Source organism: Ambystoma mexicanum, chromosome 8 (assembly GCF_040938575.1).
Source record: "Ambystoma mexicanum isolate Mex_15411 chromosome 8, UKY_AmexF1_1, whole genome shotgun sequence".
NCBI lineage: Eukaryota > Metazoa > Chordata > Amphibia > Caudata > Ambystomatidae > Ambystoma > Ambystoma mexicanum.
This window is the reverse complement of record NC_090929.1, coordinates 1,677,089,502-1,677,377,859: the sequence shown is the minus strand read 5'-3', so window position 1 is coordinate 1,677,377,859 and position 288,358 is coordinate 1,677,089,502.

Here is a 288,358-nt window from a genome sequence, read left to right as displayed (position 1 = left end):
AGGTGTATCCATCATATGCCTATTGCCATTATATGGCAGGTGAAACCATGAATGCCTGTGTACATCTGTCATATGCCTATTGCCATTATATGGCAGGTGAAGCCTGAATGCCTGTGTACATCCATCATATGCCTATTGCCATTATATGGCAGGTGAAGCCTGAATGCCCAGGTGCATCCATCATATGTCTATTGCCATTATATGGCAGGTGAAGCCTGAATGCCTGTGTACCTCCATCATATGCCTATTGCCATTATATGGCAGGTGAAGCCTGAATGCCCAGGTGCATCCATCATATGCCTATTGCCATTATATGGCAGGTGAAGCCTGAATGCCCAGGTGGGTCCATCTTATGCCTATTGCAATTATATGGCAGGTGAAACCTGAATCCCCACCTGTATCCATCATATGTCTATTGCCATTATATGGCAGGTGAATCCTGGATGCCCGTGTGCATCCATCATATGCCTATTGCCATTATATGGCAGGTGAAGCCTGAATGCCCAGGTGCGTCCATCTTATGCCTATTGCAATTATATGGCAGGTGAAACCTGAATCCCAACCTGTATCCATCATATGCCTATTGCCATTATATGGCAGGTGAAACCATGAATGCCTGTGTACATCTGTCATATGCCTATTGCCATTATATGGCAGGTGAAACCATGAATGCCTGTGTACGTCTGTCATATGCCTATTGCCATTATATGGCAGGTGAAGCCTGAATGCCCATGTTCATCCATCATATGCCTATTGCCATTATATGGCAGGTGAAACTATGAATGCCTGTGTAAATCTGTCATATGCCTATTGCCATTATATGGCAGGTGAAGCCTGAATGCCTGTGTACATCTGTCATATGCCTAGTGCCATTATATGGCAGGTGAAGCCTAAATACCCATTTTCATCTATCATATGCCTATTGCCATTATATGGCAGGTGAAACCATGAATGCCTGTGTACATCTGTCATATGCCTATTGCCATTATATGGCAGGTGAAACCATGAATGCCTGTGTACATCTGTCATATGGCTATTGCCATTATATGGCAGGTGAAGCCTGAATGCCCAGGTGTATCCATCATATGCCTATTGCCATTATATGGCAGGTGAAGCCTGAATGCCCAGGTGGGTCCATCCTATGCCTATTGCAATTATATGGCAGGTGAAACCTGAATCCCCACCTGTATCCATCATATGTCTATTGCTATTATATGGCAGGTGAATCCTGGATGCCCGTGTGCATCCATCATATGCCTATTGCCATTATATGGCAGGTGAAGCCTGAATGCCCAGGTGCGTACATCTTATGCCTATTGCAATTATATGGCAGGTGAAACCTGAATCCCCACCTGTATCCATCATATGCCCATTGCCATTATATGGCAGGTGAAACCTGAATCCCCACCTGTATCCATCATATGCCTTTTGCCATTATATGGCAGGTGAAACCATGAATGCCTGTGTACATCTGTCATATGCCTATTGCCATTATATGGCAGGTGAAACCATGAATGCCTGTGTACGTCTGTCATATGCCTATTGCCATTATATGGCAGGTGAAGCCTGAATGCCTGTGTACATCTGTCATATGCCTAGTGCCATTATATGGCAGGTGAAGCCTAAATACCCATGTTCATCCATCATATGCCTATTGCCATTATATGGCAGGTGAAACCATGAATGCCCGTGTACATCTGTCATATGCCTATTGCCATTATATGGCAGGTGAAACCATGAATGCCTGTGTACATCTGTCATATGGCTATTGCCATTATATGGCAGGTGAAGCCTGAATGCCCATGTTCATCCATCATATGCCTATTGCCATTATATGGCAGGTGAAACCATGAATGACTGTGTACATCTGTCATATGCCTATTGACATTATATGGCAGGTGAAACAATGATTGCCTGTGTACGTCTGTCATATGCCTATTGCCATTATATGGCAGGTGAAGCCTGAATGCCCATGTGCATCTATCATATGCCTAGTGCCATTATATGGCTGGTGAAGCCTGAATGCCTGTGTACATCCATCATATGTCTATTGCCATTATATGGCAGGTGAATCCTGGATGCCCGTGTGCATCCATCACATGCCTATTGCCATTATATGGCAGGTGAAGCCTGAATGCCCAGGTGCGTCCATCTTATGCCTATTGCAATTATATGGCAGGGGAAGCCTGAATGCCTGTGTACATCTGTCATATGCCTATTGCCATTATATGGCAGGTGAAGCCTGAATGCCTGTGTACATCCATCATATTCCTATTGCCATTATATGGCAGGTGAAGCCTGAATGACCAGGTGCATCCATCATATGTCTATTGCCATTATATGGCAGGTGAAGCCTGAATACCCATGTTCATCCATCATATGCCTATTGCCATTATATGGCAGGCGATGCCATTCATGCCCAGGTGTATCCATCATATGCCTATTGCCATTATATGGCAGGTGAAACCATGAATGCCTGTGTACATCTGTCATATGCCTATTGCCATTATATGGCAGGTGAAGCCTAAATGCCTGTGTACATCCATCATATGCCCATTGCCATTATATGGCAGGTGAAGCCTGAATGCCCAGGTGCATCCATCATATGTCTATTGCCATTATATGGCAGGTGAAGCCTGAATACCCATGTTCATCCATCATATGCCTATTGCCATTATATGGCAGGCAATGCCATTCATGCCCAGGTGTATCCATCATATGCCTATTGCCATTATATGGCAGGTGAAACCATGAATGCCTGTGTACATCTGTCATATGCCTATTGCCATTATATGGCAGGTGAAGCCTGAATGCCTGTGTACATCCATCATATGCCTATTGCCATTATATGGCAGGTGAAGCCTGAATGCCCAGGTGCATCCATCATATGTCTATTGCCATTATATGGCAGGTGAAGCCTGAATGCCTGTGTACATCCATCATATGCCTATTGCCATTATATGGCAGGTGAAGCCTGAATGCCCAGGTGCATCCATCATATGCCTATTGCCATTATATGGCAGGTGAAGCCTGAATGCCCAGGTGGGTCCATCTTATGCCTATTGCAATTATATGGCAGGTGAAACCTGAATCCCCACCTGTATCCATCATATGTCTATTGCCATTATATGGCAGGTGAATCCTGGATGCCCGTGTGCATCCATCATATGCCTATTGCCATTATATGGCAGGTGAAGCCTGAATGCCCAGGTGCGTCCATCTTATGCCTATTGCAATTATATGGCAGGTGAAACCTGAATCCCCACCTGTATCCATCATATGCCCATTGCCATTATATGGCAGGTGAAACCTGAATCCCAACCTGTATCCATCATATGCCTATTGCCATTATATGGCAGGTGAAACCATGAATGCCTGTGTACATCTGTCATATGCCTATTGCCATTATATGGCAGGTGAAACCATGAATGCCTGTGTACGTCTGTCATATGCCTATTGCCATTATATGGCAGGTGAAGCCTGAATGCCCATGTTCATCCATCATATGCCTATTGCCATTATATGGCAGGTGAAACAATGAATGCCTGTGTAAATCTGTCATATGCCTATTGCCATTATATGGCAGGTGAAGTCTGAATGCCTGTGTACATCTGTCATATGCCTAGTGCCATTATATGGCAGGTGAAGCCTAAATACCCATTTTCATCTATCATATGCCTATTGCCATTATATGGCAGGTGAAACCATGAATGCCTGTGTACATCTGTCATATGCCTATTGCCATTATATGGCAGGTGAAACCATGAATGCCTGTGTACATCTGTCATATGGCTATTGCCATTATATGGCAGGTGAAGCCTGAATGCCCAGGTGTATCCATCATATGCCTATTGCCATTATATGGCAGGTGAAGCCTGAATGCCCAGGTGGGTCCACCTTATGCCTATTGCAATTATATGGCAGGTGAAACCTGAATCCCCACCTGTATCCATCATATGTCTATTGCTATTATATGGCAGGTGAATCCTGGATGCCCGTGTGCATCCATCATATGCCTATTGCCATTATATGGCAGGTGAAGCCTGTATGCCCAGGTGCGTTCATCTTATGCCTATTGCAATTATATGGCAGGTGAAACCTGAATCCCCACCTGTATCCATCATATGCCCATTGCCATTATATGGCAGGTGAAACCTGAATCCCCACCTGTATCCATCATATGCCTATTGCCATTATATGGCAGGTGAAACCATGAATGCCTGTGTACATCTGTCATATGCCTATTGCCATTATATGGCAGGTGAAACCATGAATGCCTGTGTACGTCTGTCATATGCCTATTGCCATTATATGGCAGGTGAAGCCTGAATGCCTGTGTACATCTGTCATATGCCTAGTGCCATTATATGGCAGGTGAAGCCTAAATACCCATGTTCATCCATCATATGCCTATTGCCATTATATGGCAGGTGAAACCATGAATGCCTGTGTACATCTGTCATATGCCTATTGCCATTATATGGCAGGTGAAACCATGAATGCCTGTGTACATCTGTCATATGGCTATTGCCATTATATGGCAGGTGAAGCCTGAATGCCCATGTTCATCCATCATATGCCTATTGCCATTATATGGCAGGTGAAACCATGAATGACTGAGTACATCTGTCATATGCCTATTGACATTATATGGCAGGTGAAACAATGATTGCCTGTGTACATCCATCATATTCCTATTGCCATTATATGGCAGGTGAAGCCTGAATGACCAGGTGCATCCATCATATGTCTATTGCCATTATATGGCAGGTGAAGCCTGAATACCCATGTTCATCCATCATATGCCTATTGCCATTATATGGCAGGCGATGCCATTCATGCCCAGGTGTATCCATCATATGCCTATTGCCATTATATGGCAGGTGAAACCATGAATGCCTGTGTACATCTGTCATATGCCTATTGCCATTATATGGCAGGTGAAGCCTGAATGCCTGTGTACATCCATCATATGCCCATTGCCATTATATGGCAGGTGAAGCCTGAATGCCCAGGTGCATCCATCATATGTCTATTGCCATTATATGGCAGGTGAAGCCTGAATACCCATGTTCATCCATCATATGCCTATTGCCATTATATGGCAGGCGATGCCATTCATTCCCAGGTGTATCCATCATATGCCTATTGCCATTATATGGCAGGTGAAACCATGAATGCCTGTGTACATCTGTCATATGCCTATTGCCATTATAGGGCAGGTGAAGCCTGAATGCCTGTGTACATCCATCATATGCCTATTGCCATTATATGGCAGGTGAAGCCTGAATGCCCAGGTGCATCCATCATATGTCTATTGCCATTATATGGCAGGTGAAGCCTGAATGCCTGTGTACATCCATCATATGCCTATTGCCATTATATGGCAGGTGAAGCCTGAATGCCCAGGTGCATCCATCATATGCCTATTGCCATTATATGGCAGGTGAAGCCTGAATGCCCAGGTGGGTCCATCTTATGCCTATTGCAATTATATGGCAGGTGAAAACTGAATCCCCACCTGTATCCATCATATGTCTATTGCCATTATATGACAGGTGAATCCTGGATGCCCGTGTGCATCCATCACATGCCTATTGCCATTATATGGCAGGTGAAGCCTGAATGCCCAGGTGCGTCCATCTTATGCCTATTGCAATTATATGGCAGGTGAAACCTGAATCCCCACCTGTATCCATCATATGCCCATTGCCATTATATGGCAGGTAAAACCTGAATCCCAACCTGTATCCATCATATGCCTATTGCCATTATATGGCAGGTGAAACCATGAATGCCTGTGTACATCTGTCATATGCCTATTGCCATTATATGGCAGGTGAAACCATGAATGCCTGTGTACGTCTGTCATATGCCTATTGCCATTATATGGCAGGTGAAGCCTGAATGCCCATGTTCATCCATCATATGCCTATTGCCATTATATGGCAGGTGAAACAATGCATGCCTGTGTACATCTGTCATATGCCTATTGCCATTATATGGCAGGTGAAGCATGCATGCCCATGTTCATCCATCATATGCCTATTGCCATTATATGGCAGGTGAAGCCTGAATGCCTGTGTACATCTGTCATATGCCTAGTGCCATTATATGGCAGGTGAAGCCTAAATACCCATTTTCATCCATCATATGCCTATTGCCATTATATGGCAGGTGAAACCATGAATGCCTGTGTATATCTGTCATATGCCTATTGCCATTATATGGGAGGTGAAACCATGAATGCCTGTGTACATCTGTCATATGGCTATTGCCATTATATGGCAGGTGAAGCCTGAATGCCCATGTTCATCCAGCATATGCCTATTCCCATTATATGGCAGGTGAAACTATGAATGCCTGTGTACATCTGCATATGCCTATTGCCATTATATGGCAGGTGAAGCCTGAATGCCCATGTTCATCCATCATATGCCTAGTGCCATTATATGGCAGGTGAAGCCTGAATGCCCAGGTGCATCCATCATATGTCTATTGCCATTATATGGCAGGTGAAGCCTGAATGCCTGTGTACATCCATCATATGCCTATTGCCATTATATGGCAGGTGAAGCCTGAATGCCCAGGTGCATCCATCATATGCCTATTGCCATTATATGGCAGGTGAAGCCTGAATGCCCAGGTGGGTCCATCTTATGCCTATTGCAATTATATGGCAGGTGAAACCTGAATCCCCACCTGTATCCATCATATGTCTATTGCCATTATATGACAGGTGAATCCTGGATGCCCGTGTGCATCCATCACATGCCTATTGCCATTATATGGCAGGTGAAGCCTGAATGCCCAGGTGCGTCCATCTTATGCCTATTGCAATTATATGGCAGGTGAAACCTGAATCCCCACCTGTATCCATCATATGCCCATTGCCATTATATGGCAGGTAAAACCTGAATCCCAACCTGTATCCATCATATGCCTATTGCCATTATATGGCAGGTGAAACCATGAATGCCTGTGTACATCTGTCATATGCCTATTGCCATTATATGGCAGGTGAAACCATGAAGGCCTGTGTACGTCTGTCATATGCCTATTGCCATTATATGGCAGGTGAAGCCTGAATGCCCATGTTCATCCATCATATGCCTATTGCCATTATATGGCAGGTGAAACCATGAATGCCTGTGTACATCTGTCATATGTCTATTGCCATTATATGGCAGGTGAAGCCTGAATGCCCGTGTTCATCCATCATATGCCTATTGCCATTATATGGCAGGTGAAGCCTCAATGCCTGTGTACATCTGTCATTTGCCTATTGCCATTATATGGCAGGTGAAGCCTGAATGCCCACGTGCATCCATCATATGCCTTTTACCATTATATAGCAGGTGAAGCCTGAATGCCCATGTTCAGCCATCATATGCCTATTGCCATTATATGGCAGGTGAAACCATGAATGCATGTGTACTCTGTCATATGCCTATTGCCATTATATGGCATTTGAAGCCTGGATGCCCGTGTGCATCCATCATATGCCTATTGCCATTATATGGCAGGTGAAGCCTGAATGCCCATGTGCATCTATCATATGCCTATTGCCATTATATGGCAGGTGAAACCATGAATGCCTGTGTACATCCGTCATATGTATATTGCCATTATATAGCAGGTTAAGCCTGAATGCCCAGGTGCATCCATCATATGCCTATTGTCATAATATGGCAGGTGAAACCATGAATGCCTGTGTACATCTGTCATATGCCTATTGCCATTATATGGCAGGTGAAACCATGAATGCCTGTGTACGTCTGTCATATGCCTATTGCCATTATATGGCAGGTGAAACCATGAATGCCTGTGTACGTCTCTCATATGCCTATTGCCATTATATGGCAGGTGAAGCCTGAATGCCCGTGTTCATCCATCATATGCCTATTGCCATTATATGGCAGGTGAAACCATGAATGCCTGTGTACATCTGTCATGTGCCTATTGCCATTATATGGCAGGTGAAACCATGAATGCCTGTGTACGTCTGTCATATGCCTATTGCCATTATATAGCAGGTGAAACCATGAATTCCTGTGTACTCTGTCATATGCCTATTGCCATTATATGGCAGGTAAAGCCTGGATGCCGTGTGCATCCATCATATGCCTATTGCCATTATATGGCAGGTGAAGCTTGAATGCCCAGGTGTATCCATCATATGGCTATTTTCATTATATGGCAGGTGAAACCATGAATCCCTGTGTACGTCTGTCATATGCCTTTTGCCATTATATGGCAGGTGAAGCCTGAATGCCCATGTCCATCCATCATATGCCTATTGCCATTATATGGCAGGTGAAGCTTGAATGCCCACGTGCATTTATCATATGCCTTTTACCATTATATGGCAGGTGAAGCCTGAATGCCCATGTTCAGCCATCATATGCCTATTGCTATTATATGGCAGGTGAAACCATGAATGCCTGTGTACTCTGTCATATGCCTATTGCCATTATATGGCAGGTGAAACCATGAATGCCTGTGTACTCTGTCATATGCCTATTGCCATTATATGGCAGGTGAAACCATGAATGCCTGTGTACGTCTGTCATATGCCTATTGCCATTATATGGCAGGTGAAACCATGAATGCCTGTGTACGTCTGTCATATGCCTATTGCCATTATATGGCAGGTGAAACCATGAATGCCTGTGTACGTCTGTCATATGCCTATTGCCATTATATGGCTAGTGAAGCCTGAATGCCCATGTTCATCCATCATATGCCTATTGCCATTATATGGCAGGTGAAGCCTGAATGCCCAGGTGCATCCATCATATGCCTATTGCCATTACATGGCAGGTGAAGCTTGAATGCCCACGTGCATTTATCATATGCCTTTTACCATTATATGGCAGGTGAAGCCTGAATGCCCATGTTCAGCCATCATATGCCTATTACTATTATATGGCAGGTGAAACCATGAATGCCTGTGTACTCTGTCATATGCCTATTGCCATTATATGGCAGGTGAAACCATGAATGCCTGTGTACGTCTGTCATATGCCTATTGCCATATGGCAGGTGAAACCATGAATGCCTGTGTACGTCTGTCATATGCCTATTGCCATTATATGGCAGGTGAAACCATGAATGCCTGTGTACGTCTGTCATATGCCTATTGCCATTATATGGCTAGTGAAGCCTGAATGCCCATGTTCATCCATCATATGCCTATTGCCATTATATGGCAGGTGAAGCCTGGATGCCCACGTGCATCCATCATATGACTATTGCCATTATATGGCTGGTGAAGCCTGAATGCCCATGTTCATCCATCATATGCCTATTGTCATTATATGGCAGGTGAAACCATGAATGCCTGTGTACATCTGTCATATGCCTATTGCCATTATATGGCAGGTGAAGCCTGAATGCCCATGTTCATCCATCATATGCCTATTGCCATTATATGGCAGGTGAAGCCTGGATGCCCACGTGCATCCATCATATGCCTATTGCCATTATATGGCAGGTGAAGCCTGAATGCCCAGGTGCGTCCATTTGATGCCTATTGCAATTATATGGCAGGTGAAACCTGAATCCCCACCTGTATCCATCATATGCCTATTGCCATTATATGGCAGGTGAAACCATGAATGCCTGTGTACGTCTGTCATATGCCTATTGCCATTATATGGCAGGTGAAGCCTGAATGCCCAGGTGAGTCCATCTTATGTCTATTGCAATTATATGGCAGGGGAAGCCTGAATGCCTGTGTACATCTGTCATATGCCTATTGCCATTATATGGCAGGTGAAGCCTGAATGCCTGTGTACATCCATCATATGCCTATTGCCATTATATGGCAGGTGAAGCCTGAATGCCCAGGTGCATCCATCATATGTCTATTGCCATTATATGGCAGGTGAAGCCTGAATACCCATGTTCATCCATCATATGCCTATTGCCATTATATGGCAGGTGATGCCATTCATGCCCAGGTGTATCCATCATATGCCTATTTCCATTATATGGCAGGTGAAACCATGAATGCCTGTGTACATCTGTCATATGCCTATTGCCATTATATGGCAGGTGAAACCATGAATGCCTGTGTACTCTGTCATATGACTATTGCCATTATATGGCAGGTGAAACCATGAATGCCTGTGTACGTCTGTCATATGCCTATTGCCATTATATGGCAGGTGAAACCATGAATGCCTGTGTACGTCTGTCATATGCCTATTGCCATTATATGGCAGGTGAAACCATGAATGCCTGTGTACGTCTGTCATATGCCTATTGCCATTATATGGCTAGTGAAGCCTGAATGCCATGTTCATCCATCATATGCCTATTGCCATTATATGGCAGGTGAAGCCTGGACGCCCACGTGCATCCATCATATGCCTATTGCCATTATATGGCTGGTGAAGCCTGAATGCCCATGTTCATCCATCATATGCCTATTTTCATTATATGGCAGGTGAAACCATGAATGCCTGTGTACATCTGTCATATGCCTATTGCCATTATATGGCAGGTGAAGCCTGAATGCCCATGTTCATCCATCATATGCCTATTGCCATTATATGGCAGGTGAAGCCTGGATGCCCACGTGCATCCATCATATGCCTATTGCCATTATATGGCAGGTGAAGCCTGAATGCCCAGGTGCGTCCATTTTATGCCTATTGCCATTATATGGCAGGTGAAACCATGAATGCCTGTGTACGTCTGTCATATGCCTATTGCCATTATATGGCAGGTGAAGCCTGAATGCCCAGGTGAGTCCATCTTATGTCTATTGCAATTATATGGCAGGGGAAGCCTGAATGCCTGTGTACATCTGTCATATGCCTATTGCCATTATATGGCAGGTGAAGCCTGAATGCCTGTGTACATCCATCATATGCCTATTGCCATTATATGGCAGGTGAAGCCTGAATGCCCAGGTGCATCCATCATATGTCTATTGCCATTATATGGCAGGTGAAGCCTGAATACCCATGTTCATCCATCATATGCCTATTGCCATTATATGGCAGGTGATGCCACTCATGCCCAGGTGTATCCATCATATGCCTATTTCCATTATATGGCAGGTGAAACCATGAATGCCTGTGTACATCTGTCATATGCCTATTGCCATTATATGGCAGGTGAAGCCTGAATGCCTGTGTACATCCATCATATGCCTATTGCCATTATATGGCAGGTGAAGCCTGAATGCCCAGGTGCATCCATCATATGTCTATTGCCATTATATGGTAGGTGAAGCCTGAATACCCATGTTCATCCATCATATGTCTATTGCCATTATATGGCAGGCGATGCATTCATGCCCAGGTGTATCCATCATATGCCTATTGACATTAATGGCAGGTGAAACCATGAATGCCTGTGTACATCTGTCATATGCCTATTGCCATTATATGGCAGGTGAAGCCTGAATGCCTGTGTACATCCATCATATGCCTATTGCCATTATATGGCAGGTGAAGCCTGAATGCCCAGGTGCATCCATCATATGTCTATTGCCATTATATGGCAGGTGAAGCCTGAATGTCTGTGTACATCCATCATATGCCTATTACCATTATATGGCAGGTGAAGCCTGAATGCCCAGGTGCATCCATCATATGCCTATTGCCATTATATGGCAGGTGAAGCCTGAATGCCCAGGTGCGTCCATCTTATGCCTATTGCAATTATATGGCAGGTGAAACCTGAATCCCCACCTGTATCCATCATATGTCTATTGCCATTATATGGCAGGTGAATCCTGGATGCCCGTGTGCATCCATCATATGCCTATTGCTATTATATGGCAGGTGAAGCCTGAATGCCCAGGTGCGTCCATCGTATGCCTATTGCAATTATATGGCAGGTGAAACCTGAATCCCCACCTGTATCCATCATATGCCCATTGCCATTATATGGCAGGTGAAACCTGAATCCCCACCTGTATCCATCATATGCCTATTGCCATTATATGGAAGGTGAAACCATGAATGCCTGTGTACATCTGTCATATGCCTATTGCCATTATATGGCAGGTGAAACCATGAACACCTGTGTACGTCTGTCATATGCCTATTGCCATTATATGGCAGGTGAAGCCTGAATGCCCATGTTCATCCATCATATGCCTATTGCCATTATATGGCAGGTGAAACCATGAATGCCTGTGTACATCTGTCATATGCCTATTGCCATTATATGGCAGGTGAAGCCTGAATGCCCGTGTTCATCCATCATATGCCTATTGCCATTATATGGCAGGTGAAGCCTGAATGCCTGTGTACATCTGTCATATGCCTAGTGCCATTATATGGCAGGTGAAGCCTAAATACCCATGTTCATCCATCATATGCCTATTGCCATTATATGGCAGGTGAAACCATGAATGCCTGTGTACATCTGTCATATGCCTATTGCCATTATATGGCAGGTGAAACCATGAATGCCTGTGTACATCTGTCATATGGCTATTGCCATTGTATGGCAGGTGAAGCCTGAATGCCCATGTTCATCCATCATATGCCTATTGCCATTATATGGCAGGTGAAACCATGAATGCCTGTGTACATCTGTCATATGCCTATTGCCATTATATGGCAGGTGAAACCATGAATGCCTGTGTACATCTGTCATATGCCTTTTGCCATTATATGGCAGGTGAAGCCTGAATGCCCATGTTCATCCATCATATGCCTAGTGCCATTATATGGCAGGTGAAGCCTAAAAACCCATGTTCATCCATCAAATGCCTATTGCCATTATATGGCACGTGAAACCATGAATGCCTGTGTACATCTGTCATATGCCTATTGCCATTATATGGCAGTTGGAACCATGAATGCCTGTGTACATCTGTCATATGCCTATTGCCATTATATGGCAGGTGAAACCATGAATGCCTGTGTACGTCTGTCATATGCCTATTGCCATTATATGGCAGGTGAAACCATGAATGCCTGTGTACGTCTCTCATATGCCTATTGCCATTATATGGCAGGTGAAGCCTGAATGCCCGTGTTCATCCATCATATGCCTATTGCCATTATATGGCAGGTGAAACCATGAATGCCTGTGTACATCTGTCATATGCCTATTGCCATTATATGGCAGGTGAAACCATGAATGCCTGTGTACGTCTGTCATATGCCTATTGCCATTATATAGAAGTTGAAACCATGAATGCCTGTGTACTCTGTCATATGCCTATTGCCATTATATGGCAGGTAAAGCCTGGATGCCCGTGTGCATCCATCATATGCCTATTGCCATTATATGGCAGGTGAAGCTTGAATGCCCACGTGTATCCATCATATGCCTATTTTCATTATATGGCAGGTGAAACCATGAATCCCTGTGTACGTCTGTCATATGCCTTTTGCCATTATATGGCAGGTGAAGCCTGAATGCCCAGGTGCGTCCATCTTATGCCTATTGCAATTATATGGCAGGTGAAACCTGAATCCCCACCTGTATCCATCATATGCCCATTGCCATTATATGGCAGGTAAAACCTGAATCCCAACCTGTATCCATCATATGCCTATTGCCATTATATGGCAGGTGAAACCATGAATGCCTGTGTACATCTGTCATATGCCTATTGCCATTATATGGCAGGTGAAACCATGAATGCCTGTGTACGTCTGTCATATGCCTATTGCCATTATATGGCAGGTGAAGCCTGAATGCCCATGTTCATCCATCATATGCCTATTGCCATTATATGGCAGGTGAAACAATGCATGCCTGTGTACATCTGTCATATGCCTATTGCCATTATATGGCAGGTGAAGCATGCATGCCCGTGTTCATCCATCATATGCCTATTGCCATTATATGGCAGGTGAAGCCTGAATGCCTGTGTACATCTGTCATATGCCTAGTGCCATTATATGGCAGGTGAAGCCTAAATACCCATTTTCATCCATCATATGCCTATTGCCATTATATGGCAGGTGAAACCATGAATGCCTGTGTATATCTGTCATATGCCTATTGCCATTATATGGGAGGTGAAACCATGAATGCCTGTGTACATCTGTCATATGGCTATTGCCATTATATGGCAGGTGAAGCCTGAATGCCCATGTTCATCCAGCATATGCCTATTCCCATTATATGGCAGGTGAAACTATGAATGCTTGTGTACATCTGCATATGCCTATTGCCATTATATGGCAGGTGAAGCCTGAATGCCCATGTTCATCCATCATATGCCTAGTGCCATTATATGGCAGGTGAAGCCTAAATACCCATGTTCATCCATCATATGCCTATTGCCATTATATGGCAGGTGAAACCATGAATGCCTGTGTACATCTGTCATATGCCTATTGCCATTATATGGCAGGTGAAACCATGAATGCCTGTGTACATCTGTCATATGCCTATTGCCATTATATGGCAGGTGAAGCCTGAATGCCCATGTTCATCCATCATATGCCTATTGCCATTATATGGCTGGTGAAGCCTGAATGCCTGTGTACATCCATCATATGCCTATTGCCATTATATGGCAGGTGAAACCATGATTGCCTGTGTACGTCTGTCATATGCCTATTGCCATTATATGGCAGGTGAATCCTGAATGCCCATGTGCATCCATCATATGCCTAGTGCCATTATATGGCTGGTGAAGCCTGAATGCCTGTGTACATTCATCATATGCCTATTGCCATTATATGGCAGGTGAAACCATGATTGCCTGTGTACGTCTGTCATATGCCTATTGCCATTATATGGCAGGTGAAGCCTGAATGCCCATGTGCATCTATCATATGCCTATTGCCATTACATGGCAGGTGAAGCCTGAATGCCCACGTACGTCCATCATATGCCTATTGCCATTATATGGCAGGTGAAGCCTGGATGCCCGTGTGCATCCATCATTTGCCTATTGCCATTACATGGCAGGTGAAGCCTGAATGCCCATGTTCATCCATCATATGCCTATTGCCATTATATGGCAGGTGAAACCATGATTGCCTGTGTACGTCTGTCATATGCCTATTGCCATTATATGGCAGGTGAAGCCTGGATGCCCGTGTGCATCCATCATATGCCTATTGCCATTACATGGCAGGTGAAGCCTGAATGCCTGTGTACATCCATCATATGCCTATTGCCATTATATGGCAGGTGAAACCATGATTGCCTGTGTACGTCTGTCATTTGCCTATTGCCATTACATGGCAGGTGAATCTTGAATGCCCACATGTATTTATCATATGCCTTTTACCATTATATGGCAGGTGAAGCCTGAATGCCCATGTTCAGCCATCATATGCCTATTGCCATTATATGGCAGGTGAAACCATGAATGCCTGTGTACTCTGTCATATGCCTATTGCCATTATATGGCACGTGAAGCCTGAATGCCTGTGTACATCCATCATATGCCTATTGCCAGTATATGGCAGGTGAAGCCTGAATGCCCACGTGCATCCATCATATGCCTATTGCCATTATATGGCAGGTGAAGCCTGAATGCCTGTGTACATCTGTCATATGCCTATTGCCATTATATGGCAGGTGAAACCATGAAGGCCTGTGTACGTCTGTCATATGCCTATTGCCATTATATGGCAGGTGAAGCCTGAATGCCCATGTTCATCCATCATATGCCTATTGCCATTATATGGCAGGTGAAACCATGAATGCCTGTGTACATCTGTCATATGTCTATTGCCATTATATGGCAGGTGAAGCCTGAATGCCCGTGTTCATCCATCATATGCCTATTGCCATTATATGGCAGGTGAAGCCTCAATGCCTGTGTACATCTGTCATTTGCCTATTGCCATTATATGGCAGGTGAAGCCTGAATGCCCACGTGCATCCATCATATGCCTTTTACCATTATATAGCAGGTGAAGCCTGAATGCCCATGTTCAGCCATCATATGCCTATTGCCATTATATGGCAGGTGAAACCATGAATGCCTGTGTACTCTGTCATATGCCTATTGCCATTATATGGCATTTGAAGCCTGGATGCCCGTGTGCATCCATCATATGCCTATTGCCATTATATGGCAGGTGAAGCCTGAATGCCCATGTGCATCTATCATATGCCTATTGCCATTATATGGCAGGTGAAACCATGAATGCCTGTGTACATCCGTCATATGTATATTGCCATTATATGGCAGGTTAAGCCTGAATGCCCAGGTGCATCCATCATATGCCTATTGTCATAATATGGCAGGTGAAACCATGAATGCCTGTGTACATCTGTCATATGCCTATAGCCATTATATGGCAGGTGAAACCATGAATGCCTGTGTACGTCTGTCATATGCCTATTGCCATTATATGGCAGGTGAAACCATGAATGCCTGTGTACGTCTCTCATATGCCTATTGCCATTATATGGCAGGTGAAGCCTGAATGCCCGTGTTCATCCATCATATGCCTATTGCCATTATATGGCAGGTGAAACCATGAATGCCTGTGTACATCTGTCATATGCCTATTGCCATTATATGGCAGGTGAAACCATGAATGCCTGTGTACGTCTGTCATATGCCTATTGCCATTATATAGCAGGTGAAACCATGAATGCCTGTGTACTCTGTCATATGCCTATTGCCATTATATGGCAGGTAAAGCCTGGATGCCGTGTGCATCCATCATATGCCTATTGCCATTATATGGCAGGTGAAGCTTGAATGCCCAGGTGTATCCATCATATGGCTATTTTCATTATATGGCAGGTGAAACCATGAATCCCTGTGTACGTCTGTCATATGCCTTTTGCCATTATATGGCAGGTGAAGCCTGAATGCCCATGTCCATCCATCATATGCCTATTGCCATTATATGGCAGGTGAAGCTTGAATGCCCACGTGCATTTATCATATGCCTTTTACCATTATATGGCAGGTGAAGCCTGAATGCCCATGTTCAGCCAGCATATGCCTATTGCTATTATATGGCAGGTGAAACCATGAATGCCTGTGTACTCTGTCATATGCCTATTGCCATTATATGGCAGGTGAAAACATGAATGCCTGTGTACTCTGTCATATGCCTATTGCCATTATATGGCAGGTGAAACCATGAATGCCTGTGTACGTCTGTCATATGCCTATTGCCATTATATGGCAGGTGAAACCATGAATGCCTGTGTACGTCTGTCATATGCCTATTGCCATTATATGGCAGGTGAAACCATGAATGCCTGTGTACGTCTGTCATATGCCTATTGCCATTATATGGCTAGTGAAGCCTGAATGCCCATGTTCATCCATCATATGCCTATTGCCATTATATGGCAGGTGAAGCCTGAATGCCCAGGTGCATCCATCATATGCCTATTGCCATTACATGGCAGGTGAAGCTTGAATGCCCACGTGCATTTATCATATGCCTTTTACCATTATATGGCAGGTGAAGCCTGAATGCCCATGTTCAGCCATCATATGCCTATTGCTATTATATGGCAGGTGAAACCATGAATGCCTGTGTACTCTGTCATATGCCTATTGCCATTATATGGCAGGTGAAACCATGAATGCCTGTGTACGTCTGTCATATGCCTATTGCCATTATATGGCAGGTGAAACCATGAATGCCTGTGTACGTCTGTCATATGCCTATTGCCATTATATGGCAGGTGAAACCATGAATGCCTGTGTACGTCTGTCATATGCCTATTGCCATTATATGGCTAGTGAAGCCTGAATGCCCATGTTCATCCATCATATGCCTATTGCCATTATATGGCAGGTGAAGCCTGGATGCCCACGTGCATCCATCATATGCCTATTGCCATTATATGGCTGGTGAAGCCTGAATGCCCATGTTCATCCATCATATGCCTATTGTCATTATATGGCAGGTGAAACCATGAATGCCTGTGTACATCTGTCATATGCCTATTGCCATTATATGGCAGGTGAAGCCTGAATGCCCATGTTCATCCATCATATGCCTATTGCCATTATATGGCAGGTGAAGCCTGGATGCCCACGTGCATCCATCATATGCCTATTGCCATTATATGGCAGGTGAAGCCTGAATGCCCAGGTGCGTCCATTTGATGCCTATTGCAATTATATGGCAGGTGAAACCTGAATCCCCACCTGTATCCATCATATGCCTATTGCCATTATATGGCAGGTGAAACCATGAATGCCTGTGTACGTCTGTCATATGCCTATTGCCATTATATGGCAGGTGAAGCCTGAATGCCCAGGTGAGTCCATCTTATGTCTATTGCAATTATATGGCAGGGGAAGCCTGAATGCCTGTGTACATCTGTCATATGCCTATTGCCATTATATGGCAGGTGAAGCCTGAATGCCTGTGTACATCCAGCATATGCCTATTGCCATTATATGGCAGGTGAAGCCTGAATGCCCAGGTGCATCCATCATATGTCTATTGCCATTATATGGCAGGTGAAGCCTGAATACCCATGTTCATCCATCATATGCCTATTGCCATTATATGGCAGGTGATGCCATTCATGCCCAGGTGTATCCATCATATGCCTATTTCCATTATATGGCAGGTGAAACCATGAATGCCTGTGTACATCTGTCATATGCCTATTGCCATTATATGGCAGGTGAAACCATGAATGCCTGTGTACTCTGTCATATGCCTATTGCCATTATATGGCAGGTGAAACCATGAATGCCTGTGTACGTCTGTCATATGCCTATTGCCATTATATGGCAGGTGAAACCATGAATGCCTGTGTACGTCTGTCATATGCCTATTGCCATTATATGGCAGGTGAAACCATGAATGCCTGTGTACGTCTGTCATATGCCTATTGCCATTATATGGCTAGTGAAGCCTGAATGCCCATGTTCATCCATCATATGCCTATTGCCATTATATGGCAGGTGAAGCCTGGATGCCCACGTGCATCCATCATATGCCTATTGCCATTATATGGCTGGTGAAGCCTGAATGCCCATGTTCATCCATCATATGCCTATTGTCATTATATGGCAGGTGAAACCATGAATGCCTGTGTACATCTGTCATATGCCTATTGCCATTATATGGCAGGTGAAGCCTGAATGCCCATGTTCATCCATCATATGCCTATTGCCATTATATGGCAGGTGAAGCCTGGATGCCCACGTGCATCCATCATATGCCTATTGCCATTATATGGCAGGTGAAGCCTGAATGCCCAGGTGCGTCCATTTTATGCCTATTGCCATTATATGGCAGGTGAAACCATGAATGCCTGTGTACGTCTGTCATATGCCTATTGCCATTATATGGCAGGTGAAGCCTGAATGCCCAGGTGAGTCCATCTTATGTCTATTGCAATTATATGGCAGGGGAAGCCTGAATGCCTGTGTACATCTGTCATATGCCTATTGCCATTATATGGCAGGTGAAGCCTGAATGCCTGTGTACATCCATCATATGCCTATTGCCATTATATGGCAGGTGAAGCCTGAATGCCCAGGTGCATCCATCATATGTCTATTGCCATTATATGGCAGGTGAAGCCTGAATACCCATGTTCATCCATCATATGCCTATTGCCATTATATGGCAGGTGATGCCATTCATGCCCAGGTGTATCCATCATATGCCTATTTCCATTATATGGCAGGTGAAACCATGAATGCCTGTGTACATCTGTCATATGCCTATTGCCATTATATGGCAGGTGAAGCCTGAATGCCTGTGTACATCCATCATATGCCTATTGCCATTATATGGCAGGTGAAGCCTGAATGCCCAGGTGCATCCATCATATGTCTATTGCCATTATATGGTAGGTGAAGCCTGAATACCCATGTTCATCCATCATATGTCTATTGCCATTATATGGCAGGCGATGCATTCATGCCCAGGTGTATCCATCATATGCCTATTGACATTATATGGCAGGTGAAACCATGAATGCCTGTGTACATCTGTCATATGCCTATTGCCATTATATGGCAGGTGAAGCCTGAATGCCTGTGTACATCCATCATATGCCTATTGCCATTATATGGCAGGTGAAGCCTGAATGCCCAGGTGCATCCATCATATGTCTATTGCCATTATATGGCAGGTGAAGCCTGAATGTCTGTGTACATCCATCATATGCCTATTACCATTATATGGCAGGTGAAGCCTGAATGCCCAGGTGCATCCATCATATGCCTATTGCCATTATATGGCAGGTGAAGCCTGAATGCCCAGGTGCGTCCATCTTATGCCTATTGCAATTATATGGCAGGTGAAACCTGAATCCCCACCTGTATCCATCATATGTCTATTGCCATTATATGGCAGGTGAATCCTGGATGCCCGTGTGCATCCATCATATGCCTATTGCTATTATATGGCAGGTGAAGCCTGAATGCCCAGGTGCGTCCATCGTATGCCTATTGCAATTATATGGCAGGTGAAACCTGAATCCCCACCTGTATCCATCATATGCCCATTGCCATTATATGGCAGGTGAAACCTGAATCCCCACCTGTATCCATCATATGCCTATTGCCATTATATGGAAGGTGAAACCATGAATGCCTGTGTACATCTGTCATATGCCTATTGCCATTATATGGCAGGTGAAACCATGAACACCTGTGTACGTCTGTCATATGCCTATTGCCATTATATGGCAGGTGAAGCCTGAATGCCCATGTTCATCCATCATATGCCTATTGCCATTATATGGCAGGTGAAACCATGAATGCCTGTGTACATCTGTCATATGCCTATTGCCATTATATGGCAGGTGAAGCCTGAATGCCCGTGTTCATCCATCATATGCCTATTGCCATTATATGGCAGGTGAAGCCTGAATGCCTGTGTACATCTGTCATATGCCTACTGCCATTATATGGCAGGTGAAGCCTAAATACCCATGTTCATCCATCATATGCCTATTGCCATTATATGGCAGGTGAAACCATGAATGCCTGTGTACATCTGTCATATGCCTATTGCCATTATATGGCAGGTGAAACCATGAATGCCTGTCTACATCTGTCATATGGCTATTGCCATTGTATGGCAGGTGAAGCCTGAATGCCCATGTTCATCCATCATATGCCTATTGCCATTATATGGCAGGTGAAACCATGAATGCCTGTGTACATCTGTCATATGCCTATTGCCATTATATGGCAGGTGAAACCATGAATGCCTGTGTACATCTGTCATATGCCTTTTGCCATTATATGGCAGGTGAAGCCTGAATGCCCATGTTCATCCATCATATGCCTAGTGCCATTATATGGCAGGTGAAGCCTAAAAACCCATGTTCATCCATCAAATGCCTATTGCCATTATATGGCACGTGAAACCATGAATGCCTGTGTACATCTGTCATATGCCTATTGCCATTATATGGCAGTTGAAACCATGAATGCCTGTGTACATCTGTCATATGCCTATTGCCATTATATGGCAGGTGAAACCATGAATGCCTGTGTACGTCTGTCATATGCCTATTGCCATTATATGGCAGGTGAAACCATGAATGCCTGTGTACGTCTCTCATATGCCTATTGCCATTATATGGCAGGTGAAGCCTGAATGCCCGTGTTCATCCATCATATGCCTATTGCCATTATATGGCAGGTGAAACCATGAATGCCTGTGTACATCTGTCATATGCCTATTGCCATTATATGGCAGGTGAAACCATGAATGCCTGTGTACGTCTGTCATATGCCTATTGCCATTATATAGAAGTTGAAACCATGAATGCCTGTGTACTCTGTCATATGCCTATTGCCATTATATGGCAGGTAAAGCCTGGATGCCCGTGTGCATCCATCATATGCCTATTGCCATTATATGGCAGGTGAAGCTTGAATGCCCACGTGTATCCATCATATGCCTATTTTCATTATATGGCAGGTGAAACCATGAATCCCTGTGTACGTCTGTCATATGCCTTTTGCCATTATATGGCAGGTGAAGCCTGAATGCCCATGTCCATCCATCATATGCCTATTGCCATTATATGGCAGGTGAAGCCTTAATGCCCAGGTGCGTCCATTATATGCCTATTGCCATTATATGGCAGGTGAAGCCTGAATGCCCAGGTGCGTCCATCAGATGCCCATTGCCATTATATGGCAGGTGAAGCCTGGATGCCCGTGTGCATCCATCATATGCCTATTGCCATTACATGGCAGGTGAAGCTTGAATGCCCACGTGCATTTATCATATGCCTTTTACCATTATATGGCAGGTGAAGCCTGAATGCCTGTGTACTCTGTCATATGCCTATTGCCATTATATGGCAGGTGAAACCATGAATGCCTGTGTACGTCTGTCATATGCCTATTGCCATTATATGGCAGGTGAAACCATGAATGCCTGTGTACGTCTGTCATATGCCTATTGCCATTATATGGCAGGTGAAACCATGAATGCCTGTGTACGTCTGTCATATGCCTATTGCCATTATATGGATAGTGAAGCCTGAATGCCCATGTTCATCCATCATATGCCTATTGCCATTATATGGCAGGTGAAGCCTGGATGTCCACGTGCATCCATCATATGCCTATTGCCATTATATGGCTGGTGAAGCCTGAATGCCCATGTTCATCCATCATATGCCTATTGTCATTATATGGCAGGTGAAACCATGAATGCCTGTGTACATCTGTCATATGCCTATTGCCATTATATGGCAGGTGAAGCCTGAATGCCCATGTTCATCCATCATATGCCTATTGCCATTATATGGCAGGTGAAGCCTGGATGCCCACGTGCATCTATCATATGCCTATTGCCATTATATGGCAGGTGAAGCCTGAATGCCCAGGTGTGTCCATTTTATGCCTATTGCAATTATATGGCAGGTGAAACCTGAATCCCCACCTGTATCCATCATATGCCTATTGCCATTATATGGCAGGTGAAACCATGAATGCCTGTGTACGTCTGTCATATGCCTATTGCCATTATATGGCAGGTGAAGCCTGAATGCCCAGGTGAGTCCATCTTATGTTTATTGCAATTATATGGCAGGGGAAGCCTGAATGCCTGTGTACATCTGTCATATGCCTATTGCCATTATATGGCAGGTGAAGCCTGAATGCCTGTGTACATCCATCATATGCCTATTGCCATTATATGGCAGGTGAAGCCTGAATGCCCAGGTGCATCCATCATATGTCTATTGCCATTATATGGCAGGTGAAGCCTGAATACCCATGTTCATCCATCATATGCCTATTGCCATTATATGGCAGGTGATGCCATTCATGCCCAGGTGTATCCATCATATGCCTATTTCCATTATATGGCAGGTGAAACCATGAATGCCTGTGTACATCTGTCATATGCCTATTGCCATTATATGGCAGGTGAAGCCTGAATGCCTGTGTACATCCATCATATGCCTATTGCCATTATATGGCAGGTGAAGCCTGAATGCCCAGGTGCATCCATCATATGTCTATTGCCATTATATGGTAGGTGAAGCCTGAATACCCATGTTCATCCATCATATGTCTATTGCCATTATATGGCAGGCGATGCCATTCATGCCCAGGTGTATCCATCATATGCCTATTGACATTATATGGCAGGTGAAACCATGAATGCCTGTGTACATCTGTCATATGCCTATTGCCATTATATGGCAGGTGAAGCCTGAATGCCTGTGTACATCCATCATATGCCTATTGCCATTATATGGCAGGTGAAGCCTGAATGCCCAGGTGCATCCATCATATGTCTATTGCCATTATATGGCAGGTGAAGCCTGAATGTCTGTGTACATCCATCATATGCCTATTGCCATTATATGGCAGGTGAAGCCTGAATGCCCAGGTGCATCCATCATATGCCTATTGCCATTATATGGCAGGTGAAGCCTGAATGCCCAGGTGCGTCCATCTTATGCCTATTGCAATTATATGGCAGGTGAAACCTGAATCCCCACCTGTATCCATCATATGTCTATTGCCATTTTATGGCAGGTGAATCCTGGATGCCCGTGTGCATCCATCATATGCCTATTGCTATTATATGGCAGGTGAAGCCTGAATGCCCAGGTGCGTCCATCGTATGCCTATTGCAATTATATGGCAGGTGAAACCTGAATCCCCACCTGTATCCATCATATGCCCATTGCCATTATATGGCAGGTGAAACCTGAATCCCCACCTGTATCCATCATATGCCTATTGCCATTATATGGAAGGTGAAACCATGAATGCCTGTGTACATCTGTCATATGCCTATTGCCATTATATGGCAGGTGAAACCATGAACACCTGTGTACGTCTGTCATATGCCTATTGCCATTATATGGCAGGTGAAGCCTGAATGCCCATGTTCATCCATCATATGCCTATTGCCATTATATGGCAGGTGAAACCATGAATGCCTGTGTACATCTGTCATATGCCTATTGCCATTATATGGCAGGTGAAGCCTGAATGCCCGTGTTCATCCATCATATGCCTATTGCCATTATATGGCAGGTGAAGCCTGAATGCCTGTGTACATCTGTCATATGCCTAGTGCCATTATATGGCAGGTGAAGCCTAAATACCCATGTTCATCCATCATATGCCTATTGCCATTATATGGCAGGTGAAACCATGAATGCCTGTGTACATCTGTCATATGCCTATTGCCATTATATGGCAGGTGAAACCATGAATGCCTGTGTACATCTGTCATATGGCTATTGCCATTGTATGGCAGGTGAAGCCTGAATGCCCGTGTTCATCCATCATATGCCTATTGCCATTATATGGCAGGTGAAACCATGAATGCCTGGGTACATCTGTCATATGCCTATTGCCATTATATGGCAGGTGAAACCATGAATGCCTGTGTACATCTGTCATATGCCTATTGCCATTATATAGCAGGTGAAACCATGAATGCCTGTGTACGTCTGTGATATGCCTATTGCCATTATATGGCAGGTGAAGCCTGAATGCCCATGTTCATCCATCATATGACTATTGCCATTATATGGCAGGTGAAACCATGAATGCCTGTGTACATCTGTCATATGCCTATTGCCATTATATGGCAGGTGAAGCCTGAATGCCCAGGTGCATCCATCATATGCCTATTGCCATTATATGGCAGGTGAAGCCTGAATGCCTGTGTACATCCATCATATGCCTATTGCCATTATTGGCAGGTGAAGCCTGAATGCCCAGGTGCATCCATCATATGCCTATTGCCATTATATGGCAGGTGAAGCCTGAATGCCCATGTGCATCTATCATATGCCTATTGCCATTATATGGCAGGTGAAGCCTGAATGCCCACGTACGTCCATCATATGCCTATTGCCATTATATGGCGGGGAAGCCTGAATGCCCTAGTGTATCCATCATATGCCTATTGCCATTATATGGCAGGTGAAGCCTTAATGCCCAGGTGGTCCATCATATGCCTATTGCCATTACATGGCAGGTGAAGCCTGAATGCCCACGTACGTCCATCATATGCCTATTGCCATTATATGGCAGGTGAAGCCTGAATGCCTGTGTACGTCTGTCATATGCCTATTGCCATTATATGGCAGGTGAAGCCTGAATGCCCATGTGCATCTATCATATGCCTATTGCCATTATATGGCAGGTGAAGCCTGAATGCCCACGTATGTCCATCATATGCCTATTGCCATTATATGGCAGGTGAAGTCTGAATGCCCAGGTGCGTCCATCATATGCCTATTGCCATTATATGGCAGGTGAAGCCTGAATGCCTGTGTACATCCATCATATGCCCATTGCCATTATATGACAGGTGAAACCATGATTGCCTGTGTACGTCTGTCATATGCCTATTGCCATTATATGGCAGGGGAAGCCTGAATGCCCATGTGCATCTATCATATGCCTATTGCCATTATATGGCAGGTGAAGCCTGAATGCCCACGTACGTCCATCATATGCCTATTGCCATTATATGGCAGGTGAAGTCTGAATGCCCAGGTGCATCCATGATATGCCTATTGCCATTATATGGCAGGTGAAGCCTGAATGCCCACGTGCGTCCATCATATGCCTATTGCCATTATATGGCAGGTGAAGCCTGGATGCCCGTGTGCATCCATCATATGCCTATTGCCATTACATGTCAGGTGAATCTTGAATGCCCACGTGTATTTATCATATGCCTTTTGCCATTATATGGCAGGTGAAGCCTGAATGCCCATGTTGAGCCAACATATGCCTATTGCCATTATATGGCAGGTGAAACCATGAATGCCTGTGTACTCTGTCATATGCCTATTGCCATTATATGGCAGGTGAAGCCTGAATGCCTGTGTACATCCATCATATGCCTATTGCCAGTATATGGCAGGTGAAGCCTGAATGCCTGTGTACATCTGTCATATGCCTATTGCCATTATATGGCAGGTGAAACAATGAATGCCTGTGTACGTCTGTCATATGCCTATTGCCATTATATGCAGGTGAAGCCTGAATGCCCATGTTCATCCATCATATGCCTATTGCCATTATATGGCAGGTGAAACCATGAATGCCTGTGTACATCTGTCATATGCCTATTGCCATTATATGGCAGGTGAAGCCTGAATGCCCGTGTTCATCCATCATATGCCTATTGCCATTATATGGCAGGTGAAACCATGAATGCCTGTGTACATCTGCCATTTGCCTATTGCCATTATACGGCAGGTGAAGCCTGAATGCCCACGTGCATCCATCATATGCCTTTTACCATTATATTGCAGGTGAAGCCTGAATGCCCATGTTCAGCCATCATATGCCTATTGCCATTATATGGCAGGTGAAACCATGAATGCCTGTGTACTCTGTCATATGCCTATTGCCATTATATGGCAGGTGAATCTTGAATGCCCACGTGTATTTATCATATGCCTTTTGCCATTATATGGCAGGTGAAGCCTAAATGCCCATGTTCAGCCATCATATGCCTATTGCCATTATATGGCAGGTGAAACCATGAATGCCTGTGTACTCTGTCATATGCCTATTGCCATTATATGGCAGGTGAAGCCTGAATGCCTGTGTACATCCATCATATGCCTATTGCCAGTATATGGCAGGTGAAGCCTGAATGCCTGTGTACATCTGTCATATGCCTATTGCCATTATATGGCAGGTGAAACCATGAATGCCTGTGTACGTCTGTCATATGCCTATTGCCATTATATGGCAGGTGAAGCCTGAATGCCCATGTTCATCCATCATATGCCTATTGCCATTATATGGCAGGTGAAGCCTGAATGCCCGTGTTCATCCATCATATGCCTATTGCCATTATATGGCAGGTGAAGCCTGAATGCCTGTGTACATCTGTCATATGCCTATTGCCATTATATGGCAGGTGAAACCATGAATGCCTGTGTACATCTGTCATTTGCCTTTTGCCATTATACGGCAGGTGAAGCCTGAATGCCCACGTGCATCCATCATATGCCTTTTACCATTATATAGCAGGTGAAGCCTGAATGCCCATGTTCGGCCATCATATGCCTATTGCCATTATATGGCAGGTGAAACCATGAATGCCTGTGTACTCTGTCATATGCCTATTCCCATTATATGGCAGGTGAAGCCTGGATGCCCGTGTGCATCCATCATATGCATATTGCCATTATATGGCAGGTGAAACCATGAATGCCTGTGTACATCTGTCATATGCCTATTGCCATTATGTGGCAGGAGAAGCCTGAATGCCCATGTTCATCCATCATATGCCTATTGCCATTATATGGCAGGTGAAACCATGAATGCCTGTGTACATCCGTCATATGTATATTGCCATTATATGGCAGGTGAAGCCTGAATGCCCAGGTGCATCCATCATATGCCTATTGTCATTATATGGCAGGTGAAACCATGAATGCCTGTGTACATCTGTCATATGCCTATTGCCATTATATGGCAGGTGAAACCATGAATGCCTGTGTACGTCTGTCATATGCCTATTGCCATTATATGGCAGGTGAAACCATGAATGCCTGTGTACGTCTGTCATATGCCTATTGCCATTATATGGCAGGTGAAGCCTGAATGCCCGTGTTCATCCATCATATGCCTATTGCCATTATATGGCAGGTGAAACCATGAATGCCTGTGTACATCTGTCATATGCCTATTGCCATTATATGGCAGGTGAAACCACGAATGCCTGTGTACGTCTGTCATATGCCTATTGCCATTATATAGCAGGTGAAACCATGAATGCCTGTGTACGTCTGTGATATGCCTATTGCCATTATATGGCAGGTGAAGCCTGAATGCCTGTGTTCATCCATCATATGCCTATTGCCATTATATGGCAGGTGAAGCCTGAATGCCTGTGTACATCTGTCATATGCCTATTGCCATTATATGGCAGGTGAAGCCTGAATGCCCATGTTCATCCATCATATGCCTATTGCCATTATATGGCAGGTGAAGCCTGAATGCCCGTGTTCATCCATCATATGCCTATTGCCATTATATGGCAGGTGAAGCCTGAATGCCTGTGTACATCTGTCATATGCCTATTGCCATTATATGGCAGGTGAAACCATGAATGCCTGTGTACATCTGTCATTTGCCTTTTGCCATTATACGGCAGGTGAAGCCTGAATGCCCACGTGCATCCATCATATGTCTTTTACCATTATATAGCAGGTGAAGCCTGAATGCCCATGTTCGGCCATCATATGCCTATTGCCATTATATGGCAGGTGAAACCATGAATGCCTGTGTACTCTGTCATATGCCTATTGCCATTATATGGCAGGTGAAGCCTGGATGCCCGTGTGCATTCATCATATGCCTATTGCCATTATATGGCAGGTGAAGCCTGAATGCCCATGTGCATCTATCATATGCCTATTGCCATTATATGGCAGGTGAAACCATGAATGCCTGTGTACATCTGTCATATGCCTATTGCCATTATATGGCAGGAGAAGCCTGAATGCCCATGTTCATCCATCATATGCCTATTGCCATTATATGGCAGGTGAAACCATGAATGCCTGTGTACATCCGTCATATGTATATTGCCATTATATGGCAGGTAAAGCCTGAATGCCCAGGTGCATCCATCATATGCCTATTGTCATTATATGGCAGGTGAAACCATGAATGCCTGTGTACATCTGTCATATGCCTATTGCCATTATATGGCAGGTGAAACCATGAATGCCTGTGTACGTCTGTCATATGCCTATTGCCATTATATGGCAGGTGAAACCATGAATGCCTGTGTACGTCTGTCATATGCCTATTGCCATTATATGGCAGGTGAAGCCTGAATGCCCGTGTTCATCCATCATATGCCTATTGCCATTATATGGCAGGTGAAACCATGAATGCCTGTGTACATCTGTCATATGCCTATTGCCATTATATGGCAGGTGAAACCATGAATGCCTGTGTACGTCTGTCATATGCCTATTGCCATTATATAGCAGGTGAAACCATGAATGCCTGTGTACGTCTGTGATATGCCTATTGCCATTATATGGCAGGTGAAGCCTGAATGCCTGTGTTCATCCATCATATGCCTATTGCCATTATATGGCAGGTGAAGCCTGAATACCCATGTTCATCCATCATATGACTATTGCCATTATATGGCAGGTGAAACCATGAATGCCTGTGTACATCTGTCATATGCCTATTGCCATTATATGGCAGGTGAAGCCTGAATGCCCAGGTGCATCCATCATATGCCTATTGCCATTATATGGCAGGTGAAGCCTGAATGCCTGTGTACATCCATCATATGCCTATTGCCATTATATGGCAGGTGAAGCCTGAATGCCCAGGTGCATCCATCATATGCCTATTGCCATTATATGGCAGGTGAAGCCTGAATGCCCATGTGCATCTATCATATGCCTATTGCCATTATATGGCAGGTGAAGCCTGAATGCCCACGTACGTCCATCATATGCCTATTGCCATTATATGGCGGGGAAGCCTGAATGCCCTAGTGTATCCATCATATGCCTATTGCCATTATATGGCAGGTGAAGCCTTAATGCCCAGGTGGTCCATCATATGCCTATTGCCATTACATGGCAGGTGAAGCCTGAATGCCCACGTACGTCCATCATATGCCTATTGCCATTATATGGCAGGTGAAACCATGAATGCCTGTGTACATCCTTCATATGTATATTGCCATTATATGGCAGGTTAAGCCTGAATGCCCAGGTGCATCCATCATATGCCTATTGTCATAATATGGCAGGTGAAACCATGAATGCCTGTGTACATCTGTCATATGCCTATTGCCATTATATGGCAGTTGAAGCCTGGATGCCCGTGTGCATCCATCATATGCCTATTGCCATTATATGGCAGGTGAAGCCTGAATGCCCATGTGCATCTATCATATGCCTATTGCCATTATATGGCAGGTGAAACCATGAATGCCTGTGTACATCCGTCATATGTATATTGCCATTATATGGCAGGTTAAGCCTGAATGCCCAGGTGCATCCATCATATGCCTATTGTCATAATATGGCAGGTGAAACCATGAATGCCTGTGTACATCTGTCATATGCCTATTGCCATTATATGGCAGTTGAAACCATGAATGCCTGTGTACGTCTGTCATATGCCTATTGCCATTATATGGCAGGTGAAACCATGAATGCCTGTGTACGTCTCTCATATGCCTATTGCCATTATATGGCAGGTGAAGCCTGAATGCCCGTGTTCATCCATCATATGCCTATTGCCATTATATGGCAGGTGAAACCATGAATGCCTGTGTACATCTGTCATATGCCTATTGCCATTATATGGCAGGTGAAACCATGAATGCCTGTGTACGTCTGTCATATGCCTATTGCCATTATATAGCAGGTGAAACCATGAATGCCTGTGTACTCTGTCATATGCCTATTGCCATTATATGGCAGGTAAAGCCTGGATGCCGTGTGCATCCATCATATGCCTATTGCCATTATATGGCAGGTGAAGCTTGAATGCCCAGGTGTATCCATCATATGGCTATTTTCATTATATGGCAGGTGAAACCATGAATCCCTGTGTACGTCTGTCATATGCCTTTTGCCATTATATGGCAGGTGAAGCCTGAATGCCCATGTCCATCCATCATATGCCTATTGCCATTATATGGCAGGTGAAGCTTGAATGCCCACGTGCATTTATCATATGCCTTTTACCATTATATGGCAGGTGAAGCCTGAATGCCCATGTTCAGCCATCATATGCCTATTGCTATTATATGGCAGGTGAAACCATGAATGCCTGTGTACTCTGTCATATGCCTATTGCCATTATATGGCAGGTGAAACCATGAATGCCTGTGTACGTCTGTCATATGCCTATTGCCATTATATGGCAGGTGAAACCATGAATGCCTGTGTACGTCTGTCATATGCCTATTGCCATTATATGGCAGGTGAAACCATGAATGCCTGTGTACGTCTGTGATATGCCTATTGCCATTATATGGCTAGTGAAGCCTGAATGCCCATGTTCATCCATCATATGCCTATTGCCATTATATGGCAGGTGAAGTCTGGATGCCCACCTGCATCCATCATATGCCTATTGCCATTATATGGCTGGTGAAGCCTGAATGCCCATGTTCATCCATCATATGCCTATTGTCATTATATGGCAGGTGAAACCATGAATGCCTGTGTACATCTGTCATATGCCTATTGCCATTATATGGCAGGTGAAGCCTGAATGCCCATGTTCATCCATCATATGCCTATTGCCATTATATGGCAGGTGAAGCCTGGATGCCCACGTGCATCCATCATATGCCTATTGCCATTATATGGCAGGTGAAGCCTGAATGCCCAGGTGCGTCCATTTTATGCCTATTGCAATTATATGGCAGGTGAAACCTGAATCCCCACCTGTATCCATCATATGCCTATTGCCATTATATGGCAGGTGAAACCATGAATGCCTGTGTACGTCTGTCATATGCCTATTGCCATTATATGGCAGGTGAAGCCTGAATGCCCAGGTGAGTCCATCTTATGTCTATTGCAATTATATGGCAGGGGAAGCCTGAATGCCTGTGTACATCTGTCATATGCCTATTGCCATTATATGGCAGGTGAAGCCTGAATGCCTGTGTACATCCATCATATGCCTATTGCCATTATATGGCAGGTGAAGCCTGAATGCCCAGGTGCATCCATCATATGTCTATTGCCATTATATGGCAGGTGAAGCCTGAATACCCATGTTCATCCATCATATGCCTATTGCCATTATATGGCAGGTGATGCCATTCATGCCCAGGTGTATCCATCATATGCCTATTTCCATTATATGGCAGGTGAAACCATGAATGCCTGTGTACATCTGTCATATGCCTATTGCCATTATATGGCAGGTGAAACCATGAATGCCTGTGTACTCTGTCATATGCCTATTGCCATTATATGGCAGGTGAAACCATGAATGCCTGTGTACGTCTGTCATATGCCTATTGCCATTATATGGCAGGTGAAACCATGAATGCCTGTGTACGTCTGTCATATGCCTATTGCCATTACATGGCAGGTGAAACCATGAATGCCTGTGTACGTCTGTCATATGCCTATTGCCATTATATGGCTAGTGAAGCCTGAATGCCCATGTTCATCCATCATATGCCTATTGCCATTATATGGCAGGTGAAGCCTGGATGCCCACGTGCATCCATCATATGCCTATTGCCATTATATGGCTGGTGAAGCCTGAATGCCCATGTTCATCCATCATATGCCTATTGTCATTATATGGCAGGTGAAACCATGAATGCCTGTGTACATCTGTCATGTGCCTATTGCCATTATATGGCAGGTGAAGCCTGAATGCCCATGTTCATCCATCATATGCCTATTGCCATTATATGGCAGGTGAAGCCTGGATGCCCATGTGCATCCATCATATGCCGATTGCCATTATATGGCAGGTGAAGCCTGAATGCCCAGGTGCGTCCATTTTATGCCTATTGCCATTATATGGCAGGTGAAACCATGAATGCCTGTGTACGTCTGTCATATGCCTATTGCCATTATATGGCAGGTGAAGCCTGAATGCCCAGGTGAGTCCATCTTATGTCTATTGCAATTATATGGCAGGGGAAGCCTGAATGCCTGTGTACATCTGTCATATGCCTATTGCCATTATATGGCAGGTGAAGCCTGAATGCCTGTGTACATCCATCATATGCCTATTGCCATTATATGGCAGGTGAAGCCTGAATGCCCAGGTGCATCCATCATATGTCTATTGCCATTATATGGCAGGTGAAGCCTGAATACCCATGTTCATCCATCATATGCCTATTGCCATTATATGGCAGGTGATGCCATTCATGCCCAGGTGTATCCATCATATGCCTATTTCCATTATATGGCAGGTGAAACCATGAATGCCTGTGTACATCTGTCATATGCCTATTGCCATTATATGGCAGGTGAAGCCTGAATGCCTGTGTACATCCATCATATGCCTATTGCCATTATATGGCAGGTGAAGCCTGAATGCCCAGGTGCATCCATCATATGTCTATTGCCATTATATGGCAGGTGAAGCCTGAATGTCTGTGTACATCCATCATATGCCTATTACCATTATATGGCAGGTGAAGCCTGAATGCCCAGGTGCATCCATCATATGCCTATTGCCATTATATGGCAGGTGAAGCCTGAATGCCCAGGTGCGTCCATCTTATGCCTATTGCAATTATATGGCAGGTGAAACCTGAATCCCCACCTGTATCCATCATATGTCTATTGCCATTATATGGCAGGTGAATCCTGGATGCCCGTGTGCATCCATCATATGCCTATTGCTATTATATGGCAGGTGAAGCCTGAATGCCCAGGTGCGTCCATCGTATGCCTATTGCAATTATATGGCAGGTGAAACCTGAATCCCCACCTGTATCCATCATATGCCCATTGCCATTATATGGCAGGTGAAACCTGAATCCCCACTTGTATCCATCATATGCCTATTGCCATTATATGGAAGGTGAAACCATGAATGCCTGTGTACATCTGTCATATGCCTATTGCCATTATATGGCAGGTGAAACCATGAACACCTGTGTACGTCTGTCATATGCCTATTGCCATTATATGGCAGGTGAAGCCTGAATGCCCATGTTCATCCATCATATGCCTATTGCCATTATATGGCAGGTGAAACCATGAATGCCTGTGTACATCTGTCATATGCCTATTGCCATTATATGGCAGGTGAAGCCTGAATGCCCGTGTTCATCCATCATATGCCTATTGCCATTATATGGCAGGTGAAGCCTGAATGCCTGTGTACATCTGTCATATGCCTAGTGCCATTATATGGCAGGTGAAGCCTAAATACCCATGTTCATCCATCATTTGCCTATTGCCATTATATGGCAGGTGAAACCATGAATGCCTGTGTACATCTGTCATATGCCTATTGCCATTATATGGCAGGTGAAACCATGAATTCCTGTGTACATCTGTCATATGGCTATTGCCATTGTATGGCAGGTGAAGCCTGAATGCCCATGTTCATCCATCATATGCCTATTGCCATTATGTGGCAGGTGAAACCATGAATGCCTGTGTACATCTGTCATATGCCTATTGCCATTATATGGCAGGTGAAACCATGAATGCCTGTGTACATCTGTCATATGCCTTTTGCCATTATATGGCAGGTGAAGCCTGAATGCCCATGTTCATCCATCATATGCCTAGTGCCATTATATGGCAGGTGAAGCCTAAAACCCATGTTCATCCATCAAATGCCTATTGCCATTATATGGCACGTGAAACCATGAATGCCTGTGTACATCTGTCATATGCCTATTGCCATTATATGGCAGTTGAAACCATGAATGCCTGTGTACATCTGTCATATGCCTATTGCCATTATATGGCAGGTGAAACCATGAATGCCTGTGTACGTCTGTCATATGCCTATTGCCATTATATGGCAGGTGAAACCATGAATGCCTGTGTACGTCTCTCATATGCCTATTGCCATTATATGGCAGGTGAAGCCTGAATGCCCGTGTTCATCCATCATATGCCTATTGCCATTATATGGCAGGTGAAACAATGAATGCCTGTGTACATCTGTCATATGCCTATTGCCATTATATGGCAGGTGAAACCATGAATGCCTGTGTACGTCTATCATATGCCTATTGCCATTATATAGAAGTTGAAACCATGAATGCCTGTGTACTCTGTCATATGCCTATTGCCATTATATGGCAGGTAAAGCCTGGATGCCCGTGTGCATCCATCATATGCCTATTGCCATTATATGGCAGGTGAAGCTTGAATGCCCACGTGTATCCATCATATGCCTATTTTCATTATATGGCAGGTGAAACCATGAATCCCTGTGTACGTCTGTCATATGCCTTTTGCCATTATATGGCAGGTGAAGCCTGAATGCCCATGTCCATCCATCATATGCCTATTGCCATTATATGGCAGGTGAAGCCTTAATGCCCAGGTGCGTCCATTATATGCCTATTGCCATTATATGGCAGGTGAAGCCTGAATGCCCAGGTGCGTCCATCAGATGCCCATTGCCATTATATGGCAGGTGAAGCCTGGATGCCCGTGTGCATCCATCATATGCCTATTGCCATTACATGGCAGGTGAAGCTTGAATGCCCACGTGCATTTATCATATGCCTTTTACCATTATATGGCAGGTGAAGCCTGAATGCCCATGTTCAGCCATCATATGCCTATTGCCATTATATGGCAGGTGAAACCATGAATGCCTGTGTACTCTGTCATATGCCTATTGCCATTATATGGCAGGTGAAACCATGAATGCCTGTGTACGTCTGTCATATGCCTATTGCCATTATATGGCAGGTGAAACCATGAATGCCTGTACGTCTGTCATATGCCTATTGCCATTATATGGCAGGTGAAACCATGAATGCCTGTGTACGTCTGTCATATGCCTATTGCCATTATATGGCTAGTGAAGCCTGAATGCCCATGTTCATCCATCATATGCCTATTGCCATTATATGGCAGGTGAAGCCTGGATGCCCACGTGCATCCATCATATGCCTATTGCCATTATATGGCTGGTGAAGCCTGAATGCCCATGTTCATCCATCATATGCCTATTGTCATTATATGGCAGGTGAAACCATGAATGCCTGTGTACATCTGTCATATGCCTATTGCCATTATATGGCAGGTGAAGCCTGAATGCCCATGTTCATCCATCATATGCCTATTGCCATTATATGGCAGGTGAAGCCTGGATGCCCACGTGCATCCATCATATGCCTATTGCCATTATATGGCAGGTGAAGCCTGAATGCCCAGGTGCGTCCATTTTATGCCTATTGCAATTATATGGCAGGTGAAACCTGAATCCCCACCTGTATCCATCATATGCCTATTGCCATTATATGGCAGGTGAAACCATGAATGCCTGTGTACGTCTGTCATATGCCTATTGCCATTATATGGCAGGTGAAGCCTGAATGCCCAGGTGAGTCCATCTTATGTTTATTGCAATTATATGGCAGGGGAAGCCTGAATGCCTGTGTACATCTGTCATATGCCTATTGCCATTATATGGCAGGTGGAGCCTGAATGCCTGTGTACATCCATCATATGCCTATTGCCATTATATGGCAGGTGAAGCCTGAATGCCCAGGTGCATCCATCATATGTCTATTGCCATTATATGGCAGGTGAAGCCTGAATACCCATGTTCATCCATCATATGCCTATTGCCATTATATGGCAGGTGATGCCATTCATGCCCAGGTGTATCCATCATATGCCTATTTCCATTATATGGCAGGTGAAACCATGAATGCCTGTGTACATCTGTCATATGCCTATTGCCATTATATGGCAGGTGAAGCCTGAATGCCTGTGTAAATCCATCATATGCCTATTGCCATTATATGGCAGGTGAAGCCTGAATGCCCAGGTGCATCTATCATATGTCTATTGCCATTATATGGTAGGTGAAGCCTGAATACCCATGTTCATCCATCATATGTCTATTGCCATTATATGGCAGGCGATGCCATTCATGCCCAGGTGCATCCATCATATGTCTATTGCCATTATATGGCAGGTGAAGCCTGAATGTCTGTGTACATCCATCATATGCCTATTGCCATTATATGGCAGGTGAAGCCTGAATGCCCGTGTGCATCCATCATATGCCTATTGCTATTATATGGCAGGTGAAGCCTGAATGCCCAGGTGCGTCCATCGTATGCCTATTGCAATTATATGGCGGGTGAAACCTGAATCCCCACCTGTATCCATCATATGCCCATTGCCATTATATGGCAGGTGAAACCTGAATCCCCACCTGTATCCATCATATGCCTATTGCCATTATATGGAAGGTGAAACCATGAATGCCTGTGTACATCTGTCATATGCCTATTGCCATTATATGGCAGGTGAAACCATGAACACCTGTGTACGTCTGTCATATGCCTATTGCCATTATATGGCAGGTGAAGCCTGAATGCCCATGTTCATCCATCATATGCCTATTGCCATTATATGGCAGGTGAAACCATGAATGCCTGTGTACATCTGTCATATGCCTATTGCCATTATATGGCAGGTGAAGCCTGAATGCCCGTGTTTATCCATCATATGCCTATTGCCATTATATGGCAGGTGAAGCCTGAATGCCTGTGTACATCTGTCATATGCCTAGTGCCATTATATGGCAGGTGAAGCCTAAATACCCATGTTCATCCATCATATGCCTATTGCCATTATATGGCAGGTGAAACCATGAATGCCTGTGTACATCTGTCATATGCCTATTGCCATTATATGGCAGGTGAAACCATGAATGCCTGTGTACATCTGTCATATGGCTATTGCCATTGTATGGCAGGTGAAGCCTGAATGCCCGTGTTCATCCATCATATGCCTATTGCCATTATATGGCAGGTGAAACCATGAATGCCTGTGTACATCTGTCATATGCCTATTGCCATTATATGGCAGGTGAAACCATGAATGCCTGTGTACATCTGTCATATGCCTATTGCCATTATATAGCAGGTGAAACCATGAATGCCTGTGTACGTCTGTGATATGCCTATTGCCATTATATGGCAGGTGATGCCTGAATGCCTGTGTTCATCCATCATATGCCTATTGCCATTATATGGCTGGTGAAGCCTGAATACCCATGTTCATCCATCATATGACTATTGCCATTATATGGCAGGTGAAACCATGAATGCCTGTGTACATCTGTCATATGCCTATTGCCATTATATGGCAGGTGAAGCCTGAATGCCCAGGTGCATCCATCATATGCCTATTGCCATTATATGGCAGGTGAAGCCTGAATGCCTGTGTACATCCATCATATGCCTATTGCCATTATTGGCAGGTGAAGCCTGAATGCCCAGGTGCATCCATCATATGCCTATTGCCATTATATGGCAGGTGAAGCCTGAATGCCCATGTGCATCTATCATATGCCTATTGCCATTATATGGCAGGTGAAGCCTGAATGCCCACGTACGTCCATCATATGCCTATTGCCATTATATGGCGGGGAAGCCTGAATGCCCTAGTGTATCCATCATATGCCTATTGCCATTATATGGCAGGTGAAGCCTTAATGCCCAGGTGGTCCATCATATGCCTATTGCCATTACATGGCAGGTGAAGCCTGAATGCCCACGTACGTCCATCATATGCCTATTGCCATTATATGGCAGGTGAAGCCTGAATGCCTGTGTACGTCTGTCATATGCCTATTGCCATTATATGGCAGGTGAAGCCTGAATGCCCATGTGCATCTATCATATGCCTATTGCCATTATATGGCAGGTGAAGCCTGAATGCCCACGTACGTCCATCATATGCCTATTGCCATTATATGGCAGGTGAAGTCTGAATGCCCAGGTGCGTCCATCATATGCCTATTGCCATTATATGGCAGGTGAAGCCTGAATGCCTGTGTACATCCATCATATGCCCATTGCCATTATATGACAGGTGAAACCATGATTGCCTGTGTACGTCTGTCATATGCCTATTGCCATTATATGGCAGGTGAAGCCTGAATGCCCATGTGCATCTATCATATGCCTATTGCCATTATATGGCAGGTGAAGCCTGAATGCCCACGTACGTCCATCATATGCCTATTGCCATTATATGGCAGGTGAAGTCTGAATGCCCAGGTGCATCCATCATATGCCTATTGCCATTATATGGCAGGTGAAGCCTGAATGCCCACGTGCGTCCATCATATGCCTATTGCCATTATATGGCAGGTGAAGCCTGGATGCCCGTGTGCATCCATCATATGCCTATTGCCATTACATGGCAGGTGAATCTTGAATGCCCACGTGTATTTATCATATGCCTTTTGCCATTATATGGCAGGTGAAGCCTGAATGCCCATGTTGAGCCAACATATGCCTATTGCCATTATATGGCAGGTGAAACCATGAATGCCTGTGTACTCTGTCATATGCCTATTGCCATTATATGGCAGGTGAAGCCTGAATGCCTGTGTACATCCATCATATGCCTATTGCCAGTATATGGCAGGTGAAGCCTGAATGCCTGTGTACATCTGCCATTTGCCTATTGCCATTATACGGCAGGTGAAGCCTGAATGCCCACGTGCATCCATCATATGCCTATTGCCATTATATGGCAGGTGAAACAATGAATGCCTGTGTACGTCTGTCATATGCCTATTGCCATTATATGGCAGGTGAAGCCTGAATGCCCATGTTCATCCATCATATGCCTATTGCCATTATATGGCAGGTGAAACCATGAATGCCTGTGTACATCTGTCATATGCCTATTGCCATTATATGGCAGGTGAAGCCTGAATGCCCGTGTTCATCCATCATATGCCTATTGCCATTATATGGCAGGTGAAGCCTGAATGCCTGTGTACATCTGTCATATGCCTATTGCCATTATATGGCAGGTGAAACCATGAATGCCTGTGTACATCTGCCATTTGCCTATTGCCATTATACGGCAGGTGAAGCCTGAATGCCCACGTGCATCCATCATATGCCTTTTACCATTATATTGCAGGTGAAGCCTGAATGCCCATGTTCAGCCATCATATGCCTATTGCCATTATATGGCAGGTGAAACCATGAATGCCTGTGTACTCTGTCATATGCCTATTGCCATTATATGGCAGGTGAATCTTGAATGCCCACGTGTATTTATCATATGCCTTTTGCCATTATATGGCAGGTGAAGCCTGAATGCCCATGTTCAGCCATCATATGCCTATTGCCATTATATGGCAGGTGAAACCATGAATGCCTGTGTACTCTGTCATATGCCTATTGCCATTATATGGCAGGTGAAGCCTGAATGCCTGTGTACATCCATCATATGCCTATTGCCAGTATATGGCAGGTGAAGCCTGAATGCCTGTGTACATCTGTCATATGCCTATTGCCATTATATGGCAGGTGAAACCATGAATGCCTGTGTACGTCTGTCATATGCCTATTGCCATTATATGGCAGGTGAAGCCTGAATGCCCATGTTCATCCATCATATGCCTATTGCCATTATATGGCAGGTGAAGCCTGAATGCCCGTGTTCATCCATCATATGCCTATTGCCATTATATGGCAGGTGAAGCCTGAATGCCTGTGTACATCTGTCATATGCCTATTGCCATTATATGGCAGGTGAAACCATGAATGCCTGTGTACATCTGTCATTTGCCTTTTGCCATTATACGGCAGGTGAAGCCTGAATGCCCACGTGCATCCATCATATGCCTTTTACCATTATATAGCAGGTGAAGCCTGAATGCCCATGTTCGGCCATCATATGCCTATTGCCATTATATGGCAGGTGAAACCATGAATGCCTGTGTACTCTGTCATATGCCTATTCCCATTATATGGCAGGTGAAGCCTGGATGCCCGTGTGCATCCATCATATGCATATTGCCATTATATGGCAGGTGAAGCCTGAATGCCCATGTGCATCTATCATATGCCTATTGCCATTATATGGCAGGTGAAACCATGAATGCCTGTGTACATCTGTCATATGCCTATTGCCATTATGTGGCAGGAGAAGCCTGAATGCCCATGTTCATCCATCATATGCCTATTGCCATTATATGGCAGGTGAAACCATGAATGCCTGTGTACATCCGTCATATGTATATTGCCATTATATGGCAGGTGAAGCCTGAATGCCCAGGTGCATCCATCATATGCCTATTGTCATTATATGGCAGGTGAAACCATGAATGCCTGTGTACATCTGTCATATGCCTATTGCCATTATATGGCAGGTGAAACCATGAATGCCTGTGTACGTCTGTCATATGCCTATTGCCATTATATGGCAGGGGAAACCATGAATGCCTGTGTACGTCTGTCATATGCCTATTGCCATTATATGGCAGGTGAAGCCTGAATGCCCGTGTTCATCCATCATATGCCTATTGCCATTATATGGCAGGTGAAACCATGAATGCCTGTGTACATCTGTCATATGCCTATTGCCATTATATGGCAGGTGAAACCATGAATGCCTGTGTACGTCTGTCATATGCCTATTGCCATTATATAGCAGGTGAAACCATGAATGCCTGTGTACGTCTGTGATATGCCTATTGCCATTATATGGCAGGTGAAGCCTGAATGCCTGTGTTCATCCATCATATGCCTATTGCCATTATATGGCAGGTGAAGCCTGAATGCCTGTGTACATCTGTCATATGCCTATTGCCATTATATGGCAGGTGAAGCCTGAATGCCCATGTTCATCCATCATATGCCTATTGCCATTATATGGCAGGTGAAGCCTGAATGCCCGTGTTCATCCATCATATGCCTATTGCCATTATATGGCAGGTGAAGCCTGAATGCCTGTGTACATCTGTCATATGCCTATTGCCATTATATGGCAGGTGAAACCATGAATGCCTGTGTACATCTGTCATTTGCCTTTTGCCATTATACGGCAGGTGAAGCCTGAATGCCCACGTGCATCCATCATATGTCTTTTACCATTATATAGCAGGTGAAGCCTGAATGCCCATGTTCGGCCATCATATGCCTATTGCCATTATATGGCAGGTGAAACCATGAATGCCTGTGTACTCTGTCATATGCCTATTGCCATTATATAGCAGGTGAAGCCTGGATGCCCGTGTGCATCCATCATATGCCTATTGCCATTATATGGCAGGTGAAGCCTGAATGCCCATGTGCATCTATCATATGCCTATTGCCATTATATGGCAGGTGAAACCATGAATGCCTGTGTACATCTGTCATATGCCTATTGCCATTATATGGCAGGAGAAGCCTGAATGCCCATGTTCATCCATCATATGCCTATTGCCATTATATGGCAGGTGAAACCATGAATGCCTGTGTACATCCGTCATATGTATATTGCCATTATATGGCAGGTGAAGCCTGAATGCCCAGGTGCATCCATCATATGCCTATTGTCATTATATGGCAGGTGAAACCATGAATGCCTGTGTACATCTGTCATATGCCTATTGCCATTATATGGCAGGTGAAACCATGAATGCCTGTGTACGTCTGTCATATGCCTATTGCCATTATATGGCAGGTGAAACCATGAATGCCTGTGTACGTCTGTCATATGCCTATTGCCATTATATGGCAGGTGAAGCCTGAATGCCCGTGTTCATCCATCATATGCCTATTGCCATTATATGGCAGGTGAAACCATGAATGCCTGTGTACATCTGTCATATGCCTATTGCCATTATATGGCAGGTGAAACCATGAATGCCTGTGTACGTCTGTCATATGCCTATTGCCATTATATAGCAGGTGAAACCATGAATGCCTGTGTACGTCTGTGATATGCCTATTGCCATTATATGGCAGGTGAAGCCTGAATGCCTGTGTTCATCCATCATATGCCTATTGCCAATATATGGCAGGTGAAGCCTGAATACCCATGTTCATCCATCATATGACTATTGCCATTATATGGCAGGTGAAACCATGAATGCCTGTGTACATCTGTCATATGCCTATTGCCATTATATGGCAGGTGAAGCCTGAATGCCCAGGTGCATCCATCATATGCCTATTGCCATTATATGGCAGGTGAAGCCTGAATGCCTGTGTACATCCATCATATGCCTATTGCCATTATATGGCAGGTGAAGCCTGAATGCCCAGGTGCATCCATCATATGCCTATTGCCATTATATGGCAGGTGAAGCCTGAATGCCCATGTGCATCTATCATATGCCTATTGCCATTATATGGCAGGTGAAGCCTGAATGCCCACGTACGTCCATCATATGCCTATTGCCATTATATGGCGGGGAAGCCTGAATGCCCTAGTGTATCCATCATATGCCTATTGCCATTATATGGCAGGTGAAGCCTTAATGCCCAGGTGGTCCATCATATGCCTATTGCCATTACATGGCAGGTGAAGCCTGAATGCCCACGTACGTCCATCATATGCCTATTGCCATTATATGGCAGGTGAAGCCTGAATGCCTGTGTACGTCTGTCATATGCCTATTGCCATTATATGGCAGGTGAAGCCTGAATGCCCATGTGCATCTATCATATGCCTATTGCCATTATATGGCAGGTGAAGCCTGAATGCCCACGTACGTCCATCATATGCCTATTGCCATTATATGGCCGGTGAAGTCTGAATGCCTGTGTACATCCATCATATGCCTATTGCCATTATATGGCAGGTGAAGCCTGAATGCCCAGGTGCATCCATCATATGCCTATTGCCATTATATGGCAGGTGAAGCCTGAATGCCCAGGTGCGTCCATCTTATGCCTATTGCAATTATATGGCAGGTGAAACCTGAATCCCCACCTGTATCCATCATATGTCTATTGCCATTATATGGCAGGTGAATCCTGGATGCCCGTGTGCATCCATCATATGCCTATTGCCATTATATGGCAGGTGAAGCCTGAATGCCCAGGTGCGTCCATCTTATGCCTATTGCAATTATATGGCAGGTGAAACCTGAATCCCCACCTGTATGCATCATATGCCTATTGCCATTATATAGCAGGTGAAACCTGAATCCCCACCTGTATCTATCATATGCCTATTGCCATTATATGGCAGGTGAAACCTGAATCCCCACCTGTATCTATCATATGCCTATTGCCATTATATGGCAGGTGAAGCCTGAATGCCCATGTTCATCCATCATATGCCTATTGCCATTATATGGCAGGTGAAACCATGAATGCCTGTGTACATCTGTCATATGCCTATTGCCATTATATGGCAGGTGAAACCATGAATGCCCATGTGCATCCATCATATGCCTATTGCCATTATATGGCAGGTGAAACCTGAATCCCCACCTGATTCCATCATATGCCTATTGCCATTATATGGCAGGTGAAACCATGAATGCCTGTGTACATCTGTCATATGACTAATGCCATTATATGGCAGGTGAAGCCTGAATGCCCATGTGCATCCATCATATGCCTATTGCCATTATATGGCAGGTGAAACCTGAATCCCCACCTGTATCCATCATATGCCTATTGCCATTATATGGCAGGTGAAACCATGAATGCCTGTGTACATCTGTCATATGCCTATTGCCATTGTATGGCAGGTGAAACCATGAATGCCTGTGTACGTCTGTCATATGCCTATTGCCATTATATGGCAGGTGAAGCCTGAATGCCCATGTTCATCCATCATATGCCTATTGCCATTATATGGCAGGTGAAACCATGAATGCCTGTGTACATCTGTCATATGCCTATTGCCATTATATGGCAGGTGAAGCCTGAATGCCTGTGTTCATCCATCATATGCCTATTGCCATTATATGGCAGGTGAAGCCTGAATGCCTGTGTACATCTGTCATATGCCTAGTGCCATTATATGGCAGGTGAAGCCTAAATACCCATGTTCATCCATCATATGCCTATTGCCATTATATGGAAGGTGAAACCATGAATGCCTGTGTACATCTGTCATATGCCTATTGCCATTATATGGCAGGTGAAACCATGAATGCCTGTGTACATCTGTCATATGGCTATTGCCATTATATGGCAGGTGAAGCCTGAATGCCCATGTTCATCCATCATATGCCTATTGCCATTATATGGCAGGTCAAACCATGAATGCCTGTGTACATCTGTCATATGCCTATTGCCATTATATGGCAGTTGAAACCATGAATGCCTGTGTACATCTGTCATATGCCTATTGCTATTATATGGCAGGTGAAGCCTGAATGCCCATGTTCATCCATCATATGCCTAGTGCCATTATATGGCAGGTGAAGCCTAAATACCCATGTTCATCCATCATATGCCTATTGCCATTATATGGCAGGTGAAACCATGAATGCCTGTGTACATCTGTCATATGCCTATTGCCATTATATGGCAGGTGAAACCATGAATGCCTCTGTACATCTGTCATATGCCTATTGCCATTATATGGCAGGTGAAGCCTGAATGCCCATGTTCATCCATCATATGCCTATTGCCATTATATGGCAGGTGAAGCCTGAATGCCTGTTTACATCCATCATATGCCTATTGCCATTATATGGCAGGTGAAGCCTGAATGCCTGTGTACATCCATCATATGCCTATTGCCATTATATGGCAGGTGAAGCCTGAATGCCCATGTTCATCCATCATATGCCTTTTGCCATTATATGGCAGGTGAAGCCTGAATGCCTGTGTACATCCATCATATGCCTATTGCCATTATATGGCAGGTGAAGCTTGAATGCCCACGTGTATCCATCATATGCCTATTTTCATTATATGGCCGGTGAAACCATGATTGCCTGTGTACGTCTGTCATATGCCTATTGCCATTATATGGCAGGTGAACCCTGAATGCCCATGTGCATCCATCATATGCCTATTGCCATTATATGGCAGGTGAAGTCTGAATGCCCAGGTGCGTCCATCATATGCATATTGCCATTATATGGCAGGTGAAGTCTGAATGCCCAGGTGCGTCCATCATATGCCTATGGCCATTATATGGCAGGTGAAGCCTAAATACCCATGTTCATCCATCAAATGCCTATTGCCATTATATGGCAGGTGAAACCATGAATGCCTGTGTACATCTGTCATATGCCTATTGCCATTATATGGCAGGTGAAACCATGAATGCCTGTGTACATCTGTCATATGCCTATTGCCATTATATGGCAGGTGAAGCCTGATTGCCCATGTTCATCCATCATATGCCTATTGCCATTATATGGCTGGTGAAGCCTGAATGCCTGTGTACATCCATAATATGCCTATTGCCATTATATGGCAGGTGAAACCATGATTGCCTGTGTACGTCTGTCATATGCCTATTGCCATTATATGGCAGGTGAAGCCTGAATGCCCATGTGCATTCATCATATGCTTAGTGCCATTATATGGCAGGTGAAGCCTAAATACCCATGTTCATCCATCTTATGCCTATTGCCATTATATGGCAGGTGAAACCATGAATGCCTCTATACATCTGTCATATGCCTATTGCCATTATATGGCAGGTGAAACCATGAATGCCTGTGTACATCTGTCATATGCCTATTGCCATTATATGGCAGGTGAAGCCTGAATGCCCATGTTCATCCATCATATCCCTATTGCCATTATATGGCTGGTGAAGCCTGAATGCCTGTGTACATCCATCATATGCCTATTGCCATTATATGGCAGGTGAAACCATGATTGCCTGTGTACGTCTGTCATATGCCTATTGCCATTATATGGCTGGTGAAGCCTGAATAGCTGTGTACATCCATCATATGCCTATTGCCATTATATGGCAGGTGAAACCATGATTGCCTGTGTACGTCTGTCATATGCCTATTGCCATTATATGGCAGGTGAAGTCTGAATGCCCAGGTGCGTCCATCATATGCCTATTGCCATTATATGGCAGGTGAAGCCTGGATGCCCGTGTGCATCCATCATATGCCTATTGCCATTACATGGCAGGTGAAGCCTGAATGCCCACGTACGTTCATCATATCCCTATTGCCATTATATGGCAGGTGAAGCCTGGATGCCCGTGTGCATCCATCATATGCCTATTGCCATTACATGGCAAGTGAAGCCTGAATGCCCACGTACGTCCATCATATGCCTATTGCCATTATATGGCAGGTGAAGCCCGGATGCCCGTGTGCATCCATCATATGCCTATTGCCATTACATGGCAGGTGAAGCCTGAATGCCCATGTTCATCCATCATATGCCTATTGCCATTATATGGTTGGTGAAGCCTGAATGCCTGTGTACATCCATCATATGCCTATTGCCATTATATGGCAGGTGAAACCATGATTGCCTGTGTACGTCTGTCATATGCCTATTGCCATTATATGGCAGGTGAAGCCTGAATGCCCATGTGCATCCATCATATGCCTATTGCCATTATATGGCAGGTGAAGTCTGAATGCCCAGGTGCGTCCATCATATGCCTATTGCCATTATATGGCAGGTGAAGCCTGGATGCCCGTGTTCATCCATCATATGCCTATTGCCATTATATGGCAGGTGAAACCATGAATGCCTGTGTACATCTGTCATATGCCTATTGCCATTATATGGCAGGTGAAACCATGAATGCCTGTGTACGTCTGTCATATGCCTATTGCCATTATATAGCAGGTGAAACCATGAATGCCTGTGTACGTCTGTGATATGCCTATTGCCATTATATGGCAGGTGAAGCCTGAATGCCTGTGTTCATCCATCATATGCCTATTGCCATTATATGGCAGGTGAAGCCTGAATGCCTGTGTACATCTGTCATATGCCTATTGCCATTATATGGCAGGTGAAGCCTGAATGCCCATGTTCATCCATCATATGCCTATTGCCATTATATGGCAGGTGAAGCCTGAATGCCCGTGTTCATCCATCATATGCCTATTGCCATTATATGGCAGGTGAAGCCTGAATGCCTGTGTACATCTGTCATATGCCTATTGCCATTATATGGCAGGTGAAACCATGAATGCCTGTGTACATCTGTCATTTGCCTTTTGCCATTATACGGCAGGTGAAGCCTGAATGCCCACGTGCATCCATCATATGTCTTTTACCATTATATAGCAGGTGAAGCCTGAATGCCCATGTTCGGCCATCATATGCCTATTGCCATTATATGGCAGGTGAAACCATGAATGCCTGTGTACTCTGTCATATGCCTATTGCCATTATATGGCAGGTGAAGCCTGGATGCCCGTGTGCATCCATCATATGCCTATTGCCATTATATGGCAGGTGAAGCCTGAATGCCCATGTTCATCCATCATATGCCTATTGCCATTATATGGCAGGTGAAACCATGAATGCCTGTGTACATCCGTCATATGTATATTGCCATTATATGGCAGGTGAAGCCTGAATGCCCAGGTGCATCCATCATATGCCTATTGTCATTATATGGCAGGTGAAACCATGAATGCCTGTGTACATCTGTCATATGCCTATTGCCATTATATGGCAGGTGAAACCATGAATGCCTGTGTAAGTCTGTCATATGCCTATTGCCATTATATGGCAGGTGAAACCATGAATGCCTGTGTACGTCTGTCATATGCCTATTGCCATTATATGGCAGGTGAAGCCTGAATGCCCGTGTTCATCCATCATATGCCTATTGCCATTATATGGCAGGTGAAACCATGAATGCCTGTGTACATCTGTCATATGCCTATTGCCATTATATGGCAGGTGAAACCATGAATGCCTGTGTACGTCTGTCATATGCCTATTGCCATTATATAGCAGGTGAAACCATGAATGCCTGTGTACGTCTGTGATATGCCTATTGCCATTATATGGCAGGTGAAGCCTGAATGCCTGTGTTCATCCATCATATGCCTATTGCCAATATATGGCAGGTGAAGCCTGAATACCCATGTTCATCCATCATATGACTATTGCCATTATATGGCAGGTGAAACCATGAATGCCTGTGTACATCTGTCATATGCCTATTGCCATTATATGGCAGGTGAAGCCTGAATGCCCAGGTGCATCCATCATATGCCTATTGCCATTATATGGCAGGTGAAGCCTGAATGCCTGTGTACATCCATCATATGCCTATTGCCATTATATGGCAGGTGAAGCCTGAATGCCCAGGTGCATCCATCATATGCCTATTGCCATTATATGGCAGGTGAAGCCTGAATGCCCATGTGCATCTATCATATGCCTATTGCCATTATATGGCAGGTGAAGCCTGAATGCCCACGTACGTCCATCATATGCCTATTGCCATTATATGGCGGGGAAGCCTGAATGCCCTAGTGTATCCATCATATGCCTATTGCCATTATATGGCAGGTGAAGCCTTAATGCCCAGGTGGTCCATCATATGCCTATTGCCATTACATGGCAGGTGAAGCCTGAATGCCCACGTATGTCCATCATATGCCTATTGCCATTATATGGCAGGTGAAGCCTGAATGCCTGTGTACGTCTGTCATATGCCTATTGCCATTATATGGCAGGTGAAGCCTGAATGCCCATGTGCATCTATCATATGCCTATTGCCATTATATGGCAGGTGAAGCCTGAATGCCCACGTACGTCCATCATATGCCTATTGCCATTATATGGCAGGTGAAGTCTGAATGCCCAGGTGCGTCCATCATATGTCTATTGCCATTAATTGGCAGGTGAAACCATGAATGCCTGTGTACATCCATCATATGCCTATTGCCATTATATGGCAGGTGAAGCCTGAATGCCCAGGTGCATCCATCATATGACTATTGCCATTATATGGCAGGTGAAACCATGAATGCCTGTGTACATCTGTCATATGCCTATTGCCATTATATGGCAGGTGAAGCCTGAATGCCCAGGTGCATCCATCATATGCCTATTGCCATTATATGGCAGGTGAAGCCTGAATGCCTGTGTACATCCATCATATGCCTATTGCCATTATATGGCAGGTGAAGCCTGAATGCCCATGTGCATCTATCATATGCCTATTGCCATTATATGGCAGGTGAAGCCTGAATGCCCACGTACGTCCATCATATGCCTATTGCCATTATATGGCGGGGAAGCCTGAATGCCCTAGTGTATCCATCATATGCCTATTGCCATTATATGGCAGGTGAAGCCTTAATGCCCAGGTGGTCCATCATATGCCTATTGCCATTACATGGCAGGTGAAGCCTGAATGCCCACGTACGTCCATCATATGCCTATTGCCATTATATGGCAGGTGAAGCCTGAATGCCTGTGTACGTCTGTCATATGCCTATTGCCATTATATGGCAGGTGAAGCCTGAATGCCCATGTGCATCTATCATATGCCTATTGCCATTATATGGCAGGTGAAGCCTGAATGCCCACGTACGTCCATCATATGCCTATTGCCATTATATGGCAGGTGAAGTCTGAATGCCCAGGTGCGTCCATCATATGTCTATTGCCATTAATTGGCAGGTGAAACCATGAATGCCTGTGTACATCCATCATATGCCTATTGCCATTATATGGCAGGTGAAGCCTGAATGCCCAGGTGCATCCATCATATGCCTATTGCCATTATATGGCAGGTGAAGCCTGAATGCCCAGGTGCGTCCATTTTATGCCTATTGCAATTATATGGCAGGTGAAACCTGAATCCCCACCTGTATCCATCATATGTCTATTGCCATTATATGGCAGGTGAATCCTGGATGCCCGTGTGTATCCATCATATGCCTATTGCCATTATATGGCAGGTGAAGCCTGAATGCCCAGGTGCGTCCATCTTATGCCTATTGCAATTATATGGCAGGTGAAACCTGAATCCCCACCTGTATCCATCATATGCCTATTGCCATTATATAGCAGGTGAAACCTGAATCCCCACCTGTATCTATCATATGCCTATTGCCATTATATGGCAGGTGAAACCTGAATCCCCACCTGTATCTATCATATGCCTATTGCCATTATATGGCAGGTGAAGCCTGAATGCCCATGTTCATCCATCATATGCCTATTGCCATTATATGGCAGGTGAAACCATGAATGCCTGTGTACATCTGTCATATGCCTATTGCCATTATATGGCAGGTGAAACCATGAATGCCCATGTGCATCCATCATATGCCTATTGCCATTATATGGCAGGTGAAACCTGAATCCCCACCTGTATCCATCATATGCCTATTGCCATTATATGGCAGGTGAAACCATGAATGCCTGTGTTCATCTGTCATATGACTAATGCCATTATATGGCAGGTGAAGCCTGAATGCCCATGTGCATCCATCATATGCCTATTGCCATTATATGGCAGGTGAAACCTGAATCCCCACCTGTATCCATCATATGCCTATTGCCATTATATGGCAGGTGAAACCATGAATGCCTGTGTACATCTGTCATATGCCTATTGCCATTGTATGGCAGGTGAAACCATGAATGCCTGTGTACGCCTGTCATATGCCTATTGCCATTATATGGCAGGTGAAGCCTGAATGCCCATGTTCATCCATCATATGCCTATTGCCATTATATGGCAGGTGAAACCATGAATGCCTGTGTACATCTGTCATATGCCTATTGCCATTATATGGCAGGTGAAGCCTGAATGCCCGTGTTCATCCATCATATGCCTATTGCCATTATATGGCAGGTGAAGCCTGAATGCCTGTGTACATCTGTCATATGCCTAGTGCCATTATATGGCAGGTGAAGCCTAAATACCCATGTTCATCCATCATATGCCTATTGCCATTATATGGAAGGTGAAACCATGAATGCCTGTGTACATCTGTCATATGCCTATTGCCATTATATGACAGGTGAAACCATGAATGCCTGTGTACATCTGTCATATGGCTATTGCCATTATATGGCAGGTGAAGCCTGAATGCCCATGTTCATCCATCATATGCCTATTGCCATTATATGGCAGGTCAAACCATGAATGCCTGTGTACATCTGTCATATGCCTATTGCCATTATATGGCAGTTGAAACCATGAATGCCTGTGTACATCTGTCATATGCCTATTGCTATTATATGGCAGGTGAAGCCTGAATGCCCATGTTCATCCATCATATGCCTAGTGCCATTATATGGCAGTTGAAGCCTAAATACCCATGTTCATCCATCATATGCCTATTGCCATTATATGGCAGGTGAAACCATGAATGCCTGTGTACATCTGTCATATGCCTATTGCCATTATATGGCAGGTGAAACCATGAATGCCTCTGTACATCTGTCATATGCCTATTGCCATTATATGGCAGGTGAAGCCTGAATGCCCATGTTCATCCATCATATGCCTATTGCCATTATATGGCAGGTGAAGCCTGAATTCCTGTTTACATCCATCATATGCCTATTGCCATTATATGGCAGGTGAAGCCTGAATGCCTGTGTACATCCATCATATGCCTATTGCCATTATATGGCAGGTGAAGCCTGAATGCCCATGTTCATCCATCATATGCCTTTTGCCATTATATGGCAGGTGAAGCCTGAATGCCTGTGTACATCCATCATATGCCTATTGCCATTATATGGCAGGTGAAGCTTGAATGCCCACGTGTATCCATCATATGCCTATTTTCATTATATGGCCGGTGAAACCATGATTGCCTGTGTACGTCTGTCATATGCCTATTGCCATTATATGGCAGGTGAACCCTGAATGCCCATGTGCATCCATCATATGCCTATTGCCATTATATGGCAGGTGAAGTCTGAATGCCCAGGTGCGTCCATCATATGCATATTGCCATTATATGGCAGGTGAAGTCTGAATGCCCAGGTGCGTCCATCATATGCCTATGGCCATTATATGGCAGGTGAAGCCTAAATACCCATGTTCATCCATCAAATGCCTATTGCCATTATATGGCAGGTGAAACCATGAATGCCTGTGTACATCTGTCATATGCCTATTGCCATTATATGGCAGGTGAAACCATGAATGCCTGTGTACATCTGTCATATGCCTATTGCCATTATATGGCAGGTGAAGCCTGATTGCCCATGTTCATCCATCATATGCCTATTGCCATTATATGGCTGGTGAAGCCTGAATGCCTGTGTACATCCATAATATGCCTATTGCCATTATATGGCAGGTGAAACCATGATTGTCTGTGTACGTCTGTCATATGCCTATTGCCATTATATGGCAGGTGAAGCCTGAATGCCCATGTGCATTCATCATATGCTTAGTGCCATTATATGGCAGGTGAAGCCTAAATACCCATGTTCATCCATCTTATGCCTATTGCCATTATATGGCAGGTGAAACCATGAATGCCTCTGTACATCTGTCATATGCCTATTGCCATTATATGGCAGGTGAAACCATGAATGCCTGTGTACATCTGTCATATGCCTATTGCCATTATATGGCAGGTGAAGCCTGAATGCCCATGTTCATCCATCATATCCCTATTGCCATTATATGGCTGGTGAAGCCTGAATGCCTGTGTACATCCATCATATGCCTATTGCCATTATATGGCAGGTGAAACCATGATTGCCTGTGTACGTCTGTCATATGCCTATTGCCATTATATGGCTGGTGAAGCCTGAATAGCTGTGTACATCCATCATATGCCTATTGCCATTATATGGCAGGTGAAACCATGATTGCCTGTGTACGTCTGTCATATGCCTATTGCCATTATATGGCAGGTGAAGTCTGAATGCCCAGGTGCGTCCATCATATGCCTATTGCCATTATATGGCAGGTGAAGCCTGGATGCCCGTGTGCATCCATCATATGCCTATTGCCATTACATGGCAGGTGAAGCCTGAATGCCCACGTACGTTCATCATATCCCTATTGCCATTATATGGCAGGTGAAGCCTGGATGCCCGTGTGCATCCATCATATGCCTATTGCCATTATATGGCAGGTGAAACCATGATTGCCTGTGTACGTCTGTCATATGCCTATTGCCATTATATGGCAGGTGAAGTCTGAATGCCCAGGTGCGTCCATCATATGCCTATTGCCATTATATGGCAGGTGAAGCCTGGATGCCCGTGTGCATCCATCATATGCCTATTGCCATTACATGGCAGGTGAAGCCTGAATGCCCACGTACGTTCATCATATCCCTATTGCCATTATATGGCAGGTGAAGCCTGGATGCCCGTGTGCATCCATCATATGCCTATTGCCATTACATGGCAAGTGAAGCCTGAATGCCCACGTACGTCCATCATATGCCTATTGCCATTATATGGCAGGTGAAGCCCGGATGCCCGTGTGCATCCATCATATGCCTATTGCCATTACATGGCAGGTGAAGCCTGAATGCCCATGTTCATCCATCATATGCCTATTGCCATTATATGGTTGGTGAAGCCTGAATGCCTGTGTACATCCATCATATGCCTATTGCCATTATATGGCAGGTGAAACCATGATTGCCTGTGTACGTCTGTCATATGCCTATTGCCATTATATGGCAGGTGAAGTCTGAATGCTCAGGTGCGTCCATCATATGCCTATTGCCATTATATGGCAGGTGAAGCCTGGATGCCCGTGTTCATCCATCATATGCCTATTGCCATTATATGGCAGGTGAAACCATGAATGCCTGTGTACATCTGTCATATGCCTATTGCCATTATATGGCAGGTGAAACCATGAATGCCTGTGTACGTCTGTCATATGCCTATTGCCATTATATAGCAGGTGAAACCATGAATGCCTGTGTACGTCTGTGATATGCCTATTGCCATTATATGGCAGGTGAAGCCTGAATGCCTGTGTTCATCCATCATATGCCTATTGCCATTATATGGCAGGTGAAGCCTGAATGCCTGTGTACATCTGTCATATGCCTATTGCCATTATATGGCAGGTGAAGCCTGAATGCCCATGTTCATCCATCATATGCCTATTGCCATTATATGGCAGGTGAAGCCTGAATGCCCGTGTTCATCCATCATATGCCTATTGCCATTATATGGCAGGTGAAGCCTGAATGCCTGTGTACATCTGTCATATGCCTATTGCCATTATATGGCAGGTGAAACCATGAATGCCTGTGTACATCTGTCATTTGCCTTTTGCCATTATACGGCAGGTGAAGCCTGAATGCCCACGTGCATCCATCATATGTCTTTTACCATTATATAGCAGGTGAAGCCTGAATGCCCATGTTCGGCCATCATATGCCTATTGCCATTATATGGCAGGTGAAACCATGAATGCCTGTGTACTCTGTCATATGCCTATTGCCATTATATGGCAGGTGAAGCCTGGATGCCCGTGTGCATCCATCATATGCCTATTGCCATTATATGGCAGGTGAAGCCTGAATGCCCATGTTCATCCATCATATGCCTATTGCCATTATATGGCAGGTGAAACCATGAATGCCTGTGTACATCCGTCATATGTATATTGCCATTATATGGCAGGTGAAGCCTGAATGCCCAGGTGCATCCATCATATGCCTATTGTCATTATATGGCAGGTGAAACCATGAATGCCTGTGTACATCTGTCATATGCCTATTGCCATTATATGGCAGGTGAAACCATGAATGCCTGTGTACGTCTGTCATATGCCTATTGCCATTATATGGCAGGTGAAACCATGAATGCCTGTGTACGTCTGTCATATGCCTATTGCCATTATATGGCAGGTGAAGCCTGAATGCCCGTGTTCATCCTTCATATGCCTATTGCCATTATATGGCAGGTGAAACCATGAATGCCTGTGTACATCTGTCATATGCCTATTGCCATTATATGGCAGGTGAAACCATGAATGCCTGTGTACGTCTGTCATATGCCTATTGCCATTATATAGCAGGTGAAACCATGAATGCCTGTGTACGTCTGTGATATGCCTATTGCCATTATATGGCAGGTGAAGCCTGAATGCCTGTGTTCATCCATCATATGCCTATTGCCAATATATGGCAGGTGAAGCCTGAATACCCATGTTCATCCATCATATGACTATTGCCATTATATGGCAGGTGAAACCATGAATGCCTGTGTACATCTGTCATATGCCTATTGCCATTATATGGCAGGTGAAGCCTGAATGCCCAGGTGCATCCATCATATGCCTATTGCCATTATATGGCAGGTGAAGCCTGAATGCCTGTGTACATCCATCATATGCCTATTGCCATTATATGGCAGGTGAAGCCTGAATGCCCAGGTGCATCCATCATATGCCTATTGCCATTATATGGCAGGTGAAGCCTGAATGCCCATGTGCATCTATCATATGCCTATTGCCATTATATGGCAGGTGAAGCCTGAATGCCCACGTACGTCCATCATATGCCTATTGCCATTATATGGCGGGGAAGCCTGAATGCCCTAGTGTATCCATCATATGCCTATTGCCATTATATGGCAGTTGAAGCCTTAATGCCCAGGTGGTCCATCATATGCCTATTGCCATTACATGGCAGGTGAAGCCTGAATGCCCACGTACGTCCATCATATGCCTATTGCCATTATATGGCAGGTGAAGCCTGAATGCCTGTGTACGTCTGTCATATGCCTATTGCCATTATATGGCAGGTGAAGCCTGAATGCCCATGTGCATCTATCATATGCCTATTGCCATTATATGGCAGGTGAAGCCTGAATGCCCACGTACGTCCATCATATGCCTATTGCCATTATATGGCAGGTGAAGTCTGAATGCCCAGGTGCGTCCATCATATGTCTATTGCCATTAATTGGCAGGTGAAACCATGAATGCCTGTGTACATCCATCATATGCCTATTGCCATTATATGGCAGGTGAAGCCTGAATGCCCAGGTGCATCCATCATATGCCTATTGCCATTATATGGCAGGTGAAGCCTGAATGCCCAGGTGCGTCCATTTTATGCCTATTGCAATTATATGGCAGGTGAAACCTGAATCCCCACCTGTATCCATCATATGTCTATTGCCATTATATGGCAGGTGAATCCTGGATGCCCGTGTGTATCCATCATATGCCTATTGCCATTATATGGCAGGTGAAGCCTGAATGCCCAGGTGCGTCCATCTTATGCCTATTGCAATTATATGGCAGGTGAAACCTGAATCCCCACCTGTATCCATCATATGCCTATTGCCATTATATAGCAGGTGAAACCTGAATCCCCACCTGTATCTATCATATGCCTATTGCCATTATATGGCAGGTGAAACCTGAATCCCCACCTGTATCTATCATATGCCTATTGCCATTATATGGCAGGTGAAGCCTGAATGCCCATGTTCATCCATCATATGCCTATTGCCATTATATGGCAGGTGAAACCATGAATGCCTGTGTACATCTGTCATATGCCTATTGCCATTATATGGCAGGTGAAACCATGAATGCCCATGTGCATCCATCATATGCCTATTGCCATTATATGGCAGGTGAAACCTGAATCCCCACCTGTATCCATCATATGCCTATTGCCATTATATGGCAGGTGAAACCATGAATGCCTGTGTTCATCTGTCATATGACTAATGCCATTATATGGCAGGTGAAGCCTGAATGCCCATGTGCATCCATCATATGCCTATTGCCATTATATGGCAGGTGAAACCTGAATCCCCACCTGTATCCATCATATGCCTATTGCCATTATATGGCAGGTGAAACCATGAATGCCTGTGTACATCTGTCATATGCCTATTGCCATTGTATGGCAGGTGAAACCATGAATGCCTGTGTACGTCTGTCATATGCCTATTGCCATTATATGGCAGGTGAAGCCTGAATGCCCATGTTCATCCATCATATGCCTATTGCCATTATATGGCAGGTGAAACCATGAATGCCTGTGTACATCTGTCATATGCCTATTGCCATTATATGGCAGGTGAAGCCTGAATGCCCGTGTTCATCCATCATATGCCTATTGCCATTATATGGCAGGTGAAGCCTGAATGCCTGTGTACATCTGTCATATGCCTAGTGCCATTATATGGCAGGTGAAGCCTAAATACCCATGTTCATCCATCATATGCCTATTGCCATTATATGGAAGGTGAAACCATGAATGCCTGTGTACATCTGTCATATGCCTATTGCCATTATATGACAGGTGAAACCATGAATGCCTGTGTACATCTGTCATATGGCTATTGCCATTATATGGCAGGTGAAGCCTGAATGCCCATGTTCATCCATCATATGCCTATTGCCATTAAATGGCAGGTCAAACCATGAATGCCTGTGTACATCTGTCATATGCCTATTGCCATTATATGGCAGTTGAAACCATGAATGCCTGTGTACATCTGTCATATGCCTATTGCTATTATATGGCAGGTGAAGCCTGAATGCCCATGTTCATCCATCATATGCCTAGTGCCATTATATGGCAGTTGAAGCCTAAATACCCATGTTCATCCATCATATGCCTATTGCCATTATATGGCAGGTGAAACCATGAATGCCTGTGTACATCTGTCATATGCCTATTGCCATTATATGGCAGGTGAAACCATGAATGCCTCTGTACATCTGTCATATGCCTATTGCCATTATATGGCAGGTGAAGCCTGAATGCCCATGTTCATCCATCATATGCCTATTGCCATTATATGGCAGGTGAAGCCTGAATTCCTGTTTACATCCATCATATGCCTATTGCCATTATATGGCAGGTGAAGCCTGAATGCCTGTGTACATCCATCATATGCCTATTGCCATTATATGGCAGGTGAAGCCTGAATGCCCATGTTCATCCATCATATGCCTTTTGCCATTATATGGCAGGTGAAGCCTGAATGCCTGTGTACATCCATCATATGCCTATTGCCATTATATGGCAGGTGAAGCTTGAATGCCCACGTGTATCCATCATATGCCTATTTTCATTATATGGCCGGTGAAACCATGATTGCCTGTGTACGTCTGTCATATGCCTATTGCCATTATATGGCAGGTGAACCCTGAATGCCCATGTGCATCCATCATATGCCTATTGCCATTATATGGCAGGTGAAGTCTGAATGCCCAGGTGCGTCCATCATATGCATATTGCCATTATATGGCAGGTGAAGTCTGAATGCCCAGGTGCGTCCATCATATGCCTATGGCCATTATATGGCAGGTGAAGCCTAAATACCCATGTTCATCCATCAAATGCCTATTGCCATTATATGGCAGGTGAAACCATGAATGCCTGTGTACATCTGTCATATGCCTATTGCCATTATATGGCAGGTGAAACCATGAATGCCTGTGTACATCTGTCATATGCCTATTGCCATTATATGGCAGGTGAAGCCTGATTGCCCATGTTCATCCATCATATGCCTATTGCCATTATATGGCTGGTGAAGCCTGAATGCCTGTGTACATCCATAATATGCCTATTGCCATTATATGGCAGGTGAAACCATGATTGCCTGTGTACGTCTGTCATATGCCTATTGCCATTATATGGCAGGTGAAGCCTGAATGCCCATGTGCATTCATCATATGCTTAGTGCCATTATATGGCAGGTGAAGCCTAAATACCCATGTTCATCCATCTTATGCCTATTGCCATTATATGGCAGGTGAAACCATGAATGCCTCTGTACATCTGTCATATGCCTATTGCCATTATATGGCAGGTGAAACCATGAATGCCTGTGTACATCTGTCATATGCCTATTGCCAATATATGGCAGGTGAAGCCTGAATGCCCATGTTCATCCATCATATCCCTATTGCCATTATATGGCTGGTGAAGCCTGAATGCCTGTGTACATCCATCATATGCCTATTGCCATTATATGGCAGGTGAAACCATGATTGCCTGTGTACGTCTGTCATATGCCTATTGCCATTATATGGCTGGTGAAGCCTGAATAGCTGTGTACATCCATCATATGCCTATTGCCATTATATGGCAGGTGAAACCATGATTGCCTGTGTACGTCTGTCATATGCCTATTGCCATTATATGGCAGGTGAAGTCTGAATGCCCAGGTGCGTCCATCATATGCCTATTGCCATTATATGGCAGGTGAAGCCTGGATGCCCGTGTGCATCCATCATATGCCTATTGCCATTACATGGCAGGTGAAGCCTGAATGCCCACGTACGTTCATCATATCCCTATTGCCATTATATGGCAGGTGAAGCCTGGATGCCCGTGTGCATCCATCATATGCCTATTGCCATTACATGGCAAGTAAAGCCTGAATGCCCACGTACGTCCATCATATGCCTATTGCCATTATATGGCAGGTGAAGCCCGGATGCCCGTGTGCATCCATCATATGCCTATTGCCATTACATGGCAGGTGAAGCCTGAATGCCCATGTTCATCCATCATATGCCTATTGCCATTACATGGCAGGTGAAGCCTGAATGCCCATGTTCATCCATCATATGCCTATTGCCATTACATGGCAGGTGAAGCCTGAATGCCCATGTTCATCCATCATATGCCTATTGCCATTATATGGCAGGTGAAGCCTGAATGCCCAGGTGCATCCATCATATGCCTATTGTCATTATATGGCAGGTGAAACCATGAATGCCTGTGTACATCTGTCATATGCCTATTGCCATTATATGGCAGGTGAAACCATGAATGCCTGTGTACGTCTGTCATATGCCTATTGCCATTATATGGCAGGTGAAACCATGAATGCCTGTGTACGTCTGTCATATGCCTATTGCCATTATATGGCAGGTGAAGCCTGAATGCCCGTGTTCATCCTTCATATGCCTATTGCCATTATATGGCAGGTGAAACCATGAATGCCTGTGTACATCTGTCATATGCCTATTGCCATTATATGGCAGGTGAAACCATGAATGCCTGTGTACGTCTGTCATATGCCTATTGCCATTATATATCAGGTGAAACCATGAATGCCTGTGTACGTCTGTCATATGCCTATTGCCATTATATGGCAGGTGAAGCCTGAATGCCTGTGTTCATCCATCATATGCCTATTGCCAATATATGGCAGGTGAAGCCTGAATACCCATGTTCATCCATCATATGACTATTGCCATTATATGGCAGGTGAAACCATGAATGCCTGTGTACATCTGTCATATGCCTATTGCCATTATATGGCAGGTGAAGCCTGAATGCCCAGGTGCATCCATCATATGCCTATTGCCATTATATGGCAGGTGAAGCCTGAATGCCTGTGTACATCCATCATATGCCTATTGCCATTATATGGCAGGTGAAGCCTGAATGCCCAGGTGCATCCATCATATGCCTATTGCCATTATATGGCAGGTGAAGCCTGAATGCCCATGTGCATCTATCATATGCCTATTGCCATTATATGGCAGGTGAAGCATGAATGCCCACGTACGTCCATCATATGCCTATTGCCATTATATGGCGGGGAAGCCTGAATGCACTAGTGTATCCATCATATGCCTATTGCCATTATATGGCAGTTGAAGCCTTAATGCCCAGGTGGTCCATCATATGCCTATTGCCATTACATGGCAGGTGAAGCCTGAATGCCCACGTACGTCCATCATATGCCTATTGCCATTATATGGCAGGTGAAGCCTGAATGCCTGTGTACGTCTGTCATATGCCTATTGCCATTATATGGCAGGTGAAGCCTGAATGCCCATGTGCATCTATCATATGCCTATTGCCATTATATGGCAGGTGAAGCCTGAATGCCCACGTACGTCCATCATATGCCTATTGCCATTATATGGCAGGTGAAGTCTGAATGCCCAGGTGCGTCCATCATATGTCTATTGCCATTAATTGGCAGGTGAAACCATGAATGCCTGTGTACATCCATCATATGCCTATTGCCATTATATGGCAGGTGAAGCCTGAATGCCCAGGTGCATCCATCATATGCCTATTGCCATTATATGGCAGGTGAAGCCTGAATGCCCAGGTGCGTCCATTTTATGCCTATTGCAATTATATGGCAGGTGAAACCTGAATCCCCACCTGTATCCATCATATGTCTATTGCCATTATATGGCAGGTGAATCCTGGATGCCCGTGTGTATCCATCATATGCCTATTGCCATTATATGGCAGGTGAAGCCTGAATGCCCAGGTGCGTCCATCTTATGCCTATTGCAATTATATGGCAGGTGAAACCTGAATCCCCACCTGTATCCATCATATGCCTATTGCCATTATATAGCAGGTGAAACCTGAATCCCCACCTGTATCTATCATATGCCTATTGCCATTATATGGCAGGTGAAACCTGAATCCCCACCTGTATCTATCATATGCCTATTGCCATTATATGGCAGGTGAAGCCTGAATGCCCATGTTCATCCATCATATGCCTATTGCCATTATATGGCAGGTGAAACCATGAATGCCTGTGTACATCTGTCATATGCCTATTGCCATTATATGGCAGGTGAAACCATGAATGCCCATGTGCATCCATCATATGCCTATTGCCATTATATGGCAGGTGAAACCTGAATCCCCACCTGTATCCATCATATGCCTATTGCCATTATATGGCAGGTGAAACCATGAATGCCTGTGTTCATCTGTCATATGACTAATGCCATTATATGGCAGGTGAAGCCTGAATGCCCATGTGCATCCATCATATGCCTATTGCCATTATATGGCAGGTGAAACCTGAATCCCCACCTGTATCCATCATATGCCTATTGCCATTATATGGCAGGTGAAACCATGAATGCCTGTGTACATCTGTCATATGCCTATTGCCATTGTATGGCAGGTGAAACCATGAATGCCTGTGTACGTCTGTCATATGCCTATTGCCATTATATGGCAGGTGAAGCCTGAATGCCCATGTTCATCCATCATATGCCTATTGCCATTATATGGCAGGTGAAACCATGAATGCCTGTGTACATCTGTCATATGCCTATTGCCATTATATGGCAGGTGAAGCCTGAATGCCCGTGTTCATCCATCATATGCCTATTGCCATTATATGGCAGGTGAAGCCTGAATGCCTGTGTACATCTGTCATATGCCTAGTGCCATTATATGGCAGGTGAAGCCTAAATACCCATGTTCATCCATCATATGCCTATTGCCATTATATGGAAGGTGAAACCATGAATGCCTGTGTACATCTGTCATATGCCTATTGCCATTATATGACAGGTGAAACCATGAATGCCTGTGTACATCTGTCATATGGCTATTGCCATTATATGGCAGGTGAAGCCTGAATGCCCATGTTCATCCATCATATGCCTATTGCCATTAAATGGCAGGTCAAACCATGAATGCCTGTGTACATCTGTCATATGCCTATTGCCATTATATGGCAGTTGAAACCATGAATGCCTGTGTACATCTGTCATATGCCTATTGCTATTATATGGCAGGTGAAGCCTGAATGCCCATGTTCATCCATCATATGCCTAGTGCCATTATATGGCAGTTGAAGCCTAAATACCCATGTTCATCCATCATATGCCTATTGCCATTATATGGCAGGTGAAACCATGAATGCCTGTGTACATCTGTCATATGCCTATTGCCATTATATGGCAGGTGAAACCATGAATGCCTCTGTACATCTGTCATATGCCTATTGCCATTATATGGCAGGTGAAGCCTGAATGCCCATGTTCATCCATCATATGCCTATTGCCATTATATGGCAGGTGAAGCCTGAATTCCTGTTTACATCCATCATATGCCTATTGCCATTATATGGCAGGTGAAGCCTGAATGCCTGTGTACATCCATCATATGCCTATTGCCATTATATGGCAGGTGAAGCCTGAATGCCCATGTTCATCCATCATATGCCTTTTGCCATTATATGGCAGGTGAAGCCTGAATGCCTGTGTACATCCATCATATGCCTATTGCCATTATATGGCAGGTGAAGCTTGAATGCCCACGTGTATCCATCATATGCCTATTTTCATTATATGGCCGGTGAAACCATGATTGCCTGTGTACGTCTGTCATATGCCTATTGCCATTATATGGCAGGTGAACCCTGAATGCCCATGTGCATCCATCATATGCCTATTGCCATTATATGGCAGGTGAAGTCTGAATGCCCAGGTGCGTCCATCATATGCATATTGCCATTATATGGCAGGTGAAGTCTGAATGCCCAGGTGCGTCCATCATATGCCTATGGCCATTATATGGCAGGTGAAGCCTAAATACCCATGTTCATCCATCAAATGCCTATTGCCATTATATGGCAGGTGAAACCATGAATGCCTGTGTACATCTGTCATATGCCTATTGCCATTATATGGCAGGTGAAACCATGAATGCCTGTGTACATCTGTCATATGCCTATTGCCATTATATGGCAGGTGAAGCCTGATTGCCCATGTTCATCCATCATATGCCTATTGCCATTATATGGCTGGTGAAGCCTGAATGCCTGTGTACATCCATAATATGCCTATTGCCATTATATGGCAGGTGAAACCATGATTGCCTGTGTACGTCTGTCATATGCCTATTGCCATTATATGGCAGGTGAAGCCTGAATGCCCATGTGCATTCATCATATGCTTAGTGCCATTATATGGCAGGTGAAGCCTAAATACCCATGTTCATCCATCTTATGCCTATTGCCATTATATGGCAGGTGAAACCATGAATGCCTCTGTACATCTGTCATATGCCTATTGCCATTATATGGCAGGTGAAACCATGAATGCCTGTGTACATCTGTCGTATGCCTATTGCCATTATATGGCAGGTGAAGCCTGAATGCCCATGTTCATCCATCATATCCCTATTGCCATTATATGGCTGGTGAAGCCTGAATGCCTGTGTACATCCATCATATGCCTATTGCCATTATATGGCAGGTGAAACCATGATTGCCTGTGTACGTCTGTCATATGCCTATTGCCATTATATGGCTGGTGAAGCCTGAATAGCTGTGTACATCCATCATATGCCTATTGCCATTATATGGCAGGTGAAACCATGATTGCCTGTGTACGTCTGTCATATGCCTATTGCCATTATATGGCAGGTGAAGTCTGAATGCCCAGGTGCGTCCATCATATGCCTATTGCCATTATATGGCAGGTGAAGCCTGGATGCCCGTGTGCATCCATCATATGCCTATTGCCATTACATGGCAGGTGAAGCCTGAATGCCCACGTACGTTCATCATATCCCTATTGCCATTATATGGCAGGTGAAGCCTGGATGCCCGTGTGCATCCATCATATGCCTATTGCCATTACATGGCAAGTAAAGCCTGAATGCCCACGTACGTCCATCATATGCCTATTGCCATTATATGGCAGGTGAAGCCCGGATGCCCGTGTGCATCCATCATATGCCTATTGCCATTACATGGCAGGTGAAGCCTGAATGCCCATGTTCATCCATCATATGCCTATTGCCATTATATGGTTGGTGAAGCCTGAATGCCTGTGTACATCCATCATATGCCTATTGCCATTATATGGCAGGTGAAACCATGATTGCCTGTGTACGTCTGTCATATGCCTATTGCCATTATATGGCAGGTGAAGCCTGAATGCCCATGTGCATCCATCATATGCCTATTGCCATTATATGGCAGGTGAAGTCTGAATGCCCAGGTGCGTCCATCATATGCCTATTGCCATTATATGGCAGGTGAAGCCTGGATGCCCGTGTGCATCCATCATATGCCTATTGCCATTACATGGCAGGTGAAGCCTGAATGCCCACATACGTCCATCATATGCCTGTTGCCATTATATGGCAGGTGAAGTCTGAATGCCCAGGTGCGTCCATCATATGCCTATTGCCATTATATGGCAGGTGAAGCCTGAATGCCTGTGTACATCCATCATATGCCCATTGCCATTATATGACAGGTGAAATCATGATTGCCTGTGTACGTCTGTCATATGCCTATTGCCATTATGTGGCAGGTGAAGCCTGAATGCCCATGTGCATCTATCATATGCCTATTGCCATTATATGGCAGGTGAAGCCTGAATGCCCACGTACGTCCATCATATGCCTATTGCCATTATATGGCAGGTGAAGTCTGAATGCCCAGGTGCATCCATCATATGCCTATTGCCATTATATGGCAGGTGAAGCCTGAATGCCCATGTGCGTCCATCATATGCCTATTGCCATTATATGGCAGGTGAAGCCTGGATGCCCGTGTGCATCCATCATATGCCTATTGCCATTACATGGCAGGTGAATCTTGAAAGCCCACGTGTATTTATCATATGCCTTTTGCCATTATATGGCAGGTGAAGCCTGAATGCCCATGTTCAGCCAACATATGCCTATTGCCATTATATGGCAGGTGAAACCATGAATGCCTGTGTACTCTGTCATATGCCTATTGCCATTATATGGCAGGTGAAGCCTGAATGCCTGTGTACATCCATCATATGCCTATTGCCAGTATATGGCAGGTGAAGCCTGAATGCCTGTATACATCTGTTATATGCCTATTGCCATTATATGGCAGGTGAAACCATGAATGCCTGTGTACGTCTGTCATATGCCTATTGCCATTATATGGCAGGTGAAGCCTGAATGCCCACGTACGTCCATCATATGCCTATTGCCATTATATGGCAGGTGAAGCCCGGATGCCCGTGTGCATCCATCATATGCCTATTGCCATTACATGGCAGGTGAAGCCTGAATGCCCATGTTCATCCATCATATGCCTATTGCCATTACATGGCAGGTGAAGCCTGAATGCCCATGTTCATCCATCATATGCCTATTGCCATTACATGGCAGGTGAAGCCTGAATGCCCATGTTCATCCATCATATGCCTATTGCCATTATATGGCAGGTGAAGCCTGAATGCCCAGGTGCATCCATCATATGCCTATTGTCATTATATGGCAGGTGAAACCATGAATGCCTGTGTACATCTGTCATATGCCTATTGCCATTATATGGCAGGTGAAACCATGAATGCCTGTGTACGTCTGTCATATGCCTATTGCCATTATATGGCAGGTGAAACCATGAATGCCTGTGTACGTCTGTCATATGCCTATTGCCATTATATGGCAGGTGAAGCCTGAATGCCCGTGTTCATCCTTCATATGCCTATTGCCATTATATGGCAGGTGAAACCATGAATGCCTGTGTACATCTGTCATATGCCTATTGCCATTATATGGCAGGTGAAACCATGAATGCCTGTGTACGTCTGTCATATGCCTATTGCCATTATATATCAGGTGAAACCATGAATGCCTGTGTACGTCTGTCATATGCCTATTGCCATTATATGGCAGGTGAAGCCTGAATGCCTGTGTTCATCCATCATATGCCTATTGCCAATATATGGCAGGTGAAGCCTGAATACCCATGTTCATCCATCATATGACTATTGCCATTATATGGCAGGTGAAACCATGAATGCCTGTGTACATCTGTCATATGCCTATTGCCATTATATGGCAGGTGAAGCCTGAATGCCCAGGTGCATCCATCATATGCCTATTGCCATTATATGGCAGGTGAAGCCTGAATGCCTGTGTACATCCATCATATGCCTATTGCCATTATATGGCAGGTGAAGCCTGAATGCCCAGGTGCATCCATCATATGCCTATTGCCATTATATGGCAGGTGAAGCCTGAATGCCCATGTGCATCTATCATATGCCTATTGCCATTATATGGCAGGTGAAGCATGAATGCCCACGTACGTCCATCATATGCCTATTGCCATTATATGGCGGGGAAGCCTGAATGCACTAGTGTATCCATCATATGCCTATTGCCATTATATGGCAGTTGAAGCCTTAATGCCCAGGTGGTCCATCATATGCCTATTGCCATTACATGGCAGGTGAAGCCTGAATGCCCACGTACGTCCATCATATGCCTATTGCCATTATATGGCAGGTGAAGCCTGAATGCCTGTGTACGTCTGTCATATGCCTATTGCCATTATATGGCAGGTGAAGCCTGAATGCCCATGTGCATCTATCATATGCCTATTGCCATTATATGGCAGGTGAAGCCTGAATGCCCACGTACGTCCATCATATGCCTATTGCCATTATATGGCAGGTGAAGTCTGAATGCCCAGGTGCGTCCATCATATGTCTATTGCCATTAATTGGCAGGTGAAACCATGAATGCCTGTGTACATCCATCATATGCCTATTGCCATTATATGGCAGGTGAAGCCTGAATGCCCAGGTGCATCCATCATATGCCTATTGCCATTATATGGCAGGTGAAGCCTGAATGCCCAGGTGCGTCCATTTTATGCCTATTGCAATTATATGGCAGGTGAAACCTGAATCCCCACCTGTATCCATCATATGTCTATTGCCATTATATGGCAGGTGAATCCTGGATGCCCGTGTGTATCCATCATATGCCTATTGCCATTATATGGCAGGTGAAGCCTGAATGCCCAGGTGCGTCCATCTTATGCCTATTGCAATTATATGGCAGGTGAAACCTGAATCCCCACCTGTATCCATCATATGCCTATTGCCATTATATAGCAGGTGAAACCTGAATCCCCACCTGTATCTATCATATGCCTATTGCCATTATATGGCAGGTGAAACCTGAATCCCCACCTGTATCTATCATATGCCTATTGCCATTATATGGCAGGTGAAGCCTGAATGCCCATGTTCATCCATCATATGCCTATTGCCATTATATGGCAGGTGAAACCATGAATGCCTGTGTACATCTGTCATATGCCTATTGCCATTATATGGCAGGTGAAACCATGAATGCCCATGTGCATCCATCATATGCCTATTGCCATTATATGGCAGGTGAAACCTGAATCCCCACCTGTATCCATCATATGCCTATTGCCATTATATGGCAGGTGAAACCATGAATGCCTGTGTTCATCTGTCATATGACTAATGCCATTATATGGCAGGTGAAGCCTGAATGCCCATGTGCATCCATCATATGCCTATTGCCATTATATGGCAGGTGAAACCTGAATCCCCACCTGTATCCATCATATGCCTATTGCCATTATATGGCAGGTGAAACCATGAATGCCTGTGTACATCTGTCATATGCCTATTGCCATTGTATGGCAGGTGAAACCATGAATGCCTGTGTACGTCTGTCATATGCCTATTGCCATTATATGGCAGGTGAAGCCTGAATGCCCATGTTCATCCATCATATGCCTATTGCCATTATATGGCAGGTGAAACCATGAATGCCTGTGTACATCTGTCATATGCCTATTGCCATTATATGGCAGGTGAAGCCTGAATGCCCGTGTTCATCCATCATATGCCTATTGCCATTATATGGCAGGTGAAGCCTGAATGCCTGTGTACATCTGTCATATGCCTAGTGCCATTATATGGCAGGTGAAGCCTAAATACCCATGTTCATCCATCATATGCCTATTGCCATTATATGGAAGGTGAAACCATGAATGCCTGTGTACATCTGTCATATGCCTATTGCCATTATATGACAGGTGAAACCATGAATGCCTGTGTACATCTGTCATATGGCTATTGCCATTATATGGCAGGTGAAGCCTGAATGCCCATGTTCATCCATCATATGCCTATTGCCATTAAATGGCAGGTCAAACCATGAATGCCTGTGTACATCTGTCATATGCCTATTGCCATTATATGGCAGTTGAAACCATGAATGCCTGTGTACATCTGTCATATGCCTATTGCTATTATATGGCAGGTGAAGCCTGAATGCCCATGTTCATCCATCATATGCCTAGTGCCATTATATGGCAGTTGAAGCCTAAATACCCATGTTCATCCATCATATGCCTATTGCCATTATATGGCAGGTGAAACCATGAATGCCTGTGTACATCTGTCATATGCCTATTGCCATTATATGGCAGGTGAAACCATGAATGCCTCTGTACATCTGTCATATGCCTATTGCCATTATATGGCAGGTGAAGCCTGAATGCCCATGTTCATCCATCATATGCCTATTGCCATTATATGGCAGGTGAAGCCTGAATTCCTGTTTACATCCATCATATGCCTATTGCCATTATATGGCAGGTGAAGCCTGAATGCCTGTGTACATCCATCATATGCCTATTGCCATTATATGGCAGGTGAAGCCTGAATGCCCATGTTCATCCATCATATGCCTTTTGCCATTATATGGCAGGTGAAGCCTGAATGCCTGTGTACATCCATCATATGCCTATTGCCATTATATGGCAGGTGAAGCTTGAATGCCCACGTGTATCCATCATATGCCTATTTTCATTATATGGCCGGTGAAACCATGATTGCCTGTGTACGTCTGTCATATGCCTATTGCCATTATATGGCAGGTGAACCCTGAATGCCCATGTGCATCCATCATATGCCTATTGCCATTATATGGCAGGTGAAGTCTGAATGCCCAGGTGCGTCCATCATATGCATATTGCCATTATATGGCAGGTGAAGTCTGAATGCCCAGGTGCGTCCATCATATGCCTATGGCCATTATATGGCAGGTGAAGCCTAAATACCCATGTTCATCCATCAAATGCCTATTGCCATTATATGGCAGGTGAAACCATGAATGCCTGTGTACATCTGTCATATGCCTATTGCCATTATATGGCAGGTGAAACCATGAATGCCTGTGTACATCTGTCATATGCCTATTGCCATTATATGGCAGGTGAAGCCTGATTGCCCATGTTCATCCATCATATGCCTATTGCCATTATATGGCTGGTGAAGCCTGAATGCCTGTGTACATCCATAATATGCCTATTGCCATTATATGGCAGGTGAAACCATGATTGCCTGTGTACGTCTGTCATATGCCTATTGCCATTATATGGCAGGTGAAGCCTGAATGCCCATGTGCATTCATCATATGCTTAGTGCCATTATATGGCAGGTGAAGCCTAAATACCCATGTTCATCCATCTTATGCCTATTGCCATTATATGGCAGGTGAAACCATGAATGCCTCTGTACATCTGTCATATGCCTATTGCCATTATATGGCAGGTGAAACCATGAATGCCTGTGTACATCTGTCGTATGCCTATTGCCATTATATGGCAGGTGAAGCCTGAATGCCCATGTTCATCCATCATATCCCTATTGCCATTATATGGCTGGTGAAGCCTGAATGCCTGTGTACATCCATCATATGCCTATTGCCATTATATGGCAGGTGAAACCATGATTGCCTGTGTACGTCTGTCATATGCCTATTGCCATTATATGGCTGGTGAAGCCTGAATAGCTGTGTACATCCATCATATGCCTATTGCCATTATATGGCAGGTGAAACCATGATTGCCTGTGTACGTCTGTCATATGCCTATTGCCATTATATGGCAGGTGAAGTCTGAATGCCCAGGTGCGTCCATCATATGCCTATTGCCATTATATGGCAGGTGAAGCCTGGATGCCCGTGTGCATCCATCATATGCCTATTGCCATTACATGGCAGGTGAAGCCTGAATGCCCACGTACGTTCATCATATCCCTATTGCCATTATATGGCAGGTGAAGCCTGGATGCCCGTGTGCATCCATCATATGCCTATTGCCATTACATGGCAAGTAAAGCCTGAATGCCCACGTACGTCCATCATATGCCTATTGCCATTATATGGCAGGTGAAGCCCGGATGCCCGTGTGCATCCATCATATGCCTATTGCCATTACATGGCAGGTGAAGCCTGAATGCCCATGTTCATCCATCATATGCCTATTGCCATTATATGGTTGGTGAAGCCTGAATGCCTGTGTACATCCATCATATGCCTATTGCCATTATATGGCAGGTGAAACCATGATTGCCTGTGTACGTCTGTCATATGCCTATTGCCATTATATGGCAGGTGAAGCCTGAATGCCCATGTGCATCCATCATATGCCTATTGCCATTATATGGCAGGTGAAGTCTGAATGCCCAGGTGCGTCCATCATATGCCTATTGCCATTATATGGCAGGTGAAGCCTGGATGCCCGTGTGCATCCATCATATGCCTATTGCCATTACATGGCAGGTGAAGCCTGAATGCCCACATACGTCCATCATATGCCTGTTGCCATTATATGGCAGGTGAAGTCTGAATGCCCAGGTGCGTCCATCATATGCCTATTGCCATTATATGGCAGGTGAAGCCTGAATGCCTGTGTACATCCATCATATGCCCATTGCCATTATATGACAGGTGAAATCATGATTGCCTGTGTACGTCTGTCATATGCCTATTGCCATTATGTGGCAGGTGAAGCCTGAATGCCCATGTGCATCTATCATATGCCTATTGCCATTATATGGCAGGTGAAGCCTGAATGCCCACGTACGTCCATCATATGCCTATTGCCATTATATGGCAGGTGAAGTCTGAATGCCCAGGTGCATCCATCATATGCCTATTGCCATTATATGGCAGGTGAAGCCTGAATGCCCATGTGCGTCCATCATATGCCTATTGCCATTATATGGCAGGTGAAGCCTGGATGCCCGTGTGCATCCATCATATGCCTATTGCCATTACATGGCAGGTGAATCTTGAAAGCCCACGTGTATTTATCATATGCCTTTTGCCATTATATGGCAGGTGAAGCCTGAATGCCCATGTTCAGCCAACATATGCCTATTGCCATTATATGGCAGGTGAAACCATGAATGCCTGTGTACTCTGTCATATGCCTATTGCCATTATATGGCAGGTGAAGCCTGAATGCCTGTGTACATCCATCATATGCCTATTGCCAGTATATGGCAGGTGAAGCCTGAATGCCTGTATACATCTGTTATATGCCTATTGCCATTATATGGCAGGTGAAACCATGAATGCCTGTGTACGTCTGTCATATGCCTATTGCCATTATATGGCAGGTGAAGCCTGAATGCCCATGTTCATCCATCATATGCCTATTGCCATTATATGGCAGGTGAAACCATGAATGCCTGTGTACATCTGTCATATGACTATTGCCATTATATTGCAGGTGAAGCCTGAATGCCCGTGTTCATCCATCATATGCCTATTGCCATTATATGGCAGGTGAAGCCTGAATGCCTGTGTACATCTGTCATATGCCTATTGCCATTATATGGCAGGTGAAACCATGAATGCCTGTGTACATCTGCCATTTGCCTATTGCCATTATACGGCAGGTGAAGCCTGAATGCCCCCGTGCATCCATCATATGCCTTTTACCATTATATAGCAGGTGAAGCCTGAATGCCCATGTTCAGCCATCATATGCCTATTGCCATTATATGGCAGGTGAAACCATGAATGCCTGTGTACTCTGTCATATGCCTATTGCCATTATATGGCAGGTGAATCTTGAATGCCCACGTGTATTTATCATATGCCTTTTGCCATTATATGGCAGGTGAAGCCTGAATGCCCATGTTCAGCCATCATATGCCTATTGCCATTATATGGCAGGTGAAACCATGAATGCCTGTGTACTTTGTCATATGCCTATTGCCATTATATGGCAGGTGAAGCCTGAATGCCTGTGTACATCCATCATATGCCTATTGCCAGTATATGGCAGGTGAAGCCTGAATGCCTGTGTACATCTGTCATATGCCTATTGCCATTATATGGCAGGTGAAACCATGAATGCCTGTGTACGTCTGTCATATGCCTATTGCCATTATATGGCAGGTGAAGCCTGAATGCCCATGTTCATCCATCATATGCATATTGCCATTATATGGCAGGTGAAGCCTGAATGCCCGTGTTCATCCATCATATGCCTATTGCCATTATATGGCAGGTGAAGCCTGAATGCCTGTGTACATCTGTCATATGCCTATTGCCATTATATGGCAGGTGAAACCATGAATGCCTGTGTACATCTGTCATTTGCCTTTTGCCATTATACGGCAGGTGAAGCCTGAATGCCCACGTGCATCCATCATATGCCTTTTACCATTATATAGCAGGTGAAGCCTGAATGCCCATGTTCGGCCATCATATGCCTATTGCCATTATATGGCAGGTGAAACCATGAATGCCTGTGTACTCTGTCATATGCCTATTGCCATTATATGGCAGGTGAAGCCTGGATGCCCATGTGCATCCATCATATGCATATTGCCATTATATGGCAGGTGAAGCCTGAATGCCCATGTGCATCTATCATATGCCTATTGCCATTATATGGCAGGTGAAACCATGAAAGCCTGTGTACATCTGTCATATGCCTATTGCCATTATATGGCAGGAGAAGCCTGAATGCCCATGTTCATCCATCATATGCCTATTACCATTATATGGCAGGTGAAACCATGAATGCCTGTGTACATCCGTCATATGTATATTGCCATTATATGGCAGGTGAAGCCTGAATGCCCAGGTGCATCCATCATATGCCTATTGTCATTATATGGCAGGTGAAACCATGAATGCCTGTGTACATCTGTCATATGCCTATTGCCATTATATGGCAGGTGAAACCATGAATGCCTGTGTACGTCTGTCATATGCCTATTGCCATTATATGGCAGGTGAAACCATGAATGCCTGTGTACGTCTGTCATATGCCTATTGCCATTATATGGCAGGTGAAGCCTGAATGCCCGTGTTCATCCATCATATGCCTATTGCCATTATATGGCAGGTGAAACCATGAATGCCTGTGTACATCTGTCATATGCCTATTGCCATTATATGGCAGGTGAAACCATGAATGCCTGTGTACGTCTGTCATATGCCTATTGCCATTATATAGCAGGTGAAACCATGAATGCCTGTGTACGTCTGTGATATGCCTATTGCCATTATATGGCAGGTGAAGCCTGAATGCCTGTGTTCATCCATCATATGCCTATTGTCATTATATGGCAGGTGAAGCCTGAATGCCTGTGTACATCTGTCATATGCCTATTGCCATTATATGGCAGGTGAAGCCTGAATGCCCATGTTCATCCATCATATGCCTATTGCCATTATATGGCAGGTTAAGCCTGAATGCCCGTGTTCATCCATCATATGCCTATTGCCATTATATGGCAGGTGAAGCCTGAATGCCTCTGTACATCTGTCATATGCCTATTGCCATTATATGGCAGGTGAAACCATGAATGCCTGTGTACATCTGTCATTTGCCTTTTGCCATTATACGGCAGGTGAAGCCTGAATGCCCACGTGCATCCATCATATGCCTTTTACCATTATATAGCAGGTGAAGCCTGAATGCCCATGTTCGGCCATCATACGCCTATTGCCATTATATGGCAGGTGAAACCATGAATGCCTGTGTACTCTGTCATATGCCTATTGCCATTATATGGCAGGTGAAGCCTGGATGCCCGTCTGCATCCATCATATGCCTATTGCCATTATATGGCAGGTGAAGCCTGAATGCCCATGTGCATCTATCATATGCCTATTGCCATTATATGGCAGGTGAAACCATGAATGCCTGTGTACATCTGTCATATGCCTATTGCCATTATATGGCAGGAGAAGCCTGAATGCCCATGTTCATCCATCATATGCCTATTGCCATTATATGGCAGGTGAAACCATGAATGCATGTGTACATCCGTCATATGTATATTGCCATTATATGGCAGGTGAAGCCTGAATGCCCAGGTGCATCCATCATATGCCTATTGTCATTATATGGCAGGTGAAACCATGAATGCCTGTGTACATCTGTCATATGCCTATTGCCATTATATGGCAGGTGAAACCATGAATGCCTGTGTACGTCTGTCAGATGCCTATTGCCATTATATGGCAGGTGAAGCCTGAATGCCCGTGTTCATCCATCATATGCCTATTGCCATTATATGGCAGGTGAAACCATGAATGCCTGTGTACATCTGTCATATGCCTATTGCCATTATATGGCAGGTGAAACCATGAATGCCTGTGTACGTCTGTCATATGCCTATTGCCATTATATAGCAGGTGAAACCATGAATGCCTGTGTACGTCTGTGATATGCCTATTGCCATTATATGGCAGGTGAAGCCTGAATGCCTGTGTTCATCCATCATATGCCTATTGCCATTATATGGCAGGTGAAGCCTGAATACCCATGTTCATCCATCATATGCCTATTGCCATTATATGGCAGGTGAAACCATGAATGCCTGTGTACATCTGTCATATGCCTATTGCTATTATATGGCAGGTGAAGCCTGAATGCCCAGGTGCATCCATCATATGCCTATTGCCATTATATGGCAGGTGAAGCCTGAATGCCTGCGTACATCCATCATATGCCTATTGCCATTATATGGCAGGTGAAGCCTGAATGCCCAGGTGCATCCATCATATGCCTATTGCCATTATATGGCAGGTGAAGCCTGAATGCCCATGTGCATCTATCATATGCCTATTGCCATTATATAGCAGGTGAAGCCTGAATGCCCACGTACGTCCATCATATGCCTATTGCCATTATATGGCGGGGAAGCCTGAATGCCCTAGTGTATCCATCATATGCCTATTGCCATTATATGGCAGGTGAAGCCTTAATGCCCAGGTGGTTCATCATATGCCTATTGCCATTACATGGCAGGTGAAGCCTGAATGCCCACGTACGTCCATCATATGCCTATTGCCATTATATGGCAGGTGAAGCCTGAATGCCTGTGTACGTCTGTCATATGCCTATTGCCATTATATGGCAGGTGAAGCCTGAATGCCCATGTGCATCTATCATATGCCTATTGCCATTATATGGCAGGTGAAGCCTGAATGCCCACGTACGTCCATCATATGCCTATTGCCATTATATGGCAGGTGAAGTCTGAATGCCCAGGTGCGTCCATCATATGCCTATTGCCATTATATGGCAGGTGAAACCTGAATCCGCACCTGTATCCATCATATGCCTATTGCCATTATATGGCAGGTGAAACCATGAATGCCTGTGTACATCCATCATATGCCTATTGCCATTATATGGCAGGTGAAGCCTGAATGCCCAGGTGCATCCATCATATGTCTATTGCCATTATATGGCAGGTGAAACCATGAATGCCTGTGTACATCCATCATATGCCTATTGCCATTATATGGCAGGTGAAGCCTGAATGCCCAGGTGCATCCATCATATGCCTATTGCCATTATATGGCAGGTGAAGCCTGAATGCCCAGGTGCGTCCATCTTATGCCTATTGCAATTATATGGCAGGTGAAACCTGAATCCCCACCTGTATCCATCATATGTCTATTGCCATTATATGGCAGGTGAATCCTGGATGCCCGTGTGCATCCATCATATGCCTATTGCCATTATATGGCAGGTGAAGCCTGAATGCCCAGGTGCGTCCATCTTATGCCTATTGCAATTATATGGCAGGTGAAACCTGAATCCCCACCTGTATCCATCATATGCCTATTGCCATTATATGGCAGGTGAAACCTGAATCCCCACCTGTATCTATCATATGCCTTTTGCCATTATATGGCAGGTGAAACCTGAATCCCCACCTGTATCTATCATATGCCTATTGCCATTATATGGCAGGTGAAGCCTGAATGCCCATGTTCATCCATCATATGCCTATTGCCATTATATGGCAGGTGAAACCATGAATGCCTGTGTACATCTGTCATATGCCTATTGCCATTATATGGCAGGTGAAACCATGAATGCCCATGTGCATCCATCATATGCCTATTGCCATTATATGGCAGGTGAAACCTGAATCCCCACCTGTATCCATCATATGCCTATTGCCATTATATGGCAGGTGAAACCATGAATGCCTGTGTACATCTGTCATATGACTAATGCCATTATATGGCAGGTGAAGCCTGAATGCCCATGTGCATCCATCATATGCCTATTGCCATTATATGGCAGGTGAAACCTGAATCCCCACCTGTATCCATCATATGCCTATTGCCATTATATGGCAGGTGAAACCATGAATGCCTGTGTACATCTGTCATATGCCTATTGCCATTATATGGCAGGTGAAACCATGAATGCCTGTGTACGTCTGTCATATGCCTATTGCCATTATATGGCAGGTGAAGCCTGAATGCCCATGTTCATCCATCATATGCCTATTGCCATTATATGGCAGGTGAAACCATGAATGCCTGTGTACATCTGTCATATGCCTATTGCCATTATATGGCAGGTGAAGCCTGAATGCCCGTGTTCATCCATCATATGCCTATTGCCATTATATGGCAGGTGAAGCCTGAATGCCTGTGTACATCTGTCATATGCCTAGTGCCATTATATGGCAGGTGAAGCCTAAATACCCATGTTCATCCATCATATGCCTATTGCCATTATATGGAAGGTGAAACCATGAATGCCTGTGTACATCTGTCATATGCCTATTGCCATTATATGGCAGGTGAAACCATGAATGCCTGTGTACATCTGTCATATGGCTATTGCCATTATATGGCAGGTGGAGCCTGAATGCCCATGTTCATCCATCATATGCCTATTGCCATTATATGGCAGGTCAAACCATGAATGCCTGTGTACATCTGTCATATGCCTATTGCCATTATATGGCAGGTGAAACCATGAATGCCTGTGTACATCTGTCATATGCCTATTGCTATTATATGGCAGGTGAAGCCTGAATGCCCATGTTCATCCATCATATGCCTAGTGCCATTATATGGCAGGTGAAGCCTAAATACCCATGTTCATCCATCATATGCCTATTGCCATTATATGGCAGGTGAAACCATGAATGCCTGTGTACATCTGTCATATGCCTATTGCCATTATATGGCAGGTGAAACCATGAATGCCTCTGTACATCTGTCGTATGCCTATTGCCATTATGTGGCAGGTGAAGCCTGAATGCCCATGTTCATCCATCATATGCCTATTGCCATTATATGGCAGGTGAAGCCTGAATGCCTGTGTACATCCATCAAATGCCTATTGCCATTATATGGCAGGTGAAGCCTGAATGCCTGTGTACATCCATCATATGCCTATTGCCATTATATGGCAGGTGAAGCCTGAATGCCCATGTTCATCCATCATATGCCTTTTGTCATTATATGGCAGGTGAAGCCTGAATGCCTGTGTACATCCATCATATGCCTATTGCCATTATATGGCAGGTGAAGCTTGAATGCCCACGTGTATCCATCATATGCCTATTTTCATTATATGGCCGGTGAAACCATGATTGCCTGTGTACGTCTGTCATATGCCTATTGCCATTATATGGCAGGTGAACCCTGAATGCCCATGTGCATCCATCATATGCCTATTGCCATTATATGGCAGGTGAAGTCTGAATGCCCAGGTGCGTCCATCATATGCATATTGCCATTATATGGCAGGTGAAGTCTGAATGCCCAGGTGCGTCCATCATATGCCTATGGCCATTATATGGCAGGTGAAGCCTGAATGCCCGTGTGCATCCATCATATGCCTATTGCCATTACATGGCAGGTGAAGCCTGAATGCCCACGTACGTCCATCATATGCCTATTGCCATTATATGGCAGGTGAAGCCTGAATGCCTGTGTACATCCATCATATGCCTATTGCCATTACATGGCAGGTGAAGCCTGAATGCCAAACGTACGTCAATCATATGCCTATTGCCATTATATGGCAGGTGAAGCCTGAATGCCTGTGTACGTCTGTCATATGCCTATTGCCATTATATGGCAGGTGAAGCCTGAATGCCCATGTGCATCTATCATATGCCTATTGCCATTATATGGCAGGTGAAGCCTGAATGCCCACGTACGTCCATCATATGCCTATTGCCATTATATGGCAGGTGAAGTCTGAATGCCCAGGTGCGTCCATCATATGCCTATTGCCATTATATGGCAGGTGAAGCCTGAATGCCTGTGTACATCCATCATATGCCTATTGCCATTATATGGCAGGTGAAACCATGATTGCCTGTGTACGTCTGTCATATGCCTATTGCCATTATATGGCAGGTGAAGCCTGAATGCCCATGTGCATCTATCATATGCCTATTGCCATTATATGGCAGGTGAAGCCTGAATGCCCACGTACGGCCATCATATGCCCATTGCCATTATATGGCAGGTGAAGTCTGAATGCCCAGGTGCGTCCATCATATGCCTATTGCCATTATATGGCAGGTGAAGCCTGAATGCCCACGTACGTCCATCATATGCCTATTGCCATAATATGGCAGGTGAAACCTGAATCCGCACCTGTATCCATCGTATGCCTATTGCCATTATATGGCAGGTGAAACCATGAATGCCCGTGTACATCCATCATATGCCTGTTGCCATTATATGGCAGGTGAAGCCTGAATGCCCAGGTGCATCCATCATATGTCTATTGCCATTATATGGCAGGTGAAACCATGAATGCCTGTGTACATCCATCATATGCCTCTTGCCATTATATGGCAGGTGAAGCCTGAATGCCCAGGTGCATCCATCATATGCCTATTGCCATTATATGGCAGGTGAAGCCTGAATGCCCAGGTGCGTCCATCTTATGCCTATTGCAATTATATGGCAGGAGAAACCTGAATCCCCACCTGTATCCATCATATGTCTATTGCCATTATATGGCAGGTGAATCCTGGATGCCAGTGTGCATCCATCATATGCCTATTGCCATTATATGGCAGGTGAAGCCTGAATGCCCAGGTGCGTCCATCTTATGCCTTTTGCAATTATATGGCAGGTGAAACCTGAATCCCCACCTGTATCCATCATATGCCTATTGCCATTACATGGCAGGTGAAACCTGAATCACCACCTGTATCCATCATATGCCTATTGCCATTATATGGCAGGTGAAACCTGAATCCCCACCTGTATCTATCATATGCCTATTGCCATTATATGGCAGGTGAAGCCTGAATGCCCATGTTCATCCATCATATGCCTATTGCCATTATATGGCAGGTGAAACCATGAATGCCTGTGTACATCTGTCATATGCCTATTGCCATTATATGGCAGGTGAAACCATGAATGCCCATGTGCATCCATCATATGCCTATTGCCATTATATGGCAGGTGAAACCTGAATCCCCACCTGTATCCATCATATGCCTATTGCCATTATATGGCAGGTCAAACCATGAATGCCTGTGTACATCTGTCATATGACTAATGCCATTATATGGCAGGTGAAACCTGAATGCCCATGTGCATCCATCATATGCCTATTGCCATTATATGGCAGGTGAAACCTGAATCCCCACCTGTATCCATCATATGCCTATTGCCATTATATGGCAGGTGAAACCATGAATGCCTGTGTACATCTGTCATATGCCTATTGCCATTATATGGCAGGTGAAACCATGAATGCCTGTGTACGTCTGTCATATGCCTATTGCCATTATATGGCAGGTGAAGCCTGAATGCCCATGTTCATCCATCATATGCCTATTGCCATTATATGGCAGGTGAAACCATGAATGCCTGTGTACATCTGTCATATGCCTATTGCCATTATATGGCAGGTGAAGCCTGAATGCCCATGTTCATCCATCATATGCCTATTGCCATTATATGGCAGGTGAAGCCTGAATGCCTTTGTACATCTGTCATATGCCTAGTGCCATTATATGGCAGGTGAAGCCTAAATACCCATGTTCATCCATCATATGCCTATTGCCATTATATGGAAGGTGAAACCATGAATGCCTGTGTACATCTGTCATATGCCTATTGCCATTATATGGCAGGTGAAACCATGAATGCCTGTGTACATCTGTCATATGGCTATTGCCATTATATGGCAGGTGAAGCCTGAATGCCCATATTCATCCATCATATGCCTATTGTCATTATATGGCAGGTGAAATCATGAATGCCTGTGTACATCTGTCATATGCCTATTGCCATTATATGGCAGGTGAAACCATGAATGCCTGTGTACATCTGTCATATGCCTTTTGCCATTATATGGCAGGTGAAGCCTGAATGCCCATGTTCATCTATCATATGCCTATTGCCATTATATGGCAGGTGAAATCATGAATGCCTGTGTACATCTGTCATATGCCTATTGCCATTATATGGCAGGTGAAACCATGAATGCCTGTGTACATCTGTCATATGCCTATTGCCATTATATGGCAGGTGAAGCCTGAATGCCCATGTTCATCCATCATATGCCTTGTGCCATTATATGGCAGGTGAAGCCTAAATACCCATGTTCATCCATCATATGCCTATTGCCATTATATGGCAGGTGAAACCATGAATGCCTGTGTATATCTGTCATATTCCTATTGCCATTATATGGCAGGTGAAACCATGAATGCCTGTGTACATCTGTCATATGCCTATTGCCATTATATGGCAGGTGAAGCCTGAATGCCCATGTTCATTCATCATATGCCTATTGCCATTATATGGCAGGTGAAGCCTGAATGTCTGTTTACATCCATCATATGCCTATTGCCATTATATGGCAGGTGAAGCCTGAATGCCTGTGTACATCCATCATATGCCTATTGCCATTATATGGCAGGTGAAGCCTGAATGCCTGTGTACATCCATCATATGCCTATTGCCATTATATGGCAGGTGAAGCTTGAATGCCCACGTGTATCCATCATATGCCTATTTTCATTATATGGCCGGTGAAACCATGATTTCCTGTGTACGTCTGTCATATGCCTATTGCCATTATATGGCAGGTGAAGCCTGAATGCCCATGTGCATCCATCATATGCCTATTGCCATTATATGGCAGGTGAAGTCTGAATGCCCAGGTGCGTCCATCATATGCCTATTGCCATTATATGGCAGGTGAAGCCTGAATGCCCACGTACGTCCATCATATGCCTATTGCCATTATATGGCAGGTGAAGTCTGAATGCCCAGGTGCGTCCATCATATGCCTATTGCCATTATATGGCAGGTGAAGCCTGGATGCCCGTGTGCATCCATCATATGCCTATTGCCATTACATGGCAGGTGAAGCCTGAATGCCCACGTACGTCCATCATATGCCTATTGCCATTATATGGCAGGTGAAGTCTGAATGCCCAGGTGCGTCCATCATATGCCTATGGCCATTATATGGCAGGTGAAGCCTCAATGCCCGTGTGCATCCATCATATGCCTATTGCCATTACATGGCAGGTGAAGCCTGAATGCCCACGTACGTCCATCATATGCCTATTGCCATTATATGGCAGGTGAAGCCTGAATGCCTGTGTACATCCATCATATGCCTATTGCCATTACATGGCAGGTGAAGCCTGAATGCCCACGTACGTCCATCATATGCCTATTGCCATTATATGGCAGGTGAAGCCTGAATGCCTGTGTACATCCATCATATGCCTATTGCCATTATATGGCAGGTGAAACCATGATTGCCTGTGTACGTCTGTCATATGCCTATTGCCATTATATGACAGGTGAAGCCTGAATGCCCATGTGCATCTATCATATGCCTATTGCCATTATATGGCAGGTGAAGCCTGAATGCCTACGTACGTCCATCATATGCCTATTGCCATTATATGGCAGGTGAAGTCTGAATGCCCAGGTGCGTCCATCATATGCCTATTGCCATTATATGGCAGGTGAAGCCTGAATGCCTATGTACATCCATCATATGCCTATTGCCATTATATGGCAGGTGAAACCATGATTGCCTGTGTACGTCTGTCATATGCCTATTGCCATTATATGGCAGGTGAAGCCTGAATGCCCATGTGCATCTATCATATGCCTATTGCCATTATATGGCAGGTGAAGCCTGAATGCCCACGTACGTCCATCATATGCCTATTGCCATTATATGGCAGGTGAAGTCTGAATGCCCAGGTGCGTCCATCATATGCCTATTGCCATTATATGGCAGGTGAAGCCTGAATGCCCACGTACGTCCATCATATGCCTATTGCCATTATATGGCAGGTGAAGCCTGGATGCCTGTGTGCATCCATCATATGCCTATTGCCATTACATGGCAGGTGAATCTTGAATGCCCACGTGTATTTATCATATGCCTATTGCCAGTATATGGCAGGTGAAGCCTGAATGCCTGTGTACATCTGTCATATGCCTATTGCCATTATATGGCAGGTGAAACCATGAATGCCTGTGTACGTCTGTCATATGCCTATTGCCATTATATGGCAGGTGAAGCCTGAATGCCCATGTTCATCCATCATATGCCTATTGCCATTATATGGCAGGTGAAACCATGAATGCCTGTGTACATCTGTCATATGCCTATTGCCATTATATGGCAGGTGAAGCCTGAATGCCCGTGTTCATCCATCATATGCCTATTGCCATTATATGGCAGGTGAAGCCTGAATGCCTGTGTACATCTGTCATATGCCTATTGCCATTATATGGCAGCTGAAACCATGAATGCCTGTGTACATCTGTCATTTGCCTATTGCCATTATACGGCAGGTGAAGCCTGAATGCCCAAGTGCATCCATCATATGCCTTTTACCATTATATAGCAGGTGAAGCCTGAATGCCCATGTTCAGTCATCATATGCCTATTGCCATTATATGGCAGGGGAAACCATGAATGCCTGTGTACTCTGTCATATGCCTATTGCCATTATATGGCAGGTGAATCTTGAATGCCCACGTGTATTTATCATATGCCTTTTGCCATTATATGGCAGGTGAAGCCTGAATGCCCATGTTCAGCCATCATATGCTTATTGCCATTATAATGCAGGTGAAACCATGAATGCCTGTGTCCTCTGTCATATGCCTATTGCCATTATATGGCAGGTGAAGCCTGAATGCCTGTGTACATCCATCATATGCCTATTGCCAGTATATGGCAGTTGAAGCCTGAATGCCTGTGTACATCTGTCATATGCCTATTGCCATTATATGGCAGGTGAAACCATGAATGCCTGTGTACATCTGTCATTTGCCTAATGCCATTATACGGCAGGTGAAGCCTGAATGCCCACGTGCATCCATCATATGCCTTTTACCATTATATAGCAGGTGAAGCCTGAATGCCCATGTTCATCCATCATATGCCTATTGCCATTATATGGCAGGTGAAACCATGAATGCCTGTGTACATCTGTCATATGCCTATTGCCATTATATGGCAGGTGAAGCCTGAATGCCCGTGTTCATCCATCATATGCCTATTGCCATTATATGGCAGGTGAAGCCTGAATGCCTGTGTACATCTGTCATATGCCTATTGCCATTATATGGCAGGTGAAACCATGAATGCCTGTGTACATCTGTCATTTGCCTAATGCCATTATACGGCAGGTGAAGCCTGAATGCCCACGTGCATCCATCATATGCCTTTTACCATTATATAGCAGGTGAAGCCTGAATGCCCATGTTCATCCATCATATGCCTATTGCCATTATATGGCAGGTGAAACCATGAATGCCTGTGTACTCTGTCATAGGCCTATTGACATTATATGGCAGGTGAAGCCTGGATGCCCGTGTGCATCCATCATATGCCTATTGCCATTATATGGCAGGTGAAGCCTGAATGCCCATGTGCATCTATCATATGCCTATTGCCATTATATGGCAGGTGAAACCATGAATGCCTGTGTACATCTGTCATATGCCTATTGCCATTATATGGCAGGAGAAGCCTGAATGCCCATGTTCATCCATCATATGCCTATTGCCATTATATGGCAGGTGAAACCATGAATGCCTGTGTACATCCGTCATATGTATATTGCCATTATATGGCAGGTGAAGCCTGAATGCCCAGGTGCATCCATCATATGCCTATTGTCATTATAAGGCAGGTGAAACCATTAATGCCTGTGTACATCTGTCATATGCCTATTGCCATTATATGGCAGGTGAAACCATGAATGGCTGTGTACGTCTGTCATATGCCTATTGCCATTATATGGCAGGTGAAACCATGAATGCCTGTGTACGTCTGTCATATGCGTATTGCCATTATATGGCAGGTGAAGCCTGAATGCCCGTGTTCATCCATCATATGCCTATTGCCATTATATGGCAGGTGAAACCATGAATGCCTGTGTACGTCTGTCATATGCCTATTGCCATTATATAGCAGGTGAAACCATGACTGCCTGTGTACGTCTGTGATATGCATATTGCCATTATATGGCAGGTGAAGCCTGAATGCCCGTGTTCATCCATCATATGCCTATTGCCATTATATGGCAGGTGAAGCCTGAATGCCTGTGTACATCTGTCATATGCCTATTGCCATTATATGGCAGGTGAAGCCTGAATACCCATGTTCATCCATCATATGCCTATTGCCATTATATGGCAGGTGAAACCATGAATGCCTGTGTACATCTGTCATATGCCTATTGCCATTATATGGGAGGTGAAGCCTGAATGCCTGTGTACATCCATCATATGCCTATTGCCATTATATGGCAGGTGAAGCCTGAATGCCCAGGTGCATCCATCATATGCCTATTGCCATTATATGGCAGGTGAAGCCTGAATGCCCAGGTGCATCCATCATATGCCTATTGCCATTATATGGCAGGTGAAGCCTGAATGCCGACGTACGTCCATCATATGCCTATTGCCATTATATGGCGGGGAAGCCTGAATGCCCTAGTGTATCCATCATATGCCTATTGCCATTATATGGCAGGTGAAGCCTTAATGCCCAGGTGGTCCATCATATGCCTATTGCCATTATATGGCAGGTGAAGCCTGAATGCCCTGGTGCGTCCATCATATGCCTATTGGCATTATATGGCAGGTGAAGCCTGAATGCCTGTGTGCATCCATCATATGCCTATTGCCATTATATGGCAGGTGAAGCCTGAATCCCCACCTGTATACATCATATGCCTATTGCCATTATATGGCAGGTGAAACCTGAATCTGCACCTGTATCCATCGTATGCCTATTGCCATTATATGGCAGGTGAAACAATGAATGCCTGTGTACATCCATCATATGCCTATTGCCATTATATGTCAGGTGAAGCCTGAATGCCCAGGTGCATCCATCATATGTCTATTGCCATTATATGGCAGGTGAAACCATGAATGCCTGTGTACATCCATCATATGCCTACTGCCATTATATGGCAGGTGAAGCCTGAATGCCCAGGTGCATCCATCATATGCCTATTGCCATTATATGGCAGGTGAAGCCTGAATGCCCAGGTGCGTCCATCTTATGCCTATTGCAATTATATGGCAGGTGAAACCTGAATCCCCACCTGTATCCATCATATGCCTATTGCCATTATATGGCAGGTGAAACCTGAATCCCCACCTGTATCCATCATATGCCTATTGCCATTATATGGCAGGTGAAACCTGAATCCCCACCTGTATCTATCATATGCCTATTGCCATTATATGGCAGGTGAAGCCTGAATGCCCATGTTCATCCATCATATGCCTATTGCCATTATATGGCAGGTGAAACCATGAATGCCTGTGTACATCTGTCATATGCCTATTGCCATTATATGGCAGGTGAAACCATGAATGCCCATGTGCATCCATCATAGGCCTATTGCCATTATATGGCAGGTGAAACCTGAATCCCCACCTGCATCCATCATAAGCCTATTGCCATTATATGGCAGGTGAAACCATGAATGCCTGTGTACATCTGTCATATGACTAATGCCATTATATGGCAGGTGAAGCCTGAATGCCCATGTGCATCCATCATATGCATATTGCCATTATATGGCAGGTGAAACCTGAATCCCCACCTGTATCCATCATATGCCTATTGCCATTATATGGCAGGTGAAACCATGAATGCCTGTGTACGTCTGTCATATGCCTATTGCCATTATATGGCAGGTGAAGCCTGAATGCCCATGTTCATCCATCATATGCCTATTGCCATTATATGGCAGGTGAAACCATGAATGCCTGTGTACATCTGTCATATGCCTATTGCCATTATATGGCAGGTGAAGCCTGAATGCCCGTGTTCATCCATCATATGCCTATTGCCATTATATGGCAGGTGAAGCCTGAATGCCTGTGTACATCTGTCATATGCCTAGTGCCATTATATGGCAGGTGAAGCCTAAATACCCATGTTCATCCATCATATGCCTATTGCCATTATATGGCAGGTGAAACCATGAATACCTGTGTACATCTGTCATATGCCTATTGCCATTATATGGCAGGTGAAACCATGAATACCTGTGTACATCTGTCATATGCCTATTGCCATTATATGGCAGGTGAAACCATGAATGCCTGTGTACATCTGTCATATGGCTATTGCCATTATATTGCAGGTGAAGCCTGAATGCCCATGTTCATCCATCATATGCCTATTGCCATTATATGGCAGGTGAAACCATGAATGCCTGTGTACATCTGTCATATGCCTATTGCCATTATATGGCAGGTGAAACCATGAATGCCTGTGTACATCTGTCATATGCCTATTGCCATTATATGGCAGGTGAAGCCTGAATGCCCATGTTCATCCATCATATGCCTATTGCCATTATATGGCAGGTGAAGCCTGAATGCCTGTTACATCCATCATATGCCTATTGCCATTATATGGCAGGTGAAGCCTGAATGCCCATGTTCATCCATCATATGCCTTTTGCCATTATATGGCAGGTGAAGCCTGAATGCCTGTCTACATCCATCATATGCCTATTGCCATTATATGGCAGGTGAAGCTTGAATGCCCACGTGTATCCATCATATGCCTATTTTCATTATATGGCCGGTGAAACCAAGATTGCCTGTGTACGTCTGTCATATGCCTATTGCCATTATATGGCAGGTGAAGCCTGAATGCCCATGTGCATCCATCATATGCCTATTGCCATTACATGGCAGGTGAAGTCTGAATGCCCAGGTGCGTCCATCATATGCCTTTTGCCATTATATGCAGGTGAAGCCTGAATGCCCACGTACGTCCATCATATGCCTATTGCCATTATATGGCAGGTGAAGTCTGAATGCCCAGGTGCGTCCATCATATGCCTATTGCCATTATATGGCAGGTGAAGCCTGGATGCCCGTGTGCATCCATCATATGCCTATTGCCATTACATGGCAGGTGAAGCCTGAATGCCCACGTACGTCCATCATATGCCTATTGCCATTATATGGCAGGTGAAGTCTGAATGCCCAGGTGCGTCCATCATATGCCTATTGCCATTATATGGCAGGTGAAGCCTGAATGCCCGTGTGCATCCATCATATGCCTATTGCCATTACATGGCAGGTGAAGCCTGAATGCCCACGTACGTCCATCATATGCCTATTGCCATTATATGGCAGGTGCAGCCTGAATGCCTGTGTACATCCATCATATGCCTATTGCCATTACATGGCAGGTGAAGCCTGAATGCCCACGTACGTCCATCATATGCCTATTGCCATTATATGGCAGGTGAAGCCTGAATGCCTGTGTACATCCATCATATGCCTATTGCCATTATATGGCAGGTGGAACCATGATTGCCTGTGTACGTCTGTCATATGCCTATTGCCATTATATGGCAGGTGAAGCCTGAATGCCCATGTGCATCTATCATATGCCTATTGCCATTATTTGGCAGGTGAAGCCTGAATGCCCACGTACGTCCATCATATGCCTATTGCCATTATATGGCAGGTGACGTCTGAATGCCCAGGTGCGTCCATCATATGCCTATTGCCATTATATGGCAGGTGAAGCCTGGATGCCCGTGTGCATCCATCATATGCCTATTGCCATTACATGGCAGGTGAATCTTGAATGCCCACGTGTATTTATCATATGCCTTTTACCATTATATGGCAGGTGAAGCCTGAATGCCTGTGTACATCCATCATATGCCTATTGCCAGTATATGGGAGGTGAAGCCTGAATGCCCACGTGCATCCACCATATGCCTATTACCATTATATGGCAGGTGAAGCCTGAATGCCTGTGTACATCTGTCATATGCCTATTGCCATTATATGGCAGGTGAAACCATGAATGCCTGTGTACGTCTGTCATATGCCTATTGCCATTATATGGCAGGTGAAGCCTGAATGCCCATGTTCATCCATCATATGCCTATTGCCATTATATGGCAGGTGAAACCATGAATGCCTGTGTACATCTGTCATATGCCTATTGCCATTATATGGCAGGTGAAGCCTGAATGCCCGTGTTCATCCATCATATGCCTATTGCCATTATATGGCAGGTGAAGCCTGAATGCCCATGTTCAGCCATCATATGCCTATTGCAATTATATGGCAGGTGAAACCATGAATGCCTGGGTACTCTGTCATATGCCTATTGCCATTATATGGCAGGTGAAGCCTGGATGCCCGTGTGCATCCATCATATGCCTATTGTCATTATATGGCAGGTGAAGCCTGAATGCCCAGGTGCATCCATCATATGCCTATTGTCATTATATGGCAGGTGAAACCATGTCTGTCATATGCCTATTGCCATTATATGGCAGGTGAAACCATGAATGCCTTTGTACGTCTGTCATATGCCTATTGCCATTATATGGCAGGTGAAGCCTAAATACCCATGTTCATCCATCATATGCCTATTGCCATTATATGGCAGGTGAAACCATGAATGCCTGTGTACATCTGTCATATGCCTATTGCCATTATATGGCAGGTGAAACCATGAATGCCTGTGTACATCTGTCATATGCCTATTGCCATTATATGGCAGGTGAAACCATGAATGCCTGTGTACATCTGTCATATGCCTATTGCCATTATATGGCAAGTGAAGCCTGAATGCCCATGTTCATCCATCATATGCCTATTGCCATTATATGGCAGGTGAAGCCTGAATGCCAGTTACATCCATCATATGCCTATTGCCATTATATGGCAGGTGAAGTCTGAATGCCCAGGTGCGTCCATCATATGCCTATGGCCATTATATGGCAGGTGAAGCCTAAATACCCATGTTCATCCATCAAATGCCTATTGCCATTATATGGCAGGTGAAACCATGAATGCCTGTGTACATCTGTCATATGCCTATTGCCATTATATGGCAGGTGAAACCATGAATGCCTGTGTACATCTGTCATATGCCTATTGCCATTATATGGCAGGTGAAGCCTGATTGCCCATGTTCATCCATCATATGCCTATTGCCATTATATGGCTGGTGAAGCCTGAATGCCTGTGTACATCCATAACATGCCTATTGCCATTATATGGCAGGTGAAACCATGATTGCCTGTGTACGTCTGTCATATGCCTATTGCCATTATATGGCAGGTGAAGCCTGAATGCCCATGTGCATTCATCATATGCTTAGTGCCATTATATGGCAGGTGAAGCCTAAATACCCATGTTCATCCATCTTATGCCTATTGCCATTATATGGCAGGTGAAACCATGAATGCCTCTGTACATCTGTCATATGCCTATTGCCATTATATGGCAGGTGAAACCATGAATGCCTGTGTACATCTGTCATATGCCTATTGCCATTATATGGCAGGTGAAGCCTGAATGCCCATGTTCATCCATCATATCCCTATTGCCATTATATGGCTGGTGAAGCCTGAATAGCTGTGTACATCCATCATATGCCTATTGCCATTATATGGCAGGTGAAACCATGATTGCCTGTGTACGTCTGTCATATGCCTATTGCCATTATATGGCAGGTGAAGTCTGAATGCCCAGGTGCGTCCATCATATGCCTATTGCCATTATATGGCAGGTGAAGCCTGGATGCCCGTGTGCATCCATCATATGCCTATTGCCATTACATGGCAGGTGAAGCCTGAATGCCCACGTACGTTCATCATATCCCTATTGCCATTATATGGCAGGTGAAGCCTGGATGCCCGTGTGCATCCATCATATGCCTATTGCCATTACATGGCAAGTAAAGCCTGAATGCCCACGTACGTCCATCATATGCCTATTGCCATTATATGGCAGGTGAAGCCCGGATGCCCGTGTGCATCCATCATATGCCTATTGCCATTACATGGCAGGTGAAGCCTGAATGCCCATGTTCATCCATCATATGCCTATTGCCATTATATGGTTGGTGAAGCCTGAATGCCTGTGTACATCCATCATATGCCTATTGCCATTATATGGCAGGTGAAACCATGATTGCCTGTGTACGTCTGTCATATGCCTATTGCCATTATATGGCAGGTGAAGCCTGAATGCCCATGTGCATCCATCATATGCCTATTGCCATTATATGGCAGGTGAAGTCTGAATGCCCAGGTGCGTCCATCATATGCCTATTGCCATTATATGGCAGGTGAAGCCTGGATGCCCGTGTGCATCCATCATATGCCTATTGCCATTACATGGCAGGTGAAGCCTGAATGCCCACATACGTCCATCATATGCCTGTTGCCATTATATGGCAGGTGAAGTCTGAATGCCCAGGTGCGTCCATCATATGCCTATTGCCATTATATGGCAGGTGAAGCCTGAATGCCTGTGTACATCCATCATATGCCCATTGCCATTATATGACAGGTGAAACCATGATTGCCTGTGTACGTCTGTCATATGCCTATTGCCATTATATGGCAGGTGAAGCCTGAATGCCCATGTGCATCTATCATATGCCTATTGCCATTATATGGCAGGTGAAGCCTGAATGCCCACGTACGTCCATCATATGCCTATTGCCATTATATGGCAGGTGAAGTCTGAATGCCCAGGTGCATCCATCATATGCCTATTGCCATTATATGGCAGGTGAAGCCTGAATGCCCATGTGCGTCCATCATATGCCTATTGCCATTATATGGCAGGTGAAGCCTGGATGCCCGTGTGCATCCATCATATGCCTATTGCCATTACATGGCAGGTGAATCTTGAAAGCCCACGTGTGTTTATCATATGCCTTTTGCCATTATATGGCAGGTGAAGCCTGAATGCCCATGTTCAGCCAACATATGCCTATTGCCATTATATGGCAGGTGAAACCATGAATGCCTGTGTACTCTGTCATATGCCTATTGCCATTATATGGCAGGTGAAGCCTGAATGCCTGTGTACATCCATCATATGCCTATTGCCAGTAAATGGCAGGTGAAGCCTGAATACCTGTATACATCTGTCATATGCCTATTGCCATTATATGGCAGGTGAAACCATGAATGCCTGTGTACGTCTGTCATATGCCTATTGCCATTATATGGCAGGTGAAGCCTGAATGCCCATGTTCATCCATCATATGCCTATTGCCATTATATGGCAGGTGAAACCATGAATGCCTGTGTACATCTGTCATATGACTATTGCCATTATATTGCAGGTGAAGCCTGAATGCCCGTGTTCATCCATCATATGCCTATTGCCATTATATGGCAGGTGAAGCCTGAATGCCTGTGTACATCTGTCATATGCCTATTGCCATTATATGGCAGGTGAAACCATGAATGCCTGTGTACATCTGCCATTTGCCTATTGCCATTATACGGCAGGTGAAGCCTGAATGCCCCCGTGCATCCATCATATGCCTTTTACCATTATATAGCAGGTGAAGCCTGAATGCCCATGTTCAGCCATCATATGCCTATTGCCATTATATGGCAGGTGAAACCATGAATGCCTGTGTACTCTGTCATATGCCTATTGCCATTATATGGCAGGTGAATCTTGAATGCCCACGTGTATTTATCATATGCCTTTTGCCATTATATGGCAGGTGAAGCCTGAATGCCCATGTTCAGCCATCATATGCCTATTGCCATTATATGGCAGGTGAAACCATGAATGCCTGTGTACTTTGTCATATGCCTATTGCCATTATATGACAGGTGAAGCCTGAATGCCTGTGTACATCCATCATATGCCTATTGCCAGTATATGGCAGGTGAAGCCTGAATGCCTGTGTACATCTGTCATATGCCTATTGCCATTATATGGCAGGTGAAACCATGAATGCCTGTGTACGTCTGTCATATGCCTATTGCCATTATATGGCAGGTGAAGCCTGAATGCCCATGTTCATCCATCATATGCATATTGCCATTATATGGCAGGTGAAGCCTGAATGCCCGTGTTCATCCATCATATGCCTATTGCCATTATATGGCAGGTGAAGCCTGAATGCCTGTGTACATCTGTCATATGCCTATTGCCATTATATGGCAGGTGAAACCATGAATGCCTGTGTACATCTGTCATTTGCCTTTTGCCATTATACGGCAGGTGAAGCCTGAATGCCCACGTGCATCCATCATATGCCTTTTACCATTATATAGCAGGTGAAGCCTGAATGCCCATGTTCGGCCATCATATGCCTATTGCCATTATATGGCAGGTGAAACCATGAATGCCTGTGTACTCTGTCATATGCCTATTGCCATTATATGGCAGGTGAAGCCTGGATGCCCATGTGCATCCATCATATGCATATTGCCATTATATGGCAGGTGAAGCCTGAATGCCCATGTGCATCTATCATATGCCTATTGCCATTATATGGCAGGTGAAACCATGAAAGCCTGTGTACATCTGTCATATGCCTATTGCCATTATATGGCAGGAGAAGCCTGAATGCCCATGTTCATCCATCATATGCCTATTACCATTATATGGCAGGTGAAACCATGAATGCCTGTGTACATCCGTCATATGTATATTGCCATTATATGGCAGGTGAAGCCTGAATGCCCAGGTGCATCCATCATATGCCTATTGTCATTATATGGCAGGTGAAACCATGAATGCCTGTGTACATCTGTCATATGCCTATTGCCATTATATGGCAGGTGAAACCATGAATGCCTGTGTACGTCTGTCATATGCCTATTGCCATTATATGGCAGGTGAAACCATGAATGCCTGTGTACGTCTGTCATATGCCTATTGCCATTATATGGCAGGTGAAGCCTGAATGCCCGTGTTCATCCATCATATGCCTATTGCCATTATATGGCAGGTGAAACCATGAATGCCTGTGTACATCTGTCATATGCCTATTGCCATTATATGGCAGGTGAAACCATGAATGCCTGTGTACGTCTGTCATATGCCTATTGCCATTATATAGCAGGTGAAACCATGAATGCCTGTGTACGTCTGTGATATGCCTATTGCCATTATATGGCAGGTGAAGCCTGAATGCCTGTGTTCATCCATCATATGCCTATTGCCATTATATGGCAGGTGAAGCCTGAATGCCTGTGTACATCTGTCATATGCCTATTGCCATTATATGGCAGGTGAAGCCTGAATGCCCATGTTCATCCATCATATGCCTATTGCCATTATATGGCAGGTTAAGCCTGAATGCCCGTGTTCATCCATCATATGCCTATTGCCATTATATGGCAGGTGAAGCCTGAATGCCTCTGTACATCTGTCATATGCCTATTGCCATTATATGGCAGGTGAAACCATGAATGCCTGTGTACATCTGTCATTTGCCTTTTGCCATTATACGGCAGGTGAAGCCTGAATGCCCACGTGCATCCATCATATGCCTTTTACCATTATATAGCAGGTGAAGCCTGAATGCCCATGTTCGGCCATCATACGCCTATTGCCATTATATGGCAGGTGAAACCATGAATGCCTGTGTACTCTGTCATATGCCTATTGCCATTATATGGCAGGTGAAGCCTGGATGCCCGTCTGCATCCATCATATGCCTATTGCCATTATATGGCAGGTGAAGCCTGAATGCCCATGTGCATCTATCATATGCCTATTGCCATTATATGGCAGGTGAAACCATGAATGCCTGTGTACATCTGTCATATGCCTATTGCCATTATATGGCAGGAGAAGCCTGAATGCCCATGTTCATCCATCATATGCCTATTGCCATTATATGGCAGGTGAAACCATGAATGCATGTGTACATCCGTCATATGTATATTGCCATTATATGGCAGGTGAAGCCTGAATGCCCAGGTGCATCCATCATATGCCTATTGTCATTATATGGCAGGTGAAACCATGAATGCCTGTGTACATCTGTCATATGCCTATTGCCATTATATGGCAGGTGAAACCATGAATGCCTGTGTACGTCTGTCAGATGCCTATTGCCATTATATGGCAGGTGAAGCCTGAATGCCCGTGTTCATCCATCATATGCCTATTGCCATTATATGGCAGGTGAAACCATGAATGCCTGTGTACATCTGTCATATGCCTATTGCCATTATATGGCAGGTGAAACCATGAATGCCTGTGTACGTCTGTCATATGCCTATTGCCATTATATAGCAGGTGAAACCATGAATGCCTGTGTACGTCTGTGATATGCCTATTGCCATTATATGGCAGGTGAAGCCTGAATGCCTGTGTTCATCCATCATATGCCTATTGCCATTATATGGCAGGTGAAGCCTGAATACCCATGTTCATCCATCATATGCCTATTGCCATTATATGGCAGGTGAAACCATGAATGCCTGTGTACATCTGTCATATGCCTATTGCTATTATATGGCAGGTGAAGCCTGAATGCCCAGGTGCATCCATCATATGCCTATTGCCATTATATGGCAGGTGAAGCCTGAATGCCTGCGTACATCCATCATATGCCTATTGCCATTATATGGCAGGTGAAGCCTGAATGCCCAGGTGCATCCATCATATGCCTATTGCCATTATATGGCAGGTGAAGCCTGAATGCCCATGTGCATCTATCATATGCCTATTGCCATTATATAGCAGGTGAAGCCTGAATGCCCACGTACGTCCATCATATGCCTATTGCCATTATATGGCGGGGAAGCCTGAATGCCCTAGTGTATCCATCATATGCCTATTGCCATTATATGGCAGGTGAAGCCTTAATGCCCAGGTGGTTCATCATATGCCTATTGCCATTACATGGCAGGTGAAGCCTGAATGCCCACGTACGTCCATCATATGCCTATTGCCATTATATGGCAGGTGAAGCCTGAATGCCTGTGTACGTCTGTCATATGCCTATTGCCATTATATGGCAGGTGAAGCCTGAATGCCCATGTGCATCTATCATATGCCTATTGCCATTATATGGCAGGTGAAGCCTGAATGCCCACGTACGTCCATCATATGCCTATTGCCATTATATGGCAGGTGAAGTCTGAATGCCCAGGTGCGTCCATCATATGCCTATTGCCATTATATGGCAGGTGAAACCTGAATCCGCACCTGTATCCATCATATGCCTATTGCCATTATATGGCAGGTGAAACCATGAATGCCTGTGTACATCCATCATATGCCTATTGCCATTATATGGCAGGTGAAGCCTGAATGCCCAGGTGCATCCATCATATGTCTATTGCCATTATATGGCAGGTGAAACCATGAATGCCTGTGTACATCCATCATATGCCTATTGCCATTATATGGCAGGTGAAGCCTGAATGCCCAGGTGCATCCATCATATGCCTATTGCCATTATATGGCAGGTGAAGCCTGAATGCCCAGGTGCGTCCATCTTATGCCTATTGCAATTATATGGCAGGTGAAACCTGAATCCCCACCTGTATCCATCATATGTCTATTGCCATTATATGGCAGGTGAATCCTGGATGCCCGTGTGCATCCATCATATGCCTATTGCCATTATATGGCAGGTGAAGCCTGAATGCCCAGGTGCGTCTATCTTATGCCTATTGCAATTATATGGCAGGTGAAACCTGAATCCCCACCTGTATCCATCATATGCCTATTGCCATTATATGGCAGGTGAAACCTGAATCCCCACCTGTATCTATCATATGCCTTTTGCCATTATATGGCAGGTGAAACCTGAATCCCCACCTGTATCTATCATATGCCTATTGCCATTATATGGCAGGTGAAGCCTGAATGCCCATGTTCATCCATCATATGCCTATTGCCATTATATGGCAGGTGAAACCATGAATGCCTGTGTACATCTGTCATATGCCTATTGCCATTATATGGCAGGTGAAACCATGAATGCCCATGTGCATCCATCATATGCCTATTGCCATTATATGGCAGGTGAAACCTGAATCCCCACCTGTATCCATCATATGCCTATTGCCATTATATGGCAGGTGAAACCATGAATGCCTGTGTACATCTGTCATATGACTAATGCCATTATATGGCAGGTGAAGCCTGAATGCCCATGTGCATCCATCATATGCCTATTGCCATTATATGGCAGGTGAAACCTGAATCCCCACCTGTATCCATCATATGCCTATTGCCATTATATGGCAGGTGAAACCATGAATGCCTGTGTACATCTGTCATATGCCTATTGCCATTATATGGCAGGTGAAACCATGAATGCCTGTGTACGTCTGTCATATGCCTATTGCCATTATATGGCAGGTGAAGCCTGAATGCCCATGTTCATCCATCATATGCCTATTGCCATTATATGGCAGGTGAAACCATGAATGCCTGTGTACATCTGTCATATGCCTATTGCCATTATATGGCAGGTGAAGCCTGAATGCCCGTGTTCATCCATCATATGCCTATTGCCATTATATGGCAGGTGAAGCCTGAATGCCTGTGTACATCTGTCATATGCCTAGTGCCATTATATGGCAGGTGAAGCCTAAATACCCATGTTCATCCATCATATGCCTATTGCCATTATATGGAAGGTGAAACCATGAATGCCTGTGTACATCTGTCATATGCCTATTGCCATTATATGGCAGGTGAAACCATGAATGCCTGTGTACATCTGTCATATGGCTATTGCCATTATATGGCAGGTGGAGCCTGAATGCCCATGTTCATCCATCATATGCCTATTGCCATTATATGGCAGGTCAAACCATGAATGCCTGTGTACATCTGTCATATGCCTATTGCCATTATATGGCAGGTGAAACCATGAATGCCTGTGTACATCTGTCATATGCCTATTGCTATTATATGGCAGGTGAAGCCTGAATGCCCATGTTCATCCATCATATGCCTAGTGCCATTATATGGCAGGTGAAGCCTAAATACCCATGTTCATCCATCATATGCCTATTGCCATTATATGGCAGGTGAAACCATGAATGCCTGTGTACATCTGTCATATGCCTATTGCCATTATATGGCAGGTGAAACCATGAATGCCTCTGTACATCTGTCGTATGCCTATTGCCATTATATGGCAGGTGAAGCCTGAATGCCCATGTTCATCCATCATATGCCTATTGCCATTATATGGCAGGTGAAGCCTGAATGCCTGTGTACATCCATCAAATGCCTATTGCCATTATATGGCAGGTGAAGCCTGAATGCCTGTGTACATCCATCATATGCCTATTGCCATTATATGGCAGGTGAAGCCTGAATGCCCATGTTCATCCATCATATGCCTTTTGTCATTATATGGCAGGTGAAGCCTGAATGCCTGTGTACATCCATCATATGCCTATTGCCATTATATGGCAGGTGAAGCTTGAATGCCCACGTGTATCCATCATATGCCTATTTTCATTATATGGCCGGTGAAACCATGATTGCCTGTGTACGTCTGTCATATGCCTATTGCCATTATATGGCAGGTGAACCCTGAATGCCCATGTGCATCCATCATATGCCTATTGCCATTATATGGCAGGTGAAGTCTGAATGCCCAGGTGCGTCCATCATATGCATATTGCCATTATATGGCAGGTGAAGTCTGAATGCCCAGGTGCGTCCATCATATGCCTATTGCCATTATATGGCAGGTGAAGCCTGAATGCCTGTGTACATCTGTCATATGCCTATTGCTATTATATGGCAGGTGAAGCCTGAATGCCCATGTTCATCCATCATATGCCTAGTGCCATTATATGGCAGGTGAAGCCTAAATACCCATGTTCATCCATCATATGCCTATTGCCATTATATGGCAGGTGAAACCATGAATGCCTGTGTACATCTGTCATATGCCTATTGCCATTATATGGCAGGTGAAACCATGAATGCCTCTGTACATCTGTCGTATGCCTATTGCCATTATATGGCAGGTGAAGCCTGAATGCCCATGTTCATCCATCATATGCCTATTGCCATTATATGGCAGGTGAAGCCTGAATGCCTGTGTACATCCATCAAATGCCTATTGCCATTATATGGCAGGTGAAGCCTGAATGCCTGTGTACATCCATCATATGCCTATTGCCATTATATGGCAGGTGAAGCCTGAATGCCCATGTTCATCCATCATATGCCTTTTGTCATTATATGGCAGGTGAAGCCTGAATGCCTGTGTACATCCATCATATGCCTATTGCCATTATATGGCAGGTGAAGCTTGAATGCCCACGTGTATCCATCATATGCCTATTTTCATTATATGGCCGGTGAAACCATGATTGCCTGTGTACGTCTGTCATATGCCTATTGCCATTATATGGCAGGTGAACCCTGAATGCCCATGTGCATCCATCATATGCCTATTGCCATTATATGGCAGGTGAAGTCTGAATGCCCAGGTGCGTCCATCATATGCATATTGCCATTATATGGCAGGTGAAGTCTGAATGCCCAGGTGCGTCCATCATATGCCTATGGCCATTATATGGCAGGTGAAGCCTGAATGCCCGTGTGCATCCATCATATGCCTATTGCCATTACATGGCAGGTGAAGCCTGAATGCCCACGTACGTCCATCATATGCCTATTGCCATTATATGGCAGGTGAAGCCTGAATGCCTGTGTACATCCATCATATGCCTATTGCCATTACATGGCAGGTGAAGCCTGAATGCCAAACGTACGTCAATCATATGCCTATTGCCATTATATGGCAGGTGAAGCCTGAATGCCTGTGTACGTCTGTCATATGCCTATTGCCATTATATGGCAGGTGAAGCCTGAATGCCCATGTGCATCTATCATATGCCTATTGCCATTATATGGCAGGTGAAGCCTGAATGCCCACGTACGTCCATCATATGCCTATTGCCATTATATGGCAGGTGAAGTCTGAATGCCCAGGTGCGTCCATCATATGCCTATTGCCATTATATGGCAGGTGAAGCCTGAATGCCTGTGTACATCCATCATATGCCTATTGCCATTATATGGCAGGTGAAACCATGATTGCCTGTGTACGTCTGTCATATGCCTATTGCCATTATATGGCAGGTGAAGCCTGAATGCCCATGTGCATCTATCATATGCCTATTGCCATTATATGGCAGGTGAAGCCTGAATGCCCACGTACGGCCATCATATGCCCATTGCCATTATATGGCAGGTGAAGTCTGAATGCCCAGGTGCGTCCATCATATGCCTATTGCCATTATATGGCAGGTGAAGCCTGAATGCCCACGTACGTCCATCATATGCCTATTGCCATAATATGGCAGGTGAAACCTGAATCCGCACCTGTATCCATCGTATGCCTATTGCCATTATATGGCAGGTGAAACCATGAATGCCCGTGTACATCCATCATATGCCTGTTGCCATTATATGGCAGGTGAAGCCTGAATGCCCAGGTGCATCCATCATATGTCTATTGCCATTATATGGCAGGTGAAACCATGAATGCCTGTGTACATCCATCATATGCCTCTTGCCATTATATGGCAGGTGAAGCCTGAATGCCCAGGTGCATCCATCATATGCCTATTGCCATTATATGGCAGGTGAAGCCTGAATGCCCAGGTGCGTCCATCTTATGCCTATTGCAATTATATGGCAGGTGAAACCTGAATCCCCACCTGTATCCATCATATGTCTATTGCCATTATATGGCAGGTGAATCCTGGATGCCCGTGTGCATCCATCATATGCCTATTGCCATTATATGGCAGGTGAAGCCTGAATGCCCAGGTGCGTCCATCTTATGCCTTTTGCAATTATATGGCAGGTGAAACCTGAATCCCCACCTGTATCCATCATATGCCTATTGCCATTATATGGCAGGTGAAACCTGAATCACCACCTGTATCCATCATATGCCTATTGCCATTATATGGCAGGTGAAACCTGAATCCCCACCTGTATCTATCATATGCCTATTGCCATTATATGGCAGGTGAAGCCTGAATGCCCATGTTCATCCATCATATGCCTATTGCCATTATATGGCAGGTGAAACCATGAATGCCTGTGTACATCTGTCATATGCCTATTGCCATTATATGGCAGGTGAAACCATGAATGCCCATGTGCATCCATCATATGCCTATTGCCATTATATGGCAGGTGAAACCTGAATCCCCACCTGTATCCATCATATGCCTATTGCCATTATATGGCAGGTGAAACCATGAATGCCTGTGTACATCTGTCATATGACTAATGCCATTATATGGCAGGTGAAACCTGAATGCCCATGTGCATCCATCATATGCCTATTGCCATTATATGGCAGGTGAAACCTGAATCCCCACCTGTATCCATCATATGCCTATTGCCATTATATGGCAGGTGAAACCATGAATGCCTGTGTACATCTGTCATATGCCTATTGCCATTATATGGCAGGTGAAACCATGAATGCCTGTGTACGTCTGTCATATGCCTATTGCCATTATATGGCAGGTGAAGCCTGAATGCCCATGTTCATCCATCATATGCCTATTGCCATTATATGGCAGGTGAAACCATGAATGCCTGTGTACATCTGTCATATGCCTATTGCCATTATATGGCAGGTGAAGCCTGAATGCCCGTGTTCATCCATCATATGCCTATTGCCATTATATGGCAGGTGAAGCCTGAATGCCTGTGTACATCTGTCATATGCCTAGTGCCATTATATGGCAGGTGAAGCCTAAATACCCATGTTCATCCATCATATGCCTATTGCCATTATATGGAAGGTGAAACCATGAATGCCTGTGTACATCTGTCATATGCCTATTGCCATTATATGGCAGGTGAAACCATGAATGCCTGTGTACATCTGTCATATGGCTATTGCCATTATATGGCAGGTGGAGCCTGAATGCCCATGTTCATCCATCATATGCCTATTGCCATTATATGGCAGGTCAAACCATGAATGCCTGTGTACATCTGTCATATGCCTATTGCCATTATATGGCAGGTGAAACCATGAATGCCTGTGTACATCTGTCATATGCCTATTGCTATTATATGGCAGGTGAAGCCTGAATGCCCATGTTCATCCATCATATGCCTAGTGCCATTATATGGCAGGTGAAGCCTAAATACCCATGTTCATCCATCATATGCCTATTGCCATTATATGGCAGGTGAAACCATGAATGCCTGTGTACATCTGTCATATGCCTATTGCCATTATATGGCAGGTGAAACCATGAATGCCTCTGTACATCTGTCGTATGCCTATTGCCATTATATGGCAGGTGAAGCCTGAATGCCCATGTTCATCCATCATATGCCTATTGCCATTATATGGCAGGTGAAGCCTGAATGCCTGTGTACATCCATCAAATGCCTATTGCCATTATATGGCAGGTGAAGCCTGAATGCCTGTGTACATCCATCATATGCCTATTGCCATTATATGGCAGGTGAAGCCTGAATGCCCATGTTCATCCATCATATGCCTTTTGTCATTATATGGCAGGTGAAGCCTGAATGCCTGTGTACATCCATCATATGCCTATTGCCATTATATGGCAGGTGAAGCTTGAATGCCCACGTGTATCCATCATATGCCTATTTTCATTATATGGCCGGTGAAACCATGATTGCCTGTGTACGTCTGTCATATGCCTATTGCCATTATATGGCAGGTGAACCCTGAATGCCCATGTGCATCCATCATATGCCTATTGCCATTATATGGCAGGTGAAGTCTGAATGCCCAGGTGCGTCCATCATATGCATATTGCCATTATATGGCAGGTGAAGTCTGAATGCCCAGGTGCGTCCATCATATGCCTATTGCCATTATATGGCAGGTGAAGCCTGAATGCCTGTGTACATCTGTCATATGCCTATTGCTATTATATGGCAGGTGAAGCCTGAATGCCCATGTTCATCCATCATATGCCTAGTGCCATTATATGGCAGGTGAAGCCTAAATACCCATGTTCATCCATCATATGCCTATTGCCATTATATGGCAGGTGAAACCATGAATGCCTGTGTACATCTGTCATATGCCTATTGCCATTATATGGCAGGTGAAACCATGAATGCCTCTGTACATCTGTCGTATGCCTATTGCCATTATATGGCAGGTGAAGCCTGAATGCCCATGTTCATCCATCATATGCCTATTGCCATTATATGGCAGGTGAAGCCTGAATGCCTGTGTACATCCATCAAATGCCTATTGCCATTATATGGCAGGTGAAGCCTGAATGCCTGTGTACATCCATCATATGCCTATTGCCATTATATGGCAGGTGAAGCCTGAATGCCCATGTTCATCCATCATATGCCTTTTGTCATTATATGGCAGGTGAAGCCTGAATGCCTGTGTACATCCATCATATGCCTATTGCCATTATATGGCAGGTGAAGCTTGAATGCCCACGTGTATCCATCATATGCCTATTTTCATTATATGGCCGGTGAAACCATGATTGCCTGTGTACGTCTGTCATATGCCTATTGCCATTATATGGCAGGTGAACCCTGAATGCCCATGTGCATCCATCATATGCCTATTGCCATTATATGGCAGGTGAAGTCTGAATGCCCAGGTGCGTCCATCATATGCATATTGCCATTATATGGCAGGTGAAGTCTGAATGCCCAGGTGCGTCCATCATATGCCTATGGCCATTATATGGCAGGTGAAGCCTGAATGCCCGTGTGCATCCATCATATGCCTATTGCCATTACATGGCAGGTGAAGCCTGAATGCCCACGTACGTCCATCATATGCCTATTGCCATTATATGGCAGGTGAAGCCTGAATGCCTGTGTACATCCATCATATGCCTATTGCCATTACATGGCAGGTGAAGCCTGAATGCCAAACGTACGTCAATCATATGCCTATTGCCATTATATGGCAGGTGAAGCCTGAATGCCTGTGTACGTCTGTCATATGCCTATTGCCATTATATGGCAGGTGAAGCCTGAATGCCCATGTGCATCTATCATATGCCTATTGCCATTATATGGCAGGTGAAGCCTGAATGCCCACGTACGTCCATCATATGCCTATTGCCATTATATGGCAGGTGAAGTCTGAATGCCCAGGTGCGTCCATCATATGCCTATTGCCATTATATGGCAGGTGAAGCCTGAATGCCTGTGTACATCCATCATATGCCTATTGCCATTATATGGCAGGTGAAACCATGATTGCCTGTGTACGTCTGTCATATGCCTATTGCCATTATATGGCAGGTGAAGCCTGAATGCCCATGTGCATCTATCATATGCCTATTGCCATTATATGGCAGGTGAAGCCTGAATGCCCACGTACGGCCATCATATGCCCATTGCCATTATATGGCAGGTGAAGTCTGAATGCCCAGGTGCGTCCATCATATGCCTATTGCCATTATATGGCAGGTGAAGCCTGAATGCCCACGTACGTCCATCATATGCCTATTGCCATAATATGGCAGGTGAAACCTGAATCCGCACCTGTATCCATCGTATGCCTATTGCCATTATATGGCAGGTGAAACCATGAATGCCCGTGTACATCCATCATATGCCTGTTGCCATTATATGGCAGGTGAAGCCTGAATGCCCAGGTGCATCCATCATATGTCTATTGCCATTATATGGCAGGTGAAACCATGAATGCCTGTGTACATCCATCATATGCCTCTTGCCATTATATGGCAGGTGAAGCCTGAATGCCCAGGTGCATCCATCATATGCCTATTGCCATTATATGGCAGGTGAAGCCTGAATGCCCAGGTGCGTCCATCTTATGCCTATTGCAATTATATGGCAGGTGAAACCTGAATCCCCACCTGTATCCATCATATGTCTATTGCCATTATATGGCAGGTGAATCCTGGATGCCCGTGTGCATCCATCATATGCCTATTGCCATTATATGGCAGGTGAAGCCTGAATGCCCAGGTGCGTCCATCTTATGCCTTTTGCAATTATATGGCAGGTGAAACCTGAATCCCCACCTGTATCCATCATATGCCTATTGCCATTATATGGCAGGTGAAACCTGAATCACCACCTGTATCCATCATATGCCTATTGCCATTATATGGCAGGTGAAACCTGAATCCCCACCTGTATCTATCATATGCCTATTGCCATTATATGGCAGGTGAAGCCTGAATGCCCATGTTCATCCATCATATGCCTATTGCCATTATATGGCAGGTGAAACCATGAATGCCTGTGTACATCTGTCATATGCCTATTGCCATTATATGGCAGGTGAAACCATGAATGCCCATGTGCATCCATCATATGCCTATTGCCATTATATGGCAGGTGAAACCTGAATCCCCACCTGTATCCATCATATGCCTATTGCCATTATATGGCAGGTGAAACCATGAATGCCTGTGTACATCTGTCATATGACTAATGCCATTATATGGCAGGTGAAACCTGAATGCCCATGTGCATCCATCATATGCCTATTGCCATTATATGGCAGGTGAAACCTGAATCCCCACCTGTATCCATCATATGCCTATTGCCATTATATGGCAGGTGAAACCATGAATGCCTGTGTACATCTGTCATATGCCTATTGCCATTATATGGCAGGTGAAACCATGAATGCCTGTGTACGTCTGTCATATGCCTATTGCCATTATATGGCAGGTGAAGCCTGAATGCCCATGTTCATCCATCATATGCCTATTGCCATTATATGGCAGGTGAAACCATGAATGCCTGTGTACATCTGTCATATGCCTATTGCCATTATATGGCAGGTGAAGCCTGAATGCCCATGTTCATCCATCATATGCCTATTGCCATTATATGGCAGGTGAAGCCTGAATGCCTGTGTACATCTGTCATATGCCTAGTGCCATTATATGGCAGGTGAAGCCTAAATACCCATGTTCATCCATCATATGCCTATTGCCATTATATGGAAGGTGAAACCATGAATGCCTGTGTACATCTGTCATATGCCTATTGCCATTATATGGCAGGTGAAACCATGAATGCCTGTGTACATCTGTCATATGGCTATTGCCATTATATGGCAGGTGAAGCCTGAATGCCCATATTCATCCATCATATGCCTATTGTCATTATATGGCAGGTGAAATCATGAATGCCTGTGTACATCTGTCATATGCCTATTGCCATTATATGGCAGGTGAAACCATGAATGCCTGTGTACATCTGTCATATGCCTTTTGCCATTATATGGCAGGTGAAGCCTGAATGCCCATGTTCATCTATCATATGCCTATTGCCATTATATGGCAGGTGAAATCATGAATGCCTGTGTACATCTGTCATATGCCTATTGCCATTATATGGCAGGTGAAACCATGAATGCCTGTGTACATCTGTCATATGCCTATTGCCATTATATGGCAGGTGAAGCCTGAATGCCCATGTTCATCCATCATATGCCTTGTGCCATTATATGGCAGGTGAAGCCTAAATACCCATGTTCATCCATCATATGCCTATTGCCATTATATGGCAGGTGAAACCATGAATGCCTGTGTATATCTGTCATATTCCTATTGCCATTATATGGCAGGTGAAACCATGAATGCCTGTGTACATCTGTCATATGCCTATTGCCATTATATGGCAGGTGAAGCCTGAATGCCCATGTTCATTCATCATATGCCTATTGCCATTATATGGCAGGTGAAGCCTGAATGTCTGTTTACATCCATCATATGCCTATTGCCATTATATGGCAGGTGAAGCCTGAATGCCTGTGTACATCCATCATATGCCTATTGCCATTATATGGCAGGTGAAGCCTGAATGCCTGTGTACATCCATCATATGCCTATTGCCATTATATGGCAGGTGAAGCTTGAATGCCCACGTGTATCCATCATATGCCTATTTTCATTATATGGCCGGTGAAACCATGATTTCCTGTGTACGTCTGTCATATGCCTATTGCCATTATATGGCAGGTGAAGCCTGAATGCCCATGTGCATCCATCATATGCCTATTGCCATTATATGGCAGGTGAAGTCTGAATGCCCAGGTGCGTCCATCATATGCCTATTGCCATTATATGGCAGGTGAAGCCTGAATGCCCACGTACGTCCATCATATGCCTATTGCCATTATATGGCAGGTGAAGTCTGAATGCCCAGGTGCGTCCATCATATGCCTATTGCCATTATATGGCAGGTGAAGCCTGGATGCCCGTGTGCATCCATCATATGCCTATTGCCATTACATGGCAGGTGAAGCCTGAATGCCCACGTACGTCCATCATATGCCTATTGCCATTATATGGCAGGTGAAGTCTGAATGCCCAGGTGCGTCCATCATATGCCTATGGCCATTATATGGCAGGTGAAGCCTCAATGCCCGTGTGCATCCATCATATGCCTATTGCCATTACATGGCAGGTGAAGCCTGAATGCCCACGTACGTCCATCATATGCCTATTGCCATTATATGGCAGGTGAAGCCTGAATGCCTGTGTACATCCATCATATGCCTATTGCCATTACATGGCAGGTGAAGCCTGAATGCCCACGTACGTCCATCATATGCCTATTGCCATTATATGGCAGGTGAAGCCTGAATGCCTGTGTACATCCATCATATGCCTATTGCCATTATATGGCAGGTGAAACCATGATTGCCTGTGTACGTCTGTCATATGCCTATTGCCATTATATGACAGGTGAAGCCTGAATGCCCATGTGCATCTATCATATGCCTATTGCCATTATATGGCAGGTGAAGCCTGAATGCCTACGTACGTCCATCATATGCCTATTGCCATTATATGGCAGGTGAAGTCTGAATGCCCAGGTGCGTCCATCATATGCCTATTGCCATTATATGGCAGGTGAAGCCTGAATGCCTATGTACATCCATCATATGCCTATTGCCATTATATGGCAGGTGAAACCATGATTGCCTGTGTACGTCTGTCATATGCCTATTGCCATTATATGGCAGGTGAAGCCTGAATGCCCATGTGCATCTATCATATGCCTATTGCCATTATATGGCAGGTGAAGCCTGAATGCCCACGTACGTCCATCATATGCCTATTGCCATTATATGGCAGGTGAAGTCTGAATGCCCAGGTGCGTCCATCATATGCCTATTGCCATTATATGGCAGGTGAAGCCTGAATGCCCACGTACGTCCATCATATGCCTATTGCCATTATATGGCAGGTGAAGCCTGGATGCCTGTGTGCATCCATCATATGCCTATTGCCATTACATGGCAGGTGAATCTTGAATGCCCACGTGTATTTATCATATGCCTATTGCCAGTATATGGCAGGTGAAGCCTGAATGCCTGTGTACATCTGTCATATGCCTATTGCCATTATATGGCAGGTGAAACCATGAATGCCTGTGTACGTCTGTCATATGCCTATTGCCATTATATGGCAGGTGAAGCCTGAATGCCCATGTTCATCCATCATATGCCTATTGCCATTATATGGCAGGTGAAACCATGAATGCCTGTGTACATCTGTCATATGCCTATTGCCATTATATGGCAGGTGAAGCCTGAATGCCCGTGTTCATCCATCATATGCCTATTGCCATTATATGGCAGGTGAAGCCTGAATGCCTGTGTACATCTGTCATATGCCTATTGCCATTATATGGCAGCTGAAACCATGAATGCCTGTGTACATCTGTCATTTGCCTATTGCCATTATACGGCAGGTGAAGCCTGAATGCCCAAGTGCATCCATCATATGCCTTTTACCATTATATAGCAGGTGAAGCCTGAATGCCCATGTTCAGTCATCATATGCCTATTGCCATTATATGGCAGGGGAAACCATGAATGCCTGTGTACTCTGTCATATGCCTATTGCCATTATATGGCAGGTGAATCTTGAATGCCCACGTGTATTTATCATATGCCTTTTGCCATTATATGGCAGGTGAAGCCTGAATGCCCATGTTCAGCCATCATATGCTTATTGCCATTATATGGCAGGTGAAACCATGAATGCCTGTGTCCTCTGTCATATGCCTATTGCCATTATATGGCAGGTGAAGCCTGAATGCCTGTGTACATCCATCATATGCCTATTGCCAGTATATGGCAGTTGAAGCCTGAATGCCTGTGTACATCTGTCATATGCCTATTGCCATTATATGGCAGGTGAAACCATGAATGCCTGTGTACATCTGTCATTTGCCTAATGCCATTATACGGCAGGTGAAGCCTGAATGCCCACGTGCATCCATCATATGCCTTTTACCATTATATAGCAGGTGAAGCCTGAATGCCCATGTTCATCCATCATATGCCTATTGCCATTATATGGCAGGTGAAACCATGAATGCCTGTGTACATCTGTCATATGCCTATTGCCATTATATGGCAGGTGAAGCCTGAATGCCCGTGTTCATCCATCATATGCCTATTGCCATTATATGGCAGGTGAAGCCTGAATGCCTGTGTACATCTGTCATATGCCTATTGCCATTATATGGCAGGTGAAACCATGAATGCCTGTGTACATCTGTCATTTGCCTAATGCCATTATACGGCAGGTGAAGCCTGAATGCCCACGTGCATCCATCATATGCCTTTTACCATTATATAGCAGGTGAAGCCTGAATGCCCATGTTCATCCATCATATGCCTATTGCCATTATATGGCAGGTGAAACCATGAATGCCTGTGTACTCTGTCATAGGCCTATTGACATTATATGGCAGGTGAAGCCTGGATGCCCGTGTGCATCCATCATATGCCTATTGCCATTATATGGCAGGTGAAGCCTGAATGCCCATGTGCATCTATCATATGCCTATTGCCATTATATGGCAGGTGAAACCATGAATGCCTGTGTACATCTGTCATATGCCTATTGCCATTATATGGCAGGAGAAGCCTGAATGCCCATGTTCATCCATCATATGCCTATTGCCATTATATGGCAGGTGAAACCATGAATGCCTGTGTACATCCGTCATATGTATATTGCCATTATATGGCAGGTGAAGCCTGAATGCCCAGGTGCATCCATCATATGCCTATTGTCATTATAAGGCAGGTGAAACCATTAATGCCTGTGTACATCTGTCATATGCCTATTGCCATTATATGGCAGGTGAAACCATGAATGGCTGTGTACGTCTGTCATATGCCTATTGCCATTATATGGCAGGTGAAACCATGAATGCCTGTGTACGTCTGTCATATGCGTATTGCCATTATATGGCAGGTGAAGCCTGAATGCCCGTGTTCATCCATCATATGCCTATTGCCATTATATGGCAGGTGAAACCATGAATGCCTGTGTACGTCTGTCATATGCCTATTGCCATTATATAGCAGGTGAAACCATGACTGCCTGTGTACGTCTGTGATATGCATATTGCCATTATATGGCAGGTGAAGCCTGAATGCCCGTGTTCATCCATCATATGCCTATTGCCATTATATGGCAGGTGAAGCCTGAATGCCTGTGTACATCTGTCATATGCCTATTGCCATTATATGGCAGGTGAAGCCTGGATACCCATGTTCATCCATCATATGCCTATTGCCATTATATGGCAGGTGAAACCATGAATGCCTGTGTACATCTGTCATATGCCTATTGCCATTATATGGGAGGTGAAGCCTGAATGCCTGTGTACATCCATCATATGCCTATTGCCATTATATGGCAGGTGAAGCCTGAATGCCCAGGTGCATCCATCATATGCCTATTGCCATTATATGGCAGGTGAAGCCTGAATGCCCAGGTGCATCCATCATATGCCTATTGCCATTATATGGCAGGTGAAGCCTGAATGCCGACGTACGTCCATCATATGCCTATTGCCATTATATGGCGGGGAAGCCTGAATGCCCTAGTGTATCCATCATATGCCTATTGCCATTATATGGCAGGTGAAGCCTTAATGCCCAGGTGGTCCATCATATGCCTATTGCCATTATATGGCAGGTGAAGCCTGAATGCCCTGGTGCGTCCATCATATGCCTATTGGCATTATATGGCAGGTGAAGCCTGAATGCCTGTGTGCATCCATCATATGCCTATTGCCATTATATGGCAGGTGAAGCCTGAATCCCCACCTGTATACATCATATGCCTATTGCCATTATATGGCAGGTGAAACCTGAATCTGCACCTGTATCCATCGTATGCCTATTGCCATTATATGGCAGGTGAAACAATGAATGCCTGTGTACATCCATCATATGCCTATTGCCATTATATGTCAGGTGAAGCCTGAATGCCCAGGTGCATCCATCATATGTCTATTGCCATTATATGGCAGGTGAAACCATGAATGCCTGTGTACATCCATCATATGCCTACTGCCATTATATGGCAGGTGAAGCCTGAATGCCCAGGTGCATCCATCATATGCCTATTGCCATTATATGGCAGGTGAAGCCTGAATGCCCAGGTGCGTCCATCTTATGCCTATTGCAATTATATGGCAGGTGAAACCTGAATCCCCACCTGTATCCATCATATGCCTATTGCCATTATATGGCAGGTGAAACCTGAATCCCCACCTGTATCCATCATATGCCTATTGCCATTATATGGCAGGTGAAACCTGAATCCCCACCTGTATCTATCATATGCCTATTGCCATTATATGGCAGGTGAAGCCTGAATGCCCATGTTCATCCATCATATGCCTATTGCCATTATATGGCAGGTGAAACCATGAATGCCTGTGTACATCTGTCATATGCCTATTGCCATTATATGGCAGGTGAAACCATGAATGCCCATGTGCATCCATCATAGGCCTATTGCCATTATATGGCAGGTGAAACCTGAATCCCCACCTGCATCCATCATAAGCCTATTGCCATTATATGGCAGGTGAAACCATGAATGCCTGTGTACATCTGTCATATGACTAATGCCATTATATGGCAGGTGAAGCCTGAATGCCCATGTGCATCCATCATATGCATATTGCCATTATATGGCAGGTGAAACCTGAATCCCCACCTGTATCCATCATATGCCTATTGCCATTATATGGCAGGTGAAACCATGAATGCCTGTGTACGTCTGTCATATGCCTATTGCCATTATATGGCAGGTGAAGCCTGAATGCCCATGTTCATCCATCATATGCCTATTGCCATTATATGGCAGGTGAAACCATGAATGCCTGTGTACATCTGTCATATGCCTATTGCCATTATATGGCAGGTGAAGCCTGAATGCCCGTGTTCATCCATCATATGCCTATTGCCATTATATGGCAGGTGAAGCCTGAATGCCTGTGTACATCTGTCATATGCCTAGTGCCATTATATGGCAGGTGAAGCCTAAATACCCATGTTCATCCATCATATGCCTATTGCCATTATATGGCAGGTGAAACCATGAATACCTGTGTACATCTGTCATATGCCTATTGCCATTATATGGCAGGTGAAACCATGAATACCTGTGTACATCTGTCATATGCCTATTGCCATTATATGGCAGGTGAAACCATGAATGCCTGTGTACATCTGTCATATGGCTATTGCCATTATATTGCAGGTGAAGCCTGAATGCCCATGTTCATCCATCATATGCCTATTGCCATTATATGGCAGGTGAAACCATGAATGCCTGTGTACATCTGTCATATGCCTATTGCCATTATATGGCAGGTGAAACCATGAATGCCTGTGTACATCTGTCATATGCCTATTGCCATTATATGGCAGGTGAAGCCTGAATGCCCATGTTCATCCATCATATGCCTATTGCCATTATATGGCAGGTGAAGCCTGAATGCCTGTTACATCCATCATATGCCTATTGCCATTATATGGCAGGTGAAGCCTGAATGCCCATGTTCATCCATCATATGCCTTTTGCCATTATATGGCAGGTGAAGCCTGAATGCCTGTGTACATCCATCATATGCCTATTGCCATTATATGGCAGGTGAAGCTTGAATGCCCACGTGTATCCATCATATGCCTATTTTCATTATATGGCCGGTGAAACCAAGATTGCCTGTGTACGTCTGTCATATGCCTATTGCCATTATATGGCAGGTGAAGCCTGAATGCCCATGTGCATCCATCATATGCCTATTGCCATTACATGGCAGGTGAAGTCTGAATGCCCAGGTGCGTCCATCATATGCCTTTTGCCATTATATGCAGGTGAAGCCTGAATGCCCACGTACGTCCATCATATGCCTATTGCCATTATATGGCAGGTGAAGTCTGAATGCCCAGGTGCGTCCATCATATGCCTATTGCCATTATATGGCAGGTGAAGCCTGGATGCCCGTGTGCATCCATCATATGCCTATTGCCATTACATGGCAGGTGAAGCCTGAATGCCCACGTACGTCCATCATATGCCTATTGCCATTATATGGCAGGTGAAGTCTGAATGCCCAGGTGCGTCCATCATATGCCTATTGCCATTATATGGCAGGTGAAGCCTGAATGCCCGTGTGCATCCATCATATGCCTATTGCCATTACATGGCAGGTGAAGCCTGAATGCCCACGTACGTCCATCATATGCCTATTGCCATTATATGGCAGGTGCAGCCTGAATGCCTGTGTACATCCATCATATGCCTATTGCCATTACATGGCAGGTGAAGCCTGAATGCCCACGTACGTCCATCATATGCCTATTGCCATTATATGGCAGGTGAAGCCTGAATGCCTGTGTACATCCATCATATGCCTATTGCCATTATATGGCAGGTGGAACCATGATTGCCTGTGTACGTCTGTCATATGCCTATTGCCATTATATGGCAGGTGAAGCCTGAATGCCCATGTGCATCTATCATATGCCTATTGCCATTATATGGCAGGTGAAGCCTGAATGCCCACGTACGTCCATCATATGCCTATTGCCATTATATGGCAGGTGACGTCTGAATGCCCAGGTGCGTCCATCATATGCCTATTGCCATTATATGGCAGGTGAAGCCTGGATGCCCGTGTGCATCCATCATATGCCTATTGCCATTACATGGCAGGTGAATCTTGAATGCCCACGTGTATTTATCATATGCCTTTTACCATTATATGGCAGGTGAAGCCTGAATGCCTGTGTACATCCATCATATGCCTATTGCCAGTATATGGGAGGTGAAGCCTGAATGCCCACGTGCATCCACCATATGCCTATTACCATTATATGGCAGGTGAAGCCTGAATGCCTGTGTACATCTGTCATATGCCTATTGCCATTATATGGCAGGTGAAACCATGAATGCCTGTGTACGTCTGTCATATGCCTATTGCCATTATATGGCAGGTGAAGCGTGAATGCCCATGTTCATCCATCATATGCCTATTGCCATTATATGGCAGGTGAAACCATGAATGCCTGTGTACATCTGTCATATGCCTATTGCCATTATATGGCAGGTGAAGCCTGAATGCCCGTGTTCATCCATCATATGCCTATTGCCATTATATGGCAGGTGAAGCCTGAATGCCCATGTTCAGCCATCATATGCCTATTGCAATTATATGGCAGGTGAAACCATGAATGCCTGGGTACTCTGTCATATGCCTATTGCCATTATATGGCAGGTGAAGCCTGGATGCCCGTGTGCATCCATCATATGCCTATTGTCATTATATGGCAGGTGAAGCCTGAATGCCCAGGTGCATCCATCATATGCCTATTGTCATTATATGGCAGGTGAAACCATGTCTGTCATATGCCTATTGCCATTATATGGCAGGTGAAACCATGAATGCCTTTGTACGTCTGTCATATGCCTATTGCCATTATATGGCAGGTGAAGCCTAAATACCCATGTTCATCCATCATATGCCTATTGCCATTATATGGCAGGTGAAACCATGAATGCCTGTGTACATCTGTCATATGCCTATTGCCATTATATGGCAGGTGAAACCATGAATGCCTGTGTACATCTGTCATATGCCTATTGCCATTATATGGCAGGTGAAACCATGAATGCCTGTGTACATCTGTCATATGCCTATTGCCATTATATGGCAGGTGAAGCCTGAATGCCCATGTTCATCCATCATATGCCTATTGCCATTATATGGCAGGTGAAGCCTGAATGCCAGTTACATCCATCATATGCCTATTGCCATTATATGGCAGGTGAAGCCTAAATACCCATGTTCATCCATCATATGCCTATTGCCATTATATGGCAGGTGAAACCATGAATGCCTGTGTACATCTGTCATATGCCTATTGCCATTATATGGCAGGTGAAACCATGAATGCCTGTGTACATCTGTCATATGCCTATTGCCATTATATGGCAGGTGAAGCCTGAATGCCCATGTTCATCCATCATATGCCTATTGCCATTATATGGCAGGTGAAGCCTGAATGCCTGTGTACATCCATCATATGCCTATTGCCATTATATGGCAGGTGAAGCTTGAATGCCCACGTGTATCCATCATATGCCTATTTTCATTATATGGCCGGTGAAACCAAGATTGCCTGTGTACGTCTGTCATATGCCTGTTGCCATTATATGGCAGGTGAAGCCTGAATGCCCATGTGCATCCATCATATGCCTATTGCCATTACATGGCAGGTGAAGTCTGAATGCCCAGGTGCGTCCATCATATGCCTTTTGCCATTATATGCAGGTGAAGCCTGAATGCCCACGTACGTCCATCATATGCCTATTGCCATTATATGGCAGGTGAAGTCTGAATGCCCAGGTGCGTCCATCATATGCCTATTGCCATTATATGGCAGGTGAAGCCTGGATGCCCGTCTGCATCCATCATATGCCTATTGCCATTACATGGCAGGTGAAGCCTGAATGCCCACGTACGTCCATCATATGCCTATTGCCATTATATGGCAGGTGAAGTCTGAATGCCCAGGTGCGTCCATCATATGCCTATTGCCATTATATGGCAGGTGAAGCCTGAATGCCCGTGTGCATCCATCATATGCCTATTGCCATTACATGGCAGGTGAAGCCTGAATGCCCACGTACGTCCATCATATGCCTATTGCCATTATATGGCAGGTGCAGCCTGAATGCCTGTGTACATCCATCATATGCCTATTGCCATTACATGGCAGGTGAAGCCTGAATGCCCACGTACGTCCATCATATGCCTATTGCCATTATATGGCAGGTGAAGCCTGAATGCCTGTGTACATCCATCATATGCCTATTGCCATTATATGGCAGGTGGAACCATGATTGCCTGTGTACGTCTGTCATATGCCTATTGCCATTATATGGCAGGTGAAGTCTGAATGCCCAGGTGCGTCCATCATATGCCTATTGCCATTATATGGCAGGTGAAGCCTGAATGCCCGTGTGCATCCATCATATGCCTATTGCCATTACATGGCAGGTGAAGCCTGAATGCCCACGTACGTCCATCATATGCCTATTGCCATTATATGGCAGGTGCAGCCTGAATGCCTGTGTACATCCACCATATGCCTATTGCCATTACATGGCAGGTGAAGCCTGAATGCCCACGTACGTCCATCATATGCCTATTGCCATTATATGCCAGGTGAAGCCTGAATGCCCATGTGCATCTATCATATGCCTATTGCCATTATATGGCAGGTGAAGCCTGAATGCCCACGTACGTCCATCATATGCCTATTGCCATTATATGGCAGGTGACGTCTGAATGCCCAGGTGCGTCCATCATATGCCTATTGCCATTATATGGCAGGTGAAGCCTGGATGCCCGTGTGCATCCATCATATGCCTATTGCCATTACATGGCAGGTGAATCTTGAATGCCCACGTGTATTTATCATATGCCTTTTGCCATTATATGGCAGGTGAAGCCTGAATGCCCATGTTCAGCCATCATATGCCTATTGCCATTATATGGCAGGTGAAGCCTGAATGCCCGTGTGCATCCATCATATGCCTATTGCCATTACATGGCAGGTGAAGCCTGAATGCCCACGTACGTCCATCATATGCCTATTGCCATTATATGGCAGGTGCAGCCTGAATGCCTGTGTACATCCACCATATGCCTATTGCCATTACATGGCAGGTGAAGCCTGAATGCCCACGTACGTCCATCATATGCCTATTGCCATTATATGCCAGGTGAAGCCTGAATGCCCATGTGCATCTATCATATGCCTATTGCCATTATATGGCAGGTGAAGCCTGAATGCCCACGTACGTCCATCATATGCCTATTGCCATTATATGGCAGGTGACGTCTGAATGCCCAGGTGCGTCCATCATATGCCTATTGCCATTATATGGCAGGTGAAGCCTGGATGCCCGTGTGCATCCATCATATGCCTATTGCCATTACATGGCAGGTGAATCTTGAATGCCCACGTGTATTTATCATATGCCTTTTGCCATTATATGGCAGGTGAAGCCTGAATGCCCATGTTCAGCCATCATATGCCTATTGCCATTATATGGCAGGTGAAACCATGAATGCCTGTGTCCTCTGTCATATGCCTATTGCCATTATATGGCAGGTGAAGCCTGAATGCCTGTGTACATCCATCATATGCCTATTGCCAGTATATGGCAGTTGAAGCCTGAATGCCTGTGTACATCTGTCATATGCCTATTGCCATTATATGGCAGGTGAAACCATGAATGCCTGTGTACATCTGTCATTTGCCTAATGCCATTATACGGCAGGTGAAGCCTGAATGCCCACGTGCATCCATCATATGCCTTTTACCATTATATAGCAGGTGAAGCCTGAATGCCCATGTTCATCCATCATATGCCTATTGCCATTATATGGCAGGTGAAACCATGAATGCCTGTGTACATCTGTCATATGCCTATTGCCATTATATGGCAGGTGAAGCCTGAATGCCCGTGTTCATCCATCATATGCCTATTGCCATTATATGGCAGGTGAAGCCTGAATGCCTGTGTACATCTGTCATATGCCTATTGCCATTATATGGCAGGTGAAACCATGAATGCCTGTGTACATCTGTCATTTGCCTAATGCCATTATACGGCAGGTGAAGCCTGAATGCCCACGTGCATCCATCATATGCCTTTTACCATTATATAGCAGGTGAAGCCTGAATGCCCATGTTCAGCCATCATATGCCTATTGCCATTATATGGCAGGTGAAACCATGAATGCCTGTGTACTCTGTCATAGGCCTATTGACATTATATGGCAGGTGAAGCCTGGATGCCCGTGTGCATCCATCATATGCCTATTGCCATTATATGGCAGGTGAAGCCTGAATGCCCATGTGCATCTATCATATGCCTATTGCCATTATATGGCAGGTGAAACCATGAATGCCTGTGTACATCTGTCATATGCCTATTGCCATTATATGGCAGGAGAAGCCTGAATGCCCATGTTCATCCATCATATGCCTATTGCCATTATATGGCAGGTGAAACCATGAATGCCTGTGTACATCCGTCATATGTATATTGCCATTATATGGCAGGTGAAGCCTGAATGCCCAGGTGCATCCATCATATGCCTATTGTCATTATAAGGCAGGTGAAACCATTAATGCCTGTGTACATCTGTCATATGCCTATTGCCATTATATGGCAGGTGAAACCATGAATGGCTGTGTACGTCTGTCATATGCCTATTGCCATTATATGGCAGGTGAAACCATGAATGCCTGTGTACGTCTGTCATATGCGTATTGCCATTATATGGCAGGTGAAGCCTGAATGCCCGTGTTCATCCATCATATGCCTATTGCCATTATATGGCAGGTGAAACCATGAATGCCTGTGTACGTCTGTCATATGCCTATTGCCATTATATAGCAGGTGAAACCATGACTGCCTGTGTACGTCTGTGATATGCATATTGCCATTATATGGCAGGTGAAGCCTGAATGCCCGTGTTCATCCATCATATGCCTATTGCCATTATATGGCAGGTGAAGCCTGAATGCCTGTGTACATCTGTCATATGCCTATTGCCATTATATGGCAGGTGAAGCCTGAATACCCATGTTCATCCATCATATGCCTATTGCCATTATATGGCAGGTGAAACCATGAATGCCTGTGTACATCTGTCATATGCCTATTGCCATTATATGGCAGGTGAAGTCTGAATGCCCAGGTGCGTCCATCATATGCCTATTGCCATTATATGGCAGGTGAAGCCTGAATGCCCGTGTGCATCCATCATATGCCTATTGCCATTACATGGCAGGTGAAGCCTGAATGCCCACGTACGTCCATCATATGCCTATTGCCATTATATGGCAGGTGCAGCCTGAATGCCTGTGTACATCCATCATATGCCTATTGCCATTACATGGCAGGTGAAGCCTGAATGCCCACGTACGTCCATCATATGCCTATTGCCATTATATGGCAGGTGAAGCCTGAATGCCTGTGTACATCCATCATATGCCTATTGCCATTATATGGCAGGTGGAACCATGATTGCCTGTGTACGTCTGTCATATGCCTATTGCCATTATATGGCAGGTGAAGTCTGAATGCCCAGGTGCGTCCATCATATGCCTATTGCCATTATATGGCAGGTGAAGCCTGAATGCCCGTGTGCATCCATCATATGCCTATTGCCATTACATGGCAGGTGAAGCCTGAATGCCCACGTACGTCCATCATATGCCTATTGCCATTATATGGCAGGTGCAGCCTGAATGCCTGTGTACATCCACCATATGCCTATTGCCATTACATGGCAGGTGAAGCCTGAATGCCCACGTACGTCCATCATATGCCTATTGCCATTATATGCCAGGTGAAGCCTGAATGCCCATGTGCATCTATCATATGCCTATTGCCATTATATGGCAGGTGAAGCCTGAATGCCCACGTACGTCCATCATATGCCTATTGCCATTATATGGCAGGTGACGTCTGAATGCCCAGGTGCGTCCATCATATGCCTATTGCCATTATATGGCAGGTGAAGCCTGGATGCCCGTGTGCATCCATCATATGCCTATTGCCATTACATGGCAGGTGAATCTTGAATGCCCACGTGTATTTATCATATGCCTTTTGCCATTATATGGCAGGTGAAGCCTGAATGCCCATGTTCAGCCATCATATGCCTATTGCCATTATATGGCAGGTGAAACCATGAATGCCTGTGTCCTCTGTCATATGCCTATTGCCATTATATGGCAGGTGAAGCCTGAATGCCTGTGTACATCCATCATATGCCTATTGCCAGTATATGGCAGTTGAAGCCTGAATGCCTGTGTACATCTGTCATATGCCTATTGCCATTATATGGCAGGTGAAACCATGAATGCCTGTGTACATCTGTCATTTGCCTAATGCCATTATACGGCAGGTGAAGCCTGAATGCCCACGTGCATCCATCATATGCCTTTTACCATTATATAGCAGGTGAAGCCTGAATGCCCATGTTCATCCATCATATGCCTATTGCCATTATATGGCAGGTGAAACCATGAATGCCTGTGTACATCTGTCATATGCCTATTGCCATTATATGGCAGGTGAAGCCTGAATGCCCGTGTTCATCCATCATATGCCTATTGCCATTATATGGCAGGTGAAGCCTGAATGCCTGTGTACATCTGTCATATGCCTATTGCCATTATATGGCAGGTGAAACCAGGAATGCCTGTGTACATCTGTCATTTGCCTAATGCCATTATACGGCAGGTGAAGCCTGAATGCCCACGTGCATCCATCATATGCCTTTTACCATTATATAGCAGGTGAAGCCTGAATGCCCATGTTCAGCCATCATATGCCTATTGCCATTATATGGCAGGTGAAACCATGAATGCCTGTGTACTCTGTCATAGGCCTATTGACATTATATGGCAGGTGAAGCCTGGATGCCCGTGTGCATCCATCATATGCCTATTGCCATTATATGGCAGGTGAAGCCTGAATGCCCATGTGCATCTATCATATGCCTATTGCCATTATATGGCAGGTGAAACCATGAATGCCTGTGTACATCTGTCATATGCCTATTGCCATTATATGGCAGGAGAAGCCTGAATGCCCATGTTCATCCATCATATGCCTATTGCCATTATATGGCAGGTGAAACCATGAATGCCTGTGTACATCCGTCATATGTATATTGCCATTATATGGCAGGTGAAGCCTGAATGCCCAGGTGCATCCATCATATGCCTATTGTCATTATAAGGCAGGTGAAACCATTAATGCCTGTGTACATCTGTCATATGCCTATTGCCATTATATGGCAGGTGAAACCATGAATGGCTGTGTACGTCTGTCATATGCCTATTGCCATTATATGGCAGGTGAAACCATGAATGCCTGTGTACGTCTGTCATATGAGTATTGCCATTATATGGCAGGTGAAGCCTGAATGCCCGTGTTCATCCATCATATGCCTATTGCCATTATATGGCAGGTGAAACCATGAATGCCTGTGTACGTCTGTCATATGCCTATTGCCATTATATAGCAGGTGAAACCATGACTGCCTGTGTACGTCTGTGATATGCATATTGCCATTATATGGCAGGTGAAGCCTGAATGCCCGTGTTCATCCATCATATGCCTATTGCCATTATATGGCAGGTGAAGCCTGAATGCCTGTGTACATCTGTCATATGCCTATTGCCATTATATGGCAGGTGAAGCCTGAATACCCATGTTCATCCATCATATGCCTATTGCCATTATATGGCAGGTGAAACCATGAATGCCTGTGTACATCTGTCATATGCCTATTGCCATTATATGTGAGGTGAAGCCTGAATGCCTGTGTACATCCATCATATGCCTATTGCCATTATATGGCAGGTGAAGCCTGAATGCCCAGGTGCATCCATCATATGCCTATTGCCATTATATGGCAGGTGAAGCCTGAATGCCCAGGTGCATCCATCATATGCCTATTGCCATTATATGGCAGGTGAAGCCTGAATGCCGACGTACGTCCATCATATGCCTATTGCCATTATATGGCGGGGAAGCCTGAATGCCCTAGTGTATCCATCATATGCCTATTGCCATTATATGGCAGGTGAAGCCTTAATGCCCAGGTGGTCCATCATATGCCTATTGCCATTATATGGCAGGTGAAGCCTGAATGCCCTGGTGCGTCCATCATATGCCTATTGGCATTATATGGCAGGTGAAGCCTGAATGCCTGTGTGCATCCATCATATGCCTATTGCCATTATATGGCAGGTGAAGCCTGAATCCCCACCTGTATACATCATATGCCTATTGCCATTATATGGCAGGTGAAACCTGAATCTGCACCTGTATCCATCGTATGCCTATTGCCATTATATGGCAGGTGAAACAATGAATGCCTGTGTACATCCATCATATGCCTATTGCCATTATATGTCAGGTGAAGCCTGAATGCCCAGGTGCATCCATCATATGTCTATTGCCATTATATGGCAGGTGAAACCATGAATGCCTGTGTACATCCATCATATGCCTACTGCCATTATATGGCAGGTGAAGCCTGAATGCCCAGGTGCATCCATCATATGCCTATTGCCATTATATGGCAGGTGAAGCCTGAATGCCCAGGTGCGTCCATCTTATGCCTATTGCAATTATATGGCAGGTGAAACCTGAATCCCCACCTGTATCCATCATATGCCTATTGCCATTATATGGCAGGTGAAACCTGAATCCCCACCTGTATCCATCATATGCCTATTGCCATTATATGGCAGGTGAAACCTGAATCCCCACCTGTATCTATCATATGCCTATTGCCATTATATGGCAGGTGAAGCCTGAATGCCCATGTTCATCCATCATATGCCTATTGCCATTATATGGCAGGTGAAACCATGAATGCCTGTGTACATCTGTCATATGCCTATTGCCATTATATGGCAGGTGAAACCATGAATGCCCATGTGCATCCATCATAGGCCTATTGCCATTATATGGCAGGTGAAACCTGAATCCCCACCTGCATCCATCATAAGCCTATTGCCATTATATGGCAGGTGAAACCATGAATGCCTGTGTACATCTGTCATATGACTAATGCCATTATATGGCAGGTGAAGCCTGAATGCCCATGTGCATCCATCATATGCATATTGCCATTATATGGCAGGTGAAACCTGAATCCCCACCTGTATCCATCATATGCCTATTGCCATTATATGGCAGATGAAACCATGAATGCCTGTGTACGTCTGTCATATGCCTATTGCCATTATATGGCAGGTGAAGCCTGAATGCCCATGTTCATCCATCATATGCCTATTGCCATTATATGGCAGGTGAAACCATGAATGCCTGTGTACATCTGTCATATGCCTATTGCCATTATATGGCAGGTGAAGCCTGAATGCCCGTGTTCATCCATCATATGCCTATTGCCATTATATGGCAGGTGAAGCCTGAATGCCTGTGTACATCTGTCATATGCCTAGTGCCATTATATGGCAGGTGAAGCCTAAATACCCATGTTCATCCATCATATGCCTATTGCCATTATATGGCAGGTGAAACCATGAATACCTGTGTACATCTGTCATATGCCTATTGCCATTATATGGCAGGTGAAACCATGAATACCTGTGTACATCTGTCATATGCCTATTGCCATTATATGGCAGGTGAAACCATGAATGCCTGTGTACATCTGTCATATGGCTATTGCCATTATATTGCAGGTGAAGCCTGAATGCCCATGTTCATCCATTATATGCCTATTGCCATTATATGGCAGGTGAAACCATGAATGCCTGTGTACATCTGTCATATGCCTATTGCCATTATATGGCAGGTGAAACCATGAATGCCTGTGTACATCTGTCATATGCCTATTGCCATTATATGGCAGGTGAAGCCTGAATGCCCATGTTCATCCATCATATGCCTATTGCCATTATATGGCAGGTGAAGCCTAAATACCCATGTTCATCCATCATATGTCTATTGCCATTATATGGCAGGTGAAACCATGAATGCCTGTGTACATCTGTCATATGCCTATTGCCATTATATGGCAGGTGAAACCATGAATGCCTGTGTACATCTGTCATATGCCTATTGCCATTATATGGCAGGTGAAGCCTGAATGCCCATGTTCATCCATCATATGCCTATTGCCATTATATGGCAGGTTAAGCCTGAATGCCTGTTACATCCATCATATGCCTATTGCCATTATATGGCAGGTGAAGCCTGAATGCCCATGTTCATCCATCATATGCCTTTTGCCATTATATGGCAGGTGAAGCCTGAATGCCTGTGTACATCCATCATATGCCTATTGCCATTATATGGCAGGTGAAGCTTGAATGCCCACGTGTATCCATCATATGCCTATTTTCATTATATGGCCGGTGAAACCAAGATTGCCTGTGTACGTCTGTCATATGCCTATTGCCATTATATGGCAGGTGAAGCCTGAATGCCCATGTGCATCCATCATATGCCTATTGCCATTACATGGCAGGTGAAGTCTGAATGCCCAGGTGCGTCCATCATATGCCTTTTGCCATTATATGCAGGTGAAGCCTGAATGCCCACGTACGTCCATCATATGCCTATTGCCATTATATGGCAGGTGAAGTCTGAATGCCCAGGTGCGTCCATCATATGCCTATTGCCATTATATGGCAGGTGAAGCCTGGATGCCCGTGTGCATCCATCATATGCCTATTGCCATTACATGGCAGGTGAAGCCTGAATGCCCACGTACGTCCATCATATGCCTATTGCCATTATATGGCAGGTGAAGTCTGAATGCCCAGGTGCGTCCATCATATGCCTATTGCCATTATATGGCAGGTGAAGCCTGAATGCCCGTGTGCATCCATCATATGCCTATTGCCATTACATGGCAGGTGAAGCCTGAATGCCCACGTACGTCCATCATATGCCTATTGCCATTATATGGCAGGTGCAGCCTGAATGCCTGTGTACATCCATCATATGCCTATTGCCATTACATGGCAGGTGAAGCCTGAATGCCCACGTACGTCCATCATATGCCTATTGCCATTATATGGCAGGTGAAGCCTGAATGCCTGTGTACATCCATCATATGCCTATTGCCATTATATGGCAGGTGGAACCATGATTGCCTGTGTACGTCTGTCATATGCCTATTGCCATTATATGGCAGGTGAAGCCTGAATGCCCATGTGCATCTATCATATGCCTATTGCCATTATATGGCAGGTGAAGCCTGAATGCCCACGTACGTCCATCATATGCCTATTGCCATTATATGGCAGGTGACGTCTGAATGCCCAGGTGCGTCCATCATATGCCTATTGCCATTATATGGCAGGTGAAGCCTGGATGCCCGTGTGCATCCATCATATGCCTATTGCCATTACATGGCAGGTGAATCTTGAATGCCCACGTGTATTTATCATATGCCTTTTACCATTATATGGCAGGTGAAGCCTGAATGCCTGTGTACATCCATCATATGCCTATTGCCAGTATATGGGAGGTGAAGCCTGAATGCCCACGTGCATCCACCATATGCCTATTACCATTATATGGCAGGTGAAGCCTGAATGCCTGTGTACATCTGTCATATGCCTATTGCCATTATATGGCAGGTGAAACCATGAATGCCTGTGTACGTCTGTCATATGCCTATTGCCATTATATGGCAGGTGAAGCCTGAATGCCCATGTTCATCCATCATATGCCTATTGCCATTATATGGCAGGTGAAACCATGAATGCCTGTGTACATCTGTCATATGCCTATTGCCATTATATGGCAGGTGAAGCCTGAATGCCCATGTTCAGCCATCATATGCCTATTGCAATTATATGGCAGGTGAAACCATGAATGCCTGTGTACTCTGTCATATGCCTATTGCCATTATATGGCAGGTGAAGCCTGGATGCCCAGGTGCATCCATCATATGCCTATTGTCATTATATGGCAGGTGAAACCATGTCTGTCATATGCCTATTGCCATTATATGGCAGGTGAAACCATGAATGCCTTTGTACGTCTGTCATATGCCTATTGCCATTATATGGCAGGTGAAGCCTAAATACCCATGTTCATCCATCATATGCCTATTGCCATTATATGGCAGGTGAAACCATGAATGCCTGTGTACATCTGTCATATGCCTATTGCCATTATATGGCAGGTGAAACCATGAATGCCTGTGTACATCTGTCATATGCCTATTGCCATTATATGGCAGGTGAAACCATGAATGCCTGTGTACATCTGTCATATGCCTATTGCCATTATATGGCAGGTGAAGCCTGAATGCCCATGTTCATCCATCATATGCCTATTGCCATTATATGGCAGGTGAAGCCTGAATGCCAGTTACATCCATCATATGCCTATTGCCATTATATGGCAGGTGAAGCCTAAATACCCATGTTCATCCATCATATGCCTATTGCCATTATATGGCAGGTGAAACCATGAATGCCTGTGTACATCTGTCATATGCCTATTGCCATTATATGGCAGGTGAAACCATGAATGCCTGTGTACATCTGTCATATGCCTATTGCCATTATATGGCAGGTGAAGCCTGAATGCCCATGTTCATCCATCATATGCCTATTGCCATTATATGGCAGGTGAAGCCTGAATGCCTGTGTACATCCATCATATGCCTATTGCCATTATATGGCAGGTGAAGCTTGAATGCCCACGTGTATCCATCATATGCCTATTTTCATTATATGGCCGGTGAAACCAAGATTGCCTGTGTACGTCTGTCATATGCCTGTTGCCATTATATGGCAGGTGAAGCCTGAATGCCCATGTGCATCCATCATATGCCTATTGCCATTACATGGCAGGTGAAGTCTGAATGCCCAGGTGCGTCCATCATATGCCTTTTGCCATTATATGCAGGTGAAGCCTGAATGCCCACGTACGTCCATCATATGCCTATTGCCATTATATGGCAGGTGAAGTCTGAATGCCCAGGTGCGTCCATCATATGCCTATTGCCATTATATGGCAGGTGAAGCCTGGATGCCCGTCTGCATCCATCATATGCCTATTGCCATTACATGGCAGGTGAAGCCTGAATGCCCACGTACGTCCATCATATGCCTATTGCCATTATATGGCAGGTGAAGTCTGAATGCCCAGGTGCGTCCATCATATGCCTATTGCCATTATATGGCAGGTGAAGCCTGAATGCCCGTGTGCATCCATCATATGCCTATTGCCATTACATGGCAGGTGAAGCCTGAATGCCCACGTACGTCCATCATGTGCCTATTGCCATTATATGGCAGGTGCAGCCTGAATGCCTGTGTACATCCATCATATGCCTATTGCCATTACATGGCAGGTGAAGCCTGAATGCCCACGTACGTCCATCATATGCCTATTGCCATTATATGGCAGGTGAAGCCTGAATGCCCATGTTCATCCATCATATGCCTATTGCCATTATATGGCAGGTGAAGCCTGAATGCCAGTTACATCCATCATATGCCTATTGCCATTATATGGCAGGTGAAGCCTAAATACCCATGTTCATCCATCATATGCCTATTGCCATTATATGGCAGGTGAAACCATGAATGCCTGTGTACATCTGTCATATGCCTATTGCCATTATATGGCAGGTGAAACCATGAATGCCTGTGTACATCTGTCATATGCCTATTGCCATTATATGGCAGGTGAAGCCTGAATGCCCATGTTCATCCATCATATGCCTATTGCCATTATATGGCAGGTGAAGCCTGAATGCCTGTGTACATCCATCATATGCCTATTGCCATTATATGGCAGGTGAAGCTTGAATGCCCACGTGTATCCATCATATGCCTATTTTCATTATATGGCCGGTGAAACCAAGATTGCCTGTGTACGTCTGTCATATGCCTGTTGCCATTATATGGCAGGTGAAGCCTGAATGCCCATGTGCATCCATCATATGCCTATTGCCATTACATGGCAGGTGAAGTCTGAATGCCCAGGTGCGTCCATCATATGCCTTTTGCCATTATATGCAGGTGAAGCCTGAATGCCCACGTACGTCCATCATATGCCTATTGCCATTATATGGCAGGTGAAGTCTGAATGCCCAGGTGCGTCCATCATATGCCTATTGCCATTATATGGCAGGTGAAGCCTGAATGCCCGTGTGCATCCATCATATGCCTATTGCCATTACATGGCAGGTGAAGCCTGAATGCCCACGTACGTCCATCATATGCCTATTGCCATTATATGGCAGGTGCAGCCTGAATGCCTGTGTACATCCATCATATGCCTATTGCCATTACATGGCAGGTGAAGCCTGAATGCCCACGTACGTCCATCATATGCCTATTGCCATTATATGGCAGGTGAAGCCTGAATGCCTGTGTACATCCATCATATGCCTATTGCCATTATATGGCAGGTGGAACCATGATTGCCTGTGTACGTCTGTCATATGCCTATTGCCATTATATGGCAGGTGAAGTCTGAATGCCCAGGTGCGTCCATCATATGCCTATTGCCATTATATGGCAGGTGAAGCCTGAATGCCCGTGTGCATCCATCATATGCCTATTGCCATTACATGGCAGGTGAAGCCTGAATGCCCACGTACGTCCATCATATGCCTATTGCCATTATATGGCAGGTGCAGCCTGAATGCCTGTGTACATCCACCATATGCCTATTGCCATTACATGGCAGGTGAAGCCTGAATGCCCACGTACGTCCATCATATGCCTATTGCCATTATATGCCAGGTGAAGCCTGAATGCCCATGTGCATCTATCATATGCCTATTGCCATTATATGGCAGGTGAAGCCTGAATGCCCACGTACGTCCATCATATGCCTATTGCCATTATATGGCAGGTGACGTCTGAATGCCCAGGTGCGTCCATCATATGCCTATTGCCATTATATGGCAGGTGAAGCCTGGATGCCCGTGTGCATCCATCATATGCCTATTGCCATTACATGGCAGGTGAATCTTGAATGCCCACGTGTATTTATCATATGCCTTTTACCATTATATGGCAGGTGAAGCCTGAATGCCTGTGTACATCCATCATATGCCTATTGCCAGTATATGGGAGGTGAAGCCTGAATGCCCACGTGCATCCACCATATGCCTATTACCATTATATGGCAGGTGAAGCCTGAATGCCTGTGTACATCTGTCATATGCCTATTGCCATTATATGGCAGGTGAAACCATGAATGCCTGTGTACGTCTGTCATATGCCTATTGCCATTATATGGCAGGTGAAGCCTGAATGCCCATGTTCATCCATCATATGCCTATTGCCATTATATGGCAGGTGAAACCTGAATGCCCATGTTCAGCCATCATATGCCTATTGCAATTATATGGCAGGTGAAACCATGAATGCCTGTGTACTCTGTCATATGCCTATTGCCATTATATGGCAGGTGCAGCCTGAATGCCTGTGTACATCCATCATATGCCTATTGCCATTATATGGCAGGTGAAGCCTGAATGCCCATGTTCAGCCATCATATGCCTATTGCAATTATATGGCAGGTGAAACCATGAATGCCTGTGTACTCTGTCATATGCCTATTGCCATTATATGGCAGGTGAAGCCTGGATGCCCGTGTGCATCCATCATATGCCTATTGTCATTATATGGCAGGTGAAGCCTGAATGCCCAGGTGCATCCATCATATGCCTATTGTCATTATATGGCAGGTGAAACCATGTCTGTCATATGCCTATTGCCATTATATGGCAGGTGAAACCATGAATGCCTTTGTACGTCTGTCATATGCCTATTGCCATTATATGGCAGGTGAATACTGAAAGCCCGTGTTCATCCATCATATGCCTATTGCCATTATATGGCAGGTGAAACCATGAATGCCTGTGTACGTCTGTCATATGCCTATTGCCATTATATAGCAGGTGAAACCATGAATGCCTGTGTACGTCTGTGATATGCCTATTGCCATTATATGGCAGGTGAAGCCTGAATGCCCGTGTTCATCCATCATATGCCTATTGCCATTATATGGCAGGTGAAGCCTGAATGCCTGTGTACATCTGTCATATGCCTATTGCCATTATATGGCAGGTGAAGCCTGAATACCCATGTTCATCCGTCATATGCCTATTGCCATTATATGGCAGGTGAAACCATGAATGCCTGTGTACATCTGTCATATGCCTATTGCCATTATATGGCAGGTGAAGCCTGAATGCCTGTGTACATCCATCATATGCCTATTGCCATATATGGCAGGTGAAGCCTGAATGCCCAGGTGCATCCATCATATGCCTTTTGCCATTATATGGCAGGTGAAGCCTGAATGCCCATGTGCATCTATCATATGCCTATTGCCATTATATGGCAGGTGAAGCCTGAATGCCCACGTACGTCCATCATATGCCTATTGCCATTATATGGCGGGGAAGCCTGAATGCCCAGTTGTATCCATCATATGCCTATTGCCATTATATGGCAGGTGAAGCCTTAATGCCCAGGTGGTCCATCATATGCCTATTGCCATTATATGGCAGGTGAAGCCTGAATGCCCTGGTGCGTCCATCATATGCCTACTGCCATTATATGGCAGGTGAAGCCTGAATGCATGTGTGCATGCATCATATGCCTATTGCCATTATATGGCAGGTGAAGCCTGGATGCCCGTGTGCATCCATCATATGCCTATTGCCATTATATGGCAGGTGAAGCCTGAATGCCCAGGTGCGTCCATCTTATGCCCATTGCCATTATATGGCAGGTGAAACCTGAATCCCCACCTGTATACATCATATGCCTATTGCCATTATATGGCAGGTGAAACCTGAATCCGCACCTGTATCCATCGTATGCCTTTTGCCATTATATGGCAGGTGAAACCATGAATGCCTTTGTACATCTCTCATATGCCTATTGCCATTATATGGCAGGTGAAACCATGAATGCCTGTGTACATATGCCTCTTGCTATTATATGGCAGGTGAAGCCTGAATGCCCACGTGCATCCATCATATGTCTATTTCCATAATATGGCAGGTGAAGCCTGGATGCCCGTGTGCATCCATCATATGCCTATTGCCATTATATGGCAGGTGAAACCATGAATGCCTGTGTACATCTGTCATATGCCTATTGCCATTATATGGCAGGTGAAGCCTGAATCCCCACCTGTATCCATCATATGTCTATTGCCATTATATGGCAGGTGAAGGCTGAATGCCCAGGTGCGTCCATCATATGCCTATTGCCATTATATGGCAGGTGAAGTTTGGCTGCCCATGTTCATCCCTCATATGCCTATTGCCATTATATGGCAGGTGAAGCCAGAATGCCCATGTGTATCCATCATATGCCTATTGCCATTATATGGCAGGTGAAGCCTGAATGCCCATGTGCATCCATCATATGCCTATTGCCTTTATATGGCAGGTGAAGCCTGAATGCTCGTGTGCATCTGTCATATGCCTATTGCCATTACATGGCAGGTGAAGCCTGGATGCCCACGTGCATCCATCATACGTCTATTTCCATTATATGGCAGGTGAAGCCTGGATGCCCATGTTCATCCATCATATGCCTATTGCCATTATATGGCAGGTGAAACCATGAATGCCTGTGTACATCTGTCATATGCCTATTGCCATTATATGGCAGGTGAAACCTGAATCCCCACGTGTATCCATCATATGCCTCTTGCCATTATATGGCAGGTGAAGGCTGAATGCCCAGGTGCGTCCATCATATGCCTATTGCCATTATATGGCAGGTGAAGTTTGGCTGACCATGTTCATCCATCATATGCCTATTGCCATTATATGGCAGGTGATGCCTGAATGCCCATGTGTATCCATCATATGCCTATTGCCATTATATGGCAGGTGAAGCCTGAATGCCCAGGTGCCTCCATCATATGCCTATTGCCATTATATGGCAGGTGAAGCCTGAATGCCCATGTGCATCTATCATATGCCTATTGCCATTATATGGCAGGTGAAGCCTGAATGCCCATGTTCATCCATCATATGCCTATTGCCATTATATGGCAGGTGAAACCATGAATGCCTGTGTACATCCGTCATATGTATATTGCCATTATATGGCAGGTGAAGCCTGAATGCCCAGGTGCATCTATCATATGCCTATTGCCATTATATGGCAGGGGAAGCTTGAATGCCCATGTATATCCATCATATGCCTATTGCCATTATGTGGCAGGTGAAGCCTGAATGCCCACGTGTATCCATCATATGCCTATTGCCATTATATGGCAGGTGAAACCATGAATGCCCAGGTGCGTCCATCATATGCCTATTGCCATTATATGGCAGGTGAAGCCTGAATGCCCAGGTGCGCCCATCATATGCCTATTGCCTTTATATGGCAGGTGAAGCCTGAATGCCCAGGTGCGTCCATCATATGTCTATTGCCATTATATGGCAGGTGAAGCCTGAATGCCCAGGTGCGCCCATCATATGCCTATTGCCATTATATGGCAGGTGAAGCCTGAATGCCCAGGTGCGCCCATCATATGCCTATTGCCTTTATATGGCAGGTGAAGCCTGAATGCCCAGGTGCGCCCATCATATGCCTATTGCCTTTATATGGCAGGTGAAGCCTGAATGCCCAGGTGCGTCCATCATATGCCTATTGCCATTATATGGCAGGTGAAGCCTGAATGCCAGATGCGCCCATCATATGCCTATTGCCTTTATATGGCAGGTGAAACCATGAATGCCTGTGTACGTCTGTGATATGCCTATTGCCATTATATGACAGGTGAAGCCTGAATGCCCGTGTGCATCTGTCATATGCCTATTGCCATTATATGGCAGGGGAAGCCTGAATGCCCGTGTACATCTGTCATATGCCTATTGCCATTATATGGCAGGTGAAGCCTGAATGCCTGTGTACATCTGTCATATGCGGTGTCTGGTCAAAGGGTCGACTACAAAGGATCGAATGGTCAAAGGATCAATGCAATAGGGCCGAAAACAAAAGGATCAATTTTCTTTTTTTAATTATATATTTTTTGGGGGTTTTCATTTTTGAGAAAAAAAGTGGTTTTTACCACAAAAACAGGGGTTGGGGGGTACCCCCCAAAAGAAATGTTTAAAAAAATGATTTTTTTTCGATTCGTTTGTTTTTGGTCCTTTTGCATCGATCCTTTGACCATTCGATCCTTTGTAGTCGATCCTTTGACCTATAACCGTCATATGCCTATTGCCATTATATGGCAGGTGAAGCCTGAGTGCCTGTGTACAGGCAGCCCGTGTACATCCATCATGGTCTCTTAACGTGTGACGAAGAGCTCGCAAATAAGGGCTATTCATTAATCTTGAAACTTAGAAAATGGTGTTTCTACTCTCCCTTGAATGTTCCGAGACTCGCAAGGCCAATCTTCAAACAGGGCACACTGGCATAAGGCTACCCGATGAGAGAGGATAGACTAACTGGGAAAACAAGGGGAGAACTGACGTATCTGAAAGCACCTGGGTTTCATTTCTATATACGTGCTGCTAGCGAGCCAAATGTCCAAGGTTGGATTTGGGTTGCCAACCAATCAGAAAAGCCAGCCATGCACTATTATATACAATGTTGCAAAGTATTATTCTGCTGCCATATCATCTGTTGTAATCAGTATTATACGTATTTAGAAGTAGCTCAAGGCGTGTCCTACAGAGAAGGGTGCAGCAATGAGAGATTAATACTCATGAATTCTATTTGTAGACATGTTCTCCATATCCAATCCCACCCCTAGATAGGTTTTTGTCGTAAGCCACGTAGGATGATGCCATGGATGACGCATCTAGCATTATATAAACTAAGTATAAACTAGAAGGCAGGGTGATACTGCATGGATCAGTTTGATGAATGGCCATGCACCTACTTTCCTTCATTCAGATAAAAGCAGTATTTGATCATCTTCTTTGTGTCTGTTATTTGGTCTGAGAGATTTTATTGGTAATTCCATCTAGCACAAAGATGCTTCAAGGTGCTAGAGCACAAGCCCTTTGATCCACAACAGCCAGGAAGATGGGTGGGACTTAGCCTAGCATGTTTTCACCCCTTTACCTTTCCTGTTGTAAAGCACTCTGTTTATGACCTCATGCATGCAGGAGATTGTTGGTGGGGACGCCGGATTGTTTCAGTAAGTTAGGCTTAGCCTTCACCAATCACTGGGGCCCATTTCTCTTTAAAAGAGGGCTGAGCCCCTCTTTTAGGCAGATCATCTGAAGACTTAGCAAGGAGTAACAAGAAGATCTCATCATTGGACCCTGGCTGAAGGTGCAGTCTGCCTTACAACTTCCGCCAGTCAGGAATGCCAGGACTTTCAAAGAGGGAAAAAAGATCCCCCCCTAAACATCTCCGAGGGAACAGAGGGAGATACAGGACTCAGGGGACCAGTCAGCAGCTCCAGAACCGGTACCCAGCCAGCGCACAGCGTGCCCTACTAGATTCTGCTAGCAAGCTTGCTAGGTGGGAAGTGCCAGAGAGTCTCTGAACCAAGCCAAGGACAAAGCTTTTGCCGACAGCACTCGCCTCAGCATTGGGCCGTCCGCCTTAAAGGATGACACAAGCCCAGTGAAGAAGCTAGGAGGAGTGCATCGACAAGTATCAACCAGCGTCTGCCTTAAAGGACATTCTCGAACCAGTCGAGCCCCTTGAGCTGCAACCGACTGGACCGCTGACTGTTGTCATGCTGCAGTCGCTAACGTCGTCCGAGATGCCTCAACCAGTTTTTCAGCCCCCCGGCCCAGCACTGAGACAATGATTCCTGAGTCGCCATGTAGGCCAGGCTGCAGCCATCTGCCCAGCCTCACTCGCCGAACTGCCTGCTGCCTGGTACCCACAGCTGTCTCTCGTCTTGACCTCTGTCGCAGGAGTTGCAAAACGCCATGAAACCCACTCGACCCTGTTGCGAACCAAGAACTTCTACAAGCACAAGGGGCATTTTGGTTCTGTCTCCCTGGTCCTTCTCCGAAGGTCTCTAGTGACATTTTACGACCCATTGCTCCCTTTGTGATAAAACCAAGTATCCTTGAACTATTGTGATTAATTACCTTACCAACTACCCTCCTGTCAGTATCCAGAGTGCACCCCTTTTCCTTCTTGAAACTGTCTGTCCTCTGCACTCCTTTACAGGGTGGGTTGTATTTTGTAGTGCGCTAGAACTGTCTGTTGTGATAAATAATAAAGTAGATATTGTTATACAACCTTGACTGGACAGTCCCTTTTATCATTGGGTAATAATTGTATTTTCGCTGTGTTGCAACTAACCAACGATCCACGACCTTTCGGAGATAAGCCTCCTGTTCCGTCCACGTTACCAAAATTGGACAAGTAGGTTTATAATTTGCTTGTGTTTCCAATCTGTTAGGATCCCTTCTGGTGTACTAGAGATGTGGGGCTGATTGATGGTTTAGAAACAGATATTCATCCCAGGACCACTGGTGCCCCGGAAGGAGATTCGTCACATGGTTTATGCATGCTTTTGAGATATGATCACTTACTGTAGTCAAGTTGTTTGCCTCTTGGCCATGGCTGTTGATTGCTGGAGCACACGGGATGGATAAACTGATATAAAGAAATACCAAAATAAATAAATAAATAAGACAGGCGGACAACCACATGCATAGGACAGAGGTGGAAACTATTCATTGCAAGAAAGCGCCCAGATGCCTACTTAGCGATTATTGTCACTTTATTTATTTATCCATTCTTTGTTTATAAGGCACCTGCCCAATACACAGATTGCTTTGTGGAGCCCCAAGAGAAGAGGGACAGGGATGTTAAAAGACAAGCAAAGACGGGGAAGCCAATAGAAAGAAGGCCATTCAGGCGAGTGTAAGCGCAGGGGGAAAGGTCGGAGAGAGAAGAGCAGTAGAGTCAGGAGGTCAAGGAGAAGTGCAGGGAGGCAGAACGCGCCACCAAGCGCAGGGCCCGGTCATGCGGACAACACAGCCCCTACTGTTGAGGCAAAGTGCCCACGTGTGTCGCAAGCGGGAAGGTGAGGCGTCTGCCCTGAATGGTCGGCTTGTGCCCATCTGCACCTGTTTCACTCTACCTCTCCCACCTCCGCACGAACACATCGTGAAACACCATGAATAAAAACAGAAACACCCGCATCCCAGCTCAAGGGCACTCGATTGCCAATCTCAGGAGGCGGAAAGGGATGGGCGATAGGGAGCTCTGCAGCAGGCACTAAACCCACCGAGATAGATTACCTGCTTAGGAACATATAAGAACAAGTAAGCGATAAACCAAATGTAAGGAGTCTACGGTTTAAAGGTTTTTTTAAAAAAAGTTGATCCCTTTAGGCGGCCTGTGCGTGATGCAGAGGGCGGCCCTTTTTTAAAAAGGGGGTGCCCGCTTCTACCCTGCTTACTTATACCTCCACTCACCACCTACACCCCTGGCCCTGACCCCCTACATGGAGATGGAGATGTCATAACTGTTTTTCTTTTATCATTAGCATTTGCACGTGGCAGACTGACCTTATGCAAGCTTAACTTTGCCTGCCACCTCTGTGACTTTATTCTCTATGTTTGCTGCTGTGTTCCAATTCCAGGGGCTTCCCGACTGCTGCTGTGTTTCAAATCTAAGTGTTTCCCCATTGCTGCTTTGTTCCAATTTCAGGGGCTTCCCCACTACTGCTGTGTTTCAAATCTAAGTGTTTCCCCATTACTGCTGTGTTCCATTTCTAGGAACTTCCCCGCTGCTGCTGTGTTTCAAATCTAGGTGTTTTCTCCACTACTGCTGTGTTCCAGTTTCAGGGGCTTCCACACTGCTGCTGTGTTCTAATTCTAGGTGTTTCCCCATTACTGCTGTGTTCCATTTTCAGGAACTTCCCCACTGCTGCTGTGTTTCAAATCTAGGTGTTTTCCGACTACTGCTGTGTACCAGTTCCAGGGGCTTCCCCACTGTTGCTGTGTTCCAATTCTAGGTGTTTTCCCATTACTGCTGTGTTCCAATTCAAGGGCTTTCCCACTGCCACTGTGTTCCAATTCTAGGTGTTTTCCTTTTACTGCTGTGTTTCATATTATAGGTGTTTTTCCACTACTGCTGTGTTTCAAATGCTAGGTGTTTTTCCCCCACTACTGATGTGTTCCAATTCCAGGGGCTTCCCCACTGCTGCTGCTTTCCAAATCAAGGTGTTTCCCCCACTAATGTTGTATTTCAATTCCAGGGGCATCCCCACTGCTGCTGTGTTCCAATTCTAGGGGTTTCCCCACTGCTGCTATGTTCCAATTCTAGGTGTTTCCCCATTACTGCTGTTTTTCAGATCTAGGTGTTTTTTTGCCACTAGTGTTGTGTTCCAATTCTAGGGGTTTCCCCACTGCTGCTGTGTTTCGAATCTAGTTGTTTCCCCACCACTGTTGTGTTTACAATCTAGGGGTTTGCCCATTATTCATGTGTTCCAATTCTCGGTGGTCCCTGTGATGCTGGAAATGCATCGGAGGGACAGGGCCTCCGTATCCTTGTCCTTTACTGTTTTTTATCGTGTGATCTGTCGTGTTTTCCGCGCAGGAGTTCATGTGGGACTCCTGGCAGTGCAGCTCTCTCTCTTTTGGTTTGGTGAACGGACCCGTGTGATTCCCTTATGGCACCCATGGGTGGGGGTACAACCCTGTGCCCCTAGTGTATGTTTTTGGGCACCTGTGGGTGGCCTGGAAAGCAGGGTATGGGCTGGTGGCAGCTCCATGCTGAATTTGACAGGGGCGCGGAGTATCCTCCATTTTGGGGATACCCCGGCCCTGCCATTGGGATCAGTTGATTTCTGATGGAAAACAAGATGGCCCCTGTGGCCTCTTGCTTTCTATTACCTATTACCTTGTTTTCCCAAAGTCCTGGGAAGCCCTGACTCTGTCCCTTCCTCCTGACTGGCTGTTGGGTGGAAATGCCATATATGGTGTTGTTGGGAAGGCCCAGCCAGACTAGCTGGAGCCTTCCCAGTGATGTATGTTGTGGCTACCTCCTGTGGGTGGGACCTGGGTGAATAGAGTGTGTGATGAATATGCATTCTGTGTTGTGGATGTCTAGTATTTGGTGGTTGACACAATGTCTGAGACAGCCCTGCCCGAAACCGGTATGAATGCAGTTTGGAGTGTTGAATGGCTCGGTGCTTGTCCCAATACACATAACTTGTTGTGAGTGTCTGGAGAGAAATGAATGGCCTGAATACCTCCTGTGCCTGATTGGCTGCCTGCCTGCATGAATGCCCTTAGTCGTGATTGGATGCTTGAGTGTGACCCAGCGGAATGAATGGGAGATCAACAGTATAATTGGGGACCTCTCACTACTAGGAAGTGTGTTCAGAAGCTGAAGTCCACTACGACGAGTAACTGGAGTAACTGAAGCTTGACCTTGAAGCCCCGCTGGACGTGAAGAAGTGCTGTTGCTCTACTTCACAATCTGAAAGCTGCTGTGTCTCCAAGGACTGACCCAGAGAGGACTTGGTAAGGCGCCCTCTTCCCGAGCTATGAGGGACCATCGTGTACAGCTGATCTTTGCCAAAGTTCCCTGGTAGACAGACCTTCGACAGGCTGCCGACCCGAGACAGGGACTGCCGCGGAATCTCAAAGAGAGGCACCCGGACTGTTGTCCGCCACTGTCGACGGCCGCTGTCGCCGACCGGAGCCGCCATGCTCCCGTTTGCCTAAGAACTTCATTTGATCATCAGACGCTCTCGTCTGCATCGTCGCCTGCTTTATCCCGCTGGAGAAGGCCCGAATGTCGACGCGCCGAGGAGCATCCGCCGGTGGGTTTCCCGCCACCTGAGGACCACAGAGACGCCGACGACTCGACGCCCTTGCTTGGCCACAGTTCTTCATCATCTCTTTGCGGTCCCGAACTATCGTCACTGAGGTGCCCCGCACGCCTCTTCCTTGCAGGAAGCCAACGCTCTGTCGTCGACGAGCACCGCTAGGAACGAAGCTGCCACTTCACTGCCGTAGTTCCACCTGTTCGCCGTCGGACGTTCGACGACCTGTGACTCCTGCCTTAAAGGGAGGGCACTCAAGAAGGGCCGTCGATTACCCGACACCGATCGCCGAGTTCCTCGACGCCTCTCGACGATCCGTGGCTCCTGCTTTAAATGGAGTCACTCAAGAAGGATCGGTCGACGCATCCTCGGAGAACTCTACTCTACCAGGTACATTGGGGGGGTAAAACCTTAATAGGAGGAAATAAGACTATTGAACATTACATGGACTGGGCTTGTGCTATATATCTTTATTTACAGGTTGTCCAGGTGGGGGATCTCCACACAGAACTGTGCCTATTGGTAGGGGTCAGCATTCTGCCTATTGTTTCAACCATCTTACGTTCCTTCCTATCTCTATTGCTGGTGTCCTCGTTATTGATCGGTGTGACATTTTAACCGTACAGTTGATGCACTTTAATGAGATTCGATAACATTGGTGGTACCACTTTAGAATTGTATATATTTATCATTGTTGACTTCCGAGTACAAAGTGCGTTATTGTGATCGTGTACATACCTTTGAATATTAATTATATAAAGACTGTGTTTTCAGTAATACAGTGTGTGGACATTCCTTTGTGGAGGTTCGGGGACTACACTGTACTTAAGAACCAGCCCGCATCACCTCCTGAGAAGCTTTGCCTTGATTGCTCGTCCATTTCTACCGTAATAGAGAATCTTTGCTGGGGTCTTCTGTGCCTCTCCTCTACCATATAGAGAGCGGAAGTACAGACACCCCCTACCAGTCTTTACACTGGTGGCAGCGGTGGGATGCTTATGGTTTTAAGAATCAGTGTATAACCGTGCCACTTACAAAATATCCGCACTTTATTAAATTAAGGTTTGGTTATGTACAAAATAACTGCATTACAAGCAATGGAGTCTATTGCAAATGGTAAATTGACTCGGATGAGCTTAGAGACTCTCCAGAGTGCTTGTGAAGCCAGGGAGTTAGACTTTGTGGATAAGTCTAGGGCTGAGCTGATAGCTGCCCTGGTGGACTACCAGACCGCTGGTGAAACTCTTGATGAGGGGGGGAATGCAACCAATGAGGACTGTGCCCCTGGGGTTTCTACTGAATCTGTTTCTGGGAATGCCACCATTCCTGCTGCCTCTATTCCGAACCCCAGCAATTCCTTGGAGCTTGAGTTATTAAGGATGAAATTGGCCTTTGAATATCGCAAGTTGGAATTAGATGCTGAGCTTAAGAAGGAGGAGCTGGCTCAACAAGTTGAATTCAAGAATAGGGATCTTGAACTCAAAGACAAGGACGCTGAATGTCAGAGAATCCAGCTAGAGAAAGCTCGAGTGGAGACTACAGCGAAACCCAGTGAGAGTGTCAGGTCCCCAGCAACTAAATTCATGAAAGATTTGGTTGGTGTGTTTGTGGAGGGTTCAGATATCCTCCAATGGATTGAAGCGTTTGAAATGGCTTGTGCAATTCATGATGTTGGTAAAAGAGATTGGGCTAAGTGTTTGTTAAGCAGAGTGCCTCAAACTGGATATGACTGTATTCTGAAGCTGAGTGTGGAAGACAGGGGTCAGTATGAGTGTATGAAGTCTGCTTTGATTGCCAAGTTTGGCAAGACACCTACCCAATACCTTAAAAGGTTCAGGGATTTTAAGAAAAGAGAGAATGTGTCTTGGGTTGACTGGGTGAGTGCTGCGCACATGAACATGATGGGGTGGATTGATGGTTACAAGGTTAAGACTTTTGTTGAATTGTCTCACCTCTTGTTTTTTGAGCATTTTTCTGAAGCCTGTTCACCAGAGCTGTGTCAGTATGTTGCTGACCAGAACATCTTTGATCCCTTTAAGCTGGCTAGGCTGGCTGACAAGTGGGTCTCCCACCGGGTGTCCCCTAAGGACTCCAGTGGGAAGGACAAGGACAAAGAAAAGGGGGCCTCTCAGAAAGCTGAGGAGTCCCAAAAGCAGCCACAGTTGAATAAACCTAAACCCTCTTCTCCTAAAACCCAAAAATCTAGTGGGGATAAGTCATCTGTGGGTGGGAATAAGAGTAGTGGTCCACCTGCTGCAAAGCAGGCTCCCAGTGGTTCCAGTACTGTACCCCGCACTCCCGGCACTTGTTGGGATTGTGGGGCTCTGGGTCACAGAAGGGGTGACTCCAAGTGTAAAGGTAAGGCACTTGGAGTACAGGCTGTCAGCCTGACCTACCCTTACCCCATGTCTGAGGTGGAGGCCACTGTCCTCCCCTCCTCTACAGGGATCACATTGGTGCTCCCGTAGAGATTTCCTTAGTGTTCCTTGGGGCCTGGGACCAGTACGCGGAAGTACTGGCGACTATCCCACAGAACACCCGTAGATTTTTGAGAAGTGTCCTCCTGAAAGGCCAGCCTTCTACTGGTTTGAGAGACACTGGGGTGAGCATGACAGTGGTGGACAGGACCCTGCTCAAGCCAGAGGACTATGTAGGTGCTCCTCTGAGAACCACCAGGTTAGCTGGTGGGCCTCCCAAATTATCGCCTGTAGCCTTAGTCACACTCGTAATTGGAGACAAGACAGCAAAGCTTCCTGTCCTGGTTCAGGACAATGTACTTGTAACATTCTGTTAGGTAATGATCTAGTCGAGTTGGGATTAATCGCGGATGGTCTTCCCATGACTTCTGCTGCGGTCACTAGGTCACAGGTGACACCGGGTCTGGCTGTGAGTCAGGTACCCGAGCCGAAGGTGCGGCCTAAGGCAAGACGAAGGAAGAGCAAGAAGGCCACCTCTGTGGAGGGAGCTCCTTCTCTTCCTGCTGTTCCTACAGCACCCATTGGGATCCATGCTCCGGACGGGCTGGGTCCACTGGTAAACCCCGTCTCAACTCCTGTGGGCGAAGAGCCAGAAGACTCTCCCGTGGGAGAGGTTCTCAACCCGGAGGATCATCCCGACCTTCAATGCTTGTTAGCTGAAGGGGGACCCTCCCGGGCAGACTTCTGTAAAGGACAGAGAGAGTGTCACTCTCTCGAGGGTCTGAGGAAACAGGCCCTGTCCCAGGCACAAGGAGAAGTGCCTAGGACATTCCAGATTTATTGGGAGGGTGAGCTCCTTGTTAGTGAGCCCACTAAGCCTGAACCTGGTGCCCTCAAGAGGTTGGTGGTACCCCAGGTTTACAGGCCCTTCCTACTGCAGTTGGCACATGAGGTGCCCTTAGCTGGTCATCTTGGTACCAAGAAGACTAAGCAGAGGCTCTCTGCCCATTTGTACTGGCCCCGGATGGGAGTAGAAGTGGAGTCCCACTGCAGGACCTGCCCAACTTTTCAGTTGTCTGGCAAGACTGGAGGCAGTGTCATTGCCCCACTGCAGCCATTGCCAGTGGTGGGCACACCATTTGAGAGGGTGGGCATCGACATTGTCGGTCCCCTGGACCCTCCCAAGTCAGGTGGACATCGGTTCATCCTGGTTTTGGTAGATCATGCCACCAGGTACCCTGAGGCTATACCCCTTCGGACTGTAACCGCCAAGGTGGTTGCCAGGGCTCTCCTGGGCATTTCCACCCGTGTTGGATTCCCCAAGGAGGTTGTCTCTGACAGAGGATCCAACTTCATGTCTAGTTACATGAAAGCCATGTGGAAAGAGTGCGGGGTAACCTACAAGTTCTCCACCTCTTACCACCCCAGACCAATGGTGTGGTTGAGAGATTTAATAAAACTCTCAAGGGCATGCTAGCTGCTTTGGAAGAGCCCCTAAGGAGGAAATGGGATCTCCTCCTGCCATGCCTGCTGTTTGCTTACAGAGAGGTACCTCAAGAGGGTGTTGGTTTCAGCCACTTTGAGTTACTCTTTGGACATCCCGTGAGGGGGCCCCTTGCCTTGATCAGAGAAGGTTTTGAAGCCACCCCTCCCGTTCCCGCCAAGCAAGTGGGGGACTATGTGTTAGGCCTCAGATGGAGGATGACACAGATGATGGGACAAGCAACGGCGAATCTCAAGGCCAGCCAGGAATTGAACAAATACTGGCATGACCTTAAAGCATCGCAAGTGGAGTGGACTCCGGGACAGGAGGTCCTCGTGATGGAGCCTACCAAGCCTCGGGCATTGGCAGATAAATGGACTGGACCCGTCAGGATAATCTCCAAGATGGGCGAGGTCAATTATCTGGTTGACATGGGAATCCCAGGGGTAGCCCCTCAGGTATTCCATGTCAATAGGCTCAAGCCGTTCCACAGGCGAGCAGAAGTCTCATGTCTCTTGCTAGCTTCAGGGCAAGAAGAGGATGAGAGTGAGCCCCTTCCTGATTTGCTGCATAGCAACCCTCAGGATGGCTCAGTGGAGGGAGTGCATCTCTCTCCAGATTTGACAACCGAGCAGCAGAGGGCCTGCAGGACTTTGCTCCAGCAGTATGCCACTCTGTTTTCGCTGACGCCAGGTCTTACACCGTGGTGTAAGCACAAGATTGACACTGGTGACAGCGTGCCTGTCAAGAGCAGGAGCTACTGAATGTCAGATACGGTTAAGAACCACATCCAGGCTGAGGTCGCCAAGATGTTGGATCTGGGTGTTATTGAACCCTCAACCAGTCCCTGGTCCAGTCCGGTGGTCCTTGTCCCCAAGGCAAGTTCCCATGCAGGTACCAAGGATTGGAGGTTCTGTGTGGACTACCGAGGAGTCAATGCCGTCACCAAAACTGACGCACACCCATTTCCCAGGGCTGATGAACTTGTGGACACCATAGGTACCGCCAAATTTGTGAGCACCTTTGACCACCTCACCTCAGGCTATTGGCAAATAGCTCTGATGGACCATGGCAAGGAAACCTACACCAGAGGGACTCTACCAGTTTAGGGTCATGCCTTTTGGGTTGAAGAATGCCCCTGCCACCTTCCAGAGATTGGTCAAACATGCGCTCAGTGGGCTGGAGGCCTTTTGTGTGGCCTACCTAGACGACATTGCCGTCTACAGTTCCACCTGGGAGGAGCATTTGACACATCTGGATAAGGTGTTGCAGGCCTTGAAAAGGGCTAACCTCACTATCAAGGCCACCAAGTACCAGATAGCTCAGGGGAAAGTCACGTATCTTGGTCATGAGGTAGGAGGGAGTCAAATCCAACCTCTCTCCAGTAAGGTACAGGATGTACAGGACTGGGAGACTCCCACTACTCAAACTCAGGTGAGAGCCTTTTTGGGCCTCACTGTGTACTATCCCAATTTCATGGCAGACTATGGAACCATAGCTGCACCCCTGACAGCTCTGACTTCACCCAAACAGCCTAGGAAGGTTAATTGGACTGAAGACTGTCAGAGGGCCTTTGATGGCTTGAAAGAAAGTCTGTGTAGGGCACCCTCGTTGTGTGCGCCTGACTACAGCCGGCCCTTTATCGTCCAGAGAGATGCCTGCGACACCGGAATTGGAGCTGTCTTGTCCCAGTTAGATGAAAAAGCGAGAGAACATCCTATCATATTCATCAGTAGACAACTAAAGGGTAGAGAACTTAGGTGGGCTACTGTTGAAAAGGAATGTTTTAGTATAGTTTGGAGTCTTAGGCGTTTTAGGCCCTACCTTACGGGTTCTACCTTCAAGGTCCAAACAGATCATAAGCCCCTGAAGTGGCTTATGCAGATGAAGGGTGAGAATCCGAAACTGCTCAGGTGGTCCATTAGCCTGCAAGGGCTAGACTTCACCATAGAGCACAGACCAGGGAAGAGTCACGATAATGCAGATGGCCTTTTCAGAAGGTATGTTGACCGTCTGGATGAGGGTGTCTATCCCGTGGGAGATTAGGCACCCTCCACCTCAGTCTGAGGGGGGCGACTGTGATGCTGGAAATGCATCGGAGGGACAGGGCCTCCGTATCCTTGTCCTTTACTGTTTTTTATCGTGTGTTCTGTTGTTTTTTCCGTGCAGGAGTTCATGTGGGACTCCTGGCGGTGCAGCTCTCTCTTTTTGTTTGGTGAACGGACCCGTGGGATACCCTTATGGCACCCATGGGTGGGGGTACAACCATGTGCCCCTAGTGTATGTTTTTGGGCACCTGTGGGTGGCCCGCAGAGCAGGGTATGGGCTGGTGTCAGCTCCATGCTGAAGTTGACAGGTGCGCGGAGTAGCCTCCATTTTGGGGATACCCCGGCCCTGCCATTGGGATCAGTTGATTCCTGATGGAAAACAAGATGGCCCCTGTGGCCTCTTGCTTTCTATTACCTATTACCTTGTTTTCCCAAAGTCCTGGGAAGCCCTGACTCTGTCCCTTCCCCCTGACTGGCTGTTGGGTGGAAATGCCATATATGGTGTTGTTGTGAAGGCCCGGCCAGACTAGCTGGAGTCTTCCCAGTGATGTATGTTGTGGGTACCTCCTGTGGGTGGGACCCGGGTGAATAGAGTGTGTGCCGAATATGCATTCTGTGTTGTAGATGTCTAGTATCTGGTGGTTGACACAATGACTGAGACAGCCCTGCCCGAAACCGGTATGAATGCAGTTTGGAGTGTTGAATGGCTCGGTACTTGTCCCAATACACATAACTTGTTGTGAGTGTCTGGAGAGAAGTGAATGGCCTGAATACCTTGTGTGCCTGATTGGCTGCCTGCCTGCATGAATGCCCTTAGTCGTGATTGGATGCTTGAGTGTGACCCAGCGGAATGAATGGGAGATCAACAGTATATCTGGGGACCTCTCACTGCTAGGAATCGTGTTCAGAAGCTGAAGTCCACTACGACGAGTAAATGGAGTAACTGAAGCTTGACCTTGAAGCCCCGCTGGACGAGAAGAAGTGCTGTTGCTCTCCTTCACAATCTGAAAGCTGCTGTGTCTCCAAGGACTGACCCAGAGAGGACCTGGTAAGGCGCCCTCTTCCTGAGCTACGAGGGACCATAGTGCACAGCTGATCTTTGCCAAAGTTCCTTGGTAGACAGATCTTCGACAGGCTGCCGACCGGAGACGGGGACTGCCGCGGAATCTCAAAGAGAAGCACCCGGACTGTTGTCCGCCACTGTCGACGGCCGCCGTCGCCGACCGGAGCCGCTGTGCTCCCGTTTGCCTAAGAACTTCATTTGATCATCTGACGCTCTTGTCTGCATCGTCACCCGCTTTATCCCACCGAGGAGTATCCGCCGGTGGGTTTCCCGCTACCTAAGGACCACAGAGACACCGGCGACTCAATGCCCTTGCTGGGCCACAGTTCTTCATCATCTCTTTGCAGTCCCGAACTATCGTCACCGAGGTGCCCCGTACGCCTCTTCGTTGCAAGACGCCAACACTCTATTGTCGACGAGCACCGCTAGGAACGAAGCTGCCACTTCACTGCCGTAGTTCCACCTGTTCGCCGTCGGACGTTCAACGACCCGTGACTTCTGCCTTAAAGGGAGGGCACTCAAGAAGGGCCGTCGATTCCCCAACACCGAACGCCGGAGTCCTCGACGCCTCTCAACGATCCGTGGCTCCTGCTTTAAATGGAGTCACTCAAGAAGGATCGGTCGACGCATCCTCTGAGAACTCTACTCCACTAGGTACATTGGGGGGGTAAAACCTTAATAGGAGGAAATAAGACTATTGAACATTACATGGACTTGGCTTGTGCTATATATCTTTATTTACAGGTTGCCCAGATGGGGGGATCTCCACACAGAACTGTGCCTATTGGTAGGGGTCAGCATTCTGCCTATTGTTTCAACCATCTTACGTTCCTGCCTATCTCTATTGCTGGTGTCCTCGTTATTGATCGGTGTGACATTTTAACCGTACAGTTGATGCACTTTAATGAGATTCGATAACATTGGTGGTACCACTTTAGAATTGTATATATTTATCATTGTTGACTTCCGAGTACAAAGTGCGTTATTGTGATCGTGTACATACCTTTGAATATTAATTATATAAAGACTGTGTTTTCAGTAATACAGTGTGTGGACATTCCTTTGTGGGGGTTCGGGGACTACACTGTACGTAAGAACCAGCCTGCATTACCTCCTGAGAAGCTAGGCCTTGATTGCTCGTCCATTACTACTGTAATAGAGAATCTTGGCTGGGGTCTTCTGTGCCTCTCCTCTACCATATAGAGAGCGGAAGTACAGACACCCCCTACCAGTCTTTACAGTCCCCACGACTGCTGTGTTTTAAAACTAGGTGTTGTCCCACTACTGCTGTGTCTCGATTCTGGCTGTTTATCCCACTGCACCCAATAGTTAGCGACAGAGTACAAACCTCCCTGCCCGCAGCCACTCCTGTGTCCTCCTCAATCATTAGATTCTGAATGGAACTTCCCCTCATCGCCAGTCTCAAAGGCCTTCCCCCCACATTAACTTCAGTTAGAGGTGCTGAACTGTGCTTCTCCCCATAACCAAACAAGACCAAACCACCCAAAGTTAGCCAGAGGAGTACCGTTCAAGTCACCATCAACAAGCCACGGAACTGAACAGTGCTGCGTCCCTTCAAATACAACCACAGCACCACACACCTGAACCACCCCAAACCCCAAAGCACACCAAAACCACATGGAGCCATAAAAGAAAACCAGTAAATGACCGAACCACAAGCGCTCACGCTCCTGGTTCCACAACCACAACTTTATCAACTACAAGTGACAATCAACCACAAAAGGTACACATCATTCACAAATTAAACTACAAATAGTGAAGAATTAATCCCACGGACCACAAAGCGAGCCAATCCAAAGAGGACTCCTACTCCAAGAAATTCAACCCACAACTCAAAAACACCATGCCTCGTCACAGGAAAGACAAAGAAGCTAGCTAGAATGGAAACAGAAAGAAGAAGGAACCCTGAACCGCAGAGGAAGGTGCCGATCAGCAAGATTTCAGAACTCCAAAAATGTAACGCTCACCTGATTCCCACGGAGGCGCAGGTCTGGCTTCGTGTGCTGATGCTTCTTCAATGGTGAAGCTCAGGACTCTGAAGATGGACAGGAAGGGCCCCTCTACTCTGGCTTCTCTGGCTCGCAGGAATATTCCCCTGTGCGTGAAAAGGGAGTATTACCTACTGACTGAGTTATGCTCAAGCCTCCCACTCTCTTCCAACCCTCCACGATACCCTTTCACGATTCCCCGTGAAGTCTCACCTTAGGGTCAGGAAGGATGAGCTCTCCATCCTGCTTCTGATGCAGGGGCGTGTTGAAACCCAGTTACTTCACTGGATTGAGGATTGATGGGAGTTTAGGTAGGCTTGACTATTCAGGTAAGGCGCTGTAAAAGTTCTGCTGCAAGTTCAAAAGTCCAAGCTTAAAAATAATGTTCATTGTCGTGTTGCAGCAAGCGCTAATGCTTATGTCTTTTTCCCCTTAGGGGCCGGGGTTCGGAATGCCGGAGATATGGCGCCGACCCTAAGTGAAACGTGCAGTTCCAGTAAATGACAGGTAAGTTCTGGATGAGCGCTCGGGTAATGTCTTTGCATTCGCTCATTCAATGTCTTTGTCTTTTTTCCCCATAGGGGCCGAGGTCCGGAAAATGCCTGGAAGCGGTAAGACCCGAAATGAAATGGGAATGACCCAACAGGTAAGTCTTAGAAGGAAACTGAGCTTTTCCTATTCCTTTCCTTCTCTCACCTTGTTCTTGTCTTTTTCTCTCTAGGCTCTGGGAAGTGGCTGTGGATCCGGATGATCGCTGCTGAAGATGGAGGCGTCCAGGATAGGTGAGAGAAATGCAGCGCTGCAGCGATCGTAGCGAAATGCTTTTAAAAATGATGTCTTCCTTTTCAGGATCGTCGGTGTGATGTCTCCGTGGTGCTGATTTAGCAGGTAAGGTCTTTTGTCTCCCTTTGCAGGTGACCCAGGATACTGACAGGCGTGGCTGAGGTCCAGATGCAGGAGCTGACACGGTGAGCGTCCAGCTGCGAGGAGCAGAACAACGCGAAGCGTGAGTTGCTGATAGGGTGTGGTTTAAATAGCTTTGGAAGGAGTTCCAAGTGGGTATCCTTCCACCGATCAGGTATGTATCCTTCCCCGACCACACCCGGCTGGAAAGTAGTCCCACAGGTAAAGTAGTTCCATTCAGGCCTCAAGAGGGCCTGGATGTAGAAGCATGGTCTGCATCAGGTAAGTGCACATTAAAACACTTGAACACATGTCTAGCTTTATGAGCCTGGCGCCTAAGGCGCCAGGACAGGGGTCCAACATGAGCCTGGCGCCTAAGGCGCCAGGACTGCGTCCAAAGGGCCCCAGCTTGGGCCCGCTGGCACTCCCCTGGGGGAAATGATGCCTGCCTCTGGGGTTGCTGGGTCGGACCTGGCTCCTTGGAGGTAGGCATCATGACAGTACCCCCCCTCAAGGCCCCTCCCAAGGTTCTTTCCTCCGGGGGTTTTGGCTTGTTCGGAAATCTCCGGTGAAACCTTTGTACTAATCGAGGTGCGTGGACATGGTTACTAGGCTCCCACAATCTCTCCTGAGGTCCATATCCCTTCCAGTCAACAAGATAGAAGAGTTTCGACTTTACCACCTTGGAGTCTAAAATGTCTTTAACTTCGAATTCTAATTCCCCTTCAATTTGAACTGGATCTGGAGGCTTGGACAATCAGGTTCCTGGTTGTACTGGCTTCAAAAGTGATGCATGAAAAACTGGATGAATACGCATGTTGGACGGTAGATCCAGTTTAAAGGCCACTGGGTTGATTACAGCCTTGATGGGATAAGGTCCTATGAATCTGGGATTGAAGGTTCGCGGGCCCTTGAGGGGTAAATGTTTAGTTGTTAGCCATACCTGGTCTCCTACTTGGTAAGGAGGAGTTTTACTTCGGTGCAAATCAGCGTTTTCTTTATACTTTTTCTTGGCTTGCTGTAAATGACTTGCAGCTTCTTTGAAGGCTCGGGTTATTGTCGAATGCAGATGATTTACTGCGGGCATTTCCAGGGTCAGAGGTGGATCTAGGTCAGAGGTCCGAGGATGGTGACCATACAAAGTATAAAAAGGGGTTTGTCCGGTTCCAGAATGCATTGAGTTGTTGTATGCATATTCTGCGATCCAAAGAATGTCTTTCCAATTCAACTCAGATTGGTGTAACATGCACCGAAGATATTGCTCAAGAGTCTGATTGGTTCTCTCGGTTTGTCCGTCGGTCTGGGGGTGGTGGCTGGTGGATAACCGCACATCTATTTGTGCTAATCGACAACACTTCTTCCAAAAATTGGAGATAAATTGACTTCCACGATCCAAGACTAATACGGAAGGGAAACCATGTATGCGAACTATATTCTCCAGGAATTCCTTGGCCAAGGTGGAAGCTGAAGGCAAACCTTTTAAAGGGATGAAGTGGGCCATTTTGGAGAATAGGTCCACAATTACAAGGATTGTGTTGTAACCAGCACAAGGAGGCAGGTCGGTTATAAAGTCCATTGACAGGGTGTGCCATGGTGCCGGTGGAATATCCAAGGGTTGAAGTAGGCCGGCTGGCCTTTTCTTTTGAGCTTTGTTTTGGGCGCAAATTCCGCAAGACAGAACAAAAGACTTTATGTCTTTTCTCCAAGAAGGCCACCAGAAGTGGCGTTTGATTTTTTCCTCCGTTTTAGCGATACCAGGGTCTCCTTCCATTAAAGATTCATGATGATGGGCAATAACAAGTTCTTGCAATTCTTTACTTGGCAGAAACAACCTCTCCTGGAAGTAAGGTAAGTCATCTTTAACGGTGTAATGAGGACCCTTTTGACTCCATTCCAGTAAGGTTGAAGAGTTTAGAAGTTGTTTTACTTGCGTTTGGATGTCCTCAATAGTTTGCAATGAAGTTAAGCCTAAGATTCTTTGCTCAGGTATGATGGGCACAGGTTCTAAGCTCGAATTAGGTTCTTCCATGCCAATCCGGGATAAGGCGTCCGCTTTTCCATTCTTGCAGCCAGGGCGATAGGTAATTACAAAAACAAATTCTGCAAAGAATAGAGCCCATCGGAGTTGTCGTGAAGATTGAGCTTTGGCCGTCTTTAAATACTGTAAGTTTCTGTGGTCCGTAATTACGGTGATGGTGTGTCTTGCCCCGAGAAGGTAGTGACGCCAAGCCTTGAAAGCAGATTTGATGGCCAGTAACTCTTTATCGGTAATTGCGTAGTTGATTTCAGGAGGAGAACATTTTCTGGACCAAAAGTCCACTGGATGTAGTTGGTTAGTTTTTGGGTCTCTATGCGACAGGACAGCTCCCATGGCCGAACTGGATGCGTCGGTTTCCACGATGTACGGGAGATCTGGGTGCGGGTGCTTCAATACAGGTGCAGAGGTGAATTTGGTTTTCAGGTCCTGAAAGGCTTGTTCGGCCTCAAGAGTCCATTCGAAGCGTTTGTTTTTCTTTAGGAGAGCTGTGATGGGTTGGACTGTTCGGGAAAATTCCGGGATGAATCTTCGATAGAAATTGGCAAAGCCGGGCATGCTCTGAACTCCCTTCACCGAGCTAGGAGATGGCCATTTGAGGGTGGCGTCCACCTTTCGCGAGTCCATTCGGACTCCTTGAGGTGTCAGGATGAATCCGAGAAACTCAACTTCTGTGGTATGAAAAACGCATTTTTCGAGTTATGCAAATAGTCTGTGCTGGCGCAATTTCTCAAGAACTGCCCTAACATGTTTTCTGTGCTCATATTCTGAAGAAGAGTACACCAGGATGTCGTCAATGTAAACAATGACACAGACATCGATAAGTTCCCGAAGAACATCATTCATAAAGTACTGAAAGGCGGCAGGTGCATTGCACAAACCGAAGGGCATCACTTGATATTCGAAGAGCCCAAACTTGGTGCGGAATGCAGTCTTCCATTCGTCGCCTTCTTTTATACGCACCAGGTGATAAGCTCATCGGAGATCTAACTTGGTGTACACACAAGCGTCTTTCACCTGGTCGATAAGCTCAGGGATCAAGGGCAGAGGATAACGATTCTTAATCGTTATTTGATTTAGGGCGCGATAGTCTATACACGTTCTAAGGTCGCCCTCTTTTTTCGGCACGAAGAACAGAGCTGAAGAGACAGGAGACTTGGACGGGCGAATAAAACCATTGGCTAGGTACTGATCTAAATACTGACGCAAATGCAGGTTCTCAGGTTGCGTAAGAGCATAAATCCTACTACAAGGTAGTTGAGCATTGGGTACCAGATCGATTTGGCAATCATAAGACCGATGGGGAGGTAACGTGTTAGCCTGTTCTTTCTGAAAAACATCTTGGAATTCTTGGTATTCTGACGGTAACTGTATAGGAGTGGAAGTTGCTGAGGTTAGACCCATAGCTGGATTTCTTGGATAACAAGTTGGTTCACAATCAGGAAAACTTATCATCTTTGCTCGCCAGTCAATTCTGGGATTATGTGTTTCTAACCAAGGAATTCCAAGAATTACTTGAAATTGTGGGGCCTTGATCACATCAAACACGATTGCTTCCCGATGTCCATCCTGACCCACCAGTGTCACTTCAACAGTGGAATGCCTTACAGGCCCTGAGGCTATTTCGGTTCCATCTACTGTAGTAATGACATCTTGGGTTACTTTCGGGCGGAGAGGAAGCTTAATCCTGGAAGCCAATTCACGGTCTATGTAATTTCCAATAGCTCCACTGTCGATGTATGCTTTTATAGCATGCAACTGCTGAGGCTGTTTTGGGTCCACGAGTACCATTGGCATGACAAAATGGAGGTCAAAGAGTTAGTTTTCAAGCTCGGCAAGCGGACCCCTACGCTTGTCGGGCTAGGTCGTTTCCCGAATCAGGTGTCAATAATTCGTTATCAGTAGCTCCAACCACCTTCTTAGGTGGTTTAACTGGACAATTTCGAAGAAAGTGACCGGAAGTCCCGCAATACAGACAAAGTTGCATTTGCCGCCTTCTCTCTCGTTCTTTCTGCGTTAATGGTCCTTTAACACCACCGATTTGCATAGGTTTGGATATGTCGGTACTCTTGGAGTTAGCGTGGGTTTTGATCGGTATTCGGGTTTCGTACTTGGACCGATCTGCTTTTCTATTTTGAAGTCTGTGATCAAGTTGAACCACCAAGTCTATGTAGTCTGCGCAGACCTGGGGTGAGTTTACTATCTGAGCTAGAACATCCTTAAGCTCTCCGCGCAGGCCTCAATGAAACAATGTGATCCTTTTGTTTTCTGGCCATCCAGTTTCCACAACCAGTCTGTTAAAGGTGGCAATGTAGGGCAGAAGATCCTGATTACCTTGTCGTAAGGATAGCAGTTCGTTATCAAGGGCCTGTCCTTGAGAGTGTCGAGCGAACAATCTTTCCATGCTGGCCTGGAAGCCCTGAAAATTCTGGAGAATGGGATCATCCTGATTTACCAATGGAATAGACCAATCGGCAGCACTGCCACTGAGGTAAGATAGTATAAAGGCTACCTTGGTCTGGTCGTTAGGGAAGGCTCCGGGTCTGCATAGAAAGTGTAAACGACATTGGTTCATAAAGATGGCATATTTCTTGGGATCCCCCGCAAAACGTTCAGGCGGGGCCAAAGGCATGTGTCCAGGTAGATTGATTTGTACCGGGTTATTCAAACCCATTGATGTGGAAATGTCTCCGGAATTAGGTAAAGGAACCTTTTGGCTAGGTCATCTGTTCTTTCCTTGGATAGGATCAGTTCTCTTTTGAGAGCGTTAGTCTCCTGGCGGGCTGAGTGCACCTCTGCCCCTAATTCCCCCAAAAGCTGGGCCAGCTGGTCAGTCTCGGAAGTCTCCATAGCGCCCGGGTGGGAAATTGTGGGTAGGCTTTGCGTTCTGTAACGCTCACCTGATTCCAACGGAGGCGCAGGTCGGGCTTCGAGTGCTGATGCTTCTTCAATGGTGAAGCGCAGGACTCTGAAGATGGACAGGAAGGGCCCCTCTACTCTGGCTTCTCTGGCTCGCAGGAATATTCCCCTGTGCGTGAAAAGGGAGTATTACCTACTGACTGAGTTATGCTCAAGCCTCCCACTCTCTTCCAACCCTCCACGATACCCTTCCACGATTCCCCGTGAAGTCTCACCTTAGGGTCAGGAAGGATGAGCTCTCCATCCTGCTTCTGATGCAGGGGCACGTTGAAACCCAGTTACTTCACTGGATTGAGGATTGATGGGAGTTCAGGTAGGCTTGACTATTCAGGTAAGGCGCTGTAAAAGTTCTGCTGCAAGTTCAAAAGTCCAAGCTTAAAAATAATGTTCATTGTCGTGTTGCAGCAAGCGCTAATGCTTATGTCTTTTTCCCCTTAGGGGCCGGGGTTCGGAATGCCGGAGATATGGCGCCGACCCTAAGTGAAACGTGCAGTTCCAGTAAATGACAGGTAAGTTCTGGATGAGCGCTCGGGTAATGTCTTTGCATTCGCTCATTCAATGTCTTTGTCTTTTTTCCCCATAGGGGCCGGGGTCCGGAAAATGCCTGGAAGCGGTAAGACCCGAAATGAAATGGGAATGACCCAACAGGTAAGTCTTAGAAGGAAACTGAGCTTTTCCTATTCCTTTCCTTCTCTCACCTTGTTCTTGTCTTTTTCTCTCTAGGCTCTGGGAAGTGGCTGTGGATCCGGATGATCGCTGCTGAAGATGGAGGCGTCCAGGATAGGTGAGAGAAATGCAGCGCTGCAGCGATCGTAGCGAAATGCTTTTAAAAATGATGTCTTCCTTTTCAGGATCGTCGGTGTGATGTCTCCGTGGTGCTGATTTAGCAGGTAAGGTCTTTTGTATCCCTTTGCAGGTGACCCAGGATACTGACAGGCGTGGCTGAGGTCCAGATGCAGGAGCTGACACGGTGAGCGTCCAGCTGCGAAGAGCAGAACAACACGAAGCGTGAGTTGCTGATCGGGTGTGGTTTAAATAGCATTGGAAGGAGTTCCAAGTATGTATCCCTCCACCGATCAGGTATGTATCCTTCCCCGACCACACCCGGGTGGAAAGTAGTCCCACAGGTAAAGTAGTTCCATTCAGGCCTCAAGAGGGCCTGGATGTAGCAGCATGGTCTGCATCAGGTAAGTGCACATTAAAACACTTGAACACATGTCTAGCTTTATGAGCCTGGCGCCTAAGGCGCCAGGACTGCGTCCAAAGGGCCCCAGCTTGGGCCCGCTGGCACTCCCCTGGGGGGAATGATGCCTGCCTCTGGGGTTGCTGGGTCGGACCTGGCTCCTTGGAGGTAGGCATCATGACAAAAAAACGCAGTGAAGACAATGCCAAAGGATACAAACAAAGAACAAAGACGGATTACATCTCTCGCTACCTCTCCACATCCGACTCTTTTGTTAAAATCAGCAACCTACCCACATGCAATAAGCATTCTCAAAAACAAATATCCCCAACCCAGAAAACACCATGGACAATACATGGATCATGGACAAACTTGAATCCATTACTTTCACCATGCCCTACATCACCAAACACTGGAGCAAAGGATGGGGCCAACGCAACTCACCAACCACCAACCAGAACAAACCAAAATCAAACAACCCAGCCATCAAGCTAATCAGACTACTCGACAAAGGGATAGACCACCTAAGAACAACTGCCCCCAACGAGCACAATCAGGAGAGAACCGTCAGTGATGGAAACCTGACCTACACCACACTCACACTAACCCTGACTGACAAAAGAACAAAGAACAACCCATAAGGGAAATGACACAAACTACACTGCAGCCTGCTCAACATTAGATCCATGGTAAAACACTTAACAGAAAGCCATTACCTCCTAAGCGAGGGAGGCACAGACAACTCTTTCTAACACAAACTTGGTTATCTGACAACTACAAATCCACAGTGCATGGAGCCATACTGGACAACTTCAAATTAATGCACGCCAACAGAGGAAACCAAAGAGGAGGCGGAATCGCAAGGATACACAAAGACCACATCCGAGCCGCACCACTCCCCTCAAACGACATTGAAGACTGTGCATCCCTCCTCATCATGATCAAACTCAATGACCAAGCCAACATAGTGTTCCTCCTGATCTACAGACCACCATCCTTCAACACAAACTTTGCGACAAATCTAGCAGACTCCACCACCATACTGTCAACCTACTATGGCAACCTAGTCATACTGAGACACTTCAACATCTGGTTTGAAAAAGAAAACAAAACCTCAGCAAACTCACTCTGCGCATTCCTGGAAACATTGCGCTTCAAGAAAATAGTAAATGGATCCAACCACAATGCCGGACACACCTTGGACGCAATCTTCTGCAGTGAAGGACAATGTGCATCTGCACCACCTACACCGATGGTATGGAGTGACCACTACCTGATACCATCCTACATCAAACTCCAAACCCGCTTACCGACCGGGATGGAAATACTGCTTGCCACCTAGAAAAGAAAATGGAAGAGTCCTTAACAGATCTGCTAGAATCAACCCAACCTTACACCACAGAGCCGATCGTAAAAACCCCAGACGTAGTGGAAAACATACTCAGCATTGGGATCACTGAGGCCCTAGACCGCCTGGCACCAGCAAAACCTTTCAAAGCCACACCAGAAAAACAAGCCGCAAAATGGTTCACAGACGAACTGAAAGAACTAAGACAACTCAGATTATACAAATGAACAGTACTCAAAGCAAACATAGAAATACTAACTACACTACAAGAATTGAATCAGCAGCCAACCTACAAAAAGAATTCAAAATCATCAAAGAGATAAAAAATCCTTCATCCTGCAAGAAAGCCGTCATCTCAACACAAGCACTATGTGACAACATCACTAACCACTTCAGATGAAAAATAGAAACAATCCAACAGACCAGCAACAGAAACCACGCTTATACAACAATAACCGCCGAAGCATAGACAATGGGCGAAGCACCAACTACAGCAAGACTCAACTGCCTTGAACCAATTGCTGAAGAAATCTTCTCCACACACATCAACGACACCAACCTCACATGCTCTCCAAGTGTCCCTTGCACCCCGGACATCTTCATAGAAATCCTCAACCACAAAAGACAGCAACACACTTCCAGAACCTCATGAACCTGTCACTTAAAACAGGAATTGTACCAACCTCCTACAAATCAGCCTACATCAAACCACTGGTAAAAAAAGGAATCAGAAATCACAGAAGACCCAAGCAACTACAGACCAATATCCAACTTGCCCCACCCGGCGAAGATCCTGGAGAACTATGCATACAAGATCCTACTTGAATACGTTGAAACAAATGGAATACCCGACCACTCACAAGTTGGCTTCAGACCAATGACAGGAACAGAATCAGCACTCCTATTGATATGGGACGACCTGAAAATAAATGCAGACAACAGCACCCAATCTGCCCTCATACTACTGGACATATCCGCGGCATTCAACACAATTAGCCATGCAGCACTAATAAAAAGACTGATGGAATGTGACATTCAGGAATATGCCCTGAGTTGGCTTACTTCATTCCTCACATATCAAACCGAATGAACCTACTTACCATTGTTCATCTAAAACACCAAAGAGATCACCTGTGGAGTACCACAGGGATCCAGCCTCTCCCCCCTGCGCTTCAACATCTACATGCCCCCCTGATGAATATCATATGAACCCACGGGCTGACTGCCTACAACTACGTAAATGACACACAACCGATTGTGTAGATGATCACAACCCAGGATCCAAAGAACAGCCTCAACAACTGTCTCACAGTTATCTACATCTGGATGACAATGAACAACCTCACACTGAACCAGGCAAAAACAGCAATAATGGTCACACCTCCAGAAAGCAATGCAACCAACCCACAACTGGACTGGCTGACAGGCATGGGACCACAACCGGAGACTTCAAATGTGGTAAATAACCTGGGAAGACTCATGGACAACGGGCTATCGTTGGAACCACAATCACTGAAAAGGGCTTCTATATTCTGAGACTACTCAGGGGGTTGCTCCCATACCTCTCCTTTCCACACAGAACCCTTACAATCATATCCTTGATACTAACAAGAATTGACTACACAAATAGTCTCTAACTAGGAATGCCAGAAAGAGTCAACAAGGAACACTAATGGCCAGGATTTGACTGAGATTAAACAGAAGAGACTACATCGCTCCAGCTCTGAGAAGCCTTCATTGGATACCAGACAAAAAATGCATCAAATTCAAAGCCCTCTGCATTGCTCATAAATCCTTACACAGACAAGTAGCCGAATCCCCTTAGGCGAAGATCAGCCACTACCAGCCAAGAAGGGACCAAAGATCAAGCGACGACCTACAAATAACACCATACAAAAAGAGGAATGTCTAAGGAACAGCATTCTCACCCTAATGGCTAACCTATGGAACACCATGCTCAACGAAATTAGAACCACAGAAGACCACCTCACCTTCAGAAAATGGCTAAAAACCTGGTTATTCAACAGACAATGAAAAGCGCAAAGGGACAACGGCAGCAAAATATCACAGACCAAAAGGGAACACACTAAGGCACGTGGTCACAGATAACAGTGAAGAAATCAAGGGGGACCAGAGCACCACAGCACCCACATTCCCCGCCTCCCCCAGTCATGCCCCAGAGATCAACAGAGAGTAGCCAGCCCAATCAGCAGACAGACTCAGGGAAAAGACACCCCACGTGTAATGTATGCACTCAGGAACGCCCAGCCAGGTAACGCACTCATTCGAAGTATCATACTATCCATGTCTCACCTACATAACTAGGGCTGCATGTTCGCACACTACTCCCTCAAGTTCATTGCAATACCAGCTTTACACCCATTTAGCAGACAACTTTACAATAGTCCAAAACACAATCTGCTCTGACTAATCCCAGCAGAGTAATTAGGAACAGACTAGGTACCACCAAGCCTCTGCCCTCAAAACTCTGGGGTAAGTTTGCTTCCATGCTTGCAGAGTAGGCGGGGCTGGCTGACGGACCACAACCAAGAACGTTGGAAGGCACCATTGAGCAGCAACCGAAGACACAATTCAGAGGCACTGTCAAAACTAACCGACTTACTAAATCCCCCCTTTCCTGCTCCTCCAAAATAATCAACACCACTTTACACGACTAGGGGCTAGCCACACTACACTCAGACACACCTAGAACAAATCTAATTCTCGCACTCAACCAACTCTCTGGACTCAGGAAATAACCTTAGAGGGAACACACCCATGCACATAGTCCTTAAAGCCATCAACACTACACAAAGCAAACCAACACAATTCAATAAAACAACTAACAGCCATCCGCAAGTCTGGACCCCCCTTATGGATACAACTAACCAGTGTGCATTACCATGACCCACACACCCAACACAAACACCAGCACACATCTGAGGCACTTCGTCCTTTCCTTACGGTTACAACAAGCTGGGCCAATCAACCAACTCCGACACGCAAGACAATGCACAGGCGCCAGGGTCTCCTTGCTCTGAAAACATCCTATCATCCTATCCTCACGAACACACCCGCCCTCTTCTCTTGCAGAGCCACGTGAGCAACTGGCGACTTCCCGCGGGTGGCAGTGGTGCTCGGTTTAAATCAACATAAAATGACATAACATAACATGTAAGCCTCTCCAAATGTACTGGTCACACCCAAAGATAACTTCAGCTATTCTGACAAAATCGCTGGCAGTCAGATTTCCAAGTGCCATCCTGGCTGCATTAGCAACTCTGGGTGTAGGTGGGGGAGAGGTAAGGGAGGTAAGAAGAGGCACGGGCTGCCAGGGAGATGAAGCGATAGTCCTCCAACAAGGATCTCCTAGTGCAGTGGTCTGCAACCTGAGGCCTTCCAGAGTTTCTGGACTATAACTCCCATGACTCATCCGCAGCAGTAACTGGGATGGCTAGGTCTGCCACCTGCAAAGTCAGATGACACCTAAGTCTCCCATGCACCCAGAGGTCAGACTGTTAAAGGGAAGCAGTGGAACTATGGCATTTGATGGAAAAAAGATTTGAGGGGCGTGGTCAGAGGCAGGCCTACTGAAAGAGTGAACAAGTGGGCGGGGCTAGAAAAGGCAAACATATTCCTAATGATTTTATTTTAAATTGGCAAAAATAGCTATTAGAGGTAACTACTCACAGGAGAAAAGGATGGTGTAGAGGGGTCTAATAATGTTTATTTAAATGAAGTAATTTTACCACTTTGGGGCTTGTCCAGGGCTTGCTTCTGGGAAAGAGGTGATAGAAAGAATAGCGATAACCAAAAACCTTTACTTGGCATAGAGTTAGTGATGGCTGCAGAAAGGAGCCGTTCCCCTGTGCACTCAGTATTTTCGTGCTGCGCGAGCGGTTTTATGTAAAGAAAGCCCCCCCCCCCCCTCCTTTCACGATGCTCTCCAAAGTGCTTTGTGCAGGCGCTGACCGAGAACCAGCTTTTCTTGTAAGAAGGCTGCATTTACGGTGGGCCGCCCAATAACCCCAAAAGATCTCACCGTTACCGTGTTTTTAATGACCATAATTACATCCAGATAGGTAAAGGCACACAGAATGTGTTTAAATTCTGTGCGCCTAAAATGCGCAGTTGGCGCTACGCGATTTGTCATCCTCCAAAGGATGGCAGGCCTCAGCCAACCGCTTCGGAGGGTCGAGCCTAGATAACGTACACGCCTTGGCGCATCCGATCAGGCCTCTGTTGCTTACTTTGGGGGAGACGGTAAGGGAGTTCTCCACGATTTCTAACAATAAATCTTCGCTAGTATTAAAATATGCACCATTACAGTGCCCTTCGAGAAGGCCACTGTAAAGGAGGACTATTTTGCACATATAACGTAATAAAATACTCCATGGAAAAAATGGGCACCGTGCAGAAAACAAAGACATTTATTAAACTCTGCACAACTGGGAGAATAATGCAAGCTTGAACTGGCTGAAAATGTTCTCACTCGTGCCCACTGTTAACACACCATTTATTCAAGACATTATTTACATTTTGGGGCAGGTCTACAAGCTGATTGGTGCAAAGATCTATAGTGCCCATACATTGGCGTAATCTTATTGGCTATAGCAAAACAAAAGAAGTAATGGCTGGAAGGTTTAGAATTCATCTTAACTTCTGGCATTGCTCTGGGCAACCCTCCAGACCATCGTTCCTCGCCTGCCAAGCCATTACAGAAGGGGAAAGATCATATGCAAATCAGGCTTGGTTCCACCCCAAAAGGGGAAGTCCAGCCTGAACTGCTAGGTCACATCCCTTCTGCACAAGACCACAAGCATCCCCAGACATGTTCCAGCCCTCTTGGGTCTCATCAGTGAGGAGTAGCTTGGATCTCTAAGACCAGCAGGCACGGGACCCATGTCTGGGAACAACCGGTCCACTCAGGGTGACTATAGCAAGACGATAGGGGTGATGGCTGTAAGGTTTAGAATTAATCTTAACCTCTGGCAGTGCTCTGGGCAACCCTCCAGACCATCATTCTTCTCCTGCCAAGCCATTACAGAAGGGGAAAGACCATATGCAAATCACGCTTGGTCCCATCCCAAAAGGGGCAGTCCAGCCTGAACTGCTAGGTCACATCCCTTCTGCACAAGACCACAAGCATCCCCAGACATGTTTCGGCCCTGTTGGGTCTCATAGCTTGGGTCTCTAAGACCAGCAGGCACGGGACCCATGTCTGGGAACAACCGATCCACTCAGGGTGACTATAGCAAAACAATAGGGGTGCTGGCTGTAAGGTTTAGAATTAATCTTAACCTCTACAATTGCTGTGGGCAACCTTCCAGACCATCATCTTAGCTACCCTCCAGACCATCGCCTGCCAAGCCATTACAGAAAGGGAAGGACCATATGGAAATCAGACTTGGCCCCACCCCAAAAGGGGCAGTCCAGCCAGAACTGCTTGGTCACATCCCTTCTGCATAAGACCACAAGCATCCCCAGACATGTTTCGGCCCTGTTGGGTCTCATAGCTTGGGTCTCTAAGACCAGCAGGCACGGGACCCATGTCTGGGAACAACCGATCCACTCAGGGTGACTATAGCAAAACAATAGGGGTGCTGGCTGTAAGGTTTAGAATTAATCTTAACCTCTACAATTGCTGTGGGCAACCTTCCAGACCATCATCTTAGCTACCCTCCAGACCATCGCCTGCCAAGCCATTACAGAAAGGGAAGGACCATATGGAAATCAGACTTGGCCCCACCCCAAAAGGGCCAGTCCAGCCAGAACTGCTTGGTCACATCCCTTCTGCATAAGACCACAAGCATCCCCAAACATGTTTCGTTCTTGTTGGGCGTCAACAGTGAGAAGTAGATTGGGTCTCTAGGCCCAGCAGACTAAGGACCCACGTCTGGCCATGATATGATATGATATGGCATTCATAACGCGCCTATACACAAGTGTTTCATGGCGCGATGAGGCAAGGGAGGGTAGACATAGGGAGGACAAAGACAACGATCCTACTAGGCCAGGTGTCATTGAGATCGCGAAAGTGCAGGGGAGGGGGGAACGGGAAAAGTGTGGATGGCAAGGGGGAGGGGGCAGTGCAATACATAGGATCAACAGTCATAAAAGTATAAATAAAATGAATAAAACAATAGGTAAAAGTGCAGCCGGCTTGTGGCAAGTGCAGGGGTAAGTGCAGACACCAAGTGTCGAGAGCTGGTAGGGGACTGTGCATATACAGAAACAGCCCCCAAGTGCAGGGGTTGCCTGGGAGGCAGCGCAGGTGTGAAACTGGCAGGGGAGCGGACCGGGGCCCAAGATCAAAGGGTAGCCAGGTGACCAGTGCAGTTTCAGTCAGGAGTTCAGCAGGGGAGAAGAGGAGAGAAGGCAGAAGCAAAGAGGAAGGTCTTGAGGTGCTTCCGGAACCAGAGATGGTTCTCCTCAAGTTTCAGAGAGGCAGGGAGGCTGATCCAGAGGGAGGCCCCGGCCGAAGAAAGAGATCTATCCCCAACACCTTGCTTGGAGAAGCGACTGAGACTGAGGGAGCTGGAGGTGGATGAGCGAAGAGCTTGAGAAGGAAGATATTTAGGAAGAGAGAGTTGAAGGTATTGAGGCCCCAGGCCCCAGAAGGCCTTGTGGACAATGCAGAGGGTTTTTAACTTAATCCTCGCAGTCACAGGGTGCCAGTAGAGCGATTTCAGTCCTGGAGAGAAACGAACCCTGGGCTTGAGGCCAAGGACACATCTCGCAGTCCTGTTTTGGATAAGTTGCAGAGGGCGGAGAGTAGAGGCAGGCAGATTTAGGAAGAGCAGTCCAGCCTAGAGAGAACCAGAGCCCTGGAGACAGTGAGCTTCTGGGGGAAGGAGGGGAAAGGAAGAATACCTCTGAAGAGGTGCAGCTGGTAGTATGACTTCTTAGAGACGTCAGAGATGTGAGGAGAGAAGGAGAGTGTGGAGTCAAAAATGACTCCAAGGTTTTTAGCCTCACAGGTGGGAGCAGGAAGAGGGTGAACCAAAAGGACTGTAGGGTATTTTGTGGAGATTTGGGGCCTGACGGTATTTTATTACCGCCGAAAAATAACTTAGCAATAATCACTCTTTGTATTCAGATTTGGCCATGTGCAACAATAATACAATGGACATGCATTATTTCAGCACCCAGACCTGCATATTTGGTATACGTGGTTGGTGGTATTTTGGTGAGCATAATTCCCTTGTTTTATTTGTGGCCCCAATGTCCAGAATCCCTTATCTTCGCTTAGATTTTTCGTGTGATCACTAGAGAGACCTCAGACCTGCATTCTAGGGATACCACATTTTCCAGTGATAGTGTTGGTGCGCCACCATGGGCAAACTCACTGACTTATTTACGACAGAGAGCTATATGTGGTAGTCTTGTGGTAATTTCCACTACCTTATATACGGTAGGGAGCTATGTTCAGAGAGTCTCTCTTCCCGTTGGCTCATGTACCTCCAACAAGTTATACTACAGTCACTCACAATTATTCATACTGATTCTGACATGCACACATCTGTCTTAAAATGACCATTGCACTGTTTAAAAATCTCCCCACATCAACAGCACTGTAATGATAAACAGTAAGTACACCATCCGTCTGTTTTCAAATATTTTTCTGTATTATAAAAGTTGTATTTAACACGATCTCATTCTTTACAGCAATAAAATGGCACAATCAAAGCATTTTCTATGACCCACTGCAAATAGAGTGGCGGAGAACAGAACTCAAATTGCAACCTTAGCACTTGATTAAGACACGCACGGGACTTTCATTTTTTCTACACTGACTGCATATTTTCGTGCACACACACAGCTCCCCCAGTTATGTAATTACCTTATCTGTTCAGAGGCTTCTCTTTGTGAATGTGGCTCTCTTGGATTAACTCCAGCAAAAAGGAACGCTTGCCTTCTCAAGCCGGGGTCATTGCCTGGAATTCTCAGCTTTTTCAGATAGGACTGCCTCAGCCAGTGGAAAGGTTTTTCTTTCAGCTCTCCCCAATGTCGACTGCAGCAGGACACAGGAATCTGCATTCAGTCAGGACCCCACAGCCAGGTCTTCTCCCCAGTAGTGCAGAAAGATGTCTGCCTGTCTTTTTCCCTGATACTGCCCACTAAAACTTTCCTCTCAGCCCTCTTTATGACGTGTCCCAATGAAATCCATCATCTCTCATCCTCCTACTCTTCAACAATAGCTTCGCTTATACATTTGCAATTGTTGCAAATCTGACTTCCTCCTTCCTGCAGTTACTGTGCACAACAACACGGAGAATCAGGCAGAGAAGAGAAGAGAAAAATCTGCACACTCATTTAAATGGTTTTCAGAGTATGCCTAATTCTGCAGTAGAGAACACATTTTATTAGTGGGTTATATTAAAATAAGGTTTTATTAGTCAGGTTAATGGTTAATAGGTTAGCTGTTAATTTTCAAATGTGTCTCTAGCAATATAGGCATTTCAGGTGAAAAATAGTGTGCATTTTTAAATGAACACGTGTGCTTTTAACTGTAAAAATAGATTTGCATCTTATATGTTAAAATCGTTTTTTACTGAATAGTCTGTCTTTCCTTGTTAATCTGCTAACCCATATAGCAATGCACCGCACCCTTGTGGTGGTGGTGCTGCAAAAAAATTGTGCTACTTGTGCAGTATTGCTGTACTGTGTACTGTAACACGCCAAATATCCTTACATATACCCTCCTTTTGTTTTTAGAACTTGGCTATAATCCAAGCCAATTCCTAAAAACAACTTGTTCTATTTTTTTTTTACAATATAGCAATCCAACAAAATGAATATTCATGTGCATCAATGAAAATTTGCAATCAACATTTCATCTGAGTCCATCAGTTCATAAAATGTTCCACATTTGCCTTCTCAGTGGAAGTGGCATTACTTTAAGTTTAAATTTTCCAATTCAATTAAAAACAATGAAATAAAACAACTAACTAAAACAAATAAGTAATATAACAAGTTAAAATAAATAATTAAAATAATAAATACGTGGAACTTCATATGCCGGAACTTTTGCTTTGTCTCTTTTGGTATGTCCCGACCAGCGATGTTATTCGGTTCATTCGAGTACTCTTTCATCTTGGCAATCTTGAATCCACAGTAGTCATCTCTTTTGGCATTCCGGTTATTTTGTCTTCACCTCCACCTGGAGGCAGGCATCTTTTGGTCTTCATCCAGGGGACTCCAGGACTCCATCGTCTCCCGTGGCCTCTGATCCCGGAACCTCCGACCAAATAATGTTAATTGTCTAAATCAAAATAGAAAATAAACAGATTAAGTACATAGCACAATACTAACTTCATCCTTTTGCCAAAAATAAAACATGCTTGGTAAAAATACTTCGTTTTTTTTTTCTTTCTTCTGAAATTAAACACAAGTTAAAAGAAAACAAGCATATATAAAACAGCATTCAATATTTAACACACTTTCTCTCTGCACACCAACCACGAGCTTCCGTTATATGTGCATTTATTTATTTATTTATTTATTTATTTATTTATTTATATATTTTTACATATATTACAGTGTTTATGTGCCATCATAACAATCAACTTTTTTTTAACTTCTTTGTCACTGCCTCCTGATCACACCCATTTATTTTCTCAAGGGATTCTATCCGTTTCTACATGCTCAAGCTGCCTGATCTCATGTCTGGGATGGCATGGTTTGATTTGATTTACATGGACAAACTGCTCTATTGCTGTTTCACCTTCATTTTTCAAAATTTTATACACTACAGGAGAGACTTTATCTATAATTCGAAATGGCCCCTGCCAGGCTGCTAGAAATTTAGAATTTTTCTGTTTACTTTTTCCAAAATGAAACTTGTACACCTGATCCCCTACCTTGTATTCCTTTACTGATGTCTTTTTGTCATAATATGACTTTGCACTGTCAGCAGCTCTTTCCAGATTTCTCTGCACAAAAGCAAATGCATGTTGCAAATGCCTCCTCAGTTCATCAATATATTCATGAACTGTGGATGCACTCACTAGAGTTTGCTCATGTGTTCTGTATAGTAGGTGTTGTGGTAACACCATTTTCCTACCTGTTAAGACCTCATGGGGGCTAACACCTGTTGCTTTGGCAGGAGTCGACCTGATTGCCATCAGAACCAATGGTAAACGCAAATCCCAGCTGGAACCTGCTTCTGCCACAAATTTCTTTAAAATATCCACAACAGACCTATTGCTTCTTTCAACTGTACCTGAAGACGCCGCCCGATATGCGATATGTAGTTTCCTTTTCACACCTAGTATTTGCCATACCTTACTCATTAGAGTACTTGTGAAATGACTTCCTCTGTCTGACTCAATTCTTTGTGGCAACCCAAACCTTGAGAACACATGGTTCACCAGCAATGTGGCTGCTGTTTGCGCACTACAATCTGGTGCGGGAATGCACTCAATCCACTTTGACATCAAACATACCACACTCAAAATATAGCGGTGTCCCCTGCTCGACCTTTTTAAAGGACCTACATAGTCTATTTGCAAATCTGACCATGGGAGAGTTAGGCCTCTTTTCATCAATGGTGCTCTATGCATTGGTGAAGCAGGTTTAAATTGGGCGCATACTAGACATCCTCTAGTATATAATTCCACATCTTGGGACATATGTGGCCAGTAAGCATAATCTTTTAGTATTTCTAATGTCTTTTGTGAACCTCTATGGCCTGCAGTTATGGCATCGTGTGCATGGTGTAGCATTAGTCCTCTGAATGAAAGGGGTACTACCCACTGTATTTGCCCTGTTATGGACTCTCTAATCATGAGTCCATCCTGTAATCTAATTCGTGTTTTGTTCTTTAATAACACCCTCAACTCTTCTTTTCCCATACAATCATTTTCTGTTAAAGGATTTTGTTCAGGATCTATCAAATGATTATAATAGATTCCCAAAATTTGATCATTCTTTTGTGCCTCAATCAAATCTTGGTCTGGCGTGTCATGACTCCACTGCACCACCGGTTGATCTACCTCCTTTGGTGCTTTAGAACGTGTGACTGCATCAATTTGTATTTCACCCATTAAATAATCAATAGGTAGCAATTCTCCCATCACAGCCCCAATCTTAGCCAGATGGTCTGCCTTATCATTTCCCTCCTTATCCTCTCCTGGTGTTTTTAAATGCCCACGAATTTTTCTCCAGTATATTGTTAAATTATTTTCTGACACCAATTTGTCTATGGCTTGTATCATTTTTCCATGTTTAAGTGGCTTTTTGTTGTATGTAACCATGCCTCTTGCTTTCCAACCAGGCAAATACTCCACAAAGCTATTCCGTGCATAGTCAGAATCAGTCACCAGGACAATTTCACTGAACTTCTTATCAACTGCAGTAGCAATTGCTTTATAGATGGCTGCCAATTCCGCCACCTGACTGCTCCTATCTCCAATCCTCATCCCTATACTAGGAACGCCTTCACATTTCAACCAGACATTTCCTATTCCTGCCACTAATTGTTTATTACTGTCATTTTCAATGTGAAAAGCACAACCATCCACATATACAGTTGGCAAATCCGTGCATGTTTTTTCATCAAAAGCTTTGTGTGGTGATTGTTCAAATTCCTGTAAACTAGCTTCCACATCCATTTCATTTGTTATTTGTTCAGCTGCACAGTCATGTAAGTCAGCTAACCCTTGAGCAATTGGGCTCTTTTTATTTTGTCCATATCTTACTTCTACGGGAAAACCTTGTAATGCCAGCGTCCATGAAGTGATTCTGGATTGCGCTAGATTGCCTGATCTAATTCTTTTACTCTCTAAAAATTGCAAAGGTTGATGATTTGTTTCAATAATCACCTTTTCTCCCTGAACAATGGGGCGGAAATGTTGTAGCGCCCACACAGTGGTTAATAGGGCCTTTTCGCATTCATTAAATTTCATTTCAACTTGGGAAAATGCCTTACTTGCATATGCAATGGTTTTGTGATTCAAATCGTGTTTTTGTGATAACACTGCTGACATACAATGTTCAGAAAAGCCTATTTCTATAAAGAAATCCCTGTCCTTTATGGGGTATGCTAAACATGGTGCCTTTACAAGACATTCCTTCAATCTAGCCACTGCATCAGACTGCTCTCTTTCCCATCTCCAGGGAGTATTTAGTTTAAGCAGTTTAGTCAATGGTTGAGTGATTTCTGCATAATTCTCAATGAACTTTCTGTTATAGCCTGTCATCCCTAATAAACTTTTTACTCCTTTCACATTTTTAGGATCTTTTAATCTTTGTATGGCCTCTATTTTCTTCCTTTGTGGATTTAGCCCATGTTCAGTCACTTCATGCCCTAGAAAGTTCACTTTTTTCTTGCACCATTGTGCTTTTTGCAAAGATACTTTGGCGCCTGCTTTCTGCAATTGGCCAAGCACATGTCTTATTTCATCAAAATGGCTTTTAAGGTTTTCATTTTTTATCAAGACATCATCCACATAAACTATTGTTCCTCTTTCCGCTGCATCTGGCATGGCCTTTCTCAAAAATATGCCAAATTCACTCCCACTATTGATGTACCCGAACGGAGCTCTAAGCCAGGCATATTGAGTCCTGTCAAATGTAAAGGAAAATAGGTGTTGTATCTCCTCTGCCAATGGCACACACCAATATCCAGATGTGAGATCTAACGTGGTAAATACATTTGAACCATGTATCTGAGCTAGGCCCTGATCAATGAATGGTAGTGGCCATCTAGATACTGGTACTCTTTTATTTAACTCTCTTAAGTCTGCACACAGCCGCCATTGACCATTTGGCTTTAACACACCTAAAATAGGCGTATTGGATGTGCTATGAATGGGCCTAATTATTCCCCGTGATTCCAAATTTTTAATAATCTCTGCCAATGATTCTAAACATGCCAGCGGTAGTCTATACTGGCGTACAAACACTGGATTTCTGCTACAACCTTCTGGTAGTGTGGCCACATGTAAATCAGTTAAACCACAATCATAAGCATCTTTTGCAAATACATCCTTAAACTCCATAAATATTTCCCTCAGATTGCGTCGATCCTCATCGCTGTCACATGCATCCGCTAAGGAGATCTGCTCTTCTACCATTCTGGAAAATTCTGGAAACTCTTCTGGTAAAGGAATCTCAGCGCTTTCCTCTAACTGTGTGGCTGTGTCTTTTTGTAGAGCTGCCACTTTCAAATATTTTGGCATATCAGCTTCCACTTCAATGGGCTGATTTCCTGTTTCATTTTCATTTAAATTAAATATTATGCAATCCTCTTGATGGCAGCACACTGTCTCATTTGAATCATAAGGATACACAGAATGAATTTTAAATATTCCTTTGGGCTGAGAGTCCAGGTGTTCTGGCAACTCGCCCTTGGCATCTACATATTTTTCAGGAATATTCCCAATCACCATGTTATTTAAATCTGCCGTATAATGTGATTTTTGTATGGCCATTCCTAATGGGGAGTTTTCCTCTAAATGAATGTCCTGACAACCTTTATTATTTACCATGATTTTTACAGATCCTTCACCAATGTCTACCAATGGAATGTATTCATAATCCAGGCCTTGCTGTTTTATGGATTCATTCAGGCATACAAATGCATCAGAGCCTTTCATCTGCTGTCCATTTTTGCATTTCAGTATTATTGCAAACTGTTTTGTAAATGCAGGAACAATAGTATTTTTCCTCATCTGTAATTCGACTGCATAAGGAACTAGTTGTGCACAATGATAAGCCCTTCTTTTGTCTTCAAATTCAGGCGCCGGCCCACCTAGACGTGACCATATTTTTCGATTAAGGAAATCTAACACCATATACATTCTGTGCATGATGTCATTGCCCATGTAAAATTCATTTTGTGCTCCACTCACTATCCATACATTATGGTAAATTGTTTTCTGCCCAATGCTAATTTTAAGCATGCATCTGCCTGTAATTCGGTTTTCAAAGTCTGGACTGTCCAACCCAGAAACATATTGGTTTTTAATCCTAAATTTCGGGATTTCTTCCCTCTCCATAATTTTTTGCAACAATTTCTCATTAATGAAACTCCTTTCATGTTCAAGCGCTAAAGTGGCTTTTATTGTTTTAAGATAATCATTTATACCAACGTGAACCCATGGTTGCTCATCTTCCATGTGTATCTCTGCCAGAGTGGTAATGTGTTTTTCTGAATCTGTTTTAGGAACAATATTCTGTTTGCATGTATTCTCTTTTAAGTAAAAACGTAATGTGTGCTCATCTATAGCAGTCTGCCAATCTTTCCTTGGGTCCAAGTATATTTGTACAGGTAGTTTTTCATTGTCGCTCTGATCTTTGTCCTGACACATTAATATAACAGTGACACTAGGTATGCAGCTATTCTGGAGATATACCTCCACAGCATCATTTGTTTTGGCAACGGTGTGACATTCTTTTATATTGCTGTTTTGTGATTTTAGTTTCTTAGGCCTCAATGGTTTTTTGGTTAAGGACCACAGCACTCCATTCACCCCATCTATGAGAGGAGACAATCTTTTCAGGCAATCTGTCCCCATCAGAAATGGAATTTCACAAATAGATGTGATCAATACCTCTTGTTTCATTCTGTGCTTTCCTATTTTTATGTCAACCTCAGTTACACCTATGATGGGCACCTCCTCCCCATTAAAGTTATGCACTGGGCCTTGATTTGCCTTCACTGTGATCTGACTCTGTGGAGGCCTCCCTTCATTGATACTCTTTACCAGCTCCTTGGACATAATTGTGGCCTGTGCGCCAGTGTCAATCATAGCAAAGGTGTGGCATTTTTCTTCTACAGTGATGGGTGCATAATATCTGTCCTCAACTTCCTCTAATACACATAAGAAATGTGAATTCTTACTGATTTCAGGGCTCACCTTTCTCAGGTCTTTTTCACTTTTGGCTAAGCACATTGGTAAATGAAAAGACATTTTTCCCTCCTTTTTACCCATTTCTGTGCGAGATATTTTATTCATTTCTCCATGTTCAGAGGTTTTTTGGAGTGTGGCCACCGTTCGCCCATCCATCTGGGTAACATCAGAGACCACATTACAACCTTCCAACTGAACATGTGTAACAACATCATTCAGCAATTTGTCATTTTTTAATTCTGTGCATTTGTGATCATTTAGTGTAATACCAGCCCTTTCAGCCTCTTCAAAAATATGTGGCTCAAAGAATTTTTCAGGTGATTGACTTGTACCCTCCTTGTGAGTATTTCCTTTTTCTGTCTGTGTTTGGTCATTGTTTTGCTTGCCCAGGGAAGGAGCTATGGCATCCCCACTTACTCCCTGTTCACTGGTATTCCCCATGCATGAGTCATTTTTCTTAAATCTGTCCCTTTGTTCTTTTGGAATTCCTAATGTTTCTTTTTCATTTGTGCAAATCTTTACTGTTTTATTTAGCTCTAAGTTAAACCGTACCTCTTTTTTAGAAGTATTTACACTTTCTATCACAATTTCATTTACTGGTACTTTCATTTTTAATCCATTAGTCATCTCAGAGTCGTTATGCAAAGTTATATCAGAGCAATCTGTCATTTTGGCACTGCAGTTATCATGAGTACTTAGTCACTTTTCGGAAGCCCCCCGGTCATTGCTATGGCCATCAGCCCCCTCTTTGGAAGGTTGTTTTTGCGCTGTATAGAGCTTTCCTATTTGCTCAGCTAACATTTTCACTTGGGCCTCAAGGCATTGGAACCTTTCCACCTCTCTAGGATCCTCTTTCTGTGGCCTAGGTCGATATTGGTTGTTTTCCCCCTGATTGGATCTATTCTGATACCTCTCAGGTGATTGATACCGGTTGGGATGGTTTCTGAACTCTTGATTCATTTGTGGAGGGGAGCGGGTTGCACCCATCCTTTGATTATAGTCCCCTGGTGGGGAATCATTGTACTGGCGTGGACTGTAGTTCACGTTTTGCCTCATGTCCTGTCTCTCAGATTGTGGGTACTGGCCCCTATGTTGATTTCCATTATCAGTAAATCGATCCACATATCGGGGCCTATCCTGATTACCATATATCATGGTGTTGGGATCAAACCTACTCTGTGTCCCCAATGACTGGTAGGGACCATCATCTCTTTGATCTTGATTTTGTCTCTGGTTATTGTTCATACCTGCCATATCAGACCGGTATCTTACCCGGGGTCTATCCCCTAAATATCTAGGGCTGATGTAGCTCTCTCTATTACTAGGATCATGTGATTGGGAACATTGGTATAGGAAATGGCGATCTTTGTTGATTACCCCTTTGTTCAGGTGTCACATTATTTTTACCTTGGCTTTGAGCAGACTCAAGGGACATTTTGGCTGACCTGATTTCCATTACTGTGGCTGAGGGTTCTTTAGATTTAGGCCTAGTATCTTTCATTTTATCACTTTCTCTACCCTGACAATAGAGTACCTCATATAGCTTGGTGCTTTGATGTACAATCCATTCAAGGGACTTGTCACGGTCAAATTCACGGACCAATTGGGATATGATGTCTTTCTGTAGCCCATAGAAGTATGCGGTTTTAAACTCATTGGAATTTGAGTCAAAAGTTACATCAAAGCGAGAGAATGCTCTTTTTAAGTCTTGTAAAAATTGGCGAGGTGATGTATTAGGTCCAGCAGTAATAGTGTACGCGACTTTCTTTGCCTCCTGCAATGACTGAAAAGGAGAAAAATGACGCCTAATTTCTTTTTCAAACTCCAGCCATGTCATATTCTGCTGTTCATTTAATCCCCTTATGATGCTGGCCGTCGGGGCATCTAAAGTTAAATGAAAATATTGTCTGTACTGTTCCTTAGGTATCTGGAGTGCTTTAAAAATGTCATGCACCGCTTCTAGGTGATCCTCAATGCAGCATTCACCTCCCTTTTTAAATGGTTTGATCAGGGCTTTAATGGATTTCATTATTTTTATGGGGCTACTTGTTGCAATGCATGGAATTGCACTATTTTGTGATTCAATCCTGTTTTCAGGTGTATGAGATTGGTGGCTGCCCCCAATGGGAGTATCAAATCCCCCAAGGGCGCTGCAACCAAGTTCAGTCACCGGCCCAGTCACTGGGGCACTAGCTCTTTGGGCAGAGCTAGAATTCACCTCCACTCCATTGAATGTGGTACCCTGCCGCCTCTCTTGGGACCTGGGAATGCACATTTGCTGTTCTAAGTCCTTACACTTTTTAAGGAGTCTAGTTGCTTCATTCTGCAAATAATTATTTTCATCGCTCATTTTATTAATCGCCTCCTGCATGTCGCACATTTGCATTTGGCATTCATTGAACTCTTTATTTCTTTTGTCTCTTTCTTGAATCATTTTAATCATTTCTTGTTCTGCACTCTGGAGATCACCTTCTTTTTCACAATGTTCTTTTTGTAAAATCTGCATTTCTGAAATAACCTCATCTTTATCCTGCCTAATGTGATCCACTAATGCTTTTAAGTGTGTCAATTCTAGCTCACTATCTTCAAATTGTTTCTTGCTTTTGGATAACTGAGTATCAAAGTCTCTGCATTTTAATTGCATGTCTTTTTGGCATACATCCAATTCTGCTCTCAACATTTCCTGATTTTTACTTGTCCCATCTAATTCAGTCTTTAACCTGTTAATTAGCTGAGTATCATTCTCTTGCATTCGCAGGGACTTGTTTAAAATAAACCATATTTTGCCGCATAGCCGTATTAAACAGTCTTTCTCTGCACTTTTATCGGCTGCATTCAATAATCTTGTAAGGCAGACCTGAATTATGCTGCCTTCTGCAAAAATATTGTCTAGTTTTTCTTTCTGCACCTCACCTTGAATGCGGTTACTCCATTCTAACGTGGTATTCGAAGACCAATTCCCATGTGCAAATAACTTTGCCTCTAAATATTGCACTAGATCTGAGAATGTGGTTTCCCTTTGTGACATTCTGAAATTCGTTTTTAGTGGCACACTGCTATTATAAAATGGGTTCCCTTTAATGTGCAAATGGCAGTGTGAGACACGCTTGCCACGCCCAGTAGGTACTCTGTGATCACTTTCCCGGCCTGCAACGCACCATAAATATGTAGGGTATTTTGTGGAGATTTGGGGCCTGACGGTATTTTTTTACCGCCGAAAAATAACTTAGCAATAATCACTCTTTGTATTCAGATTTGGCCATGTGCAACAATAATACAATGGACATGCATTATTTCAGCACCCAGACCTGCATATTTGGTATACGTGGTTGGTGGTATTTTGGTGAGCATAATTCCCTTGTTTTATTTGTGGCCCCAATGTCCAGAATCCCTTATCTTCGCTTAGATTTTTCGTGTGATCACTAGAGAGACCTCAGACCTGCATTCTAGGGATACCACATTTTCCAGTGATAGTGTTGGTGCGCCACCATGGGCAAACTCACTGACTTATTTACGACAGAGAGCTATATGTGGTAGTCTTGTGGTAATTTCCACTACCTTATATACGGTAGGGAGCTATGTTCAGAGAGTCTCTCTTCCCGTTGGCTCATGTACCTCCAACAAGTTATACTACAGTCACTCACAATTATTCATACTGATTCTGACATGCACACATCTGTCTTAAAATGACCATTGCACTGTTTAAAAATCTCCCCACATCAACAGCACTGTAATGATAAACAGTAAGTACACCATCCGTCTGTTTTCAAATATTTTTCTGTATTATAAAAGTTGTATTTAACACGATCTCATTCTTTACAGCAATAAAATGGCACAATCAAAGCATTTTCTATGACCCACTGCAAATAGAGTGGCGGAGAACAGAACTCAAATTGCAACCTTAGCACTTGATTAAGACACGCACGGGACTTTCATTTTTTCTACACTGACTGCATATTTTCGTGCACACACACAGCTCCCCCAGTTATGTAATTACCTTATCTGTTCAGAGGCTTCTCTTTGTGAATGTGGCTCTCTTGGATTAACTCCAGCAAAAAGGAACGCTTGCCTTCTCAAGCCGGGGTCATTGCCTGGAATTCTCAGCTTTTTCAGATAGGACTGCCTCAGCCAGTGGAAAGGTTTTTCTTTCAGCTCTCCCCAATGTCGACTGCAGCAGGACACAGGAATCTGCATTCAGTCAGGACCCCACAGCCAGGTCTTCTCCCCAGTAGTGCAGAAAGATGTCTGCCTGTCTTTTTCCCTGATACTGCCCACTAAAACTTTCCTCTCAGCCCTCTTTATGACGTGTCCCAATGAAATCCATCATCTCTCATCCTCCTACTCTTCAACAATAGCTTCGCTTATACATTTGCAATTGTTGCAAATCTGACTTCCTCCTTCCTGCAGTTACTGTGCACAACAACACGGAGAATCAGGCAGAGAAGAGAAGAGAAAAATCTGCACACTCATTTAAATGGTTTTCAGAGTATGCCTAATTCTGCAGTAGAGAACACATTTTATTAGTGGGTTATATTAAAATAAGGTTTTATTAGTCAGGTTAATGGTTAATAGGTTAGCTGTTAATTTTCAAATGTGTCTCTAGCAATATAGGCATTTCAGGTGAAAAATAGTGTGCATTTTTAAATGAACACGTGTGCTTTTAACTGTAAAAATAGATTTGCATCTTATATGTTAAAATCGTTTTTTACTGAATAGTCTGTCTTTCCTTGTTAATCTGCTAACCCATATAGCAATGCACCGCACCCTTGTGGTGGTGGTGCTGCAAAAAAATTGTGCTACTTGTGCAGTATTGCTGTACTGTGTACTGTAACACGCCAAATATCCTTACAGGACTGGTGTGCGTCGTCTCGGTGCTGTAGGGCGCCTTTCTTCTTCTGGAGAGAGGGCTCCGATTCCAATGAAACAACAGACTGTTCCCCAAGGGAATGGCCCCCTTCCCCAGGTACCATCGTTTTCCAAGGGGAATGAAAACAAAGTTCCAAGAAAAGAAGAGTCTTAAAGGGGACTACAAGTTCTTGGTTCAACTCAAAGTTCAGAAAAACGCCTGCATTCCTTACTGACCATGATTACTGTCTTTACAATTGGATGCCTGAAGAGTGTCTCCCCTCTCCAGGTGTTCTATTTCTACCCTAGGGGTTATGCCTCTCTTCCCCAGGATCTTGGTCAGGCTTCCTTCTGTATGCAGTCCATCGCATGACACCAGATATAATTCCTTTTAAGAACTGGGGTGATGGACATTGAAAACGAGAACCTGTGCATGTGAAAATCCTGATAAAATATTTTTGTTACGACAGACCCTCTGCAGTAAGAGACTGTAAATGGAAAAGAGGATTCGGCAGAAGGCCCCGAGACCTGTGTTTTGAACTGTTTTCCTCGTGGCCAAGAAGCCCGAGTGTGTGCAAAGCTCAGTGTGCCGCCTTGTCCCGTGTTGAAAACATGGGGAAGGGAATCCAACTGCTCAACTATCCTGACATATTATTTCTTGAACACTTTTCTTTTTGCAGAGACAATTGTCCGGCACCTTTTTGTATTTAGAAGTAAGGATTGGCAATAGGTTTACTAGTATAGGCCCTTTTATTTTGACAAATACTCCACTAGGACTGCGTTATTGTTATTTGATGGTCGTAGCTTGCGCCCATCCTTAGATGTAGGTTCACATAGGTGTTCCAGCAACCTATTGAAGTTTAATAAACACCCTTCAACTGTGATCAATTCTGTCTTTCTTCACTGTTTGATACCATGCCTTCCTTACAGGATCACCAAGAGATTGGGGCTGATTAGGAGCCTGGTGGTATCTGGGCGGTAAATCCATCCAGATACCACCAGACGGGATTACCATTTCTGCCACTTGGTCTAGCGGTATTTCCATTGGCAGTACTACCTCCAGCAGTAATACCACCAGATTACAAGCTGCGGTTTGGCGGTGTGAAGCCCCATTTTTGGTGGAAATATCAGGTGGTAATATGGCCGATTTTTGGAGGTAAAGTGGAAGACTACCTCCAGCATGAAGAACAGAATTACCTCCCCTTTTTTCCCTCACCGCCAAACTCGTAATGAAGCCCACTGACTTAAGGGACAGGGTGCTCCACCGAACTAGGAGCGATAGATCCCGGGGATAGAACAGGGAGGAGCTAAGTGTGGCTGAAAACATTGACCAATCATCACCCTCACTTAAGAATGGTGAAACAGGATGATGCTTGCAAATGCCGGCAATGTGGCAGCCAGCTGAATTTTTAAACAGTTCGGCTCATTAAATTTGGCAGGCAGAAAGATTGGTCTAAGGGCATTTGGATAGTTCAGTCGAGAGCCGACAGTTGGCAATAGATCCCACAATGGCCGGATGATATCTGTGTGAGATGACACAGTGGATTTCCCACAGGACTCTGAGCTGGATGAATCATGATTTCACTGCAGATTGAGATTTGGAAGTTCATGCTTAAGTCATCCTCCCAGAAAAGACGGAGGATTTAACCTTTGGAGGAAATAGTGATGGGAGATCCAAGAAGGTGAGTCTTGCTTTCACAATGTGATATGATGGTTCCCAGATACACAGAGCAGTCGTGAATCTCATTTAGAAAGTTCCTGCTTACTTTATTTACATATATGCAGGTTCCTCTTACTCTTGATATTGGTTACAATAAGAGCACCCTTCGGCCATCCTCTCCAGCTTTGACCCAAATGACACGCTCAGAACCTTCATGAAACGCATGCAAGCAACCTTGTCCTGTGCTGTCATTCATTCATCATGCACCGATGTTCTACCTGCATTCATGGACGGCCATCGGGACCAGACACAGTCTCAGGAAACCAAGATATCAAAGTGAGGTCTTGATGTTTCCTTAGTAGGTATTTGAGGACTTGTACCATGACTTCGCTTTTGTCTCTGTTGATCGTCGGGCTGTTTTCTTGCACTCAGGACTCTAGAGCAGGCAAAGCACGAGTGGCCTGGAAACAGAAGGGCTACACATGGAGATTTACTTATAGTCCATGCAGGAGCAGAAATTGATATTGTGAGGGTGAAGAATAACAGTCAGAGACTTCATGTAAATGGAGAAGAGGGGTGAATCCTGGGGGGGGACACCGCATGGGACAGAAGAGCTGGAAGAGATGAAGATCCCCTGTACAACGCATCAATGGCGGTTCGATTGAAAATCACAGAACCAGTCCTGGGATCGGCCAGACACACCAGCTCAAGTCGTTCACGTCTTAGTACTGGCGTACTCTATCAGAAGCGGATGAAATATCTAGGATTATGGGAAGGCCGGGGCACCTTTGTCAGCTTCAGGAAGGATGTCATCCTATGCAGAGATGAGAGTGGACTCAGTGCTATGCGTGTGTCTGAAACCTGATTGAAGGTGCTCCAAGAGAGAGTTGCCCATGGGTTGAGTAGCAGTTGTTTGGCGACCAATTGCTCAAGGATTCTTGCAATCCAGGGTAACTCTGGAGCAATGATTCTCTGAGTGGGGATGATGACAGATTCCTTGTTTCTATCTAGGACTGATCCTTGATGGCACGAGATTACCCAGATCTGTTGTGTGGACCACCAGGGAGTCACCACAGTTAGCAGCTAGGGCAGACGGACAGGTGCCATTTGATTATTTGGCTGGTTTGAGTTTTTGTTAGGGCAGGTTATCTTCTGGAAGGACAATAGATGCATGAAAAGTGGGAGGAATGGAGAGAGTGGAAGGTGGCAAGGAAGGACAGAAGTTAAGCTCTGACCTCATTCATCATGTTGGTTACTTTAGAGCTGAGGTTTGCTTGGAGCTGAAGTTGTTTAAGTTTCCATAAAACTCTTGGGGCTGGCAGATGGATGAAGGTGTGCAGTTGGGTGAAGTCAAAACTTTGACAGTTCTTTGATTTGTTGATGGCTTTGGAGATTTGTTAGGGAGAAAAAATTTCAGTTGGCATCGAAAACGGGATTACAGCAAGGTTTCCTGGCAGAATTCACTGCCTGTTTTGGAAGGAAGGGCCCTTGCTCCAGTTGGTCGCTAACTTCCTGGTTAGAGTCTTGCTAGAATCTAAGCCTTGGGTGAATTCATTAACTCTAGTGTGCGCGTGTCTGGCGTTGACAGATTGATGGGAAAGTGGGTAAGCATTTCATTGGATTTAGACCTCATTTAGAGAGGGATTAGAAGGGGGAGCTGAGGCTTTGTTGTGGAGGGAAAGATGAACCGCTTTGGTAGCATCTTAAGGGCAACCGAGAATGTTCCTTTTTGAATCTGCTGTAGTGGGGAGATTTGGCTGGCCCTTGATATCATGTGCCCTGAAGGGCATGACGTCAAATGATTGACGACCAGGGTGAGAGAAGAAGTGAGGCTCGCCTCCATGTCCGCATGATGACAGGCTTGGCAGTGACCCAGGCTGTGAAGGGGAGCTCTGCCAAGCCGATGGAAGTCTAAAGAGTAGCAGTGACTCTTTGGAGGCAGTTCTGGGGAGCTGATGTCACCAGCTGTAAGGATGGACTTTGAAGAAAGAAACTAGAAATGAAGCATGGTTAAAAAGGAGTCGAGGGAAGTTCTAGCATCGCTGGGCAGGCGTTAGATACTTACGATGTTGATGCTGGGGTCAGAGGGTGAGATCAGTAGCATATCGAGATGTTCAAAACTGAGGTCACCACAGAAAACAACTCAAGGATTGTACCCCAAAAACAGAGCATTGCTATATTTCAGAATTCTTCTTCCCCAACATCACTGTCCCTTTATCTAACACCACTGGGGCATCTTTCCAGAAGAGAGATAAGCTGACCGCACGGGCACCCACACTGGTGGCATGGCCCCTTTAGGACTAAGGGACACAGAGCAGTCTGAGACACACATACCACATGCAGAGCAGGAATTCTCTGATCCCTGCCAGAGCCTGCTCAAAAATCAGAGGCTCTCCAGGAATCATTGTGTGACCTCGGTTCCGGGGTAGGGGGGGTGCGGGGGAACAGAAATATTCCACGTAGGTCACAGAGTGAGTCACGTAAAATCACTGACCGATATACATTCGTGCTGGTATTCACTTCGCGAGTCGCGTGAACATAATGTTAAATGTTCATGTTAAATGTTATAGGTATTTATACCGCGCATCTTCACCAACAGAGTTGGTCCCCAGGCGCTCTGGCGGATCTGCAAACGAGAAGGCGGGATGGGTTAGTAAGGTGAAGAGGGAGTAAGATAGCGAGAGGGCTGGTGTACTGTTGGTAGCTTCAGCTCGGTATACACGTGTGTCTAGCTTTGGGGCGAGTATCGGAGCGATGTCAGTCCTCGTGTGCTGTTGGTGTGGCTTTTGTGTTGTTGCGGTGTGGTGAAGTGCATGCAGCTTGCGGTGCGAGAGGTGGTTGTGTGAGGTTTTTGAGTGAGTTAAGTCTGCAGAGAGTTTGAGCTTTTTGGTTAGTGGGTTATATGATTTGTAATTGATCTTCACAGTATGCTTAAGAGCCTTGATGGAGAGGCCTTGGTCCCACTGCAGGCTCTGTTTCAGCACACAATGGACAGGTGGGTATATCAGACCTAGGTTGGAGTGCCCCGCCATTTCGCGGAGAGGTCTGGACTTCACAATAAAATATGACTCACCATACAGCATGCAAGGACAAAGGCTATCCCCAGATACGGCAGTCCTGCATAGTGGGAGAAAGGTCTAGGCTCCACGGTAGGTGGGCTTCAGCAAATAACGTACAGAAACAGAGGCACAGCCAGACTTGGAGGTGCTGCCTAATGGGGGAGAGGGCCAGGCATCACGATGCATTTAATGCTCTTGCTAATAATCATAGATCTGTTCATATGTGGTGCAGTCCAGCAACCACCACTCCAGCCTAGTGTGGCGTTCGATAACATTCCACCCAATGCTGCACATGCCACCATTCACAACTCTAAATGTGTCGCTTGTCGACCCTTACAACTCAAAGCAGGCGTGGCACCTGCCAAACATCCACCATCCGATTGAGGTGCGTCGCAGGCCAACATCCCCAATCCCATCCAAACATGCCACATGTCACCATTCATAGTTCTAAGTGTGTCGCTTGTATGTTTTCACAGCTCTGACCAGGTCTTCAGTCTTCACTGTCATCCTCTCGTGGGTATCTCTCATTGTGCCGTATGATATGTTGTGGAATGCGTTCCCTGGGCTCTGTTTGTATTCAATTGCTTGTTGGAAACTGGGATCGGTTTCTAAATTCATCGTTGATTTTGCGGTGTGTGTGTTCTTGTGGGCGGTCTCTCAAAGCGAGATATGTAAACTCTCTTACGCCACACTTTTGACAGCTTCAAATGTCAGCCGCAAAGAAATAACATATCATGGGTCCCATGGTCCAGATGGTCTCAATGAAGGACTCACTCAATTAATGATCCCGACTGACTGTATGACCAATAATCAATCCACAGCCCCACCAAAAACCAATGCAGACCCTCACAGAGAGTCAGGCCCAAGTGTAGGGTTATAGGGGTATATAAGCGCAGACTCTCAGTCAGAAGGTGTGCATATTGGGTGATCGTTGTGGCAGGCTGTTGCAGCGAGTTGGCAAAGCTGAAAGGCAGTGACGGGAATTTGGAAAGGAGATTAAAGTTTGGAGGGGGAGGAAGAGGCAACCGAAAAACAAGGGCAGGTGGTAGGAGAAGAGAAGTAGGATGTCATAGAACATCAGCAGGAGGAGGGGGTAGAAGCAGACATAGAGGAGGCTAGAGGTGAATAGGCAGCGCAAGAAGACAGACAGCCCAGGGAGGTTCCAGGACGCCAGTTAAGCTCATGGCAGGAGGCTGAGGGAAGAATCAGACCTGTAGGGGTTGGATGCATGGCAGGAAGAGGAACAAGAGCATGGTGGCAGCAGGATCAAGTTAAAGGCAGCAGGGAATGTGTTTACCCTCATTGCAACTTATATACGTACGACTCCTATACAACAAGGTGCTGCTCTACAATTGAAAGGCAGAAAGGACGTTTTCGTCCTCTCATATCGAATGTATTTGAAGAGAATTGAGGAGCAGCTGAATAACCTGTGACGACTAAGCATATCCAGGAAACTGGCTGGCGTGAATAATGATATAAGATTAATTTCCGTTGTTGGTTTGAATATCGACTCACATACATTGAGTTAGAACAATACGGAGAACATTGCATTGAATTTATTTAATAGCCTATACATTTCATGAGATTGATAAAATTCATGAAACCAAAACTTAAATTGTGATCGGAAAATTCAAAGTGAAATTTGAATTGTGATTAGAAAATATTAAAGAAAGTATTATTTGTTGTAACAGAGATGTGTGATGTAATGATGTTCCCTGAAGAATGTACGCACTCACAGCATCAAGACAGAAACATGTTGGATATATAATGACATATGTACATTGTTAGGTGTCTGAAAACCTGGAAAATAGAACATGAGTTGTTGCAATAATTTGTAACATTTGTTTGTCGTTACTTTTAAAAGAATAGACATTGGTGTTAAGGTGATGGCTGTCTTACTTTCTTACTATTCTCTTACTTTCCTTCTATTTTTCAGAATTTCTTTTTGAAAATAGAGAACAAATATATGATATTTAAAAATCTGAAATAGAGGTGAAGATGGTAGATTTTTTTTGTATATGTACTTGCAGAAGTATAAAAGAATAAATGTGTTTAAAAAAAGAGATAGTTAATGAGTATCTTACTCATGTAAACATTGATAGTTAGAGAAACAAGAGCATGGTGCAGTGACAAGCAGGGCCAGGAGTAGAATAGGAGGTCTCCAGGCTAGTCAACACTCATCAACTCTACCTAACACTTTTTGCAAAACTCCTATTGTTTCTACAGGGGTTGAAAGCAAGGCCACCACCACCGGCAAGAATGTTTGGGAACCAAAGAGGTATCACGGACTGAAGCCTAAAACACAGAGAGAAGAAGGGTGAAGGGAACCCGTAAGCCCAATAATAAGGGAGAGAAGAGTTCAGGAAACCCCAAAGCCCAAAACTGAAAACAAGAAGAAGGGCATGGGAATCTCACAAGCCTGAGACTGAGAGATGGAGAAGAGGGGTGCAGGAAACCAGTAAGCCCAATACTAAGAGAGTGAAGAAGGGTGCTAGAAACTCATAAGCCTGAGATGGAGAGATGGAGAATAAGGGTGCAGGAAACTCGTAAGCCCAAAGTTAGGGAAGAGAGAAGAAGGGTGCTGGAAACTCATAAGCCAGAGAAGGAGAAGAAGGGTGTCGGAAACCTGGAAGCTCAATACTAAGAGAGAGAAGAAGTGTGCTGAAAACTCTGAAGCCTGAGACTGAGAGACGGAAAAGAAAGGTGCAAGAAACACATAAGCCCAATACTAAGAGACAGAAGAAGAGTGCTGGAAACTCATAAACCTGAGACTGAGAGACGTAGAAGAAGGGTGCAGGAAACTCGTAAACCCAATGCTAAGAGAGAGACGAAAGGTGCTGGAAACTCATAAGCCTGAGACTCAGAGACAGAGAAGAAGGATTCAGGAATCTCATGTGCCTGAGAATGAGAAATGGAGAAGACGGGTTCAGGAAACTCATACGCATGAGACTGAGAGCCAGAGAAGAAGGGTGCAGTAAGCTCATAAACGCAAGTGCAAATGCCCTCCTCTGTAATACTGGAGTCCAGAATACTTCAGACAATAAAGGGAGCCAAAGTTGCTCAGTTGACAATTTGTGTCCCCATCCACATTGTTTTTGTTCATCGCACAGGCCATCCACCATCTCCACAAGCACAACGCCTACCCTCACAATCATCTCCCATCTATCAGGAACCCTTACTCATTGAGCCTCAAACCCCACCTTCACAACGCGACACCCTTTCCTGTGCCCTCATTAACATGTGCTCCCACTGTGTACACGCACAAGATGTGTTCGGCCTACTATTGGAGCATGACCTGAAATGTGGCTGCACAATGCTGCTGGCCCCTCACTTTCTCGTGCCATCTCCCTGTGTATACTTTGCTGAGAACCGACAGAACTACCCAACCTGACGGCGGAGGCGCCATCATCACCAAATCCTCTATACCCATCAGATCATCCCCCCTTCAGACTCTGTTGGGTTACAAACCCCTGCTTGCTAAATTAGAACCCAATCCCCAAACTACTAACAACCACCTCCTATATCACCAACCAAGCCACACAACCTCCCCAGACACTGACATCCCTCTCCTCCTCACTCCTCTCATCAAATCGAAAACCATATTTTTACTTCTCGGAGACTTCAACCTTGGTCTCAATGATTCGACTGACACTAAGGCTACTGCCCTTGTTACCTCTTTAAACGAGATGAGCTTTGCTCAAGCCATTAGTTCTCCCACTCATGTCAAGTGCCGAACCCTCGGCTAAGTCAGGCACCTTAACTTACCCATCACAGTCACCACCATAGTCCCTGTCCCCTGGACTGACCACTCCCTGATCCTTTTCCTCTTACCTCTGGAGTGCTCCAATGCCCACAACAATCCCATTCATTTACCTATTAGCTCCAGACACACACGCAAACACACTGCTGAGCTGCACAAACACACCATCTCCTCCTTTCTTCCCACTCTACATGACTACAATGATCCTCATACCATCCTCACTGCCTACAACTCTCTTGACACTCAACACACTTGACACCCATGCCCCTCTGAAAACTACAATTCAAAAGAAACCCTGCACCCATAACTGGTTCTCCGATTGACTCTTCTTCCTTCGTAAATACAAACGTGCCAAAGAACACCTTTGGAGAACAATCCCCTCCACTATCTACAAAGAAGCATTTCTCACTGCAGCCAAAACGCACAAAGCTGCCGTCATTTCCACTAAATCCTCAATCTACATTACTAGAATATGAGAGGCCAGCTCTAACAGTAAAGAGCTCTTTACAATCTTCAAAGAACTCAAAACCCCAGCACCTCCTATCACCAACTTCCCAAAGAACAAAGTCTGGTGTACTACTGTTCAATCAGAACTGTCTGCCAAAGTCACCAAACTTAGAAACATAACCATCCTCAAGAAATCTTTGCTTGCTGCTAAAGATGCCCCTTCCCCCTCCTAATCCCCCAAGAACAACTACCCTCCACCTCTCCCATTTGCAGTTCACCCCTGTCTCCCCCTCAGCTATCCTCTTCATCATTCAACATCTCAAACTCTCAAACTGCAAAGGTGATCAAAAAAAACACCCTCGGTCCCTCCCTGCCCACCAACTACCATCCCATCACTAGAGTTCCTTACCTACTCAAAGTCTTAGACCGCAGTGCATACGCCCGACTCCAAGCCTATCTGGAAACTAACTGCCTGCTAAGTTCTCACCAATCCAGATTCACACCCAGGCACAGCTCTGAGGCTACCTTCCTCGGCCTAAAAATCAATCTCGATGGCATCTGTGATGACAGTCAACTAGCCATCCTCCTCCTTCTCGACCTCTCTGCAGGTTTTGATCTGGTCGACCATGACTTACTCTGCCTACACCTCACCACTGAATTCAACTTCTCCAAAGAAGCAACCAGTTGGACGAAATCATTTCTCAGCGAGCGATCCTCTAGCGTCTTTGACAGATCGGAAGCTGCTAACCCCATACCCGTGCCCCACGGTGTTCCTCGGGGCTCCTGCATCTCGCCAACACTATACAACATGTACACAAAACCCCTGTTTGACCACCTCGACAATCTTGGGATCCTTTACACAAACTTTGCAGGTGATTCTCAAATACTGCTAAAACTAACCGGTACATACGCCACCGATGCCACAAACATCAATCAAGCCTACAGCATCATTCAGGCCTGGATGGTGGAACACCATCTAAGCTCCTCATAGTAGGTTCCCTGCCCGTCTCAAACACCTTGACCCCGCGTTTGCATCATTTTCCATTGACGGGAATCCCACCAGCGTATCAAGCCAAGTGAAAACCCTGGTTATCATTTAGATGCAGATCTATGAACACACATATACATGCCCCTGCCTCCTGAGCTGCCTATACCATCAAGCTCATCAACCTCAGCAGGACTTTCTTATCCCCAGACAACTGCCTTACCCTCGCCAGAGCCATTATAGGCAGAGAATTGGACTATTGCACAGCCATCCTTGCAGGCATCTTCTCCAAAATTCTTGTATAGCTGCAGCTGATCCGAAACAATGCCCTCCGGGCTGTCTGGGGTCTCAAGAGCTCAGACCACATCTCCCATGTTAGACGGGAGGCCCACTGGTTGCCAATCAGAGCTCAGGTTGATTTCAAGGTCCTCTCCTTAACACACAGATGCATCCACAGTGCCACACCTTCCTTCCTCATCCAACGCATTCCCAAAAGAGCCAAACGCCCCAGCCTCGTTCCTCATCGACCCTGACCTTAACCATCCCGAGATTCACGAGCTGGGGGTGCGAGCTTCAAGGTCATTGCCCCTACCTTGTGGAACACCCTGCCTCCCTGCTTCCAAGAGAAGGCATCCTATCGAATCTTCAGAAAACAGCTAACAACATGACTGTTTGACAAATACGACTAATATGACATTGGGGTGACGTCCCTGGACTTAAGCCTGTTGGAATTTCTACTTCCTGCACTGTAATATTTCTGTATTATGCTTTGTCTCATTTTTTTCTCTACTTTGTACCAGCGCCGTGATATTTACGGGTTCGGGCTCTGTCATTAAATGTAATAACAAAATTCCCCTTCCTTCATTGACTTCCTTAATAAAAGTGTATTTTTCTTGTGCAATCAGTTGTGGTCGCCTTCCTGATTCCTGTCACCTGCGTCACAAACCAAATGTGCTTAATCCATGGGTCCACGCTGATCAGATGCAGACTGTGACCACCTGACGGAAGTAGAGACTGGGCGGCATTGGGTTGGGCCGGAAGTGCAGCCACGCCAGAATGTGCTATCAGCGTGACCTTGGACATGTTCTCTGGAACGCTGGAGCGTGACCCAGGCTCCCACGCGATGACTTCCGGGAGCGTCACACACCCACATTCGCTGAAAAGGGCGGGCATTCCAGGCAAAGGTGCCCCCGCTGGTGGTGGGTGCTCAGAAATCATTCTGCACTCCCGGGCAGTGTTTTAATTACTGTATTATGTTATAAAGCGCGGGTATTTACCTTGGCAATACCTACCTGACGTGTTGTGCCAATAATACACTTTGCATTGTACTGCCACAGTGCTAGGGTGTGTCAGGAGCGTTTTCTTGTAATTAAAACAAGGTGGTGGGGGTATTGGGGAGATTTGGAGGGAGAAGATTAGTGTTCCAGCACTGAGAGAGAGGCAGAGAGAACCTACTTTACTGGGAGAGACTTCCAACCCCCAGGAAAGAGTGGATTCAAAGTTGCCCAACACCTCCTGTTGTGTGGGGCACCTCTAGCTAGTGTTGACTTTTTAGCCAACAGCACTTTGCATCTTGGGACATTCGGTTCCAGTTCTATATCAGTCTACCTGTCCCAGCATGCAGAGGGCTATGGGCTTAATGTTATTAAAGGGTATTTATACCGCACACTGTCACCACCGCAGTGGTCCCCGGGCGCTCTGGTGGATCTGAAAAGAAAGGGCGGTAGGTGAGGGCACGTTAGCAGGACAAAGTATGGGGAAAGAGCAAGGGAGCTGTGATGTGCTGTTGGCAACTTCAGTTTGGTTGACACCGTTCGCTGAGCTTTAGTGGCTGAAATAACTTTGAAGACACAGGACTGTGCAGGGGTGTGTACCAGAGGCGCCCAGTACGCGGGTGCTTCGGGGCTCGGGCACCTCAGGAGAAAGGCTATTTTCGTGAAAGCCCCTTTACTTATAATAACACGATTTTTATTTATTTACACCCTCTGGCTCCCTGTGGGGAAAACCAAAAGTCTATGCCCCTGGTACATACCGAGGGTAGAGCGGCATAGTGATTGAAGTTCTGGGGGCAAGGGGCCATCCTGGCCTATCCCTCACCCTGGAACCACTATGAGGCTGATTCGTGGAATTTGTGCACCGAAAAACAGGGATTTGCGTGCCATTCTGCCCTCAAATCCCTGTTTAACAAATGGGGATTTGCGGGCAGAATGGCGCACAAATCCCTGTTTTTCAGCGCACAAATTCCATGAATCAGCCCAATAACATGACATTAGGCAACATCCTCTTCACCAAATGCGCTAGCAGCCCCAGAGGACATCATTTAATGTGAACAAAAAAGTAAAAATTATGTAAATAAATATATTTCAGCTTAGCGACTCCGGGGGTGATGACCTCACCACACCCAATCAGAGTACAGCTACTGTTTCAAGCGCCTGTGCACAAAGTCCTCTTCTCTCTTCATTGTTCGGAATTAAGTTCCGCGTTCGCCATCATCTCGGCTGGAACTTGCCAGAATCTTGGAACGACCCACACACGAGGGTCACTGATGCTAAATGCTTTGCCTCTTGCTCGCCCTCTTTCTCCCTGTATTGTGCAGCGAAAAATCAAACCGATGCTAAGGCTGGTTGGGAGGGATAATACTCAGCTTTGTGCCTTTATAGGGGAGATTAGGCGTTCTGTTGCACCACTGTTGCTTGCTGTTATGCAAGTGGACAGCTTCCCTCTCACTTTACAAATAAAGACTTGATTGTTTTTACTATAAGATTTGCAGAACGTCTACTCTTGGCACCAATAAACTGCATTTAGAACGTCTTTCCATCTTCCACCAGAGCAATATGGCCCCCCACGAGTACAGGCGTCACTGTCACCCCTTCATAGCCCATTGCATCCAATGGGACAGCCTTGAAGAAAGTGAAAGGCGAGGCCCCTTAAATGAGAAGCTGGCCATTAATGTAGCAGCCACAAAGTGGGCCCAGTGCCTGGCCAATTGATAGAACTACCTTGCAAATGTCTATCAAATGCCTAAAAGCAAGTCAAAACTGCCAATGCTTGTTTTTAACAGGACTTTAGTGCAAGGACACACATAGGGCTTATAAATCAATTGACTGAAGATACACTTGGCTAAGAACCGTGTGTTACACCAGTAGCAAATTTAAAGCTCCAATAAAGCCATTAAGTCTCAGAAGACTGCATTGAAATAACACTGGCAGGCACTTGCAGCACACCGTTTGATGTTACTGCTTGATAAAGCTAGCTTGGAGAGATCCCGGGTGGATGTGTTTTGGGAAGGGAGGGCAGGAAGGTGGTGAGGATAGCCGTGGGGATTAAAAGGGCCATGGGTGGACAATGGGTGAGCAAATAAGAAAACAACACCCACAAGTTGTGTGTCCCTCGGCATATTGCATCTACCTTCTAGCTGCTCTCTAATGTGAAGTTCCGCCGTATAGGTTGCGCTAACAGCTAAAACTAAAAGCGAATTAGAAACTAAGGAAGACATGTTTTTTGTAAGTGACATCTGCAAGGGGATAACAGGCAGTTGATTATATTAAGAGCTACTACACTAGAAACTATTGACAGAAATTGAACAAAATCACAGATCATTTTTCACTTAATTCCTGCAAAACAATCAAGTTCTTTTCTGGCCAAAAGAAAAAGAGGTTGGAACGTTTATATCACATCCTACATCGTACATATCTTAGAGAAAGTAACTATGGACCGTTACCATGCACACACAGAATGAATGGTAGATTGAAGGATATTTTACTTTGCAGTGTAAACTGTTAGGGTGCAGGGGAGGTATAACTATCCTGACACGAAGCAGTGAGTATCAACACACAGACTAGACCCCAATCTGTGGGCCCTCTCATCCCCCCAGAAAACTGGCTGAATGAGGTTCTTTAAACAGTGCTATAGAGATTCTGCGCACTCTTGAGTACACTTCAACACACACATTATGTATTCTTTATTAGTCAAACAGCAATGCGTTTTTCATAAAGGCTCGAGATGTTGCTCAACGCGGTTTGGGGGACAAAATTCCCTTCTCCAGGAGCTAAATTCAATGCAGAAAGATAAACTTTACTCATATGTTCAATGATATACAGAAACTTTCAAAATCCACCACCACCGTTTGTGAATTAAGTCTGGTAATATGCCAAGGGTTCACAATCTGGTTTGTACACACCCGAGTCACTGTCCAGTTTGCTCCACCACTGCATCTCTATAATTTGGATACATACCGTGCCACCTGTTCAGCCTAAGGGGGCATCTGGGGGCACCACAGTGGCATCAGCTATGTCATTTACCGCACTCAAGACGACAGCCTTCATATAGTGTGCAGTCGTTAGGAAATCGGGAAGTGGAAATCTAAACATCCCAGTCCTGCTTTACAGGACCCACCATGCCAAGGTACCTATTTCCAAAACCATGGGCAAGAGGCACTGCACGGTGCATTATTTTGTGATTTAAATCTGAGTAAACAACTTCCTCTTTGTGGAAACCTGCGAATAGAGAGAACAACTCTGTGACTACATGTTCTTTTGTGCCCCTTTCTTCTGATTGTATCTTTCAATGGAGACTTCCTTTGTTACTGTCCCCACGGACAAAATGCAAAAAAAGCCTTCCATTGTGTGGAGTGTATCCTGCATCTGTATCTTGAATCTCTAATCGGAAGAAACATTGAGGCCTGTAGATGAAGCCGTTCACTCTCCTAGCCTGGATGGATGTGTACTTCTTGACAATCTAAACAGGTTTATGTGTCTTTCTGACGTCTAATCTGGAATTCTGCCTCTCTGATGTACCAAAACAATTCAGCCTGGATACAACCTCCAGTAGGAGGGATGTCGCGGCATATGATTTTGTAAGCCCGCAGTTGGTTCACGTGATGGCTCTCAACTGCAAGACCAACCTCCTCCACTGGGTCTGAAAAGTCAGCAACCATCTTTGACTGGCACCCTCTAAACAATCACAATGGACTTCTATGCAAAGGTTTTAGGTGTAGTAATATTCGTTCAGACCAGTCAACCTAGACATCCATATTTACTTCAATTGCCATTCTATAGCAATATTTTAAGTGCTCGGTTGATTATGTATTAATCGTTGCCACCAGGATCCCTGTCCGGGTATATATACACCAGTTTCTTTCCCTTTGTATATTTATGACACTACTTGTAAAAGCAATGTGCTTCATGGATGATAAGGTATGAACTTGGTGTGAAGATTAGTCATCTGGCGGGATGCGTGTATCTAAAAAGCAAACCTGGGTAGTGAATCTTTACATAGATAGTTGGTTTCTTGCATGCACCAAGTTTGTACATAGCCTACCCTCAGCTTGTATACTTATTCTATGTTGCAACACGTATTAATGCATGATTTTATTCAATCTGCCACTGAGGCATGTTATTGAAACAAACATATTCTTACAATTCATGTCTATGGCCCTCATTACGACCCTGGCGCTAAGTGAAAAATGATGGCGGTAAATGATTACCGCCATCGTTTTCCGCTAGGTCCGATTATGACCCGTGACCGTTAACTACGATGCCATTAGCGGCATCGTAGTTAACGCTGCCGCTAACTGCTCCACTGCTCCAAGGACGCGCGCACGCGCCCTCCCACACCGTAATTACCGGCATAGCGGAAAGGTACGCGAATGCCGACCCAAGCGGACATGCACCTAACACCATCACCCAGCCCGTTAAGTACCTTACCGCCATGGTGCTAATTACGCCATCGCGAACCAACCGTAAATGGCCATGTAAAGTGAATCCAGCTGCCACAGGTGCACAGAAACAGCACAGGTGGAGGCAATACAGACTCAGGAAGTACAAAAAGAGCACACCCCACCCCTTCCCACACCCAGTCACACTCCACAATGATACCAATAGGACTAGCAATGTTGGGGCTGGAGGACCTGATAGCAATGCAAGTGCTACAACAACAACAACAGGCAGCACAGAGGAGACGCAGGAGGAGAAGGAGGGCAAGGCAGGGCCAGCAAGCCCCACAAGCACAGCCAGTGCCACCACACAGGCAGCCCCCAATCCCACGCATCAGAGCCAGTCCATTCAACCTCACTGCTGAGCAGATCCACACCCTGTACCGTTTGGACCGGGACACCATCACCGCCATCTTAGACATGACACACAACGACATCGTCAGCATGATAGAAACACCAACCGCCATCCCACCCCTACTGAAGGTAGTGTCTGTAATCCACTTCCTGGCCACAGGCACCTACCAGCACACAGTGGGGCACTTGCATGGCATTTCACAACCATTATTCTCACATGCACTTATCCAAGTGCTCGATGCCCTCCTCAAGCACACAGACGACCACATCTCATTACCACGGACTGCCCAGGAGATTGCAAACACCAAAGTGGGTTTCCATGCACTAGCCGGCATACCTGGTTGCATTGGTGCCATCGACTGCACCCATGTGGAATTGGTGGTTCCACCTGCCATGGAGGTACCGTACCGCAACCGGAAACAATTCCACTCAATCAACGTGCAAATGGTCTGTGACTCCAACAGGATCAACACACATTGTTGTGCCCGATTCCCAGGAGCAACCCATGATTCAATGGTCCTGAGGAACTCCACAATACCACGCTACATGGAGCGACATGCAGGCCCAAGATCCTGGCTACTCGGTGAGTCTAATGTCATGACCATGGGAATGTGAAGTGGGTAGGTGAACGACGTACCAATGCATACTCCACCTGGCTGAAAGGGGGGGGGGATGATGCATACTCCACCTGGATGAAAGGGGGGGGAATGATGCATACTCCACCTGGCTGAAAGTGGGGGGGGATGATGCATACTCCACCTGGATGAAAGGGGTGGGGGAATGATGCATACTCCACCGGGCTGAAAGGAGGGGGAATGATGCATACTCCACCTGGCTGAAAGGGGGGGATGATGCATACTCCACCTGGATGAAAGGGGGGGAATGATGCATACTCCACCTGGATGAAAGGGGGGGAAATGATGCATACTCCACCTGAATGAAAGGGGGGGAATGATGTATGCTCCACCTGGCTGAAAGGGGGGGGGGGTGATGCATACTCCACCTGGATGAAAGGGGGGGAATGATGCATACTCCACCGGGCTGAAAGGGGGGGGAATGATGCATAATCCACCGGGCTGAAAGGGGGGGGGATGATGCATACTCCACCTGGATGAAAGGGGGGGGAATGATGCATACTCCACCGGGCTGAAAGGGGGGGGAATGATGCATACTCCACCTCGATGAAAGGGGGGGGAATGATGCATACTCCACCGGGCTGAAAGGGGGGGGAATGATGCATACTCCACCTGGATGAAAGGGGGGGGAATGATGCATACTCCACCTGGCTGTGAGTAGCAGAGACAACAGAGCCAGATCATACCCTAAAGCAACCCAAACTTCACCCAACACCAGTAAACCCAATACATGATGTATACAGCCCTACCATGTGAAAGAGGTCGTGTCCCAACCATGACACAACCATCTGCAAGTCCATTGTACCAATTCAGACCACATTGACTACAACGAAATGCACCTACATGCACGTCACCAAACACCATCAACCGAAAGGCCTGTCCCCCATAACTGCGCACGAAGGAGGCACATGACGGACAGAAACATCAACACACCATTACACAGACAGCCGGGCCCCCAAAATGTCCCTATCAACATCAGTATTGCTCACTGGGGTCATGATGAGGCCGACAGCAATGTTGCAATGATGTGAGCATTGACATCACAGGACACATGCCAGGCCACCAAAACAAACGGCATGAACAAACACAGTGGATGGGCACTCACAAGGCACTCGACCCCTCTGCATACATTGGTTGATGGCATGCAAAACAGGCCATGAGAGCCATGAGCATATGCCGGTCGCATAGTGTGAATCAATTAGTGCATTTAGAAGTGGTCCAAAGTAACAGTTGGATGCAAGCCATGGTGGCACATCATGTTCTGAATTAGACGTCATGACTGACACATACATTCTCGCCCACATACAGGTGATTCAGGCTATCCCCTGAAGAGGTGGCTCCTTACACCAGTCCGGAACCCACAGAACCAGCACGAGGAGGACTTCAACCGTGCACATACACGTACCCGTGTGGTCATTGAGCAGGCATTCGGCCTCTTGAAGGCACGGTTTTGCTGCCTCAGCAGGTCTGGCGGGTCACTCCTGTACCGCCATGAGAAGGTGGCAAAGATGGTCATGGCATGTGTCATGCTACACAATATGTGCGTCAGACGAAATGTGCCCCTGCCCCCTGACGTAGAACTGCAACCACCTGACGATGAGGATGAGGAGGGTGCAGATGGGACCGCACCTCATGGAGGAGGCGATGCACAGGAGGGGCGTGAAATGCGTCAAAATATCATCGACCACTGCTTCTAGCACACATGGCTGGTGTGAATCACATGGAGACGGCACTTGGGGCACTGTGTGTCTCTGGGTCATGCACACTGTGGACTGTACACCAATGAAGCACACATACGCAATGAAAATGTCCACACATTTGATTTGGGAAAAAGGAAAATGTGTATTTCAATTGTAAATTGTTGTGAGCCACCCCCTACCCTCTCCCCCCTGAACACCCCAACACACCCCCTCCCCCCTCCCACCTCCCCCTGAACACCCCAACACACCCCCTCCCCCTGAACACACCATCACACCCCCTCTCCCCACCCCCTCCCCCCTGAACAACCCAACACACCCTGTGAGTGGCTAAAGATGCCTGTAACAGTGGGCACACGCTATTGCAAGCCCCCTCTCCCGGCCCCCGGGGCACCCCTGCCTGTGGAGCGCAGGTTCCGTCCTGATCGTCGGACGGGGCTGCTTTGGGCAGAACTGGCAGCGGAGGATGTCCCTGGCTGCTCACGTGCATACATGTCCTGAAGGGTGTGGGACAGCTCAGAGAGCACACGGCGCACAGCGGCAAGTTCCCCACAAATGTCCCTTGAGGTGGACTGCATTGCAGCCCTCAGGGTCTCCGTGCTCCGCTCAATTTCAGACCTAGGGTCTCCGTAGATTGTTCTATGGCTGCCCTAGCCCCCCCACATTCCGCAGCATGCTCATTGAGGAGCGTGGACAGCTGTTGCTGACGTGCAATGACATCCTCAAGGGACTGTTGCCTCTGCTGGGCCATGCCCATTCCAGGTGGTGTCACGGAGGGGCTGCTCCCCTCCTGTGGACTTTCAGTGGGCATGGGGTGGATGGCCAGTCCTCTTCCTCTGGGTGCCCCTGTGTGGGATCCCCATGGGGGTTGGTATGGGACAAACAGGGGGAATGAGGCAGGTCAGCGGGGCGTCCAACATCGGGCTCCTCTTTATCGGAGTCAGAGCATGCTGCAATGGCAGCTGTTTCCCCTATGGTGCTGCTGCCTCCAGAGGCGGTGCCTTCGGTGGTGGACAATGTGGTGACGTGTGGTGCTGCTGGCCTGCTGCCTGCTGGGGTGCCTGTCGGTGGCCTTTCCTGTGTGCTGGCAGATGATTTTGCCTGCTGCGGGTTCTGGCTCACTGCAGCTGAGGTGGAGGGTCTGTGCACGGTGGTCTTGGCCCTCTTGGCTTTTTTTGTGGCAGGGGTGTCCTCATCCTCGGGGTTGGATTCTGAGCCTGTGGTGGAGCAAAGGAGGGAGAGTGTTATTGATGGGTCTGTGGACATTGGAATGGCAATGATTGACATGATTTTGGTCACTAGATGAGGCACATTTGAGGCAGGGGCATGCAGGTTGTCTCCTTTTTGTGTGGAATAAGGATGGAGGTATGTGGGTGCCTGCAGTTAGGGTGTGCATGCTACATGTATACAGGGTGGAGGTCGCATGTGGCTGTGGGCAGTGTCCAGCTGATGTGTTGCATTTACACTCTAGGGCAACATTGTGCTACACATGAATGGACTTCAGTGACTATAGCATGTCTTGATTTGAGGCACCTACCTTCATCGCCTGATGTCGGCGCTCCTCTTTCCATCCCTCCTACACCTTTGATGCCTTCCATGCCTATTGTGCTGGCACATATTTCCTCCCCTGGTTGGAGTTTGATTGGGGAGTCAGATCCTCCCCCAGTAGCCAGGCCCAGGTTGCGATTAGCAGAGATGATGCTTCTGACGCGGAGCCTCAGGTCATCCCACCGCTTCCTGTACTGCTGTGGGTTGCGGGGTACGGTCCCCACCGCACTGACACGCTCTGCCACCAGGGACCACATGGCCTTCTTTTTGGCTATTGCCGGCCTGGTCATTTGCGTAGAAAATACTACGGCAGCATTGTCCTGAAGAGTCTCAGCGAGCATGGTCAGTTCCTCCCGAGAAAATCGGTCCTGGCGCTGCCGATCGTATGCCTTCTTCACAAATTTGGGCATTTTTATGTAGGTAATTGGGTGGGTGATGGGTTGGGACAGGTCTCAGGGTTGGATCTGGTATGGTTGGGGAGGATGGCAATGGATTGTGTTTTTCAAGATGGCCGCCGTGCTGTTTCCCGTTCCGCCGCGATGACGCTACTTCCGGTTCTGCTTATTTACGGTGACCGCTAATTACGGTCACCGCTAACTACGGTGTCCGCTCACTACGGTCGCCGTTAAGATGGGTGGCGGTAGTGCACCTTGCATGGCGTACGATGCCGGTAGGGGCCGTTTCCGCCATGGCGTAATTTACATTACCGCCATGGCGTAATGCTCGTGCGTGATGGGTCGGAATGTGACGCTCTTTCCGCCATCGATCCACGGCATAAACGTTCATTACGCCATGGCGGTAATATCAGATACTTACCGCCTGGGTCGTAATGACCTCCAATGTATTTGTATGCTACATATACGGGGAAGAAGTTACAAAAGAGATTAGCTCTTCTAGAATTGTGGAAAATGTATCAGAGCGAGAAAGAAGATCCACCCGAGAAAGAGTGGATGCTTAATCAGCATAAAGAGGAGGGCTTAACGCACTCAGCTCCTCTTACTCCTCCCAAAAATGATAGCACAATGGAAGACTAACAAGGAATTGAAGGCAGCGGCAGGGTATGCTAAAACAACACACGCAACTCCCACTTACAATAGTGAAGACAGCATGGAAGAAAGTAAAATTAGGGACCAAACAATATATCAACACACGTTGAATATTACGAGCGTGATGAACGAAGAAGTAGACAGAAAGAAATAGAGGAGGAAGCCAAGAGACAAAAAGCGGAGAAGGACACAGCCAAGGAAGGGATTATAGTGCAAAACTAATGGCTGGGAGGACAGATGTAACTCAAGTTTGACAGAAAAGGTATCAATGGCGTTACAAAGAGGGAAGAAAGAGAAGAACGGCAAGAGAAAGAAAAGGAAAAGGAAAGAGCATACCAAGAGTAGGAGACAGAGAGGAAACAAAAGGAGGAACGAAGAAGGTATGAAGTTCAAAGGAAAGAGAGACAGAATAGAGTAGATGAAATGCAGTGAAACAGAAGCCCAGATAATGAAAGAATGCAGGTTGCAAAGAAGGAAATAGGAAGAAGAGAATAGGGAGATGAGGAGAAGGGAAGAAGAAATGAGAAGGAGTAGGGAACAGAACGATGACTAAATAGATTATCTCGTTTAACAGATGCATAGTGCCAGCTGAAGCACGACAATGATGGGGAGAAGAGAGAGGATCACAACAGCCCTGTAGAGAGCAGCTGGGAATACCAAGAATACAGACATGGACCGATGAGCAAGAGGCAGAAGGCATAGGAAAAAGGAGTGGGACTCTGTATCGCCAAATGAGGGACCAGGATGGCTATAAAACTAGAAGAAGGAATAGGAAGCAGATTGGGTGATGTAATTGCAGACGAACATAGGGCACTGTCCGTAAGTGGGTTAGATCTAAATGAGGACAGGGATGACAGCCATACAAGCTGGGGTATAATGATGTCAAATGAAGAAAGAGAATAAAATGAGAATGTATTGATTTGATTTATTTACTCTGCATTTGTAAAGTGCTTATACAACAAGAAATTGTGTTTCAAAGTGCCCACATAACAAGGGGGGAAGTAAACTTGGGAAAAACAGGCAGGTAGACACAAAACTGATGGACAGCAAAGATGTGGTCCTGATAGGCCTTGTGAGCATTCGGAATGTGCAAGTGCAGAGGGAGAGGGGTTAGTGGTACGTGCTAAGTGCCAGGAAAACCCACAGAATGGGAAGTGCCAGGGAGTAGGCCAGTGTCAGGCAAGAGGTAAGTGTGCATGACAAAGGTCACTTGGTAAGTACTGATGGCCTGCTAATACAGTAAGTGCAGGCCTGTGAGGATACATGGGCCAGTGGGTGCCCGAAGGCAAGTGCTGGCCGTAGGCTGAAGGCAATTGGGGGGGCAGGACCCAGAGGGACACATAAGGCCCAGGCCATCAATCTCAGCAACAGTGGGGATTAGCATGGGAGGGAGAAAGGGAAGGCAGAGGAGAAGAGGAAAGTCTTGAGGAGCTTCCGGAATTTTAGGAGATCCGGCTCAAGACCGAGAGGAGGGGGCAGGCTGTTCCAGAGGAGGGAATCAGCCGAGGAAAGAGAACGGCCACTAGCTCGCTGCTTAGGGAAACTCTTGACGTGTAGTTGGATCTCTAAGGGGAGGACAGGTGACGCCGAGCAATTCAGCTTTTATATTTTTTACTGGGGCTGTAAGCAAAGTAAAAAGATTTGCTCCTTCAAAGCCCACAGCATACAGGTAGAAGACGGCAGGCGTTCTTCTTTGTCACCATAGAGGAAAGACTACCGCCTGAAATTGATTTGCTATAACTGTAGCAAATGATATTCCTTCTTCAATGTTCATTGCACCAGTCAGTGCAGGCGTGGAGTAGTCAGCACTGCTGCTCTGACATGGGTTATGAACATAGTAGAAGGACTAACTTCTGCTGCTAGCATGAAAAGCGCTGGCAGTAGTCTGTATTCTATGTCAGCAAAGAAACTCCTAGGAAGTCTCACCCTCATGGGAGAGTGTAGTATAATAAATTTCAGGAGGCAGGAGGCTGTGTGTTGTCCAGAAGGGCTTTATTGTACAAACATAAATTGTCCTTATAAATGATGCCAGCGGTGCTGCACTGTTGGATGCCAACGTGGCCAACAACATAAGGGGCAGTAAATGTAGGGTAGAGTCGCTGGCAAGTCCTGCCGATTTCCCGTGCTCGGAGGAGCCGGGGAGACGCTCCGATCGCGTCCTCCGCTAATCCCCGTAATGCGCGCGTAGCGCGCGGGGGCGGGGCTTCGTCGGGCGCGAGATCTCGCGAGAGCGGGCGCTCTCGCGATATCTCTACACACCTCCCTTTATCAAAAGGGAAGTAGGGTCACTGTAACACAAAGTCATTGAATCTTACCGGTCTTTTGTGCTCCCTTCTGGGCCTCTCACTGGTTCCCGGGCAAGGTCCCTGCGGAACCGGTTCAGGGCTTACATAGGGTTCTTCCGGTTCACTCTCTGGTTCTTCTCTCTCTCCATCGCTTCTCCCTGGTTCTGGTTCTTCATTCCCCACATCCTCCTTTTCTGCTTCTGTGCGTGGGGTTTCTGGAGTCCTAAGTCTTTCTTGTCTGCGTTGATACAAAGCTACTCTTTCGAAGTTCCACGCGCGCCCGTCTTCTGTGCGGACATGATTTGTCCCTTTATGGGTAACTTGTATGGGTTGACTATACCGGGAACCTGTGTCTTGATCTTTCCTTGGTAGTTTGATTTTGACCCAGTCCCCCCTTTCAATGCTGGGCGCTTGCTTCGTTCTCCTTCTTCTGTCGCTCCACAGTTTCATGCGTGACTTGTTTCTTGTGATACGCCATACAACTTCTGACATGTCTACCTCTTCATCTATTCTTATTTTTGACAGCCAAGGCGGGATGAGCGTTGATGCCGCACTCCTCCCTCTCAACATTTTGAACGGGGATACATGGGTAATGCCATTCGGAGTGAGTCTATGTGCTGCTATGGCTTCCTTTGTAGTCTTGAGGGGGTCCATGCCCGAGGCCATTGCAAGTTGGATAGCCCCTTTTATGAACCTGTTCGCCCTTTCCACGAGTCCATTTGCTTGAGGGTGATACAGGGCCGCCTTCTTTTGCTTGATGTGGTTCTTTTTGAGAAACTCCTCCATGTCTTTAGAAACTAGTTGCACTCCATTGTCTGTGACTACTTCATTGGGGAGCCCTTCCCTTTGAAAAATTTCGGTGAGCACCTCTATAACCGTCTCTGTAGTTATGTTTGGAACAAACTCTGCTTCCACCCACTTGGATAGGTAGTCGACTAGTACAATTCCGTATTTGTGTTCTGCTGACATCGCTTCCAGGGGTCCGATAAAGTCTATGCCCACTTTGGACCATACTGTTTCTGGTATCTCGGTGGGTATGAGAGGTGCTTGGCGAATCTTCAATCTTTTGTCGCTGTTTAAACACTCGTGGCATCGCTCTATCATGGAGCGGATTTCTTGGTCCATGGATGGCCACCAATATGCTTCTCTGACTCTGCGGCGAGTCATCGTGTTTCCCAAGTGCCCCGCATGGGCCCTGCAGAGAATTGTGCGTCTCATTCCTGTGGGGGGTACGATTTGATCCGACTTCATGATTATCCCTTGTGTTTCGGACAACTCCTCTTGTACCTTCCAATATGGCCTCATGCCCTCAGGTAGCACCCTTTCATCTGGCCAACCTTCTTTGATCCATTTTCGAATGGCGGACATGGTTGGGTCTTTTCCTTCTTCTTCTTGCCAGTGCTTTTCGCTGAGTTCAAGATATTCTGGCGTCCTTATGTCCGAGATGGAAGCAACAATGCACTCCCCTTGTAGAAATGGGGTAGCCCTTTCTTTGTTTTCCGGTAATCTCGACATGCAGTCAGCCTGCGAGTTTTTCCAGCCAGATATGTGGTGGATTTCAAATGTATACTCTTGTAATTTCGCGGCAATGCGAGCTAGTCTGGGAGTGGAGGCTTTGGTGCCTCCGGGACTGAGCATATGGATGAGTGGTTTGTGATCTGTCACCAGCTTGAACTTGGTGCCCCACACATAAGTCCTGAAGTGCTCCACTGCCCATGCGCATGCTAGCATCTCTTTTTCGATGGTGGAGTAGTTCTGTTCTGCTTCAGATAGCGCCTTCGATGCAAAGGCCACCACATGTTCGGTGTCACCCCTCCTCTGCGTAAGTACTGCTCCCAGTCCATATGCACTGGCATCAGTGGTGATGACTGTTTCCCACTTGGGATTGAACGGTTGAAGGCACGGGGCTTCCATAATATGTTGTTTTATGGTGTCTATCGCCGCCTTTTGGGGTTCTTGCAACAGGAATTCGGACCCCTTCTTGAGAAGATCACGTAGAGGTGACGTGGTTTCAGAAAATTTGGGTATGAATTTTGCGTAATATTCTGCTAAGCCTAAAAATGATCTCACCTCTTCCTTGTTGGTGGGATTGGGTGCTTTGATGATGGCTTGCATCAGGTTCTGTTTGGGGCTGATGCCCTTTTCTGAAATTTTGTATCCCAGGTACTCGACTTCTTTTACTCCAAACGAACATTTTTCGTATCGTAGGCGGACTCCCGCGTCTTGTAACTTGTTGAGCACTAGTTTGAGAGTGGCATCATGTGTCGGTTTATCACCTGCATAAACTAATATGTCATCCTGGAAGTAAACTACATTTTTGACCTTTCGAAGGAGGGCATCCATCATGCGCTGAAACGCTGAGGCAGCTGATGATAATCCGAAGGGCATTTTGGTAAATTGGAATGTGCCAAACGGGGTGATGAATGCTGTGAGAGGTTTTGATTCTTCATGGAGCTGGATTTGGTGATATGCATTTCGCATATCTAGTTTTGAGAAGATTTTGGCCTCTTTCATTAAAAGTATGAGTTCATTTATGCTTGGAAGCGGATAATTGTCTGTGACGACTTCCAGGTTTAAGCTACGCAGGTCTATACATACTCTTAATTCTTGCGAATGGGGTTTCTTTATGAGAACGACTGGGCTCAGCCATTCGGACGCTTCAATCTCTTCTATCACCCCTTCATTCTTCATTTTGTCCAATTGTTGTTTGAGGGTGTCCCTCGCTGTGGCTGGTACTGGTCTCACTCGGTGCTTGACAGGAATGGCATTCCTTTTGAGGACAATTTTGTGTAGAAAACCTTTGATGTGACCCGGCTCCTCCGAGAAAAGTGCTGGGTAATCGCTCTTGACTACGGTTTCACTCCTCGCACCTATGGATAGGACTTGCTCTTCCGTGCTGGGGTCAAGTCTGATCTTTAATTTGTCTTGGTCATCCCAACCTAGCACTGGAGGCCCTTCGTGGCTGAAGTATATTCTGGTGTAAGTTTCCCTCCCTTTAAATTCGACTTTTCCGTTGATGTACCCTAGTAGTTCAACCGATGCTCCACCGAAAACCGTCGGCTTGTGTTTCGTGGTGAGTACTTTTACTTTTTCTTTCCCGAGCATATCTTTGTATGTTTGTAGGGGTAAGATGGTAAGGTCAGAGCCGGAGTCTGCCATGACCCTTGTCTCTCTGCCGTCGATCTTGATCATGCAGTGTGGCTTTTCTCTCCTGGCTCGTGTACTGTTCACCATGATTACGGTGGGCCTTCCTTCTTCCTCCGACGAGGAATCCCTTTCTGCCACGCGTTCTGAGGTCAGACTTGTGACTTTCTTGTTTCGCCATCTGCACACTATTGAGAAATGCCCTATGCGTTTGCATACTGTGCATTCTTTGTCTCTGGCTGGGCACTCTCTGTCGAACGCTAGGTGCTTTGTGCTGGTGCACCTATGGCACTTGAGGGGTTCTTTCTTGTTGGCTCTCCCTTCTCTTGAATCTGGAATGAACTTTTCTTTTCTGGGACGGAACCCTACTGCTTGTACCTCAGGGGAACTTTGGGTACCTGCAAACTCTTTTCTTCTTCCTGCCGTTTCTTCCACAGCTCTAGCTATTTCCACTGCCTTCTCCAACTGTACTTCTTTTTCCATGATATATTTGTCTTGGACCTTCCGGCTGTTGGTGTGGACTATTAACATGTCGCATATCCGGTTCTCTGCATTGGTGCCGAAGTTGCACAAAGCTGCCAGTTCTCTCAATTTCGTGATATAGTCGTCGACAGGTTCTGACGGTTCTTGTTTCCGCGTGTAAAACCGAATCCTGTGGAGCACTGTGTTTTCCTTACTGGCAAACCTCTTTTCTATTCTTCTGACTGCCTCCTTGAACACGTCATCATCGGCGTCTTCTACCGCAATCAAAGCCAGGCCCTCGAATATTCTTTGTCCTTCCACCCCTAGGGCGTTTAATAGCATGGCTCTGCGTCTTGCCGCCGTGAATCCTGCTCCCCCCATTGCCTCCACATACGTTGTAAACAGGGGCTGCCATTGTGGCCACGGTATAGCAGGCCTACCTGGCGTCTGTAAAAAGGGTGGGGGCGGTGTTGCTCCCTGCATGCTTCTGCGCGGTTCCTGGAGGTGGTCCTCGTCGCCAATTTATGTAGTATAATAAATTTCAGGAGGCAGGAGGCTGTGTGTTGTCCAGAAGGGCTTTATTGTACAAACATAAATTGTCCTTATAAATGATGCCAGCGGTGCTGCACTGTTGGATGCCAACGTGGCCAACAACATAAGGGGCAGTAAATGTAGGGTAGAGTCGCTGGCAAGTCCTGCCGATTTCCCGTGCTCGGAGGAGCCGGGGAGACGCTCCGATCGCGTCCTCCGCTAATCCCCGTAATGCGCGCGTAGCGCGCGGGGGCGGGGCTTCGTCGGGCGCGAGATCTCGCGAGAGCGGGCGCTCTCGCGATATCTCTACAGAGAGTCGCCCAAAACCTGCCCTGTAATGACGTACTCCACATTTCTCCACATTCTAGGTCACCATAATGTCAGAATGTGCATACAAGACCACTGTGTGCTATTGACACCCAGAATGCACTGCAACATAGCTCACGCCCACTCGTGTTTCCTACCTGCATCCGTTTGAAAGTTCCTGGAAGGGAGATGCTGTACCTCTATTGGGAATGTTGAGCTCTACCTCCCCGGAAATTCTATAAGCCTCTTGAACGAGGAAGAGACCACTCATTTCCTGAAGGCCAGGCTTACGACTTGGTGGTAGTGGGGATGATGGCTTTGTGAGTGGGTGGGGGGGTTACTAATGCACAGGGATTATATAGCACACCAACACAGAATTAAGTTGAGTTCTGCAAACACATTTCACATTGTACTCGTAGCAATAACCGCTTGAGGTTGCCCCTCAAGCCTGTGTAGAGGGGGGTAAAAGGCTCAGAGCAGCAGGATGTAAACAACATAAAACCGAGAGGTCAAGGTTCATAATACAGATGCGTTCATTTTGCTCAAGTCTGTAATTTGGCGGCGAGAGCCGTTGCATTGACACTTTAGCGTAAATTCATCCCTGACGCCAAACGTTCATCATTTGCACGCAAAATGCAAAAGCAGAGGGCAAAAGGTGGCGTTCAAGCTTGGGTGCTGCCTTTTTCACTCCACCATGCAAACAGAGTAAACGCTGCCTCCCATGTACGCGTGGCAGGAGGCGTTTACAATGGCTGCCTGTGGGGTTCGATGGCTTTATCGTGGCGCATTAAGCCGGTGGACTCCAAAGGGATCGCCAGCATTTGCGCAGGAATGAAAATTCGTGCTGGCGCAAATGCTGGAACATCTGTATGACAGAAGGGAAGGGAGCGGCAGAGACGCAAGTTCCACCCCGCCTCTCCACCAAAGAAATACATGAAAATCAGGCGCAATGTTAACGTCCCACCTCATCCAAAATTAGCTCCAGAATTATTTAACCCTCTATAGAGAGAGGTGAAAGGCTCAAAACGCAACATGATGCAGCTGGAGTTGGTGTAAGGTTTGTAAGACTACATGTGTGCAAGCTGTGCACTAAGTGGTGACAGGTTCATAACACTGCACTATTAAAACCTGTTTAGATGGCTGTGTCAGACTGCATAATTCAAATCTGTGAAGGTAGCCTTGAAAGGTTCATAACACTGCATGGTTCAAACCTATGCAGATTGACGTGAAAGACTCATAACACAACAGGATTGAAACCTGTGTTTGTAGAGGTCAGGGGTTCATAACACATCAGGGTTTAACATTGTAGAGATAGAGGTCAATCCTGCAGGAGTCAAATATTTGATTTAAACCTGTGTAGCAAAGCATGAAATGCCAATAACTAAGTAGGATTGGAGGCTGTGTGGCTGGAGGTAAAAGGCTCATAGCACAGAAGGATTGAAACCACTGTAGCTAGAGGTAAAAGGCTCATAAAACAGGGTGATATGCACCTATGCAAAGGGCCAGTGGCACGGCAAGATTGAACGTTGCATAGGTAGACTGGAACGGTGCATAACAGAGCAGTATTAAACCTGTGCTGCTAAAGGTTCATATTACAGAAGGGTTGCAATCTGCGTAGTGCCAGGTCAGATGTATAGTACTGCAGGATTGCAACCTGTGTTATTAGAAGTGAAAGGCTCATCAAACAGACGGATTTAGAGATGTGCAGCTAGAGGTGCAAGGTTTATAACGCAGTAGAAATCAGAGCAGTGCATCTAGAAGTGAAAGGCTCATCACACAGATGGACTTAGAGCTGTGCAGCTAGAGGTGCAAGGTTTATAACGCAGTAGAAATCAGAGCTGTGCATCTAGAGGTGAAAGGCTTATGACAACGCGATTTAGAGATGTACAGGCAGCTGTAGGTTTACAAGGCGATAGACACCGGTGCATCTACAGGCAATGTGCCGGTAACACTTCAGAATTGAACATTGGACAGGGAGAAGTGAAAGGCGCATAACACAGTAGGATTGAAACAATGTGGCTAGAGAAAAAGGATTCATAACACAGAACAATTGCAATCTGTGTAGCTAGAGGTAGGATGCTTATCAAACGGCAGTAGCGTAACCCGTGATTCTAGAGGTGACAGGCTCATAACAAAGAAGGGTTTAGAGCTGTGCAGCCAGAAGTGACCGGCTCATAACAAAGAAGGGCTTAGAGATGTGCAGCTAGTTTAAAACTAAAATAATGACGCTCCTCACACTCGGACTCGTGACGGCAGAGATGTTTATTAAGATATATTCGCAGTGGTCGAAGTAAACATAAAGAAGTAGTGGAACTATGCTCCCTGCTAGCCCACCCCCCACAAACCCGATTGCCACACTCCCTCTCACTTGCAGTACGCACCCCAAATCTGTGTCCCGCCGTTCCTCCATTTCACAACTGTGAAAAGGCTGAAAGAAACAGTCACAGAAAATCCTAAATGCATTTTAAATGACCCCATTACCTTCATTCATTGTCCCCCACAGCCTACAGCTTTACGCACCCTCCCCTTTCTAATCGCCCACCATTCGCATCTCTTAAGGGGCGTGCATGCATGCTAACGATTAGAGCCACCTACCTCTTAACTGCACGCACATCTGTGCCTGCAGTATTTTCATGTTAAGTTGCTTAAATGCAAAAGAAACATTCTGATGCCTGCAGGAGCAAGTCTATGGTGGGGTTTGGGAATGGGCTTCGTCCCAGGCAGGCCACTGAATGATAACGCCAGGATTCAAAGATAGCTCATCCTGATGTGAGTTTGGAGCGGTTCCAGCAGGACCCAGGTTCGAATCCCAAGTATGACAAAAGCATCAAATAAACCTGCCTGCTGTTTCAGGACCCACTCACTTTTATTTTACAATGAAGCCATTCCAGAACGGTTTCGTTTTTTAAATAAAATTATAGGAAGAGTAAAACTGAATTTAAAAACAGTAGAGGAGCACCGCTCCTAGCCACACCCGCCCACTTCAACCACAATATATTCGTACAGCAACTCCCAGCACAGCCAAGAACTACTTATTCAGTCACCCTCCCAACATTCCATCATGGAATGCATAACAGAGTTACACTAAAGCAGTGCTCTTCAAACTTTTATGGCTGCTTTCCCCCCACTATCCCCCCCCCCCCCCCCCTAGCGGGCAGTCGTCTGTCTTCTATCTATGTCAGCATAGAAACTCTGAGAAAGACTCACCCGTTATTTCCTGGGAGAGTCACCCCACACTTGCCCTGAAATGACGTACTCCACCTTTCTCCACATTCTAAGTCACCAAAATGTCAGACTTTACATACAAGACGACTGTGTGCTATTGACACCCAGCATGCAACGTTGCATTCTGGGAGTCAATAGCTCACGCCCACTCATATGTGTTTCCTCCCGGCATCTGTTTTGAAGTTCCTGGAAGGGAGATGCTGTACCCCTATTGGGACGGAGGCATTTTGAGCTCTACCTGCCCGGGAATTCTATAAGCCTCTTGAACGAGGAAGAGACCATTCATTTTCTGGTGGCCTGGCATACGACTTGGTGGTGGTGGCGGTCCTAAAGTATAGGAGCAGTAAAACTTAATAAAAAAAAGTAGAGGAGCACCGCTCCTAACCACTCCCGCCCACTTCAACCACAGTATATTCATACACAACCCCCAGCACAGGCAGGAGCTACTCATTCGTTCTTTCTCTCTTTCTTTCTTTATATGTATATAGCGCGCAAGCAGCCCAAGGGCATTGAGGCGCTGTTACTTGCAAGAACTTAGTTACACAGGTACAGGCATAGTGGCGGTCGTTGGTACATTATGACTACTACAGAACATCATACTGGTGTTACAGATATTGCACTTGGTCATTATATTACAACTTATCCAGAGGATCATATGATAAGTATTCATGCTGATGTGCAGGGCCTTATGTGAAGAGGATGGTTTTCATAGCTTTGCGGAAGGTTCAATTAATTGCACTGTGTCTCATCTAAATATATATATATATTTTTTTACATTTCATGCCGGGCTCTCGTACTTCCCCTGGGATGCGGCCGTGCTCCCCTGGTTGGGGCACGTCCCACAGTTTGAAGACCTCTGCACTAAGGGGTTCCATAACTAGGACACAGTACAACATCAAGAGAAGGCACAATATAACACACCTCGCTTCCTCACCTATACACAACAACAACTGCATTTTAAACGGTTTTCATTACAGCATTGTTTCACAACATAATAACTGATTCTTTTATAACACTTTGTAAGTTACCCACGCTTGATGCGGGCCTCTCACGACAAATTCCATTCTTTACCTCCACGTACCGTCACTGCACCCTTCAACACCTCCAGCACTTGCACAGGTTCCAAACGCAAAAGATCCCCTTTTTTCTTCACAACCCTCTTCGTTATACATTTCCAATCAACAGCTGAGACCACCCTACTAAGCCTACCAAATTTCTAATTCACCTTCTTCACCCACTCACTTTTCTTTCTGTCAAGAATCAATTTCAACTCCTCCACCACACAGTCGGTCTCTCGCGCCCTTCCAAGCCAGGGAGGAGATACTTTGGTATTGGGTTTTCTTCCCCTCATCAACTCAAATGGACTTACACCTGTGGCAGCACGAGGCGCCATCCGTAAAGTATATAGCCTCTCCCTCACAGCAACCTTTTTGTTCTCCCACACGCATCCACCATTCTCACAGCCTCCATCACACACATGTTTACTCTCTCCACAGCACCATTCCCCTCAGGATGATAAGCTGCCGTTCTCTTATGTTTCACACCACTACACCTCAGATATTCCTCAAAACATCCTCCCACAAATTGCTTCCCATTATCCGTCAAAATGGAACTGGGTAAACCGTCTCTCTCAAACACACAATGCAAATGTTCCACCACAGCAGTTCCAGTAATATTCCACACAATTTTTTATTCTGTCCAATGTAACAACAAATCAACAAAAATTCAAATATACTTTCCACGTCCTCCTCCGAGGCAAAGGGGACCCCGAATGTCCAATGCTAAATTTGCACAACACCATCTTTGGAACATCCACCTTTACCATAGGTTGCAGATGAGCCACAACACCCTTACCTGATGCGTCCCATTCAACACACTTTCGTAGCACTCTTGCCACATCTCAATCAAACCAGTGCCACCAATACTCACTCCTCAAATCACTTTAGTCTTAGTTATGCCTATGTGGCCCTCATGAGCAGCCTCCACCATCCTCCTCCTCAAACACTTAGGGACCACAGCCCGATCCCACCTGTACAAAATACCACCCTTGACACTCAATTCAGATCCAACTTCCCCAAAACACTTCTCCTCATCATTAAGCAATCTCTTTTCTGGCCACCCGTCGCTCACAAATTCCATTACTCTCCTTAACACCACATCCTCCTTCATGGCTCTTTGCCACTCTTCTCGGGACGCAATGCCATCATGTGTCACAAAGACCGTGTCAGTTATAACTGCCTCTGTCGATTCCAAAATATCACCCTCTGCATTCCCACCTAACATTGACACATGGTCAGCCTAAACATTCTCTTTTTCCAGAATCACCACCATGACAAAAGTATGTCCCTGCATCAATGCCACCCATCCGGGAACCCTCCTTGACACCTTGTCCAGACCTTTCTGTTCAAAAATCACCTTCAATGGTTTGTGGTTGGTTCTGATGGTAAACACTGCTCCCCCCCACACACAATTCCAAAACCTTTCCACAGCCCAATGACAAGCATGGGCCTCCTTCTCCAATACAGAATAGTTTGTTCCTGCACCTCAACATCATCGAAGCATGCGTGATAATGTGCTTGCATCCATCCCCACCAACTTGTGTCAATTCGGTGCCAATCCCTGTATCATTGGCATCCACAGAAATCACACTCTTCCTTCTGGTGTTGAAGATGGATAGGGGTCCCGCCATGTCCATTTCACACTTAATCTGGACAAATTCCTTCTCACACTCTGCATCCCAGCAGAATTCTACACCCTTATTTAACAGGGCCCTCATTTTTACAATTCTATCAGCAAAACTCTGAACACATTTCGATCAGTCCCAGAAAGGACCTCAAATCTCCTTTATCCTTTGCGAGGCGGCACCCTCTTTATTGCATCCACCATATCACATTTGGGTTTCAGACCATCAATCGAAATTTAATGACCCAAATACTCAACAGACTCCTTCTGAAACACACATTCTCTGCTCTCAGTGTAATACCTTTCTTCTCTAATATCTCCAAGATCGTCCTGGTGCTCTCCTCATGCGTACCCCACATCTCCCCTCGTTCCAAAATCCCCCACATCTCCCCTCGTTCCAAAATGTCATCCTGAAACCAATGCGCATTCTGCACATCCTTCAACAATATGTTCATCATCTTCTGAAAAACTGATGAGGCAAAAACCAATCCAAAAGGCATCCTACGAAACTGAAATATTCCCTCATGGGTAATAAAAGCAGTCAACTTTCTTGATTGTTCATCTAACTCAATCTGGTGGTACGCCTAAGTTAAATCGAGCTTTGAGAAAAACTTTGACTTTCCAATCATAGCCAACTTCTCCGTCATGTTGGAAAGCGGATGGCTCTCTGCAACAACACACTTACTTAGCTCCTGCAAGTCCACACATATCCTCAACTCACGGGTCGCCTTCTTCACCACCACCAACGGGGATAGACACTCCACACTCCCAGCACTCTCTATCACACCAGACTCTCTTACCTTTTTTAATTCCATCTTCACTCCTTCCCTCATCACCAATTTCACGGTATGCAACTTTGCCGCAATTGGCACACTCCCCTCTTTTAGTACAATTTTATGCTTCATACCCTTCATGCATCCTATGCCCCTCAAAAAACCTTGGGGAATCTCTCGACCACCCCAACACTGTCCCCCAAGTGCATTACTTGGTCATCTGAATTGGGATCTAGTCATATACTTAAGCCTTTCTGCTCCGTCCAACCCAACAATGTTTCACCTGTCTTGGTGACATACATGTTTCCATGTGTTTCTATCCCTTTGAATTTTAGATGTGCAACAAAATATCCTAGGATATCTATCTTCTCCATGTTGTATCCTCCTGGCCTTCTATCAGAGGGCAGTAGGTCATGTATCTGCCCACCCACCTGTTTCTCATATACATCACAAGACAGTAAGGACACACTTGCCCCAGAATCTGCCATCATTCGCGCACACCTACCATCCACAGCAACCTCTACAAATGGTCTATCACACTCATCATCTTCATCACATTTGACCATGGTGACAGTAACATTGTCTACTTGCTCATCATCCTTATCTCCCGATGATTGCTGAATTTCTTCATTGACATACAATACTTTGCAACCTGCCCCAAAAGAGAAATTCTTACAACAGTTGGCATAATACCCCCATCTTTTGCATTCAGAGCATGTCATTTTCCTCCCAGGACACACCGGCGAACTAGCAAAATGATTGGCACTGGCACACCTAAAACATAATCTCTCATCACTTTTTGCCCTTTGGGCCTATCTCCCTTTCCATCTGGAACATCTCGGGCCATTGCCCACTGCCCTTGGATTTCTTTTTCTTCCCCTTCCCAGATTCCCTACCCTCTGTAGTAGGATTCTTACTGTCTCTTTTGGTCAGTTCAGCCACAGAGGTCATTGAATGCTCTACTCACTTGCGATACATATTACTTCAACTAAACTTGGCTCATCCTTGAGCCACAACTCTTCCCTTATATTGTCATTCCAACAATGTATTATATATGGGTCCCTTATATGCTCAAAAAAGTTTCACCAAATTGACATGTAAGGGATAAATGATGCAAGGCAGTAAGGTACTCATCAACTGTTTCTCCTTCTTGCACTCTAACACCGAAATGATATCTTTCCAGGACGGTGCTCGTCTTAATCTAGATCCAGTTTATGCAAGGCTGAGGCAAATTCATTTGATGAACTCTCTTCATCTAACTGACTTAACTCCGGTAGTGTTTCATATATGCGCTGCCCCTAATAGCCAAGAAAATACATCAACCGGGACACTTTCTGATCAGTTGATGCTGTGTTCCCACAATCAGCTCTAACATAGTGAAGGAAGTCTTTCTTTTCATTGAGCTCATTTAATTTGAGTAGGTCCTGGAGAAGGCATGAATGCTGGAGGTCCTGGGACACATGGCATGGCCACTATGAGCAAGGCATAATATGGCCAATGTGCAGTACCAGGACGGAAAAGTAGAAATCACTTCTGAAAGACAACACACAAAAAGAAATATTGACCATTCCTGATCTTCAATGCACTTCCCTTTATGGGTCCTCTTGTCGGAATTGAAATAATATTATGCCTCCTATCGCAGTAATTGAATGTGTATTGGCCTACGCCAAGTTGTCTAAAATATCATGTAAATAGACTCCGCGGCAAGGTCTTGACCTTAACGAAAAGTTATGTAAGTCGCCATCTTGTATTTAGCCGCCATTTTAGGTTCTCTTGTAAAGTGGAAGTCACCCTGAACATCAAAATGGAGGCCGAATGACATTCTGACTGAGATTCTGGCCGTTGTGACCTCCGTACACACGAATAATTAATATGCCTGCAGGCCACTTGTCGGGGTCGCGAACTGAGACCTTGTCCTATCCCTGACCTATGTGTAAATGAACAACTGTATCAGCGGAACTGATCAAAATGCATACATTATAGGATTGACCTGGCAAGGAACCCTAGGCCTGATCCCAAGAATGGTTAACCCGCGAGGGGGTTGGCCAAGGGCTGAATAAAGGATATAAAAGCTCAAGTATTCCAATGTACGCTCTCTCTACTAATGCATCGAACCCTCGTTGAAGTTCGTTACGTTACTCTGAGAGTCGAATAGCTATCCGTTTGTCAATTGACTTTTGGTAACTGTTGTAGCTTTTAAATAAAGCACTTGTATTGTCCTTTGTAACCTGTGTTGGTGTGTTTCCTTTGGGCTTCCCAGCCTCATATAAATTTTTATGTTTTCACACTCTGAGTACCTTTTTAATATAATGTTCCGTTATGTTGGTTTCACAGGCACACCTATCCCTTGTATTTTTTGTATTTATTATTTATATCGCGCACCGAACCCTGAGGTAACTGGGCGTTGGAAAACTTGGGTGTTAAATGCGTAGAAAAAAAGAACAACAGTTACGAAGACCAATGGTTACAGTTATCTTTCGTTAGCCAACGCATAATGTTTTTTTCTTTGCACTTTCAAACTCTGAGCTGCGCGTTAGTCCTCCTTCAATTGGAATGCAGTTACCCTGGCAACCATGGTGTAAGGCGTAAACCACGCTGCAGTGAATTTACAATGTACACTTCTCTAACACAGGCAAACACAATACGTTTGTAACCTTTACCCGTGCCACTCCTTCAAGAGTGACGTGATGCGTTGACACGATTACTTTATGCCTCTTCTCCAGGCACATGCGCGGGTGCATTCTGTATACTGGTGCAAGTGGGTGTGGCTGCAAAACCCCAAAATCCTTCCTTTGCAACCTTTCCGATCGTGAGAGGGTACTGCAGCAAGACTTGACCCGCTCTCATGCTTTCTCTACTTCCCGCGCGCAGTAGCACAGCACGGGGTCAGCACCCCCCCACACACTTTCTCTTTAGCCTCAGCAGCGCAGCTCACCTTCTGAACTGCTTTCCTGTCTGGTGAGGAGTGTACCGGCAGCAGCACCAAAACAGGATACTTTCAGCCAGAACGAGTGGTAGGTAACGCTCTGCCGGGTAAGGGCTTGGGGGCCGGGGGTTGCTGGCATGGTATAACGATACCTCGTCGCCAGTAAAATGATGAAGCTCCTCACACTTTGTCTCGTGGCGGCAGAGACGTTTATTAAGATATATGATATGATATGATATGAGAGTTTATTTATATAGCGCCTATACACAATGTGTTTCAAAGCGCTTCAAGGCAAGGGAGGGAACAAGGGAAAATACAACCACATTCTTACAGGCCATGAACAGTAAGGATGTGAAATTAACTATCGTACTCGGCCTGGCGACATTTCAGATAGTGCAAGAGCTAAGACATAGATAAGGAAGGAAGGGGGAGAGTGGGAAGGAAATGGAAACAGACAGGCGACTACTGTACTAGGCCTGACGACATTTCTGGTAGAGCCGGGGAAAAACAAAAGGTGAGGGAGAGGGGTGCAGAAAGGGAGGGGAGGAACACAACAAGCGACTATCATACTAGGCCTGACGACATTTCAGATAGTGCTGGAGGCGTGGTGGGGAGGAAAAAAACAGTAATGGGAGGGTGTATTCGTACAGCAATCCCAAGCACAGGCAGGAGCGACCTCTCAGTCTCCAACCAACACTTCCCTTTCCCAACATTCCAGCATGGAATGCATAACAGAGTTCCACTAAAGGGTTCCATAACTAGGACACAGTACAGCATCAAGAGAAGGCACAATATGACAAGAACATTACAGACATCATAGCTGTGCCTCTACAAGTGAGAGGCTCACGATGGCATGTTTCAGAGACACGCAGCTAAAAGTGAAAGGCTCATAATATGGGGGGATTTAGAGAAGTGCAGCTATGCGTGATAGGCTCAACAATCAGCAGGATTCAGTGGCGTACAGCTACAAGTGAAAGGCTCATAACGTGATGCCGAGATGTGGATCTAGAAGTGAAAGGGCCATAACACGACGATGTACAGATGTGCGGCTAGAAGTGAAAGGCCTATAAAACAGCATGATTCAGAGTGATGTAGCGAGAGGTACAAGGCTCAAAACACAGCAGGATTCAGAGCTGTGGAACTAGAAGTGAAAGGCTCATAATATGGCAGGATTTAGAAAAGTGCAACTATGAGTGATAGGCTCAAAAATCAGCAGGATTAATTGAAGTGGCGTACAGCTACAAGTGAAAGTCTCATAACGCGATGCCGAGATGTGGATCTAGAAGTGAAGGGCCTATAACACAACGATTTACAGATGCGCAGCTAGAAGTGAAAGGCTCATAACACAGCATGATTTAGAGTGATGTAGCTAGAAGTGTAACACAGCAGGATTCAGAGCTGTGCAACCAGAAGTGAAAGGCTCACAACACAGCAGGATTCAAGGTGAAGGGTTCATAACATTGCCTCAATTTACGTTGCAGCAGCCTGGAAGCAGTGCCAGTGGAATCTTATAACACCTGGCCGGGTGTAGGAATGCCCTGGATCACAACACACAATGAAATATTTCTCATACTTCGAGGAACTATTCCAGCCAAAAAACCAAAAAAAACAGCATGTGCTTGCCTCCAAGGACAGCAACCAACATCGAGGTTTTTGAAGGCTGACTGTACAGGCCCAGCGCTGCTGTGGAGGACAGTACATTCTTTCCAGGGAGAGCATAACAGGTCCCCTCATGTGGAGGCGAGGACGTGCCCTGGCTCCGTTAACAGCCGCATATTTCAGGTGGAATTCGCGCAGCTCCTGCCTATCAGATGGGGAGGCCTGCAGAACTACTGGGGCCGAGTCTGGGCGCCTGCTTCTCCGCCCTGGGGGGACGCGAGGAAATTAATTTAAGAGATATATTGATGGGTGTTGTGAGCTGGCACGGTGCCCATGCCCCGGGGCGAAGGGTGAGGGATGGGTTAGGCTCCGGGCCTGAGCTGCCCTCGCCAAGCCTTGGCTGATGCCTGACAGAGAGAGGCGTCTCTACACGGCAACATTAGGGGGAGAGGCACAAATAAGACACAAAGTGGTTTAGGGGCCACATCTATTTTACCAAAAGGTTTGTAATCATATACAATGTGCACGTCCAGAGTAGGTTTAAGACAGCAAGTGTCTGACAGTGCGTTTCTCATGATACACACGTGTTGTGGTTAGTTGTTGCTGTAGAGTTAAATCAATTAATTAAAAGGTGTGGCAGGAAAGAAATGAACAGCCTGCAATCTACCCCCATCCTGCCCCAAGCGTCAACCCACAACAGCATGGACTGCACGCCACCCACTCTGGCACGTTACAAACCCAACATGGCAGACCGGGCCAAGATGGAGAAATCGAGGGCTGTTATTGTACAGAGAGAGCGCTCCGGACTGAGGTGACCTTGCGGTAAACAGTCCTAGCTCCCATGCAGAACCGCGGTCCCTCCTGTCCTGCTTCAGTCTCTGCCTCAAGGGGGGAAACACACCAAGTCACTCAAAGGGCCTCATTACAAGTGTGGCAGTATTCCGATGGTAAATCCACAAGCATACTGCCAAACGGATTTACTGTTATGGCCACTTGGTCCGGCGGGTTTACCGTCGGATTACAAGTGGTGGATGGCGGGGTTAGTACCAATTCATGATTCCACAGGGATTTTGGTGGAATTACAGCTGGCGGTAAATCCATTCATTTAGCTGTTTTTCAGCAGTGAGGTGGTGAAATTACCTCCAGCATTTTGCGGGAGGTTCTTCCTCCACCCCACCCACCCACCCTCAAAACCATAATTGGGTGGTGCGGTAATTCAGCGGTAACAGAGAATCTCTGCATTGCCGCACCACCCAACTTGTAAAGAAGCCCCTTTGTCTTCGAGGCTGACTGCGCCCTGTTTGGGCGGTTGAGGTTTCTTGCATGACTTTTGTATGTAATGCCAAGATATTGTATGTAATGTCAGGATATTGTATTTCTTTTCAGGCCAAACCAGAACCACCAGACTTAGAAACCTGGACTATCTTAATGTGGACTGGAAACTTTAAACCCGTGACAGAACAGTGTTTGTCTTTGCGGTTGTGATGCTTAACTCCTTGGTAGGTTTCTAGAGAGCTCTGTGTATTCTACCCCCTTGTAGAGGAGGTCCCAGACATGGCCTGCACCCCTTCCCCTCATTTCGAGGTACTAGGAGCGTACTCGCCAAGGTATGTGACGTATGAGGAGCACATGAACCAACAAAGAGCTGCACTGGGACTCTGCCCAGTATACATCAGAAGATCCATACCTGTTGAAGCACCCATAACCAGACAACCCTGGGCAGCACGGTACCCTATCAGACAGCCATACCAGCCGCTGATACGAAACGAAGAGTACCTACAGACGGTCCATGAAGAGACCCAAAGAGCCCTAATGGAAGGCCAGAGGAAATGACTCAAGGGCCTGAACGGACACGTAAATGAACAAAAGCAGCTATCGAAGATAGCACGCCAGTGCGAGTAACTACGAAAATAAATATAATGGACACAGAGAAGAGACGATGTTAAAACGTGAGGAAATGTTGCTACGAGACAAGACTGAAGCAATCGACCTGTTAAAACGTGTGTAAATAGGCTTGAAACGCAAGATGCTAAGAAATCGATACTGCTTGCAATGCTTAGTAGAAGATAGAGCGGCAAGCGCCAACCATATATCTACCTCATTAAGGCAAATTATACAAGTGCAACTCCATTTTGTAAAAGCAGAAATGTACCCAGGTAGCCAGAGACCTGATAGGCCAAGTTTCGTAACCCAGCCAAACGCAAGAGAAGGAGCGGAATCGAAACTCAACAAAGAGTGGCTCATGCCTAGGAAATCGAGGTCAACCAGAGAAAGGGAGGAGAGCGTCAGCTAACAAGATTCAAACCTCAGAGCATACCAGCCTGCCCCATGAAGGTCAAGATGAGGGGGGCCCATGCAGGTGGTGAGACCGAAACAGAATTAAATGCACTAAAAGCTGAAAACTGAAGCAGATTCATGGTGAACTAACAAGTGACCAGCCAGGCGCGAAGAAGTACCACCGCCTGATGTCATCCAGAACCCGAGGATGCCATAACTTTTCCTGATAAGAGACTACAGTTTCGAGGCCATCCTTAGCCAACTAATTGACACATTCACCCCAGGGTGAAACTTGGGACACCAGGCAGAGGGGTGCCCATTCTGCATGATGCTAATTAAAAGTGGAAATTTATGTCTAGGGGTGTAACCTGCCCAATCACAATGGACCAAGTTATCTGGAGTCCTATAGATAGTAGAACTAATGAGACGTTGTAGTTGTAGTGACGTCTATCACGTGTGATGCAGAGGGATGGCGTAGACGGCCACCCGATAAGAGTTATCCAATCCGCATGCCCTATTATCATATATAGATATGATATGATAGTTTATTTATATAGCGCCTATACACAATGTGTTTCAATATAACACCTATACTTAAGTTACCTTTCCTAACCAATTATATGGCATGATGATTTTTTTATAGAATTATACATCAGTGATGACGAGTTTTGCCTATAACAATGACTTTTCGACTGAAGTTTGAGGAAGTCGGAGCGAGACAGGTGATCGCAATGCTGCTGATTTCCATTTGTTACTCTGTTTGATGTACTTGTCATTAAACGGACTTCCCTTTGCCAACTTACTGATTCCTCATTATTGAGTCGTGTTGGAGTAAGTGAATCCTGCACCCCCTGTCCTCACATGGTGCAGCTATCTTGTCTTACAAGTTCTAGAGGGTGAGCGCTGACCCATAGGCCCGTCAGTGAATTCCTCTCCTCGAGAACACTTGGTAGCAGAGGATGGTTTTGCCCATTAATTATTGATCAAATAATACTAAGACACCTTAGACCGACTGAACGAAGTACCTCCGGGGCTTCGGCAAGATCATGAGTCCTTTCGCCATTCCGGCTGAGTGGACTGAGAAGCTCCCCGTGGACAATGATAGAGTAAAATTTCTAAAATCTGCAGTGGGTCTGAAGGAACCCTCCTTTCCAAGCATAACCCTTCTCATTCCCACGGGCAGCCAATCGGATGAAAACCTTAAAAGCTGGAAGAGGAAGAGGCAGTGATCCAGAAGTTCCAGAGAGGAAAAGATGCGATCGCTGAGTGAAACAGTAAACTGGTTACTTTGGCAAATGTCTTGTAGGCATTAGAGTAAGTAAGGGAAAGGTAATGGAGGGTGGTTAGAAGTAGATAAGACTGTATATATAGAGGGGGTTAATGACTCGAGCATAAGAAATAAAGAGTGGATACCGGGGGGACACCCGAGATGAAAACGTAAGAATACCGGGGGGACACCCGAGATAAAACGCAAGGATTACCAGGGGGGCACCTGAGATAAAAATGTAAGGATAACCAGGGGGGCACCTGAGATAAAAACACAAGGATTCGCCTTATTCCTGCGGTTTAAAACAGCGGTCAGAAGAAACGTGAACTCAGGGCCCACAGTGGGGGGACGATTAGGCTACGGTGACGATTAAAGACGGCATCAAAGGGGTTCGTTTACACCCCATGTCGGGGTATTGATTAGAAGGCAGGTATACGTGTCTCCAGCTGGTGTTCATTTAGTCTGTCGAGTGTCTGTCATATGTGTCTTGTTGTATGTCAAATGTAAAATAATTGTATTAATGATTGTTTGAAATGCATTTTGGCTGTACGCAATTCTGTAACTAAGAGGGAATCGCCATTGAATTGATGGGTTTTGAGAAAATTGTTGGTATACATTTTGGCGGGAAAAGATTGGATTGGAGCTTCCGCATGTGGTGCTCGCCGCTCATACTATTGGAAGGTTAAAGAACTGTATAAATACTGTTAGTGACAAAATAAAAAATGGAGGAGGTCACCCCGCTTGCGCATTTGTGCATGCAACTGCCCAAGCATGCACCAGAACTAAAGAAATACAGCACGGAGTCGGTTAAGGGTGCCACCAATAAGATGTTTATGCCTTGGCCCAAGAACGGGTCACTCTTTAAAGCCATTTTGCAGCATATGACGACTTTCCTGCATGCCACATATACAGGCAAGAAGCTAGAGAAATGTCTTTCTGTTCTAGAATTGTGGAAGATGTTTGAAGAAACGAAGGTGGAGGAACCACCCACAGACTGGATACTAAATGTATGTACGGAGGGCGGTGAGACGCCTACCGCACCACCACCCCTGCCTGAGCCAGTCATTGAAGGGAGCAAAACAGAGGAGCTTTACTCAGTAAGAGAACTTAAGGCAGCCACGGGGTATAGCAACCCTGCATATGAGTCGCCTACGTACAGTAGTGATGATGATAAGGGAAAAGAACAGGAAAACAATATCGCCTCCGCGGTCTTAAGGGACAAAGAGAGATGTGAAGATGAAGGGAAAGATTGGGCACAGAGTTGTGCACCTCTAGATAAGGAGAAAGAGGGAAATAAACGTAAAGGAAATGAAGCTAGAGGTGAAGAGATAGCATTCGCGAAAGACAAATGGATGGGAGGTCAAATATTACTGAAGTTGGATGGAAAAGGAAGTGATGATTTGAGGCCAAGGGAGAGGTCTGATGAGACGCAAATGAGAGAGAGAGAGAAAGGGATGGAAGGAAGGGATGAAAGGACAAGAAAGAAAGATAGGCTAAGGCGAGAACAACTATATCACGAAGAGCAAGGAATACTGCTCAGTCGCACACAATACGCAGCCTATGAAAAGTACAGGCAGAACATGTTAAGGTTAGAGGAAGAAAGGAGAGTGCACGAAAGGAAAGTAAAAAAGCGGGAAGATGAGGAAAGTAGAAGGGCAAAGGAACGTAGAAATAAACGGATGAGGGAAGAAGATAAGGCTAGAGAAGAAGCAAAGAAGCGAAAAGAAATAGCTGAGGAAGTATAACGCAAGCGCAGACAGAGGGAACGAGATCTAGAATATTTGGAGCGGGAAGTGAATAAACCCAATCCTACAGTAGAATGGGACGACGTAGAAGAATTCCTTCCTGCAAGCGATGCAGTACCTGGTACAAGTGGGACAAATATTGAAGATTACTTCGACACCAGAAGCATCGGGAAACGATTGATAAAATCTATGACGAAATGGGGCTGGAACTAATTTCCCAAGGGGGAAGGGAAGATGAGCGCTTAGAGAGCACTCAGCTATATGACACTGAGGATGTCACCCGAAGTAGTGGGAGCAGGGGACTGTCCCTAGACAGGCTGGAGATCAGGCAGAACGAAGAAGATGCAAGGAGTTGTGTAAACTGGGAGCATTCAGAATGGGACTCCGGTGGGGAAATGGAGGATGAGGCAAATGAAGAAGGGAGACGGTGTGAAAAAAAGCTCCCAGGGGACCGAGGGGTACGATGGTCAGACGTTAGTGGGTCCGTAACGAGGACACCAAAGTCTGCTGGACAGTCCAGCCGACATGAAGAAACACCCCACGGTCAGAGGGGGGCATCAGCACCAGCCTATACAGACAGACTAAGGGCATTGCCAGGTAGACGGCAAGGCGGGAATGCCACCCCGGCGATAAAAACGGAGAGCTATGGGGAAAGAGAAGGAGGACTGTGCATTCCAATTCCCGTTGCTAGAGAAAGGGGGAGTAAGACCACAATATATTCCATGGCCACACATGGACCGAGAGAACCTTAAAAATAAGCTTCCAATGCTGACATCGGGAGCCTAAAAGTGGATGAGTTAGAGAAAATGACAGGGAGTGTCACCTTAGCTATAGGGGACATTAAGGGCCTCCTAATTGCCATACTTGGTGAAAGAGCAGATGATGTATGGAAACGGGCAGGCTATCCTAGGGTAACCCTAACTAACACCTCCCATGACGGAGCGCCATTTAATAACTATAGGGCAGCAGTGTGGAAAGCGCTGCGAACGCTATATCCAGACATTTCTAATATGGGGGCTATAATGACTCAGAAAATGAAAGAGTCAGAGGATCCATTGATTTATATCCAGAATTTTCAAGACACGAGGGTGCTCGAAATGCATGAGTCTTGTACGAAATCTATCCCTGTATTCTACCACATATTATGCCAAGGGTTGCCTGAACCGGTGCAGAAGCAGCTGAAAAAATTGGTAGGAGTAGAAGCAAAACCATGGGCCGAAATACAGTTGACAATTGCACATTACTGTAGATTGTTGCAAGAAAAGAATCGGAAAAAGGAGGCAACTCGTAACGGCGAGGAGGCGAAGCTGGTGCAAAAGAAGCTCTCGAAGTATGCTCTCGCGGGAGCCATGCTCACCAGCCCAGCTGAACCAAGCGCACAACAAGTGACCAACCCATCGCAGAATAATCAGGGTAACGCAGGACTTTACCCAAGAGGAAGGGGTTTTGGAGGAAGAGGATGGCAGAGTAATCAAGAAGTGTTTCGAGGTAACCAAGGAGGTTTTCAGAATATTCAATGTGGCTTTCAAAACGCGTAGATGGGCAGTCCAGCTACGCCAGATGGACAGATGGCCCGACCACCGCCAGTGTGTTGACTGTGTGGAATGACAGGAACGTGGCACGCTTGTGCAGAAGCCAAAGCATGTGGCAAAATAGCCAAGGGATGGGGGCAGGCATGGTGAATCAGCCTGCCATCCCGCAACAGGGTGGTGCACAAAATTACATCGTGCAGCAGCAGGCGTCAGGCATACAGCAAGGTGCACAGCAAGTGGTTCAACCACCAAACATCGGGAACTTGCCACAGGGACAATCCCAGCAGGCACCACCACAGGGCACTAGCTCCGGAGGGGGAGTTAACCCTGGGGCTGGGGGAAATCAACAAGTATACAGTGGGCCGAACTTATATATGAAATAGGACAACTCACGGTGGACTCTGATGTGCTCTATCCTATCAGTGACACCAGACCCTAACAGGGAACCTAGGCTGAATGTCGTCATAGGGGGTAAAGAATATTCCTTCTTAGTTGACACGGGTGCAACGCGCTCGTGCATACGAGAGGGCAAATTTTCCTTGTCCGGCGAGGCTATAGATACTCAGAGTTTTACTGGAGCTCATAGTCGAGTTCCATTTACAGACGCACTCCCGGTCTCAGTGGGAGAGCGCAAAATGAATGTACCCCTATTATATTCACGTCAGACCCCAGTAAATATTCTGGGCCGAGACCTGATAACTAAATTGAACATGACCATCTCGTTTACCGAGAATGGTATAGTGTGCTCCACCCCAGGAATGCATTATTCAAACATGTGCGAAATGATCAGAGCATACTCAGGACGTATAGCCATGAGAGCTGTACCGTTAGAGCCAGAAGTCTTTGCATATGGCGTGCGGGTGCTCATGACAGGATTGCCAGGCCTCGCAGATAGAACTATGAGGACACCTGATGAGTTTCTGTTCAGGCCAAGAATACCCATGCACGAAGAGGAGGGACAAGTATTTCCCTTAATGATACAATCTGCCGCAGTGCGAGGGAAAGTGGTATTGGTCGAAGGATATGATGATGAAGGCAGGCCATCGAGGAAGGGTATCGAGTGACTGACGTCACCGATGACGATCTGTTCGAAGAGCACCCTGACCTAGAGGAGACAAGAGTGGAAGTAAGTCTCATATTTTGGGTCAAAATGATCAAACGGGAGGTGCCACAGAGAATGATGTTGGCGCTGGTACATCCAGAATACTTTGATGACGACATGGCCCAAGTGCCTGCCGCAGTATGGACTACAGGGCCCTATGACGTAGGTCTCCTGAAGAGGGCAGGTGAAGTGAAAATTAAACTGAAACCAGGAGCAATTTTACAACAGGCGCGACAATATCCCATGTCCAGAGAGGCAGAGGAAGGGATCGCGAAGGCAATTTCTGCCATTATGGAGCAGGGCATCCTAGTGACGTCAGAATCACCTTGCAATACAGTGATTTACCCTGTCAAAAAATCAAAGGGAGGGTCCTGGCATTTAATCCAGGATTTACGAGTATTAAATGATACAGTTGACGCCGAGTTCCCTCTAGTCCTAATCCATGCATATTACTGTGTAACATACCCACCGAGGCAAAATATTTCATGGTGATCGATTTGAAAAACGCATTTTTCTCAATTCTACTGTACCATGACTCTCAGGACCTGATGTCATTTACTTTCAGACAGATGCGTCTGAAAAGCACGAGGTTGCCACAGGGGTATTGCGAGTCCCGTCTATTTTCAACAGAGTCCTGCAAATGGACCTAAGCAATATTGCGGTTGACAGTGTTGTTTTGCGGTACGTAGATGACATTCTGATCTGCAGCACCACTGAAGAGCAATGCAGGCACGACTCTGTCCAGCTATTGACTATACTGGCTGAAAAGGGTTACAAGGTTGATAAGGAAAAGTTGCAGTACTGTCAACAGGAGGTGTTGTACATAGGGCAACTAATCTCTCATGCGGGAAAAGAGGTAACCCCAGAAAGGGCTGAAGCTATCATGAAAACGGCCAAGCCGCGCATGATAAAACAAATCCAGAGCTTCTTAGGCCTGTGCAATTATGTCAGAGCATGGGTCTTTGACTTACAGCTCGTATACCAAGCCCTTGCTTCAGGCTTTGGAGAAAGCCCAGGCAACAAATGGAGAAATTGAATGGACTGAGGCAATGGAGAAAGGATTTGCAGAACTCAAGGGGGCAATTTGTAAGGCCCCAGTTCTCAGGATTCCTAATTATGCAGAGGAATTCTACCTGTTCTCACATACCGATGGTAAGTTTATGACGGCAGTGCTCGCGCAGCAAACCTCGCTGGGGTACAAGCCCCTAGTATATTACAGCGAGAGTCTGGACCCGATTATGAAGGGCCACTTCCCAATGCGAACAAAATCTAGCTGCTGCCGCATTCGCTATCGAAAAGGCATCATCCATCGTGATGGGGTGCTCCATGACATTGTATGTTGAACATTCGCTGTTCGCCATACTAGAGAAGCCAAAGGGCACACTGACATCTCAGAGAGCATCCGCCTATGAGGTGATTATCTCTAACCCATCGATCAAAATAGTTTAATGTAAAACTGTGAACCCTGCTACATTCATAGCTGAGCCAGTCGCAGAAGGAGAATCTATACATGACTGTGCGAATTATGAGGAATTCTATTATGAAATCCCCAGGGTAAAGGAAAATGCCCTGGCAAGTGGAAAAATCGTGTTCATTGACGGTCCTTCGAGAATCGACCAAGAAGAGGACAAAGGTATACAGGCGTGGCTGTGGTAATACACCTAGCGAATGGAGAGTTTCGAGTACTCGTCAGTGCGCGAATACCCTCTCACTATTCTGCGTAAGCTGCAGAACTGCTGGCACTGATACTCGCCATTGAGAATCATGCAGATCAGGAAGTAACTGTGTACAGTGACTCAGCCTATGTGACGTCCACAGTACATGCAGGCCTAGCGCGCTGGAAAAGGAGGGGCTACCACAGAGCAGACGGCACGCCAGTGCAACATGCAGCCTTATTGGACAGGCTGATAAAAGCACTACAGCTCCCAGTGGGCATAGTGGTCGTGAAAAGAGCCACTCACACCAATGGGACGGATTTCGTGTCACGTGGAAATCATGAAGCAGACACGGAAGCCAAGCGCATGGCATCCAAGAATGAAACAATCATGGACGTGGAGGTGGCACGTACCCATGAGCGGATGATGGTAGCGCGAGCCACACCAGAAGCCTATAGCAATATGGGGCAGACTAAGCTAATGGAGCTCCCGGGGGAGGCACCTCAGGAGGAGAAAAATTTTGTGGAAGTGTCGAGGGTGTTCTTTAAACCCCTCTGACGGGTTGTGGGGGCAAGACAGCACTGGTAAACCAGTAATGCCTGTCGCCCTTCTAAATGTAGCGTTAGAGCAACTGCACTACCCTATTCACATGTCAAAAGAAAACCTGGCTGCAATGCTCGCAGAAGACTGATTCACACCGAATTTAGCGGAGCATGTTCCATTTTTTATGGCGAACTGCATAATCTGCCAGCAATTCACCGCTGGGCACACATTAAAAGTAGTGAGAGGGATCATTCCCAGACCGAATGGGCCATTCCAGCACTTGCATATCGACTACGTCGACATGATTCAAGTGTGCAACGGGTACAGGTATTTAATTGTGGTGGTGTGTCCATTCTCTAGATGGATAGAAGCAGGTCCCTGTACACACCCAGACACTACCTGTGCTGCCAAGTTCCTAGTGAGGGAAGTGTTCCCTAGATGGGGGGTGTGCGAAGTAATGAGATCAGATAATGGGGCTCACTTTGTAAATTCAGTTTTCGAACAGATTAGCTTGTTGCTTGGTATAAAGCACAAGTTCTCATTGGCGTATCATCCGGAGGGGAATGGGATATGTGAATGGATCAGCGGCTTGCTTAAGGAGAGGATAGCCAAGTTGAAGCTCACATTAAAGAAGGGATGGCTGCACTGTCTACCATTGGCATTGTATGCACTTTGGAACCAACGCGGCTCCGACCATCATCTCACGCCGCACGAGATAGTTACAGGCAGAAGGATGAGGACCCCTCTTACCCCCTGAGATAGAGCTAGATGTGATGCCCAGCCGACTAGGGAGGTTCTAGGAACAGAGATGCAGGACTACCTAAGCTGGATGACATCCAGTGCCTCTGTCATTACAGGCCAGCTGCAGTGACGGCGAAAAGGGGATGGCACAGCACGAAACACAGCAGTAAGTGCTGAAGCAGACACTGAGCAAGGTGTACATGCGCCCCTCATCTTCCCTGGTGACAGGTGCTTGTGAAGAACTTTACCAGGAAGAGGTTTGACGAGCCAAGATTTAATGGCCCGTTCATCGTAGAGGACTGCACCCCCTCCGCCGTCAAGCTCCAGGGCAGAAGGGCATGGATCTTCATAAATGACATTTAACTGTATATAGGGGAGAGCCCTCCTTCTGCATCTGACTGTGAAGAAACCACAGACAATGGGGAAGAACCCCAGCACGTGCAGACAAGATCCATGGCGAGGAAGAAGGACGCATGAGCAGGAAAACCAAGACCTGAATGCAAGTTGTGGCATAAAACTGGACAGGGTCCCCAAGCAAAGGGGGATAAGGACATAACAAACACTCTGTACATCACAGTTGCAGTGTCGGAATAGAAACAATATTATGCCTCCTATTGTAACAATTGTATGTGTATTGGCCTACGCCAAGTTGTCTAAACATCATGTGCGAACAGACTCCACGGCTAGATCTTGACCTTAGAGAAACTAATGTAAGTCGCCATCTTGGATTGAGCCGCCATTTTAGGTTCTCTTGTTATGTAGAAGTCACCCTAAACATCAAAATGGAGGCCAAATGACATTCTGAGTGAGATTCTGGCCGTTGTGACCTCCGTACAATTGAATAATTAATATGCCTGCAGGCCACTTGTCGGGGTCGCAAACTGAGACCTTGTCCTACCGTTGACCTATATATAAATGTACAACTATATCAGTGAAACGAACTGAAATGCATATATTAAAGGATTGATCTGGCAAGGAACCCTAAGACCTATTTCGCGGAATGGTAAACCCGCAAGAGGGTTGGCCCAGGGCTGGACAAACTGTATAAAAGGCCCGGGTATTCCAATATGCGGTCTCTCTCACTAACACATCGAACCCTCGTTGAAGTTCATTATGTTATTCTGAGAGCCGAATAGCTATCCGTTTGTCAATTGACTTGGACACTGTTGTAGCTTTTAAATAAAGCACTTGTATGTTTCTTTGTAACCTGTGTTGGTGTGTTTCTTTTTGGGCTTCCCGGCCTCATATTATTTTTCTGTTTCCACAGCAGGGTAAAGAGAAGCACATCCAAAGCCACAACAACATTGATAAAATGAACTTGTGAAAGCACGTCATGCCCAAGTAGTACAAAGAATCAAGACTCTGATAGACTGCAAATAAGACATTGCCTGAGAGTGTAACACAGTATCCTGAAGCAATCTGTATCGAGACTTTGTTCACAGAATTATGGTACATTCCAGCAGAAGTCTTAAGTGGGATGTGCTAACCTATTTCCAACTTGTGGTGCTATCCTACCCATCACTAATAGAGAGAAGAGCCAGTGTCACAGACTTTGTTCAAGATCCAGCTAACAAAAAAGTAATCAGGCGGATGCTGACCGTCATCGCAGAGGTCTTCGCTGAGTTACCAGAGCATAGTGAGAAGGACACAAATGCTTCCACCGCCAATAGACATTGATGAACTCACGTTTAATTTATTCTTCCAACTAATTCGAGAAGTGCCCAGGGCTCGTCAGGAGAACAACTGATACACGCACTTATATCAGAGATCCAAGAAACCTAGCTCAACTGAGTCAGCTTTGGACTAAATTAAATCATTTGGTAGTAAGCCACGCAACGGGAAGGTGCAAAGACTGTGCAAATCAAAAGGAAAGCTTGTGATCAGGACACATCCAAACAGGGCAAATGTCCCTATAACCTGAGGACACCGGGCTGGCACAGAACGTCCTGTTTAGATTAGTCACAGACTCTCCAGAAATGGTAGGAAGGCCTGCAGATGTTGCCGCCATCACCTTCCTTAGAGATCCGGCCAACGCCCCACACATGGGCACACTTCTCCATGGTATAATGCTCCAAGTGGAGCTGTCCAACTTCCAGCGAGAATTCCTAAGGAGATTCCAGTGGGACTTTCCGCCGGGGACAAATCAAGGAGACAAAGACACAGTTCTTCAAACCTTCCGCCGCAGAGCAGATCGCGGAGAGAGACACTGTTCTTCAACTTGTCGCCGAGAGACAGAGCGAAAGGAGCAGACACAAGAACTTCACCATCTTATTTTCCTTTTTCTTCATTTTTCTCATTTTTTCCTATTTTTTCATATGTTCACTTTTATTTTTATTTTTGTTTTTATTTTTGCAACATTTTATTTTTGTGTTATTTTTAGCAGTTCCATATCTTCATTCCTTCGCATTGAGCAAGTTTCAGCATGTCCTCAGGACCAAAGCAAATTCGAGGTGAGCCCTGGGACATCACCTATTATAGAGATGCATAATGAATGTTATGTACCAAAATTGCTAACCTAACCCTTTTCCATAGTCTAGCACAGGAACTGTACTGAGTACCCATAGACTACCGTCGTCACTCACATGTGGGGGGACATTTGGAGAAGCACTCGTCACTTTAATAGTAATGAACTCTCGAATTACGAGACCAGAACAAGAGAAGGAATAAATAACTGACTATGAACTCACTCGAAATGGGGGCCCAGAACAGTAACTTGGTTTTGCCCCCAACAGAAGGGCGCCCCCACTTTCCTGGAAGAAAATGCTGCAAATTGTCGTTCCGAAAGATTATGTGTATCTGTATAGTTATTATTAATGTTTTTCTGTCATTAACAATCAGAACTGCTTTCTTCATTGGTGTGCGAAGTGTCCCAATCTCAGTGCACCCACCAGATAATGAACATCTGGGGCCTACGAAAGCACCCAGACCCTATATAGTCATTCCAGTCCCAAGAAAACCTGATGATAAAAATAACAAACTAAATTTAAAATTAATGAGCAATGACACATTTGAGGTAACAAATGAAGAGAAAAGCTGGAGACAGGGTCAGCACGGAATGAATGAAAATGCTGCACTGACCACTGCACGCACCCACACCCAGGATGCAAACAGACAAGGGCAAATGTCAATGGCTACAGGGCCTCCAATGAAGGCGGCAGAGAAGGGGAGACTGCCTGGCAAACAATCAGTTCCAGAAAACAGTGGAACTACCCAAGAGGAGCCAAGTGAAACACTAGAGAGAGAGGGCATAACAAAATCCCTCAAAAGAACAGAAGTAGCCACGAAGGAATTCACAGAGAAAACATAAATGCTGATAGACTATTTGTTCCCATTCACAGTCAGAGCAAAGAAACTGCACGAGGAGCTGAAAGGCAGGACTATAGTGACTATAACAGCAAGCACACCTGCTCCAATGCAATTAACAAGCCTCAGGCCTACAACACGACCACGCGTTGGCAGGCTGGGGAGCCAATGGCGGTTAGAGGAAGTCTATGACAAAATGCAAAAGGGAAGGAAAGGAAACACAAAACCTTCTCCTACCACAGCGATGCAGTCGAGGCAGCCTGCTCCACTGAGACACCCAGAGAGGAAAAGCAGCACAGACGCATTTAGAGACATAGTCATAGCAAACTACAGAAGAACGCTGAGAATCAAGAGAAGCCCACACGAAGATGACAATGAACTTAATGATGACCTCGACAGCACAGCCCATCTCGGAAACAACATATGGTACCAGCACATGAAGGAAGTAGGACGAAGGCAGTCAGAAGGAGAATTCTTCGTCTGTGCTCTCCTACCATACAGCATGGGAAAATACAAGATCTTCGTGGCTGTAGAAATTGAAATCCCCACAGCACACTATATGTCACACGTAGCAATGTGCAACACCATAGGACAATTTATGGGAAGAGACGCTTCACTGATATGGGCCACTGAAAAGGACTACCCGGACGAAGATGGCTACGTCTGTTACGCTCACCTGGTATCCACGGGGACGCCTGTATGCCCTGGTTGCCGGATTCCCCCCAGATGTACTCAATTCGGGATGATGTCTTCTATGGCCGGTGGGCCTGAAAACACAGGAGGACTGGCCTTAGGCACAGATTTCGTTTCCTCCCACCAGCCCCTTGGACTCGACCTGATGGCCCCCTCCTCTACTTGTTATGATGTCTGGCATGCTCTCCGTCCTGCTTTCTGTGCAGGGGCGCATAGTTCCTGCGGGTTGAAGCGACCGAGTTAACTTCACTGGTGCCAATCCATTCAAGTTTCTTTAAAGAGGTAAGTTTGATTATTGCAGTCTCTGAGGGCCTTTGCTTTTCTTTCGGGCTATTAATGTCTTTCCCTGATTGTTTCCCCCTTAGGTATGCGGAGGTTCGCTGGGTGCGCTGCTTGGGTTCGGCTCCTGTCAGGATATATGGACGTGGAGCGTATGAAGAAAGGGAGGTTCAGCGCGAAGTGCGGAGCGCTAATGTCTTTTTGGCTAACCAGCATTCTTTATTCCTTTTCAGGTTACGATGGTCTTTCTGGGCGTGCGCTGATTTCCGGACTGGAACCGGCCAAGATATGCCCAGCCAGGTGAGGAGATTTCGGTTGCTGCTATGATTGCCGTGAGTAACCTGTTTAACGTTGTCCCTTTTTCTCTCCTCTCCAGGTGCTTTGTTCCGGTGCGAGCGCGATGCCCTGAAGGTGCTGTCAACGGGATGGAAGACCGCGAGCAGCTGGGAGAGAAGCAGGTAAGTTGGAACTGCTAATGATATTCTTTTGTCTCCTCTGCAGGTCCGCAATTCCAAGAACGCCGGGTGCTGGTCTCTGAACACAGTGAGCATTACGCTGCTGGCTGCAGAATAACGCGAAGCACGTTCTTTAGCTTGGGTATGGTTTATATAGCCTACCCTGTAAAGTAGTCCAGGTAAAGTAGTCCGGGCTACCACACCCCAAAACACTACACCACACAGTCTGGTTCTTAGGGACTAGACTATGTGGGTGTCTCCATGTTGGCTGCAGGCCTCCACATAAAAAGTAGTCCCTTCAAGTCCAATTCCAAATATGAGCCTGGTGCCAAAGGCGCCAGGACTGACTCCGGGAGAGTCCCCGGTGAAAATGCAAGGCCCTTGGGGCCCCAAATGAACCCTGAGCCCTAACCCTACCTGGCATGTGACCATGCCAGTGGGGTTCTGGGTCACGGGTCGTGACAACGTCCAGGACATTAGAACAAGAAACAGGGCGCACACCAGGAATCACGTGATCCGATACGAGAATCCTGACGTCAAAGGATCAGGGACAAGATGGGTGACAAACCCGAGGCTGAACATTCACGGCAAAACTGCAGAAGAGGCACAAATCTGGAAGGACAGAGGCCAAATGCAGATCTGGGGAACAGTGGTTTCCCCAAATGGATGGGAAGAAGCAGTAGTGATCTGCCGAGCGTGGATGGTCCTTGGAGCCTGCAAAGAAGCAATAGAGAATTAGCCCGTCAGTGAATTCCTCTCCTCGAGAACACCCTCACCCACGTATCACTCTCTCCAGGAGCCAAAGCCTGGACCAGCACACTGCCTTCTTGCTTCTCTCTTTGGCCACATCCTCCTCCTTTTTATTTGCCCTTTGCCTGCCTCTGGCCTTCACTTCCTTTCCCTCGTCCTTATTCTCTACTTTCCGTTCCTTCATAATGGCCCACCGCTCTCTACTAAGCTTCTCCAGCATACTCTTGCTCCCTTTTCTTGGATTCTCCTGCTAAGCTTCCCTCCTTCCTTGTGTTCCACTTTTCTTCCTCTCTGCCCTCCTTACTTCTCATCCACTTTTTCCTTTGCCTCCCCCTCTCCTCCTCTTTACTGCTTTCTTTTACCTCCAGCCCTTCTGGACCATTCGCTCCTTCTTATGTTCTTACCTCCTCCTTGCTGCTCTGTTTCAGTTCCTTCACCTCCATGCCTCTCGCCTTCTCTGGTGTTCTCTCGTGCACCTCCTGATTACATCTTTTACAGACTACACCTACAGAGCCTCACAGATCCCAGGCTCTTCCGCCAGTCCTTGAACTTGCCGCCCGGCCTCTGCTCTCTGCTCACCACTACTGCACTTCTGGAATTCATTCCATGAGAAGGGTAACGTCTCTGCACTTAACCGAGGGCACAGCTTGACTGTGCGCGCTTATTTGCCTCCCCTCCCTTTCACTTCCTGTCTGCGCAGTTACATTATCCAGAATGCACTAGGCCTAGTTCGCCTGGCCATCACCTCACTCTTTGTCATGCACTTGTACAATATAAACGTTGCTGACCTAGTATGGTAATTTATGAATTGTATGTTCTCTCCCTCTCCTCCTCCGTTCACTTTCCTTCCTGTCACGCACTTCACTAGTAGTAATGCCATCAGGCCAAGTTTGCTAGTCATTTTTTGTTAGATCATTCTGAAACTTAAAGGCTTAAGAATGACTCTGTTTCCCTTGTTCCCTTAGCAATTTTAGGCACTTCATTTGTGTATAAGCTCTTTACAAATGTACTCACAATTACAAACTCCTCGTTGACTCCTTCAACTTCACTCACTCCTTCACCTTCACTCCTCCCTCCATCTCTGGCATTCTCTCCTGCAAGGCTTCATTGCCTCTCCTCCTTGACCCCTTCACCTCCACTCCTCCCTCCTTCTCTGGTGTTCTCTCCTGCACCACCTCACTACTTCTCCTCCTTGACTCCTTCACCCACTCTCCTCTCTCATTCTCTGGTGTTCTCTCCTGCAACGCCTCATTCCTTCTCCTCCTTTACTCCTTCACCCACTCTCCTTCCAAATTCTCTGGTGTTCTCTTCTGCACTGCTTCATTACATCTCCTCCTTTACTCCTTCACCCACTCTCCTCCCTCCTTCTCTGGTGTTCTCTCCTGTACCGCCGCATTACTTCTCCTCCTTCTCTGGTGTTCTCTCCTGCACCACCTCATTACTTTTCTTCCTTGACGCCTTCACCCACACTCCTCCCACATTCTCTGACGTTCTCTCCTGCAACGCCTCATTACTTCTCCTCCGTGACTCCTTCACCCACACTCCTCCCTCCTTCTTTGGTGTTCTCTCCTGCACGGCTTCATTACTTCTCCTCTTTGACTCCTTCACCACTTCTCAGGTGTTCTCTCCAGCACCGCCACATTACTTCTCCTCCTTGACTCCTTCTCTGGTGTTCTCTGCTGCACCGCCTCATTACTTCTCCTTCTTCTCTGGTGTTCTCTCTTGCACCGCCTCATTACTTCTCCTCCTTCTCTGGTGTTCTCTGCTGCACCGCCTCATTACTTCTCTTCCTTCTCTGGTGTTCTCTCTTGCACCGCCTCATTACTTCTCCTCCTTGACTCCTTCACCACTTCTCTGGTGTTCTCGTCCGCACCGCCACATTACTTCTCCTCCTTGACTCCTTCACCCACACTCCTCCCTCCTTCTCTGGTGTTCTTTCCTGCACTGCCTCATTACTTCTCCTCCTTCTCTGGTGTTCTCTCTTGCACCGCCTCATTACTTCTCCTCCTTCTCTGGTGTTCTCTCCTGCACCACCTCATTACTTCTCCTCCTTCTCTGGTGTTCTCTCTTGCACCGCCTCATTACTTCTCCTTTACTGTTTCACCCATATTCCCCCCTCATTCTCTGGTGTTCTCTCCTGCACCAGCTCATTACATCTCCTCCGTGACTCCTTCACCCACACTCCTCTCTCCTTCTTTGGTGTTCTCTCCTGCACCCCCTCATTACTTCTCCTCCTTGACTCCTTCACCCACACTCCTCCCGCCTTTTCTGCTGTTCTCTCCTGCGCCGCCTCATTACTTCTCCTCCTTGACTCATTCACCACCACTTCGCCCTTCTTCTCAGGTGTTCTCTCCTGCACCGCCTCACTACTACTCCTCCTTTACTCCACCCACTCTCCTCCCTCATTCTCTGGTGTTCTATCCTGCACCGCCTCATTACTTCTCCTCCTTGACTCCTTCACTCACTCTCCTCCCTCATTCTTTGGTGTTCTCTCCTCCTCATTGCTTCTCCCCCTTGACTCCTTCACCGCCACTCCTCCCTCCTTCTCTGGTGTTCTCTCCTACACCGCCTCATTACTTCTCCTCCTTGACTCCTTCACCACCACTTCGCCCTTCTTCTCAGATGTTCTCTCCTGCATCGCCTCACTACTTCTCCTTTACTCCTTCACGCACTCTCCTCCCTCATTCTCTGGTGTTCTCTCCTGCACCGCCTCATTGCTTCTCCTCTTTTACTCCTTCACCCACTCTCCTCCCTCATTCTCTGGTGTTCTCTCCAGCACCACCTCATTACTTCTCCCCCTTGACTCCTTCACCGCCACTCCTCCCTCCTTCTCCGGTGTTCTCTCCTGCATCGCCTCACTACTTATCCTTTACGCCTTCACGAACTCTCCTCCCACATTCTCTGGTGTTCTCTCCTGCACCGCCTCATTACTTCTCCTCTTTTACTCCTTCACCCTCTCTCCTCCCTCATTCTCTAGTGTTCTCTCCTGCAACACCTCATTACTTCTCCTCCTCTACTCCTTCACCCACTCTCCTCCCCCATTCTCTGGTGTTCTCTCCTGCACTGCCTCATTACTTCTCCTCCGTGACTCCTTCACTACTTCTCTGGTGTTCTCTCCCACACCGCCACATTACTTCTCCTCCTGACTCCTTCACCCAAACTCCTCCCTCCTTCTCTGGTGTTCTCTCCTGCACCGCCTCATTACCTCTCCTCCTTCTCTGGTGTTCTCTCTTGCACCGCCTCATTACCTCTCCTCCTTCTGTGGTGTTCTCTCCTGCACCGCCTCATTACTTCTCCTCCTTCTCTGGTGTTCTCTCTTGCACTGCCTCATTACTTCTCCTCCTTTACTGCTTCACCCACATTCCCCCCTCATTCTCTGGTGTTCTCTCCTGCACCAACTCATTACTTCTCCTCCGTGACTCCTTCACCCACACTCCTCCCTCCTTCTTTGGTGTTCTCTCCTGCACTGCCTCATTACTTCTCCTCCTTGGCTCCTTCACCACCACTTCTCCCTCCTTCTCTGGTGTTCTCTCCTGCATCGCCTCATTACTTCTCCTCCTTGACTCATTCACCACCACTTCGCCATTCTTCTCAGGTGTTCTCTCCTGCACCGCCTCACTACTTCTCCTCCTTTACTCCACCCACTCTCCTCCCTCATTCTCTGGTATTCTCTCCTGCACCACCTTATTACTTCTCCTCCTTGACTCCTTCACCCACTCTCCTCCCTCATTCTTTGGTGTTCTCTCCAGCACCTCCTCATTGCTTCTCCCCCTTGACTCCTTCACCGCCACTCCTCTTTACTTCTTTGATGTTCTCTCCTGCACCGCCTCATTACTTCTCCTCCTTGACTCCTTCACCACCACTTCTCCCTCCTTCTCTGGTGTTCTCTCCTGCACCACCTCACTACTTCTCCTCCTTCACTCCTTCACCAATTCCCTGGTGTTCTCTTCTGCACCGCCTCATTACTTCTCCTCCTTGACTCATTCACCGCCACTCCTCCCTCCTTCTCTGGTGTTCTCTCCTGCACTGCTCATTACTTCTCCTCCTTGACTCCTTCACCACCACTTCGCCCTTCTTCTCAGGTGTTCTCTCCTGCATCGCCTCACTACTTCTCCTTTACTCCTTCACGCACTCTCATCCCTCATTCTCTGGTGTTCTCTCCTGCACCGCCTCATTACTTCTCCTCCTCTACTCCTTCACCCACTCTCCTCCCCCATTCTCTGGTGTTCTCTCCTGCACTGCCTCATTACTTCTCCTCCGTGACTCCTTCACTATTTCTCTGGTGTTCTCTCCCACACCGCCACATTACTTCTCCTCCTGACTCCTTCACACACACTCCTCCCTCCTTCTCTGGTGTTCTCTTCTGCAACGCCTCATTACCTCTCCTCCTTCTGTGGTGTTCTCTCCTGCACCGCCTCATTACCTCTCCTCCTTCTCTGGTGTTCTCTCTTGCACTGCCTCATTACTTCTCCTCCTTTACAGCTTCACCCACATTCCCCCCTCATTCTCTGGTGTTCTCTCCTGCACCAACTCATTACTTCTCCTCCGTGACTCCTTCACCCACACTCCTCCCTCCTTCTTTGGTGTTCTCTCCTGCACCGCCTCATTACTTCTCCTCCTTGACTCATTCACCACCACTTTGCCCTTCTTCTCAGGTGTTCTCTCCTGCACCGCCTCACTACTTCTCCTCCTATACTCCACCCACTCTCCTCCCTCATTTTCTGGTGTTCTCTCCTGCACCACCTTATTACTTCTCCTCCTTGACTCCTTCACCCACTCTCCTCCCTCATTCTTTGGTGTTCTCTCCAGCACCGCCTCATTACTTCTCCCCCTTGACTCCTTCACCACCACTTCTCCCTCCTTCTCTGGTGTTCTCTCCTGCACCGCCTCACTACTTCTCCTCCTTCACTCCTTCACCACTTATCTGGTGTTCTCTTCTGCACCGCCTCATTACTTCTCCTACTTGACTCATTCACCACCACTTTGCCATTCTTCTTAGGTGTTCTCTCCTGCACCGCCTCATTACTTCTCCTCCTTTACTCCTTCACCCACTCTCCTCCGTCATTCTCTGGTGTTCTCTCCTGCACCGCCCCATTACTTCTCCTCTTTTACTCCTTCACCCACTGTCCTCCCTCATTCTCTGGTGTTCTCTCCTGCACCGCCTCATTACTTCTCCTCCATGACTCCTTCACCCACTCTCCTCCCTCATTCTCTGGTGTTCTCTCCTGCATCGCCTCATTACTTCTCCTCTTTTACTCCTTCACGCACTCTCCTCCCTCATTCTCTGGTGTTCTCTCCTGCAACGCCTCATTACTTTTCCTCCTTAACTCCTTCACCCACACTCCTCCCTCCTTCTCTGGTGTTCTCTCCTGCTACGCCTCATTACTTCTCCTCCTTGACTCCTTCACCACCGCTTCGCCCCTCTTCTCAGGTGTTCTCTCCTGCATCGCCTCACTACTTCTCCTTTACTCCTTCACGCACTCTCCTCCCTCATTCTCTGGTGTTTTCTCCTGCACCGCCTCATTACTTCTCCTCTTTTACTCCTTCACCCACTCTCCTCCCTCATTCTCTGGTGTTCTCTCCTGCAACGCCTCAATGACTTCTCCTCCTTTACTCCTTCACCCACTCTGCTCCCCCATTCTCTGGTGTTCTCTCCTGCACTGCCTCATTACTTCTCCTCTGTGACTCCTTCACTACTTCTCTGGTGTTCTCTCCCATACCGCCACATTACGCCTCCTCCTGACTCCTTCACCCACACTCCTCCCTCCTTCTCTGGTGTTCTCTCCTGCACCGCCTCATTACCTCTCCTCCTTCTGTGGTGTTCTCTCCTGCACCGCCTCATTACTTCTCCTCCTTCTCTGGTGTTCTCTCTTGCACTGCCTCATTACTTCTCCTCCTTTACTGCTTCACCCACATTCCCCCCTCATTCTCTGGTGTTCTCTTCTGCACCAGCTCATTACTTCTCCTCCGTGACTCCTTCACCCACACTCCTCCCTCCTTCTTTGGTGTTCGCTCCTGCACTGCCTCATTACTTCTCCTCCTTGACTCCTTCACCTCCACTTCTCCCTCCTTCTCTGGTGTTCTTTCCTGCACCGCCTCAGTACTTCTCCTCCTTGAATCATTCACCACCACTCCGCCCTTCTTCTCAGGTGTTCTCTCCTGCATCGCCTCACTACTTCTCTTTTACTCCTTCACGCAATCTCCTCTCTTATTCTCTGATGTTCTCTCCTGCACCGCCTGATTGCTTCTCCTCTTTTACCCCTTCACCCACTCTCCTCCCTCATTCTCTGGTGTTCTCTCCTGCACCGCTTCATTACTTCTCCTCCTTTACTCCTTCACCCACTCTCCTCCCCCATTCACTGGTGTTCTCTCCTGCACCGCTTCATTACTTCTCCTCCTTTACTCCTTCGCCCACTCTCCTCCCTCCTTCTCTGGTGTTCTCTCCTGCACCGCCGCATTACTTCTCCTCCTTCTCTGGTGTTCTCTCCAGCACCGCCACATTACTTCACCTCCTTGACTCCTTCACCCACACTCCTCCCTCCATCTTTGGTGTTCCCTCCTGCACGGCCTCATTACTTCTCCACCTTGACTCCTTCACCACTTCTCTGGTGTTCTCTCCAGCACCGCCACATTACTTCACCTCCTTGACTCCTTCACCCACACTCCACCCTCCTTCTCTGGTGTTCTCTCCTGCACTGCCTCATTACTTCTCCTCCTTCTCTGGTGTTCTCTCTTGCACCGCCTCATTAATTCTCCTTTACTGTTTCACCCATATTCTCCCCTCATTCTCTGGTGTTCTCTCCTGCAACACCTCATTACTTCTCCTCCTTTACTTCTTCACCCACTCTCCTCCCCCATTCTCTGTTGTTCTCTCCTGCATTGCCTCATTTCTTCTCCTCAGTGACTCCTTCCTTACTTCTCTGGTGTTCTCTCCCTCACCGCCACATTACTTCTCCTCCGTTACTCTTTCACCCACACTCCTCCCTCCTTCTCTGGTGTTCTCTCCTGCACCACCTCATTACCTCTCCTCCTTCTGTGGTGTTCTCTCCTGCACCGCCTCATTACTTCTCCTCCTCCTCTGGTGTTCTCTCTTGCACCGCCTCATTACTTCTCCTCCTTTACTGCTTCACCCACATTCCCCCTCATTCTCTGGTGTTCTCTCCTGCACCAGCTCATTGCATCTCCTCCGTGACTCCTTCACCACCACTTTGCCCTTCTTCTCAGGTGTTCTCTCCTGCACCGCCTCACTACTTCTCCTCCTTTACTCCACCCACTCACCTCTCTCCTTCTTTGGTGTTCTCTCCTGCACCGCCTCATTACTTCTCCTCCTTGACTCATTCACCACCACTTTGCCCTTCTTCTCAGGTGTTCTCTCCTGCACTGCCTCACTACTTCTCCTCCTTTACTCCTTCACCCCCTCTCCTCCCTCCTTCTCTGGTGTTCTCTCCTGCACCACCTCATTACTTCTCCTCTTTTACTCCTTCACCCACTCTCCTCCCTCATTCTCAGGGGTTCTCTCCTGCAACGCCTCACTACTTCTCCTCCTTAACTCCTTCACCACCACTTCGCCCTTCTTCTCAGGTGTTCTCTCCTGCATTGCCTCACTACTTCTCCTTTACTCCTTCACACACTCTCCTCCCTCATTCTCTGGTGTTCTCTCCTGCACCGCCTCATTACTTATCCTCTTTTACTCCTTCACCCACTCTCCTCCCTCATTCTCTGGTGTTCTCTCCTGCAACGCCTCATTGCTTCTCCTCCTTTACTCCTTCACCCACACTCCTCCCTCATTCTCTGACGTTCTTTCCTGCACTGCCTCATTACTTCTCCTCCTGACTCCTTCACCCACACTCCTCCCTCCTTCTCTGGTGTTCTCCCCTGCACCGCCTCATTACCTCTCCTCCTTCTCTGGTGTTCTCTCTTGCACTGCCTCATTACTTCTCCTCCTTTACTGCTTCACCCACATTCCCCCCTCATTCTCTGGTGTTCTCTTCTGCACCAGCTCATTACTTCTCCTCCTGACTCCTTCACCCACACTCCTCCCTCCTTCTCTGGTGTTCTCTCCTGCACCGCCTCATTACCTCTCCTCCTTCTGTGGTGTTCTCTCCTGCACCGCCTCATTACGTCTCCTCCTTCTCTGGTGTTCTCTCCTGCACCGCCTCATTACTTCTCCTCCTTGAATCCTTCACCCACACTGCTCCCTCCTCCTCTGGTGTTCTCTCCTGCCCTGCCTCATTACTTCTCCTCCTTTACTGCTTCACCCACATTCCCCCCTCATTCTCTGGTGTTCTCTCCTGCACCAGCTCATTACTTCTCCCCCTTGACTCCTTCACCGCCAATTCTCCCTCCTTCTCTGGTGTTCTCTCCTGCACCGCCTCACTACTTCTCCTCCTTCACTCCTTCACCACTTCTCTGGTGTTCTCTCCTGCACCGCCTCATTACTTCTCCTCCTTTACTCCTTCACCCACTCTCCTCCCTCATTCTCTGGTGTTCTCTCCTGCAACACCTCATTACTTTTCCTCCTTAACTCCTTCATCCACACTCCTCCCTCCTTCTCTGGTGTTCTCTCCTGCACCGCCTCATTACTTCTCCTCTTTTACTCCTTCACCGCCACTCCTCTCTCCGTCTTTGGTGTTCTCTCCTGCACCGCCTCATTGCTTCTCCCCCTTGGCTCCTTCACCACCAATTCTCCCTCCTTCTCTGGTGTTCTCTCCTGCACCGCCTCACTACTTCTCCTCCTTCACTCCTTCACCACTTCTCTGGTGTTCTCTCCTGCACCGCCTCATTACTTCTCCTCCTTTACTCCTTCACCCACTCTCCTCCCTCATTCTCTGGTGTTCTCTCCTGCAACGCCTCATTACTTCTCCTCCTTTACTCCTTCACCCACTCTCCTCCCTCATTCTCTGGTGTTCTCTCCTGCAACGCCTCATTACTTCTCCTCCTTAACTCCTTCATCCACACTCCTCCCTCCTTCTCTGGTGTTCTCTCCTGCACCGCCTCATTACTTCTCCTCTTTTACTCCTTCACCCACTCTCCTCCCTCATTCTCTGGTGTTCTCTCCTGCACCGCTCCTCATTACTTCTCCTTCTCTGGTGTTCTCTCCTGCACCACCTCATTACTTTTCTTCCTCGGCTCCTTCACCACACTCCTCCCTCCTCCACTGGTGTTCTCTTCTGCATCGCCTCATTACTTCTCCTCCTGGACTCCTTCACCCACACTCCTCCCTTCTTCTCAGGTGTTCTCTCCTGCACCGCCTCATTACTTCTCCTCCTTCTCTGGTGTTCTCTCCTACACCGTCTCATTACTTCTCCTTCTTGACTCCTTCACCCACTCCCCTCCCTCATTCTCTGGTTTTCTCTCCTGCACCGCCTCATTACTTCTTCTCCTTGACTGCTTCACCCACACTCCTCCCTCCTTCTCCGGTGTTCTCTCCTGCACCGCCTCATTACTTCTCCTCCTTGAATCCTTCACCCACACTGCTCCCTCCTCCTCTGGTGTTCTCTCCTGCCCTGCCTCATTACTTCTCCTTTTCTCCTTGCCTCCTTCACCCACTCTCCTCCCTCATTCTCTGGTGTTCTCTCCTGCACCTCTTCATTACTTCTCCTCCTTGACTCCTTCACCCACTCCCCTCCCTCATTCTCTGGTTTTCTCTCCTGCCCCGCCTCATTACTTCTCCTCCTTTACTCCTTCACTCACTCTCCTCCCCCATTCTCTGGTGTTCTCTTCTGCACCACTTCATTACTTCTCCTCCTTTACTCCTTCACCCACTCCCCTCCCTCATTCTCTGGTGTTCTCTCCTGCACCTCTTCATTACTTCTCCTCCTTGACTCCTTCACCCACTCTTTTCCCTCCTTCTCCGGTGTTCTCTCCTGCACCGCCTCATTACTTCTCCTCCTTGACTCCGTCACCCACACTCCTCCTTCCTTCTCTGGTGTTCTCTTCTTCTACTTTTTACTCATCCTCCTGGACTCATTCAGGTCCCCATATCCCGCCTTCTCTGATTTTATCACCTCCTCCGTGATTCTGCTCCTCTGCATCTCCTCCTCTCTCCTTTTCTCCTCATCGCTCTGCCATAGAGTGCCGCCTACATCAGGCTTCCAACTGCTTACTCCCATCCCATCTTCTGCTTCACCCTCCACTAGCCGACTTGCCCAAGGTCTTGCCATTTTTTGAATATTTGCATCTCTTCCTTGTCAAGGTGCAAGTGCTATGATTTCCCCGTACATCAACGAACTGTTGATTTAACAGCTGCTGTGGCTTGGTGGATCTATGTTTGTTCTTGAGCGGACTGCACTTTGTTGAATGCGATCCGCCATCTTGTAAGGTCATTGCTTTGTGTTGCCTTTGTGGGCACTCTACAAGTTCTGAAGCTCCTGCTGGTTTGTGTTGAGTTGTTCTTGTTCGCAGGTTGGGGTAGCTCATGAACCCCAGCAGTCCGGGTTCACGCAGCCGCACACACACACTCTGACTGTGGCAGAATGCCTCCACTGAAACCAACCCTCCATAGCAGTGGCCTGGTTCCAGGCACATCCATGGAGCGGCAACACCACCACATCCCTGTTCTTTTGCACCTGTAATGTTTTATGCAATTGGAACATCAAAGTCCTTCTCCTGTGAATGATTGGCTTTTCTCCAGGTGAGTTCTCCCCAACCATGGCTAGGAAATTCCTTTTAAGGCAGACCTTGAAACCCCCTCTGACACACTAGTAGGCAAGGGTCTTCCTGGGTCTGCTAGGGGGCCAGAGAGAGAAGGCTAGGGATGTTATTGGGGTAGAGGGAGGGGCAGGTGCCCAACTTGTGGTATACTCGAGTCCTGGGTGCTTGTATGGTTGTGTCGGATTTATGGTGGAGTTTTATTCAGGGGGAAGAGGCATGATCTGGGACACCAGGCTAGCATGTAGGGGGGGGGTCATGGGGGCGTGTGAATCAGCTTGTGGGTCATGCAATAAGCTTGTAGCTGCTCCACTGGGTGTCCTGCGGGTGGCCTGGTGCTAACGAGTACAACACCTCTTGTGTGTGCTTTGTTGTCTATGCGTGTAGCCAAAGGTGCTTGTAGATTGAAAGGTGAGTTGTTGATTGTGGGACAAGAAATAGATTTTTGGCTGTTGGGGTCCTGCTATAGGAACTTTAGGGCAAGACCAAACCGTTCCAGTCTGCCATTGGGCTTACAACAGAGGTCCTGTGGTGACGATAGCCAATGAGATGAGATGTCCCGATTGGTCAGGGTTCCATTTCATGGTGTTTGGGACACAGTGTCAGTATGTTATGCCTGTCTCAGAGAAAATGTTTTGACAAGTGACCCAGGTGGATCCAATCTCCAAGGTTTTTAACATATCAGTCAAGCTGCCCCGGTGGGTCTTGCCTCTATTTCGTCATGGTTTGACAATGTTGGTTGATAGATCTTTGCATTGAGTTTGTGATGGCTACTATGATATAAGAGGGGTCCATCCTTTGGAAGTTGGATGCAAGCTGGTTTGTCTGAGTGGTTCCAGCTTGGAGAGAGAGTAGTGTTGAGGGTTCTGGCTCTTTAGATTAGGTTTGGGTAGTCTACGGCCTAGTGAACAGCCAGGCTGTGGGAGATGGTAGGATGAGTGGTTCCAGCTTGGAGAGACTAAGCGTTGAGGTTTCTGGCTCTTTAGATGAGGTTTGGGTGGTCTGCAGCCTAGTGAGCAGCCAGGCTGTGGAAAATGGTATGATGAGCGGTTCCTGATTGGAGAGAGTCACGTTGAGGGTTCTGGCTCTTTAGATGAGGTTTGGGTGGTCTGCGGCACCTATGAACAGCCAGGCTGTGAGCGATGGTAGGAGTGGTTGCAGCTTGGAATGACTAGCGTTGAGGGTTCTGGCTCTTTAGATGAGGTTTGGGTGGTCTGCAGCACCTATGAACAGCCAGGCTGTGGGAGATGGTATGATGAATGGGTCCAAACACATATTAAAGTAAGTACAATTCCAAATGTTTACAAAAATAAATCAGTGAATATCTACAATCATAGTTTACACAATTATACCTTATTCATCATTAGGCTAAACATTTTAAAATCCTAACAATTCTCAAATAAAATGTAACTATAAAATATATAAGTTTAAGATCATCCCCTTGCATGAATGTTTTCATATTTCATCTATCCTACAAATATTAATCTGATTGTTATACGATTTAAAAAACATAATTCTCAACTCCTGTAGGCTTTCGCAACACATCAGCAAATTATATAAGGATTCTATAACTGAACAGCCACACAATCTACAAAGTCGTCTGCTTCTACCAAGACCTGCCCATGACCCTTTTGTCCCAAGTGCCACAGAGAGGTTAAACTTCATTAAAAGATAGGATCTAAAAACTTAAAGGACTAGGAAACGCCTTGATGTATTTTGGAGGTTGCTCCTGAGGCAAATAGTATTGACAGAAATGTCTACTATGTGCTTTACATGCCATAGAAACAATGTGGGACTCATTACAGTGTATAGCTAATTTCCTCTTAAGCCACCACTTGAAGGGGCTTACAAGTACAATATTGGATGTTATTACAAAGCCTATTTTCCAGCGCTCAAACATGGTCTTAATAATGCCCAAAACTCCCAATGATTCACACTTGTCAATTTTCAAAAATGCATGCATATGTGTTACCACAATAGTGCCATTATCTAGTTGCATCAAAGAAACATCACTCATCACGGAACGATTTAAATATTCATCTTGGATGCATTTCATATTGAATTCAAGATAAAAATATTGAACTGAGGTATTAGGAGAGAGTCGCATACGCTTTCTTAATATAGTTGCCTCCAATTTGACTAAGCGAGATAAAAATCTCTCACCTTTTATTTTATGACAGCTGCAAAGCCTTTGAGGAAGTGAGTGTGGGCACAAAGTGCACGTTAGGGGGCACAGTCCACAATATAGGTTGCACAGGCCCCCCTGGCCTCCCCAGAGACACTGATGCTGATCGAAGCACCAGTAGTCACGATGAGGAGGATTCATGGCCAAAACTCACTCAATGGCATAACTCTTGGATCTCCTGAAGTTATGATATCCAGTTAGGTAGCTCAGTGAGGTAAGCAAGTGCTGCTAGTCTTTGCATTCAGCCTACAGCAGGCCACAGGTTCGGAATTCCCGGCATTAATTTGGGCTGGATTGCCTGGAGAAGAACAGGTGCTTGCAGTGCCACAACATTTCAGAAAATGGAGCTGCGCGCTCTATACTAAAGCCTGTTATTTAGAGTAAGTAACATGGCCCCTGTTTCCTTCTAGTGCCTGTATATCTCATACATCTCCCCGTCTCCAGGCTTCGGCACTGGGCGGCTACTTGTCTTTTCCAGTCCGTTCCGAATAGCTACTCCTGTCTTTCTGTAGGCTTTTAGCCTCAAAGGTAAGCTTCTTCTCATTCCCCTTAGTACTCAGAAGTGGGGGTAGTATGTTACTCTTAATACCCCTCCTTTGGAGCAAATGGTTCTCAGGCTATCTCTCTTAGGTTTTTTTAAACAGATCCGTAATAACGTAGACTTGGAATGAGCGGCGGACTCAACGGTCAAGTAATTCTCAGTTGTTGTTCCTCTCCGATTCTTAAGGTAGACTTTGCTTTTACAGTAATCATTGCATTCTGTTTTCTCAATGTTCCCCGCATTTCACATTTCCAAGCCTCCCTAAATTAGGACATAGGGGTTTGTGTTCCAACATGCATCAATTTTCTTACAATCGGTGGTTCCTACTCGCGTTCCTTTGGTGTGTGAGGGTGGATACTGGGTTTCGCTCCCCACCGCTTCCACTGGCCCCGCTCAATGTGGGCTTTCTTGAATCATTGCTTTGGTGCTCTCTGACTTTGTTCCTCGGGTCTCCATTTTGGACTCTAACATCTCAATTTTCTCTTGGTTCTTCCTCCTTGCCGCCTGCAGCGTTTGCTTCCGAGTCCCTTTCACTCTGGCTCCGATAGATTCTCTGTTTCAGAGTCTGTACTGGGCTCCATGACGTTGATCATCTTTCCTCAACGAGACCCCGAATACCCCTCCGAACCCCCAGAGGCTCCCATATCCCTTTCAGTGCAGAACCTGCAGCGTGCAAGAGGCCCTCGGAGCCCAAGTCATCGCCCACCTCCATGCACAGACAAGCGGGCGAGAAGAATCGACACTTGGCGGTGGAAGAACTATATTAACCTGATTCCCGGGCAATCCCGCAGGAGTCCTGGTGGCCATCTTGTTTGTCCCCATTTGTACACCTTTTAGGACCCTTGCTTGGTGGTTTGGAATCGCAACACAACTTTCCTGATGCTAAAATTCCTGATCTGCTCCCCAGGTGAACCACTCTAGTAATCCTCAGCTTATCTTGACCACCACCCAGGCCCTAGAAAGAAGACCAGAAATGCTAGGACAGCAACGGTGGTAGGGTCCCGGACCACTGGGTATTGCTCTAACTCCTTAGATGAGAGCAACACCTTGTGATTTACCTCCAGTCATAAAAGGACACACTACTTGTTTAGGGACACTTTTCTTTGGCTGACATGTTTTGACAATAAGCCACCATCAATAAGCAACATGTCCAATCTAGAATTCACTCAATTAGTTAAAGAATTGATGTCTAAAAATGAGCATGCGCTCAATCAGTGATCTGTTACCATTGCTCTCCAGATGTTTTAGACTACAACTACCATCAGCCCTAGCCAACATAGTCAATGTCAAGGGATCATGGGGGCCATATTCCAAAACCTCTGCAGAGACGCAGACTTCATACCCGTGCCCTAGATTTTCGGTTTTCTACAAACATTCATTTATAATTACCCTCCATAGGCAGCTTTGGACTGACCATGTGGTAATCTCCAGCCAGCGGACTCCTCTCCCTTACACATGGACGTCCAAAGAGAATGGTGGCATATCTAACAGGGCTACATTTACTTTTTGCATAGTTTTCTGCAATTTCTGCTCTCCTCAGATCAAACTGTCTGTCCTGATACCATATATAACTTGAGAAATGGCCAACCGGATTGAGCTGTGGCCAACTGGAAGGAGCTCTGGCCAACCGGAAGGAGCTGTAGCCCACCGCAATGAGCTGTGGCCTACCGCAATGAGCTGTGGCCTACCGCAATGAGCTGTGGCCTACTGCAATGAGCTGTGGCCAACCGGAATGACCTCTGGCTAACCGGAATGAGCTCTGGCCAACCGGAATGAGCTGTGGCCCATCGCAATGAGCTGTGGCCTACTGCAATGAGCTGTGGCCAACCGGAATGAGCTGTGGCCAACCTGAATGACCTCTGGCCAACCGGAATGAGCTCTGGCCAACCGGAATGAGCTGTGGCCCACCGCAATGAGCTGTGGCCTACCGCAATGAGCTGTGGCCAACCGGAATGACCTCTGGCCAACCGGAATGAGCTGTGGCCAACCTGAATGACCTCTGGCCAACCAGAATGAGCTGTGGCCCACCTGAATGACCTCTGGCCAACCGGAATGAGCAATGGACATCCAGGCACTCTGGATAGTAAGCATATCCTAAGGCTAATTTGGCTACTAAGCGATTTACTAAGGACTTACTTGTAAAGTTCACGCCAGATGCCACCAAAGGTCCATTATCTAAGCTGTTAAGTACAGATTCCCTCCCAAAGTTGCAAATGAAACATACAACTCGTTAAATATATGCACAGAATTTAACAACCCACAATCGGTCTATGCAGCGCCACCTACTGGCGGATAACCTGGCATCCTCCATATACAAAACATCTCAACTCAAACTAACCGTGATGTCATTGCCACATACGATTCAGCTGGAACATCTGCATCGGTTGAGCCCAGCGACTCGACCCGTTTAGGAGCCATGTTCTCTCTCGGCTGGGTCCCCGCTTCACCTCTGTGGAAGCAACTGGCTCACTGCATGCCGACCGCCGACTTCATACAACAGAAGCATCATCTTAACAAGACTCGAAAACTGACTCGACCCACAGGGAGCCATCAACTCGCCCATCTCGAACACCAATCTCGCCCTAGCCGAAGCATTGACTCGGTCAAAGTCCATCGCGGACTCGACCCACAGGGAGCCATTGACTCCACTCATTTCCCCACTGGGAGCCGTGTCTTGGTGGTGCCTCGCCATTTGGACAGCACGGCTCGAATGTCTCCCCTCAACATCAAAAAAGTGCCTATAAGCTTGGCTTGATACGGTTGAGCCCTGAAAGAAGACAAGAAATAATGGAATTCAAAGAGTCTCTTTCCCTCGGGTAAAATGACACTATGCCCCCCCTCTACCTTTTTAAATACATATTCAATAACTTTGACATTTTGCTGCTGAAATATTTGCCATAGCGCACCTGCCTACAAAGCCAGAGAGTAGCATTATTTGAAAGTCTGTGTTTTCCCTTCCTAGGGTGGGCCCGTAGTGTTTGTATTAGATGTGTGCAGTTTTTGTTAGGTTAATGAACCTTAACTTGGGCCGCGGGTCGTTACCAATAGTGCCAGCCACTTCCTCAGTTATTATCACCTCAATAGACACTGATGCATAAAATGCATGGAAGGTGTAAACAAGCATGGAAATCACACAGGGAATGTAAAGCATTATTAAAATTGACATCAAAGTCGTAATAGACCAGGCAGGTGTAATAGACAAGGAGGGCGTAATGGACAAGGAAGGTGTAATAGACCAGGATGGTGTAATAGATGAGGCAGGCGTAATAGACGAGGCAGGCGTAATTGACGAGACAGCCGTTTTAGGCAAAACATGCCATGGAAGATTTAACACACACAGAAACCATAACAAGTATGGAAGGGAAAATTGCCATTGAAGGCATGACAGACAAAAAAAAGTGTAATACGTGTGAAAGGCATAACGTGCGAGAGGAGGCAGTATAGACATGAAAGGCATAAAATACATGGGGCCTCATTACGAGTTTGGCCGTGAGTTACTTTTTTGGCTGTGTGATTACCAACTCTTTTTTTTGTCAGAAACAGGTTTACCGCCAATTTTACCACAGCATTGATTTCCGATGCAATAGTGGAGGAATTACCTCTAGCATGTAACGGAAGTAAATCCTGCGCTTTCCTTCCAAAAATCATTGCATTTACCGCATCGGAATTACCGCTCAAGTCTTATCCGGCTGAATTCCTAAGGAGTCCGAAAATGGGGGTTAACAGCACTTTCACGCTATTTATAATCTTGCAGTAAATCTGCAGGGGTGATTGGCGGTGATGGCAAATGTGTGTGGCGGTAATTCCAGCCAAAGGACTGACAAACTCATCATGAGGTCCCAGGAAAGTTTTGGTAAAATGGGCATTAAAGGCAAAAACTCCATGAAGGGAGTAAAAGACTCACGAAAAGCAGACTGTGAGGAGAAATGTTCATTCTCTGGGGTCTGGATAAACTGTACCCAGTAATTAAAGGGGCTGAATGCGAGCACTTTGATGCTCCGCAAGGCGGGGGCTGCCGATGGCACTTAGCGCGCTTAACTTAGCTAAGCCAGTCACAGGCAGACCCCAGGGTTTTCAAATATTTGTAGCAAGAAAAAGGAAACGTTGCAGCACAAATGTGTACATTGTGTATGCTTGATAAAAATAGTCACAAACAATTGTGAAAGCCACCGTATATAGTGCCGTGTCCTTAATGTGCCTTAATTAAAAACGTAGCGCCTCGAGGTGAAGTGCCGTCATTTAAGTGCTTGGGGGAAAGTTGGCTCTGTGGACATCACGTGTGACAACATGGCTTTCGTTTCTCTTTCCCACGAATTGAAATCGGAGGCAGGCGGGTGCAGTAGGATAGTTTGCACCGTTTCAGCAACCGTTCAGAAAGGTTGCAGCACATTTGAAAATGAGCAATGCGACTTTTATTGAAAAATGCCCTATTGCTGTCAAAGGTGGACGTTTCCCTCTGGAGTCTTCAGGAAGTTTCGAATGGCCCCGTTTTGTGTGTGGTCCAGAATTCTTAATGTTTTCAACGTTGCACCTCCCCCGGGAGCTTATCTCATACAAGTGTTCTTTTTTTCTTTTAAAGTTACTTCACCCCAGCGAAAAGGGGACATGGGGCCAGATTCTCAAAAATAAAAAAGTGTGCAAAATATGAGAGGCGCCACAAATGTGCCAGAATGGCGCATCTCATATTTAAAAGGAGCGCAAAATGTGCCCAGAAGCTAGGCAAAGTGTGTGGCCAGCAAGCAAATACACTAAGCTGAGCATTCCAAGGGGGAGTGGCCACAGAAAGTGAGCAAAGATGCGCCAACATGCTGATTCACAAAATCAGCGCAGTCATTTCTGCAGTACAGAATGACTGTGCACTGACTTTGCACTGCGAAAATACACTTTGCACAGTGCCATGATCGGGGTTAGTGGGCAGTGCAAAGTCACTTTTCAGTAGTGCAAAGTCACTTTGAACCCTGCAAAAATTCAATGAATCGGGCCCCAAGTATTTACGCAACAAGTTGCTCACCGTTCCGCATTGGGCATTTTTGGCACTTTTCTTTGTGAATTTGCCCACCTCTGGTGATATGCGCAATGGCGTGAGCGCATCTTTGCGCCACAGCGCATCTCCGTGACATGCGCCTGCTTCTGAGAATCTGCTTCATGGAGCTGATTCTCAGAATCTAGCACTAATTCTCAGAATCAGCTTCATGAAGCGTGAAGCTTTCTGAAAACGAGAAAGGGAAAAAGTTATTCCGCGAAATTCGGAGAGACCAGTCACAGAAGCTGCGTTTTGCATCCAGTCACTGGCACGTGAGTTGTACATGTGTTCCACTATTGCCATGGCAACTACTGCACCTGTAGATTCTGCCTTCTCTCCTATTGGACGTGCATGTTATGTTTCTCTGGGTTTGGGCAACGCCAGATCAGCACCATGGCAGTCCTAAAGCAGAGCACCCTTGCCCGAGGCCGCTTGTGCCCACTGCCCGGGGTAACCAGAGTGGATGGAGTGAATAGGGTTTCGCTGGCGGCTGTGGGGAGGGGGTGTTTGGACTGTTCTGGGGCTGGGTGACACTGAACCTGTTATTCAGCGCCGTCGTGCCTTTGTTAAGAGAGGTGGTTTGTGCTTAATAACCACGCGTCTGCACCACACCCTCCACAACATGCATTTAGCCCCGCCACAGGGGTGGACTGGCCTACAGGGAGCTCTGGGGATGTCCCGGCAGGCCTTGGCATCATGGGCCTCTGTTGTGTGGATTGATGCCCCCACCAACCCAAGATCTGGCACCCCATGCCAGGCTGCCAGTCCTCCCTCACCACAAGTCCCTACCACAGAGAGTGGATGCCCGAGGGTTTGGGATGCCGAGCCAGAGAGCGGCGGCCTCCCGTGGCCCGACTCAGTGCAGAGGGCACGGCGCAGCCCCCGGGAGCAGCCGCAGCCCCCCATCCCCCCACCCACACTCCCTGTGATGAGAGATGGCAGCAGTTTTGCCCGCTCGCTGCATCTCTAATTGCGCGTCGCTTTTCTCCAGGATGTTTTCTAAACAGTCGTGTCTGCTCTGCATGAGTGTGGGGGCATTCACGGGTGCATCAAGGACGGGGGCTGCTGCCCCCACCAGAAGATGCAGCCTAATGGGGGCCGCCTTACTGCTAATGGGAGAGCACAGGGGCACTGCACCCGCGCGACCGCCGCAAGTGGCCGGAGTGCACGAAAAGAAGTAGTGGCACTATGTTCCCTGCTGGCCTGCCCCCCCCCTCACCCCACAAACCCCATCACCACGCCCCTCCCATACAAAATACAAACCCCCCAAATCATGCGCCTGCTTTTTAAGGGAACGTTCAGGGCAGTGTGCACTGAGGTGGAAGTTTCAACTGTTTCCTAAACTTTTATTTTAAAACGGAGCTATTTCGGAAAGGGTTCTTTTTAATATAAAATTATAGGAACAGTAAAAACTTAATTAAAAAAAAGTTAGAGGAGCACTTCTCCCAACTGCTCCAGTCCACTTCGACCACTGCTGGCGCTGACTTCTACTGATGGGGGCGCCGCAGAACTCATTTCACGGCCATTAACCACACACGGCGTACTCAATGCATGGGAGACTCGGTCAGCACACGCCACAACTACCCCTGTCTACTCCCTGATGGGAGAACTCCCAGCACAAACCACAACCACAAAACCACACTACCACTGTCTGCTCCCTGATGGGGGAGACCCTCCAGCACAGACAACTACCACTATCTGTTAATTGATGGGGGCTCCCAGCACACACCACAACTACCACTATCTGCTAATTGATACGGGCTCCCAACACACACCACAACTACCCCTATCTGCTAATTGATGGGGGCTCCCAGCGCACACCACAACTGCCACTATCTGCTAATTGATACGGGCTCCCAACACACACCACAACTACCCCTATCTGCTAATTGATGGGGGCTCCCAGCGCACACCACAACTGCCACTATCTGCTAATTGATGGGGGGTCCGAGAACACACCACGACTACCACTGTCTACTCCCTGAAGGGAGAGCTCACAACACGCACAACTACCACTGTCTGCTCCTTGATGGGAGAACGCCCAGCACACACCACAACTACCACAATCTGCGAATTGATGGGGGCTCTCAGCACACACCACAACTGCCACTATCTGCTATTTGATGCGGGCTCCCAGCACACACCACAACTACCACTGTCTGCTAATTGATGTGTGCTCCCAGCACACACCACGACTACCACTGTCTGCTAATTGATGTGGGGCTGCAGCACACAACACAACTACCACAGTCTGCTAATTGATATGGGCTCCCAGCACACACCACAACTACTACTCTCTGTTAATTAATGTTGGCTCCCAGCACACACCACAACTACCACGGTCTGCTAATTGATGTTGGCTCCAAGCACACACCACAACTACCACCGTCTACTCCCTGATGGGAAAACCTCCAGCACACACCACAACTACCACTGTCTGCTACCACTGTCTGCTAATTGATGTTGGCTCCCAGCACACACCACGACTACCACTGTTTGCTAATTGATGCGGGCTCCCAGCACACAACATAGCGACCACTGTCTGCTAATTGATGTGTGCTCCCAGCACACACCACGACTACCACTGTCTGCTGATTGATATTGGCCCCAGCACACACCACAAATACCACTGTCTGCTAATTGATGTGTGCTCCCAGCACACTCCACAACTACCACTGTCTGCTAATTGATGTTGGCTCCCAGCACACACCACAAATACCACTGTCTGCTAATTGATGCGGGCTCCCAGAACACACCACAACGACCACTGTCTGCTAACTGATGTTGGCTCCCAGCACACACCACAACGACCATTGTCTGCTAATTGATGTTGGCTCCCAGCACACACCACAACTACCACTGTCTGCTAATTGATGTTGGCTCCCAGCACACACCACAAATACCACTGTCTGCTAATTGGGGCGGGCTCCCAGAACACACCACAACGACCACTGTCTGCTAATTGATGTTGGCTCCCAGCACACACCACAACGACCACTGTCTGCTAATTGATGTTGGCTCCCAGCACACACCACGACTACCACTGCCTGCTAATTGATATTGGCTCCCAGCACACACCACGACTACCACTGTCTGCTAATTGATATTGGCTCCCAGCACACACCACGACGACCACTGTCTGCTAATTGATGTGTGCTCCAAGCACACACCACAACGACCACTGTCTGCTAATTGATATTGGCTCCCTAGGCGCAAACACAATATATTAACGTCCCTGAACTGATGTTAGACTTTGGATTTCAGAGCCTGATCTCCTCGCCCCCTCCCCGATCATCCAATCACTTTTCTGACCTTCAGTTTGGGAGCCCCACGGGGAAACGCCCCACATCTTATACCACTGCCCCTAATGTATTGCATCTCCACCAGTTCCTTTCCACCGCTTCACCCCTGTCCCCATCGCAGAATATCCTTGCAAGATCATTCCATCCGTCTCATGCTGTGCCATATCTCTCCAGGCCCATACCTCTGTTTCCACCACTCTCCTGATGCTGCATCTCTCCCCAGGCCCATGCCTCCGCTTCCTCCACTCTCCTGATGCTGCATCTCTCCCCAGGCCCATTCCTCCGCTTCCACCACTCTCCTGATGCTGCAGCTCTCTCCAGGCCCATACCTCCGCTCCTCCACACTCCTGAATGCTGCATCTCTCCCCAGGCCCATGCCTCCGCTCCTCCACTCTCCTGAATGCTGCATCTCTCCACAGGCCCATGCCTCCGCTTCCTCCACTCTCCTGAATGCTGCATCTCTCCCCAGGCCCATGCCTCCGCTCCTCCACTCTCCTGAATGCTGCATCTCTCCACAGGCCCATGCCTCCGCTTCCTATACTCTCCTGAATGCTGCATATCTCTCCAGGCCCATGCCTCTGTTTCCACCACTCTCCTGAATGCTGCATCTCTCCCCAGGCCCATGCCTCCGCTTCCTCCACTCGCCTGAATGCTGCATCTCTCCCCAGGCCCATGCCTCCGCTCCTCCACTCTCCTGAATGCTGCATCTCTCCACAGGCCCAAGCCTCCGCTTCCTATACTCTCCTGAATGCTGCATATCTCTCCAGGCCCATGCCTCTGTTTCCACCACTCTCCTGAATGCTGCCTCTCTCCCCAGGCCCAGGCCTCTGTTTCCACCACTCTCCTGAATGCTGCATCTCTCCCCAGGCCCATGCCTCCGCTTCCTCCACTCGCCTGAATGCTGCATCTCTCCCCAGGCCCATGCCTCCGCTCCTCCACTCTCCTGAATGCTGCATCTCTCCACAGGCCCAAGCCTCCGCTTCCTATACTCTCCTGAATGCTGCATATCTCTCCAGGCCCATGTCTCTGTTTCCACCACTCTCCTGAATGCTGCATCTCTCCCCAGGCCCATGCCTCTGTTTCCACCACTCTCCTGAATGCTGCATCTCTCCCCAGGCCCATGCCTCCGCTTCCTATACTCTCCTGAATGCTGCATCTCTCCCCAGGCCCATGCCTCCGCTTCCTCCACTCTCCTGAATGCTGCATCTCTCCCCAGGCCCATGCCTCCGCTTCCTCCACTCTCCTGAATGCTGCATCTCTCCCCAGGCCCAAGCCTCCGCTTCCTATACTCTCCTGAATGCTGCATATCTCTCCAGGCCCATGCCTCTGTTTCCACCACTCTCCTGAATGCTGCATCTCTCCACAGGCCCATGCCTCTGTTTCCACCACTCTCCTGAATGCTGCATCTCTCCCCAGGCCCATGCCTCCGCTTCCTCCACTCTCCTGAATGCTGCATCTCTCCCCAGGCCCATGCCTCCGCTTCCTCCACTCTCCTGAATGCTGCATCTCTCCCCAGGCCCATGCCTCCGCTTCCTTCACTCTCCTGAATGCCGCCTCTCTCCCCAGGCCCAGGCCTCCGCTTCCTCCACTCTCCTGATGCTGCATCTCTCCCCAGGCCCATGCCTCCGCTTCCTATACTCTCCTGAATGCTGCATCTCTCCCCAGGCTCATGCCCCCGCTTCCTCCACTCTCCTGAATGCTGCATCTCTCCCCAGGCCCATGCCCCTGCTTCCACCACTCTCCTGAATGCTGCATCTCGCATTAGGCCCATGCCTCCTCTTCCTCCACTCTCCTGAATGCTGCATCTCTCCCCAGGCCCGTGCCTCCGCTTCCTCCACTCTCCTGAATGCTGCATCTCTCCCCAGGCCCGTGCCTCCGCTTCCACCACTCTCCTGAATGCTGCATCTCTCCCCAGGCCCGTGCCTCCTCTTCCACCACTCTCCTGAATGCTGCATCACTCCTCAGGCCAATGCTTCCGCTCCCACCACTCTCCTGAATGCTGCATCTCTCCCCAGGCCCATGCCTCCGCTTCCTCCACTCTCCTGAATGTTGCATCTCTCCCCAGGCCCATGCCTCCGCTTCCACCACTCTCCTGAATGCTGCATCTCTCCCCAGGCCCGTGCCTCCTCTTCCACCACTCTCCTGAATGCTGCATCTCTCCTCAGGCCCATGCCTCCGCTTCCACCACTCTCCTGATGCTGCATCTCGCATCAGGCCCATGCCTCCGCTTCCACCACTCTCCTGAATGCTGCATCTCTCCCGAGGCCCATGCCTCCGCTTCCTCCACTCTCCTGAATGCTGCATCTCTCACCAGGCCCATGCCTCCTCTTCCTCCACTCTCCTGAATGCTGCATCTCTCCCCAGGCCCATGCCTCCGCTTCCACCACTCTCCTGATGCTGCATCTCGCATCAGGCCCATGCCTCCGCTTCCACCACTCTCCTGAATGCTGCATCTCTCCCCAGGCCCATGCCTCCGCTTCCTCCACTCTCCTGAATGCTGCATCTCTCACCAGGCCCATGCTCCTCTTCCTCCACTCTCCTGAATGCCGCATCTCTCCCCAGGCCCATGCCTCCGCTTCCACAACTCTCCTGAATGCTGCATCTCTCCCCAGGCCCATGCCTCCGCTTCCTCCACTCTCCTGAATGCTGCATCTCTCCCCAGGCCCATGCCTCCGCTTCCTCCACTCTCCTGAATGCTGCATCTCTCCCCAGGCCCATGCCTCCGCTTCCACCACTCTCCTGAATGCTGCATCTCTCCCCAGGCCCATGCCTCCGCTTCCTCCACTCTCCTGAATGCTGCATCTCTCCTCAGGCCCATGCCTCCGCTTCCTCCACTCTCCTGAATGCTGCATCTCTCCCCAGGCCCATGCCTCCGCTTCCTCCACTCTCCTGAATGCTGCATCTTTCCCCAGGCCCATGCCTCCTCTTCCACCACTCTCCTGAATGCTGCATCTCTCCCCAGGCCCATGCCTCAGCTTTCTTCACTTTCCTGAATGCTGCATCTCTCCCCAGGCCCATGCCTCCTCTTCCACCACTCACCTGAATGCTGCATCTCGCATCAGACGCATGCCTCCGCTTCGTCCACTCTCCTGAATGCTGCATCCCTCACCGGGCGCATGCCTCCACTTCCACCACTCTCCTGAATGCTGCATCCCTCACTGGGCGCATGCCTCCACTTCCACCACTCTCCTGAATGCCGCATCTCTCCCCAGGCCCATGCCTCCGCTTCCTCTACTCTCCTGAATGCTGCATCTCTCCCCAGGCCCATGCCTCCTCTTCCACCACTCTCCTGAATGCTGCCTCTCTCCCCAGGTCCATGCCTCCACTTCCTCCACTTTCCTGAATGCTGCAGCTCTCCCCAGGCCCATGCCTCCGCTTCCTCCACTCTCCTGAATGCTGCATCTTTCCACAGGCCCATGCCTCCGCTTCCTCCACTCTCCTGAATGCTGCAACCCTCACCGGGCGCATGCCTCCACTTCCACCACTCTCCTGAATGCTGCATCTCTCCCCAGGCCCATGCCTCCACTTCCACAACTCTCCTGAATGCTGCACATCTCCCCAGGCCCATGCCTCCGCTTCCACCACTCGCCTGAATGCTACATCTCGCATCAGGCCCATGCCTCCACTTCCACCACTCTCCTGAATGCTGCATCTCGCATCAGGCCCATGCCTCCGCTTCCTCCACTCTCCTGAATGCTGCATCTCTCCCCAGGCCCATGCCTCTGCTTCCTCCACTCTCCTGAATGCTGCATCTTTCCACAGGCCCATGCCTCCTCTTCCTCCACTCTCCTGAATGCTGCTTCTTTCCACAGGCCCATGCCTACTCTTTCCCCACTCTCCTGAATGCTGCATCTCTCTCCAGGCCCATGCCCCTGCTTCCACCACTCTCCTGAATGCTGCATCTCTCCCCAGGCCCATGCCTCCGCTTCCTCCACTCTCCTGAATGCTGCATCTTTCCACAGGCCCATGCCTCCTCTTCCACCACTCTTCTGAATTCTGCATCTCTCTCCAGGCCCATGCCCCTGCTGCCACCACTCTCCTGAATGCTGCATCTCTCCCCAGGCCCATGCCTCCGCTTCCTCCATTCTCCTGAATGCTGCATCTTTCCACAGGCCCATGCCTCCTCTTCCACCACTCTCCTGAATGCTGCATCTCTCTCCAGGCCCATGCCTCCGCTTCCTACACTCGCCTGAATGCTGCATCTCTCCCTAGGCCCATGCCTCCGCTTCCTCCATTCTCCTGAATGCTGCATCTTTCCACAGGCCCATGCCTCCTCTTCCACCACTCTCCTGAATGCTGCATCCCTCTCCAGGCCCATGCCCCTGCTTCCACCACTCTCCTGAATGCTGCATCTTTCCACAGGCCCATGCCTCCTCTTCCTCCACTCTCCTGAATGCTGCATCTTTCCACAGGCCCATGCCTCCTCTCCCACCACTCTCCTGAATGCTGCATCTCTCTCCAGGCCCAAGCCCCTGCTTCCACCACTCTCCTGAATGCTGCATCTCTCCCCAGGCATGCCTCCGCTTCCTCCACTCTCCTGAATGCTGCATCTCTCCCCAGGCCCATGCCTCCGCTTCCTCCACTCTCCTGAATGCTGCATCTCTCCCCAGGCCTATGCCCCCGCTTCCTCCACTCTCCTGAATGCTGCATCTCTCCCCAGGCCCATGCCTGTGCTTCCTCCACTCTCCTGAATGCTGCATCTCTCCCCAGGCCCATGCCTCCGCTTCTTCCACTCTCCTGAATGCTGCATCTCGCATCAGGCCCATGCCTCCGCTTCCACCACTCTCCTGAATGCTGCATCTCTCCCCAGGCCCATGCCTCCGCTTCCTCCACTCTCCTGAATGCTGCAGCTCTCCCCAGGCCCATGCCTCCGCATCCTCCACTCTCCTAAATGCTGCATCTCGCATCAGGCCCATGCCTCCGCTTCCACCACTTTCCTGAATGCTGCATCTCTCCCCAGGCCCATGCCTCTGCTCCTCCACTCTCCTGAATGCTGCATCTCTCCCCAGGCCCATGCCTCCGCTTCCTCCACTCTCCTGAATGCTGCAGCTCTCCCCAGGCCCATGCCTCCTTTTCCACCACTCTCCTGAATGCTGCATCTCTCCCCAGGCCCATGCCTCCGCTTCCTCCACTCTCCTGAATGCTGCATCTCGCATCAGGCCCATGCCTCCGCGTACACCACTCTGCTGAATGCTGCATCTCTCCCCAGGCCCATGCCTCCGCTTCCTCCACTCTCCTGAATGCTGCAGCTCTCCCCATGCCCATGCCTCCTTTTCCACCACTCTCCTGAATGCTGCATCTCTCCCCAGGCCCATGCCTCCGCTTCCTCCACTCTCCTGAATGCTGCATCTCTCCCCAGGCCCATGCCTCCTCTTCCACCACTCTCCTGAATGCTGCATCTCTCCCCAGGCCCATGCCTCCGCTCCTCCACTCTCCTGAATGCTGCATCTCTCCGCAGGCCCATGCCCCTGCTTCCTCCACTCTCCTGAATGCTGCATCTTTCCACAGGCCAATGCCTCCTCTTCCACCACTCTCCTGAATGTTGCATCTCGCATCAGGCCCATGCCTCCGCTTCCACCACTCTCCTGAATGCTGCATCTCTCCCCAGGCCCATGCCTCCGCTTCGACCACTCTTCTGAATGCTGCATCTCTCCTCAGGCCCATGCCTCCGCTTCCTCCACTCTCCTGAATGCTGCATCTCTCTCCAGGCTCATGCCTCCGCTTCCACCACTCTCCTGAATGCTGCATCTCGCATCAGGCCCATGCCTCTGCTTCCTCCACTCTCCTGAATGCTGCATCTCTACTCAGGCCCATGCCTCCGCTTCCTCCACTCTCCTGAATGCTGCATCTCTCCTCAGGCCCATGCCTCCGCTTCCACCACTCTCCTGAATTGTGCATCTCTCCCCAGGCCCATGCCTCCTCTTCCACCACTCTCCTGAATGCTGCATCTCTCCCCAGGCCCATGCCTCCGCTTCCACCACTCTCCTGAATGCTGCATCTCTCCCCAGGCCCATGCCTCCGCTTCCACCACTCTCCTGAATGCTGCATCTCTCCCCAGGCCCATGCCTCCGCTTCCTCCACTCTCCTGAATGCTGCATCTCTCCCCAGGCCCATGCCTCCGCTTCCTCCACTCTCCTGAATGCTGCATCTCTCCCCAGGCCCATGCCTCCGCTTCCTCCACTCTCCTGAATGCTGCATCTCTCCCCAGGCCCATGCCTCCGCTTCCACCACTCTACTGAATTCTGCATCTCTCCCCAGGCCAATGCCTCCGCTTCCTCCACTCTCCTGAATGCTGCATCTCTCGCCAGGCCCATGCCTCCGCTTCCAACAATCTCCTGAATGCTGTATCTCTCCCCAGGCCCATGCCTCCACTTCCTCCACTCTCCTGATGCTGCATCTGTCCCCAGGCCCATGCCTCCGCTTCCACCACTCTCCTGAATGCTGCATCTCTCCCCAGGCCCATGCCTCCGCTTCCTCCACTCTCCTGAATGCTGCATCTCTACCCAGGCCCATGCCCCCGCTTCCTCCACTCTCCTGAATGCTGCATCTCTCCCCAGGCCCATGCCCCCGCTTCCACCACTCTCCTGAATGCTGCATCTCTCCCCAGGCCCAGGCCTCCGCTTCCTCCACTCTCCTGAATGCTGCATCTTTCCACAGGCCCATGCCTCCTCTTCCACCACTCTCCTGAATGCTGCATCCCGCATCAGGCCCATGCCTCCGCTTCCTCCACTCTCCTGAATGCTGCATCTCTCCCCAGGCCCATGCCTCCGCTTCCACCACTCTCCTGAATGCTGAATCTCGCATCAGGCCCATGCCTCCGCTTCCACCACTCTCCTGAATGCCGCATCTCTCCCCAGGCCCATGCCTCCGCTTCCTCCACTCTCCTGAATGCTGCATCTCTCCCCAGGCCCATGCCTCCGCTTCCTCCACTCTCCTGAATGCTGCATCTCTCCCCAGGCCCATGCCTCCGCTTCCACCACTCTCCTGAATGCTGCATCTCTCCCCAGGCCCATGCCTCTGCTTCCACCACTCTCCTGAATGCTGCATCTCTCCCCAGGCCCATGCCTCCGCTTCCTCCACTCTCCTGAATGCTGCATCTCTCTCCAGGCCCATGTCTCCGCTTCCTCCACTTTCCGGAAAGCTGCAGCTCTCCCCAGGCCCATGCCTCCGCTTCCTCCACTCTCCTGAATGCTGCATCTCGCACCAGGCCCATGCCTCCGCTTTCACCACTCTCCTGAATGCTGCATCCTTCCACAGGCCCATGCCTCCTCTTCCACCACTCTCCTGAATGCTGCATCTCGCATCAGGCCCATGCCTCCGCTTCCACCACTCTCCTGAATGCTGCATCCCTCACCGGGCGCATGCCTCCACTTCCACCACTCTCCTGAATGCTGCATCTCTCCCCAGGCCCATGCCTCTGCTTCCACCACTCTCCTGAATGCTGCATCTCTCCCCAGGCCCATGCATCCGCTTCCTCCACTCTCCTGAATGCTGCATCTCTCCCCAGGCCAATGCCTCCGCTTCCACCACTCTCCTGAATGCTGCAGCTCTCCCCAGGGCCATGCCTCCGCTTCCTACGCTCTCCTGAATGCTGCATCCCTCACCGGGCGCATGCCTCAACTTCCACCACTCTCCTGAATGCTGCATCCCTCACCGGGCGCATGCCTCCACTTCCACCACTCTCCTGAATGCTGCATCTCTCCACAGGCCCATGCCTCCGCTTCCTCTACTCTCCTGAATGCTGCATCTCTCCCCAGGCCCAAGCCTCCACTTCCACCACTCTCCTGAATGCTGCATCTCTCCCCAGGCCCATGCCTCCGCTCCTCCACTCTCCCGAATGCTGCATCTCTCCCCAGGCCCATGCCCCCGCTTCCTCCACTCTCCTGAATGGTGCATCTCTCCCCAGGCCCATGCCTCCGCTTCCTCCACTCTCCTGAATGCTGCATCTCTCCCCAGGCCCATGCCTCCGCTTCCACCACTCTCCTGAATGCTGCAGCTCTCCCCAGGCCCATGCCTCCGCTTCCACCACTCTCCTGAATGCTGCATCTCTCCCCAGGCCCATGCCTCCGCTGCCTCCACTCTCCTGAAAGCTGCATCTCTCTCCAGGCCCATGCCTCCACTTCCTCCACTCTCCTGAATGCTGCATCTCGCATCAGGCCCATGCCTCAGCGTCCACCACTCTCCTGAATGCTGCATCTCTCCCCAGGCCCATGTCTCAGCGTCCACCACTCTCCTGAACGCTGCATCTCTCCCCAGGCCCATGCCTCCGCTTCCTCCACTTTCCTGAATGCTGCAGCTCTCCCCAGGCCCATGCCTCCGCTTCCTCCACTCTCCTGAATGCTGCATGTCTCCCCAGGCCTATGCCTCAGCTTCCTCCACTCTCCTGAATGCTGCATCTCGCATCAGGCCCATGCCTCCGCGTCCACCACTCTCCTGAATGCTGCATCTCTCCCCGGGCCCATGCTTCCGCTCCTCCACTTTCCTGAATGCTGCATCTCTCCCCAGGCCCATGCCTCTGCTTCCTCCACTCTCCTGAATGCTGCATCCCTCACCGGGCACATGCCTCCGCTTCCTCCACTCTCCTGAATGCTGCATCTCTCCCCAGGCCCATGCCTCCGCTTCCACCACTCTCCTGAATGCTGCAGCTCTCCCCAGGCCCATGCCTCCGCTTCCACTACTCTCCTGAATGCTGCATCTCTCCCCAGGCCCATGCCTTCCGCTTCCTCCACTCTCCTGAATGCTGCAGCTCTCCCCAGGCCCATGCCTCCGCTTCCTCCACTCTCCTGAATGCTGCATCTCTCCCCAGGCCCATGCCTCCACTTCCTCCACTCTCCTGAATGCTGCATCTCTCCCCAGGCCCATGCCTCGGCTTCCTTCACTTTCCTGAATGCTGAAGCTCTCCCCAGGCCCATGCCTCCGCTTAATCCACTCTCCTGAATGCTGCAGCTCTCCCCAGGCCCATGCCTCCTCTTCCACCACTCTCCTGAATGCTGCATCTCTCCCCAGGCCCATGCCTCCGCTTCCACCACTCTCCTGAATGCTGCATCTCTCCCCAGGCCCATGCCTCCGCGTCCTCCACTCTCCTGAATGCTGCATCTCTCCCCAGGCCCATGCCTCCGCTTACTCCACTCTCCTGAATGCTGCATCTCGCATCAGGCCCATGCCTCCGATTCCTCCACTCTCCTGAATGCTGCAGCTCTCCCCAGGCCCATGCCTCCGCTTCCACCACTCTCCTGAATGCTGCATCTCTCCCCAGACCCATGCCTCCGCTGCCTCCACTCTCCTGAAAGCTGCATCTCTCTCCAGGCCCATGCCTCCACTTCCTCCACTCACCTGAATGCTGCATCTCGCATCAGGCCCATGCCTCCACTTCCACCACTCTCCTGAATGCTGCATCTCTCCCCAGGCCCATGCCTCCACGTCCACCACTCTCCTGAACGCTGCATCTCTCCCCAGGCCCATGCCTCCGCTTCCTCCACTTTCCTGAATGCTGCAGCTCTCCCCAGGCCCATGCCTCCGCTTCCTCCACTCTCCTGAATGCTGCATGTCTCCCCAGGCCCATGCCTCAGCTTCCTCCACTCTCCTGAATGCTGCATCTCGCATCAGGCCCATGCCTCCGCGTCCACCACTCTCCTGAATGCTGCATCTCTCCCCGGGCCCATGCTTCCGCTCCTCCACTCTCCTGAATGCTGCATCTCTCCCCAGGCCCATGCCTCTGCTTCCTCCACTCTCCTGAATGCTGCATCCATTACCGGGCGCATGCCTCCGCTTCCTCCACTCTCCTGAATGCTGCATCTCTCCCCAGGCCCATGCCTCCGCTTCCACCACTCTCCTGAATGCTGCATCTCTCCCCAGGCCCATGCCTTCCGCTTCCTCCACTCTCCTGAATGCTGCAGCTCTCCCCAGGCCCATGCCTCCGCTTCCTCCACTCTCCTGAATGCTGCATCTCTCCCCAGGCCCATGCTTCCGCTTCCTCCACTCTCCTGAATGCTGCATCTCTCCCCAGGCCCATGCCTCCGCTTCCTCCACTTTCCTGAATGCTGCAGCTCTCCCCAGGCCCATGCCTCCGCTTCCTCCACTCTCCTGAATGCTGCAGCTCTCCCCAGGCCCGTGCCTCCTCTTCCACCACTCTCCTGAATGCTGCATCTCTCCCCAGGCCCATGCCTCCGCTTCCACCACTCTCCTGAATGCTGCATCTCTCCCCAGGCCCATGCCTCTGCGTCCTCCACTCTCCTGAATGCTGTATCTCTCCCCAGGCCCAAGCCTCCACTTCCACCACTCTCCTGAATGCTGCATCTCTCCCCAGGCCCATGCCTCCGCTCCTCCACTCTCCTGAATGCTGCATCTCTCCCCAGGCCCATGCCCCCGCTTCCTCCACTCTCCTGAATGGTGCATCTCTCCCCAGGCCCATGCCTCCGCTTCCTCCACTCTCCTGAATGCTGCATCTCTCCCCAGGCCCATGCCTCCGCTTCCACCACTCTCCTGAATGCTGCAGCTCTCCCCAGGCCCATGCCTCCGCTTCCACCACTCTCCTGAATGCTGCATCTCTCCCCAGGCCCATGCCTCCGCTGCCTCCACTCTCCTGAAAGCTGCATCTCTCTCCAGGCCCATGCCTCCACTTCCTCCACTCTCCTGAATGCTGCATCTCGCATCAGGCCCATGCCTCCGCTTCCACCACTCTCCTGAATGCTGCATCTCTCCCCAGGCCCATGCCTCTGCGTCCACCACTCTCCTGAACGCTGCATCTCTCCCCAGGCCCATGCCTCCGCTTCCTCCACTTTCCTGAATGCTGCAGCTCTCCCCAGGCCCATGCCTCCGCTTCCTCCACTCTCCTGAATGCTGAATGTCTCCCCAGGCCTATGCCTCAGCTTCCTCCACTCTCCTGAATGCTGCATCTCGCATCAGGCCCATGCCTCCGCGTCCACCACTCTCCTGAATGCTGCATCTCGCATCAGGCCCATGCCTCCGCTTCCACCACTCTCCTGAATGCTGCATCTCTCCCCAGGCCCATGCCTCTGCGTCCACCACTCTCCTGAACGCTGCATCTCTCCCCAGGCCCATGCCTCCGCTTCCTCCACTTTCCTGAATGCTGCAGCTCTCCCCAGGCCCATGCCTCCGCTTCCTCCACTCTCCTGAATGCTGAATGTCTCCCCAGGCCTATGCCTCAGCTTCCTCCACTCTCCTGAATGCTGCATCTCGCATCAGGCCCATGCCTCCGATTCCTCCACTCTCCTGAATGCTGCAGCTCTCCCCAGGCCCATGCCTCCGCTTCCACCACTCTCTTGAATGCTGCATCTCTCCCCAGACCCATGCCTCCGCTGCCTCCACTCTCCTGAAAGCTGCATCTCTCTCCAGGCCCATGCCTCCACTTCCTCCACTCTCCTGAATGCTGCATCTCGCATCAGGCCCATGCCTCCACTTCCACCACTCTCCTGAATGCTGCATCTCTCCCCAGGCCCATGCCTCCACGTCCACCACTCTCCTGAACGCTGCATCTCTCCCCAGGCCCATGCCTCCGCTTCCTCCACTTTCCTGAATGCTGCAGCTCTCCCCAGGCCCATGCCTCCGCTTCCTCCACTCTCCTGAATGCTGCATGTCTCCCCAGGCCCATGCCTCAGCTTCCTCCACTCTCCTGAATGCTGCATCTCGCATCAGGCCCATGCCTCCGCGTCCACCACTCTCCTGAATGCTGCATCTCTCCCCGGGCCCATGCTTCCGCTCCTCCACTCTCCTGAATGCTGCATCTCTCCCCAGGCCCATGCCTCTGCTTCCTCCACTCTCCTGAATGCTGCATCCATCACCGGGCGCATGCCTCCGCTTCCTCCACTCTCCTGAATTCTGCATCTCTCCCCAGGCCCATGCCTCCGCTTCCACGACTCTCCTGAATGCTGCAGCTCTCCCCAGGCCCATGCCTCCGCTTCCACCACTCTCCTGAATGCTGCATCTCTCCCCAGGCCCATGCCTTCCGCTTCCTCCACTCTCCTGAATGCTGCAGCTCTCCCCAGGCCCATGCCTCCGCTTCCTCCACTCTCCTGAATGCTGCATCTCTCCCCAGGCCCATGCTTCCGCTTCCTCCACTCTCCTGAATGCTGCATCTCTCCCCAGGCCCGTGCCTCCGCTTCCTCCACTTTCCTGAATGCTGCAGCTCTCCCCAGGCCCGTGCCTCCGCTTCCTCCACTCTCCTGAATGCTGCAGCTCTCCCCAGGCCCGTGCCTCCTCTTCCACCACTCTCCTGAATGCTGCATCTCTCCCCAGGCCCATGCCTCCGCTTCCACCACTCTCCTGAATGCTGCATCTCTCCTCAGGCCCATGCCTCTGCGTCCTCCACTCTCCTGAATGCTGCATCTCTCCCCAGGCCCATGCCTCCGCTTACTCCACTCTCCTGAATGCTGCATCTCTCCCCAGGCCCATGCCTCCGCTTCCTCCACTCTCCTGAATGCTGCATCTCTCCCCAGGCCCATGCCTCCGCTTACTCCACTCTCCTGAATGCTGCATCTCGAATCAGGCCCATGCCTCCGATTCCTCCACTCTCCTGAATGCTGCATCTCTCCCCGGGCCCATGCCTCCACTTCCTCCACTCTCCTGAATGCTGCATCTCTCCCCAGGCCCATGCCTCCGCTTCCTCCACTCTCCTGAATGCTGCATCTCTCCCCGGGCCCATGCCTCCGCTTCCTCCACTCTCCTGAATGCTGCATCTCTCTCCGGGCCCATGCCCCTGCTTCCACCACTCTCCTGAATGCTGCAGCTCTCCCCGGGCCCATGCCTCCGCTTCCACCACTCTCCTGAATGCTGCATCTCTCCCCAGGCCCATGCCTCCTCTTCCTCCACTCTCCTGAATGCTGCATCTCTCCCCAGGCCCATGCCTCCGCTTCCTCCACTCTCCTGAATGCTGCATCTCTCCCCAGGCCCATGCCTCCGCTTCCTCCACTCTCCTGAATGCTGCATCTCGCATCAGGCCCATGCCCCCGCTTCCACCACTCTCCTGATGCTGCATCTCTCCCCAGGCCCATGCCTGCTTCCACCACTCTCCTGAATGCTGCAGCTCTCCCCAGGCCCATGCCTCCGCTTCCACCACTCTCCTGAATGCTGCATCTCTACCCAGGCCCATGCCTTCCGCTTCCTCCACTCTCCTGAATGCTGCAGCTCTCCCCAGGCCCATGCCTCCGCTTCCTCCACTCTCCTGAATGCTGCAGCTCTCCCCAGGCCCATGCCTCCGCTTCCACTACTCTCCTGATTGCTGCATCTCTCCCCAGGCCCATGCCTTCCGCTTCCTCCACTCTCCTGAATGCTGCAGCTCTCCCCAGGCCCATGCCTCCGCTTCCTCCACTCTCCTGAATGCTGCATCTCTCCCCAGGCCCATGCCTCCGCTTCCTCCACTCTCCTGAATGCTGCATCTCTACCCAGGCCCATGCCTCGGCTTCCTTCACTTTCCTGAATGCTGCAGCTCTCCCCAGGCCCATGCCTCCGCTTAATCCACTCTCCTGAATGCTGCAGCTCTCCCCAGGCCCATGCCTCCTCTTCCACCACTCTCCTGAATGCTGCATCTCTCCCCAGGCCCATGCCTCCGCTTCCACCACTCTCCTGAATGCTGCATCTCTCCCCAGGCCCATGCCTCCGCGTCCTCCACTCTCCTGAATGCTGCATCTCTCCCCAGGCCCATGCCTCCGCTTACTCCACTCTCCTGAATGCTGCATCTCGCTTCAGGCCCATGCCTCCGATTCCTCCACTCTCCTGAATGCTGCAGCTCTCCCCAGGCCCATGCCTCCGCTTCCACCACTCTCTTGAATGCTGCATCTCTCCCCAGACCCATGCCTCCGCTGCCTCCACTCTCCTGAAAGCTGCATCTCTCTCCAGGCCCATGCCTCCACTTCCTCCACTCTCCTGAATGCTGCATCTCGCATCAGGCCCATGCCTCCACTTCCACCACTCTCCTGAATGCTGCATCTCTCCCCAGGCCCATGCCTCCACGTCCACCACTCTCCTGAACGCTGCATCTCTCCCCAGGCCCATGCCTCCGCTTCCTCCACTTTCCTGAATGCTGCAGCTCTCCCCAGGCCCATGCCTCCGCTTCCTCCACTCTCCTGAATGCTGCATGTCTCCCCAGGCCCATGCCTCAGCTTCCTCCACTCTCCTGAATGCTGCATCTCGCATCAGGCCCATGCCTCCGCGTCCACCACTCTCCTGAATGCTGCATCTCTCCCCGGGCCCATGCTTCCGCTCCTCCACTCTCCTGAATGCTGCATCTCTCCCCAGGCCCATGCCTCTGCTTCCTCCACTCTCCTGAATGCTGCATCCATCACCGGGCGCATGCCTCCGCTTCCTCCACTCTCCTGAATTCTGCATCTCTCCCCAGGCCCATGCCTCCGCTTCCACGACTCTCCTGAATGCTGCAGCTCTCCCCAGGCCCATGCCTCCGCTTCCACCACTCTCCTGAATGCTGCATCTCTCCCCAGGCCCATGCCTTCCGCTTCCTCCACTCTCCTGAATGCTGCAGCTCTCCCCAGGCCCATGCCTCCGCTTCCTCCACTCTCCTGAATGCTGCATCTCTCCCCAGGCCCATGCTTCCGCTTCCTCCACTCTCCTGAATGCTGCATCTCTCCCCAGGCCCGTGCCTCCGCTTCCTCCACTTTCCTGAATGCTGCAGCTCTCCCCAGGCCCGTGCCTCCGCTTCCTCCACTCTCCTGAATGCTGCAGCTCTCCCCAGGCCCGTGCCTCCTCTTCCACCACTCTCCTGAATGCTGCATCTCTCCCCAGGCCCATGCCTCCGCTTCCACCACTCTCCTGAATGCTGCATCTCTCCTCAGGCCCATGCCTCTGCGTCCTCCACTCTCCTGAATGCTGCATCTCTCCCCAGGCCCATGCCTCCGCTTACTCCACTCTCCTGAATGCTGCATCTCTCCCCAGGCCCATGCCTCCGCTTCCTCCACTCTCCTGAATGCTGCATCTCTCCCCAGGCCCATGCCTCCGCTTACTCCACTCTCCTGAATGCTGCATCTCGAATCAGGCCCATGCCTCCGATTCCTCCACTCTCCTGAATGCTGCATCTCTCCCCGGGCCCATGCCTCCACTTCCTCCACTCTCCTGAATGCTGCATCTCTCCCCAGGCCCATGCCTCCGCTTCCTCCACTCTCCTGAATGCTGCATCTCTCCCCGGGCCCATGCCTCCGCTTCCTCCACTCTCCTGAATGCTGCATCTCTCTCCGGGCCCATGCCCCTGCTTCCACCACTCTCCTGAATGCTGCAGCTCTCCCCGGGCCCATGCCTCCGCTTCCACCACTCTCCTGAATGCTGCATCTCTCCCCAGGCCCATGCCTCCTCTTCCTCCACTCTCCTGAATGCTGCATCTCTCCCCAGGCCCATGCCTCCGCTTCCTCCACTCTCCTGAATGCTGCATCTCTCCCCAGGCCCATGCCTCCGCTTCCTCCACTCTCCTGAATGCTGCATCTCGCATCAGGCCCATGCCCCCGCTTCCACCACTCTCCTGATGCTGCATCTCTCCCCAGGCCCATGCCTGCTTCCACCACTCTCCTGAATGCTGCAGCTCTCCCCAGGCCCATGCCTCCGCTTCCACCACTCTCCTGAATGCTGCATCTCTACCCAGGCCCATGCCTCCGCTTCCTCCACTCTCCTGAATGCTGCATCTCTCCCCAGGCCCATGCCTCCGCTTCCTCCACTCTCCTGAATGCTGTATCTCTCCCCAGGCCCATGCCTCCGCTTCCTCCACTCTCCTGAATGCTGCATCTCGCATCAGGCCCATGCCTCCGATTCCTCCACTCTCCTGAATGCTGCATCTCTCCCCGGGCCCATGCCTCCACTTCCTCCACTCTCCTGAATGCTGCATCTCTCCCCAGGCCCATGCCTCCGCTTCCTCCACTCTCCTGAATGCTGCATCTCTCCCCGGGCCCATGCCTCCGCTTCCTCCACTCTCCTGAATGCTGCATCTCTCTCCGGGCCCATGCCCCTGCTTCCACCACTCTCCTGAAAGCTGCAGCTCTCCCCGGGCCCATGCCTCCGCTTACTCCACTCTCCTGAATGCTGCAGCTCTCCCCAGGCCCATGCCTCCTCTTCCACCACTCTCCTGAATGCTGCATCTCGCCCCAGGCCCATGCCTCCGCTTCCACCACTCTCCTGAATGCTGCATCTTTCCACAGGCCCATGCCTCCTCTTCCACCACTCTCCTGAATGCTGCATCTCTCCCCAGGCCCATGCTTCCGCTTCCTCCACTCTCCTGAATGCTCCATCTCGCATCAGGCCCATGCCTCCGCTTCCACCACTCTCCTGAATGCTGCATCTCTCCCCAGGCCCATGCCTCCGCTTCCTCCACTCTCCTGAATGCTGCATCTCTCCCCAGGCCCATGCCTCCTCTTCCTCCACTCTCCTGAATGCTGCATCTCTCCCCAGGCCCATGCCTCCGCTTCCTCCACTCTCCTGAATGCTGCATCTCTCCCCAGACCTATGCCTCTGCTTCCTCCACTCTCCTGAATGCTGCATCTCTCCCCAGGCCCATGCCTCCTCTTCCACCACTCTCCTGAATGCTGCATCTCTCTCCAGGCCCATGCCTCTGCTTCCTCCACTCTCCTGAATGCTGCATCTCTCCCCAGGCCCATGCCTCTGCTCCTCCACTCTCCTGAATGCTGCATCTCTCCCCAGGCCCATGCCTCTGCTTCCTCCACTCTCCCGAATGCTGCAGCTCTCCCCAGGCCCATGCCTCCTTTTCCACCACTCTCCTGAATGCTGCATCTCTCCCCAGGCCCATGCCTCCGCTTCCTCCACTCTCCTGAATGCTGCATCTCTCCCCAGGCCCATGCCTCCGCTTTCTCCACTTTCCTGAATGCTGCATCTCGCATCAGGCCCATGCCTCCACTTCCACCACTCTCCTGAATGCTGCATCTCTCCCCAGGCCCATGCCTCCGCTTCCTCCACTCTCCTGAATGCTGCATCTCTCCCCAGGCCCATGCCTCCGCTTCCTCCACTCTCCTGAATGCTGCAGCTCTCCCCAGGCCCATGCCTCCTCTTCCACCACTCTCCTGAATGCTGCATCTCTCCCCAGTCCCATGCCTCCGCTTCCTCCACTCTCCTGAATGCTGCATCTCTCCCCAGGCCCATGCCTCGGCTCCTCCACTCTCCTGAATGCTGCATCTCTCCCCAGGCCCATGCCTCCGCTTCCTCCACTCTCCTGAATGCTGCAGCTCTCCCCAGGCCCATGCCTCCTCTTCCACCACTCTCCTGAATGCTGCATCTCTCCCCAAGCCCATGCCTCCGCTTCCTCTACTCTCCTGAATGCTGCATCTCTCCCCAGGCCCATGCCTCCGCTTCCACCACTCTCCTGAATGCTGCATCTCGCATCAGGCCCATGCCTCCGCTTCCACCACTCTCCTGAATGCTGCAACTCTCCCCAGGCCCATGCCTCCGCTCCTCCACGCTCCTGAATGCTGCATCTCGCATCAGGCCCATGCCTCCGCTTCCACCACTCGCCTGAATGCTGCATCTCTCCCCAGGCCCATGCCTCCATTTCCTCCACTCAGGCCCATGCCTCCGCTTCCTCCACTCTCCTGAATGCTGCTGCTCTCCCCAGGCCCATGCCTCCTCTTCCACCACTCTCCTGAATGCTGCATCTCTCCCCAAGCCCATGCCTCCGCTTCCTCTACTCTCCTGAATGCTGCATCTCTCCCCAGGCCCATGCCTCCGCTTCCACCACTCTCCTGAATGCTGCATCTCGCATCAGGCCCATGCCTCCGCTTCCACCACTCTCCTGAATGCTGCAACTCTCCCCAGGCCCATGCCTCCGCTCCTCCACGCTCCTGAATGCTGCATCTCTCCCCAGGCCCATGCCTCCGCTTCCTCCACTCTCCTGAATGCTGCATCTCTCCCCAGGCCCATGCCTCCGCTTTCTCCACTTTCCTGAATGCTGGCTCTCGCATAAGGCCCATGCCTCCACTTCCACCACTCTCCTGAATGCTGCATCTCTCCCCAGGCCCATGCCTCCGCTTCCTCCACTCTCCTGAATGCTGCATCTCTCCCCAGGCCCATGCCTCCGCTTCCTCCACTCTCCTGAATGCTGCAGCTCTCCCCAGGCCCATGCCTCCTCTTCCACCACTCTCCTGAATGCTGCATCTCTCCCCAGTCCCATGCCTCCGCTTCCTCCACTCTCCTGAATGCTGCATCTCTCCCCAGGCCCACGCCACGGCTCCTCCACTCTCCTGAATGCTGCATCTCTCCCCAGGCCCATGCCTCCGCTTCCTCCACTCTCCTGAATGCTGCAGCTCTCCCCAGGCCCATGCCTCCTCTTCCACCACTCTCCTGAATGCTGCATCTCTCCCCAAGCCCATGCCTCCGCTTCCTCTACTCTCCTGAATGCTGCATCTCTCCCCAGGCCCATGCCTCCGCTTCCACCACTCTCCTGAATGCTGCATCTCGCATCAGGCCCATGCCTCCGCTTCCACCACTCGCCTGAATGCTGCATCTCTCCCCAGGCCCATGCCTCCGCTTCGACCACTCTCTTGAATGCTGCATCTCTCCCCAGGCCCATGCCTCCGCTTCCTCCACTCTCCTGAATGCTGCATCTCTCACCAGGCCCATGCCTCCGCTTCCACCACTCTCCTGAATGCTGCATCTCTCCCAGGCCCATGCCTCCTCTTCCTCCACCCTCCTGAATGCTGCATCTCTCCCCAGGCCCATGCCTCCGCTTCCTCCACTCTCCTGAATGCTGCATCTCTCCCCAGGCCCATGCCTCCGCTTCCTCCACTCTCCTGAATGCTGCATCTCTCACCAGGCCCATGCCTCCTCTTCCTCCACTCTCCTGAATGCTGCATCTTTCCACAGGCCCATGCCTCCTCTTCCACCACTCTCCTGAATGCTGCATCTCTCTCCAGGCCCAAGCCCCTGCTTCCACCACTCTCCTGAATGCTGCATCTCTCCCCAGGCCCATGCCTCCGCTTCCTCCACCCTCCTGAATGCTGCAGCTCTCCCCAGGCCCATGCTTCCGCTTCCACCACTCTCCTGAATGCTGCAGCTCTCCCCAGGCCCATGCCTCCTCTTCCACCACTCTCCTTAATGCTGCATCTCTCCCCAGGCCCATGCCTCCGCTTCCACCACTCTACTGAATGCTGCATCTCTCCCCAGGCCCATGCCTCCACTTCCTCCACTCTCCTGAATGCTGCATCTCTCCCCAGGCCCATGCCTCCGCTTCCACCACTCTCCTGAATGCTGCATCTCTCCCCAGGCCCATGCTTCGGCTTCCAACACTCTCCTGAATTCTGTATCTCTCCCCAGGCCCATGCCTCCGCTTCCTCCACTCTCCTGATGCTGCATCTGTCCCCAGGCCCATGCCTCCGCTTTCTCCACTCTCCTGATGCTGCATCTCTCCCCAGGCCTATGCCTCCGCTTCCTCCACTCTCCTGAATGCTGCATCTCTCCCCAGGCCCATGCCTCCGCTTCCTCCACTCTCCTGAATGCTGCATCTCTACCCAGGCCCATGCCCCCGCTTCCTCCACTCTCCTGAATGCTGCATCTCTCCCCAGGCCCATGCCCCCGCTTCCACCACTCTCCTGAATGCTGCATCTCTCCCCAGGCCCAGGCCTCCGCTTCCTCCACTCTCCTGAATGCTGCATCTTTCCACAGGCCCATGCCTCCTCTTCCACCACTCTCCTGAATGCTGCATCCCGCATCAGGCCCATGCCTCCGCTTCCTCCACTCTCCTGAATGCTGCATCTCTCCCCAGGCCCATGCCTCCGCTTCCACCACTCTCCTGAATGCTGAATCTCGCATCAGGCCCATGCCTCCGCTTCCACCACTCTCCTGAATGCCGCATCTCTCCCCAGGCCCATGCCTCCGCTTCCTCCACTCTCCTGAATGCTGCATCTCTCCCCAGGCCCATGCCTCCGCTTCCTCCACTCTCCTGAATGCTGCATCTCTCCCCAGGCCCATGCCTCCGCTTCCACCACTCTCCTGAATGCTGCATCTCTCCCCAGGCCCATGCCTCTGCTTCCACCACTCTCCTGAATGCTGCATCTCTCCCCAGGCCCATGCCTCCGCTTCCTCCACTCTCCTGAATGCTGCATCTCTCTCCAGGCCCATGTCTCCGCTTCCTCCACTTTCCGGAAAGCTGCAGCTCTCCCCAGGCCCATGCCTCCGCTTCCTCCACTCTCCTGAATGCTGCATCTCTCCCCAGACCTATGCCTCTGCTTCCTCCACTCTCCTGAATGCTGCATCTCTCCCCAGGCCCATGCCTCCTCTTCCACCACTCTCCTGAATGCTGCATCTCTCTCCAGGCCCATGCCTCTGCTTCCTCCACTCTCCTGAATGCTGCATCTCTCCCCAGGCCCATGCCTCTGCTCCTCCACTCTCCTGAATGCTGCATCTCTCCCCAGGCCCATGCCTCTGCTTCCTCCACTCTCCCGAATGCTGCAGCTCTCCCCAGGCCCATGCCTCCTTTTCCACCACTCTCCTGAATGCTGCATCTCTCCCCAGGCCCATGCCTCCGCTTCCTCCACTCTCCTGAATGCTGCATCTCTCCCCGGGCCCATGCCTCCGCTTCCTCCACTCTCCTGAATGCTGCATCTCTCTCCGGGCCCATGCCCCTGCTTCCACCACTCTCCTGAAAGCTGCAGCTCTCCCCGGGCCCATGCCTCCGCTTACTCCACTCTCCTGAATGCTGCAGCTCTCCCCAGGCCCATGCCTCCTCTTCCACCACTCTCCTGAATGCTGCATCTCGCCCCAGGCCCATGCCTCCGCTTCCACCACTCTCCTGAATGCTGCATCTTTCCACAGGCCCATGCCTCCTCTTCCACCACTCTCCTGAATGCTGCATCTCTCCCCAGGCCCATGCTTCCGCTTCCTCCACTCTCCTGAATGCTCCATCTCGCATCAGGCCCATGCCTCCGCTTCCACCACTCTCCTGAATGCTGCATCTCTCCCCAGGCCCATGCCTCCGCTTCCTCCACTCTCCTGAATGCTGCATCTCTCCCCAGGCCCATGCCTCCTCTTCCTCCACTCTCCTGAATGCTGCATCTCTCCCCAGGCCCATGCCTCCGCTTCCTCCACTCTCCTGAATGCTGCATCTCTCCCCAGACCTATGCCTCTGCTTCCTCCACTCTCCTGAATGCTGCATCTCTCCCCAGGCCCATGCCTCCTCTTCCACCACTCTCCTGAATGCTGCATCTCTCTCCAGGCCCATGCCTCTGCTTCCTCCACTCTCCTGAATGCTGCATCTCTCCCCAGGCCCATGCCTCTGCTCCTCCACTCTCCTGAATGCTGCATCTCTCCCCAGGCCCATGCCTCTGCTTCCTCCACTCTCCCGAATGCTGCAGCTCTCCCCAGGCCCATGCCTCCTTTTCCACCACTCTCCTGAATGCTGCATCTCTCCCCAGGCCCATGCCTCCGCTTCCTCCACTCTCCTGAATGCTGCATCTCTCCCCAGGCCCATGCCTCCGCTTTCTCCACTTTCCTGAATGCTGCATCTCGCATCAGGCCCATGCCTCCACTTCCACCACTCTCCTGAATGCTGCATCTCTCCCCAGGCCCATGCCTCCGCTTCCTCCACTCTCCTGAATGCTGCATCTCTCCCCAGGCCCATGCCTCCGCTTCCTCCACTCTCCTGAATGCTGCAGCTCTCCCCAGGCCCATGCCTCCTCTTCCACCACTCTCCTGAATGCTGCATCTCTCCCCAGTCCCATGCCTCCGCTTCCTCCACTCTCCTGAATGCTGCATCTCTCCCCAGGCCCATGCCTCGGCTCCTCCACTCTCCTGAATGCTGCATCTCTCCCCAGGCCCATGCCTCCGCTTCCTCCACTCTCCTGAATGCTGCAGCTCTCCCCAGGCCCATGCCTCCTCTTCCACCACTCTCCTGAATGCTGCATCTCTCCCCAAGCCCATGCCTCCGCTTCCTCTACTCTCCTGAATGCTGCATCTCTCCCCAGGCCCATGCCTCCGCTTCCACCACTCTCCTGAATGCTGCATCTCGCATCAGGCCCATGCCTCCGCTTCCACCACTCTCCTGAATGCTGCAACTCTCCCCAGGCCCATGCCTCCGCTCCTCCACGCTCCTGAATGCTGCATCTCGCATCAGGCCCATGCCTCCGCTTCCACCACTCGCCTGAATGCTGCATCTCTCCCCAGGCCCATGCCTCCATTTCCTCCACTCAGGCCCATGCCTCCGCTTCCTCCACTCTCCTGAATGCTGCTGCTCTCCCCAGGCCCATGCCTCCTCTTCCACCACTCTCCTGAATGCTGCATCTCTCCCCAAGCCCATGCCTCCGCTTCCTCTACTCTCCTGAATGCTGCATCTCTCCCCAGGCCCATGCCTCCGCTTCCACCACTCTCCTGAATGCTGCATCTCGCATCAGGCCCATGCCTCCGCTTCCACCACTCTCCTGAATGCTGCAACTCTCCCCAGGCCCATGCCTCCGCTCCTCCACGCTCCTGAATGCTGCATCTCTCCCCAGGCCCATGCCTCCGCTTCCTCCACTCTCCTGAATGCTGCATCTCTCCCCAGGCCCATGCCTCCGCTTTCTCCACTTTCCTGAATGCTGGCTCTCGCATCAGGCCCATGCCTCCACTTCCACCACTCTCCTGAATGCTGCATCTCTCCCCAGGCCCATGCCTCCGCTTCCTCCACTCTCCTGAATGCTGCATCTCTCCCCAGGCCCATGCCTCCGCTTCCTCCACTCTCCTGAATGCTGCAGCTCTCCCCAGGCCCATGCCTCCTCTTCCACCACTCTCCTGAATGCTGCATCTCTCCCCAGTCCCATGCCTCCGCTTCCTCCACTCTCCTGAATGCTGCATCTCTCCCCAGGCCCATGCCACGGCTCCTCCACTCTCCTGAATGCTGCATCTCTCCCCAGGCCCATGCCTCCGCTTCCTCCACTCTCCTGAATGCTGCAGCTCTCCCCAGGCCCATGCCTCCTCTTCCACCACTCTCCTGAATGCTGCATCTCTCCCCAAGCCCATGCCTCCGCTTCCTCTACTCTCCTGAATGCTGCATCTCTCCCCAGGCCCATGCCTCCGCTTCCACCACTCTCCTGAATGCTGCATCTCGCATCAGGCCCATGCCTCCGCTTCCACCACTCGCCTGAATGCTGCATCTCTCCCCAGGCCCATGCCTCCGCTTCGACCACTCTCTTGAATGCTGCATCTCTCCCCAGGCCCATGCCTCCGCTTCCTCCACTCTCCTGAATGCTGCATCTCTCACCAGGCCCATGCCTCCGCTTCCACCACTCTCCTGAATGCTGCATCTCTCCCAGGCCCATGCCTCCTCTTCCTCCACCCTCCTGAATGCTGCATCTCTCCCCAGGCCCATGCCTCCGCTTCCTCCACTCTCCTGAATGCTGCATCTCTCCCCAGGCCCATGCCTCCGCTTCCTCCACTCTCCTGAATGCTGCATCTCTCACCAGGCCCATGCCTCCTCTTCCTCCACTCTCCTGAATGCTGCATCTTTCCACAGGCCCATGCCTCCTCTTCCACCACTCTCCTGAATGCTGCATCTCTCTCCAGGCCCAAGCCCCTGCTTCCACCACTCTCCTGAATGCTGCATCTCTCCCCAGGCCCATGCCTCCGCTTCCTCCACCCTCCTGAATGCTGCAGCTCTCCCCAGGCCCATGCTTCCGCTTCCACCACTCTCCTGAATGCTGCAGCTCTCCCCAGGCCCATGCCTCCTCTTCCACCACTCTCCTTAATGCTGCATCTCTCCCCAGGCCCATGCCTCCGCTTCCACCACTCTACTGAATGCTGCATCTCTCCCCAGGCCCATGCCTCCACTTCCTCCACTCTCCTGAATGCTGCATCTCTCCCCAGGCCCATGCCTCCGCTTCCACCACTCTCCTGAATGCTGCATCTCTCCCCAGGCCCATGCTTCGGCTTCCAACACTCTCCTGAATTCTGTATCTCTCCCCAGGCCCATGCCTCCGCTTCCTCCACTCTCCTGATGCTGCATCTGTCCCCAGGCCCATGCCTCCGCTTTCTCCACTCTCCTGATGCTGCATCTCTCCCCAGGCCTATGCCTCCGCTTCCTCCACTCTCCTGAATGCTGCATCTCTCCCCAGGCCCATGCCTCCGCTTCCTCCACTCTCCTGAATGCTGCATCTCTACCCAGGCCCATGCCCCCGCTTCCTCCACTCTCCTGAATGCTGCATCTCTCCCCAGGCCCATGCCCCCGCTTCCACCACTCTCCTGAATGCTGCATCTCTCCCCAGGCCCAGGCCTCCGCTTCCTCCACTCTCCTGAATGCTGCATCTTTCCACAGGCCCATGCCTCCTCTTCCACCACTCTCCTGAATGCTGCATCCCGCATCAGGCCCATGCCTCCGCTTCCTCCACTCTCCTGAATGCTGCATCTCTCCCCAGGCCCATGCCTCCGCTTCCACCACTCTCCTGAATGCTGAATCTCGCATCAGGCCCATGCCTCCGCTTCCACCACTCTCCTGAATGCCGCATCTCTCCCCAGGCCCATGCCTCCGCTTCCTCCACTCTCCTGAATGCTGCATCTCTCCCCAGGCCCATGCCTCCGCTTCCTCCACTCTCCTGAATGCTGCATCTCTCCCCAGGCCCATGCCTCCGCTTCCACCACTCTCCTGAATGCTGCATCTCTCCCCAGGCCCATGCCTCTGCTTCCACCACTCTCCTGAATGCTGCATCTCTCCCCAGGCCCATGCCTCCGCTTCCTCCACTCTCCTGAATGCTGCATCTCTCTCCAGGCCCATGTCTCCGCTTCCTCCACTTTCCGGAAAGCTGCAGCTCTCCCCAGGCCCATGCCTCCGCTTCCTCCACTCTCCTGAATGCTGCATCTCGCACCAGGCCCATGCCTCCGCTTTCACCACTCTCCTGAATGCTGCATCCCTCACCGGGCGCATGCCTCCACTTCCACCACTCTCCTGAATGCTGCATCTCTCCCCAGGCCCATGCCTCTGCTTCCACCACTCTCCTGAATGCTGCATCTCTCCCCAGGCCCATGCCTCCGCTTCCTCCACTCTCCTGAATGCTGCATCTCTCCCCAGGCCAATGCCTCCGCTTCCACCACTCTCCTGAATGCTGCAGCTCTCCCCAGGGCCATGCCTCCGCTTCCTACGCTCTCCTGAATGCTGCATCCCTCACCGGGCGCATGCCTCCACTTCCACCACTCTCCTGAATGCTGCATCCCTCACCGGGCGCATGCCTCCACTTCCACCACTCTCCTGAATGCTGCATCTCTCCACAGGCCCATGCCTCCGCTTCCTCTACTCTCCTGAATGCTGCATCTCTCCCCAGGCCCAAGCCTCCACTTCCACCACTCTCCTGAATGCTGCATCTCTCCCCAGGCCCATGCCTCCGCTCCTCCACTCTCCCGAATGCTGCATCTCTCCCCAGGCCCATGCCCCCGCTTCCTCCACTCTCCTGAATGGTGCATCTCTCCCCAGGCCCATGCCTCCGCTTCCTCCACTCTCCTGAATGCTGCATCTCTCCCCAGGCCCATGCCTCCGCTTCCACCACTCTCCTGAATGCTGCAGCTCTCCCCAGGCCCATGCCTCCGCTTCCACCACTCTCCTGAATGCTGCATCTCTCCCCAGGCCCATGCCTCCGCTGCCTCCACTCTCCTGAAAGCTGCATCTCTCTCCAGGCCCATGCCTCCACTTCCTCCACTCTCCTGAATGCTGCATCTCGCATCAGGCCCATGCCTCAGCGTCCACCACTCTCCTGAATGCTGCATCTCTCCCCAGGCCCATGCCTCAGCGTCCACCACTCTCCTGAACGCTGCATCTCTCCCCAGGCCCATGCCTCCGCTTCCTCCACTTTCCTGAATGCTGCAGCTCTCCCAAGGCCCATGCCTCCGCTTCCTCCACTCTCCTGAATGCTGCATGTCTCCCCAGGCCTATGCCTCAGCTTCCTCCACTCTCCTGAATGCTGCATCTCGCATCAGGCCCATGCCTCCGCGTCCACCACTCTCCTGAATGCTGCATCTCTCCCCGGGCCCATGCTTCCGCTCCTCCACTTTCCTGAATGCTGCATCTCTCCCCAGGCCCATGCCTCTGCTTCCTCCACTCTCCTGAATGCTGCATCCCTCACCGGCCACATGCCTCCGCTTCCTCCACTCTCCTGAATGCTGCATCTCTCCCCAGGCCCATGCCTCCGCTTCCACCACTCTCCTGAATGCTGCAGCTCTCCCCAGGCCCATGCCTCCGCTTCCACTACTCTCCTGAATGCTGCATCTCTCCCCAGGCCCATGCCTTCCGCTTCCTCCACTCTCCTGAATGCTGCAGCTCTCCCCAGGCCCATGCCTCCGCTTCCTCCACTCTCCTGAATGCTGCATCTCTCCCCAGGCCCATGCCTCCGCTTCCTCCACTCTCCTGAATGCTGCATCTCTCCCCAGGCCCATGCCTCGGCTTCCTTCACTTTCCTGAATGCTGCAGCTCTCCCCAGGCCCATGCCTCCGCTTAATCCACTCTCCTGAATGCTGCAGCTCTCCCCAGGCCCATGCCTCCTCTTCCACCACTCTCCTGAATGCTGCATCTCTCCCCAGGCCCATGCCTCCGCTTCCACCACTCTCCTGAATGCTGCATCTCTCCCCAGGCCCATGCCTCCGCGTCCTCCACTCTCCTGAATGCTGCATCTCTCCCCAGGCCCATGCCTCCGCTTACTCCACTCTCCTGAATGCTGCATCTCGCATCAGGCCCATGCCTCCGATTCCTCCACTCTCCTGAATGCTGCAGCTCTCCCCAGGCCCATGCCTCCGCTTCCACCACTCTCCTGAATGCTGCATCTCTCCCCAGACCCATGCCTCCGCTGCCTACACTCTCCTGAAAGCTGCATCTCTCTCCAGGCCCATGCCTCCACTTCCTCCACTCACCTGAATGCTGCATCTCGCATCAGGCCCATGCCTCCACTTCCACCACTCTCCTGAATGCTGCATCTCTCCCCAGGCCCATGCCTCCACGTCCACCACTCTCCTGAACGCTGCATCTCTCCCCAGGCCCATGCCTCCGCTTCCTCCACTTTCCTGAATGCTGCAGCTCTCCCCAGGCCCATGCCTCCGCTTCCTCCACTCTCCTGAATGCTGCATGTCTCCCCAGGCCCATGCCTCAGCTTCCTCCACTCTCCTGAATGCTGCATCTCGCATCAGGCCCATGCCTCCGCGTCCACCACTCTCCTGAATGCTGCATCTCTCCCCGGGCCCATGCTTCCGCTCCTCCACTCTCCTGAATGCTGCATCTCTCCCCAGGCCCATGCCTCTGCTTCCTCCACTCTCCTGAATGCTGCATCCATCACCGGGCGCATGCCTCCGCTTCCTCCACTCTCCTGAATGCTGCATCTCTCCCCAGGCCCATGCCTCCGCTTCCACCACTCTCCTGAATGCTGCATCTCTCCCCAGGCCCATGCCTTCCGCTTCCTCCACTCTCCTGAATGCTGCAGCTCTCCCCAGGCCCATGCCTCCGCTTCCTCCACTCTCCTGAATGCTGCATCTCTCCCCAGGCCCATGCTTCCGCTTCCTCCACTCTCCTGAATGCTGCATCTCTCCCCAGGCCCATGCCTCCGCTTCCTCCACTTTCCTGAATGCTGCAGCTCTCCCCAGGCCCATGCCTCCGCTTCCTCCACTCTCCTGAATGCTGCAGCTCTCCCCAGGCCCGTGCCTCCTCTTCCACCACTCTCCTGAATGCTGCATCTCTCCCCAGGCCCATGCCTCCGCTTCCACCACTCTCCTGAATGCTGCATCTCTCCCCAGGCCCATGCCTCTGCGTCCTCCACTCTCCTGAATGCTGCATCTCTCCCCAGGCCCAAGCCTCCACTTCCACCACTCTCCTGAATGCTGCATCTCTCCCCAGGCCCATGCCTCCGCTCCTCCACTCTCCTGAATGCTGCATCTCTCCCCAGGCCCATGCCCCCGCTTCCTCCACTCTCCTGAATGGTGCATCTCTCCCCAGGCCCATGCCTCCGCTTCCTCCACTCTCCTGAATGCTGCATCTCTCCCCAGGCCCATGCCTCCGCTTCCACCACTCTCCTGAATGCTGCAGCTCTCCCCAGGCCCATGCCTCCGCTTCCACCACTCTCCTGAATGCTGCATCTCTCCCCAGGCCCATGCCTCCGCTGCCTCCACTCTCCTGAAAGCTGCATCTCTCTCCAGGCCCATGCCTCCACTTCCTCCACTCTCCTGAATGCTGCATCTCGCATCAGGCCCATGCCTCCGCTTCCACCACTCTCCTGAATGCTGCATCTCTCCCCAGGCCCATGCCTCTGCGTCCACCACTCTCCTGAACGCTGCATCTCTCCCCAGGCCCATGCCTCCGCTTCCTCCACTTTCCTGAATGCTGCAGCTCTCCCCAGGCCCATGCCTCCGCTTCCTCCACTCTCCTGAATGCTGAATGTCTCCCCAGGCCTATGCCTCAGCTTCCTCCACTCTCCTGAATGCTGCATCTCGCATCAGGCCCATGCCTCCGCGTCCACCACTCTCCTGAATGCTGCATCTCTCCCCGGGCCCATGCTTCCGCTCCTCCACTTTCCTGAATGCTGCATCTCTCCCCAGGCCCATGCCTCTGCTTCCTCCACTCTCCTGAATGCTGCATCCCTCACCGGGCACATGCCTCCGCTTCCTCCACTCTCCTGAATGCTGCCTCTCTCCCCAGGCCCATGCCTCCGCTTCCACCACTCTCCTGAATGCTGCAGCTCTCCCCAGGCCCATGCCTCCGCTTCCACTACTCTCCTGATTGCTGCATCTCTCCCCAGGCCCATGCCTTCCGCTTCCTCCACTCTCCTGAATGCTGCAGCTCTCCCCAGGCCCATGCCTCCTCTTCCACCACTCTCCTGAATGCTGCATCTCTCCCCAGGCCCATGCCTCCGCTTCCACCACTCTCCTGAATGCTGCATCTCTCCCCAGGCCCATGCCTCCGCGTCCTCCACTCTCCTGAATGCTGCATCTCTCCCCAGGCCCATGCCTCCGCTTACTCCACTCTCCTGAATGCTGCATCTCGCATCAGGCCCATGCCTCCGATTCCTCCACTCTCCTGAATGCTGCAGCTCTCCCCAGGCCCATGCCTCCGCTTCCACCACTCTCCTGAATGCTGCATCTCTCCCCAGACCCATGCCTCCGCTGCCTCCACTCTCCTGAAAGCTGCATCTCTCTCCAGGCCCATGCCTCCACTTCCTCCACTCTCCTGAATGTTGCATCTCGCATCAGGCCCATGCCTCCACTTCCACCACTCTCCTGAATGCTGCATCTCTCCCCAGGCCCATGCCTCCACGTCCACCACTCTCCTGAACGCTGCATCTCTCCCCAGGCCCATGCCTCCGCTTCCTCCACTTTCCTGAATGCTGCAGCTCTCCCCAGGCCCATGCCTCCGCTTCCTCCACTCTCCTGAATGCTGCATGTCTCCCCAGGCCCATGCCTCAGCTTCCTCCACTCTCCTGAATGCTGCATCTCGCATCAGGCCCATGCCTCCGCGTCCACCACTCTCCTGAATGCTGCATCTCTCCCCGGGCCCATGCTTCCGCTCCTCCACTCTCCTGAATGCTGCATCTCTCCCCAGGCCCATGCCTCTGCTTCCTCCACTCTCCTGAATGCTGCATCCATCACCGGGCGCATGCCTCCGCTTCCTCCACTCTCCTGAATTCTGCATCTCTCCCCAGGCCCATGCCTCCGCTTCCACGACTCTCCTGAATGCTGCAGCTCTCCCCAGGCCCATGCCTCCGCTTCCACCACTCTCCTGAATGCTGCATCTCTCCCCAGGCCCATGCCTTCCGCTTCCTCCACTCTCCTGAATGCTGCAGCTCTCCCCAGGCCCATGCCTCCGCTTCCTCCACTCTCCTGAATGCTGCATCTCTCCCCAGGCCCATGCTTCCGCTTCCTCCACTCTCCTGAATGCTGCATCTCTCCCCAGGCCCGTGCCTCCGCTTCCTCCACTTTCCTGAATGCTGCAGCTCTCCCCAGGCCCGTGCCTCCGCTTCCTCCACTCTCCTGAATGCTGCAGCTCTCCCCAGGCCCGTGCCTCCTCTTCCACCACTCTCCTGAATGCTGCATCTCTCCCCAGGCCCATGCCTCCGCTTCCACCACTCTCCTGAATGCTGCATCTCTCCCCAGGCCCATGCCTCTGCGTCCTCCACTCTCCTGAATGCTGCATCTCTCCCCAGGCCCATGCCTCCGCTTACTCCACTCTCCTGAATGCTGCATCTCTCCCCAGGCCCATGCCTCCGCTTCCTCCACTCTCCTGAATGCTGCATCTCTCCCCAGGCCCATGCCTCCGCTTACTCCACTCTCCTGAATGCTGCATCTTGAATCAGGCCCATGCCTCCGATTCCTCCACTCTCCTGAATGCTGCATCTCTCCCCGGGCCCATGCCTCCACTTCCTCCACTCTCCTGAATGCTGCATCTCTCCCCAGGCCCATGCCTCCGCTTCCTCCACTCTCCTGAATGCTGCATCTCTCCCCGGGCCCATGCCTCCGCTTCCTCCACTCTCCTGAATGCTGCATCTCTCTCCGGGCCCATGCCCCTGCTTCCACCACTCTCCTGAATGCTGCAGCTCTCCCCGGGCCCATGCCTCCGCTTCCACCACTCTCCTGAATGCTGCATCTCTCCCCAGGCCCATGCCTCCGCTTCCTCCACTCTCCTGAATGCTGCATCTCTCCCCAGGCCCATGCCTCCGCTTCCTCCACTCTCCTGAATGCTGCATCTCTCCCCAGGCCCATGCCTCCGCTTCCTCCACTCTCCTGAATGCTGCATCTCGCATCAGGCCCATGCCCCCGCTTCCACCACTCTCCTGATGCTGCATCTCTCCCCAGGCCCATGCCTGCTTCCACCACTCTCCTGAATGCTGCAGCTCTCCCCAGGCCCATGCCTCCGCTTCCACCACTCTCCTGAATGCTGCATCTCTCCCCAGGCCCATGCCTCCGCTTCCTCCACTCTCCTGAATGCTGCATCTCTCCCCAGGCCCATGCCTCCGCTTCCTCCACTCTCCTGAATGCTGCATCTCTCCCCAGGCCCATGCCTCCGCTTCCTCCACTCTCCTGAATGCTGCATCTCGCATCAGGCCCATGCCTCCGCTTCCACCACTCTCCTGATGCTGCATCTCTCCCCAGGCCCATGCCTGCGCGTCCACCACTCTCCTGAATGCTGCAGCTCTCCCCAGGCCCATGCCTCCGCTTCCTCCACTCTCCTGAATGCTGCATCTCTCCCCAGGCCCATGCCTCCGCTTCCACCACTCTCCTGAATGCTGCATCTCTCCCCAGGCCCATGCCTCCGCTTACTCCACTCTCCTGAATGCTGCAGCTCTCCCCAGGCCCATGCCTCCTCTTCCACCACTCTCCTGAATGCTGCATCTCGCCCCAGGCCCATGCCTCCGCTTCCACCACTCTCCTGAATGCTGCATCTTTCCACAGGCCCATGCCTCCTCTTCCACCACTCTCCTGAATGCTGCATCTCTCCCCAGGCCCATGCTTCCGCTTCCTCCACTCTCCTGAATGCTCCATCTCGCATCAGGCCCATGCCTCCGCTTCCACCACTCTCCTGAATGCTGCATCTCTCCCCAGGCCCATGCCTCCGCTTCCTCCACTCTCCTGAATGCTGCATCTCTCCCCAGGCCCATGCCTCCTCTTCCTCCACTCTCCTGAATGCTGCATCTCTCCCCAGGCCCATGCCTCCGCTTCCTCCACTCTCCTGAATGCTGCATCTCTCCCCAGACCTATGCCTCTGCTTCCTCCACTCTCTTGAATGCTGCATCTCTCCCCAGGCCCATGCCTCCTCTTCCACCACTCTCCTGATTGCTGCATCTCTCTCCAGGCCTATGCCTCTGCTTCCTCCACTCTCCTGAATGCTGCATCTCTCCCCAGGCCCATGCCTCTGCTCCTCCACTCTCCTGAATGCTGCATCTCTCCCCAGGCCCATGCCTCTGCTTCCTCCACTCTCCCGAATGCTGCAGCTCTCCCCAGGCCCATGCCTCCTTTTCCACCACTCTCCTGAATGCTGCATCTCTCCCCAGGCCCATGCCTCCGCTTCCTCCACTCTCCTGAATGCTGCATCTCTCCCCAGGCCCATGCCTCCGCTTTCTCCACTTTCCTGAATGCTGCATCTCGCATCAGGCCCATGCCTCCACTTCCACCACTCTCCTGAATGCTGCATCTCTCCCCAGGCCCATGCCTCCGCTTCCTCCACTCTCCTGAATGCTGCATCTCTCCCCAGGCCCATGCCTCCGCTTCCTCCACTCTCCTGAATGCTGCAGCTCTCCCCAGGCCCATGCCTCCTCTTCCACCACTCTCCTGAATGCTGCATCTCTCCCCAGTCCCATGCCTCCGCTTCCTCCACTCTCCTGAATGCTGCATCTCTCCCCAGGCCCATGCCTCGGCTCCTCCACTCTCCTGAATGCTGCATCTCTCCCCAGGCCCATGCCTCCGCTTCCTCCACTCTCCTGAATGCTGCAGCTCTCCCCAGGCCCATGCCTCCTCTTCCACCACTCTCCTGAATGCTGCATCTCTCCCCAAGCCCATGCCTCCGCTTCCTCTACTCTCCTGAATGCTGCATCTCTCCCCAGGCCCATGCCTCCGCTTCCACCACTCTCCTGAATGCTGCATCTCGCATCAGGCCCATGCCTCCGCTTCCACCACTCTCCTGAATGCTGCAACTCTCCCCAGGCCCATGCCTCCGCTCCTCCACGCTCCTGAATGCTGCATCTCGCATCAGGCCCATGCCTCCGCTTCCACCACTCGCCTGAATGCTGCATCTCTCCCCAGGCCCATGCCTCCATTTCCTCCACTCAGGCCCATGCCTCCGCTTCCTCCACTCTCCTGAATGCTGCTGCTCTCCCCAGGCCCATGCCTCCTCTTCCACCACTCTCCTGAATGGTGCATCTCTCCCCAAGCCCATGCCTCCGCTTCCTCTACTCTCCTGAATGCTGCATCTCTCCCCAGGCCCATGCCTCCGCTTCCACCACTCTCCTGAATGCTGCATCTCGCATCAGGCCCATGCCTCCGCTTCCACCACTCTCCTGAATGCTGCAACTCTCCCCAGGCCCATGCCTCCGCTCCTCCACGCTCCTGAATGCTGCATCTCTCCCCAGGCCCATGCCTCCGCTTCCTCCACTCTCCTGAATGCTGCATCTCTCCCCAGGCCCATGCCTCCGCTTTCTCCACTTTCCTGAATGCTGGCTCTCGCATCAGGCCCATGCCTCCACTTCCACCCCTCTCCTGAATGCTGCATCTCTCCCCAGGCCCATGCCTCCGCTTCCTCCACTCTCCTGAATGCTGCATCTCTCCCCAGGCCCATGCCTCCGCTTCCTCCACTCTCCTGAATGCTGCAGCTCTCCCCAGGCCCATGTCTCCTCTTCCACCACTCTCCTGAATGCTGCATCTCTCCCCAGTCCCATGCCTCCGCTTCCTCCACTCTCCTGAATGCTGCATCTCTCCCCAGGCCCATGCCACGGCTCCTCCACTCTCCTGAATGCTGCATCTCTCCCCAGGCCCATGCCTCCGCTTCCTCCACTCTCCTGAATGCTGCAGCTCTCCCCAGGCCCATGCTTCCTCTTCCACCACTCTCCTGAATGCTGCATCTCTCCCCAAGCCCATGCCTCCGCTTCCTCTACTCTCCTGAATGCTGCATCTCTCCCCAGGCCCATGCCTCCGCTTCCACCACTCTCCTGAATGCTGCATCTCGCATCAGGCCCATGCCTCCGCTTCCACCACTCGCCTGAATGCTGCATCTCTCCCCAGGCCCATGCCTCCGCTTCGACCACTCTCTTGAATGCTGCATCTCTCCCCAGGCCCATGCCTCCGCTTCCTCCACTCTCCTGAATGCTGCATCTCTCACCAGGCCCATGCCTCCGCTTCCACCACTCTCCTGAATGCTGCATCTTTCCCAGGCCCATTGTTAGGATGTGCAGTGTTTCCAATGTTTACCTGTTAAACCATGAGTGTATAATATTTCCTTCACTATGTCTATTGTCACTTAGATACTATAGAACATAGAACTGCATCTTATGTAGCAGGGTTCCAAGGAGAGAGTGAAGAAGCAGGGCCTTAGTGGGAAGATTGTACTCCTCCTGCTGGGGGTCGTCTTATGTCATCAACTTACAAATAAAAGGTTCTTTACCTTTAAACTACTGGTTATGTGAAAGCCTCCCTTTGTACATAACACCCATGCCTCCTCTTCCTCCACCCTCCTGAATGCTGCATCTCTCCCCAGGCCCATGCCTCCGCTTCCTCCACTCTCCTGAATGCTGCATCTCTCCCCAAGCCCATGCCTCCGCTTCCTCCACTCTCCTGAATGCTGCATCTCTCACCAGGCCCATGCCTCCTCTTCCTCCACTCTCCTGAATGCTGCATCTTTCCACAGGCCCATGCCTCCTCTTCCACCACTCTCCTGAATGCTGCATCTCTCTCCAGGCCCAAGCCCCTGCTTCCACCACTCTCCTGAATGCTGCATCTCTCCCCAGGCCCATGCCTCCGCTTCCTCCACCCTCCTGAATGCTGCAGCTCTCCCCAGGCCCATGCTTCCGCTTCCACCACTCTCCTGAATGCTGCAGCTCTCCCCAGGCCCATGCCTCCTCTTCCACCACTCTCCTTAATGCTGCATCTCTCCCCAGGCCCATGCCTCCGCTTCCACCACTCTACTGAATGCTGCATCTCTCCCCAGGCCCATGCCTCCACTTCCTCCACTCTCCTGAATGCTGCATCTCTCCCCAGGCCCATGCCTCCGCTTCCACCACTCTCCTGAATGCTGCAGCTCTCCCCAGGCCCATGCCTCCTCTTCCACCACTCTCCTTAATGCTGCATCTCTCCCCAGGCCCATGCCTCCGCTTCCACCACTCTACTGAATGCTGCATCTCTCCCCAGGCCCATGCCTCCACTTCCTCCACTCTCCTGAATGCTGCATCTCTCCCCAGGCCCATGCCTCCGCTTCCACCACTCTCCTGAATGCTGCATCTCTCCCCAGGCCCATGCCTCCGCTTCCTCCATTCTCCTGAATGCTGCATCTCTCTCCAGGCCCATGCCATCAGTTCTACCACTCTCCTGAATGCTGCATCTCTCTTCTGGAACATTTTTCAAGAATCTCACTCAGTTTTTATATTACAGATGGACGGGCAGCACATGCACCCTGGGTGATTCAAGGCAA